Raw genomic sequence first — 285137 nt, 5'->3', positions numbered from 1 at the left:
AGTTATTTTAGTGGATATTTTACATTCCTAAACATAAAAACATTGCCTTTGCACGAAAGCATCTTTACCACATTGTATGAAAATGACATCGTAACAACACATTTCAGTGTTCATCCTGGTGGTAAATTAATCACGACAAAGGAAGTGAAAAGAGCCGAATCTTTGCCAACACAAACAAGGAGGGCTGGTGTGGAACACACTTGAGTGATTTCAGCTTCATTGAGGCTTCGCAGTACTGGCTGAGCTGCACGTGAGGTCGGTGAAACAAAGAGAGAAGAAGAAATGGAGCGAGCCCGAGGTTGCGAGAGGACAGTGCCATTGCAAGACGGCAGTTTACAGCTGGCTTCAAGTTACATGATGAACTAATAAAGAGCACATTGTGCCGAGCATGTTGCACCCTCATTATGTGCACAGTAGACACTAATATCACCTCAGGGGGTATTAAAACAACCTGCAAATGAGACTTTGAGTGTATGGGAACGCACCTCTTGCTCACTCTCTTTCTAGTGTGTGTGAACCGAGCAGGACGCCCATTCCCAAAAGGAAACATCTGAACATTCCAGACTAGCTGTGTAAGAAAGATGGAGAGCAAGAGAGCCTTCTTCCTCTGCTAAAGTCATCAGCCCGATAAAACAAGAGAGCAGCGCAAAGACGCTTGATCTACGAGCTGATGCTTAACACATTGGGCTGACACCTCGCTTGATGTAACGCTCTCCACGGCAGGTGTGTGCGTCCAAGTCGGCTCCGATTCAGAAACGATCGGACTTTCTGTTAGTGGGAAGATTGCTTGGATGAGACATGAAGGGATTTTGTCACAGCCATATAAATTGACCTTCAACATATCTATAGCAACAGGCTCCTGTTCTCTCTGCTACCTTTGGTCACACGTGGTTTTAATTAGACGTGCGCACGGGGCAAAGGCACACTCGAGCTATAGTGCTGCTCGCAAACACCCGCAGCACACATATGGTTCTGTTTTACGAACGGTGTGGCCAATGATCTAACCACTCCTTATATGGCCTGTCTGGTGCCACTTATTCTGTGCTGGTGGATAGAAGCACACACACTGGATAGAATATGAATAGAGGAAAAGATATGTTTCCTCAGAACAGATGAGAATTCCCCCTAGTGATATTAATGGAGGTTTAAATGACAGAGATTAAATAGAGGCAGTCTAGAATACGTGCAGCAGGTCTGGTCATATAAGAGATCGGATTTTCTGCATCAGGGTGGCGAAGTGGTCAAAGTCTCCAAGAGTGGAGAGCAGCGCTCCACTAACCCACTAAACACAGACTGCTCTGTGGTCGCTTTTATCCATCCTTCCCTCTGCTGCTGCCTCACCCTGTCTTTCGGCCCTCCTTATTTTTCCATGTTCCCGCTTCTGGGTGAATGTGACATTCAAAAGATGATGGTGTTAAAAGAGACGAGTAACTAGGTGTTAAGAGATGCAGCGGATGAATAAATGTGGCGAGGAAGAGGCCAAATTGTACAAAGTAGGCATTTTTTTGTCTCATTGTTCACACCCCTGCTTTTTAATTTTTTTTAATTTTGAAAACAAATATATTTTATGGCTTGCCTTTCATTAATGGCTCAGCAATTTATGGAGGAATCAAGAACTAATTGATTATCAAACTCATCGATAATCATTTTTGAGGATTGATTAATTGTTACAGAGCTTGTTTGGTTTAAAATTGTCCGTATACTTAGAACTTCAGCCTCTCAACAGTAACTAATCTCATCAACATCTACTTTTACTTTGTAAAACAATGATCAAGATTTTTCTATATTTTCAGACATTACAGATCAAATCAGAAAATGTATCTTTATTTGTGCTTAAATTGAAGTCATATTTTGAATTAAGTGATGGAAATTAAAACGTTTTTATCCAATTAATCAATTAATCCTACCATAAAAACAATCAAAAGTTTAATATACATAATATTTACTTGTTTCAGTTTTGCTTTCAACATTAAATAGTGGTTTCTTGAATTAAGAATTCAAAAGTCCCTCATAATTGGCTCCAGCTCATTTGCCAAAAATGGCTTGATGAAGCCAGGGTGACATTGCGAATAGAAAGCATATGATAAGCAAAGAAGTGGCAATGAACGCTGCCACGACAACATTTCAAAGAACCATATTCCCAATCCCATTGCTCCCATTGCATTTCCTATGAACTTCACATCCCCCAGGCCCAAACGTATTTGCATGCTATCTCGGTAGAGGTCAAATATGCTGAGCGTTATGAGACTTCAGTGCGTTTTTTTCTTTTTTTTATACTTCTCATTCATATACAATTTCCAAGGGAGGGCATTTTGTACAGAGTTCTAGAGCACTCGTCTGCATGAGGAGGACATTGATTGAAGACGTTTGGTCTAAAACGTCTTAATGTTTAATTCAACGGCCCGGTTGGGTCACAAACACTCTCCACTCCTCTCCAGAACATTCTGTCCATTTTTCCAGCTGCTGCTGTCTGCATTGTCTGGTATCCAGCTGGAATACATTGGGCAGCTGTGTGCAGCGGTTTAACACACTCACTCAAATAAAGCCTTACACGCGCGCATGCACATACGCAGACACACACACGCATAATGACCATGTCGTCAACGCGTGCAGGAAGAATGAAAAAAACTGCACCGCAGTCATGTGCTCATTGGACGCTGTTTCTGGTAAATGAAATTGTGTCAGGCTGTTCCATAATCATTTAGTATTGCATATAAAAATATTTAGGAATACAGTGCTTCTGGTGAGAGGGAAAAAAAAAGCAAACATTCCTCTACAATTGCGATGAGGCCTGCTCTCATTCATCTCATTACTGTCCTGTACTGAAAAGAAATGTTGACTTCACTTATTATATTTCTGTTTGACTTTATGTTACTTTTTTTGAAGATTTGGAAACCCAACTTATATTTTGTTCTTAAATTTTTGTGGCAAACATTTGAATGCAATTATCCAACAACTTCATTTATTATTGATTTTTTTAAAACAAATGTTCACTATGTGAGTCCTTGGTCACACAGCATGCATCAAAATGGTATTTTATTGCCAAGAAGGAAAATTCAAACTGAAGACCTCAGTCATCAGATCATCCATTTTTATCAAACACTAAGAGACAAAACACCTTCTGAATCAACAGCAATATCAGTAAAGAGCAATGAAAGCAGTGCAAACCACATTTTACACCAAAAGTAAAAACATTGATGGTGACATAACAATAGCCTGATGAATCCACAGCAACTGAAAATTGAACAATTTTCCACTTCAAGCAAAACTGGCTTTACTTTGCTCCCCTTGCCAATTCCTAAGCTATGAGATCTGTAAAGTGACAGAGAACACTGTACAATATATTGACATGCAGATCAATTAAATGATTTCCATTAGGAAGGAAAAGAAAGCTGTGTAGCCACCAGTTGCACTTTACACATCCTTTTGAATTGGTATTTAGTTTCTATTGTAATAGTGTATTTTTATTTTGAGATATGTGGCATGGATTTTGAAATATGACATTTCATAATATGCGCCCTGAGATTGACTGGCCACCAGTCTAAAGTGTAGTCTGCCCTTCCAAATTGTGCTCCCCGTCACCCTGATCAGAATAAGCCTTACAAAATTGATGGATGGAGGTAGAAAAGCTACCGCAATATGTTTCTAATACCGTACTCAGCTTCAACACGGGCACAAGATACTGGAAGCAGTTTTAGCCTCATTTATAAACATAGAGTGAGTGATTGACGGTTGATTTGCAGGTCTTATATAATAAATTAAAAAATAAAATAGATGTTGATAGGGCCATGCCATGCACTCTATGATGGCATTATTACTTGTTTTCCCTCAAATGTCTGCACTTCTCTGACTGATGTCACAAATGACTCATGCCATGGTAAAAGCCTCCCTTGCACACAGTCAATGTGTTCAATATTTGCGTTTGAAAGCGCACATGCACTAGTGTGTGTGTATGTGTGTGTGTGCATGTGCGTGTGTGTGCGCAGAGGCGATTGTAATGATTACTTCATCTGGAAAGGAGGAGGGACAGTGTGTGTCTGTGTGTATGCATCCAGTTGCCATGGCAACCCCACTAAGTGCTCTGGACCGCAGTAGATTTGACAATACAGATGCGCCCAAGGCTATTTTGGTAGACTGGCGCCCATGCCCAAAAATGGGCGTAACTCCATTTTTCTACCAGTCTAGCAGTCTAGTCTACTATGTTTGGGACCACGTTGTGCCTCTGGATGTTCCGGTGCACGTAGTTGCCTGCCCCTGACTTGATTATTCCGAATAGTACACTTAATCTTATTATTAAAAAGGCCCGTATAGATGGACAACCATTCATGTTGCCACTGTCACTGCGTGGGATGAACCCATGTTGCCTGTACAGCCACAGATCCAAGCAAGTAAACCACTGTCATCCATACACCATGTGTGCACGTTTTAAGCATCATTAAACCACCCAAGGTTAAATAAGTGCATTCAAATCACAATTAGCAACAATTTTGCACCTCAATTAAAAGTAATGAAATGCAAGTTCACCAGCCTTTTTGAAAGTGAGAACTCCTTCTTGGCTATTGATTCATGGTACATGCACATTTCTGACAGCGGTTGCTGGTTCGATTCCGGCTTTGGCCCTCACTGCGTGGAGTTTGCATGGTCTCCCTGTGCCTGGGTGAGTTTTCTCCCGGCACTCCGGTTTCCTCCCACATTCCAAAAAGATGCATAGTAGGCCGATTGGGCGCTCCAAATTGCGAGTGGGATGGTTGTTTGTCTGTGTGTGCCCTACGATTGGCTGGCAACCAGCTCAGGATGTCCCCTGCCAACTGCCCGAAGACAGCTGGGATAGGCTCCAGCAGGCCCGCGACCCCCGTGGGGACAAGCGTTATAGAAAATGGATGGCTGGATGGATTTTAGTTTTGCATCGGATAACCATGGTCCAATGAATTGTAATCATTTCATTTGATGCTGCCCGACTGCAAGATGGAAGCAAGATAGGAAAGTTCACAGTCAATTACTTTTACATCTGGTTCATTCCAGTGCCTGTTGAATGAAATCTCTATGTAAGTATACATGCTACAAGTACCTACAAGTTAAATGAGAGTAGATGGTTTGAAGGGAAATAAATAATTGACAACATGTGGCTCGGGTCTGATCAGAACAGAATGTTCTTGCTGCTGCAGCACTAGAGAGCAGCAAGCTGATCCACGCCACAAAGTCCAGTTTAAATTTTCTGGTGACTAACTTTACTCTGAATTACGACAAGTCTAGACATTCATACATCCTAAAATAAAACACGACCTCTATATTAGAGGACTCAGTCTCAAACACGAGCGCACCCGCGCGCGCGCACGTACACGCGCGCGCGCAAACACGCACCACGAAGAATTACTAGAAAAAAATATGCATTATAATTTTATGCAGTTTCACAAAAATTCAATCTGATGACTCATTGGAATTTCTGCAAAGCCGTCAATTCGGATAATATATTTTGTGTTCATGCTTCACAATCTTTTTTGAGCCAAGGCAAATATTTCACACTAGGAAATATCATGGTAGACCAATAAACAAAGATGTCACGAAAAGTAAGTATACCAAAATAATGAAAATGTCTCAGTTTCTCAATAACGGACTGAGTGTGAAATCCGAGCTTCTATAATTGTTCACAAAGCTATTACTGCGTGCTGAATGGCAACAACGCAGGTTCAATTAAACCTTTCGCCACCTAGTGGTAATGCATTTATTCTTCTGCCTGTCAATATGTCGCTGGCACAGTTAGAAACTCACATTATTTGTTGTAAACAAAACCAAAAAAGGGAGTCAATAAAGTGAAAGTGGATATACAGTGGCACACATGATGATCTCTTGCAGCGCTTTCGACAGGGAGTTATTTTAGTGAAACAGGAAGCAAGATATTCGTTTAATGATCATCGTGATTGGTTAATTGGCAGGAGCTATTTTCTATCAACTATCTTTTGTTATATCGTAGATTCTAAGCGAAAATAGCAGAAGGAGTGAACTTGTAATGTGGTGTATATAGTGATACTAATTGGAGTAATATCAAAATGATTTTGGTGATTATTTTGGTAGGGATGATGAGGAGGAGGAGGAGGAGGAGGAAAGAGATGGAGCTACTGTTAATGATGCAAATTTGTTGTGTCATTAGAGTGATGATTGAATTTTGCTTGCCATGTGAACAATACTGTTGCTGAGCCAATTCCCGAATGGAAACAACAAGAGCATAGTGAAGTATAGTGTGGTTAATTGGACTCACAGCACAGTGGTGAGCAGCGGGATCTCTGCCGTTCCGGGGGCCCTCTCCAGGCCGACGTTGGAGCAGTTGACCACGCAGCCCTGCTGGGGCCCCGCAGGCGCGCAGCTGCAGTTAACCGGACAGGGTGTGCAGCTCCTGCCGGCGGCCGTCTGCGAGCCGAGGCTCCACGGCTCCAAACAGCACAGGGCCACCAGCAGGCTGGAGAAGAAGTAGAAGCTGGGCCCGCAGACGCCATGTTTTCGCGTGGTTACAGTCGCTCCATTTCCACAAGGCATAGCTCACTCACATCTCATCGCCTCAGATGGTGGAAGTCCTCGCAGGCTGAGAAGGACCAAAGCAAACACGCTTTTTTTCTTTTCTTTTTTTTTGCCTCGGATTTCATGTGAGGAGAGCCCCAATTTATGAAAGATCTACTTTAGGACGAGATCAACTGCGCTTAGTTTCCTCCGCTTTTCCCGTTCTTCTGAAAAACTAACGGAGCGTCTCGGAGGAATCTTTCTCTGACGAGAAAGGGAAAAAAAGTTTGGAACTTCCTCTCTCCTCTTCCTCCTCCTCTTTCTACACTGTGCAGTTCCGCAAACCACCGCTGAGAATTAACTGCAACTGGACAGTATTTATGACATATACAAACAAACAAAAAAATCCACCAAACAGTACAGTACAAACACTTACAAGTTTAATTCATTCCATGGCCAATCCTTGAACGCATTTTTTTGCATATACGTAGGCCTATTAAATATCCCCATTGAAATAAATTGAAATGCCATTTACACGTTCCAGACCATCAAACCTCCACGATTTTACATTTATAGGCTATAACCATCAACAATGAACCACATTGAAACCATAAGAAAGAATAGCAAATTATTTTTTTTAAAGAAAGAAAAAATAAATTGGTTATATTAACACTTCATATAAGCTCTGCACTGCTGAAGTACGCCTCGGTTCGGTTTTGAAAGCTTAATTGCCTCTTTCTACACCAAGTGTTTGCAGAATTTGCCATGGGCAGCAGTTTCGAGAAGGACTTAAAGGTGTATGCCTATTCTTGGATGTAATATGTCAAGGTGTATGCAAGGATGACAACAGATTTTTTTTTTTTCTGTTCCGGGGCTAAAGAAGTACTTGCAAGGAGTATAAAGAAAGAACAAAATGAGCTACTTGTGCAAAAGGATGCGTATTTTATTCCCATCCAAAGGATGAGTGGACCTCCTCTGAGTAATCAGTTTGTCCTTAATCATAAAACATATTGTTTAGTATTTTTCTGGCTAGGACAGGTCCAGTCTGGGTCGGGTGAAGGTAAAATGAGCTTAGCTTCTGTTTGCTTATGGGGAGGGTCCATGAGTCTATGCAGGAAAACAGTACTTAGTGAGGCCACGAGATGTGTTATTGTAGGGCTACAGGAAGAGGTGGAAGGAGGAGGGCTCCACTGAGGGAGGGAGGATCTGTCCAAGGATGATGGTGATAAAGTCTGAAGCAAAAGAACTGCAGCATGTTAATTTATGTTTAAAAAATCATGACTTGAACTCACTGGGACTCCAAAAACAGATGATAGTTGACGGCAGACCATCTAAAGTCCAGTGAAAATTCCTAGTGAGCCGCTGGGGGGCGCAATTTCGTTTTGGCCTGTGGGTTCATTTCAAAATCAGAAACTAAAGTGCTTTTTGGTCGACATACCTAGATCAAGAGTGACTAACCTGGAGTGAATTATCCCACTTGTTCAGCCTGCTCTTTGGAATCTTTCTGGCCACTAATTTGTGCACACTGTCAAGGAATGAATCATACAAGCGTCTCTTGCTCTCTCTCCCTCTGGAGCTCTCTGTCGCCCCCACTTCTCTCCACCCTCACTCTCATTTAATGTTCTGTACTTGATGTTTGAGACAAAGGTCAGCTTGAATAAACATCAGCTATAATTTTCCTCCATTAATGTTGGTCCATTTGTGGAAAACAATCACAGCATCTTCTCTTAAGTCCTTGTGGTGGAAAATTGCAAAATTATTAAAAGGGTGCACACAGGACAATAATTTCCCTTGACAGGTCAGTAAGGTCAAACCTTGTGTAGTGTCATGGTTTCGCTCCAGGGGATTGTTGTGGACACAGGCGCAATATTAGGAGGCGCTTTCCCCCAACCCACCTGACACAAAGATATTCCAACCCAAAGCATGTGTGCGTGCATGCTTGATGAGTTCGTGACTTAACGGGTGGTTGGCATTCCACTTACCATGGTTCCCTGCAGAGAAGAAATATCAGAAAAAAAAAGACCACCAGGGAGTCCGTGCAGGTGGAGGTTATTGTAGATGTGCTGGTTACAGGAGCGTATAAGCATATTGATGTATCTGTTTTGTCTGTAGCTGTTGATCGAACTTATTTTTGTGTGTGCGTGTGCGCGCCTGCAGAGAGAAAAGAAGCCTGTTTGTTTGATACACGTATTCACATGACGGACATGGACAGATTTCATATTGAGCTTATATTACTGAAAAAAATTCTTTAGGTAAGGGGGGAAACAACTATTAGGTGGGCTATAGTCTGTAGAATAACAGAAAAGACCCATTTTTGCTATGCTGTAACATGTCATATATAATTAGTCATGATACATGATACAGGACCTTTAGATCACATGATGGATGAGTGTTTTGAACATCTGCCTCTCAGTTATGAGGTTGGGGATTCAAATCAGCGCAAGGCTTTTTCATATGGCGTCTGTATTTTCTTCCGTGCTTGCGATTTTGAAATTATTAGTACGTAGACTGGTCTGTGCATGAGATTGGCACACGCAAATGGCGTTTACCCAGGTAAACTGCAAGAGCTCCCCTTGCGGATGATGTCGTCGGCAGTGCATGTGACGTGGGCAATTGGTGACGCCTTGCACAACTGTGCGTCTGTGTGACCCCATGGTGCACCCACGGAGGTGCTGTTGAAATGTTTTTAAGGGCTGTTAAGATAAATATGGCATCTTCAGAAATAATGTAAAATAAAAAAAAAACTACTAATAGTGCGAATAGTAAGTTGAGTGATTTTCAAATTGAAATTCTGTGAGGCATGTATTTAGCGTTATTGATTAAATTACATTATATGAAAATGATCCTTCTTTCTACTTCTTCTCATGTAAATGATCAGGACAACTTAATGTTTGTGATGATTATTTCTATCCTTAAATTACATTTGTTTGTTTTGCTTATATTTTCGTTTTTTTTTATTCTCATAATTCTTACTGAACATTTTTAATGAGGTATGTTGTTCTTGTTTTCCCTACAATTTTGATTAATTTTCCTGTTTTATATTTATTTCGGGGAGGATTAACTTGTTGTGCCTTCCCTCTACTCACAGTTAAAATCCATAATTCAAGCTTTCTCGTGCGTAAAAGTCGAGCGTGACACTGACTGACTATTGACGCACAGCTGGAGCACTCCCATCACATTTGCCAAGAAGTGAAGAGACAGTGGCTCGCGATCCTTTAAGAAAATCCTACGTTTTTGCTTCCAGGAGGATACTCAACACCTTCCATTTATGTAATGTGACCGTGGCGCACGCGCATATTGAGTCGCGTTGGAGGGCTTTCCATGCAGGCTCCGATTTGCGCGCGTATAACAGAACCACCTCGCGCACTCAACCGTCTCAATTAAGGTGATATAAAGTCGGCATCAAACCAGAGAATTTTTGGACTCGATTATGGAACAAGAAGATGTGCTCAATAGTTCTTTGGCAACTTCTGCCCTCGCCAATGGCTCCAGCAAATTGACACAGGGTGTCCCCTTCCAGGGGAGCAGCGCCCTGCTGACAGCGATCATCTACATCACAGTCTTCATGGTAGGTTTGGCCGGCAACAGTCTGGCCATCTACGTGGTGCTCCGCTATGCCAACATGAAAACGGTGACCAACATCTACATTCTCAACTTGGCTATCGCCGACGAGCTCTACATCATCGGGCTGCCTTTCCTCACGACGCAGAATGTGCTCTCCTACTGGCCCTTCGGGTCCTTCCTGTGTCGGCTCGTCATGACCGCGGACTCCATGAACCAGTTCACGTCGATTTTCTGCCTCACTGTTATGTCTGTTGACCGCTACCTGGCCGTGGTGCACCCGATCCGGGGCACCAAGTGGAGGCACCCACGCGTGGCCAAGATGGTGAGCGCAACAGTGTGGGCTGTTTCTTTTGTGGTGGTCCTGCCTGTGGTCATCTTCTCTGATGTGCAGGTATGAATTGCTTGTCCTACAGTTCATGGGTCATTCCTGGATGAGAGGATCATTTTTGTTCCCTCATCCCCAAGAGATACAAAAAATGCACAAACATGTACTTGTGTATTGTTTTGTCCTAGTTGGTAAACAACAAAAAAAAAAAGGTAAACCGTAAACCTGTCTCAGTTTTTCTGCAATGTGTTAGCATCAAAATAAAATTGAATGAACGTTGGTTCCAATAAACATGAATTAAGCTTAGCAGTTGGAACAGTGCTTTATAGACAATCCAATATAATGTAAAATTTATAATGTTGGTTGAATAGAAATTGCAAAACATTGTATGCTATTTTTATTTGCATTTTACACAACCTCCCAACTACTGGAATTGAGTTTTGTTATACATTCTTTATAATAATGAAATTCAACTGTGTGTAAAATGTAACTGATTATAATCTCTTATTCTTCTTCATGTCATGTTCAAGTTCAGTAACCAGTTCTGTAATGTCGCTTTAGGACACATTTAACTCGTGCAACATGATCTGGCCTGAGCCAACAGACGTGTGGTCAACAGCCTTTATTCTCTACACCGCCATAGTAGGCTTCTTTGGACCCCTGCTCATCATCTGCCTCTGCTACCTCCTTATAGTAATCAAGGTGTGTTTGTGAGTGTGTGTGTTTGTCTGCGTGTGTGTGTCTTCATACCATCCCTACATGTCTTTATTTTCCTGCAGGTGAAATCGTCCAGCGTGCGGGTGGGCTTCACCTCACGGCGGCGTTCTGAGCGTAAGGTGACGCGGATGGTGGTGGTTATCGTGGTGGTTTTTGTCCTCTGCTGGCTGCCGTTCTTCATCATCAACATCATCAACGTCATGGTCATCATCCCTGAGTCCAGTGCCACCGCTGGAATATATTTCTTTGCCGTCATCCTGTCATATGCCAACTCCTGCGCCAACCCTCTGCTCTATGGGTTCCTCTGTGACAACTTCAAGCAGAGCTTCAGAAAAGTATATTGCTTAACTATTCTTAGCTAGACTTTACTCTCTGTAGTAGACCCTCGATATTTGACCCTCAATGTAGTACGCTATCTTCAAGTGTTTCTCTTCATAGGGGTCATTGAGCCATGCCTTGTTTTTTTTCCTCACCCAGGATCTGTTTGCCCTGGGTGACCTTACCAGGGTCAATTAAAACTTGGGATAACTAACACACAAACCCTTCTACCACAATTATTGAATTGATTTAATAATTTTTGGGTTATAATTCATTTTTAGAAATAAATTGCGGATTTGATGCTGAACGAGTGTGGGTTGTTTTTAGAATTGATCATCTGTGTGAAGTACAATATCCTGTTTCACTGGATTTAGTATAACCAGATAAATACCAAGTCTTCTTTTGTTTTTTTAGGCTTCTCTAAGCACAGCACCTGTTTGGAGTCATTAACACTCTGTTGTGGTGGTTCTGCAGGTGTTGTGTGTGAAGAGGTTGAGTTGCAAGGCCCATTGTGTGGATGACGGCGACCCCAGCGCTCGCCGTATAGTGAGGTCAATGCCAACTGATTGTGCTCCTTACTCTCCTCCCCATCAGGTGTCTTATCGCCCCCAGAGCAGCCAGGTATGTTTGTTTACTTTTTTCCACTGCATATGTGTGAGTCACAAGCACGCTCGGTCATCTTTTATTAAATTTAGAGCCTCTTCTTAAGCTTATTTGGTCATCTTCTCGTGATCTGTCTTTCCCCTCGTTGAAGATCTTTCCTCAGCCTTCAGGCTTCCAGATTTCTCACACAGCTGCTGACTTGCACTGCTGCGACTCTGCATGCAAGCAGTCTACCTCCACAGTCACACAATTCCCCAGGACCATGACAACAATTACAGAAACCTCCATAAACACCCTGGCTGAAATACCGGCTATTTCTACAGTCACGAGAGAGTCTGCCGTCTCTTAGGGAATATAGCCTCTTGAAGAGGAGGTTGAGGATGACAGAAGTGGGCGACGTCCATGTGAAAATTGGCAATCGGGAAGCATATTGCTGGCCACATAATCTAAGTCATATTGCAATGTGTTGGAAAAAAAAAGAAGCAATTTTCAGAGCAAACATTGGTAACTTCAACCACATGGGAGAACAAGTAAGCGGAAGGAAAAAGACCCAATACAATTGCCAATGTGTGTTCTATTTGTAATATATGATACAGAGGACAAAATGCCACTATTCTAATTTTTCACACTTGAACACAAAATGAAACAAAAAAATACTGTACTATCTTTTTCTTTTATATAAGTAAACATGCTTTTCTTTTGCTAACTTTTGTTGAATTGTAATGAAGCTAGTACATTTATTGTTACGTGTCCTTGTGGATGTATTTCTATTTTTGAGCCTTCTGCTTGTTATTTGCCAGAAACGTTTACAGTTGACTATGTGCTTTTTAATGTAATTCAATGTTCTTCACTCACTTCAGGTTAAGTGTTGTGTAAATGCAGTCCATTTGCCATTTACCATTTACTTCTACACCATGACATCATTTATATGGATATTTTTTCCAGAAGCTGTGATGGTAGTGAATTAAAGGATTGTAAATTAAGAAAATCAAAACAACAGTGAGGAAGTGATGTGTTGACGTGACATTTGCTTACAAAATTCTCAATTGTGTTCTACCTTAGGCTACATAAATAAAGAATATGACATCAGTGTACAGTTGTGAATGTTATAGGAAACCAAAATACAGTACATTTTTGTGATTGCTCAAATGTCTCACTGTCGTTATTTGATGAGTTGCTTGGGGAGGAAAATAAAAATAAACATTCTACGAGACAAACTGAAGCGGAACTAGGCTGTCCTGATATTAGCCCGCTGAAGGGCTGAGGACATTCTTTTAAAAACACCCATTGATTCTTATTATGTACGTATAATTTTATAGAATGGGGTTTTCAATGTCAACCAGTTTTACTTGCTCCATGTGTTCTGTAGTGTAAAATAAAACTGTGTTAATGGTCCAAGGGTTTTAATCTGCCAAGACAAAAATAATAGTCTACCATTCTAAGCATTCATCATTGGACTCTCAGCATGTCCGGAGTGATGGGTTAAATCATCCCCAATTAACTCTTCAGTCCTCCTGCCATCTGGTGAGTAGTCATTATTATCCTTTCAATCACAGCCTCCACTAAGGAAAGGTTCAAAGCTTATTAAACACGAATCTCCCTCATTTTGAAAGTCATTCAGGGAAAAGAACACTGTGTGCGTTTACGTGTGTCCGCTGTATAGACCCTTATAGCTGCTGGGTTAAAAATTGAGGTTGGTTTCATTTTGCAAAAAATAAATGAATTGTTGGGTTAAATTGACCCGACATTCGTACGCACATTTGAACCTCCACTGAGTGCAATCTGAACTCACACAGCCTGCACCAAAGTCACCCTATAGTTTAATTGAAGACTCTAAATTGTCCATTGATGTGAATGACTGTTTTTCTACTTGGCAATCACTTCACGCTGTAAACATATATAGCGTTGTGACTTCCTCTTGTCAGAAGGCGTCACCACACCAGCGACTCAAATGAGAACAAGCACTACTAAGGCCAAAGATATTTTTCTGCTTTTAGAAGAGGGAAAATTATATTGTCTTGAACATGATATTTGGTTGCCTGAATCTATGAAACAATCAATGCAATCAAACAATAACTCTAAATGACGTTTGTGCACTTGGATCAATTCTATGAGGAAACTGCTCCAACAATCTCAGGTTTATTCTTTCAGCTCCTCCCATAGGTGTTTAGTAGGATTTGGACTGTTTACTAGTACAATTTAATTTAACCAATTTACCACGCTTGATGGAATTTTAAAATATATATTTGATATATATTATTTTGTTATTTTTAAATCAATAAATAGATAGATAGATAGATAGATAGATAGATAGATAGATAGATAGATAGATAGATAGATAGATAGATAGATAGATAGATAGATAGATAGATAGATAGATAGATAGATAGATAGATAGATAGATAGATAGATAGATAGATAGATAGATAGATAGATAGATAGATAGATAGATAGATAGATAGATAGATAGATAGATAGATAAACAAATAGAGAAATGCATAAATAGAGGAGATACAACATAAGTGACAGGAATGACATTTTGTACAGTATAGCACAGTAGAGCCTTCCAGTGTCTTATAATGGATTTTGGGATTCTTGGCTGACTGCTTCTATCATGTGGCCAGTACATGACATTGCAAGTGACTACTAGATAGCTTAGACTCCAGCAAAGGTAAACCAATTTAGTCAATGAGCCATATAGACTTTAACTTGTGCAAGTATTCTGAGGTCTGTTCTCAGAAAAACATATAGTGTATAAATAATTTTAAATATAAGGAAAAATAATATTGAAGAAGTAATTTCCTTCTAAACTTAATAACTGCTTGGAGCCATGCTCATCAAAATGAGTCTTTAACATCTTTGTGGAATAATCTTGTCAATGTTGTTACTGGTTTTCCACCTGGAACTCTGCCATTGCTGTCACTTTTACCCAGTCTCAGACAAACAAACTCATTTTAAAATGTGATTAATGTAAATTCAGGATTTAACAAGGTGAGGCAAAGTTTTTTTCTGTATTGTGCCTGGGTAGCTTTGATTTTTTTTAAAAAAATGAAATCCTAATATAAAAAGTGCATTTATATTTATCATTGTTTGATATTTACATTTGTTTGATTATGTTTTTAAAGTGGGGATACTGCATAAAAAAAAAGTGCAAGTGAGCAATTGTGCCCACTGTACATGTTGACTATTGGATAATTGTCATGAGATACGTGAGGGATAACGGAGGGATTATGGGATGGACCATAATCGACTAGGTTTTATTGGATGGATTTAAGTGATGATTGGATTAGCCAGATTAGAGATAATGTGCTTTGAGTCAGCACTTGCATGCATATCTTGTCTCCGTTTTGCATGAGTGGTCCTTAAGTCTCTGTGGAAAGATTCAACTCACAAATGATACAATTACATTGGAAACTAACAATTAGACTGTGATTGTGGTTTCGGGCAGTGTTTCCTAATTTTTATTGCGCCATCAGCAAAGGCACATATTTTTTACTAGAATAATATTGGAAATGCCAGAAAAAAAATGGCTAACAGCCAAAGATTTACATGTCACAAAAGGTATGAACAAAACGCTATCGCAGTAGAGACAAGGCACTCAAACTATACAATTGCTGAGAATTTTGGTTTATGGGACAGAATTAAAATCCCATAATAACTCATTGTATTCAACTATGGACTGTAATTGATAGAAAATAAAATTTGTGTATCGAGGAAGTGGGTTAGAAATATTAATGCGTAAAAATATTGACAGGTTAATATTTTTAAATTTAAAGTCGTGAGCCCCAATTGACCTCAAAGTCTTTCCATATTAGTAGGGTGGGTAAGGTGTAACCACAGCTTCCAGACAAAAACCACATCTCATTGTGGATAGACAATTGCCGAATGGATTTTCATGCAATTTTATGCATAGGTTCATGTTTCCCTTTGAATGAGTTATTGAGTAATCATATACTGTGGTAACTCATCATTAGCAAATTTTTCACAGGATTAGATCAAGAAAAATGACATTCTACTAGTGTAAAATAAGATTTCTATGGAAATAGTTTCCTGGGTCTCAGATATCTATCAAGATGCAGTCCGAAGACTTGAAGATCTGATAGCTCCAGTATCCTTTGTCCTCTGAATCCAAAGCCTTAAAGGAGATTAGTAATTGAACTAGCAGTCAAGATAATGTGGACACTCTTACATGTACCCTCCATACATAATCATACATTTTCAACTGTTGCTTCTTTATCTGTGTAGTAACGCTAAGTACTTAGCTAGTAGCTGGATGAGATTACTGATCTTCTTTCCTTACATGCATTTGTTTGTCCCAGAGTTTATTTGTGTACCACAAGCCAGCTTTGGCTTCTCTCATGTCTGACTGTCTATAATCTGTCACCAATGTAGTTGTATGCCAGCAACAGGCTCGATTGCCAAATTCCATGCTGATTGTCATGGGCACCCTCAGATCTTGTTCATCTCCAGGGCAGGAGATTAGTCTACCCAAAAGAGAGTCTTGGCTGAATGATAGACTGTTATGTAACATTTCCTACAAGGAGGGTCACGTGGCCTCAGCACGTCATCCATCTGCCTTCATCTATCCAAATCCCCTCCTCACTCAGCTAGCAATACTCTTAATGCACACCTGTGACATGAACGTTTTGCCTATTATTGTTTTGGTCCACCAAAGAGGAAAGTTGAACAGGCAGCAGCTTCCTGTTATGATGATTAATCCCATCAAGTGGGGAAATAACACAAAGCTTGTGAAAAAAAATAACCTTGGGTGTGAAGAGGTGTGCTCATAATTTCCTGGTTGGATGTGCGCACCAGCAGTCCCTGCTTCCCATACGTGGGTGAGCTCCAGCAAAGCTGGGATTGCATCTCTGTTGACACCTCCGCACAGTCAACATGCAGCAGGGAGAGAGAAACATGCAGACACAGTGACTGGGATGAAGACGACAGTGGTTGCGAGGAAGAGAGACCTCCAGACATGTTAAAAAAGGGCGAGAGAGTGAAAGGGAGCTATTTGAAGAGGTAGAAGTAGTCAAGTGTTATCATTAATTATTTTTTGGAGTGTGGTCAGCGGGACACAATCTAACAAAGCAACTTGAAGGACGTTTTCAAATGCAACATGGAAGCTGCGGTTCCTGCAAACCTGAGGATTTGAAATGGGATTATTCATTAGAATCAGTTTAATTCTCCAAACGATGGCATGAAGAATATGATGACAATCCATTATCAGTAATTAACATTTGAAGCTGCGATGCCCTCAGAGGTAAGTCAATAATCAAATCATATAGATGTGTATGCTTTTTAGAAATAATTGGAGGTTTAAATCAGATTTTTTTTTTTTTTTTCAAAAAACTGAGGATGTTTAGACTAATTTCCTGGTGTAAATTAGGGTATTTCTTGTGTTGCAACAGGGCCCAACAAAAAATGCATAATTATCGCTTGCATGAGTACGTGCGTGCGTGTCGGTGTTTTTATGTTCTTAAGCTCGACTTCTCAAAGCCCAGCGTGCAATGTCAGCCCACGCTGTTTCCCGTTGCCAAGGAAACTATTGCCCAGCGCTAAAATCCGTTCTGTGCTGTGAGAGCATGAGTGTGTTTCCACCTAGAAGAATATTCATGTCTGATCTGTGACAGATTTTTTTTTAGCAGTATTCTATAATGTGTCTCTATGCTGTGACTTCCTTCCTTCCTGTCTGTCTCACCTAACTAGTTCCTCTCTTGTCTTCAACATCCCTCAAAGATGGCTGTCAACAGTTTCTCCATCTTCCTCCTGCTACTGATGGGCTCTTGTACATCCCATCCATCGCCTCCTCCTCCTCCACTGGGATGTAGTGAGCATGTGGAGCCCTCTTACAGAGTGCTGTGTGACCTGGAGTCGGTGTGGGGCGTCGTTTTGGAGGCTGTGGCTTGTAGCGGGGGCCTCACCTCGCTAATCCTCGCCGCGCTCCTTCTCGTCAAGCTTCGCTCTATTTCAGACCCGGCCAGGCGCTCTGGCGTGGGACCCCTTCTCCTGCTCCTGGGCACACTCCTTGGGATATTCCCCATCTCTCTAGCGTTCCTTGTGGGAAAGAACCAGGTCCTATGTGTGATTCGCAGAGCCTTCTGGGGCCCCCTCTTCGCCCTTTGCTTCTCAAGCTTGCTGGTCCAGGGCCTGAGGCTCAGGAGGCTGGTGGCTGGGAAGACGAGCCCCTCAGGAAGCACGTTGGCTGCACTGGGCTTGGCGTTGGCCTTGGTTCAGGGCATTATTTCTGCCGAATGGGTCCTTCTCACCGTCGTCAGGGAGGGTCACCCAGCCTGCGAGTATCCACCTTTGGACTTTGCTCTGGCATGCAGCTACACTTTAGGGCTGCTCCTCATAGCCATGGGGCTCTCTCTCGGGGTAGTGCTGTGTGGGGGCGAACTGGTGGTAGAGGCAGCTCGTGAAAGTGACGAGGATCGAGAAGATGAGAGTGACAAAAGGAGATGGAAGTGTAATGCGGTGTGGCTCTTCCTGGCAAGTCTGGCTTCGGCCTTGCTTTGGGTGGCATGGCTTGGCTTTTATCTCTACGGGAGCCAAGCAATGAGGCTCAGAGGGAAAGTGGGGAGGTCAGGAGGAGGAGCGGGAAAGGTGGAGGACCGTCTGCTGGACGAGCCCGCTCTGGCTGTAGCCTTGGTTGTGCAGGGCTGGATCCTTCTGCTGTTCCACGGCATTCCTGAGAGCCACCTGTGTCTCTGGAACCGTTCACAATGCGCCAGGCAAGATTTCTTTGACACCAGTGAGACAACGCCTCCTCCACATTTCAGAGATGAGCTCCAAGCACACTCTCAGCAACCCTTCCAGGAAAACCAGGCCTTTTCTATTGAGGAGCACGGTGCAAGTACGCCCATGTTTTTACACGTGTCTTTTGATTGTGTTCTGCCTTTCAGTGGAACTCAAGAGGTCACACTTTTGACATCAAACTGGAGAAGAAGCTCACAGCTGGAAATGTACAGTTGCTAGGCAACCAGCAACACAAATCATCTGGGCTTTTTCTCCATTTAATGTCATATGAATGAATGTAAAATTAAGAAACAGTGAAAGAAACTTCTATCGAGCGAATTAATCAAAAGCCGTCTGACTCACGACATGAAGCCCCACCCACTCTTCACGAGTGCAGCTTCTATTATGTAACATGCTCCTCATCTACAATGGAGAGGGAGACTCTAAAAGAGCTTACCAAAGTAGTACAAAAGAGAACCACAAGAATTAATAATCATACAAAATCTTGCGATGTAGGGTTATTTTCTATAGAATGTGTACATTTAGACTCTAATTACCAAAATGAGTCACAACATTGCTAAATGATCATTTTACAGTCACTTTTCTGTTGACTGTGGAATGATGGCATAATAAATTAATATGAGTAATAACATAAAGAACCTTAAAACTAACATTTACTGTAGTAAAAGTACAGGGACCAATTGCAAAAGAGAACTTGCTAAATGTAATGAAGCACAAGCAGTGTATGTATTTTAAACTTCAGAGTCATTTTGGCTAAGAAAAATGCCACATTGACTGTAAAACCAAAAAATGCACTTTCCAATTTCACTAACTTTACTTTGCTTGATCATTCAGCTCTTCGAAGTGGAAACTATCACCAGAGCAGTCACGGCAGTGTTCGCCCTGGCATTGCCTTCAGAGGTCACGTATACCAACCGACTGAAATGGCTCTTGTTATGAATGGCGGCACGGTAAGTGTGTCTCTCAAAATATGTCACTCGTCAAAAATCTGTTGTTTCGGAAGACCAACTTGATTTTCACCTTCATATAGATGCCCACGGCCCCCATTAACTACACTGGAAGACGACTGTGGTAAAGTGGTCATGGGACTTGAGCTTCTGTATCACTATGTTGCTTAATCCCCTGATTCCTGACGAGGAGAATTAATTACAAAAAGACATAACCTATCATCCAGGATGGACTGACAACAGCTCAACACATTTCATGTTCCTGCATAATTGTTTGAATTCTGCATTTTGAAAGCCATTGTTGAAAGGTTGTGTCACTTTCCTCAAATAAAAGGAGTGGAAATGACAGTGACAGTACGGATGAGGACATATTGCTGGTGTCAATACCAGTGACAGTGATTTAATATTATCAATGCACAGATGTTTGTAATATGTAAATACGATAACAGCAAATGTTTCAGGTGGGCCGATAATGCGTGGGGTTGAGGATTATACAAACCTTCAGGATATGAATTTACAGAATATCCTAAAAAAGCTTGCTATGTCTCGTATTTTTCCTGCCATTTCGCTATTCCATTAGAGTGCTACAGTACAGCGCTTGTTCGTATTGCCCGTAATCTTGCACAAAAAGAAAGTCTGTGGACAACCTAAAAAGCCATTTACAATGCACTCAACAGTAAAATCATTAGGTACACTGGTACACCTTTTACATGCATCATCTATTCAGGATCCAAACAAGAGCTGAGTTTTGATTCTCATATACAGCATTTAATTACATTACTCGAGATGTTATTAACACAATTTAGTGTGATGCAGTTTAATTTTACAATAAAACAAAAACAATATGCATATTGTGAAATGAACAGGAATGAATTAGCATTCAAGCTCTTGCTTTGGATCTCATTAGTGGTGAGGTCATGGCACCCGAGTGAGCCGTCAAAGGTTATTAATTGTCCAAGTTTACTTTGTTTGGCTGAAAATGATGATTCATTAATGCTTTCATAATTTTGGTCCTTTAACACAACAACAAAGATATGAATTACAAATAGAATATTTGAGTGTTTTACAACATTTTGACTTTTAGTGTTTAACTTTACAATAGAGAGGAATTTTCAAACATAAAATTATGCAAAAAAAAGAATTAACTGATGATCTTAAATACTCTTACTGGCAGAATTGAAATTTAGACCTTAACCCAAATATGGACTGCGTGTGAGAGTCTTATTGAAAATGCTGGCAGTGATTGTTTACGGTAACATAACAACTGGACAAGCGGTGGTCATTGTCTCAGGAGTTTATTGCGTTGAATGAACACAACGTTATCTAGCGGAAAAATCGGCGCAGTTTTCAGTGACTCCATATGCATCATTAGCTCATATTTTGAGAAATCAAGAGTATCGGCAAACTTCCGACAGTTTCACAATTGGTAAATCAATTGGTGAATAAATACAAAGGAGATGATAGTTATTTCTGTATTCATAGATTTTGTGACATTTTTGTTTGGTGGTGAGATATTTGTAATGTAAAATGGGTCCCTTGCCTTAACAAAACCTGGGAAACACTGCATTAGATTTTGCAAGTGTACCTAATGATGTGACCAATGAGTGTAAATATATGTGATACAGTACAAGGTTTAAGATATCTTGGAAGCTGTATTTTGCACTTTAAGAGAGTTAATAAGATCTCTGTGTGGTAATATTTGGGAATAGGTAAAATATTTTGATATTTTGTCAATATGATTTCTTTTTTTTTTTCTAAGATTTTGATGTCAATATTCAATAAATGAATAAAACAAACACCGTATGGCCAGGTGTCAAAAGATCCTATCAATAATGTAGACGAGAGGTTGTTAAGTCATCTGTTTGTCACCTGGCCATCAGTTTTGGTATATTTTGTACTGTGATGTGTGATTGTCACCAAACTGTTATGTATGACAGTGTTGCTGTGAAATAGGGCAATGTGGTTCCTACAAAATTTGAAATTGTTCCAGTTTGAACGTGGATAATATAAAACATAAAAAAAAATCTTGTTTGCAATTGCATTTAGTTTTCAGGCAATATAGTCTGTGTGATACTGGCATAATATTACGGTGCAATTTATGACTCAAAATGTTCACTATTGCTGTGGGTGTTCAAATTCTAATCAAGTGCTCCATTTTGCACTAAATCTAACTTTCTGACTAAGGAACTATTGTAAGTTTTCTGCAATGTTGCTTTTGTTAGTGAGATTTATGCTACAATTTTGTATACTGCAAATATTAACTTGACATTTTACATTGTTATTTAATATTTTAATATTAATGACTTTCAATCAAGTATGTCTTAAATTGTGAAAAGCACTGGTATTGACCTTTTAATGATTCTATGGCAACTGCACTGTCACTGTTTTAAGGCAGCATAATATGAATGTTTGTAATGTAATTTACACAGAGTGACTAATACATCGTGCACATTTTCTCTTATAAAAGGTCGCCTTCATTTGTCATCAGACTCAAGTCCTGGTATGCATAATTGCACTGTGATAATATCCATTCGGGTGCGTTAGAGCCTTTCCCAACTCTACTTTGGGCACTGGCGATGTACACCCAAGGATGGTGGAAAGTCAATTGCAGGGCACACACAGTGTGGGAAGAGGTCAGTGTGTTGAAGTCCCAATTTTCACACAAGAACAGGGAGAACATGCAAGCTCCACACAGGAAGGCCAGAGTCAAGATTCAAAGTCCAACCATGTCTCCATGGTCCTGCCCAGTCACTCGCCAATTAAAGTGCGAGCATCGTTCCAGCACCACTGATGCAGTGGAAAAAGACCATTTATGCTTTTATGTTTTGAGCAAAGCAGTAAATAAAATATCAAATAATTTGAATCATCCAACTCAACCACCAAGGGCTTTTTGTAAGATGTTTAGTCTTGCCACATATTTGGCTGTTGAGTGCAATCGTGCAACTTATATAGGCACCTGAGAAAAATCTACATAAAAATATTGCTCTTTACAATTAAAATTTAAACGTAAATTTTCATTTGATTACTAAGTGCAATCATGCAACTTATAGGCACCTGAGAAACAGCTGCTTAACGATATTGCTCTTTACAATTGAAATTTAAACCTAAATTTTCATTTGAATACTAATGTTTGAAATTTTGCTTAAAAGTACACGCTAGCTGTAACTAAACTTTGCCGTTATGCTAAATGGTAAAAAAAGACACGCACCTTAAAATTATACATAATATCAACGCATTTAAAAAAAAAAAAAATAATATGACTAGCAGTTGCACTAGTTGACTAGCACTAGTTTGATGAACAGCGACAACATTTCCGAAAACTCATTTCCACTGGAAGCATAGGAAATCACTTCCGGGTCACAAAAGTCCTGCCTTGCACGTGAATGAATCAAATGTTCAAAGTAAGTGAAACTATTCTAATGGTTGGCTTCTATCTTGCTAACTTACCTACACTATGTTATGCCATTATTTTGAGCACTGTGCTTTAGGAAAAAACATGTAAGTTATGTTGGTGTAGCGTTCTTTCAAGCTTCAAACAACAGTGCAACAAAGCAGTCGTGACGTGCAGCCGGGTTTGGGTTTATTTTTCGTAGTATTTGTGTGTTTTCCTTCCAATAATTGATAGACTAACTTTCTTTCCCTTCGTCCATCAACTTGGACTGCTACGATTCTTCTTTTAATAATCAAAATAGAGCAGTCGGGAAACAAATAAAACTAGCTAACCCTGTTTGTTTCATTCATTCATTAATTTCAGAGGGATTCTGAAGAAGTGCTCTTTATTTCCGAATGGACTTCACCTAGACCCAAGCTGACTGTTGTCATTGATCAGGTAATTTATGTAATAATCAGTTAATCTCAAAGTTATTTGCTCATTGGTCAGAGTTAAAGTGAAATTGCATTTACTGATTGTCTGCTGTATAAGAACAAAAAGGTGAAAAATAGTGTAAACCATGGTTTTAAGTAATTATTAATATTGGAGAATTGCTGTTTTCATTTTTACATGAGTAAATAGCAAACAATTTGACCAGTGTATGAATTCATTTTACACATCAATATTTGTCTTAAGAACCTCTACAGTGTGAATAACTATGGATTGGACTGTATAGAGCTGCAGGATCTTGTCAAATTTGATTGTGGTCTTCATTATATTAAATGTCACTTGTACTCAATTCGGTTGTGTTCCCCAATAGGTGAGGCGACTTGCCCTGCAAAGAGACATTGATCAGGAATCTCTCCCGAAACAGCTCTCAGAGGTTTGGCACACACACTTGTGTGATCGGCTTAGTAATGAAATACAACATATGGAATCTTAAACCAATATCATGTTTCAATTTTTGTCCACCAGTCAAATGACAGGTCTGCTCTTGTGAAAACATGTGAGGAGAAGATGAAAATGGAAAAAGAGGATGTGATAGATGAGAATGTTGAAAAGAAATACAAGAAGGAACAAACTTCACCTCAAAAAATGAATGTTTCCACAGTTGATGAGACAGCCCAGTGTGTGGACATGAAAAAGAAACAATTGAAAAAATATGACTTGGTAGTTACAGTACAGGAGCCTTTAGAAGTAAGCGGTGAGGAAAAACCGAAAAAGAAGAAGAAAGTGGTGAATGGTTGTAATATAATAGATGGGAATTGTAATGAAACAAACATAAAGAAAACACAGACCGACATTCAAAAAGGAACCAAGAAAACAAGTAATGACAAAAAGTCAAAAAATAAAACCGTGACTAATCATGAAAATCATCAAGATGACGAGAAAGTGGTAAAGCAACCCAAAAAACGAAAAAATGAAATTCATGATGAAAAAGTGGCAAAGAAAGCCAAGAAAGAAAAAAATAAGGTTAATAATGAGAAAGTGCCAAAGAAAGCAAAAAAAGAAAATAATGAAATTCTTGACAAAAAGGTGGCAAAGAAAGCCATGAAAGAAAAAAATGAGGTTCATGACGAGAAAGTGTCAAAGAAAGCCAGTAAAGGAAAAAATAAAATTCTTGACAAAAAAGTGGCAAAGAAAGCCATGAAAGAAAAAAATGAGATTCATGATGAGAAAGTGTCAAAGAAAGCCAGTAAAGGAAAAAATAAAATTCTTGACAAAAAAGTGGCAAAGAAAGCCATGAAAGAAAAAAATGAGGTTCATGACGAGAAAGTGTTAAAGAAAGGCAGTAAAGAAAAAAATGAGGTTCATGACAAGAAAGTGTCAAAGAAAGCCAGTAAAGAAAAAAATAAAATTCTTGGCAAAAAAGTGTCAAAGAAAGCCATGAATGAAACAATTGAGGTTCATGACGAGGAAGTGTCAAAGAAATCCAGCAAAGAGAAAAATGAGGTTCATGATGAGAAAGGGTCAAAGAAACCCAAGAAAGAAAAAAATGAGGTTCATGACGAGAAAGTGTCAAAGAAAGCCAGCAAAGACAAAAATGAGGTTCAGGACAAAAACATGGCAAAGAAACCCAAGAAAGAAAAAAATGAGGTCCGTGATGAGAACGTGGCAAAGAAACCCAAGAAAGAAAATAATGAGCTTTGTAATGAGAAAGTGGCAAAGAAACGCAAGAAAGAAAAAAATGAGGTTCATGACGAGAACGTGGCAAAGAAACCCAAGAAAGAAAAAAATGAGGTTCATGATGAGAAAATGGCAAAGAAACCCAAGAAAGACAAAAATGAGATTCATGATACTAACCATGTTACAGACAGTGCAGTCATCAAGGTGAAGGTGAAAAAGAAAAAGGACAAAAGTGAGTGTAAGGAGAAAAAAGTGAAAGATACGGCGACACAAATTGAACATCAAGAGGTTTGGATGGGGGGAAAAGAAAAGAAGGTACTGAAGAAAGCCAAGAAAGAACCAAATAAGATGCCAGTCGTGAATGCAGGGGATATTAAACACAAGGCAAAGACGAAAAAGATTGGAGCGGAACAGACTGAAACAAGTATTAAGAAGAAAACCGCTAAATTAAAATTATCAGAGAGTGACGTGGCCACAGAAACGTCACAGGAGCTTTGTGAGCTTAAGCCAAAGAAGAAAAAAAAGGATGCTTCACGAGATAAAGAACAACCTGTGGATTCCAGTAAAGCGGCAGCACGGACGCAAGAAAAAGCCGCAAAGAGTGACGGTGGCGTAGAGGAAGGTGAGACCAAACAAAAGGAAAAAAAAGCAAAGCCCAGGAAGAGAAAATCATCTGGGCTCGGCACAGATGAGAAAACTGCAACTGTGAAGAAGAAAAAACAAAAAATAGAAGAGCTTAATTGTGAAGAAACGCAACACCAGGAACCAAACAAGAAAAGAAAAACCAAAAGTCCTGTTAAGAAAGAGAAAGTGCTTGAGGAAGTGTATCCCGACTCCTGCATGAAGAAGAAGAAAGAGATTCAAAGGAAACAGAAGAAGGTGGAGGAAATTAAAGTCGAATCGGACCATCAATGGGTGAGTGTATTCTTGTGTCATATTGTTGAACATCTTAGCCATGCTTACCTACTTTTGGGGGTTTGTGTTCTAGGATGATTTGAGGAGCGTTCCCCAAGTAGACGTTGTCTTCTTGTCAGAGAAGACCGGAAACACTGACGAGTTGACCATCAACCAGGTAAAAAGGAATCATCGTGTTTTGCATGGAATTATCACCTTAACTGCCACAACATAATTCAAATCTAAAGCTTTTTGATCTTCATTGCTTTCATGACTTTTTGATGGTCAAATAGTGAATTGTGGTGAATTGTTTAATAGGCTACTGGAAAAATGTTTACTGCGTTCTGTCGAGTCTTTTCCATGTTTGTTGATGAAGTGTTCTGCTCTAACACAGGAAAGGCGACAGGCTTTACAAATGGAAGTCGACAAGGCTTCGCACCCTCAAAAAGCGGACCAAGCTTCAGTCAGTGATTCTTCTTTGGTCTTTAAAATGCTTTGGTTGCCATGTCCATCAAAGTGCACAACAGTGATACAAGATATTATTTTAAAAAAAGAATCTTTAAGATATCTTACAGTCATAGTCAAATTTGACTGCTGATTTTGACAGTATAAATCAAAGCAAGTTCTCTGAAATTCAATTGTGTCGCTTTCTAATTGCTCTTCAAATCTCATCTCAGGGCTTTGGTCAGTGGAGCACTGCCCAGTTTGAAAACTGTCAACAGCAACAGAGGTTCCTCAGGTTGATTGGTGGCTTCAAGAACTTCCAGCCAGCTGCTGTTGCAAGCACGCCAAAGCCAAATATGGCACTGGACAAAGTCGCACAGGAGCGCTTGCAGCAAGGACTCTGGAGCGAGTTTGAGCGTGCTCGCTCACACAGAATAGACTTTAACAACCAATGTGCAGGACTTGGCTTGAGCAAATCTTCCCAAAAAAAGTTCTTTATTGACATCAACGCATGTCATTCTGTCCGCTTTGATGACTGAGCTTTGTAGATCGTTTAAAGGTGGAGTTTGCAGTTTTCAAGCTAGCAAGGTTTAAATGTTTTGGCAGCGGGCTAATTGCATCATTTTAACTTTTTTTTTTTTAACATTTTCTGGATTACCCATTTAACTAATCCGCCCCAAGCAAATTATGAACATAGCACACTGACTTTGCACGTTGTGTGTGACGATTGCACACTTTCTTGTCACCTTTTGATTTTCTGGTAGGCTATTCTTGTCATGGTGGGACAAAGTTTAAAGTGACACTTTCAACAGTAAATTTTAATTCGATGGTTTTGTGGTTATAACGTGCTTTTTTTCTCTAGCACATGAGGGGTTATTTTTCCTTCCAAGTATAAAAGCTTGCACAATCTAAATTTGATCGTGCATTGTGATTTCAAGCTTCGACCTTTAGGAAAATATATCTTTAATTCATAAATATAAAATGCATTACATCTATTGTTATTATGAAAATGTGCCAGAGAAGACACAAGGGCAGATTTGGAATTAGTCGGAAAAAAAATCATCTGAAAAAGTATGCACCATTGATTAGAGAAAACATTGACCAGTGTAGTTCTTAAAATAAAATTATAGGTGAAAAATGGGGCGAGGTATGATTTTTTTTAAAGATCATTGTCATTTTATGTAGTTTTAAGATGGCTTTTTTTTTTTAAACTGCAAACTCCAGCTTTAGTATTGTTTTAACTTTAGTATTGTTTTAACTGTTTACATATCATCATGCTCTTTACTTTAGGAATCCCTGTAAATAAAGAAATGTTACACAACTGCTCTCTGTATTTTTCTAGTTCTGAAGTTACAATCAATATTTATATAAAAAAAAAAGGGGCAAAGCAAGGATAACATTTTCATTATATTTTGTTCTTCAAACATCTTCAGTAAGCTAGAAGTGTTCATTAAAAAATTCTGCATTAATTGTAGGCTCAATGTACTGGGGAAAAAATGAGCACCAAAAGATGCAAACTGAATCGTATTATTTGAGTACAACCTCGTGAAGCTGCTTTTGAAAGCAGTTCAGACTTCAGTTTATCATTGGTGCATAACCACCAGAGAAAATGAGAAATGTGCATGTTTACATTGTGTCCGAGCTGATATTCTGACAAATGTAAAGGAAATAAAACAATATTTTCCCCCAAGCAAAACTTAATAATGCTCATTCGGGGAGGCCCCGGAGTCACCCAGGGATGAGGAGGGGGAAGCTGTGTGTTCCTTGTGAAGAAAATCAAGTGTCAAGTTTGTCACGCTTGCAGGTACTCTGGCTGGACCCTTGCCACTTTGCGAAACTCTTTGGCATGCGTCTGTGGACACTGCATCTCGCACCAGCTGATGGGAACCATCTGTGCACCTAGTGTACAAGTACGACAAGTATTTTTAGTGTCACGTGTGGAGCCTGCTGTATACAAAATAAAAACAAGATAGATACATAAATTAGATATATTAAACGATTTTTGTGTACTGGGCATAGAGTCACTAAATATGTTTGCCAAAAAAGTAATTTCGGAGATTTTTACCTGCTTCACTGTGGGCCACTACCACGCCAAGTTCATTTTCAGCTGTCGTCAGCAGGTAGTTGGACTGCACATCACCCAGAGAAAGCTGTCACAGTTCAGGTCAAGAATACCACAACATGCTTTCACACAATGTTTAGCCACAACCAGATCAGTTATACATTCATTTTGATACTGCTACTGTTGATATGGAAATGATTGCTCTGCCCCTAATGGGGGCAGCTGAAAGAAGTCCATATTCCACAAACAAAATATTGTGTTTCAACTAGTTGGGTTGCACAGAACCTAATACAAAGAAATTTTCAGGATTAACTTCCTCTTTAAATAATATGTAATATGTTGAAATGCATTCAAAACAAAGGATACCACTTTAGCCAGGACAATGTCGCCAGGTCTGAAACATTTGTACGTCTCCACCTGCAGAGAAGATGAGTCCAAAACATATTGTCTTAAATTACATGTTTGATGATGTAGTGACTACTCTTTCAAACTAACCTTGTCTTTCTCTGTTGCCCGGACATCTTCTTTTCTGAAGGTTTTGGAAACGAGGAGTAGTTTTTGCATTATGTGATGGTGAAGCAGTGGAAAAACGGTGATCCTTTGAAGCACACATTAGCTGTACAGTACCTGATCGTTCCTCTGAAGCGGTCCTTCAGCGGTGTGGAGCCGACATAAAGTATGTGGACCTTAGCAAACCTGGGATTGATACTGGTCACCTGTTCAATCAAAATAAAAAAAGGCAAATATGTTTATCTGCACAAACCAAGTTTATCTGTACAAAATAAAGAATATTGCACCTGTGAGTTGTATGCCTGCTACGCGTGAATTACTGTAGCATCTGCTGTTTACTCTTTATTTAATCACGGGTACCTCTTGCATCTACTGCAGATCTATTCTCCTCTCATTTTGTTTGTCGTGACCAATGTTTATATTGTGTATTTACTGTTAAACATCTAGCAATGAAGTCACATTTAATTACCTTGCAAGTAACAATTGCCCCAACATCAGGCAGTAGTTGTGTTTCTGTTTCTCTCACAACAGAGATGACTGGTAACTAGAAAAGAAGACAAGAAACAAATCACAATTAGTGTACAAATACTCCACCTTTTAAATTCTTTTGATTCCATCTGTGATTAAATAGGCCTGACGACATGTCGCTGAACAATGCTGTAACACATTCCCACGCAGATGAATGTCTTGGCAGCTTCGTCCGACTGCACACGAGCCATCACGAGCAATCACAGCCCTCACCTCTTCGCCTTCATTTTTCTTGAGCACGTAGCCTGCTAGCGAGGAGTAAATGTAGCCATGCCGCAGGTATACGCCTGTCCCAGGAGCACAGTCTTCTACACTACAAAGTTTATCACCTGAAGACAAAATGGACACTCTTATTGAAGGGCAACGTACAGATGAGATGAGGGTGCACAAAAACTGTATCAGGTCATAATTCCACGTTAGAGGCTTTTATAAATAGGAATGTTTTTATCTGTGCATTTATTAGTATTATTACTTTAATACACATTTCTCATTGAACCCAACCAAGGATTTAAACACAAGCCAGAAAGGAATGCTGTTGTCCTGCCTGGGGCGATGGGCAGGACTGCTGACTGGAAAGTAAAAGTCAACAATCCACACACGACGATAAGACTAAATTACTCCCTTGTTTAACGTAATTTAACGTAGCAACGCTGTGAGACACAATAAAATAGTTGGAACACGGATTTTAATGAGTACCAAAATTAAAACGCGTGGTAGCAACTATTTAGCATGATTTAGCCTTTCAACCGATAGTTTGAGGTTTACCAGAAAATAGTGCCTTTCATAAATACAATCTGTAGAAGATGCCAGACTAATGATGGAATCACAAATATTTCCGGACACGGGTCCCTATTTAAATCGAAGCAAAACAAGTTAATGTCACCAAATACAAGAAACTCACCAGGAACACACAGCTTCATGGGTGACATGTTTGTGAGAAGAACTGCTTGCAAGGCGATTGGTTGTGACGAAAGGTTGAGGCTGATCCTGATTGGTCAGTTACACTCGGAAAAGGAAAGGCGGACTCCCGGTTCAAGATGGCGAGCATCCTGACATATGATTGTTTTACATAGTTACATTCTTAAAATGTTTTTTCCAGAAAACACTAAAAACTTAATCAAATACTGAAGATATTTATTAATAATTAATAATATTGATATTTTTTAAGATCTGAATGAATGACTGTTCAGCTGAAGTGCCAAAACTGACATAGGCCTTTACTTTACATATTTTCATATGTAACAAAACAAAAATAGGTTAAAAACATTTCAAAATATTTTGGCATTTCTCATCATGAAAAAAAAGTATTTTACATTAAAATTAAACATTACAAGCTAGAAATGAAACTGGCATTGCTTGCAAAGCTATGTGATGGAGAGACATGTTGGGGAAAAAACACAATGACAAAAAATATTTTAAACACGTAATAGCTCATCACATTTATTATTTCACAATGTTACAGCAAGGACAAGTGCAAAGTAAATCAACTTGGTCTTTCAACAACAGTGTTACTATATATTGTGGGCTAAGAGACGTTACTACCAAAGTCCAAGATGCACATTTCACATACAACTCAAGATCCATTCTTTAAAACTTTGTATCACAAAAAATATAGATGATTCAATTCAAACCTGTCATTATTATTGAGTGAACCATTATTTAGCGCTTGCGTGTGTGCATGAAGTTTGGGATGCTGACAACACTAACAGGCTTGTTGACTAGTTTTTTTTTTCTTACTGAACAGCACAGCATTGATCTAAATACCAGCCTAATCATTAATATGAAGTTTATTTTTTTGCTTTACCCTGAGCTGCCACAGCAGCCATGGCTTTCTGCACGGTCTCTTCATCTCCCAGAAACTGCATGGGTCCTATGGGCTTCAGATTTTTGTCCAACTCATAGACAACAGGAATACCAGTAGGAAGGTTCAGCTCCATGATGGCCTCTTCAGACATACCTGCAATACATAGTCGCATCATTTGTTATTGTCATTGCTTCTCTGCTTTTGAGCACCACCATAAAAAGCAAATTGCACGGAGCAAGTTATCCTTTTGACCAGTCTGCTTGCATCAATTTCCACCTAGCAACAAGTTGCTCTTTAGTTGCACGCTAAATGAATGCAAAAGAGCAGCATCGCTATTTCGACATATTTTAGCCAAAAATCAAATTGTACTGTAATGTAATTGTAAGTACGTCCAAACAGTTCCTTGGCGGAGAAGTGCGGAAAAGTTGAAAGAAAAAATTGATTCTGTTAGCCTGCACAAAGAACTCGGAAATCCTTACCCTCAAGGTGCTTGACAATGCCACGGAGACTGTTGCCATGGGCAGCAATCAGCACCCGCTTCCCTTCTTTGATCTGTGGAGCTATCTCATCATTCCAAAAAGGAAGAGCCCTAGCAATGGTGTCCTTCAGGCTTTCACAAGTTGGAAGCTGGTCCTCTGTCAGATCAGCATAACGCCGGTCCTACAACAACATAAATATTTAGATGCAGGACACACATAGACAACCATCCAAGCTCACAATCACACCTACGGATAATTTGCAGTGGTCAATTGGCCTACCAGGCATGTTTTTTGAATGTGGAATACCTGGAGGAAACCGACACAGGCATGGGGAGATCATGCAAAGTTCACACAGGAAGGCTGAAGCAAGAATCTAACCCTGCACCTCTGGACTGTGAGGCGGACATGTGAACCGGTGCTAAACTGTGCCGCCCATAACTAAAACACCATTACCATTTCTAGACTAATTTATTGGCTTTTCTTTGACTTGAATGTTATATCATATTGTTTAGTAGGTGCTGGTTAAAAACTGACCTAAATTTAAAGTATTTTATATGTCCCACTTGACGTCATGTAAAAAGCAAAGCGTATTGCCAGATTATCTGTTGTGGCTCTAACTGTGACTATTTTTCAGGATCTCTATGCAAAAGAGGATAGTTAAATGTTTTTTTCCAGACTAACCTTGCTTATGGTCTGATAGAAGTCATGGCCTTCATCCATGGGTGGAGGAGGGATGTCAAAAGAGCGCCTCCAAATCTTCACCTGGGCCTCTCCGTGTTTAGCTGCCGTTTCAGCCTTGTTCAGGCCAGTCAGACCACCGTAATGGCGTTCGTTGAGGCGCCATGTCCTGTGCACAGGCAGCCACATCTGGTCGATGCTGTCCAGAACATACCACAGCGTACGGACGGCTCGCTTAAGAACGGAGGTGTAGCAAATATCAAACTCATAGCCAGCATCTGAGGAGAGACGGACAAAAAGACAATAATCGGTTTCAATTCGCCTTGCTCCTGGACAATGATGTGTACATCTGGTTTGTTAGTACAAATGTCATTCATTGGTTTGACAATCCAAGATGTGCCCAGCTTCTCGCCCATGCTCAGGTGGGCTAGGCTCCAGCAGACCAGTGACAGTAAGGATATGTGTTACAGAGAATGGATCAATAGCTGAATTAGCCAAGATATTTCTTGATTACTCTTTTTTTAAGGTGCAGGCATACTGTTTAAAATTTTGTACGTTATACTGCAGATATAATATCGATCCCATATATATACTTATTTCTGTAAAATTGCAACAAAAAAAATTATTTATTGTCATGCAACACAATTGTCACCCATTATATGCTGCTCTATTCTCAATTCTGTCATTCTGGGCTCACAACCTTGTTCCCCCATCCGGCGCAGTTGCATAAGCGCAGGCTTGCAGCGCTCTAATCCAATGACCGACAGAATGGCCGACAGGCCGTGACTTGATTGTACCTTTCAAAGCTTGTCCTCCTCTCTTTGCCTCCTGCTCCCCTGTCTCGCTCAAGTCTGCGTCAAACCATCCACAGAAGCGGTTTTCCTGGTTCCAGCAGCTCTCTCCGTGGCGGATCAGCACCAGTTTGTACGCTGCCATCCCGATGCCGATGTCCTCTGTATGATATTTCCGGAAACTTTGGATCAAGTGACTCCCCTTGAAAAGATGCAGCAGTGAGCCCAGCTTTATCCTGGCTTTGGTGGAACTGTGCAGACGGTTGCAGATTAGTGATGATTTTGCTCAGTGAAGTTCTAAAGAGACTGTTGTCGACGTCTGAATTTGACAGCTCTCCAAGGTTCTTTCTCCGTTCTCTTCCTGTCGGCTGTAACCAATCAGAAAGCGAGCTGTGCTTGTGGTGGTGGAGGAGGAGGCAAGAGGAGTATGCAGGATGCGCACAGTCGCACGTCCACACGCCCACTGCAGAGAATACAAACTAGTTGCGTTATATAGAACTACTTTGTATTGTATCATAATACTTCATGCATCCAACCATTATAATCCCCACAATGATGATGTCACGTATAGAATGCGTAATGTTTGACATTTAATAATAATTTAATTATTAAATGTACCCAGTGGATTTAGTTAATTTTCACTGCTGAGCCCCACTTGCCTGGTGACAAGTAAAATATTTAGTGATTCACGATCGTCCATGTAGCACACACTAGCAGCATTATTTATTTGAACGTCGAAGTTGAATATGATAAATGTTTTAAGACGCCCATATGTACATATTTATAACTTTATTTTTAAAATTAAAAGAGTTTTAATTTCGGAGTTAACGCAAAACTGTTACACTCTCACGTGCCTCCGTGGGCGGTCAGATTCTGTCCAATCAGACTGAGAGACTAGATGACTGACAGTCAAAATCTAATCACTGATTGGTTAATTATCCAAAACACCTAACCGGTTCCGCCCTCTCCCGGAAGCTGACAGTCATCTGATTTTCCTTCTTTCTTTTTTTTAGCTTCCTGGTTAGCTACTTTACGTCAAAGCAGACAACAAACAGCTGCCCTGCTTTATTTCTCAACCTTTTTCACCTTCTTCTTCGTACTACGAACTGTAATAACATAGAATTATGGACGAGACGAGTCCGCTTGTCTCTCCGCTACGTGACTCCAATGATTTCAACTACGGTCCCATTGAGCCCCCTAGCCCGCGGGGCACCTTCGGAGGCACACCGGGCTCCGTGGTGCGCATCCCCGCCGGCAGTCCGAGTCGCAACCGGGAGAGACAGCCGCTTCTGGACCGGGATCGTGGTACCCAACCGCGGGAGCCTCACCGGAACGAATTCCCGGAGGATCCCGAGTTCAGAGAGATCATCCGCAAGGCCGAGCGAGCCATTGAGGAGGGGATCTACCCAGAGAGGATCTACCAAGGATCCAGTGGTAGCTATTTTGTCAAAGACTCACACGGGGTAAGATGAAGAACAGCCAGGCCACTGCTTATTTTTGGAAAGGAAGTGAAGGACTTTTTTCCACGTAGTTATTTCTTCTCCGAAGCCTTGGCTGTGCCCTATAATGACATGACAAATACATCACCAAGCAACACATACTATAAACTTTATTATCCAATTTACATGCTGTTTTGTCCTATACACAAAAACCTGCTATATTGTGCTTGTTCTAAGTCTTTGCGGAGGTCATTAAAGCATTTACCTCATTAAGTGGAGTTAAGTCGGATCATGACTTTAAATGAATTGATCATTTGTTGTGTCCATGAGCCTACTAAAGACCTTCTACTTAAGAGGTATTCATAGTTGATGTATAGTTGTTCAACTAAAGCGGATAACACGAATAGTATAAAGAACAACAGCATACTAGTAATTTCACAACTTATCACGTATGGCTTGTTGGAATCCTACATTGAGCAAAGTCCCATACATGCAATCCAGCTCATCGCTTGACCTGGACAGGAAGGCGAATCATTTCCTCAAGTCTGCAATATGAAATTTTGTGTCTTTTCACAATCACACAACTTCAATGGTGTTAATCTTTGATCAACTCTGCTGGAGCCAACCACTGAAAGTGCTAACTCACTTCTTACATTCCTCCGTATACTCTATGTGCATTTGCGATGCATCCCAAGTGAAAAGCACTAGTGTTCACTGGACCTCGTTGTGTTTACCATGACATCATTTTCTCTGTAAAAGATATTTTAGATCCGGTGCAATTTCAGTTTGCTTTTTGAGGTTTGCCACATCGTTACAAATCCTCAACACTGAATATGTTGTATTCTTATCCCTCAATCCCCACACAGCCATGGTTTCATTACTCGATGACCAAAGTGCTTAGCAGTCATGTGCCTGCTCTCTTGATGTAATACTACTTTGTCCAAGTTGGATGTTTCAGCAGTGTGTTGGAGTGCTTCCTCTGAGAGTGGCGTGTTAGAGGTACTGCGGAAAAGTATTCAATATCACATAATGGCAAATACATTCATACAGTCTTTCATTAGATGGCAGAAGGTAGACTAAACCTCTGTATCCACCTGTTGCCATATGTATAGGAACATGATGTCATGGCAGTCTCGAGTTTTGTGTAACTTCAGATTAATATTTTTCCTTCAAATTTCAGTTAAAGTTCAAATTGAACAACCATAGGAACATTTTACTGTTTCGTGGTATATAGTGTAGTAAGTACTACATATAAATGAATTAACTGTTCCGTCTGAAATATTGTCATTTTAATTGTCGTTTTCCCATGTCCCTGAACAGAAAATCATTGGCGTGTTCAAACCTAAGAATGAGGAGCCCTATGGCCATCTTAACCCCAAATGGACTAAATGGCTCCAGAAACTGTGCTGTCCGTGCTGTTTTGGTCGCGACTGTTTAGTTCTCAACCAGGGCTACCTCTCAGAGGCCGGCGCTAGCCTGGTGGACCAGAAACTGGAGCTCAATATCGTTCCGAGGACCAAGGTAGGTAGACATGCATGTACACATCTGTAATAATAGCAGCAGTGACTGGAGTCGGAACTAAGTTTCACCGCTAATTTTTGTTGTAGGTGGTATACTTGGCGAGTGAAACGTTCAACTACAGCGCTATCGACAGGGTTAAGTCTCGAGGTAAAAGACTCGCCTTAGAGAAAGTACCTAAAGTGGGTCAGCGCTTCCATAGGATTGGACTGCCTCCTAAGGTACATTGCTTTTTTATTTTATTAATTTTTTTTTTCTTTTTTCAAGGTTTTTTTTTTTTATGTGAGTCAAACATGATGGATTTTGTTGATGTTCCTCCAGGTTGGCTCCTTCCAACTCTTTGTGGACGGATACAAGGATGCAGACTTCTGGCTTCGTAGGTTTGAAGGCGAGCCTCTTCCGGAGAACACCAACCGTCAGCTTCAACTGCAGTTCGAACGCCTCGTAGTACTCGATTACATCATCAGGAACACAGGCATGTCACCCGTCACCCATGTGCACGTGTGGTCACACGGCAAGGTCATTGACCGACTCGTTATCACAAGATTTGTTTTCCTTTTTGTTCCATTCCAGACAGGGGAAATGACAACTGGCTTCTCAAATATGACTGCCCTATGGACGCTGCAGGGAACCGGGTGAGCATCCCACTCACAGTCTTCTCTCTGAAATATTTTTTTTATACTGTAAGTGTATATTTGCAATTCCTAATTGAATTGCTACCCACATGATTTCTACAGGAAACAGACTGGGTCGTAGTGAAGGACCCAATAATTAAGCTGGCAGCCATAGACAATGGTCTTGCTTTCCCTCTCAAACATCCTGACTCCTGGAGAGCATGTAAGACCACATCACTGCTTCCTTTCCGTGGTGCTTATTTGTTCGATTTCATGAGTTGTTGAATGACTGCCATGAACCTACTTTGTTTATTTGTTTATTTTCTAGACCCGTTCTACTGGGCATGGCTTTCCCAGGCCAAAGTTCCTTTCTCCGAGGAAATCCGAGAGCTAGTCGTACCAAAACTCTCAGACCCAAATTTTATCAAAGATCTCGAAGAAGACCTCTATGAACTATTTAAGGTACGTTTGAAGTAGAGATATTTGATACCGCTCATTCAGACTGCAACAATGCTATGTATTTGACTTGTACATGTTGTTCCACAGAAAGACCCTGGTTTTGACCGAGGACAGTTTCACAAGCAGGTCGCTGTCATGAGGGGGCAGGTCAGTCATTCAGCTTACATTAACTGCACACCAGAATCAAGCTGCATGCACATACGCCCAACATATTAAATATTAAACATATGGTGAAGTTTGCATAAGTTTAGGTAATTGACCAAATTACCTTGATTTTCATCTTCACCCCTTCTCCATTTAAAGATTCTGAACCTGTGCCAAGCCCTAAAGGATGATAAAACACCCCTCCAGTTGGTCCAGATGCCCCCAGTGATCGTCGAAACTGCCAGGGCCCCCCAGAGAGCCAATAGCGAGTCGTACACGCAGAGCTTCCAGAGTCGAAGACCTTTCTTCACCTGGTGGTAGGGAACATGCATTGGGAGGAGGAATGGCAGGAAGCGGGTGAAGAGAGTACAGGTTTGTCTGCTGGAAATCAATTTAATTTCCACCGTCCCCTGGATACTGTAATTACGAAATGTGCGTTTGCTGAAGCGATAAGGCAAAAAGGGGAAGAATTTTACACTGTATCTTCCTTATTTGCCTGGGTGCCTTGTTTGGATGTGAAGAAGTTTGAAATATTCCTTCGTGCAAAGAGATGTCATTCTGTTGGACTCCTCGGGGGACACGTGTGAACGCCCACATGTGCATGCTAATCAGTCAAAAACAAAAGTTGTCTAACTGAAGATGGGAGCTGTCTCGTCCCACGTCAATATTTTCCTCATGCCGCTCTGCCTTTTAACCGTCACCTGCACTCCCCACGTTGTGAAATGGGCCGCACTGGCATGGCCTATTTTAAAGTTTAGGAAATGAAAGCACTGTGCACGCCTACACGGTGAGCACGGAATGTCAAGTGGTTTCACGACTTGAAATGGATTCTCACTGCAGTTGGCATGAGGTTGTTGAAGTCACGCGGGGGACAGACTGCGGTAAGACGAGATGTGTGTGCTTAGAGAAGGCGTTTGTTAAGCTGCAATAATTGCTAGCCTAATTATTCCGCTTTCACCAATGAGTTAGTTGACCAGTGGGGGGAAAAAAAAAAAAGAATCACCCAGTCTGGAACTGCCAAAAGTAAAGCGACAGCGTTGTTGATTCATTGCCTTCTGGTAATGGTTTAATTAGCTTCCCCCCCCCCTTACTTATCAGTTGGAGATGCATAAAGTAACTTCCTGCTGTACAGAACAGACATGAAATGTATTGTGGCAATGCACTGTATAATTTGTATGTAATATTTAAAAATAGATTATAATTAATAAAAAAAAAATTCCATTCATACAGAAACGTTGGCATTTATTAGTATGTTAAACCACACCTCACCAGCATGCAAATTCAAAGAGGCTTCACATGTTTCAATTCCATGAAGCATACCTGAACAATGCAATGATATCCAAACCACGAGTGGTGCTAAAAAATATGCAAAGCCGCTCTAACGTGATCCTCATAATTGTCATTCAGCTTTATTGGCCATCATCAAACTTTTATTTTATGGCTGCAATGTTGCTGTTTTGGTTTAGCTATGCAGTCTTGCATCACCTCCATCAGGAGACAGATGTTGTACTTAATGATCCAGTACTGTACTGCAGTTCCTTTCTTGCACCATGCTGGTTGAGCAAGCAAATAGTTGCTCAAGATCCAAATATAAATAGCACTAAAACCATTATTTACGGTCAAATGATAGTTTAGAAGATCCTGTTGATTAATCTACCATAGTTTGGTAGCACAACATCTGGAGGTGGCATGGTAGTAAAAATGGATGTATCACAACAAGCATTATGCCAGACTAAAATGCTGAGGTAAAAGATTTATCCATTAACTAGAATGGCCCACATGAAAGTGTTTGCTCATGTTAGACAATTAGACTCAATGACTTTTTAAATATTCTGTACTCAACCATTTTACTTAGCCCACAAATTTAATTTCATCTAAGTGAGGAATGTCGAAGGCAAAGCATGACTAATGTGCGCGTGTGTGTGCGGTCTTGTGATGTTACGGTGAGTGTGTTAGACACATGACAGTCGACACAAATTTGAGGAGCCTTGAGTCAGACTCGCATTCACAAATTAAGTATTTAGTTCAACTTTTGTTGGTTAACTTGGGAAAACACAAAAAAAAGTTAGTTACTCCAGTTTTTCTGTTAATACTTTGTGTGGTCGTTGCTATTTTTGTACCATCACAGATCCAGACACATTTATACTACTTAGGTCAGTTTTGGTAATTATAATGATCAAATACAATGACTCAGTTGTTGAAAAAATGGAAATAAAAAGTTGGAAAATATTAATCAAAATAGACAGAAAACACATTTGTCACTGTCCAAATGCTTTACTCATTTAAAGTACTTTACTGGTTATTTCAGTAATTTGAGGCATAACTTTCAGAATGTCCCCATTTTCCCACATCAAGTGTACAGTCACAAAGCATGAACATTACGTCATAGATTAGCATTTGCTCTTGTGTTCTCTCAGGCTTCTTTTACATTCTGATGCAGAAGATATGTTAACTGTGTTGCATTTTTTTACTGTCAAAGTTCCTATCGTAAACACACAAACCTTTATCCTTCCAAAATGCAATGTTCTTCACTTTTGCAGCGCAGTTACATTCTGTCATCCTAATGAGAACGAAGCATGGAGCAATGCTTAAGTAAACATGATGTTCATAAAGTTTTTTGTGCAAAATCATAGCATTCAGCTAGCTTCCATTTGAAATGTCAGAAACCCATTTAACAATAAAAAGCTACAGCTTATGTATTTCCTCAATATTTCTGAAGTGGACCAGTCCAGAAATGTCACATTGTTTGCATGCAACTCACTCCAACATCACTTTTAGACATATTCTTCTATCAAACGTCTTCAGTTCTTATGTTTTTTTTTAAAAAACATTTTTTGATGCAATTCTCCCAGTTTAGGCTTGGTTGACGTCATTCTTCTCTGACTGGGGAGGAGATGTCGAGGCTAAACATCCAAATAAATTGCCTCCCAGGCCCGCTTGGCACTTTGCAATGAGGTAGATTTTCCGTAGAACGGTTCGGCGCAGCAGGATATAGACCCACGGGTCCAGGATCTGGTTCCACGTGGCCAGTCTCACACCTATCACCAGTAGCATTTTGTAGGTAGAAAGCTCCTCTTCAAGGGATCCTGTGTAGGATTGGATGGCGGACATCAGGCCAAAGATCTGCAGGTATGAAACGTGCACTGTTTGTTTTATATGTTCACATCTACTACATTAGAAACAGGCTAAATATTGGTTAATGTTCAGACAGCAGAGTACAGATGAAATTCTACTAAGAAGAGACATTTTGGGTTGTACTTGCCAATACTCACCAGTAGAGGACACCAGCAGATGCATGAGGTGACTGTGATCCCCAGCAGCTGCACCACCATCTCAATGTCGTGTGACTTGGCTGAATGATGCGAGCCGGGCTTCCTCCTGATCCTCGCCAGCACTAGCGTCAATCCACTGATGGTATTACACACCACTGCCGCAGCCAGCGAGCTCAGGCCGAGCCCAGAAAAAAGCAGCACAAATGCCATGTCCCCCTCGTGAATGTCGTTGAGCACTCGAATAAAGCACCAAGTGCCCGGGTCCTGATAGGTGTACGAGCCCAGCTGCAAGCAGGGCAGGAGGGCCACACACAGAGCGGCAAGCCAAATTGCAGATAGGCACATTTTAGTGCGGGTGCTTGTGACCAGAGAGGAGTGCAGGAGTGGCCTGGTTACACCCAGACAGCGCTCCGCGGCCATGGCACAACCCAGGAAGAGCGGGCACAGGCCGAAAAACACCATGCTTCCTCCCAGGAACTGGCACATGCCATCAGAAGCGTTCGAGTCCTCTGGCCGCATGCCTCCAGAGAGGTAGAGTCTCAGAACCAAGGCACCGGGGATCACGTGGCCCATGAAGTCCGTGACCACCAGGGAGGTAGCAAAAAGCAGGAAGCTGGCTTTGGAGCGCCGTCGTTGGAGCCAGTAAGCGTTGGCCAAGATGATCAGGGCCACGATGTTGGACACGATACCCAACGTCATGGGCAATAGCACCACCACCACGCCGCCAGCAGTCAAGTTTCCCTGCTGCGACATCTCAAGGGCCACCACGGGCACCGCTTTCCCTCCGCTGCCATTTGATGAACGAGGGATGAGCGGTGAGGATGAAGAGTTACAGCGGCCCAAAGCTAACATGACTCAACGTTGATGCTCGTATGGGCCATGTTTGAAGAGGCTGCAGGACAAACAAGGAAATCAGGAATGGAGATGAGTCCATGCACAAGACAAGTGCTCACAATCTGTACTTAAAGCAGAATGTCCTCAGTTTTGCTTTGGGAACATCACATAACCTAACCCAGTGAACAGGTGAGCCGGGACGTTTGCAAAGTGAGCCCGTGGGCACTATGACGTCAATTTCAATCCACAGCAGGTGGCATTAAAGAACAAAATGTTCCATGCGATTGATGGAAATGGATAGAGTTTGATGTTTTTTAGGCTGCCACAAAATAAAATGCATTCGCCACCAATCATTCTTTTTGTCAACCAACTTCATCAAACAAGTCTGTTTATTTTTATTTTTTAATACCTTGAAAGACCTAGGATTGCACAATTATGTCCAACATGATAAGCATGATTATTTTAAGCAAATTTATCATCATTATTAACAATAGTTATTAAGTTAGGGAAAACAGAGTGTCAATATGTAAATTTCGCAGCTTTAAAACATGCAACGTCAAAGTATGTTGCATGTACTTGATTACATTACTTTTATTTCAAAGTTAAATTGAACTTAAAACAAAATGCGAAAATATTGCAATAAATATTTTTACAGTTCTAAATCAAGTCATTTTATCTTCTTCCTTACAAAGTCAGGCGGGGTACACCCCAAACAACCAAATCATGAAAAGGAGCTCCAAATGGATTTTACTTCTTGCATTTATTATTAAACAGCGTTGCACTACAATAGTCAAGAGACCAATTTACGAAAAGTGTTGTTAGTGTTGGAAATACAAATGATTGGTGCCTTAAATAATTAGTTAAATCTAATTTGCAATGCGCTAAACTGCAGAGCTATAACTCACCACTTAGTTGCAATTCAACAAGAAAAGTAGTGATCCAGCCATAATCCACGGACACTCCGGTTGTTCCATAAAATATTACAAATCATTTTTAAAAGCGTTGATATCGTTCTTGTATCCAGTTCAGGGGTCTTCGTGAAGGTTGGCGAGGACGTTGACGCTTTATAGTCTTCGCGCTTCCACAGTGCGTGGGCGTCTCTGCTCTGTGGCTGCACTCCATCAGTGTGCTGTCTGCCTGCATCCATTTTTCTTAGTTGATGGGAACCGCTACACACACACACACACACACACTTTGAAATGACGTGGGATTAGTCTGGGCTGTAGACTCCAAAGCATGATACTGCTAAACAATTCAATCTTTTCTGGTGATCAGATCTATGAAAAGATATAGCTTTACTTTGCGGTTTCCGAGATGGTTTTAGTTTGAAGTGTTTCCAAACCTGTAAAAGAAAAAAAAGAAAAGGACATTTTGAAGGTGATTATTTTACAACTGTAAAAATGACAGGTAAAAAACCAGCCAATTCGGGTTAAAAAATTAGACTGACCCAGGAAGTTGACAATTGTTTTTTTTGGGGGGGGCAAAATACCCTCAAGTTGGGTTAAAATTGACCCAACTTCCTGGGTTGCTCTAATTTTTAAGATGTGAGAATTGGGCCCCTGGCAGAAGATAGTAAGTAAAAATATCAGAGTATGAGATGTGACTTTCAACATCTCATCCAACATATCAATGAGAGCACTTTGTGTCAGGAATGAGTTGAGCCAGGGCGACCAAATGCAGCTTGAACCAGGATTTATTGAAGGGAAAGGGAGTTGGAAGTGAGGTAGGTGGGGAATCGAAGACACAGACGGACAGGATAGAGACTCAAGGCCAGCAAACAGACAGACAGAAGTCCACTTGGACAAGGTTAAAATTCTGACCGTGAGCCTCCAGACAGACCGGGGAAAAACCAGACAACAGGAACACTAGGGACGGACCACAACAGTAGACACCGACAAAGAGGAACACACAAGCAGGGTTTAAATACATCAGGTAACAAGAGGGAGCAGGTAACAGCCATGACGATAACGAAGGGGTGTGGCTGAGGGAAATTGATGGCCGAGCGTGCTCTGGCATGGGTGTGACACTTTGACCGAAATGCTAATAGACATTAATCAGAAACAGAACATTCCAGGGCTTGGACTGAACCAGAAAATACAAACATTGGTCCATTGGAGGAAGAAACAACTCAAGTTTAATTAACAACAAATTCTAGACAATGCAGACTGAAAAAATCGGATTGGAGTAATCCAAAAATGACTTTGACCTAAATGATTCCGCCTCAAATTACAGATAGTGTTGCTTCCATTTGGTTTTGCAGATTTGAGGATCTAGCTGGCACTTCTTCCAACTAGCCTCAAAGGTTAAAATGAAAGCCAAGTTTCTTACGAGACTCTGCAGTACACAAAATTAAAATTGCGAACATTGTTTGCGAAGCAAGGACTGAGAACTTATTTGAGTTGTCAATTGCCCAAGTTGAATATGTACACTAATTTCTTGGAAATGTATTTATTCAGTACCACAAGAATGTTGATCTTCAAACATATCAGTGAAATAAGTACAATATATTCCGCAGGAACATTTCAAAGAGATGTTGGCTGCTAGCAGTGGAAAGCCGCACACATCGTCTGTCTGCGTGCCTTCAAAAACACATTGTGGACAAAAGCATGGACTATTCATGGCGACCGTTTTAAAAGGCGAGGATTTACGAGAAGTGGCTTATATCGAAATGCAGTACTTTAGGTTGATTAAATATGCTCTATTGAAATTGGTATTAAAATCTGTCTTTTTTTTATTTTCATTTTGTTGCTGCAAATATTTCTTTTTATAGTTTGAAAAATAGCAACACTGAGGCAGTGTTTTGATAACTAAACTGTTTTTTCAGGTGAAGAAGGTTCAAATCAAATTCTCCACTTCCTCTTGCCTCAGAAAGAAACAATTACGTAGCTCATGTTAAACATTTAAGCTTTTCCGTAGACTATTTCCAGCATGTAATATAGAAGATTATAGAGCCTCAATGCTCAGCCCAAAAAATCAATGTGATATCTGCTTGTGTCAGGCCAATCTAATAATAATAGGGTGTCTATTGTCATATTAAATGCCATATCGATTCAGTCTTTTCGTTACATGTAATAAATCTATGCACCCGTGTGACTTTAAGGAGCTAAAATGTTGCGGAAGGATTTTTATGTTGTCTGCAATTTAATACGATCTAAAATCTCCTCCATCTACATCCTTTTTGTAAACCACACAAAGAAGCCATCACAGCTACAAAGAGAGCAACGGTAAAGGCTACTAAAGGAAGAACATATTAAGATTAAAATGCTGTATATTCATGATGCTGTCTCTTCATTCATTATCATAGTTCAGATTGGATTCCATCAGAAGACAGTGTCAATACAGAGATGAGCATGGGGAGACTCCTAAATCAACGACAAGAACGTCACGCATCAGTCTCTAACCTGGACCACCTGCTTTTTTGCTGCTGTGTGCAATAATGAAAGTACATGTGGTGATTCATGAGAGGTGCTGTCAGCATGAATGAGCAGGAAAGTGCTAAGTAGATCTCCATATGTCGAGGACACATTTAAGATCCAAAGTCTGTGATTCAAGTTTGCAGAGTTGTACTAAGCAGTAGATTATGGCACCAACCCAGACACCGTTTATCCGGCCTAGACACCATTCATTCTTTTTTTTTTTTTTTTTTTTTTACTTCATTCATATTTCAAAAATGCATACCACGTGCAGACTAGTGGAAGTGCATCAAACCTTGTAAAGAAAAATTTTGAGTCAACTTCCCTTTGATAATACATATAAAATACAATATAAAATACATATGTAAAATTTAATCATATATTTTACATTGCAGTATATAGAAATGATTTTGCAAGAATGTACAGCATATTTAAAAAAAACACTGCTGTAATAATTGGGTCTCGCTTGTTCACCAAAGTTAAAATCAAACAACTATGTAAATCTTTTGTTATCTGCTTATTTTTGAAAACGTGACGACAGCCACTTCCAACCAATTAAATCATTTAAGGTACATAATATCAACCTTTCTTTGCCCATGACATAATAGGCAATGGTGGGCAATTGCCTCCAGTCACTGGCACTAAAAAAAAATGTTCTTAATTGCCTTAGCTGGTGAAACAAAGAATAAATAAATTTTTAAAAACCCACCCAAGAAATAAAGCTCAGGCTCCGTCTCCAGTTGTCATGGGAACAAACCCCAGTCTTGCCATTAGTTCAGCAGTATATGGAGCCAGCTTAGGGCTGGCTCACTAGCAACCAGCCTGATTTCAGAAAACTACAAATTGGGTTTTAAAGTGCAGAATAATTCATGATACCACTGTTGGGGCAAATAGATTGAATTTTGTATCATGATCACATGACGATGCTGGGTGGTGCCCATAGCAACAAACATGGGTGTGAATTGCAAAGCACAGGTGAAGCCCCACAAAGTACAGCATGGATTGTATTTTTTCGCATGGAGCTAGCAGCACACCGCTAAATGACCTTTGTCTTTGACAGAGGTCACCTGGTCAAACTGTTACCGTGACAGTGTTGACAAGTTCACCAAGCAATCTCCTCTGTGCCCACATTAAAAATGAATAAAGCGTGTGAATGGCTAACAGTGAATGTAGATGTCAATTGGACATTGACACCGTTTCCCTCAAAGATGACATTTACTGACCCCTAAGGATATTCCGACTGGGCACAGATATAAATTGAAAACTACAGATGGGTATTGATTGACTAATAAATTTAGAAAGCGTGGGAGCGAGAACCTCGATGACGCGGCACATCAGAGATTGACTCCTGTGCACAGTGATTTAGGATGAGAGCATTTGATCGCTGTCTCTTCAGCAGAATCTTTTCTAGAATTCATTGTCATTGTCCATCATCGAGCCATGATGAAATATTGCAGTGTATTCATCAGATCTAGAACTTTTTCCAGTTGTAAAAATACAGCCTTAACTCGTCCATAAAGTGGGAGAAGGCTTGTGCAAGAAGCTTGCCTGCATGCTAAAACGCTGCGATGAGTGCAGGGTAGGACAGATTTAGTGGAGGCCACACAGCTGCGACATTGCAGGAGTATGAACAGATAAGTCACTCTACCTTCAAACTTGGGCTTCCCGTAAACCTGCTCAGTCCAGTCCTTCCCGGAGAATATAGAGATGTTGTAACACGCCCACACATCGCTTTGGGTGACACAGCAAACTCTGACCTTTTGTACGTGACCTTCACTGGTTAATTTGTTGATGAGCTTCTTCGCAGACATTTGTCATGTACAGCGAGCGACATGGTCACAGAGGATTGGCACTCTACAGTTAAGGCCATGCCAGCGGCTTTGGTCAAACAGGTGACAAGTCCAGAAGAAACAAGTAGTAGAGCAGAACAAACAAAATTTAATAAATTTAAAAAAACCTTAGTATAATCCCTTTTAAGAAGATCTCCTAAAAAAGTATTTATTGGTATGATTTGCATACAGTGTGTACTCATCTAGCATAATATTTAGTGTACTGCATGATTTAATGCTTTTACAAAGAACATAAGCCTTACTTTTGATTAACAATGTCATATATTTATAAGTTGTTGTATTTTAGTTAGCTTAAATTGAATGTGGAAAAGAAAACCACCAAATCAAAGATGGTTCCCATATGTTTGGAAAGGCAGAGGTTTTTTGAGACAGTTCTTGCACTGCATCTCATGAGGTGTACCAAACAAAAATGTTTTTGTCCATGCAAGCTTGCCAGTTTCTTTACAAGTTAGTCAAAAGAATTGCAAATATCTAATTGCAGGTCGGGTAACATGATTGATGTTCACCAAAACCTGGAACTCTGCCACTCTTCATCTTGATTTCAGTCCATTGCGATGAGAGCGGCAATGCAGTGCTGCACTGCATTTTTCCTTGGGCCTCAGTGATGCTTGAAGCCAAGAATCTGATCCCAGCAGAGGAGAGAGAGAGGGAAGAGAAACGAGAGGTGAAGGGTGAAACGAAAACAGAAAATAAAACGCTGTAATGAAACCTAAACGCCAAGCTGCATGTTTGTACGAAATATCTTTGGCACTTTGTCCCACAACTTGGCTGCACACTTTGTTTCAAACTGTTCTACGTGAGAACTGCAGTGAGATTATTTTGGATCATGTTGGATGTCTAGTGGAGGTTTCATGGAAATTGAGAAGGCACTATACAGTTGTCTATTTCAGACCGGAAATGCCTCCATACAGGGATATGATGATGTAAAGAAGAAGAAAATAAAAAATCACTTGCTGCTATTTTTGACCTTCTGTGGATGCAAAGACTTTCAGTCACAGTGAGTGGGTGGAGTCAGATGAATGACTACGCCCACTGTCAAAAGAAAGTACACGTTGAAATATTGCAGTTAAAGATGTATCATAGACTCTTCACAGAAAATTACATGAGTCACAGGCAGATGTATTAGTACTGAATTATCCGACCTCCACATTTGGTATCAAGTCTCCATTAAAAGCCAATCTGATCAGTCTATTTTTACACCAGCTGAAGTCATGAATTACACCATAGCAACAGAGCTGCCAATACTCTTTGAGGTGTAAACAAGATTTATTATGAAAAGGTCATTTGTGTCTGCCTTCTCATTTTATCTTTCATGGTGAACAGGACATTCATTATAGTGTCTTTGCATAGTGGTTTATATTGACGTTGATTTATTATTTCAGTCAAACTGAATATTTTGGATTGTATGTGTGTTGATGCAGTGGCATTTTTATCGTCAAAATCAATGCATCACCAAATGTCCGTCCGTCCTTTTCTCCCTCCCTCTGTCTACTGCAATTCATTTATTTGACAGGATCATAAAAGAATTTCAAATGGTATAAATCAACACATTCAGAAATTATTATTCTGTGAGCATTCAAGTTCACTTCAGTTCTCTGATTGCTTCATCATATTTCTGCACTTGTTTTATTTTTGAAGGTCCAACACAGCATGAAGATGAAGCATGGTGACAAATCCACAAACAGTATCTTACTGAACAAGGTTAGTCTTCTCTGTTCAACAGCCAAACTCAGCTTGGTGTTAGACAGATTGAGCCAGTCCAGCAGCTGCAATAGCCTGAAGCGTCAATTTAAACAAATCTGGGAATGAAAACACAATCCTACAGTGTACGTTTTAACATGTTGATTTCTTCGCTGTACTTTTATTTCCATTTTCAGAACGTGCTCAGCCCTGTTAAGTATCACCGTTGTGTGGAGGCGTCATGTGTTTATGTGACACATTCAAAGTCCCTGTATGATGACGAAAATGTATACGTTTACTGTTAGGCTCAACACGTGTTAAATGATTAAAAAAAAAAAAACATTTGATTGACCAATTAAGTTTTTTGACCGTTTGTGACATGTTGAGAGCTGCTACAATCAGCCACTTGCTGATTCGGCAATCACTCATGCTGCAGGGTTGATGAGCCATCAACCCCCCTAACTTCCACTTTAATTCTTTTTGGAATTCCCTTGGGATTAGTCAGTTGATCATTCATTGACTCTGTAAATGGACGGAAACTATGTGTCACAGTTAATGATATTGAAATTAGTAAACAGGCCATTAAACTAGTGAACATGTCTAAATATGCCTCGGCAGCAGTACGTCTTTCGCCGGATATTGCAAATATTGAATTTCTAATAATGAGTGCACAAGACTATGAATTAAACTGTAACAACATTGAAAGGCTCTTTCGAAAAAAAGAAAATAGGAGAACAATTGCGACAGTAGCTACTTGTTATTCTGACATCACATTTTGCAGGCTTCAATGTATGCTAATATATTCATGTAGGCATTTTTGTTACATGATACTAAAAATAATGTCAAAGGGGAATGAAAAAAATGGGCTGACGGCTTTAACACATTTTTTTTACATGACACTGAAGGTCATGGCAAAAGGCAATGGGAAAAAAAAAGGGTTGAGTTTAGAGTATGTTTTTATTTTTTGCCTTTTATCATGTATTTGTTGCTGCTTGTACGTGTTCAGCAAGATATGAATATGTGTATTTTACTGTGAAAGTTGGTTGCTCGCTCTGGTGTGAAAGTAATTTACCTTGACAGTGACTGCAAAAATTGAACATTCTTTGCAAAAGACACATTATTTTATTATTTTTATAGATTCAATCAGTGATGTTCATTTATTCTTTAAATATACAGTCAAAATAAATCAATTGTGGCAGAGTATCAAAGGACCTAAGACAACTGCATCCATGTTAAAACGGCAAGAAAGCCACAGGTATTAAAATGTTCCTCTCGATGTGGAAAGGGCAGAGAATGACCAGGGGTGGTCGTACCCCCCAGCCACCACATAGCTCCGCCCCTGATTTACTATATGTACATATATTACAGAGCAGTTTTGTATGAATGGGCACAATTCATACAATGTTGTTCTCTGTACATGAAATGACCAAACAATCATTAAATTGTGCCATGTAAACATGATAGAATCGAATTTACATAAAAATAGGTTGAGTAAAAAGAGAAAATCAGGTTTCTGACAACTCTCAAAAATCATCATTAAATCATTTTTATGTCTTCTGCTATACAGTATTTCTGTAAAACACTTAAAACATTACTTTGGTCACAGTGACAATGGTGTATAAAATAAAGTAGGGGTTGTTTAGGCAAGAATTTTAATGTGCAGTTTGTCAGCATATGAATGCTAAAATCCAATTTGGTCCTTAAGTTGCAAACTGCACAATTCATGACCCCCACCCCCAACTGCAATAAAACAGATCATAAGCTTCATGCCAGAACATGATAGTGGCATAAGCTCAAAGAAGTTAAATTGAACACAGCATAAAACAATTTGTCCATTGTTCAAACTACACAGCCACAGATTGGATGAGACCAGGGGGAGCAGCAGGGGGAGACTCTTGACCTTTGTAGCCCAGCGACAGAATGTGTTTTTGCAGATGTGTGATCCACTGCTCTTGAACAGAGTGAGGTCCATGAAACACTTTTTCACAGAACCTGTAAAGCAGCCAAAATAGACAAGCAAGATCGGAACAGTTAAGAGAATGGAAATGTAACGGTACTGTAGTCTTGTAGGTTTTTTTGTTGTCCACATAAAAGCTTGCAATGAGTGTGCCGCCATCTACAGGAAGCTTGACAAAACTACAACAATAAAATGCCATCTGAGCAAAATCACAAACTTCTACATAGACAGTTTCTTACCAAATTAATCTGACAAATAATGTTTGGAATAGTTATACGTGTGGTTAAATAACAACACATGTTTGTGTTCTGACCTGCACTTGAGAGAGTAAACTTTTCCGACCAGTTTGACCAAAGGAGTTAACGGCGGTTTGGGCAGCAGAGCCGGGATGCTTCCGGTCCGCGATGGTTGCTGCGAGTTGGTGTCTTGGTTTTCTTCTCCCGCTGGTGGAATACGTTTTGGAAGCGGAAGTGCTGAGAAACACAGAAGTGGTGTTACAATCTAAAGCAGATTTACACCGTCGCTCTTTCTGTGGTATGTTCACCTCTTGGAGTGCGCACACCACCTCCGCCATACGCTGCTCCAGCATGCGTGTGGACTTGTTTGGATGTACCGAGAGATACACCTTGGTCATCTTTGCCTACTTTATGACCTGTGAAATTCGGATTGCTGCCAGGCAGTGATTCAGAATCTGACAAAGTGGATAGCGAAACAGTTTTCTAGGACAAAAAGAAAACAAAGGCAAATTTTAATTCACATTTCTGGTTCAAAGATGAAGATTCTCCATCTTCTATGGGTTTCGTGCAAAATGGACTTGTTCTTTTTAGTTAGGCAGAACATTTATACCAAACTTTCCATTTTTTGTCACCACATAATCACTTTTTAAATAAATTAAACAATAGCCCTAAAGCCTTGTCATCTATCCTAATACACTTGTCTATTCCATACAGCCCATTTCTAGATGTAAATGAATAAAAAGTAAGTAATGCACCTTCTTGATGTTCACGTCTCCCTCACGATAGCGACGGGTGACAGCAGCCACCTTAACCGGGTCCTTCCGCATTAACTCTCGGAGGCGTTCAATCGGCGAGGTTGCCCCTTCCGATCTCCATTCCAGCACGCCCAGTTGGCGAAGGTGAGCCCGTGCGTGACTGGCTAGCGCCTTGCGGTTTTCAAAGCTAAAGCCACAAAGCTCACACGATTTGCCTACAAAGCAACAGATGCAAACAAGATGACGACGTAACACTCAGTGGTGGACCTCATACATACACACTTTTTGTTGCTGCTTCACTAAAAAATGTCACTGACTTCCTACCTAAGGTCATAGCGCCACTCTTGCAAGATGGAGATTTGTCTTTCATGGAGTAATCCAAAGGTGAGGAGGACAGGTTGGAGATCGTCTGGTGGCTCTCCGATGACCTTTTAGGACCTTGAGGACTCCACTGGATTTTCCCGGATGACGACACCTCGCCGGCCAAAAACTTGTTGCCACCTTGCATCATGACATCATTGAGGAGATCGATCGGTGACGTCTTGATTGACCAGGTGAGGCCAAGCTGGCGCAGATGGGCGCGGGCGTGGCACGACAGCGCTTTACGAGTTTCGAAAAGCTGACCGCAGTAGTCGCAGGGGACTGTCGGAGGCGGGTGTTCATCTGTGGGCCATGCGAAGAAGGGAAGAAATTATGCAGAGAAATTAGTATGTCACAAAAATCAATGAGCAAAAACAACTGTTGAGAGTGTTACCTGCACTGAGAGCTTTGGAAGGAGTTACAGAAGCAGATAAGTTCAGTGGTGGAGTACTTCCGCTGCTTGAGCTGGCTCCACCCATGAGAGACACATCAATCTCCAAAGGCTCAGGCTTGGGTTTTCTCAGGAGAGGGTCCACCGCCAGACGAAAGCCTTTCTTTGCCTTTGGGGCACGATTCACTGGGTTCTGTGGAGACTTGGCAAGGCTCGGGGGGGTGGAGGGAAAAGAGGACCTGGATTGCCCTGTGACAGGGGACACAGGCTGGGAGGCCACAGGAGAGCCTGGCGCTGAAGAGGGTGCGGCCAAAGTGCTGCTGCTCATTTTTGGGGCATGCGTAGCTTCTAACACGCCACTGCTCACCAGATCGTGAACAGTATCGATAGCGGACTCATCTTTCCCCAGAAGGTCCAGAACTCCAATCTGTCGTAGATGAGACCGCGAGTGGCTAGCCAAGCCTTTCCGATTTTTACAGACCTCCCCGCAAAGAATACAAGTGAACTCCTCAGGGGGCTTTGCTCGCTTACAAGGAGGTGACGTAGGCAGAGGGGAGAGCCCTGGTGGACGTTTAGTGGGACTCCCAGGTGGATTGTTTGTAGAAATAGGCTGCTCCTGTTGCTTCTTGTTGGCGGACTTGAGGTCTTCATCCTTCATGATCTGATATAGAAAGTCAATGGGGCTGCCCTTGATGTCAGTGTCGGGGATTCCCATTTGGTGCAAATGGGAGCGAGCGTGACTGGACAGAGCTTTACGTGTCTCATACCAGCAGCTACAAAGCTGGCAAACGTGAACCTCGTCGCCGTTATTGTTGTTGTTTGAAGCTGCAAAATGGGGAGGTGGAGGAGCTGATTAGGAAATTGTATCATAGGAATGGATGGATAGATAAAGACATACAGACAAGGGGAAAAACATTTGCACACTTGCTTTAGCGTTTCCTGACATCTCCAATTAATATAGAAAAAAATGTGTTACAGAAATAAGTGATTAATCTTTTCTAGACTGGCCCGCATACAGTCAATTGACAATTTCTATGTTTGACCACAGGGCGGATTAATCATCCTCCTCAGAAAATGTATCATTTGAACTTCACCAAATTTGCATGTGTTAAAAATGAAAAGACTCAGATGGAGATATCCCTACCTAATGTGACCGGGGCATCCGTTTCAAGAGGCGCCCATAGTGGCTTTGCTGGTGTGGGGTGCTCCAAAGAGGATACAGTTCTGCCTTCCTCCTGTTGTCTTAAAGCTGAAGCAAATGTATCAGGAAGCAAATCTGCTGATGTTTGGGCTGGAGAACATTGTTGATCCATCTCTTTTGGGGTTGTCATGACTCTTGAATGTTGGAATCAGCTTTAACTCAGGAGGTCTTGCAGTATCTCTTTTCTCATCGGCATAGAAGCAACGAACTGGCAAACCAAGCAGAGGATGCACGAAGAGATCAGATTACAATATCACAGTATGGTCAGTGACATTGATCGAACGGGCATTGCTGAAAAGACGCATAATCATCTCTAAATTTGTATCTATTCTCTACTCTACTTTTTGTGGAGAACATTGACCGACCCAGGCAGGCAGTGAGTAATTATCACTTCCCTGAATCCGACTAGGCTAATGGCAAGGTACACCCTGGACTGGTCGCCACGCTCACATGAACATTGATGGGAAACTTAGGATCTGCAATTAAACCACACCTTTTAGAATGTGGACGCTTCAGTACTCTTGAGAAAACCCATGTCCGCATGGGAACATGAAACGTGCTTCATTTAAGCGTACAAATTGGTATAATGTTGGTGTGATTAAGAATATTGTATTTTTATTGCATATTTTTAAATATTTTCTGTTGACAAGATATTGCAGCAGAATCGATACACTCTTACAAAGTAAATAAAAATAGAATATCTTACCTCAGAAACCAGTGGCTTGTGACTATCATTGTTCTGAGTCACGGGAAAGTTGATATCGTTTGAATAATAGGTGCCTATAATAAAACAGTGACAAAGTTGATTTAAAAATCAGTCATTAATGATGTTGTGTGCAAGATAGAGATAAAGATGGATAGATCACAATGGACGTGTGTACGCATAAACTCCATTTATTAACATTAACAAACATTTATTACAATACTTCATATTCCCTTTAAAAACGAAACATGACACCCCTCGGTTACGTTTTGTTAGTCATTTAATGATTTTGGCTTGCAGGTAATTAATATTATGAAAAGCTCGGACAAATTAGCAAATACTAGTAACAAAGAAAATGATGAACAAGCGCCACGCGCCGACCCCCAACCCATCACTACAAAAAACAACAACAAAAGCACTCCGATCCACCTTTTGTTTTGCTATGCATGCATGCATGCTAACGCCACAAGAAATGAAATCATAAAAACGAGTTGGAAGAAAAGAAAAAGCAGTAACGTTAGCAGCGCGCAGGTATGGGCACAAAGCAATCGATCACTAGTTGAAAAAAAAGTTCATTTACCTTTGAACCATAAACGACTAACCCCGGTGTCAACATAAAAAGCCTTGATTTTTGCTAACCAGAACTAGCAACCCCGGACTACGTATTTCCCTTCAAAGAAAGAGCAATCAGATGTACTCCTTCTGCTAATAATATTGTTTAATGGTCATTTTATATAATGAAGATATTTGAATTTCTGACCAAAAGATGAATATGAAAACTATCCATCTTTTATTGGTAGATCTAGACGTATTGACTCAGGACAGAGTACATTTCATTATCAAGAACTTCGACCAGTGGCGGCTGGAATGTATTTTGTAGGAACATCTTACTGTCACTTCCGGCCTTGTTTGTAACCCCGCCTACTTATTCTGCGCAGCCTCTGTAGTGTCGATCGCTCGCGTGAACCTTCTATTGATAATCGTGCTGTCTTACGTCTCTGACCACTTCGCCCCTCACTCAGGTGAGAACTTGACTTTTGCAAATTGTCATTATGCAGCCAGTGCTTGACTAAAAGTAACTGATGCTTGTTTTGGAACCACGGAAGCTCAAATGTGGTTGATTGATAATAGAGGTAAGCTAACATGGAGCTAAAAGGCAGTGCCGGCCGGTGGCCGGCGGTGGTACACTCCTTCAGTGAGTTGGGGGCCCGAATGGTTCGTCCTTTGTTCCTACCGTAGTTTACGCAATCTCCTTGTCGCTCCTGCAAACTTTCTGCAGCATAATGGAATGTTTAGTCCATTTAAAATATTTGTTTAAAAATAGCCCAACTTCCCCAATCTCAGTACGGGTAGCAAGTATTTTTTTAACTCGTCAGTGAGTGAAAATATTTCAATCGAGGAAAGAAATTTCACTTTTTTTGCATTTAATATTAGTGACCACTTAACAGTTATGTTTTGCAAAATTAATGATGTTTATGATGGCTGTTTTTTTATTCACATGCAAGTAGGCGCTTCTGTCTTTTCAAGAGGTTTGCATATAACCAAACGCTGTTGCCCCCCCACCACCACCTCCCTCCCTCCCTCCGTTGGCTTGTCAAGGGTGTAGGGTGTACAAGTTTGTTAATAGGCTTTTGTTCCCTGCTGGCTGAACATGACTTGCATGTGACTCCAACTGAGTGTAAAACCAGTGCTTTGATCCCCCAAAAGGCTGAAAGGCTGTCTTAAAAAAAATCCCGTTACTACCAAAGTGCTTGTGTAATTACATGTTTGACATATCCTCACTGGGTGTTTTGCAGTCATTTGGGTACCACAATGTCGTCTGGAAACGCTAAAATCGGCAAGCCGGCCCCAGCCTTCAAAGCCACGGCTGTTGTGGATGGACAATTCAAGGACATCCAGCTGTCTGACTACAAAGGTAATATATATAGCATTTTGTGCATTAGATTTTAGTTTTTTCACATTTTCCCCCTCTTTGTGTCCTTCAGGAAAGTATGTGGTGTTCTTTTTCTACCCTCTGGACTTCACATTTGTCTGCCCCACTGAGATTGTGGCATTCAGCGACCGAGCTGAAGAATTCCGCAAAATTGGCTGCGAGGTTCTCGGCTGCTCCGTCGACTCTCACTTCAGTCACTTGGCCTGGTGAGGAATTCTCCATGTTTTCTGGAAATATTTGTGTCTTACCTGGTGTCACTATGGCACTGTTTTATGTTGCATAATGTAGTAATTTTTTGGAGGATGTGTGGACAGATGTATTATGTTTTGTTGGTTGTTTACTAACCTTCATGTCTCCATTTTCAAATTGTCATGTTGGTTTTATTTTTATCTGTGCCTACATTAGGGTATAGAAGTTTTCATTGAATACTTTTCAAGTTACCAGCTCTACCGTCTAAGTACTGCTAATTCTTGTAGTGTTGCTTTTTGATTCAAATGAGATGAGTTAGCCTTGCTTGAAGAAGCACCGCCCCATCAGATCAGGTTTTTTAGTTATCTACCGTCACTCGGCTTCTCTGCATGCACCAGATAAGCCGCGGGTCTCTTATCAAACTCGTATTTCGATTATGGACGGTTCTAGAAGATGTGATGACGTTTAGAGTCCATAACTCAACTGCACTTTTGAAAGACTTAGTAGTTGGTAATAATAGTGACCCAGTGTGATCTTCGACCCTTTGACGCATGACCAAAAAAAAAAAAAAGAATAATTACTGTCAAGAAGCTGACATTAGAAGATTTTGACAAGTCTAAGAGAAAACTGGCTCTAAATGATTACCTGATTTTTTAAAAATAGATTAATTAATCATCCATTTTCAATTAATTGGTTATTTTTCCCACTTTGTAGGATCAACACACCAAGAAAGCAGGGGGGTCTGGGTAACATGAAAATCCCCTTGGTGGCAGATCTCACAAAGAACATTTCCAGAGACTATGGTGTGCTGAAGGAGGATGACGGCATTTCATACAGGTGTTTAGACTTCGGACACAAGCAGACCATGCTACATTGCCACCAACTGAGGGGCTGCAGCCTTTGAAGGAAACTGCTGCATATCCTTAGCCACATAGGATAGGATGCTGTACTGCATTTGAACAGTTTTAATTGTGACATCTTCATTGGCCTTCAAATACAGCCCCTGAGTCGAGACGGTGTGTAACACAGAAATGACTTTCTACTTTTAGGAGGGGCTAACCATGTCTTGTTTTTGTCAGAGGTCTGTTCGTGATTGACAACAAAGGCATTTTGAGGCAGATCACCATCAACGACTTGCCAGTGGGTCGCTCTGTGGACGAAACCCTGCGTCTGGTCCAGGCTTTCCAGCATACTGACCAATATGGTGAAGGTAGGTTAAAGAGGTTGCTGATATTGACTTTCACTATGTCCTTGCTTAGTGGCGATTAACCGTTGAGATCAAATTTCTTGGCAGCAGCTCCGTCTGCCACATTGATTACTATTCTATGTATTCAGGTTTTTTTAAGGATTTGTCTTATGTCTCTTTGTTGCTCACATTACAGTTTGGCCTTCTTTGTCACATTTTATTGTCATTGTGTAACCCTAATAGTACTGAATGTAAATTTTGCAATGCACAACACTATTGAATTTTCAAGTAACACTGCAGAGTTTGTACATTTGTACTTTGGGCATGTATACTGCTGTGTGCGTCAATGACTGATATGTGAACAAGCACTTTGTCCTTTTTTTACAGTGTGTCCTGCGGGCTGGCAGCCAGGCGGTGACACCATTGTTCCTGACGTTGAGAAGAGTAAAGCCTTCTTCTCCAAGCAGTGAATCTCATCTCACCAGTTCGGGGGCAGGAGCACTTGCCCTCAGATGAAATTTGCTTCTGTGGAACAGTCATTTCTAACTTCCTTTTTGTCTAAAGCCCAACGTATTCCCAGTGAAATACTTTGTACGTCTAGTATAAAACTGGTGGGACGACCTACAAGTCTCAAACACTGAAATGTTGAATTCCTTGTTTTTCAGAAAAACTTTGAGAATTTTCCTGACTGTTTCCTTAATAACGTTGCCGTTGATTAAAACAGTAGGAATATGAAGCCCGTTCGTTTATGGTTCTGTTCTACCACTTTTCACCTGCAGGGGGTGCCAACAGTTAATTTATTAACTATTTTCAATGTAGAGTCGAGGCGAGGGCATATTTTACCTGAGAATAATCTCACAGCAAACGACCAAATAAATGTAAAAAATAAAAGTAAAATACGCACTGAAATGAAGACTTTTCACGCAATAATGTAAAGTCGGGCGTTTTTACCACAAAAATGACTTTTCATTTCTCCAACTATCAATCACTAAAGTGTATAAAATGTAATCTAACCGCGTGTTGTTTTTTACCAGATCAGATCAACAATTAATAGAGCCTCGAATAGATTTTCCTCTCACTGTAACCTAGTTATGAAATCTGCGCCACTTCTCGTAAATTCCTCAACCTCAAACTGCTTGTTTATCTGTTACTTCTGCTTAAACAGCTCTCCTGTTTTCGCAGCTTGTTTGGGGAAACTGAAAGCAGAACTGGGGAACTCCCATACAGCTCACTAACACACCTTCATCTCACACTCACACCACCATATTAGTGGTGTTGCGGCCTCTCTGACCAGCATTGTAGGGGGGAGTTCCCGGAAACCTATTAATGTTGTGACGTTTGTGAGAAAAGTTCCCCATATAAGGATTGTTAGTACGTCAATAGGAAAACAATCCAATCTGGGGCGTTGAAGGTCATGAAACTGAAATGCTGACGAGGCAGATGATTCTGACAACAGCTCCTCAGTGTTCTTGAGAAATGCCTCAATGATTCCAAAGAGTTGACATTTGAACAATGTCGAGAACACAATAAAGAAACCCAACACATTCATAAATTGCAACATTTCTTTTACTTAAATATACAAGTACAAAAAAGGTCAAGTTCAACCTGACAACAGAAATAAGTTACATGAAAATGAATGTACAAAGTCAAATGTAAACAGGACAAGTTGTGTTCCAAAATGCCCAAAGTGTGTTCGTTTTCACTGATTTCCACATACTTTAGTTTCAGCCACAGCAATTCAGTTCCCCGTGCTGTCAGTGCAGTTCCAGTCCAGTGTTTTCAAAGTGCAAAGTTGGGCTTCCTCAGTAGGATTTGACTTTGGGAGACAACATGAGCTGACAGCCGCTGTTCACATGCGTCATGACTTTCTCTTTGAGTTGGGCCACCTGCTCCCGTAAGAGGGACGCCGTGTTGGACAGCCCCGCGTTGTCTGTTTTCAGAACCTTAACTCTGTCCTCCAAACGGGCGATGCGCTCCAGCTTGCGCCGCCGACACTTGGACGCCGCCAGCCGATTCCTGAGCCGCTTGCGCTCCGCCTTGATTCGCTCCTGGTTCTCCAGGTCGATGGGGGACATGGGTGGCGAGCTGTCACTGCTCTGCATGTCCGGGACGGTCTGGGGCTCCTCCTTGAGGCCGCTGAAGCGCGGTGCATGCAGCCCGGCGCCGGCCAACGAGTGTTGGAAGGAGTGGGGGGCGTGCGCCGCGCCCTGGGGGTGATGCGATTGGGAGTGATGGTGATGATGGTGGTGGTGGTGATAGGGGTGGTGCGGCAGGTAGCTGATGGTGGCGGACGGGTAGCTGACAGCCGACGACAAGCCGGGGTTCGTGGAGCAACTGCCCAGATTAGTGTACTCGAGCGGCTCTGGCTGCATGGGCGACCCGAACACCGAACCGGGCGCCGAGCAGGCTACACCCCCGGTTCCGATGGACACGTTGGGCGGTGCCATCTGGTTCATCTTGTGCAAGTCGTCCAACGCCTTCACGAAACCTTCGGCAAAGCCCTCCTGCTCCTCTGTGATCCCGCGGTTGTACAGGTACTGGCTCGGCGTCGGCGTGGTGGTGATGAGCCCGTTGCTGTTCTGAATGATAAGTCGCTCTAAATCCGGAGAGGCGAGCTTGAGGGAGCCCGAATCCGCCGTGGCCGCCGAATACAACTCAGAGTCGGTCCGCAGGTGGTGAGACTTGAAGTTGGAGCTCCGATAAGGATCAGACAAGTTCAAGTTCATGTTCTGCTTTATTAACTTGTAGTCTGGCAGGGCTGCGCCTGAATGGCCATAAGCAGAGAGAAACGAGTCGTCATAAAAAGGCTGTTCCATTATTGTGGACATATTCGCTTTAAAATCAGAATAGGCTACAAGAGTTCGTGAAGGTGTCCCAACTCAATCTCCAGCAAGTCCCGATGTATTATTATTTTTGAAGAGTTCTATTTTAAAAAAAAAAACAGCAAAACTTCCAAAATAGAGGAACTCTACTATACCAAGTCGTCGTTTTGTACCTTTAGTTGGAATCAAAGCGCAGTCCAGTGACTTATTCAGATGTTTTCATTCCACTCGTGTGTTGGTGAGTCTTAAATTTTGGAAACCTGTCTGATTGCCTCTTTCGTTTTCTCTTTTATGACAAGCTGCCGGCCAGTTTCACTCTATTTATGTGATCGGAACTCAAGTGCGCAGCAGCCCGTAGTGTCACCCAATCCAATGCCCTGATTGGTCGCAGTCTCCTCGTGGCCCCGCCCCCAGGATGTCAGACGCGCGTAATGACGCACGTTGCCAGTAACCACCACAGTAAACACGGCGAGGCCCTTTCGCCTGGAGGAAAAGTCCAAAAGGTAAATATGAAAGGCTACAAGAGCGCTTTCACGATCACAGTTGCTTGCCAAAGAGCCTGGCGGATCCAAAGTAAGTCCAGGAGACAAGCGCACACTGTCAAATCCACCCGCAGACTGGTTCTTATATCCAATCAATATGCATCAGCTGAGTCATGGCTCCAAACTGATATCGCTTAGTCCATATTTGGGTATCCTGGCGCACCGGTTCCTCCCTGACACAAGCGGGAAGCCGATCCCCTTCTGGCGCGCTTCCAGCTGGACGGGACGTGGGAGGCTCCCCTCCTTCAAGCCTCAGGCGCAACACACGAGGTGAAGAGAGGGTGTGTAAACCGTGGAATGCATGAAGCACTATGGTAACAACTGACACTATCACGCATGAACCTGTTTCCAAATTGTGATCCAATACGGTCATTATTCAAATCAAATTTATTTGAACTGCCAGTATCAAGCAATGTGTATACCTTGTGTTCCTTTGATTTTTGTGCGTTTTACTTATTAGATTTTTAAAATGTATTTTTATATGTTATTTATTTATTTATTTATTTATTTATTTATTTATTTATTTATTTATTTATTTATTTATTTAGCTTTGTATTCAAGTTCTTCTTCCATAATGTCAGACGAAGAAGGTTGTGTGTTGTACTGTGTCTGGCATTATAGCAATATATTACACTTTACACAGAGTGTTATAAAAGGGCTGAGGTTGCTGAAAACAAATCTCCAAGGTACGTCATAGAAGGTAGCAGGCACATCACCTGAGATGAACACCTGCCTGGTGATGGCCTCTGAATCATATCCAAGTGGGCCATGCTCCGGTGGATGTGCCTACGCACGTTCCTACATTTTGGCTCATCTTCCCAACGCTCTGCCATATGACACAACCGCATTTGTTCATACTAATTTTTATCAGTAGGAAAGGCTATGCAGAGTCATGTGGATTACAGCATTTAGTCAAATTTACACCGTTTATATAATTGCAAACGTTTCTGAAAGGGAAGCTGAGAATTAATACATTGCCATGACCTATAAAAGACAATGAGTAAGATAAGGAGTTGATTACATGACTGGACTTTTGGACCCTCACTGTAATTGCTTCAATTTAGTGCTCGATGGGTGATAAGCACAGTAGGAAAGTAAGAACAAGTTTTCAGGAGTTTCCAAAAAGTACATGTAGGGGCGGTGTGTCAAAATCTCCCCGACACATATTGACACAAATGAGTTTTGAGTATTGAGTTTATAGGGTGGGAAAATAGAACTAATGATAATGTGTCGACCAGTGTTTGTGTGTTGTCTTCTCAGGGGCCCTCAACATGCTTGGAGCCCATATAAAGTCTCACCATTTCTCCTCAGATCGACATCCCTGAATACACCTAAAGGTAAAAAAATTCTATAAATTTTTCAATTTCGTACCTTGAACCACCTTCATAATATCAGAAGGCCTTACGACATTTTAAAAAAGAAATATTAGAGTAGAGCCAAACACTTACCAATCATCTTTGTTATGTCATTGTATTTCTTCCACTGTTCATGTATCATTAGCTGATTGACGCAGAGAAATAACTTGGGGGTCACTGACCTTTGGCATTTGAAGTTGAACTTAAAGTCCCTTGAAAGCGATTTCAGTGTTTTGCGTGAAATTATAATAAAACTGTTATGTGCTGAAAACATGTGCAAAGACTGAAAACAATTTAGGACTGAACTGTTCAGGCACTTCACCATTTCAGTTGTCCACATTTTTGGGGCAGGGTTTTCTGGCATTAGTCAGCCCAACCAACATGACTGTCACTTGTGCTTTAGTACTGGTGCTTCTCATAAAATAATTGTTCCTTGGCATGATGATGATTTTTTTTACTGTTTTTTAATTAATTGCACATTTTTAAGTTCACTATTGACCCAGAGGCTTTGAACAATTCTTTGCCCTCACACACAGGCTTATTTATGTACAGAGAGCTGGAGCACAACCCGGACACCTCATACATTCAATTTTGTCGCTGCTGTTGAGTGCTGCGGTGATTCATGTTGACACCTACGAGGGCCAAGGAATAAAGGAGGAAAAGCAGAAAACTACAGAGTAGCAAATAGATGCATTTCCACAGTGTACGTTGCAAACCTAGTTTTTCAAAAAGGACCACATACTGCGAAAGACTAATGTTAGATCATTATAATTTGTATAATTAAAACATTTTTAAAAAACATGAGAAAGGAATAAGAGTTAAAAAAAAAACATGGAACATACTCCGTTTATTGTTTAGAAAATTTTTATTCAACAATAATACACTTGCCGTACTGCCATGTGAAATTCAATTCAACAATCTTATATCTTAGTTTACAGGCTCTTGGTCATATCATAATACCATAATTTGATAAATCTGAGTTGTGTATTAACAGTCACACAAATGAAACCTGATCTACACATTGTAAAACCAGATTGCCCTCATTTTCAATTTTGAACCACCAGAATCCACATAAGGGTTAATCGTCATCTCCCATACAAAAGTACAACAAATTCTTGTTTTATATGCACCCTTACATAACAACTCACCATAAAAATATCAAGTATGCACATAAGAACTGCAGTAGTAGTGGCAGAAAACCGCAGCGTATAAACCTGGAAGGCTCGTGCAAGTCAGTGCTTGATAAGTTGATTTCAATTCCAAAAGTTTCAGTCAAGAAAGGACAAAACACTTTCTCCTTGTGACTTTAACTCCCGCAAACAACCCCCACTGCTTATGCGGCGACTTAATGAAATGAACCAGAAGTAACATTTCTCAGAGTCTTGGGCAAGGTCTTCCATGCTGGAAGCTTGGTGACCTGGAAGCGGCCTGTAGGTGTAGTGAGTCAGGTACGGCTGATCGTCACGGCAACAAGCCGGCTGTCCCCGCGAGGTGAGAACAAGTCAGTCCAACACACGGCCAGTGTATGAAGTCACACTCTTAGTCACTTCTTCAAGTGGGCCTGGGTTGTTTGATTTAACGCTAATAAGACGACGTTGTCACTCGTCCCTTCCTCTTAACATGCTCTCCTCCCCCTCCCGAATCACATCTATCCCCCCCATCTTTGTTATTTGGCCGCCTGTGGGAAATGGAGCGCCCTTGTGCATGTAATCGCTTTAATGAAGGCCCGTTTAATCAGCATATTTGCGGTCTGTAGCTCGCAGATAGTGCCAAGGAGCCTTGCAGCCATGAGAGACCTTTAGCACAAGACGGGCCGATTGCTGGGGCCAAATGAGTGTGGCGGGAAAAGGCAGTTGGATCCAGCGCTTCCCTCGGGCTGACACATCACATATGGAGCTGTCCTTCCTAATTTCACTCCATCTACTCGGATGCTTAAACTCCCTGTCACTGTGCCAGTATGTGGAAAAAAAGGCAAATGGTGGGGAAGGGGAGCGTTTTATGCTGCTTATGTACTCGTTTCTTATTAAGTGAGGTGTTTTTTTAATTGGGGAAAATATGACCCCGTGGTTGACTTTGAAGAGAGGCTGCGTGACACGATTCCGTCAACGTCGTTGGGGAGTGTCACCCTGTTTTGACCAAATATGTTGCAACAGTGAAGTTGAGAAATTCGGATACATTCACATCGACCATACAGTGTTCACAATTTTATAATTTTAGCATTCAATATGAATCAGGGTTGCACGTCATTAGTTTGGCAGACATAACATAAAAGGTCATATTAGAAGTTACTGCAGTTTGTTGTTCCAAAAATTGAATATGTACAAAATTTACACTGACATAAATCCTGCTTAATTCCCTAAACTGTACTTTAGCAGCATGTGCAGGCATGACAGACATCCAATTTTCAAAAATAGCCATTACCAAGAGATAAAATACTGATCTGCTTTTAGATTTATATCACCGATAGTTTAAAAATAATTCCCAGTCATTCATTTCTGGTAACTACAAACAAAAGCAATGTACTGATATGACCTCGCTAAGGAAGTGGTTGAGTGTGCATATACTCAAACTTCAAAGTTGAGGCCCAGACAGGTTATAGACAGGCAAGCATGATAGTAACGTGACAGAGGTGAGTAAGCCAAACACTCCCATTTCTTCTACAGACACACACCTACATGATACGTCATAACATGAATGTTGATATACTGTAAGTGACTTAACGCTTACTCACGAGAAGATGACATCACCTTCTATGCATTATTAATTGGTGTTTTTCAATCATATATTTACATCTCTTGTGGGGTTTTTTTTGGTTCTACTTTCTATTGTGGTTTTTGTTTTTTGATCATCATTCATGACAGAGGCCACATAGTCTAATTAACAATATTTTTGGAACACAAAAAACAAAATCAGAACACACGTTTGTATTTTTTTGTGAGTCTTTTTTCTTTCACTTATATGTTCACCTAACAGTTTTTGTTACAATAGCAATAAAAAAAAGACCATTGTGTGTTCTAAAATATATATATATATATTTTATTCTCCCAAAATTATTGAAAAATGACTTAGGCAATTATGCTTTGTGACACACCATATATTTTTTAATTACTAAAAAGATCTACAAGGAGTAGTTTTGATCGTTGCCACAGATTTGCTAAGATTGTGAACTCAGTAACAAAAAATACACAATACTAATGATTACCAACTGAAAGAATTTACCTACTTGTATGTGTTGTTTCCAGATTAGTTGGGGAATTTTGGAACGGTTGGTGGCTTTTAGACTGGCACAAGACAACACATTTGTCACCAATCCTTCTTTATGCCGGCAATGACAAGTAAATCTTTAAAATGACCCTTGCTGGGCGATATCTTGTTTTGTGGTTCACGTTCCTCCATGTTGTTGCTGTCCTTTTTTTCACCACTCTCTAAGACTATAAGATGAAATGTCCTTTGTCCACCAGTATTAGTATAGATCACTAAAATAGAAACATTACAGTATACTGTAAGCTTTCATCTCAGTTTCTGAAGAGCATTTTGTTTCTGGGGGGGGATGAGGTGAGGTGAGGTGCACCTCAGGAAGTTCCTCTTTGCTTGAAAATAAGAGAAGTGAATGTAAGTCCAGGGTGGGGAGGACTTTGGTACACCGCATTTTCATTTCCCCAATAAGCTGCAGTCGGCGTTGGGGCAGATGTGGCATTAAGAGGTCAACAGCAGGCTCCAAAAAAGAGCTCAGAAAGCAGCAAAAGATCGAATATGTACGTTGTATTACAGAGCGTCCCGTTGCTCAGTGCAAATGACTTCTGACCTGTAGTCTTAAAAAATGGAGACTGTTTTAATATCAGATCTTTCTGTCTACTAATAATATGCTGACATTCAAATGATGTGTTTGATGTAGTGTGTTCCTCTACTTTTAAAATTAATTTTAACTAAACGTTTTAGCAAAAATGCGCTCCAAATGTCAAACATGTAAGTTTGAAGTGGGATGTGAGATGTCACACGTAGGTCATAATATTGCGCAACACTTCAGCTCCTCCCAGAAGCATGTTTTGATGTTTCTGCTGCTAGGTAAAAAAAACAAATGCCACTGGCAGTTATAGCAGAGGAGGAGCAAATGATGAGCAGCATTTTCGTAATAATTTGTTTGGCTTTGCTTATGTGCCAATCCATCAAAAATATGTCTTCACATGAAAGCGGTCCATGACACGATAAAGATTTAGGAGTCCGAGACAATCCTGTACAGTTTGTAATTTTTTGTGATGTCAGCTGCGCAATGTTCAAACTTGTCTATTTGTGTTTTAATATTCAATCTGTTATAGGAACATTATCAAACAAACAAGTTGACCGCTATCCTGGATAATTTAAATGGTTATAAAATGTAACCATTAAAGTTTTGATTTTGAGGAAAAGAACATCCGTTAAATTGTTTTTAAATCCATAAAACATGTCAAATCCATAATAATTCTATGTACAGTACAATAGTTGAATATGGACAGTGGGTGAACCAAATTTGCTATTGCTGTGATTCACATCCACATTCATGTCATGGCTCAGTAATGTGTGATGAGAGATCATCTTAATCATCCAATTTCACTTAATGGGTCTAAAAATGATTATGCAAGATCTCCATGTCTGATTTCATGATTATCATGTTAATTGTGTGCCTTGGTTCAAGAAAGGTTGGCATAAAGTTTTATCTCGCATCAAAATACTTATATAATTTTCAAGAATGCAAAATATTTTTCAATGCACAGGCGCATTTCATTACTACCCATGAAGGTCTCCTTGAAAAAGATCTTTACACAGGCTAACCTTGTGTGAAGGTCTAACCCTCATGCTTGACATATCTGCACTTTTTTTTCCACAACTAAACTGAGCTCTCCTGCAAGAGCAATTTAACTGATACTGGTTTATCTCAAGATTCTAGTGCAGTTCCATAAAACAATATTTTCTCAAATTCTTTTAGAAAGATAATAATGTTCCATTTTAATTATGACGGAAATATTCCTTGGCAATTAATATGAAGAAACAACAAAATATATGAATTCATGACTTCACATGCCGTAATTCAGATTCATGCCGCAATCTCAACTGGGATTTTTACACCATACAATATTTCCGATCACATTTTATGGAACAAATAAATAATAGACAAAATACATGTACAAATGTAATAATCACCCCCCAAAAAATGATTGCCAAAATATCTATTTCTGAAGCATGTAGCATATGTTACAGTTTGTCCACGGATTTCATGAACCTCCCCGAAAAGTGTACAAGTTTAACTCAACACACAATTCCTCCACTGGATTTGAAATGTTTTATTGATGCTTAACAGAAAATGGCCACCCTCTGCAACCCAAACTGTCAAAAACCATTCATTATAATATGTTCATTATTGTGAGTGGAGGGTCATAATGTTGCCCATCCCCCCAAGTATATTGACTTGCAGCTCTCCGCTGCACAATAATAAACATTACTGTTTGTGCAAGTCATCAAAAGTAAGCTCAATTGTGCTTGTCTGTACTAAAAGTAAGTTTAAATTGAGATCTCAACCACACGAGGATTCTAATGAGAAAACACTTCACACGAGTCGGTGGATGATTTGACCTTTTTTTTTTTAAGTCTCTGGTTGTGTAACGAGAAGTTGTGATGTTTGAGTCGACACAATTTCCCAGCAGTGCGCTTGTCAGTACAGTACATGGACGTGGTCATGAGGAAGATGCTTTCACAAGTTGCCTTATCTCAAACATGTTCCCTGCTGCGTATTCACACCGGTAAATGTGAAGCCTTTCCATCTATATCAGTACAAACTATCAACTTGTGTGCATCCCCTCTTTGTGCGTCCTTGCCTGCAAATGAGGACACCTGCGTTAAGGAGACATATTTACGAAAGAGCCGCAAATCAGATAGGGGAAGGACGTTGTGGTCGGTTGATGGCGAGATCAAATGGTGTGAGTGGGGTTGAAACTGTGTGGGCGCACTCTGATGTTTGTCTCTGTCTGCGCCACCGGCCGCCATTACCGCTCGGAAGGAAGGGAATGCGGACACTAAACAATAAAAGGAGTAAGATCATTTGACATAAAAGCTTATTATTGAGTGAATGATGTCATTGTTTTTGTTTTTATCCTTTTTCAAGTTTGACTTTCCTCAGTATTAAATTGCCTCCAGTATGACAGTCATAACGTCAACTTACACACCTACCTAATTAGTCAAACTATCCCCCTAAACTTTCACCTACAGTCAGGCTTATTTCTTTAGATCTCATTGTTGTCTTTCACTTCAGTGTTGAGTTGACGCCACTCTACTTCTATTACCAGAAATGTCTCTCTGAGGAATTACAGTAACTTTTTATACTGGACACGGTATAGAATTACACCAACTCCAAACAAGCTGAATTAATTCTATTTCAAATGTAAATGTAAGACTAAATTCTGCAAATCAATGCACCTTTTCTATATTTTCAGAGCTTAGTGGAGTGCTCGTATAGCTTTTGAAACTGGTTCCCACACATATTTGTGTCTTTTCGAAGGAGACGTCAATAAATTCTGCAGAAGAGGCTTGTCAGTGACATGACCTGCTCTAACCCTAAGCCAAGCACGCCTTGTGAGATTCTTGAGTTGAATTCTTTCATGAAAAACATTTGAAGTCATTAGGCGTGTTTGATATGAATAGAGTGAGGGTGAGGTTGTCATTAAGAGCCACATTAGTCTTAATGTCTCAAAATGTCCTGTTCAGACACGAACGGGACATTTTCAATTGCCGAGAACTGCGATTAACAATCGTTTTGAAAAAGTCCGATCGTTTCAACAGCTTGATGGCGGCAAGAGAAGTACAGCATGCAGACTTCCAAATTCATGCCAGTTCCTTGTCAATCGTTTTCTATGTGCACCATGTAGAGTAAACCAATGAAGCAAATGATAACTGCTGTGGTTCTCGTTAGCTAACTAGTAAATTACAGTAGTTATGTCAACTTGTGATACATCCACGTGCATCGGATAGTCACCGGATGCATCACCCTCGACAAATTAGGGCCTTTCCTCATTATAAAATGTGCTTTCATAACAATGCTGCTTTCATCTTATGATGCTCCTTGATGAATGTTATTCAGTTAGAAAGCCTGTTTGGTTTCCTTTGAAACAAAAGGCCCATTTATAGGGAACATGCATTCATGGGATTAACCTTAAAGGATTTAGGTTGCTCATATGCCTGTGCCAAGTCATTTATTCTTTTCTTGAGAAGCTGGATGAATAAAGTTTTCAGGGCTGTGAAAAATGATACATGGGGCACATTGATCGGCGTGTACGCTTGGGGCGGCCTCCTTGCGTGCTGTTATTTGTCAGGTAGCGGTCGAGACAGGCGTGACTGGGAGAGGCCCTGCCACACTTTCATCAGCACGCAACGCATTGTAGTGTGACCACTAATATATGGAGACGGAGAGCAAAACCTTTTGAGTCAGTTAACCACAGTCGACTCAATTCTGTCTGGCAGTGAAACGGTTAAACTTTTTCTTTTCCTCCTCCTGGCTGGTTGGTGGAGTCCTGTGGCCAAAAATGAGGTGGAAGTTGCTGCACTAGATACTTAACGTCAGCACTTGAATTTTTCTTCATGAAACAGACTTATTTTGATCCTTTACGCTCACCTTATCTAATATGTCTTTAACCTTCATTTTCCTCTGCTAACACTTTTGTCTTTCTTTCAACACCTTGTGTGTACATTAAAATGCTTTTGAAAATCATTTTCATGTAAATGCCAAAGATGGTAGTCTATGGAAATGGAACTATGTATTCATAAAATATATATTCATTCAGAGATTAGTTTCTAAATATATTATGCAGCGTAATTGTGACATGCAATTAGCTTGCTGGCGACGTATGCCTGCACAGAAACAATTCTTCAAATAGTGCTATGGTGAGGCTGCTCTAGAGCGCCTTGTAGTCAGTCAGCCATGAGTGCACACGCCTCTCGTTGAGAAAAGCGGAAGTTCCAGGAGGGGAAAATGGTGGTGGTGGGGGGGAACAAGTCTGACTTGACAGGGAGCACATGGATCGAGGCTTTGGACCGGCGTGGCCACTTTACAGTGTCTCGTTGTCATTGAGTGGAAAACCACTAGGAGCTATAAGCAAATACATTTTCGCCGCTCAAATACGTAGTTATGTTTAAGCATAAGACAGATGGTAGATGAAGTAGCATCCATTTTTTAGTAAAGGTATCTCATTCAGCCGGGGCGTGGTTTCAGCACATTGAGCAAACACGCCCGCAACATCTGAGAGGGCTTTATTTTTCACCACTTTGCAATTATTTTAATCATTCAGTCTTTTCACAGGCACGTTAGCAACACATCACTGCTAAAACCACAAAACAGGCCTCAGTGCCTAGCATTTGTTCTGCTTTCGAAAATGATTTTTTTTAGCTCCTTTCCATCCCAGCATGACGACCTGAAACGGATTAAGACGTTCGGCACATGCTGTGCAGACTTAATTCACCTGCTTGGATCACAAATGGTTTAAAGACAACAAATTCAATCAGCCATAAAAGGCCAAACCTGCTCTGCCATTGTCAAGCAGCCCCAATTCCTCATAACCTGTTCTCACTTCATTCAGCACATGTAAGAGTAAAGCATCACATGTGCATAATTATGATTACTACGATTCTAGTGCTTAAAAATAAGCACTCATTCATGAGATAGCCGACTGAAACACGTCGAGTCACTAACCCCACATCCTGTACTACAGATTGCAGGAAACGTGCAGTTTCCTGACACCAATAGTTTGTGTGAACCATGAACGTATTGTGTGTGCGTGCGTGTGTGAGTGTGTGTGTGTGCGTGCGTGCGTGCGTGTGTGCGTGTCTGAGCATACTTGATTCTTCATCTTTGTGAGCAATAGGGCCACTTTGAAAGTGAGATTATGTGGAATTGCAAGAACAAAAATCATGAGAAATTGGGTGAAATATATATTCTAAGATAGCAAGCCAAAATCATGATTAAAACTTCAATGACATTATAAGTAGAAGAGCCCCACTTAACGCTCAAATTTTAATATTGTAGTTGATTAGCTACGTATACAACAATTAATTCATTATTCAGCTCCCGGGTTGATGTGTTTTTGCAAACACTTGATTTGTTGTATAAGTCAAATTATGCCAAAATAGTCAATTAATGCCAACATATTATGTGGAATAGAAGACGTCATGTAAATATGACAAACGTGACAAATTTGTCAGTATGCGTAAATCAATTCATTTTGCGCACGCACACACACACACACACACACACACACACACACACACACACACACACACACACACACACACACACACATGCACAAGACATAAACTGCCACCTCTGAAGCAGCCTATCAAAATGTTATGTGTGCGTGGAAAGGGAGCGAGGGAGCAAGCATTTGTGAATCTTGGAATAGATGAAGTGACACTGACGCATATATTTGTTCACAAATAAAATGCCAGTGATCTCCCCACTTTCACCAGCCCATTCTGTTCCAACACACCCATCTGTCCTCTTTGGATCTCTTTTCAATGTGTGTGTGTGGAAAAAATGAGCCCTTGCCTGGATCAAACTCACAGATTGACTCGTAGTTATTAATCAGATATTTGAAAGTCTCAAGAGTTCACATGTGCTGCGAGACTTTCTTCATTTGTGACATATTGTTGGTAAAACTGCTCATGAGCCATGTCTTGTAGTTATTTCCACAGGCAGTAAAGTCCCGGGAGGGAGCAATGACATCATTTTATCGCTGATTAATGATTGTGGATGAGTGAGGAATGGGTTGGAAATTTGCCAAAATCTTCCCTTCATGTCTCTCCCAGGTATTGACAATGGAGTTTAATATGACAACAACTTGACATTTTATGTCCTCGGAATTTCAATCTTTCAACATTGAATAGCCTCAGATTTTGGTCGTGCTCCATTAAAGGAGACTGATTATTTACGTCTGCTTTTACTTTGGAAAATAATCATCACAATTTCTGTATATATTCTGACATGTCGTAGACCAAACTAGTAACTTATCTTTTTTGTAGGTAATTAATAGTATTTTTTTTTTTTTGATAAGTGAAATATTTACAAAAATATGCTTACTCCAAAATTCCACATGTTCATTTATTGGCCATCTAAGAATAGTGACTTTCAACTTTCTATGCAAAATATGTTTGAAAGTGTTGTTATAACATAACAAGTGGCAACTGATAAAGTTTTGTCATCATGGCAAGTGTCTCGTTTGTGTGTGAGACTTTGAGACACGAGTTTATGTATGTGAGCGTGTGTGTGTGTGCGTGTGCGTGTGCATGTGTGACTCAATCTGAGTCATTGTTTTGCCTCCAGTACACGCTAGGGCAATAAAAATTAATTTATATGAATATGTTTTTGTAGCGAGAGTTTCTGGGGGTGGCTCTAACCTTGTGTGAGGGTGCTTCCCACTTTGCACGCTCTGCCTCAGTAGCCCCACTATATGATAACAATTGTATACATTACATAATTCATAATATGCAACACATTAAGGCGGTAGCAATAAAAATTTTATTAAAGCTCATGCTGTCGAATAGGCATCCGCTGCTTCTTAACTATTCAGTAAAAAATGTCAAGTAAAATATTCAATTAGACATTTATTAGACAGCACGGCAATGGATCGAAATGTAATGAAGTGTTGTTTTCCATTTATAACCGTTTGATCCTTTCTGGTCTGCTATAGAAAAAGCGCTTCAAAGCCACAACAACAGAATATTAAGATGACATTATGTGGTGAGTGTAACTTGACAGATTGATGTCATAGTTGCATGGTCCACCTCTGGTATATTCCAGTGAGAGTCCGAGCACGGAGAAGCACTATTGAGTATGCACAAGAGCACGTATTATGGCCTTTGCGCCTTCAGTGAAGTCAATTAAGTTGTCAGCATGAAAGCGATTTGGAGCTCCGTCTATGACTCAGGATGCTGCCTCGGAACTAGACGGAAAACTAGCATCATTTTCTTGGGTTTGCCTGTTTTTTGGGGGGGGTCTGTCTGGACTGGTGTGAAGTAAGAGCTAGACGGGAGACTGTTGTTCCATAATGTTTCACAATTTGACTTCTTGTTGGAAATAATTTGGCTATATACTTCTCTCGAATAGGAGAGTTTTTACTTTGTCACTTTCGAATGGCAACAACAATCTATTAATTTGGACAAATACAAGCGCTGTCATTCAAGATGATGCTCAATTGCAGACAAGTGGTCACCGTTGTTTATTTAGAGTCTGCCCGAATGATAGACGTTTAATGGGGGGAGGAGGGCGACAACATCAACAACTTTTAACTAATCCCAAGAGGACTAAACGCACGGCATAGAGAGACCTTCAAAGACTGAACGTCTGCGACTCAAAAGAGCCCATTTCAAACTGCCCCGGTGACTCATCGCTCCTTCTCCCAGCTTTACGGGAAATGGAATGTGTTTCCAATTCTTCTGTTTTTTTAGAATTCCCCTTCTCTTCCTCCTCCTCCTCCTTCTTCTACTCCTTAGGTGGAGCAAAGGAAGGTCAGACAGCGGGTTAATGTTTGTCCGTCTGTGTGAATGTTGGTTTTCATGTGTCTGAAGTGTGTCGTCAAGACTGTTAGAGTCTAGTCATTTAGTCTAGCAGCTAGACTAAATGAACCCCAGGGAGGTTGAAAGGACAACTTGAACATATGTGTGTCTGAAACTTAAAATTAGTATAGTTAGTTGAGCTGAAAGACAGACAGCCTGATCTTCTGCACGTTCTACTTCTCTTATTTCCTATGGTTGAATTATAGAATACAAACATGTAGGAGGCCTTAGTAGGCTATTTAACCTATTTAGCCAAAACACAAGGGAACATATTTCCATATTTCAAAATGTGCCTACCAGCAACCATCACACTAAATTAACATCTCATTAACTTAATCCATGATAGCCAAAAAATGTCAAGATACATGTTCCGAAGAAGGATAATGTTTTGGATCATACTGTATATTGGCCTTGGGCAGGGATTTACTCATGTTTGAACCAGTTGCCAGGCAACCCGATCCCGATGACAAGGATTTAAAAATGTAATAAAAATCAATTAATGATGATAATAATGTAAACTTTTTTTTTGGTGCCCCGCGATTGGTTGGCGACCAATCCAGGGTGCACTCTTACCCAAAGTTAGCTCCAACTCACCAAGGACTGTAATGAGGACAAGTGGTAAAGCAGAAGTCTCGATGGACGAAGCTGAGCTGCAGTGGGGCCAAGCAGTCCACTGACGTGAAGAAAATAATAACAAACGGAACTGCAGGCTGCGGCTAATGTGATGCTGTGATGGAATTTCCCAACAGTAAGGCTTTGTCATTGTCATTTAACAAGAAATCTTAGCCAAGAGAGTGCACAATATATCAATCTTATCCTAGATAAGACACCCTAAACCTCAAGACAATATCATTTGGATCAGTTTAGAATAAGTCGTTTACTGATAAAACTGAAAAAATATATACATTTTAAATAAAATTATACTCACCCGAGATGGGGATTTTGTATCCACCTACTGCCCTTCTGTGCCTCTCTGTAAGATGGTCATACAGTATGTAAGGCTCTGAAAATGCCAAATAAATCATTTTACAGTTGGTTGGTTGGTTGGTTGGTTGGTTGGTTGGTTGGTTGGTTGGTTGGTTGGTTGGTTGGTTGGTTGGTTGGTTGGTTGGTTGGTTGGTTGGTTGGTTGGTTGGTTGGTTGGTTGGTTGGTTGGTTGGTTGGTTGGTCGGTTAGTTGGGTAATGATCACATTACATCTCAATACAGCTACATATTTCCTAATTTAATTGAATCCCCATGAATCCCCATGGTCTTTAGTCCAGACTACCTTCCTTGGAAAATCTTGTCGTATTTCTACATTTTTCCAGGCTGGAGTACCTATTTTGGTCCGATAAATACAATGTTGTTTGGGGGTTGGGGCTGAGCCGCGAGGCACAGATGAGATCACCTCTCAAGGTTCCTAAGACGCAAAATAAGGTAGCAAGACAAGACAAGAAATGCCATGAGTTGAGGCAGAAAATGATGGTTTGGTAAATCGACACGCTTCCCTGGCTTCATGTCAGCCCGGGGCAAAGGATCGGGAGAGAACCTGTCCCGCAGCGTCTCAGAAATTTGGAAACATTTTTCTCCAGTGAAGTAATATTTGTCTTCTTGCCAGCTGAAAAGAGGGAAATGCGTTTAATGGCTGCTGGAAGCAAGAGCATATCCGAATAGTGCCATGATTACAATGTCTCGAGTGTGGATGAGGCCATGGGAGAACAGAGCTCATGACTTCAGAGGTGTTTGAGATGAGGAGGGCGTGCTTCTTTGATTTGAAGGACAGGAACATCTGTCTTTGTTGAAACCACGTTGTGTGCACTTTTTTTGTTTTGACATTGGCAAAGGTGCTTATCTGATGCGTGAGGGTTGTACGTACGTGGGTGTGTGTTGCACACTCATGCATGTCTGTCTGTCTTTGTGTCTGTGTCGCGTTCAAGAGGTTGCTGTTGTCTGCGGTTCCAGCCAGGTGTGGCTGCTGCCAGCCTCACCACCTGCATGAATAGTAGACAACAGCGCGCACTGTGCCCTTCAGACCCTGAAGCAATAAATACAGTTATGCTTCTGTTTAACTGTCGACATTTTAGAAGGACGTGTTAAACATTTCAGTTTGATCAGGATTTGACACACACTCCACAATAACCCACAATGAAGTCTCAGTTTGTGGGAGAAAGAGTGATGTCATATTTCCATCCACAAAACCTGATGCTACCATAGAAACACTCACCCAGGGAGGCAGATGAGTTGAGCGCAGGAAAGCTAAAACCACATAGTCTAGAACCCAGACTTTAACCTTCAGCGACTCACAAATCTGACGGAAAGAGATATAATTTGTTCTAGAGCTGTCTACACACATGATGTTTTCTAATCTGGAGTGTTGAGTTTTTACGGCACATATCGTTTATTTGTGATGACCGACAGCAGACCGCATGCATAACCCAAACTGTATGTCTATTGTAGTACTAAGACGGACCTTTAGGGGCAGCATGGTGCCTCAGGGCATTCAGCCTGCCAGAAAATACAAAGAAGAAGTTGATGAACTCGGACAAAGAAATAGAATACAATTTTATTTATAAAGCGCCTTTCAGAACTTATGGCCTTTCTCCCTGTCCTTGGCTCTTGTTCTGTTTTACTACATGACAAGTCCATAGCTTAAACCTACTGGGTGTTGTCCAGTCACACACACTTAAGAATTTGCCATTGCGCATATTGAACAAGTTTAACATGTACAATTGTTGGCCCTTATCATTTTCCAAGCAGATCGCAGATGAAACATACCTGATGACACACCCCATACCACAGGTTAACTGCTTCATTGAGAGTTGGGCCTTCAAAGAAGACAGGATGTGTGTATCAAGCCAGTTGAAATAGTTTTAGTCCACCTAGCTTTTTAAGGGTTTAAGGTTTTGAGCAGTACAAAACTACAGGGGACAGCACTGATTCACCCATGAATATTTTGGGGGGATGGAACTGCATACTGTGATTGGTTCTAACCAGAATTCAAGTAATGTATCATGACACATATAAACTAATCTGCAGTGCCACCCAGGATGCATTTTCTCTGGGCCATAAACCATGACACACTCCCACAATTTGACTCCAAAGGTTTTATAGACCCTGACGCAGCAGTTCCAGTGGAGGATGTATTTTAAAGAGAGCATTATAATGACATCCATCACAGAATGTTTCATTTTTTCATACAGTACTTCTGGGAGAAAAAAAAATATTTGATGCATTGATACATTGTAATGGTCCACCTTTCATGTAATCTTTATCAGCTTCCGTCCATTTATCCATCCGTCCGTCCTTCCTTCCTTCCTTCCCTCTTTCCTTCCTTGCTTCCATCCATTTATCCATCCGTCCTTCCTTCCTTCCTTCCTTCCTTCCTTCCTTCCTTCCTTCCTTCCTTCCTTCCTTCCTTCCTTCCTTCCTTCCTTCCGTTCGTCCATCTGTTCATCCGTCCATCCTTCCATCCTTCCGGCCATCCCCTATAGAGCTTGTCCTCCTTAGGCTGTCCTGCTGACTTGGAGGGAACAAGCAAACTGTACACATGAAGGTTAAAGCTGAGATTCGAACCATGAACCCATTTTATTTTAATAATCAATGACATAACATTAGGTGCAGAGATCATTGCGCTATTGATATGCAGTTATCCTCTGTATCATTTATGGATTTGATTACCCGGTTCCTTTAGTCTGCAAATTTGAAGAGACGAGCTGATGATAAACAGAATTTATCGCCATGTTTTATTTTTATTATTAGTTTATTGTGAGTTCACACAAAGCTCATATGATTGTGTGCGTGTGCGTGCGGCCACGTGCAGCTGGAGCTCTTTAAAGCGTGTGGGCGGTGGGAGTTATGCAGTAAAATGAGGTCATCATCGCCGCTGATTTATGTGACATACGCCATTACTTACACTCCTGTGACTTCAGCCATGTCTTCGCTGACAGCATGAATAATACATGTCCCCGCCAAAACATGACATCCCCCATTTTCTCCTCTCTCATCGGCTACTTAAGAAAGTTTACTTCATCATTACTGACCCAAGTCATCCGGATTCATCTCCAGGCCGAAAAGCCTGCCGCTTCCCATCCAGTTCAACAAGTTTGTCCCTTTTATCAGTTGTGGAATTGTGCAACAGGAAGTGGGAAGGTGTGTGCGCAGTATATGCGTGTGTGTGTGGTTCACGTAACGCGTCATTCCTTAATTTACAAACGCAATTAACATGTGCCCATCATAAGTGTCGCCATAATAGATAGCGCTTCGGTGACTCATTCACAAAAATGTTTTCACTTTCACAGCATTGACACATGCTGGAAAGATCCACGCAAAGGAAGCTCATTACCTGTAGGAGTTGGATATGGATTATCTAGTTATTCAGCGAACCAAATCATTGTTTTCAACTAGTTTGCTGTGTTGGATCATTTGGTGTGCCGCGTTTTGGAATGCTACTTGAGTGGACAATGAATTCAGTCATTGCTGTCACATTATTACAAATTACTGGATTCGTGTCAATTGATTCACTTTCCGTTATAGTGAAAAAACCTGGTCATGTTTTGTCATGTTGCTCTATTTACATTATATTAATATATTTTATATATATATATATATATATATGACAACTTGCCACAACGGTGTACAATGATATATATTCCTTTGATGACGACCATCGTTTTTTCACTAGATTTCAAGATAATTATAATTTATATGTAATTTATACTCACTGGACATTCCACTATAAAATGGAAAAACACACTATATAGGTCACTACACTGTATAGTGAATAGGGCGTGAGTGTGTACACAGCCTTAATGTTTTCTCCATTGTGGCAAGAACAACATTCCACCAGAGATTAATCAGTCATGGATGGCTACTCGATCTCATCCCAGATGTTCTTTTGACAGCCTCCCGCATGTTTTGCCCCCCTAAGAAGCTCAAAGCCAAACTGGCAACCTCCAAAGGAAGGTCACCCAGGTCAGTGCTGAATGGGCAAGAGCGAAGGGGGCATAGTGGAGGAGACACAGGGGGGAGGGGGGGAGACGCGGCAATGGGCCGGAGGATGCAGGACAGACGGTACTGTCAGCCTCCATCAAAGAGCCCCCCCAGTGACATGGAAAAAGGCAAGAAAGTAAGAATAATGGGACAAGAGGTTATGGCCAGGAGTTAGCTCTTAACTAGTTAACCCTCCAGCATACACACACACACACACACACTTGACGTGCCACGCAGCAGTCTCTCAACTGTATCATCTTGCATGGCGGCCGCCTCCGTTGCAGCTTCGTGGTGGGAGCACAGTTGGCATGGAGATTTCAAAGGTTCCTCTTTGTGAGGTCATCAATAGTGATTCCCCAAAAATTATTCCTCGGGGGAGCATCAACACATTAAATCCATGTTAATGTAGTTAAAACTGTTGCGTGGATGTTGAACAAATGCAAACTCTGATTGACACATTTGACAAAAATATATAGAAGTCCATATTGGCCTCACCCATAAGTAAAATAGAAAGTGCTTGTTTGTTTGTGTTTGTTTTTTACTCAACTGCACCACAAATTCAAAGGCAATAAATACATTGTGGCTAACAATTTCAGAAAAGCATCAACCCTCCAATGATTTATCATTATAGTCTTCAATGACTGTATCGGGATTATTGTGATTGGGAGCTGTCACGACTCGTCCCCGGTTGTTTTATTGTAAATATATTTTGTCATAATTTCTGTGTGCTCGCCCCTCCCCTCCTGTGTGCCCACAATCAGTGTGATCACTCTCACTTGCCTCTCGTTACCTGTCGTGTATTTAAGTCCTGTCTGCCTCTCACTCCCTTTTGGATTGTTCTTGTCTGATGTCTGCTTGTCTCACGTCTTTGTCGGTCAGTTCCGTTTCTGTTAGCCAGTCTGTCGGTCAGTCCAGTTGTTGGTTTGGTTAGGTCGTTATGTTAGTTTGTCTGCTGTCTGTTTTCCTTCATTCTCCATTCCAACTCCCTTTTTCCTAAATAAGCCCTGGTCCAAGCTGCATTTTGTCGCCGTGCGCCATTCCGATCCGTAACAGGAAATTTGGATCTTCAAGTGTTGTGGCTAACGATATTTGATGTGAAAAACTTTTAGTTGACTCGTTTCTAATAATTATATAGTGTACTTCAATCATATTAGTATTGTCCCCTCTACGGTGTATTTAAAAAGGTTTCATCCAAACGTGACCTACTATATTTTTTTAATTGGAGCAAATTTCAAAATGTTTAATACCACACCACTGAATCGAGAGGCAGTTTAAAAACCACATATTAGAGGAGTGCCAGAGAGCCCTCCTATATTTAAAGTGTGCTCCACCTTGGCCTTAGTGCAAATTACATGCCCAGGTTGGATAATAACCTGCTTACGTGTCCAAGTTGTCAGCACATTTTGCAAATTGGAACAAACATGTTTTTGCTGCTACCGGCCACACAAACACACACAAATAGTGCAGTCAGACGTCTTAACAACAACCACTTGGAGGCAGATGCTAATTGTGGTGGAAAGTTGAGCATGAAATTATTAACCTGCTGGATGAATTGAGAAAGAAATATCAATATGTGCTTGTAGATTTTGCTGCTGTTGTTTATTTTTGATGACAGTGAAATTAGCATTTTTTCATGACTAACTTGGATTCATTTTTAGAAAATGTCCTGGATCATCACCTCATGTTGGCACTCTTGTGTCATTTATTGCCAGAATATATATACGCTTTCAACAAATATAAATTTAAGCTAAACGTCTGTCTTATCTGTGTGGCCCGCAGTGAGCATTTTAAAGATTGCTCACCTCCACCCCCATCGTAACCTAGCCAAAAAGTAAAGCTCCATTAGGCCCAGAGTGGTGTGTAATTAGATTTCAAAATGAGAAGACAGTTTTGTTAAATATAACTGGGTACATAATTATATAAGCAGGGGTTGGTGCCAATTAACTCATCATGTACATGGATGAATGAATCTATCCATCTCATCAATCCGCAACTGGTGCGGCCAAATACGATAGATGAAGCCACAAGTGCAAAAAAACACATTATCATTCAAAATCAGTCTGCTGGAATCTTTTTTTGATAATGTCAATGGATTTTTTTTCATTCATACTGATAAAGTGACCTTGTTAAACAAGCAGTTTGTACGGTATGACACCCAGACAGTAAAAGACACACAAAGAACCTGACTGACAGGTCCTTACGTACAGAGAGAACTTCCTCACTTAAGTTGTGTAAGACAGGGAGTGCCCTTAACACACGGATGCACAAACATGCCTGAATAAATACATGTGGGAGTGAGGCTTTCAATCTGTGTACTGCCGTAAACATTGACTTGCCATCTCATGTGTTTATTTAGTTGAAAGTGCAGGTTTGATCTTGTTATTTCATAATGGTCAAACAGTGGGTATAACGTTGTGTGTGTGCATGCGTGCCTTTTGCTAGACTGATCAGATTAGCGTGAAATATTCCAATCATATTGCAGTTCAAGGTTTTAATTGATATTTACCCCAGTTGGCTTGCTGATTGTTTGGAATTTGTGATGAGATGGTTTTATTCTTTGATGATTTTTTTGTTTGTGTCTATGATCCATGTCCTTTGTTGTGGTATTCTTGTTTGTATCTATGATCTATGTCCTTTGTTGTGGTACAACCCATCTCACAGCCAAATGTTCACCCGCAACTTTAATGAAAACAAAAAAGACGATTGTATGGCTGATACACCAACTTGACAGCTTCTGATGTCTTCACTCACCACTGAGTCACTCGTAAATCTCATCTATCTCCCAAAATCTAATATAATCAGTAATTGTGTATATATGATGGTTAAAAAAAAATCACTGTACTTGTTCTTAAGAACCCCCACTAGTCTTATTGTGATATTGTATTTGGGGAGTATTAATCGGGCAGCAATATTCACCCGTTAGGGGGCAGCCATTTTGCAATCTGCCGTTGCTTGAACATGGCATCACACTGCCTAAGAGTTCAGGTAACGACCAATCGCCTGTTTTTTTAATTTGATCATGTGACATTTGCAGGCTGAGCACTGTGATGCCATTTTCAGTCAACAGCAAGCAGCAAAGTGGCCGCAACCTAAGATGAATGTAACTGCTGAATTTTGCAGGTTAGGTATATTGCACAAAAGCAATATTAATAAATAAATAAAAAAAACATATTTAGACCAGTGTGGCCACATAAAACATTATTGTCAAGAAAATGTTGACTTCCCCTTTAACATTAACAAGTCAAATTAGTACTTCAAGGTAGTGTGAGCACTTCTGTCACTTCTGTCTACTGAAAGTTTTGTGAGTAATAGGGCCATTCTGTTTTGCATTTTCCCTGTATGGCCCCATCGTGTGAAATGAATAATATTTTCATTATTCAAACAATTCAAATATTCTGGACACACATTAGGTTAGCCTGAACACATTTTTACAACAGGCAGCTGCATAACAATAAGAATTGCATTGCTTTGTCTTGTGTTGTGGACTCTCATTATGTAAGGTGAATAGTTGCAGATTTTACGTGACGCATGTTCCGAGAAACCTTTCTCTTCTTCACACTTGTTTCTCATTTTTGCTGCAGCAACAGTAACATAAGCAACTCAGAGGCATGTGTAGGAAGACATACATGGTTGTGCACGCGCATACACACACACATACACACACACACACACACTGAGGTATAATAGCAAGCATAGGGTTGACTTGATTGAGATTCAAAGCGACACGGTTGAGTTGCACCTCAAATAAGATTCCATGTAAGCCTTCATTGCAGACCTCAGTGCTCTAGTTTCTGGAGAAATGCATACACGCACGCACGCATACATTCACACGCCCCATTCTTTGAAAACCTCCTCCACATTTGTGTTTTCACACTTAATGGGAAAGACAAAACCTCATTTCTGAAATCAGCTCAAAGACTGGAATGGGTTGACCTTGCTACAAATGCTTCTCAGGGACGGGAAATTATGAAATTGCAACTTGCAACTGGTGGTCAGAAGTTCTGTATTTCTCACGTTCACTCATCTTATCATCTCCCTCTGATCTCACATATTTGTATCTATATTACTGACTATACAGTTATGACTGAAATAATTAATTGACTTGATCAGCTTAGTATAGAAATACTATAAGCAAAGTCACAATTAACATTATAAACATTATTAAAAAAAACATTTGGAAATAAGGGGTAAATATCATTGCTAATTCTGTTTTGAGGCCACTCCTCCATTCTATTAGTCCATTTCAGCATGTTGCCATTGTGCTAATTGCATTGTGTGATGGTGTTTGTCCCCACTAATCCACAGGCCACTGAATGGCTGGCCAAGAGTAGAAACGTCCGTGTCAGCAGGATGGCATCTCTGTGCAGGCAGAGATCTGAAACACACTTTATTGTTTCTGCCAACAGCAAAGCTACAGCTTCTGCTTTAAACAAAAAAAAAAAGTATTCCCAGAAACAGATCAATGTGGAAAAGTTTTCACTTTTTTTCAATTTATAATCAAGCTGAATTGCAAAGGAATGACAACCAGGAAAGAAGCCAATCAATGTGATGCCGGGATGGAAGAGGTGGCTTCAGGTCTGTTAGAGCTTTGCTCTTCTATTTCTCCTCTTAAGCAAAATAGTATGATTGGACAGGACGGTCAGGGAGAACAATCAAAGACACCGCGAGAACAAGAGGAAGAACTTCTCCTTAGAGCCTGGAAAACCATGGTGGGTTCAAGATCTTTGTTTTGTAGGGATGAACTGAAACCACTTTTGTTCTTGCAAATACAAATTCTTACTTTAAGTACTCTCCGATACCAAACACCAATCAAAGAGTGTTTTTTCACTCGTTTTTCTGCCCTAGTCGAGAGCCCATTGACAGATGACCTCAAGATGATGGATTTATATATACTGTACACTGCAATATTTCTACTCGGACTTCTCAGTTGTCCATGTTGCTCCTTGCAGTCCTTTGATCCACAGCAGCAGCAGACATTGTGTGAGGACCCCAAACCCCCAGGCCCGTCCCAGTCCTTCCTTTCCAAACAGAGGCAATCATCCCGCAGCAGGAGGTTGTTGCAACCCAGGTAGAAGCCTTCTTCTTCCTCTTGGCTTGCTAACATGGACATGCATGTCCTCGTGGACACTGAAGAAATCAAGGGCGGTCTATTTATGTATTTTTCTACTGTATATTTACTTAGTGTGTTATCGCCCTCTGCTGGCAAATAATCAAACTCATATTCCTGTATGTTGTGATCAAATATTCTAGAAATAAAAGACTGTTCTAAAATGCGTCATAGTAAACGATGTCAAAAGTGTGTTTATTCACTTTGTTCAATTTGTAAAAACACAAAATATTTCTACTGTGTGTAACATGCCTTCTTCAGTCTCGTCTCAATACTGTCCAGAGGTAGTTCTTTGAAAATGTTGAGTACAAAAAGTACTTATTCATATCAGCCTCATCATTGTGGCTCCAGTAGTTGAACAAGAGACAAGCTGTCACAAACATGGATCAAGAGATTAATATGTGTTTTGTCTGATAGCACCAAACATTTTTCTTTTACATAATTACTATAAGACAATAAATGTACAATCACGCATCAATAGCAGTATATAGCAAATTTCAACACCGCTTATCCTGCTTAGGGTCACGATGGATGCCGGAGCCTATTCCAGCTGACATTGGGCGAAAGGCGGACCAAATCCTGCACTGGTCGCCAGCCAGCCGCTTTCAGGGCACATACAGCGATGTCACACTCACATGCACGCCAACATTGGGCGGGAATCCATCCCACACTCCTTGCACACATGACAAGCGAGTGTGTGTACCTCAAATGTTAGAGGCCAATTTGATCATCTAAATGTCACATTTGTTTGCAAATTGTATAATTATTGCAAATGATATGTTAAAGATGCATAATGTGTTGAAGTCCAGAAGGCAGACCGGTTCATCAAAGGATATTTTGTACTTTTTCTTTCATTCTCTTTCTCTTTCTCATCATTTTATTGTTTCTCTTTCTTTATTTCTCTCTCTCACCTTTGTTCTTGTTCTCTCTTGTTCTGTCACTTTCTTTGTCTTTGTTTTTCTTTGTCTTTCTTTCTCTTTCATTCTCTGTCTTAAGTCAGTGGGCAGAGGCTCGACCTCACCCACGACACAAATAGTGATACTAAGTGTTACGTAAGACAGGAGGATGAATTCAGCATTCGGTTTTGCCAGTTTATACAAGAAACTACGCCAAAGTTCCAGTCAGCTCTGATCCCATGCTAAGACTGCGGAAACGCTGGGGCTCGAAAGACGACACGGTGAGGAAAGACACTTGAGAAGGATGAAGAGTAGAAGGAGCAGCTTTGTGGTGGTTGATAACAGGTTGCGAGCTGCAGTGTTCCAGATTGGAGTGGGAAGTGGGGTGAGACGGGAAAGGAGAGGGCTGATGAAAGGTGGAGACCGGTCGAGTCTCTCTAGAGGCCAGGGGTGGTGGAGGTGGAGGAAGACGCAACGCAGGAGATGGGATCTCTGCTTGCTTTTCTTCTTCTTGTCTTGTGTGGCTGAGTTGAACTCCACTTGCAGACATGACAGTGTCCTCGTCAGAACGCTTCTCCTGCTCGGCCCCAAACTGAATGTCAAGCAGAGGCGCTCTGGCGGGCTTCTCCTCCCTGAAACTGCACACGGTGCTCTGGGGGTCCTGCCCCAGCCCAGACGGCAAAGAACCCCCTTTGCCTATTTTACAACTTTCACTGTCGTCGTCATCGCTGATGCACTGGTCAATGCTGGGGGAGTGATAGAGTCTCTGGAGCTGGGCCGAGGTGCGTCGCAGGGCTCCGCTCATGAAGCCGGCGTGTGAGGGGGCCGCGTTAAGGAGCCGGTTGAACAGAGCCATGTTGGGGTGACGGCTGACCGACTCTTCCATGTTCTCAGCAATCTCCTCCAGAGGCTGGAAGTGCATCTCCTCTTTGGGGATCCTGCCAGACAGCAGCACACGGGCAGTTCTGTCACTTCTTTCATCATCACACCTACTGTAACACTGATATTGTTATTTGATCATTCTCTATCGATAATATTTTTTTGATTACTACACACCTTCAGATTTACTTAATGTATATCTAGGAAGTAAGTGTTACTGTCATGGCCATGTGTCCCAGTGCGTTTGCCCATATATTGTACATTTATTTGGCTTTTTGAGGTGATCCAAAATGAAATATGACAGTCACAAATTGAATACACAGACAATTAGAAGGTAAAACTCACGCCATGTCAAATGTCGACCCTTGGAAGGAGGGTTTGCGCAGAACAAAGAGCGTTGCAGCTGTATAGGGTGGTCTCGGGTTGGAGTCGTTCCAGTAGCGATCTCGTTCCATCATCGGCAGATCTCCATACATCTCATCCACTGCCATCATAGACACCTGCAGGGCAGAAAGGAAAATGCATATGAACAGATTGACTGTGTAACGTTTCAGCATGACTCAGGTACCCCAACTCCACTATAAACTACAATGACTACAATGAATGCAAAATGTATCAAATGCCTTTGTCTATTACAGGTGCCACAAAGTTTCCAGTGATTGCTGGGTTTCAATATAATGATAAGATTGTAAACACAGCAGCCAGACGATAAAATGAAGTGACTAAAAATGACAAGAATCAGCCAACCTGGAAATTTCTGTCAATCAGCCAGTTGGTCTCAAAGTCATCGTCGTCTTCTCCAAAAGGGTTGATCAGCTGCTCTGCAACCTTTAGGGAAATAAACAATAATATCAATATTTAAAAAAACAAACAATGAAGGTATTTTGTTGAATTAATTCAAAGCTTACCTTGAGCCACCCGGCATAAAAGAAAAACTGCAGTAGGGTAAAGATTGGCACGTAGAGGTCAAGGTCATGGCCTGGGTAACCTTGATTAGGATCTAGGAACTGCCGACCAATCAGACATACCAGGAAAAAACTGTACACAGCTAAGGTCACCACCTACAGGACAGACAGAGAACAGGTTTATACTTGTCTTATCATTCTAGTTATAATGGTTGTAGTTTGCAAGGAGGCACAATGGCACAATGTAATGGCTTTCTTGCAGATAGCGTGGGTGCAGATGATATTTGGTAGTAACTAAGTAAAGTAACTATCCAGAGGAGAAAAACAATGGCTGCTTACCTGAGTATAGACCAGTGGAACACTGATCATGTCATAATGAAACAGCATGCCGCATTTGCCCCTGAATACATTTAGCTCCTGCTTGAAAACAGTCACAATGCTGGGGTGAGATCACATGCCAACACGTGGCCTTCACGTGTGCACGTGCCTGCGGATGACAACACACCTCCAGCAGCAGCTTGAGCGTGTGATCATCTTTGATGCGGCCCTCGCAGCGGGCCACGGCAGCCAGGTTGGTGAACCACACACAAGGGATCCAGTATTTGTTGTAAGGAGAATGAAGGGATTCAAACTTTTTCCGCTCCTCTCGGCTCATGAATCCTGCACAGGTTTCAAATGCTAATGTAAACTGTCTTAAAATAATAAGTCCGGGAAGTGAACCAACTTGATGTCAGATTTCTTGGTCTCAAATAGTTTTAAGACGATGAAGTCAATAAATGTACAATTGGAATGGGACGCTGACTAATACTGACTAATTAGTGCAACCTAATCAATTTGAGTGTCATCTAAAATGTATTTCAGAAGTTCAATGCAAAAAATGAGACTAGTTAAGAGATACAGAAAATCTCGGCCAATTCCTAATTTATATAATTTCTTGAGGTTGTAAATTTGGGGTTTTATCAGATGTAAATTACAATATCTTAAGCAAATTTCTACAAATAAATTAATCAAATCATGAAATATTTTACTGGAGTGGAGTGAATCCATAAATTCTGTTTTCAAGTAGTTGAACTGCAGTACAGTAAAATGAATAGCGGGATTGATGGAATTGAATTGGTTAAATTTCAGTTTTCTGTGCGATTCTAATTTTAAGTTCTCAATAAGAACTTCAACAGTAATGTGAAGTGAGCCTGAAGATTTTTGTCCATTTATCCACGTGACTATTTGAGAGGCTAGAGGTCACAGAAACTGAAATTGAGAGGGGGCATAATGTATTACTCTCTCTGTCCGTTCCGGTTCCATCTTCAGTACCATCAGACACTCACCAGCCTCCACCACATGGTCCATGGTAGGGAAACGCTTGAAGACAGCCGTGCTGACAGATCTGAGGATGAGCAGGGCCGACAAACTGGCATAGCGCATCATGGTGCGTCTGAGCAGGCGGCCTCGCTCGTCACTGCCCTGGAGGCCCCCCGAGAGGACACACATGAGCCGATCGGGAAGCGGGATGCTTGTGTACTGGCTCCACCAACGGTTAACCACCAGGGTCACGTAGAAACCTGCTCACAGCGTTCCAGAGGAAACACACGCTAGGGTCAACTGTGCTGCTGGCACAAGCTGAAGAGGGAGGGAGCATCATTTCAATCATTGGGCTGACGTTAAGTTGATTGGAAAGTTGTTGAATGAAAGTTGACTTAAGTTGCATGGCAGGTTTGTTTAAGTGGAGAAAATTTGAGACTTGGCTCAGGCTTAATTGTGTGGCTTTGAGTCCTCAAGGTTTATCCCACCTTCTAAGGTGGAATCAAAACTAACTGTGTAAGCATGATGGTTGACTACATGTAATCTGCAATTGACTTGACCTCTCACCTGAGGTCAGATGATCAAATGATCACAAAGGGGCTGTAAATCCCAAAGAGATATGATCTTGTACAGATGGCATTGCCGCTTACCCAGTACAAAGGACATTGGAATGAGACTGGCATAGTGGTTGCAATAAATTGCCAGCTTCTCAAAATACCTTTTCTGATCATCAGGCAGCAAAAATCTAAAAGAAAACGACCACTAATTAAAAAGCTAACCTAACAATTATAACTTGAACGATATCAGACACCTCTAAGTGGTATTTACCTGTATGTGATACTGATGGCTGTATACATGGCAAAAAAAGCCAGGAACTCCTTGTACAACACCTTGTAGATACTTCCTTTCCAAGCCAAAAGCAACTTGGAGAAGCCGCAGAAACGAGCATTTGCAACTCTGGCCGTGTAGGTGACAGTCATTGTTGGTGGCGTGCACCAGCTCAGAAGAAACAATCCACTGAAGGTTTGAGTCACCTTACTAATACCTGCATGTACAACACAGATAGAAAAGCGCTGGTTTGCACACTTTTTATAACCATCATGACAGCTATTAAAATACAGTAACATAATAGGCCTAAGTGTTCATTAAAAATAAAAATAAAATCTTTAAAAAATGTATTCTTTATTCGAACTTTAAAATGGTTCATTTTCAACATTAACACTAGGTAAATAAAACTGTTTATAAATAAATTAAATCAAACATACACTTGAGTTTTTTTTTTTTAAATCTTCTATTAAAAAATTCATTGCAGTAACGTTTTATATTATTGGTGACTGGGGCCCATGAAATTTTAAACATCACAAAGGTCACCAGCTATGGCTCCTAGACCCAAAAAATAAATAAAAAATGACAGATATATGATCATTTTAGATTTGGTTTAGTGAATCATTGTTTTTTCCAAATGGAAAAATCTTACCTGTTTTAGTTTAGCAGTTCTTTGGTTTAAAGTCCTCCAAGTATGTATGAGCTTCCAATGGTGTTTTTGGCTCCAGAGCACACGACCCCGACGTCCCCCCGGTGTCTACAAGAAACTAATCCTCGCAGCCTCCTTGGTGCGTCCAGTTATCAGTGCGCCCCGGGGTAAATCCCCAAATCGAGGAGGACGAGCAGCTCGTTAGCGCGGTTCCCGACCGGGAGCGAGCGGCTGGATGATGGAGCACAAGCGACAGGCCCTAACTACAGAGTTGCACTGAAGGAAATTACAAGTGGAACTTAACAAACCTTTGGTTGAATAAAAAGAAACAAAAATAAATATGCTGATGAACCTACAGAACACATGGACGTAAAGTGAACTGTCTTTTCATAAAAACCAAATCACTTTTTTGAACTCCCTCCCACCAACTCTTAAGTGTTTCTTGTGAATGGCTACAGAGCCCTCATGTGAAAGGTTACCTGTGGCTTCATGCTTCGTCAAAGTCAATCCATTGCCCAGTAGGAGTGCTTGCTTATGCTCGCTAATAAGCCCATCAAATGATAGCGAACAAAAAGGAAAATTAAGTTGTTGAATTAAGTTTAATTAACACTCACACCATCATTTCAAGAAGTTTCCATACAAAAAAAGTTGTTAACTCGTATGCATTCACTAATAGATTTAATTGCAGCATTAGCTGAGTCGATCTGTATCCATATCCGCCTAAATGCTCAGCTCACAGTTCATGTTGGGTGACATTCACTAATTCATAATTAACAATGCACTTTATGATTCTAAACACATTTCTATACTGTTCTTAAAATTCCGACAATATTTGACAGTTCAGGAGCTTGGCATTCATATTTTGATCATACGTATACTGCCTTTGAATCTCAGGATGCTGTAAGACCAAAAAAAAGAAATTGCTGGTTGAACTAGTTAATTCAAATCATAGTCTTAATATTGTGCTGGAGGAGAAATAAATTAAAGCTAAAATTACTCTGGTACATTTTCTTTTAATGACACGGATGGTTATTATTGAGGAAAATATGACAAAAATTCCACAGTTAAGACTTACTTCAAGGGCTGAAGCATAATGTATTATACTGTTGTAAGCTAAACGCTCAGTATGGAGGAAAGGAAGCCGGTTAAATGTTTTAAAATAGCTATTTTAGTGCTACCGATATGATGCGTGATCAGGAAAGTAAGGCGACAAGTAATGTAAACTGTCCGAGCGTTTTAACAGGGTGGCTTGAGTAGATGTGAGATGTCATCAGCTGCTCCTGAAGCGTGCCTGGTTTGTACACTCCATTCTGCATGAGGGGTTGAATATGGGTGAGAGGCCAGTTGCGGGAGCTCAGGGGGGGGGGCTTTGGGTGAGCGAAGTGATCGGGGGCTGGTCCCACGAGGAAGGGAATTACTTGTTTGGTGGCTTATAGGGCTCCAGAAGCTGCTTCGAGAACGTGTTAACCTTGTCAGCACCTCGAACTTCATGGGGCAACAGAGGCAATTTGACTATGTGGAAGTCTTCATAAAGGTCCTCCATCTGTTGGAAACAAACAAGCACACAATGCGGGATTATATTTTGGGGTCAAGAGCCATTGTCGCTAACACGTTGAGTATCTATGCATTCATCCATTTTCTCTACGTTTCTTTACATTAAGGTCTTGGTTGATCTGGATCCTCGCCTACTGTTTGGACCAGTAACTGCATCACATCATACCAGAAATGCATACCTGATCCAAATACTTGGACTGAATCTTGTGTCGCGCTTCACACATTTTACACGGCCTCTCTGTTTCGGGGAAAACCAGCTGGTTGACAATGATGTTGTGTGTATCAATGCGGCACTTGGCCAGTTCTTGAATTAGCCGTTCTGTCTCATACAGGGACAGGAACTCGGCGATACACACGCAGATAAAGGTGGTCTGCTCCTGTGGGTGGCAACATGAAGACATAAAACAGTGGAAATAAACTGGTCTATCAAGTCACCACTCAGCAAGCCCAAAATGATTCATACTCGTGGAGTATGAATAATTAACCGCTGGCCTAGCCCTTTTGCAAATGTAGTATATAGAGTTACGCCATGTATGCTCTTTTTCTTTTTAAATGTTATGACATTTTTTTGCAGACCCTCCAAGTTACACTCACAAAGCCCAGCGAACAGTGACTTACAGGGTCTTTGAACTGCTCACTAACTGAGCGGATGACAGGCAGAGTCTCTTCCAGCTTGGATGCCAGCTGGTCTGCGTTCATGTCACCCAGGCCCAGCATGTTGCACATCTATAATTAAAAAAAAAAATGGAAGAAGTGAGCTCATGTTGTGTACACCATCACGCCAAGAATGTCTGGGTTTTGGCACACCCCTCACCTGTGAGATGAATGGACTGATCTGGTTCTTGATCTGCATGAGTCGGCCCAGGCCGCGTTCCACTATGGTGGGGAAGTTAAGCAGGCGCAGTGTGTGGCCAGTGGGTGCAGTATCAAAGACAACCACTGAGAAGTTCATTCCTTTCACTAATCTGAGAGTGAGAAGATTTGAGGGAGAAGACAATTAAACTTAATATATTCTTTCTGAATTTTTCCATTGATCAGTAGAGCTCTGTTCGGTGGAGTATTTTTTTGATCAGGTAACCCCTGAGGGTGAGTAGGCAGGGCGGCAATAGTGGCGTCAACGACATATTCCAGTGAGAGACATTGTATTTTGCCATTTAATTAAACAAAGGTCCCATAGTAGAGTGTGGTAAAATGGGATGAGACATGTTCTGATATGAAAGTGACAATCTCACCTCATGACCTCAGCGTAGCTCATGGCTTCATCAATGCCAGGGAAAGCGCTCATGGCCTCCTGCATCATCTTCTTGCCCATGCTGAGCATGTTGTCTTCCTCAAAGAACTCATCAGGAAGCTCTGCTACACCCAAGCTTGGATCAATTTCCTACACTCGCACACAAATACAAGCACGTACACATTTGTGGAATCACCAAGTAGCATTGATTTAACACCACCTCGAGGTATCCCTTTTGCAGAATAGTGGCCTTTGTTTGAGAATATGAATTTTTCACAAGACTGAAAAGGCAAATGTGATGCAGATTTCAGTTTTTGGGCTTTTTTAAAACAGTGTCTTTGATTTACACCCATACATGTATACTTGCATCTTTTACCAAACTACACACTTACCATAGCAAAGAGGTTGTCATAGCCCTTGACCTTTGAAGGCACCTTTGAGAACTTCTGGTCAAAAGCATCAGAGATGTTATGAGCGGGATCAGTCGAGATGATAAGAACGCTCTCTCTGACAGCAGCCAGCTGGACAGCCAAACTACAACTGGGAAAGTGTATTAAAGAATGTTAAATTCATCAAATGTACCAAGAGAAATAGAAAAATATATAGATGGATAATGGGAGAGCATGTGACGGCAATTTAACGTTCTCTTTTTGTTTTCAGAGACCTGTTTAGTATAGTTTTTAGGGTGGGGTTACACCATTGCTTATAGAAGACCACAGTTCAAGTTTTAAATCTACACATTAAGAACACAATCCCAAATAAGGGCTACATAAAGATTCCACTTCCAGAACACCAATATTAACTCATTCTTATTAACAGTGTCAAATAGAGCTTGATATAACTTTATTCTGTAATTTATTTAGGGACAATTACGTCAATACTGATTTCGTGTATGTCGTTTATGTGAGTAACCCTTGTAACATCAAGTGCGAGTTAATGTCAGCCATAAACCATTTGGCTTTGAAAAGTAATAGGATGCGTTGTCTCACACAAAACACCTCAGACATTTTATGCAATGCATTAGAAAGCAGCTGTCAAAGACTGAGTCGTGTGTCCGTTGCTCCACATCATGCAACCCGGGTCTCCCGAATCCAGATGTGGTCGTCAGTTCAATAATATTGTGTTTCCTGTCTGCAGATTCGTCACAAGCTACAGGGCTACATGACAGCATAACTGTCCAATTTGTTCAATAAACACGTCTCATTTAGAATGCCGACTGTCTGAAATTAATTGTAAACAGTAAAAAATATCAATTTAACAGTAGAAAGCAAGATTTTGAATCCGTGACGCCGAGTAACTAAAAAAAGCATCAACAGCCCAAGTGCCATACCGCTATGCTAACAGCGACACACGGTGTCTGCCACAAAAGATGTACTTTGAATTAAAAACTAATTCCCCCCGCAAGGGGACACGTTAATCTGGTTACATGGCGTCACGAGTTCAAATCTCACTTTCTACAGTTAAAATGTAATTTTTACGGTTTCCAATTTATTTTAGCTAGTCAGAAGTAGTCAACGAGACGTTTTGTTTCACGTGGTTATTGAATGTTTTAAGGGCTATGCGGTTTAACAATTTCCATGTACGAGATGACGAATCTGCAAGCAAGAAACACAAGACAAGCAAAACTGACTTTGCCCTGATGGCTACATCTAGATTAGGGAGCTAGTTCATTTGGAAGGCTGTTGAACCATAATACCGGCATATTGACAGTTATGACCATGACAGGAAGAAGACACGATCTGAATGAAGGGTGTAGAGTATATGACAGCTATACTATATAAAGTATATATGAAATAATCTAATATAATATTTATGAACCAGGTCAGCAAATATCGAAAGATGATCGAAATTATGGTACTGTCAGTTTGACTCGGTGACACGATGACTGTATCTCGGTGCTAATGAGCTAATGAGCAGATTTTTCCACCTACCTACACGTCGTCTTACCGACACCACCCTTTCCGCCAACAAATATCCATTTCAACGATTTTTGCTCGATAATATTCTTCAATGTTGGCTCTAAAGGCTCTACATCAGGCGCATCTTCAAATTCGTCTTCCAACGCTGCCATCTTGTGTGTGTTTACTGTTGCCGTAAAGATCGGATTGGGTGGGTGGGATGAACCCTCTGTGCTACATTCAATGCTCCTCGGAAATCGTAAATTTGACGAATACTACTCGCATTCTTCGTAATGATCAACAGGGGAGCAGAATCAAGTGATTGAAGTCCAGTTCAGTACGTTCAAGTTACTGTACTAAAATTGGTACTAAATTATATATATATATATGATAGCCAGGTCTGAATCAGAATTGTATGCATCCGAAAGGAACAATCTACCCATGTCGTCACAAAGTGTCTGACATTAAATTACATGTTATATTTTCTGTCAATACAAGTATATATTGTGGATGCAAAACAATTGGAGACAAAGAAACTGTAAAACATATTTTGATTTAATTAAAATTCGGGTGATTGCCACAAATAATCACCCCATTTAATTTCAAGACATTCAGTTCATGACAAAGTGGCAAAAAAAGCAAAAAGAAAATAATACACAGTTTGAAATGTCTTCAGGTAATCATTAGGAGACACAATTTTATTTGATTTTTAAAAGAGATGCTGCAGTAATGCTAAGAAACAATTATGATTATCATTATTGTTATCACTATCAAAGTAATGCCTAGACATTTCATATAAAAATTATTCCTCAATCACCACTGAGTAAAGTCATCATTTACATTTACATGTACAAGCTGTGACCACAGGATAAGGCACCGGCCTCCATAAACACTTTCTCAATCCTTCAGTAATCCTCAGCAATATGCTGATATCAGATATGTCACTCTTGATTTGCTTGGACTCATCATCTCTCACTTTCAAGCAATGCCAAGCCAGAATCTTAATATGCATAGTCTGAGCTCTCATGCACGCCATGCCACTGGGAAAAGAGCAACTTCGCACTCCATCTGACTCACAGTCAGTCTGCCGCAGCCAACGTGGCCAGAACGTCGGTCCCAAATCCACCCACTGGGAACGCAATCCACATGCGGCTGAGTCCACCAACCAGGCTCGGACTGAGCTGGCAACATCTGGAGGCAGAGAACTGAGGTCCACATCTGCAGCTTCCCTCACCAAGCCCCGCCTTTGCTTTTCTCTAGCCTTCCTCAGCACTGCAGAAGCACTGAAGTTGAAGTTGTCTCTGGAAGCGGTTAAGTTTACCTCCCCTCTTGCCACAGCGTCACAGTTACCTTTGTCTGTGCAGACCCTGGGGTCTTCAGATGGCTGATCAATAGACATCCAGAATGGGTCAAAAGAGGATCCGAGAATACGAAGTAGGCGTGAGGCCCGGTAATGCCTGGGTTTGGGCATGTGAGGGAAGTCCTCCGCAGTGGTCACTAAAGTATATGGGCGAAGCGGCTGTGAAAAAGAGGGCAGACTGGCTCTTAACTGAAGAAACGGTGAATCTCCGTCTGCGTATTGCTGAGCTGGAACACCAAGGGGATCCTTGGTGGATATGTTGGAGGTGAAAGCTGCAGGCACATGGAGGAGTGCACATGCACACATGCAGCAGCAGAGATAAGCATCCCAGTTGAGCATTTCCATTCAGTCTGAGTGGTCGTCAGCAGGAGAATGAAATGTTTGCTCTTCTCCTCTTTTTCTCCTTTTGAGTTACGCTTGCTCCCTCGGTCCTCTTATTGAGTGCCCCCGGGGACATCATGTGACAAGCTCCAGACATCCTTGAGTTCCACAACAATAACATTCACAGAAATTAGTGCTTTATCATTGAGCATGGTCAATACACTCCTGAGCAAGGATCTGATGTTTAGACTATCTTTCTACAAGTAAAAAATACAGGATAAACCTGAGAAAACCTCATTTTAGAAGAAGAATAACAGAATTTTTTTCTAAAAAGAGAAATACAACCCATTTATTTTTCCCGATGTAAAAGCTATCTGGGACAAAGGCAAACAAAAAGCTTACATGATGCTTTTTCAAATATTAAATGTTTATTGAATGTTTGAATCAACATAAAGCATTTCATAAATACAATCGTAATTTTTCATCTATGCACAAAAAGTCAAACAGATTAATCACTGCGTTTCTGCAGTGTTTTGGTAGCAATGATGTAGTGCAGGTTTTTGTGTGTACTGTACATACACTGTTCAGTTCACGTTTTTATTTTTTTTTGACAGTCAAATCATTTGAGGGGGTAACACAATAGTGGATCTAGACACTATTTATTTGAAGCACACTCTACAATGGTACTGTATCTACAGGGAAAACCCAGACATACTTATTTCTTCTGATCCAACAGTTAACAAGATTGTCTTTTGTCCTCTGTGTCACATTATTCTTTTGTTTCATTCACATGTCACACAGCCATTGTCATCCAAGTGGAACTTCATGTGACTCAAGCAGAAAAACATGGCACACGAGTACACGTAGTAGTTGTACTCGCATTTTAGTAATAACGTGCTTGTTTATTAAAAAAAAAAAAGTCACATCTATTTGCTGTTGTTCCGTGGCTTCTAAATTTAGAGTGAAAAAAGATGGTCATGTGAACTGTCCTGTTGCTTTGTCGACTGTGGTGGCAGTCTGGAGGAGGAAGGCAGTGTGCCACACGTCGTATGATTACTTTGGTCAGATTTCTTAGCCCGATCGTCCAAAAATTTATCAAATTCTAGAAAGAGACAATAAAAGATTAACCTCTGCTCTGTTACACACATATACTAAATATTCAAGAGTAGTGAAACAAGACATTACATAAATGACGCACCTTCACTGGAGACTCCCTCACTGACTGCAGATTGGTCTTCCTGCATTTTCAGACAAAGGAAAACACTAATGTTATATTTGACATATTTGTTATGGTATTGGTTTGAAGAAATCGATTCTCACCATATTACAAGCCAGCCATTTATCCACATTGTTCTGTAGAGCGTTTTTATCTTGCCCCATCTGACAGTAAAAGCAATACAGAAAAAGTGACGTTCACATTTTAGTCACTGAAGGCATGGCAGCTTTGTTTATACAGTGCATTTCATACACATAATTATAAAACATTTAAAGGCAAACAAATTCAAGACATAAAAAAAAAAGAAATTAAGACATTTAAAAGCAAAGTAGAAAAATAAAAAATAATTTGCTAATAATACCCAAAAAACATACAGTGCAAGAACATGAATTTTGAGTAATTGGTTGTGGAATTGCTCTAAAAGGAGGTGGGAAAAAGTGAAGACATTTTTTAAGTCCGAGTCAAAAATACAATTAAAGCCAGCTATCTCTGATTAATATTTGTTGTTGAAAAGTGTTAATCGGAGTGGTTTTTACATACATTTCCTGTGACTTGCAGCTTTGAGTCGAGGGCCCCAGCAAGACCCTCTACAGCTCCAGGGTCCTCATACCTAACACTGCAAACACATTCAAGTTGAAGTCAACCAGAAAATTTTCTTTGTAATAATATGTGCAGCTCAACGAGTCAAAACACAGTGTTGTAATTAATGTTTCATTTGTGAAATTTGAATTAAACAGACAAAATTCACTTTCAATTTCAGTTGACGGCAAGTGGCAAAATGGCTGCCCTGCGATAAATAACAACAAGTAAATATTGCTGCTTAACTCATATTAAAGAAATGTATCGTCATACATGAACGGGAACCTCAAAATTTGAGCAACCTAAAGAGTGTGAAAAAACATTGTTGTCAATGTTTTATCAATATTAAAAAGTTAAACTTAAAGAAATACATAAATCTTAACGCATTGCTTGTATAGTTAATTAATGTTTTATGATGGCAGCATTTTGAACTCAGCAATGGATTATTTTGATTTCCAATGTTTTACACGGGAGTATTACAATCAGCGTCCCAAATTGTGTTTGACCTTAGCGATGTCACTGTATTTAATCACTGCAAATCCAAAGTCATTATATGTAGCCCAATTGAAAATTCTGGCAAGATTAAATCTTTTTAAGACCACATTCTGTGTATTCTGCTGTCACACACTCGCCATAACCACTCACCTCTTTCTCAGCTCTGCTAAGGAGCTTCCTCGGGTTTGAGCAAACATATCAAACTCTTCTTCATCTTCTAAAAGACAGAAGAGCCAAACATAAAAAGCGACCCATCGGATTATTATTAGCAAAAAATATATTATAACATGATGTGAGATGTTTATTTTACACGTCCTGCATTACACAACAAAATCTGACAGAGATACACCATCTTCCACCTCAAGCAAGATTTTGTGCTGTGAAAAGGAGACATGTGAAAAAGTTGATGCTTACTGTGGTTGGCCGACTGCCTCTGATTGGTGCACGTGTTGACTTCGGATTGATTGTTCGTTGTGATGACAGCAGGCTGGCTCAGTATTGAGTGCTCTGGGCTGAGGTCAATATGGTCCGGGCGGCTGACGGAGCTCTGCTGGGCAGATTATAGATATGTGCTTAAGACTTAAATATGTAAACCGGTGCACCATTGAAGTAAAGATCTTACTTGTTCAGTATTTGTCATTTGTGCCTTGTTTAGTCGGTCAAACCTAAAATGGCGAGTAGGATTAAAATATAGAATGAGTACTTGTTTTTGTCCTTGAATAATGCAGAGTTGAGGAACGTTGTCCATACACTACCTCTCATAACGGATGAAAGCATTGTTGAGATCATCATTAACCACAAGAAGCTCCTCAATGAGTCCTTCATCCATCAGCTGAGGGATGAGCTCCACCACTCGAGTCTGCATGTTCTTGCACACTGAGTAGAGTTGCTGCTTTGACAGAGGAGAGAGAAGAGATGAATAAAATGTCATTGCTTAGAAATTAAAATAACTATTTTTCTTGCGGAGCAATTTTCTAATCAGTTGTTTCACTTGAGGAGCAATTTACTAATTTTAAGTAGCAAATTTTGGCAGGTTAATTCCCAAGGACCAGAAACACGAATTTTCTTAACTGGGGGGGCTTGAATGTAGAGCTGCAGCTGTTGAATATTTCAGCATCCTATTGAAAATTCTATAGAATAAGTGTGGAATTGAAAAAACTGTTTTTAGTTCATACATTTTGAACAACCCTTTGGTTCCTTTTTTTTAATGTGATCAACAGTTTTTATCTTTGAATTTATATATATACATAACACACCAGTCACAAACGGAGTACAAAATAATGGGGTTACCTTGGGCCTCAAATCACAAATTTTTGTCATTCCAACAATTACAGCAAATATTCACATTTAAAGCAGTAAAAATGCAAATGCACACACCTGCAGCAGTTCTGTATCATCCTGCTTGCTCTGTCCAGGTTTAAGTTCATTCAGCATTTCAGTCATGACTGTAAGATTTCCTTTTACCAGTGCAAGTTCATGCTGCAACTTGTTTTTCTAAAGAGGAAAATAGGGGAAGAAAACTAATATGGGATGAAAACAAACACACTTACTCAGTATATCACAATGAAATACTGGCTCAGACATCTGTCGACGGAAAATGGAGTCCTGTTTTTTCTCTCTACTGTATGAATAGTGATTTCTTATTTCAGAGATGATACCTGTTCTGCAGAGAGGGCAGATGGTCCCTCACTGGACTGGGATACAGGTGAAGAATTTGTAGTGGAAGTTTGTGCTTGTGACTGACGGGGAGGAGCATCGGTGGCTTGTTGGGTTTCATTTTCTGGCACAGTCTGAAACCAAAGAATGTAGACTTAGACAAAAAGAATGCAGACAATACGGCCGACTTTACACAGAAGTCTATGAATACGCTGTACAGACTTTCACGGCAATCAGAGTTATTTTCACCCTGCAGACAGTCTCACCCTGATGGGAGTGTGAATGGGCGATAGAGCATCGAGGTCTGTCATGGGAAACTCCAACCCTCGTCTCCTCAGGTCATCGTAAACATACACCACGCCCGCAAGGGAGGGGGAAGTCCGGAACGCGTCGGCCCATGACTGAGAAAAGCACAGAGAAGCTTCAGTAAGTATAGCTCCAGGAAGACATAACAAAACTTGCACTCAGAAAAAAAAACTACAAGAAAAAGACATTTGAGTGTAATGCAGCATTTAGTTAAGGGAAATTTCATCACGTTAGATTACGTATAACCTCGCAAGAACATTAAATGTAAAACTCAATTAGCCATACGGAAAAAAAAAAACAACTCTACATTTTGGACAAGAAGATAGTTTACATACCTGTATGAGACTGAGCACCCTGTCATGGAGAACAGTGGGCGGGTTATATTTGGGCAAAATGGCTCGCACCAAAACTCCTTCAACAAACTCCTGTGACGCCACAAAAACGTGGAAGCGGTGGCCGCAATTCTTTACGCATGTCTCAAGAACCTGTGTGACAGTGAGCAATCAAATGTTGTCCTGAAGAGCAAAGGTACACTCACATAGGAAAAAAAAAAAAAAAATTGTGTAAGCCTCAGCAGAAGACAAATAAAAACAAAAGACAGAACATGAAAACACCAGAACGGTTGAATACTTACAGTCAGGGCCAACATGATTTCTCTGAAATTCTTGTTACCCACAATCCTCTTCTTAATGGCTTTGACCGCATCTCGTGGTCTGGAAAATTAAACATGATTGATCTTGTTTGTTAATGACAATAAATTGTGTTTTATGTTGGTTCATTAAATTACAGCAAAAACGATGCTTTACTAGCTGAACATGGCACACCAAATCATGTTTAGGAGCAACAACATGCCCAAATTAAACTACCAAAAGAAAAGGTTTTCTGTCCTTGTTGAGCGGGGCATTTATTATGACACAGAGGACGATGCACAACCATGGTAACAGACCGTTTGAGAGACAAAATAAATTGTTTTCAAAAATATTTCTTCAATTAGAGAGAGTCTGTCCATCCATTTTGTATCGCATTTGTCCTCATTACGGTCCCGAGTAAACTGGAGACTGGAACTGGTTTCCAGTCAGTCACCATGCAAAAATCGAAAAACCGCCATTCACAGTCATATGCACACCTATGGATGATTTAGCTTCTTTAATTCAATTAACATTCATATGTTTGGAACGTGACCCAGAGAAAACACATTCAGGCACAGAAAGATTATAAGCTTGATGTCGAAAGACTGGTGGCAAAATCTGAACCCAGAAGCGTTATTACTCAGAGGCAGATGCGCTATCCACTCCCACTACTTCCAAGCAAAATTGTGATTCAGATTGATGGAAAACATGAAACAGGCCAAGTCATGATGGAAGGATGCCCTCATGACTTAAATGACAGAAATAGCTCCCTGCATCTTTATTTGGCTTTTCACCACGATGTAATGATACATGTGCCACCATGGTTGGTAACAAATGATGCATTGATGGCTGGGAACATTTGTTACAGCTTGAATCACAATAACATCATCAAAAAAATGTAGTGGAAGAGTGTAGTTTATAAAGTAAAAAGAAGTTATTTGTTTTTCTACGGACGACTTTAACTTGAATCTATGTAACTAAGCAGAACAAATGATATTATGCCATACCCCTCGTCCGTCTCATTGATGATGTCACATATCTCCATGTTAAGTCCCCAGTCCTCGGACTGACGAGAGCCGCTGGTCGCTTGCTCTGTTGACAAAATAAATAGGGAGGAAAATGTAGAGAACTAGTGGTGGGAAGTGACTGACACTCCTGAAATTTTAAATGAAGACTAACTAGATGTTTCTATTCGGCTGCATGATATTTACATAAAATGCATTTGCTGTCAGTTGGTTAGAAAAAGTTTACAGGGTAGGTAGGATTCATTAAAGGAAGATGGAATGCCATTTGCAGGTCGTCCCATAGCTTATGTTTATTTACATTAGAATGAAAGAGCCTTAAAACACTACAGAAAGTGGAAACCTAATAGAGAATTTTATTCAACATAAATCTCCCCATATTTTTTTGTAAGCATGCTCATAAACCGCTACAAATTCCTTTCCTATGCTTTTCAATCCCATTTACTCTGTTGCATCTACTCCACCCCCACTTCCACTTGCACTTTGCAGCTCTGTGCATTTCATGTGACTGTCAGCTGCTTGTGTTTGGCTCAGATGGGAGCTGAAGCCGCACTAACAGTTACGTGTGAGAAAAGGAGCGAATGACTTAAGAAGTAGGAACGGCTGAGAGGGCCCGACAGGGCCTTGCAACATTCTGTCACTACATTTGCTGGCATTCAGGGATTGATTGATTGATTGATTGATTGATTGATTGATTGATTGATTGATAAAAAAAAAAAGATACAATCAAATATACATCACTAGAGTTTCTAAAAGGTGGTGGCAGGAAGATACTGTGTCCATTCATCCAGAAAAACATCTCTATAATCCAACTGTCCCGTCTGTTCTAGTTCATCAAGTGATTGTTGGGGTGAGAGTTGGGATCTCAAGTTTTACGACATCAAAATCATCCAACGGTGCGTTATTGGTTTGGGCTTTGGGGCAGTCACTCTGGAACAGAAAAAGACCTCAAATTGTTTTTAAAAATTTCAGAAGACAAATTGAAGGAGCTAAGGGACTTGAAGTGTTTCAACAATCCATTTACCTAAATACTATGTCTTGTAAAATTAAGTTGGGTCTTTAAAAGTGGTTGCTGGGTGAAAGATTAGAATCCTCCTGTTTTTGTTTAATAAATGTCAATCTCATAAACTGAATTTTTTTCCCGCGCCTGACATTGGTATAATGGAGTACAATATTTGACATCATGCAAAAGACAACTGCCGAAGTGCAAATATATATATATTTTAAAATAAAAGCTCATCCACTAGGAATATTTTAACCATGCAATTTATTATATATCAAAACTGCAAATTTCATATATCAAGTAGAAAACAATAGAAGAACTTAGACCCCTTACGCAATGTCTACAATGAGCCGGGACCTCACCCCTTGCCCTCCTAAAAACAACCCCTAACCAGAGATGGGAACGTCCCATTAAACCTTTTTGTTTATTTATTCACATGACATAGTAGATACACATTGACAAGTAGTCCAGTCACTGCCAATCTTATTCTCTGAAGCCATAGGACGTAGATCACTTACGTTTAGGAGTAGTAAAAAAAAAAAGGTTAGTGACTATAAATTTAATCAAGTATACAGTTTGTGACTGGGTTAGGCTTTGCTTTTTCTTGATTAGTGCATATGTCTCCCCCTGTTGGTCACACTAAATAATGCAGGTGATGACACATCTGTATTGTAATACTGAGCAGCTCTTCAACTGTTGTTGGCTTTTTTTTTTAATGCATTTAATTTAACACAGTACTGTCTATGTAGCAGCATAAATAAACTACAACCTGCTGTCAGAGGATCTGAATAAAATCCTTTGCGCTTTTCTTTGACACTCATTGGTACATTGAGTCGCCACTTAACACCAGGCAGCCAATGAGTCGGAAGATTATAGGACTAAACGCCTGCTTCAGTCGTGTGATTAGCTTCCTCCTAACTTGACATCTGCTACTAAATTGACGTAATACGTTTCGAAACCGAATTCGAACGTGAAACATAGAAAAACAACACTCGGTGAACTGTGACTAAACTGCAGCTATCGATGTGCAACTTACCGATTCTCTGACCAACAGGTGTCGAAAAGGGGTTTGCAATGAGAAACTCCATCTTCTCCCCGAGAGAAAACATCCTGTTTGGTTGGCAGCGTTTAGTTAGACGTCTGAGTTCTTTTTGGAAGCCTTCTCTTTTGTGATCTCCTCTGCAACTTGCCTGGAGTCAGAGGCTTGCTGCTTGTCACGTGAACGAAAACACACTCACACACACACACGCATACAGGAAGTGTGCAAATAACGTTAATCCTCTGTAAATGCGGAAGTAAATCAATGCAGTAATAAAGTGATCACAACGATGTGCGATTTTAGAAAACAGCGATTGCATATGTTGCGTGGCCAAGCTGTTTCAATACAGTACTTGCAGGTTAGTTCAAGTAGCCACAAAACTGCTTGTATTAGCCTCTAGCACCATCTAGTGTCAACTTTGAATCTCACACTCTCGTCTCCCTTTTTGTTATTGCTTTTAAAAGTCGTTTTAAAGTGTTTGCATGACAAATGGGCAGGGAAAACACACTCTATACTTAAGTAGAAGAAATACATGCCCTTGAGAAAATTAACAGGTGAGGCAGCTGTTAATTCATGCAATAACATGCATATAAAAACCAGAAGGTAAGCGGAGCTGCAGTGTTAGAACATATCACTCAGCGTTAGTAAATATTATACGCCCTTTTTTATTGTTACAGGAAATGAGTGAGTCTATATCACAGCTTTGACATTGGGGATTTAAATCCGGGGTGGGACCTTTTTGTGTGGAGCTGTTCTCCCCATGTTTGATGTATTCTGCTGCTCGCCCAGTCAACTGGGATAGGCTCCATCCAGTTCACTCACTTCAGTGAAATCGTTTCCCTGAATGTGTGACGTAGAGCTCCCCGTTTCATTTTTGGATAATTACCGCTAGATGGTAGCATTGAATCAAGGTTAATATGGACCAAGGTTGCGGAAGACCGGAATGAACAAAAATCACGTAATCTTTATGCACTCTCTCTCGCGCGCGCTCGCACGCACGCACACACAACTGCTGGGTCAAACCCCATTTTTTGCACACTTCCTGTGCACACTGCAGTGGACCCCGCTCATATGCTTTAGCAATTCGGGATTCACGCAGTTGCAGATTGTGCCCCCCCCCCCCACCCCTACCCCTCAGGCTCAATGTACAATATGCAGTACCTATTGCGGGGATGTTGATCATTTTATTTTTCAATACGATTGCTGTTTATTGAACAGCATCGTTTGTCAGCATCACTAGGGTCGCGCCGCTGAAAATACGAGGAGCATGAAGACCTGGTAAATGGCCAATCTGAGCTGGTGTCAGAGCTCCTGATGCCGCTCACTATAAACCACGCCCCTTAAAGCCACACGCCAACACACATCACAGTGTGACTTTCGGTTTAACTTAAAAAAAAAAACAGTTTATCTCTTTCAAATCGTGTTTGTTTTTATATTTATTTTTCTTTTGAGCATTATTTCCCCCCTTATATAACAAAAATTGTTGTAGGGCGTGGGGTTGGAACAGATTTTTATGGGGACATTTTATAGGATGAGTAAATTATTGACTACCAATGTGACAACTCAATGAAGTGAAACGGAATCGCTGTGCGCTTTTGCATTGTTGGGGAGAGGAGGGGCAAAGAGGAGGAGGGTGGAGGATGAAGGAGAGGGAGGAGAAAGAGCCAAAGCAGGAAGGAAGGCAGGCGGAGAGAAGGAAAGAGAGGTAGGCTGTGAATGCTAACAAGCCCGTGGTAATCGTCCATAGCTTCCCAAGCATGTTGTAATGGAGAGAAAAGACAAGCACCATTAAGCTAGCTACTATGCACGAGCACCTCGGTCTCCTCCCCGTGCGCGTGCCGCTGCCTTGCAGCCGTCCGCACGTTTGATCCAGTGAGTTAAAAAAAACAAAAAACAAACGTCTTTTCCCCCCGCTGAGTGAAATGTATCGCGACTGTTCGGGAACTACACCGTGACAATGGAGATTGAAAATATCGTGGCCAACACGGTTCTCCTCAAGGCGAGAGAAGGTAAGCGCGACAATATCTATTTTTTCATTTTTCAGCTGAGCCTTGTAGTCGAGGACGAGCCCGGTTCCCCTTTGGTCCTCTTCCATGTCCTCCTTTGATATCCATACCTGCTAGTTGCGTGGTGTCCTTACAATAATTGCCTGAAATCAGCTATTGTCACCTTTAACAAAAGCCATAATAAGTGGACAGATTTAGGCCCTGTTGACTGGGGGGTGAACAAGGCAGGGAGTGTTTGCAGCATCGGTGCATTGCAGCGGCCCGAGCGCATTTTTCCACACAAGCACCAATGGCTGCCCCCCTACCCCCCCAAATGTGTATTTACATCTGACCGTGCATATATGTTATCATGAGGGTTGACATACTCGTTAGGAGGCTTGAACCAATCCATCCGCATACCTGCTTGTGTGACGCTTATTATCTGATTGGTACTATTTGACGCAGAGGTATGCCACTTTAATTGACTGCCTGAAGTGCAGGTTGGAAGGCATCTGGGGGCTATAGAAGGCCCAGATGTACAGCCCGGGCTTGCAGGGTACTCCGTGGGCAGGTGATCCTCCTGTAGGATCTTACCTGCAGGTGGTGGATCACAGTGCATCTGTTTGCAGAAGATGGCAGAGAGAGAGAGGGCCCTGAGTGGGTGTGCATCACAGGAGGAGGTGAGGAGGGGGTGTATTATTGTTGCACTGATATGCTTCGCATCCAATCAGGGTGTCTGTAAAGATAATTGACGAGTTGATCAGTTTTATCTGACAGAATTGGCTTGTTGCTTTAGATCCACACTGTGCGTTGCTTATGTGCACAGCTCTAAAATGGTGCTCTGCGTGATGTTGCATTTTGCACCTGCCAGATATTTTGGTCATCACCTGAGACCTCAGATGGCCTCCGATCGTGGATGAGTGTGTGAAGGATGCCTTGTAATTAGATATAAAGCAGAGGAGCCATACACCAGTTTTCCAACCTTTATTTAGTAAAGGCTCATATTTTAACACGTCACGTACATTTTATATGCCGAAATAATGATCTTGTTTGAGTTTACGCATATTTTTCCATCCAGGCCATGTCTACACGGGGAAGGAACGTATCTTTGTTTTTAAATGTTTGACATAAAAATAGAATTGCTTTCTGGTGTGTGTCCTCTCAAGACACTGGAATTGCTGTGGGATGTATGCCAGGCATGAAGTATGCCATTTAGTAATGCTGCCACAGCATTTGACCAAAAGGACGATGCCTATGTCGTTTAATCGTACAATAATGGTGGGGAATGTGAAGCGGACTGACTAAGAAGTACAACTCCTGCTTTGGAATCAACACCAAGGTAACGAACATCTGTAATGGGGATTTACGATTGTTGTTGAACTGGGAGTATGGCTCCATCACTTCAGAGAAGATCTTTATGTCTTGTGAATGCTGCAATTTAAAAAGAATATTCACTCTGGGACGCAGTTTCAAAAAAGATCTTATTCACAATCCCAAAATGTGTTTTATTTTTGTGCGTGTGTGTACAATATGTAAAAATCAATAAATTAAATGCCCTTTGTGGATATACTCTTTAACTCATGTATGTGTAAAATCTTGTGCTGTAATTCTCAAAGGAAACAAAGGCTCGAAACTGTTGAATCCCCTGTGTTTATTTGTCATTGTTTTTTTTTCTTTCTTTTTTTAAATGGGCAGCTTGTTGTCAACCTGAGTCACCAATATAGGCATGCTTTATATTTGCCCAAGTGCGTTTTTGGCCTTTAAGGGGATTTTTGGCGAAATGGTTTGTTGTGTGAGTGTAGGTTGTTCCACTCATCCCAGAGAAGGCGTACAGATGCATCATTAGCCAAAAAATCCTGAGAGATGACGTTTGTGGGTAGCAAGCACCGGCACCAGTACCATTCTGAGAAAGTAAGATGGCCTAAAAATGCTCCAACTCTGTGTCAGAAGGGGCCGTCGCCCACTGAGTCGCTGTCTACGTTGCACAAATACAAAGATAGAAGGCAGAAGTGACGGGGCCCCTATGGGACTGTGTTGAGCCACCATGTAGCTAAAGATGCTTTTCCAACGAAACGAGTAGTACAGATCTGTCAACTTAAAACAGTCAAGCCATTTATCACATAGCCCAATTTTTTGTGAGTCAGGTTAGATCATTCTCATAAAGTATGACTTGGAGACGATATAATATCCAAGTCTGGATCTGTACTTTGCCACATTCACAGCTATCTAACTTCACTAGTATTATTTGTTTCTTTGTTTTTTCTGCAACATGAGGTGATGGTCTTTTCATGAACAGCACAAGAATTACAAGTTGATTTATTTTTTGATTGATTGTGTATATAAACACATTACAAAAGAAGGCTAAAATCTTTGAAGAAAAGTAATGATGGGAAAATTAAGCTTCAAATTTGCTTCATCAACCAGCTATTGTATTTTTGACTCCTTTAGATGGCGCTATATTCAACATTGGGCATTTCTTAAACCCCTTTATTTAAACCAACCATTGAGAGAAGTAAAAAAAATACAACAAATGGTTCATGAAACAAATTTGAAGCTTCATTTTCCCATCACTAGGATCTACTCTAATACACATAAAATATTACACTAGGGGATTATTTATATACAAAAATGATTCCAAAGCAAAAGCCAACAAAATAAAAACACGGTCCTGTTAACACAACTATAGTCATGGCTTATGAGCTGCTTCAAATAAACGTACTATATATGAAAACAAACCAAGCAAAACACATTTAAATGTACTTAATATTTTCTGAATGAACTAAAACCATAATACGCCTTTGCAAACTTATATCAGTGTGGATAGTTCAGCTTTTGTATGAATCCTGTACTGTAATTCACCTCTCCAGGAGTGAGTGGAGGCAGTCGTCACCCTGCATGCTACAGACATTTGGAGCAAACATTGCTCTTAAATACCCCAAAGAGGTCGTCTGCTTTTTATCCCCGCTTTGGTCCCCCTAATGCTTCGTGACACCGAGGTCTATGTATACACTAGTGGAGTGTGTGAAGTGGGTCTCAGCTGCAGTAGCTGAGTTTCATCCCATGAGTCTGTGAAATTTTGTCCTGCTAATGTGTTATTAACTCCGTTCTCTAAGTCGCCGACCTCGCTGTGGAGAACGAAATGACAAGATAAACCCCCAGTGTAGAACCCACCAAGAATGCCCGTTGCGAACCAGTGGCACTTGGCGGAACATTTTCTTGGGCGATGCCACATCCAGTCTGCATTAGCAACCATTTCCTCCTGAGGAAATGGTTTAATGTTAAATTCTCAAATAAAATGAGAAATAAAAAAGCAATAAAGATGTGTAAGTACTCTCGCGACAGACAATCTAGCAGTTGAAAACATTCCCCAAACTACCCCGCTTGGGAAAACACAAGGTTTGATTCAGCTTTGAGATTTTATTCTCCATTCGCCAGTGAATATGGCATAGCAATCTGACGATTTCTAGCAATTGATTTATTCCATTTATTATTATATTTATTCCACTTATATGCTACAGAAATCAGAGTAATTATTGTTGAGAGGCTGAAATCTGAGTTTTTAGACAGTTTTGTTCTACAATAGTTGTGATTTCTCAATTCTTAAAATAATCGATTAGTTGGCGATTACTTAATTTCGACACCTAATGCAAAATTGGAAAACTAAAGTGAGAAGCGATATGGTGTGATGAGCCTGTCTTTAGTGTGTGTGGCCAGAGCTCAGAATCTCTTGCAGGCACTAAAGCCTGCTGATCGTCTCGAATCTTAATCACGACGATAAGATCTATAATAATCCTAGACATGACAATGTGCGAAAATGTCATATGATAATGATAATTACCAAAATTACGGTTTTAGTATTGCTGCAATAAATCACAGCTGTACGTTTTATTTTGAATGCAAATGTCAGGAGCCCCTTTGTACAAAAGGGCCTCGTATCAGCCCGACTACTCAACATCTGAAATTCACACTTTGATTAGCCATAATATCCAAAGTCATAAATCGCCATTCCACTACTATTTTTGCGATCGCGGACTTGCTGCTTTTGAGAAGAGATCAAGCATGACGACAGATTTGTAAAGTTCCTGCATTTTCAGCTGGGTTTAACTTTTACCAATTTTGCTGCTTAACAAAATTTGTGTGACAAAATTCTACAAAATTACTTTTGAGTGTTGGTGTTTGTTATGCTCCGCTGTGTGTCATAAAAATAGCAGGTGTAGACACAAGTGGTGATGACATAGTCCAAGCATGACTGCTCCTTCCAGTTGGACCTCTTAGAGAAAACAAAGCGGGTGCTAGGTGGTTGGAATGCAATCCTCTGGTCGGTTTAGCTTTTTGTCTTTTCAAGAACACCAGCTCTGTTCCAAGTATGTCAAACTCATAAGTTGACACACATTCACAGAGTTGTGTCAGTGCATTCCAGAATCCACCCTGTGTTAACTGCGGAAAATGGTGCGGCGACCATCTCAAACATTTCGGCCAGCAGATCACCCCCCTCACGCTCGTAAGGGTTTTCCTGTGACGTCAGCCTGCGTAGCTTTATTAGTTTTATGGTCAAAACCAGACTAACATTCGTTGTCATCACTCTGGGGTGTTTCCTCCAGCTGAGGGTCATAAAAGCCATTGCTTTTTGACTACCGTCACTGGGACTTGGTTTACAGTCAGTGCAGCCACAAATGGATTGTGTATAGAATGAGTGTCTTTGGAAGAATGGGATGTCGAGTAACTACCGAGAGTTTGTGCACTTTTCAGGCAAACCTAATGAATATAGGGCAGCACAGTAGTACGTATATGTAGTTAGAATGTTTGCGTTGAAGCAGGAATCTGATGGATTTGAGATCTAGATCTTTTCTTCCGGCTGTACTCTCGAAATGCTAACATAGAGCAACATTGGAGGAGGATGAGATTATTTTTATTATGTCCTTTATTTTGATAACAATAATCACAATAAAGCGAACCAATGACTTTTTATTTGAGAGGGACTGAGGGTTGCGTGAATACTAAACCACTGCAAGAGAAGGGAGCCTGTAGAGCAGGGGTGTCAAACTCATTTTTTTCGCAGGCCGCATTGTAGTCATAGCTTCTTTCGGAGGGCTATTATAACTGTCAACCCAAATAAATGTATGAGCACCTCATATTATATATAGTAAAAGCTACAAAACAAACTGACAAATAACTCGTTTTCAAATCAGACGAGTAAAAATTGGTTAAATATTAAAGAAAAAAAGATATTAAAAGTGAAGACAATTTGCAATTCTTGTAATAACACACGAATTTGATGCACAATTTGTCTTCGCGGGCCACATAAAATGATGTGGCGGGCCGTATCTGGCCCCCGGGCCTTGAGTTTGACACCAATGCTGTAGAGAATAATGCCGCAGTGTCTACAGCTCAGGCTCAGCGACAGGGGAAGTAAACCTTCATGTGTGGGTATTTTTGTCATTTCTGTTGTGTGTCCGGGGCTAACGCACTGCAGCTCACCGCAAAAACATTTGCTAAAACTCGTCTAGCTTTGCTTTTGGGTTCGTAACGGTTTGGGTGACGGCTGAAAATTGCTTCCATTGTTCTGTCAGTATTTCAAAATTTTCAGCAGTCCATCAGTGAGGGACTGACAGACCTCCCGTCGATAATGACAGACTTCCCACCACTGCTGTTACCCTTGTAACCATTGTTTCACTGATGGTCTTAAAATAGTAGTGACAAACTGTAATTTAGCGATGTAAGCTTGGTTAGAATAACTGTAAAGGACTCATAAGACTCTCCACACTAATGATGACGGACGGAGTGACTGATTTACATGCTATGCTACCAAATATGTATCTATATGTATGCACAACATTTTGACACTGGAGCACTGGGCCACTTTGTTGGAAACAATTGGGAAAGGACGTGCCTTGCTCAGGGGCATGAATGATGCTTGTTCACTCCCACGTATCACATTACTGTATGTTTGCTCAGAGAATTGAGTCCTTCAATCACAGCGCACATTGTCAACCAGTTTTCCACGCCTGTCTCTACTTGCTATACGTTGTTGCTCTAATTTATGGCTCTTATTTATTTCAATCGAAGGTGGTTTTCCCTCAAAATATGTTTTTTTTTGGGTCAGTCATTTTGAATATAATCTAAACATCTCATCAAAGATAATCGTCAAATGCTGTGTGTAAGCGAGGCAGTGCACCTATAAAATCAGACATTTGGCTCTTCGAGAACTGTACACAACATATAGATGATTAACCTCAAGGTTTGTTCTCTCAGTCCAGCCCAAGCTTGTTCGAGCGGAGTTTCACAGCATACTCGAGTCTTAACCCTCCCCCTTTCCCCCCTTAATGCACTTAATGGAATATCTCGAACAGAAAGCAAAAGAAAGGTGTTGCAACCCACCACAGCAGCTGCAGTGAGCAAGTATGTGTGTTGTCATGCGCGTGGCCTTTTTATGTGTCTGTTTTGCGCTCAAATGAGAAACTCCAACTGCTCCAACCATCTCTGGCCTGTCTGCTCATTCCCCCCGTCTTTCCTCTTTTGCAATTAAAGCATAAATATTCTGATCGTGTACTGGTTCAATTCACCTGACGTTTGTGTGTTTTAAAGAGTGGGTGTGATCTGTCTCATGCAAACGAGCCCTTTTCCCAACAAATTCCTCACAAACGGGGAACGTTTCAAAGTATTCAGGGCTGTGGTGAATGGGGTGATTTTAAAATCAGGACTCCTGGTTACAGAAGTATGATTGAAGTAGAAGATCTCTCTTCACAGTGGTAATCTGTGATCGCCCTGGCCAATTTGACATCATCTGCACTTGTTCAGTTAGACCACATATGCTTTAAATTGGAATTCCTCACTTGCTGTGTGAAACCAGACAACCCAATGTGTGACACATCGTGGAGGCGCAAAGACGATCGTGGTTGTTCCACCCAAACACCGGCGGAGCTAGGATTTTTTTTTCTTTCCTTGTGGGGGCCGTGGGGTGGCCACAAATATCTCGCGGTCTACAAAACATTTTTTTTTTTGTTACAAACCTGCAAAATTCTTCTGAAAATGCTGATTAACAATCATTAAATGTACCCTAGGGGAGGAAATGTGAAAAATACTCCAGGAAAAATGGGAAAATACCCATAGGATCATCTGGAGCGGTGCTGCCTGGGACTTACATGTTCCTCACTCACTGTCTTCCACTGTGAAGATACACGTGGATTACTTGAAATAAACGTCAGGTCTTTACTTTCAATAGGTAACAGAGATATTCGCAGCTAATATTTTGCTTATCTTGGGCTACTCCAGCCAATCACACTCTGCGTGCGAGAGGCATTGGAAAAGCAACAGGCCATTCATTTATCACGGCCAGGCTCCATTGTGCCTGTGTGCGTGAGCTTGCTCACATTACAATAGCCCTAAACTATGTGTGACCCTGTCTCATTTCCTAGCATTTAACTTTTTGTTTTTTAGGAGCGTTGAAGTCGTACTCTCTGGAGCTCCAGCGCCGCAGGGTGTGGGACTTGAGCAGTTATGAAATATTTAGTTAGGGATGTCATGATTACCAGAGTCCTAGTCACTTTTAGTTTTACGCAAAAGTCGCTGTGGCATCCTCGTCGCTCTGCTCTCCAAATTCGGACATCGGTTCTAGTTCTACTTTGTACGTCAAAGCTCAATGCCAACACCCTTTACGGACTCGTCTTGTCCCTTCCCCCTAGAAATGCGTGATCACAAGAACCAAGACATTTCCGAATTCTCCGTTAACTTGGCGAAAAGATACGGGAAACACGTACATAGTATTCATTGATTTTCATTGTAATGACACTCGTGGTTGGATTAGATGTTCCATACGTCTGAGTTGTTGGTAAATGCTCACTATTGAGTTAGCTTAAAATAGTCTGCTTACGGCACAATCAGCACGTGGCTCCAAGTGATGATGTCGCGAGTCTGGCACGTTCCCAAACCCGGGGGATTATTTTAACCATTTCACTTGTCTCTCTAAAAGGGTAAGAGAAAGGGTGGTTTAGTGCCATCTAGTGGTGAACTTACAACTTTGAAGTGCGCGCACACCGAGAGCACACGCCACCAACCGAGCACCAATTTCTTCAGCTGATGTGCAAGCAAAATGTCATCACAGATGACTTCTAGTATTCCCTCAAGTGACAAAGTGCATTTGTGACACATTCTGTAGTCCGGCAAGTGGTGATCTGGTAATTGTCTCCTTCGGGTATCCGTAGCAGAAAGATGGCGGTCAGGTCAGACATGTTAGCGTCCCGCAAGATGAAGCGATCACTAGATTTAGGATTACATGAATAAAAAAAGTACATTAATATAATAGAACATATTTTTTGCATATTGCAGAAATTAAGAGTGTTTTTTTTAAAATGAATGGACATTGAAAAATCAAAATATATACACTGCCACGTTAAGGTCTATTATGCATTAAGTAACGAAACTGTCTTGTTAAAGTCACAAATGTGGCGCTCAACTGCCCCCCCCCCCTCCCCCAAAAAAAAACATATTGTGTGAAGTTGTAATGTAGTGACTGCATGCTACCATGCTGGGTCTCAATTCTCTGAACGTGTGGCTGAGCATCAGTGTGTGACATGTGTTCATCAGATGGCTGAGTGACTTCTACCACATGGCAGTGCAAAGTACAAGCGAGCTGCGAAGAAAGTGGCGCTACACTATGCTGCGACTTTGCCAGTAGTGATGCGGAAAAGATATTTGAGATGTCTCTTTGGTATCACTACGGTTTTAATATTAAATTGTTACATTCAATTTACGCATTTATGTGGGTTTAGATGATTTTTTTTGTCTAATTTGGTTTAGTTATTTGTGTGTTATTCTCAAGCAGTAGTTTTGATAAAATCAGGCTAAATGTTTAGTGATGAGAACTGATAGTCTTCCAAAAAAATTTTAGTTTTTAGTTTTAAATGTTAATTAGTTTTCAGAATGAGTTTGTTAACCCCCGCTTACATTCTTCATTTTACTTTAACTTTTATTAAGCTCGTTCATTCATCTTTTGAACAGCTAATTGTCACTGCTTGTTTGTTTGATTTTGTGTATTTCTTTTAAAAACAAAAAAACAACAACAACAAAAAAGCCATCACAATAAGCATATTTATTCAAAAAATATTTTTAAAAAAATTACAATCAAGGGTGGAACACTGGTAAGTACGTCCGCCTCACAGTTAGGAGGGTGCGGGTTCGATTCCACCTCCGGCCCTCCCTGTGTGGCGTTTACATGTTCTCCCTGTGGTTTCCTCCCACATCCCAAAAACATGCTTGGTAGGATGATTGAGCACTCCAAAAATTGCCCATAAGTATGAGTGCGAGTGTGGATGGTTGTTTCTGTGATTGTCTGGCCCAGGGTGTCCCCCCCTACTGCCTGATGACTGCTGAGACATGCTCATGACCCCCGTGGGGACAAGCAGTATGGAAAATGGACGGATGGATTTTACAATAACTAAAACCACCAAAAAATAAACATTTTGCAGCTATCCACGAATCAAATACAGGTACTGTATGATTGTCCACAGAATTAAAGTACAACAAGTTTAGACAATCGATGCATGACAATTCAGTTTCATTATCTGTTCTCATCTACTCTTTAAAAAAACAATTGCTGCACTTCAGCATTGTTGGAATGTCAGTGCAAAATACATATTTTAATGCCTATGTAATAGATTCATTCTTTGAAGACTTAAATACAGTGTGTAGTAATTAATATATATAACCAATAGGTTTATGGTGTTGAAACTTGCACATTAATTCGAATTTAAAACGTAGTATCAATAATACAGTGAAAGAAGAAGTGAATTTTAATATTTAGTCTGCAAGCTAGTTTATCATATGCGCCCCTAAATTTTCTTCCAGTACTTCTAGAATTTTAAGTTAGGGGCTACTGTTCTCCACGAAAAAAAAACAAGTTTGCTTGGAGCCGTAATCGGTCTTATGTGACTTGGCCTTAGTGAGCGTAATAGTGTTTGTCTATATCTGCGTGTGACCTCGTCTGGCTCTTTCTCCCACTGCGATGAAAATGTGAGGAAACCACAGATGAGCAAATTTGGGAAGCGGCTGGATTGTATTTGGCTGAATTTGGCAATACACGAGAAGCCAAAATTGAAATAATGGTTAGATGTTAATTGCCCAGCCTTATAGCACACTTAACATCCATGTGTAACACTTGGGTTGAAACCACTCGCTTTTTGGAGATCGCACTGTCCAATACAAATGTGCCAGTCCACTACTTGATCTCAGGTAGCCTCAAGTCTGAAGGCCACAGAAGTTGGCGCCGAAAAAAATATTTACTTAGTTGGTGTGGCAATTTTAAATATTTGTTTGTTTAAAGGTTTAATGATTACCTTTGAGAAAAAACTAGTACAGGCCTGTTTCTTCATCCTTTCATACCACTTGACCTTAACAAGGATGTAGTGTGACTAAAATAGCATATTGCATCACACTGAGAGGTACCACAAGACTCATTAATGTCAATAGATTGTGTCACGTCAAAGTCAGGTCAAGAGTATAAGACATTGACGAATTTATGTACAAAATGATCATACGGCTTTGAAAGCGCTATATTCAAAGACCACTGAAGTTTCATATTTTGGGAAGCATATCTATCATATTGCCAAACCCTTAAAAAGTGTGCATCTGCTCTGACATGAGATTGTTGATAACACTCCGAATCTTAGCCACAAGGACTTGCAGTAGTAAAGAAAGTAAAAGCTCAGTGCACCTTGGGGTCACCCACCCCACCCCCCATATGGTTATTCAATGAGGTGTGGGATAGGGGAGGTGGGGGAGGCAGTTATTTTGCTGTCTAATTAAAGGCTTTCTTTAAAGTAAGGGTAGTTAAGCTGCTATGGGCCTTCTTGAACTTGAGTCATGTGACTTTGCACATGCTCAGACCTGTCGCTGTGATCCCACGTGATGATCTCAGAGTTGACGGATGCCAACTGGCCTGATGTTGGTGTTTATGGAGCGGCCCATTATGTCGGAAAGGAGAACCAAAGTTAAACAAATACGCGCTCCATCCGTTCGACATTAAGGGCCTGCACACATGGCTTTGACGTCAGAGTGACATTAAACAGGGTGGGGTTGCCCAACTCGCTCTGATAGGCACATGTGCGGACGCACACGTGCGGACGCACACGCTATTCGCCCCTTACGTGCCTTCCCCCCACCTTCTTCCTCTGTTCTTTTCCACCTGACTTCAAAATTACATGGCAGCTTCTCATTTCCTTCCCTTATTGCAAATCCATAACAAAACACTTAGCACAATAAAGAGTTTGAGCTCTGATCTTTTTGGTATAAATGCGATGTCTTGCTCACCGGTTATTGTTATTGGCTCAAATGTGTCCAAGGATTTTCTTTTGTCCTCACGAGCTTTGCTTTCCCATCAACACGTTCCTGGTCAACATTCCCGTTGATAGTTGGTCTGGTTGTGGGTTAGATACTATGTGGATTTGATTGCACGCCAAATTTGGAATATGTTTGTGTGTGCAAATATATTTCAGTATTTAACCATGTCAGTGTCGCTGCCACATGCCATTTCCAGGTTTGGTGGTTTTCCCAGTCAGTTTGTGTTTTGCAAGCTCCCTATGACCTGGAAGGAAAATCCTCTTTCTTAGACTACTGCATGCAGATTTTTTTCTTTTTTCCACTTGCAAACATGTGAGCAGTTTTCTTGAAAAGCCTATCACTTTTGCACTGGTGCGCCAAACTTAAATTATCAGCTCCACCAGTACAAGAGTTGGTTCCACCCATATTTTCAACTGCATCACATTCAGGTTGACAGTTTTATAGGTTCACTCGTATCTTATCGCCATTGAATAATTTCATTCCATTGATTAATTGAATAATCAGAAATTTTATTTTGCTTTTTAGTGTGTTACAAAATATTTTTTTTCCTGATTGGTTTTTTTTGTGTCACATTTTTGTGTTTTAATGCCAAAACTTAAATTTAAAGGTGACACTTTGCGCTCCCACCCGCACAATGAAAAAAGATCCCATGCATATTTGTAATTATTTGTGTGACGTTTTGGCAAGGCGCCTAAAGGTAAAGAATTTTTAGCTCACTTTACCTGTTGTGTTTATTATGCCGCAATGGAATTTGCCGACTTTAGGAAGAGAGCCTTGTCTCCTGCAAGTGAGCCCAAGCTTACGGCAGCACAATGGAGTCATAAGTAACACATCGGGCTTACAATCAAGAGGTCCTGGCTTTTAGTCTCAGCTTAGGCCTTCTGTTTGGGATTTGAATATACTCCCCATGCATGTGTGGCTTTTCTTCTTCACCACATGCTCTACTTCTGGCATGGAGGCAACTTGTGATATGAACCACTAGAACCTGGGCCTCTGTTCACACCAAGGTAGCAAACATGCTCACGTATATGTGAGGAAAGGCCAGTGATGTGGTGGTGCCACTTTGTCATTGATTGTCTACGTTTCTGACTCTCAGGTGGAGGAGGGAAGAGGAACGGTCGCAGCAAGAAATGGAAGGAGATGCTCAAACTACCCCACATCAGCCAGTGTGAGGAGCTGCGTCGCATTATCGGTAAGAAATTGCTTTGTGTGTGAGACAGAATGATAATGTGCCATGCTGTGTCAAAGGGTTGGGTCGGACTGCAGAAGGAAGCTCAGATCGGACTTCCTTCCTCTTTGGCGTCACCACCCACCACCGACAGGCGGGGCACAGGAAACTATTTGTGTATGAGTGTGTCTGACTCAAGGAATTGTCGGCTCAGCCGTTTCTTCATTTGACTTTTTATATATATTTCAGTGCATCCGCAATTAAATAAAATTGGTTTCAACGTCTTGTCCACAAGGAGACAGTATTTGGGAAACCTGAAACTGATCATTTTGGAAACCTGGTCTCATAGTGGCTATACCTCTAAACACTATGTTTCCGTGTGAATAACACTTATGCATCTCTTCTGAGTTCACAGTGACTCACTTCAGTTATCTGAGTTCTCGTTTTGAAGCCAACATCCTACATTTCCATCGTTTATCACAATTTCTAAATTGTTGCGAGTAAATTTTTTTGTTGCGTGGACTTCGGTAAATTCCCGGGGCAGCATTACAGCACCACTTCAGGCCTGGCATATAAACTACAGTGTTTCACATTGACATCTATTTTTTAAACTATTTAGTGTTTTCAACAAATAAGAAAAAAATGGCTCAGTTTCCATGTGAATGGAACTAAAAGAGACCCCATAGTCTCGCACCTAAAGTGCATATGTGTGTGTGTATCAGTAGATCACAGCTTCCTATGCAGTTACAGCTCCAACCACACTCGCCTCCCCCACATTCGCACCCCTCCCTACTTTGTATCCGCCACCCCCACTGTCTCTACCTCCTTTGGTCTTCCACTTAAGAGCGGAAGGAGAATGATGACAAGAAAACAATAATTTAAAAAAAACAAACGCCTTTTTTACCATAGGTCAGAAAAGCACTGTCAACAACGCCAAGAAATTAGTAAAACAAACGGCAAGAGGAAGACAAGTTAAAGATGCGGATGTGGTTATAACACAAACTGCAATAAAACAAAACATTAAAAGTATCGCCCATGAAGAGCGAATATATAGTATATGCCTCTTCAAGTGTGAAGAAAAAAAAAAGTGCTTTCTGTGTGTGCGTGTCTGCACTCAGCAGCTGTTAAGGGTTTCCTACGTCACTGTTACATAGAGGCGATTGCGTAATTTCCCTATCACACACAGCGCAGGATCAAAATAACCCCCTTTGCGTACTTAAACACACCGATGTAGACAGCACGCACGCATCATGCATACACACACACGCACGCACACACACATGCCGTTCCTCGTGTTTTCACTGGGGATGGAGAGATACAGTTTAGGCACTGATAGCAGTGTCTTTGTTGTGTCTTGATAGTGTCAGGCATTTGGCCTTAGCCTTGAGAAGTAGGTCACTTCTAGGAATCCTAGATTGCATTATGTGGGCTGGAGCCATTGTCGGCTACCCGTTTACAGCCCTCATGCTCCTTTCATCTTCTTCTGCTTTTTTGAAGGGGTTTTGCTTAGTTATAGGGGAAGTCGACCCATTTAAAAAAAAAAAAAAATGTATGTGCCCCACGAGTCTAAATTTTGAATGATATTGCATTTGTGGACTATGATTTAATCAGAAAAATTCAACCATTTTCATCTGTTTCAGGGAGCGGCCATTTTTCCTTTTGCTGTCGACTGAAAATGACATCACACTCGCTCTAGTCTCGGGTCATAACCAATCTCGGTTCACCAGTTATATTAAGCTGAGCAGGTGCATGTTTCATTCGTATCTCACAATCCAAACATAATATGTACATCAGGGTGATTTAAAATTCATTGCAAATTCACATCACATTCTAGTTATTTAGAATAGTTGATTGCATCATGGAGAAAACCTGCTCATTGGCAGGTTTGGCGTTCATCTCTAGAGGCTCTATAGTTTAGTTTATACTTAAAAAAAAAAAGAATTGGAGTCACTTCCATGTGTTTTTTCCGGCTGATTTTCTGCACTTAAGATCATTCTGCGAACCATCAGCAGCAGCCTTTGTCTTGCACATTTGATATCACATAAACATGCTCTCAGTTAGGGTCATGTGGTGTGCGAGCCCTCATCCCGTCCCGCATGCTGCCGGGCTAATAGCGAGTCCGACTTTTGTTAGATTGACAACTGGTGGACGCTTTCTTGCCGATGTGTAGCTGTGTCCTTTAACGCTTGGCAGGGTGTTCGCGGTAGCTGGCTGATTATTTCTACTCGAGGAAGCCAAGTCCAAATTGTGGAAAACGAGCCAGCTCTTTTAGCTTAAAGATGGTGAAAGCATTTTGCCTCTCATGGACACAACAGGTCATCCACCCTGTGGATGTGACGCACAGACATGTCATCATACACAAACACACATCTCCATGTAGAAATCACATAAGTAGGCCTGGGAGATTAATGCATTTAACAGTATTTCAAATTCATTAGATGGAACAATTTTTCAGCTAATACAACAGAATGTGAATTTTCAATGTTATGTTTGTAAAATAAATTGCTGATAGATTTATTTTCATTATATAGGACAATCGGTGTAGAAAATAGATCAGTGAATGAATTCATATAAAATTCAGAATATGTCAATGATTGAAAATGCATCACATTTTAACACAATATCACATTTTGACATTCAACCGTGAAACTTGCTACCATATTGTTGACGCGACCTGGTTAAATACATTTTTAATGAAAATGTAGAAAAAAATCGTGGATCAATTCTAACAGGAGAATTGCCATGCTTCTCGGTTTATGTGACTGCAGCTTTGTCTCTGTGCAGGTTTACACGAGCAGCAGCTCCACTTGTTTCAGTAAATGGAGTCTACTTTCATCATTTAAATCACTTGGCTCTTAATTACCTCTAAGATTTGTCTTAAAGGCCCAGTCTGTTAAACCAGTGAAACAGTACAGGTCCCTGGTCTCCATCCAAATATATATAGTGTGTGTGCGTGGGCATGCTATCTTGTTCCACACACTCGTGCACCCCGCAGCATTTTAATGGATCTGAACAGGTATTGTTGCATGGCAGCAGTGAGCAATGGCAATTGCACTCAAACATATTCATTTGCATATAGAAAAAGCCCACAAGTTATACAATTTGAAATTCAACACCCTTTTTTTCGATTGAGGCTCCAACATGAAGCTCCGATTCCATTTGTTGCCACCAACTTGAAATGAAAAAAAGGATCCGGCAAATGTTGCTGTGAAGTCATGGGAATTTTCTCCCTGCTAAATATGGTGCAAGTATTTTGTCATGTTATTGTTAACCTTGTCCATAAACTTAATTGCCCTACTCCATTTATTCCCACCTTAGCAGATGAATGCTGTAAACTTTTCTTATTGTGCAGGCTCTCTAAATTTGTCTTTATGAGCATTGCATTTGACAGCTATTTCCAGCGGACAGGGAAACGCCAAAGATGTTTGGGGATCAATGATGTAAGGCAATACCCAGGGGAAAGTACAATGAACTTCACTATAGGAGATTTGCTCAGCGACTGGTTGCTCTTGACATGTAAAACACATCACCCAATACAAAGAGAGGCAGTAAAACGACAATCTTTACAATCTTCTACATGCTCACCAGGGTTACCTTACGATCATGTGACCGAGTCGGCGTAATAAGCGTTGGGCTGCAGAGCACAGGGAATGCTGGGTAATAAACTGTGCAGCTGGGAGAACTGTCACAAAGATTTGATTTACTTTTACGTTATTCTCTAGGTTTCAGACATTTTCATCCTCTGGAATGGCCTTATTTTGTCTTTATATATTTATGAATCGTGTGTTTTTTCACCTTGTGAAATGTCTCATTTGTCTTTTGTCTCATTTGTGGGTGTACAGCTCAGATGGACGTACATTGGTCACAAATTATGGGCCCCGACCCGCTGCACAGATTGCATACATGTGAACACCATGTGACTTTTCTATGTAATAACCTGCCTGTGCTTTCTTTTTTATGGACTGTCGACTATTTTGAATCTATTTCCCTCAGCCAGACCAACCCTTTTTTTTTTTAATTGATTGAACGGTAAATCATTTTAGAATTATTTGGATTATTTCCCGATTGATTCTTTTATCATAAGGTGTTTTTTTTTTAATGCCTGAAAATAATGCTGAGCACAAGGAGAGTGAAAGCTTAACCATCGGACAGCTGTATACAAATATATCACCTGCAAATTCTATTTAATACTTGGCCCCATGTAACAAAAGCATGACATTGATTTTTGTTCTTTGTCTTTGTTTGACATCTGAATGTGTGTACTGTTACCAAACCAAATGATCAATCCTCGTTGTTGTCTCCTCCTCTCAGAAAGGGACTATACGAGTCTATGTGAGAAGCAGCCGATTGGTCGGCTTCTATTTCGTCAGTACTGTGATACCAGGCCAGAGCTGAAGCGCTGCATCGAATTCATGGATGCTGTGGTAAGATTTCGAACAACTCACTTTTGCTCTCACCTTTTCAAATCATCATTTTTTTTTTTTATTTAATAAATCTTTCACTGTTTTCTTATTGGCTTCACTGTATTCTCTGTGGGATAAGGAGTGATCAAAGTGATCTCGGCAATAACACTTGGTGTTGGTTGGGGGTGGACGGGTCAACGAAGGAGGTAATTAGTGACAGAGTCAGGCTGTCAGAGAGCAGACCCCTCCTCTTCCTCCATGCAGTCATCCGTGAGTTCAAGCCCACGTCAGTCCGTGGAGCAGGCGAACACAGGCCCAAGACTGTGTCTTGGCCTCCGGAGTTATGCGGCAAAGGAAAACAGGAGCAAATCATGCTTATTTAGAAAGAACACACATTAGTCATATCCTTTTTTTTTTTTTTTTTTTTTTGCATTTGGCACACATACTTACCTGCATCCTGTGAAGCAATTTTTCATGATTAACGTGAATAAGAACTTCAAATGTCATTTGCATGATTCGGAGCCTGGTGCTGTTTAGCTGAGCTTGTTTTTAAACAAAACATACAAATTCAAGCGGTCCACAGTGGCCTCTCGAAGAGAACCAGCGGTGGGCCGTTCATTTGGTACTAAGTGGGAATTTACTTGACATAAGGCGCCTCTTAAATCCACCACTATCAATTTTGGAAGCAAAACACATTTTAATAGTGCCCAATTGTGCCACATTTAGCGCAGTTCCGAAGAGGGCTGTCACAAATGAATCCTTTTAGAATCGATTATCCTATCGATTATCCCACCGATTACACGAGTCGCATGCTTCAGTGCAGAATCGGTGCAGCAAGTCGTGGTTCTAACTACTTCTAAGACTTCAATCATCTTTAAGTTCCCATCGCAAGCCTCTGATTTAAGCAGTATTAATTCTCATTAATAACCATTTGTTGTACGTTGTACGTTAAGCTTGTGCTGCTCGTATGATGTCAACACCAGTGACATAGATGACGCAGGAGTCACCATTACTCATATACACCCCGTGGCGGAAAAAGTATTAAAAGCTGTGCCAGTTGACCTCCAGTTGTAAAACCACAGTGGCCTCTCCCGCTGATATGTGAGGGGCCCCCTCAGTGTGACTTTTCTTTCATTTCCTATGACCCGCTCGTCCTCCCTCTTTCCCCTTTGTCTCTCTCCTCTCAAGCTCAAATGTATTCCTTTGCCCTGTGTGTACCGGTATTCAAGATTACCGGGATTCTTGTAACGTGTGTGCTCATGCTTGTGTTCCCCTGACAGGCCATGTATCAGCTAGCTCCCGATGAAAAGCGGAGAGACTGCGGATTGAATGTTTTAGACACTTACTTCAATAATGGGGTAAGACGTGTTCTTACTCAATGCAGCCATGTTGTATGGGTGACGGGTTGCAGGTATACCGGGCGGGCCCCTGTGTCACAGTATATTTTCTTTCTGTTGCCGCTTCAAGTCGGCAGCCCATTTGCCAGGCATACCCCAAGATGTGGTGGCGGGGTGCCGGGAGAGACTTGAACAGAGTCCTTGTAAGGAGCTCTTCAATGACTGCACCAAGTAAGTCCATTGCATGACTTTTTAAAAGCTATGTAACATGGGAGACCCACGGAGCTCCTCTCTTAGAATGGATCTGCTCTTGTAATGAAAGGAATGTTTGTCAGAGGCTTTCTTTACGACGAGACTGGGCCGTCGCAGCTTAGTGGCACCAGCAGAAGCGCTCTCCTTCACCGTTGGTGTTTGCACACTGTGTTGTGTTCATCCTGCCACTAGTGACGATGAGGCAGCTGGCACCTGCTGTGGCGTTTTACACACATACATCCACCAAGACTTGCAGACGGAAAGTGATTGAAAAGGGGGGAAAAAGTTCATTGGGCAGAGAGATCATCCGGAAGGCTGGCATGAAAACAACTGCAGCCTCAGTGTTCACACTCACACACGCACACACACACTTTTGCAGGTGTTTTCAGCTGCTAGCGTCGCCAGCCAGGAGAAGCAAACAAACGAAGGATTATAAGAATTTGCTTCTCATCACATGGCCTGATTTGGAATTTGCCACACTTATTTCACTTGCTAAAATTTCCTCCCATTTGCATCCTTCAACGACACCAGTATTTTTAAATTTGTTCGGTTTACGTTTCTTTTTACTGGTAAATTGTATTTTAACACGTCTATTTTCATTTTGGATCTTTTAATCGTCCATAATCAGTGAAATATGTTTTAATCAATGAATTACTGTGTAGAGAGTTACACACCTTACTCTGCTATTCCCATCCACACTTGTTGCCGTTCCACTGTATTGTCAAAATAACCCAAATATTTAGCTCTAACAAGTCGTTGCTTTATGTTGGAAGGAATGTGTCTCATTAATCTTCAATAATTTCATCCAAATCCAATATAACTTTGTTTACACTAGCCATAAAGCATCCCACAATTCTTTGAAGTGCTGTTGAATACATAAATAATGTCATTTGTCTATAAACCTGTAAAATATACAACACATCTTTATTTATATAGTAATGTTCGCATCTCTATAAAATTTAATATTGTGAAATAATTAACTCCGCATGAACTTAAAAACCGTGTGAAATAAACACGCACCTTAAAAAAGTTATTGGAACCAAAATTCTGTTAAGTAAATTAGAAGTGGGTGGCAAAGTGTAAAACATAGCGCAACACGCGTTTGTTAGTATTATTGAAAGTGCACCAGACTGCCACCATTTCAATTTGTGGAACTTTGACTTCAATTTGTATTTCTTTCCAAATGTATCTTTTTTTTCCTGAAGAAAAGCCCAAAGGAAAGCATGGTGCTGCACGTGGAAACCTGACATTCACAGCCAGTTGCAAAGCAGAAAGTATTGGTTTACTCACGGGTTTCCCTGCTTTTTGTCAGCCCAAGTTCAAACGGATATGCTTGTCCATATTAACATGTCTGCTTTTTTTTTTTGCCTCTTTTCTTTTCCTCTCGCTTGGCCTTCCGCAAACAATAGCCATATTGTAGCTATGTTTATTTCTGCTCCCAGCGGTGTCTGTCTGGGGTCGGGCGCTCAGCCAGCCCCTGTTTGACTCCTCCCTCACTAAGTGTCTGTGGACTATTTTAACCCCTTGACAAAGTCTTGTCTTATTGACCTAATAAATGAGATTGGATAACATAACTTGATTGTCAAAGGAGAAAGTTACCACCAGAACCTGCTTTCCTCAAAACATGCTGTTTGTGCAACAAACACTATTTTATATATGTTTTGGGGTTACAGAGCAGATCACATGGTAAGACCAATGTCAATACCGGCTTGAGACAAAAGTCATATGTGATGCCATAACTGCTTACACTTTTGTGGAAACTCTACCTCTGTCTTAAGCCAACATCAGACACAGATTTCTCATCAACTTTAGTGATGAAATGCTTTCAAAATGTGCAGGGGAAGGTCACCTTGGCATATGAGAGCACTTTTTTTAAACGAGTAGGAAAACAGCAGGCGTCTAAGATGGTTTGAATAAATTCAGTGTGATTTTATGTTTCCAGAGCATCTTTATTCTTAGTCAAAATTGCTGTTCTCCATAGCGATAATAAATTATGTTAAAATCTGTGTGTGGGCCACCATGCAAGCATAACATTTTTGGAATGGGAAACTTTAGGGGTCGCTTGACCCTGTTGGTATTTTAATCACCATGTAGTCAAAGCAGTTGAAGACATCACACACATTCCAGGTGCTCAGGGTCAAGTGTAGTTTTGGTGACAGTTGACAACTTCAAGAAAGTTCTGTGTTGCCACCTTGTCCATTAATATGGAATATAGTGATTCACAGTTTTTTTAAATGTATTTTCATGTTTCTCAAAAGATTGTTGCTATTACACATACCTATGTAAAAAAAGTGTTAGTTTTTTTTTTTTTTTTAATAAAAACATTTTTGTCTCCACAGAATAGTTCGTGATTATCTAAGTGGCACACCATTTTCCTCCTACCAGGAGTCCATGTACTTCTCTCGCTTCCTGCAGTGGAAATGGTTGGAGAGGTGAGAAGTTACGCTCATTGTTTGGTATCCACTTTGCTTATAATTATTAATTATTATATAATTATATTAATTTGCTTATTATATAAGAATAATTGTCAATTTTTGGCTATGTGAAGCCCTTTGAGACTGTTTGTGATTTAGGGCTATACAAATAAACTTGACTTGACTTGACTTGGCTTAGATACTGTAGGATGTTGCATTGGTTTCTAAGCTGGTGGTTAGTTTGCTAGCTAGCAACATGGTATTTCACTCACTAATCACAAAACATCTTAATTAAAGTTCTTTGTTCACCAAACACTGGTCAATAATTTTTCCAGGGATGGAATCCTTTTAAACAATTAGAAGGAACGATGGTATGCCAATGAAGACAACTCTATTTATCAGCATGGGTGGTCTCAAAACCATCCAAAATGGGTGCAGCCAAATCTTGTTTTGGTGCGACCAACTGAGAAATATCCTAAGAGTATATATAATATATTTTAAAGCTTTAAAGAACTTGTATCACCAACTAATGACAAATGGCAGCTGCTTGCACCCAAACACTAGCGTGGTGCTTCTCGTTACTGATTCTGTGTGAATGCTTAATAATGAATGATAATTTGCATAATATTGGGAAACTGAAGCGGTGTGAATAAATAATAATAAATTAGAGCATTGTTCCAGCTTCATGTGGCAGTTTAACTTAGTTCTTCCTGTCTTTCAATTCTAGGCAACCAGTAACCAAAAATACCTTCAGGCATTACAGAGTACTAGGAAAAGGTGGATTTGGCGAGGTGAGTGTCTTCAAGATAACACACAATGGTACTTCTTGAAATGTTATTCATTTTACGTAACCTCACGACACCTTTTGATTATTGTAAAACGATGCGGCTTGATTTTTAACTCCCTCGCTGACACCAAATGATGTTTGCTCATGTGTCCGCACTACTTGTTTTTCCAGGTTTGTGCCTGCCAAGTGCGCGCCACCGGTAAGATGTACGCCTGTAAAAAGCTGGAAAAGAAACGAGTGAAGAAAAGAAAAGGTGAAGCAATGGCTCTAAACGAAAAACGAATTTTAGAAAAAGTTAACAGTAGTTTTGTAGTAAGTACTACCTTTTTCTTATTCAACCTTTCAAACCAATTGTTTCTTGTGTGTGTGAATGTGTGTGTGTGTGTGTGTGCGTGCATGCGTGTGTGACAAACTGACCATCATTTGTGGCTGCAAATGGAACAAATAGCATGTTTGCAAAATTTACCAATTGGCTATCAAATGCTCTTTTGCGTCATGGCGTCCACACTTTTTCGTAATATCTTCATGTTCTGTGGAAAGAGAGCTAATGGGACGAAAATGTACCTACATGTGGAATAAAACCACATACCACATGGTCATTTTGACCAGCTGCAGCTTAATCATGGCAAAAAAAATACATGTTATGCTACTGGTGAGCATTTTGCAAACATTGCAACAACTTTTTTTTCATTTGAAGCACTTTGCTTTAATCATGCTTATGAAATGGTTATTTCATGTGACGTCTTGATTTTTGGTGGGGATGACACTGCTAGTGATTTCAGTTGAAATGCAAAGTAGTCAAATACCTTTTGAAAAGTCTTCGAATAATATCTATGCTGACATATGTAGATGCTACTTCACATGGTCTGCAGAACCACAACAGCGCTGCAGGTTTGCGTTATTAAGAAATAAGTTGTGTGCCTTGAGTTAGTGATGGAATTTTGTGGCACACAACAAACTGCATGCAGCATGTGGAAGAAAGAACTCCAGTGTCCCCTTTGAGTAAGTGCCACAGAACCTCCACCACCCCTTTCTGAAAATCATTAACATGCCACTATACCATCATGCTTAATGCTCTTAATAGTGCGGTTGCTCTTGGCTGATTTTCCTACGGAGGAATTCTCTAAACTGATCCATAATCATGAGCGAGTGGTGATTTTTGGCTGCCACATGAAAAAGCAAGTCTCAACATTCTTTTTGAGAGTCACCAAGCTTTGCGTTTCTTGTGTGCTGGGCCAAAGCGTCAACGGCCGGGAATGTGAAGCTGGCAGTCCTTAACATAAGAAAACATCTGGAAACTTAAAGTAATGGTTTTGGTTCACAAATTAAGTCGTTGATATGTAGGCATAACTTTAATTTGTTCATGTCAGGTGCCCTATAAAAAATGTTCATTTTACAGTAAGCCATTCTTTTACCTGTAATGCAATGTGCAGGATATTTTTAAATTTTGTTTTCCCTCTTTCTCTGCTCTTTACTGTTAAAATGTATAGTAGGTCAACATCTCCGATGCACAAGCAGGCAGGAGAAGAACTTCAACTTGTCAGTGTTATTCTTGTTAGAATGATTGTTCCACAGACAAGATTATTACACCAAGTGTGTCTTTATTTGTCTTGGAACGCAGACTTCCAACTGGGATAAAAAAAGTTAATTCCTGTTTTCCGTCTAATTTCATGAGAATGTGGGTCCATGAAACACAGTGTGACTGTTTGCAGCTTCTTCACATTGATGACTATGGCAGAACCTCTCCCTGTTCTCCATTTGAAGCTCATAGTTGTTTGAATTGTTGTATTGTGATGATGGGTGAGCTATGTTGAGTGTCTTGCTTGAGTGAGTCACGGTATTCACTCGCACACGCACACGCAAGGAGAATGGAGTGGGCTTGTTGCCGAAGCTTACACGTCAACTTTGTGTCACCTGGGATTGACATGGTTCTCTGCGCGTGCTTTTGCGTGCACGCCTGTGTGTCCACGCACCTATGTGTGTGTGTGCGTGTTGATTCTCTGCGCTGCAGGCAGAACTGATGACTCGTCATGTACCTCTCTATCTACAAGAGCTGCTCTGTTGCCTAGCAACACTGACCAAACAGCAGTAGCGAGAAGAGTCAAGTGCTCTCTGAAACCCCTCATCGCTCGCTCCTGTTCTTTGTCTTTTTGATCACTGCTCTCTATTAGTCAATAGATATGGTTGCCTTATGTTTTCACATTTTAACTCTTGTTGCCACATGTTGTAGTGCGCATGTGTGTATTACGGACATTTGTTAGCTTTGGCCCCAATGGCCAGTAGCGGAGAAAAGAGCCACTCACTTTATTAACTTGGTCGCCACATTGATCAGCTCCTAAAACAAAGACAAGACTATTGAAATACAACCCTGTCATTAATTCGTACCAGAGCTGCTGATTTCAAAGTACTCTTATGTTAAAATATTCAATAGAGTTCTAGGAAATTTTTGATTGGGTGCTAAAAGGACACAATGTGTTTTGTGCTGCCGAGAAAAACTGAAGAGGGCAGTTGCTCAATACTAGTAGTGGCTTGTTTATCCTGCTTTCCCCCCTTTTTTTTTTGTTTGTTGGGTGGGGGTTGGGGTGCACATGATATCACACACAGGAATTTTCCCACACCCTCTTGTAGACCGTTACTGTCTACGTAGTCTAAAGCATATGGGATTCCTCCCGGTGGCAGTAACATCCTGCTTGTACAGCACTGATACACTCACACACGCACAGACAATACGCTGCATGTCATTGACCCTCAAGGGAGAGAAGGAAAGGTTGGTGGGAATAATGAGGGAAAATAGAGCTCTAGAAAATGGAAAGATATTAGCCCGCGGAGGGAAAGAGAAGTCTCATGTCTGAGTTTGGAAATAATGATGAAATGAGAAGTCTAAAGTTAAAATCATGTTCAAAGCTGCTACATCTAAAAGAAAAGATGATTTGATAAATAGCTCAATCTATTTTAAAGTGGAACAATTAGTTTTGTTTTGATGTGGTCTTGTCTTTTCAATCCAATCCAAACCAAACCGGTTTTTGTTTTAAATCTTTTTTTTTTTTTTTCTATTTTATCTATTTTTTCCCACCCCCTAATTCCATCAATCATATCAGGATGAACTTGAACCGTCCCAGACTATTCACTGGGCCCTTTTGTCCAAGATTGGTCACATCAAACAGCTTTCCTTGCCTTCTTCTGGATAAATAGACAAAAAAAAAAAATAGCGGTGGCTATTTGTCTTTACTAATGTTTATTTAAAGTGTATCTTGCAGAATCAATTACGAACCCTATAAAATGGTTCTTGTGGGAATTTTTAGTAGGTCAGTATATATACATTCTTAATTTGAGAAAAACATCTCTTGAAATGTCTACTTTACCTAATGTGAATCATATTTGAACTTGATGTCATGTGGGTGGTATGTAACCATTGTGCCCCTGATCTCTTACTTACCACTTATCTTCCTTCTATCTCTTCCACCCTCATTTGTCCCATATACAACTCCTTTCTTCTGGCCCCTTCCCTGACCCCTCTTACCGCCTCTATGGCAATTTGCCCCCTTTCTAGGTTAGTTTAGCATATGCCTATGAGACCAAGGATGCCCTGTGCCTGGTGTTGACCATAATGAATGGTGGTGACTTAAAATTCCACATCTACAACATGGGCAACTCTGGCTTTGATGAGCAGAGGGCCATCTTTTACGCTGCTGAGATCTGCTGTGGCCTTGAGGACCTGCACCGTGAGAGAATAGTCTACAGGTTAGCAAAAATGGGATTAAAACAAAGAAATACTGTCTCTCTTTAGCTTTTGCGCGGATTCTCCCATCTTGACTAATGACATACTTCCACAGAATGAATGTGGAAACCCCAAAGAGGCGTGATTCAAATTATGGAAAGTGGAGCTTTGCAGGGACTTCTAGATGTCATTGAAATCCATTCAAAAACATATAGCACACTTTAAATTTTAGAATGCCTTATCTAACGAATAGTCGCCAGCCAATCGGGGCATGCACTTTTGAGGGAGGGCTTTTGTTTTTGTTCCTACACTCTCAATCAGCTGTCTCCAACCTTTTTTGCATTACATACCAACTGTTTAACCAGCATAACGTTTATTCAAAAAGGGATAAGTTCATGAGTCAATGTTTGCGTGCTTACATATTTCAACAAATGTACTACTGGACCAAAAAAGCATTTTCAAGAGACATGTACACATACTACATGACAAGAACTCGCTCCTGTAAATAACAGTCGTAAATACAAATGGGTAGATGTGACACGCCCCGTTTGAGCTGCGTGCTTATGGCGATCCTAAAATAATCTCCATGCTTTCCATTACCTTTGATGGGAAATGTTGTCCCTGCCAACATGGCTGCCGTATTGGCGTGTTAGCCTGCAATTGTCTGTAGTGTATATTTGTGACAACAGCGGCTCAACCTGGAAATACGTATACAGCAGCAGCTAATTCAGGAATTAACAAACTTCGCCAACTATCGTAAAAAGGAGCATTTTGGGTGCATTGGCCACCGTTTTGTTGTCGATTAAATGTTGAATCCGTTATTTTTTTAAATCAAACTTCCATTCTATATACATTTTGTTATGTTTGTTATGTTTATCTTCTTTTACGTTGTATTTTATTGTGTTGTATTACATAACACTTTATGATAATTGTGACTACAACATGACTTAATTTCTTAATTCTCGTCTTTTTTTCCAGGGATTTAAAACCTGAAAACATCCTTTTGGATGATCGTGGTATGTCTTTGTTTCTTCTCTCACATCAGATCTGTCTGTTTATTGGAATGCTGTTTAGCAAGAGAGGGTAATTTGCATACCATCGTTGTTTAGAATGAGCCAGCAAGAGGGACCGAGTAAATCAACAGTCACCGAGTTCAGTCTGTTTTGTGCAAACACTGCAGCATATTGTGTCCGATCTTAAGAAGATATTTATTAATGGTTTCCTCTCTTTGTGCTTCCTTCATAAAATCTGTGTTCAACCATAGGGATTATGATTTTATACACTTATCATTATGGTTCTGTGAAATCTTCAACTGTGGATGTATACCGTAAACATCTGCATCTTCTTTAGGGCACATCCGCATTTCAGACTTGGGTCTCGCCGTACAAATTCCAGAAGGAGAGACGATACGAGGGAGAGTAGGCACTGTTGGATACATGGGTATGAAATGGACTTTTTGTCAAACACAGTAGTGGCCACCTTATTGCTAATAGTGGCCTAATTAGCATGACTCTCTCTCCGGTCAAACTACCATTTCCAGTTTTTCTTCATCCCTCCTTCTGCAGCTCCTGAGGTCATCCAGAATGAGAGTTATACTTTCAGTCCAGACTGGTGGGGTCTAGGCTGCCTTATCTTTGAGATGATCCAAGGCCAGTCGCCCTTTCGCAAGCGCAAGGAACGTGTCAAGCGGGAAGAGGTGGACAGACGAGTGCGTGAGGATCAGGAGGAGTACTCCGATAAGTTCTCCGAAGAGGCAAAAGATATCTGCCGACAGGTAAGGGTAAAAGTTGGATACCGTTGTTTGTCGCTTGGTTAAAAAGAAAATTAATTCCGCTCTTAAGTGGTGACTTAAATTCAGTATAATGTAATGCATGGTATTTATTTCAGGATGAATAAAATAACATAATGTTAGCTGCATTTCTCCCTTATTTGCAGCAAACATTCCACACCATTGCTTTTAATGTTATCAAATAAAAAATGGGGTGGATGAGGATTTTGGACATTAACCCAAATCCGTTACAATTGGTGCACAGTTTTGGAAAATTATAGAGGCTACACACATGGTAGTCGTTTGATTAGGCAACGGATGATTGCACAATAGGCTGGACTGGATAGAAGACTAAATGTAAGGTCTTTTAATAAACAGCCACACACAAGAACACAACACAGACAGCCAGATAGCCTTCATTGTTGCTCTTTGTCGACTGTGCTGAATTCAGTCCACCTGACCCTTTTGTATGATGTCACACTGCCCCCACCTCAATAGACATCATGTTGTGTAAACAATTTACATTTGAGTGTACCATCCAAAACCACGTTGCAACAAGCTGAACCGAATTTTAATTGCTTGAGTGAATTGTAGCTTTTGTAGCCATTTCACTTTATTATAACTAGGAATTAAAATTTCAACACAAACCCACTTATCTGTGCACCAAGAGGGAGCTACTGAGCTTATCTGTTTCAGAGCCAGAGCGGAAGAGACGTTTATTTGCGTCCTGCTGTGGAACATTCTGACCTGAGGTTCAACAGATTAGAAGACTCCCCAGGGGGAGGATGAGTGGGGAGAGCAAGAAGAACGCTTTCTGTACAAAAAAATTGGATAGAAAGCTGGGGGGGATGGGGTAGGACTCATGGTAGAGATGAGCTTTTTCCTCATTTCTTTTCAAATAAGAATGATTGTGCGTTTTTTGTTCCTGTGTTGTGGTTTGTTTTATTTTGATGTTCAGGCAAAGAGACAAGTGAATTTGTATCTTAGTGCAAAAATACTTATAAGTGCAAAATACTTATACAAGCCATTCAGGTGAAACTAGGGTACAATAGTGCACTGACAACTGAAACAAATGTGAACTGGAGAGGTGTGGTGAAAAAGTGAGCACACCGCTAAACTGCACTCATCCACTTCACAAAGTCCTCTGATGTAGGTGTTGTGCAGGGAGTATTATCCACAAGCTCTCAAATAAACAGCAGCAGTGCCTTCTAATTCTAGCCACGGTTACGTTGCGTTAACTTGTATCTACACAAATTACTATGTCTGGTCTTTATCCAATTATGTGGGATACAGTCAAGGTGGCGGCATGTATGTGTTTCAGAATAAGACCTATGCAGTCTTTGGATCAGTCCTAATGTATTGGATTGTATTTTAAGTTTTGGTTTTTCTCCCTCCCTTGTGCTAGCTGCTGGCTAAAGATCCCAAGCATCGCCTCGGTTGTCAGGGTCGCGGTGCCGTAGAGGTCAAGCAACACTCTATCTTCAGAAACATCAACTTCAAACGATTGGAGGCGAACATGCTGGAACCTCCTTTCAGCCCTGATGTAAGCGCAACACACACACACACACACACACACACACACACACACACACACACACACACACACACACACAAACCCAAGAAAGGAAGTAGAAGCCCCCCCCCAAAAGCCACAAATTAACGTTCACCTTGTCACGACCGCATGTCAGTCACCAGCTATTTAGCATCGCTTTCTGGGTGGTGAGAAACGGACCTTGAATATGTTATTTTAAATCCAAATCTGAAACTGGTTCACATAAAAACGGAGTAGAAAAACTATGCATTGGTGAAATTGCGCTGTTCTCCGCTGAGAAGCTGTTCAAACATTTTTTTTCTTTTCCAGCCTTCTAAATAGTCTGGCAGAGAGAATGTAACTGTCCTGAGAGGTTAAACCAATATTTGCCTGAGCAAGCCAGTCGTCTGTTTTTGTGTATGGTTGTGAGTAGTAGGGGCGGGCCCAAGTGACTACGGAACCAAATTCCCCATTGATGATTTTGGTCTTAAGATTGTTATTAGAGTCCTTTTCATCAAGCATTTCCCTCAGGGTTAAACTTCCACCACCCTTTTTCTACTGCATGATCCCGGTCTTCCCTGTATGTTTCTGTTAGCCTCGTGCTGTGTACTGCAAAGATGTCCTGGACATAGAGCAGTTTTCCACTGTCAAAGGTGTGAACCTTGACCCCACCGATGACGACTTCTACCACAAGTTTGTCACAGGAAGTGTCTCCATCCCGTGGCAAAATGAGGTAACTACAAGATCTAGAAACTGGGATGACGTCATTGTTCCCACAGCTCATGCGGTGATTTTCGAGGAATGTCGTACAAGTGATCATAGGAAAATATTGAACAGAGATTTAGAGAAATATTATTTCTTTTCTATTTATGATGAGGAATTGCTAACATGACCAGTGTATTCACATTAAATAATATAATTCATTATTAATAATAGAATAATTACATAATTTAAGATAATTTGCGCACGTTTTGTTTTCATAAGTGTGCATCGAATAGGTAGCCATTCACATTAATCGCTACTTAAAAAGTAGCTCCGTTTTGATAAGGGTTGGTGAGCTCGGTTATAGCAATTGCAGTTTAAATCGGAACATAACAGAAATTGTCATTGAATCCTTCTCTCCTTGTATAGATGATTGAAATGGAGTGCTTCAAAGAAATCAATGTCTATGAGACTGATGGGACGTTATGTTCGGACCTGGACATGAACCGGCCTAACCCTCCACCAAAGAGAGGTTTCTTCTACCGCCTGTTTAGAAGAGAGGCAAGTGCTAGTGCTCCGGCAACTCTCCGAGGGGGTGGGGGTTAAGGTACTTCCTCTTTCCTTCTTTTCTTTCTGAGCCTTGTCAAAAATCAATCAAACGTCAATCCTCTCTCATGTGATCGCAGAATATTTAGGTGAAACTTCTTGGCTTCCCTTTTACACCTTTACTTTTTTTCCCCCATCCTTTGGTTGAACTGTGCACTATTCTGTTTGGCTGTTGTGCTTTGGAAAGTGTTATGCTTTTCTTTCATTTATTTCTGAATTCCCTCTTTTGGCAGCATGGTTCCACAATGTTTGTGCTTGCCGTTCAATGGAATATGTCATATCACGTATGCCTCCTTTTCCTCAGGTCTGTTTTAAGAGCGGTTACAGTGACGACGAGTTTGAGGAGCCCTCGCGACTTTAAACCACTCCCTTCACACCCCCCCATCAAAAAAAAAACCCAACCCTCTCTACACCCTTCCCCCATTGCCGCTGATCTTCACCGTAAACTCCAGCCGAGTGCAAATCTTAGGAACTCAGTGAATGTTGACCTGTATTTATGAGCTGTATTAAAAGTGTATTATAATTAAAGAAAAAAAGTATGAGTTTAAAGATTTTGTACCTTTGTACTTGAATTTATGTCTAGATGTATATTTTCACTAAAGGTTGTATTGTACAAAAAGCCATAAAAGTACCACTTGAATGCATACATGACATTTTCATTTTATTGTCTTTGGGAATGAATATGGATATTGTTTCTTTTGGGTATTTTTTGTTTATTTCTTTTTAAAGAAGCACAGTACAAGTTGTCTTATCAATGTAGCATAAGGCTTTTTTTTTTTTTTAAGTCTGTATGTTTAGCATTGATTTGGCCAATGAGATGTTTTTAGAACATCGGATCCACTTTATCCCAAATTAACTCCATTGCCTCCTTAACCTTCAACGCTCAGGTACATCTGAATGAATTCTGTCAATTATGGAGTACAAATCTGTTCACAATTACTGCGTTGTTGCCTAACAATTTTACAGTACATTAACAAAGTCCCTCCCACTCCTCGCTTATACGTCTGGCCAATGTATACCTCGTCCCAAGTTGTGCAGGTCTCGACAGCATTGCAGTTTCACGTGCCTGTTGCAACTCGTATTGAGCAGATATGCACAATAATATCAGATATCAGGCCTTGTTTCTCCCTCTGGAGCACAACTCTTCAAAAAATATCATCTTTTAATCCCCTAAGGAAAAGCTATGGGGGATTTCTTGATCCTTGGCCTCGTATTAATGCCATCCGTCTGATCTTTCTCATCCTAATCGTTCTCACACAACTCTCCCTTTGTGTTGCTGCCCTGGTGAATTCATCTTGGAGACCTAGAATAATGAGGAATGATGACATAAGATGAAAAATCTTTCCTGCATCTGATAATTACTACATCAGTTCTTAGCCACTGTAGAGTTTCTGTGCAGTAGATCATAAATATTTGGCCACATATTTCACCAGTAGAGAATATGCAGCTATATTCGGTGATTTAGGATGTGTTTATGCTAGATGAAGAGAACTCTGTTGTAATAGTGCGCACTGTTTACGCTTCCATGTACAGTAGTATGTTCTCTATTAGAAATGACTGAGGTGCTTTCTTGTATGGATAAAGGCAGAGAATGCAGGATTTGAATCCCCTTATAGTTCCAACAAAACTGAGTATAGAGATTTTTCTGATTTTCTTGCATTTAGGACTCAATTTTTGATTTATGTGGTTGCTCCCAAAAGTATTTGATGTTTAGAGATGACATTTGAAACTTCCAATCATCCGTTATTAATTCTATGAATACTCAATTTTTACTCGTTAGCTCACTGTGGACATTGTGTCATATAAAAATACAACTTTTCTTGCCTTCAATGCATTCTAGCAATTTTGATCTGAATTAATAAGGAACTTCAGTTGTTTTAGGTTTGTTATGTTTCTGCAGTTTTTTCCCCCCATTTCTCATCACTTTGCTAAAAATCAATTGTCTGCATTTTTTTTTTTCCTGAAATTTAAGTTAATAATAATGGAGGGACTTTATTTGTATGTGCACAGAATTTCACAAATGTCATAGATGACTGCGTGTGTGCATATATGACCCCCTTCCAGTTTGATTTTGTTTTTCTCTAAAAAAAAAAAAAAAAAGTCCGCCATTGCACATTCCATAATGACCATTGAAACGTGCCATGTATTTGTTGCTGTCTTGAGTCGTTTTGTTTGTCTTTGTTGCACTCAGGCATGCTCTCAAGCTGACTTTCTTGCCTTTGTAGATTTTAGCCTTTTTAGTACTTCTAGCCTCAAAAACTTTGTGCATTTAGAATAAAGCTGTAAAACTCACTTGCTCTCATAGAGAAACTAATGGCTGCACCTACAGTATTCACCTGTCAGGTCAGTAATTATTCCTCCACCAAACATTCATTGCACTAGGATGTGTGTGTGTTTGTGTTTTTTGGGTAGATTATATCCCAAAAATAATTAAATGTGGTATTATCTGAAAAAGATTAAAGGAGGACTAAGTGTCTTCATAGTATGTGCCAATTTCGAGAAATAAATTTGTGACATAAGACCTTTTTTACACTTTTCATGCTTCCGTCCGTCCATTCTGAGATCAATTCCTTCACGTAGAGAAACTTTAAACTGCTCAAAGGTTTTGAATGTCCGCACTAAGTGCATTGTAATGCCTGTTTGAACGAAACACATACGTTTTATTACGCAAGCATGTATTGGTTTATAATACATCAGGTTCCTTGTATATGTAAATGATGACATTTTAGTGCCAACATATCTTTGATATTCGAGGGCAGTTTAAAATGACAAGGTGACCTGTAGAGATGGCCTTGTTTGAATATGTTGAATGCATTCCTTCTCTGATTGGATTTAGCCTTTCCAAACGGGGGTCAGCCTCAGCAGTAACACCTGAGCGAGAGAGCCTCAATTCCTTGATTTTGCTCGGGTCTAGTCAATATAAACCTGGAGAACCACTTGGGGATTCTCATTCTGTCTAGATGTGTGTGCAAAGGTATTTCAAGGAAAGCTTTACTTGTATTCCAACAGGGCCTGGGACTTTTTTGATTATTGTTTTCCCCCTCTCCTTTTCCCCCCTTTTGTACCTGTACAGTCATGTTGTTCAACCACTGCAGTCATTGTTAATTCTTGTACAAGTTGTATCACTGGTTGTTGTACCATATCTTACATTTGTAATTATGAAACAATACACTGCCATTTGTATAAAATTCACCTGTGTCCTGAATAATTTAGCGTGATACTTATTCGAAGTGACTCAGATATCCTAAGAATTGCCATTTTGCCCAATATTGGTTCCTGGCTAAAATCTCCATGCTGCACATTGAGAAGGACTGTTTGAGAGTTCAAAGAAATCTTTTAGGGGAAACTGAGCTAAATCCACTGTATTTTTGTTACTTTTTGGTTCCAGCGCTGAAAACTGATTCCGTTTGACTCCCAGGTCTCTCTCGAACCTCATCCCCAAAATTGTTTTAGCGCGATTTATTGTTTTAACCTTTTCGGGAATTCTTCTTCTTCTTCTTAATAATAATAATAATAATTATTATTTATTACAATATAATTATTATTATTATTAATAATAATAACAATAATACATATATTATCATTATAATACACTGTATATAATATATTATTAATATTAAATTATTATTATTAATAATAATAATATAGAAGAGGAAGAATAAATATATAAAATGTGCTAACAACTTTTCATGCACTTTTTGGCCCCGTCCCGTGATTGAAGAATAACAAAATGGGATTATGATTGGTTACTGGCCACAAAGCTAATTTGATTGGCCAATGAGTCTGCTCTCGTCCTATTGTTAACAAGCTGTCACGTTTGCCACTTCCTGGTCTGATTTCTGCGGGTATACATAGCCGCACAAAATATGGCTCATCAACTAATATTTTCCTTTGCAAGGTACCTTATTGAGACGCGATAATAGGCGTCTTGGATTGTAGGTTGAGAGCAGAGAGCCTTGCGGTAGTTGTGGCGCACTGCTGCACTACGCACTGCTCGCTCTCCGCGTGCTAAAGTCAGTTAGCTCATAATTGTAAATATTAGCAAGCCAGGCCAGATTTCTGCCTGTGAATTGCAAAAATGGCAACCATGGAGAAACTAATGAAGGCCTTCGAGTCGCTTAAGTCTTTCCAGCAGCAGCAGGGACCACCGACTGCCGAGGAGCTTGTTCAGAGACAGTAAGTGTTTTTTGTTGCTGTCGGTTTTTGTCCAACCTTGTTAGCTTAGAAAGCTAACAGCCAAGCTAGACAGCTTAGCTCGTACACGAGTCATGGAAATTGCAGTTACGCAGTTTTCTATTTATGCACATGGTGACAAGTTTTACCCTGCTTGCACTCATGCATTTGCAAAATAATTTAATTATATCTATTGCAATATGCCCTTATAACCGAAATTCTGCAGTAGCCTACTGTAATCTTAAATATAATATACTAATATCATATTAGCAATCCTGTTGGTCTCCTTGGGTTAATGAGTTTTTTGAATATTCATTCAACTTGCACTTGTGCTCCATATGTATTGCGCTAGTGTACAGCGCCATTCTAAAAACATGTAAACAAGCTTATGATGGCGAATAGATGCAAGTATATCTTAATCATCATCTGAAAATGAAAAGAACCATGTTTTTCTTGGAGACGGTTGTTCAATTGCATTAAAACATCTATGCAGGGTTATCTGCAATTTTTTTGATGATATGATGATTTATGATATAAAATGAAAGTTATATAACTGATAAATGACTGCTGTATATGTTTATATCTGTAAACTGTTTATTTTCTTCTTTTCAACACAATGTTCATAATTCTTCTTTCCCTCAATCACAGGAAAAAGGAGCAGGCCACAACAAAAAAAGACAGAGTTACACACTGCTTGACAATATGTGAAAACATTGTGGCACAGTCGCTCAGGTAGGTCTTGCTACCCTTTTAAAATTTTGATTCATTCTTATATTTTGAATCGTGGAAATTTTAGAATTTATGTTAATTCAAATGGTGTGTGTGTGCATCTGTGTACACTGTTTTTCTGCTTCTCTTCCTGCTTGGAGTAGAACATCTCCTGAATTCCAGAAATTACTGGGCATCGCCATGGAAATGTTCCTTCTCTGCAGTGACGATAGCGAATCTGATGTCCGAATGGTAGCCGATGAGTGCCTGAACAAAATAATAAAAGTGAGAGAAAAACAATCCTCTTTAGTCTTCTTTGCAAACAATTAGATCAACCGGTAATGAGAATATTATCAACAATGAGGCTTTATGTGGAATATTTAATTTAATTTAGTATAGTTAAGTGTTCTAAAATGTCATATTTGTCAGGAGTGGTAAAAGAAAATATATATTTGAAAGAAAATCCAGAATGTGCCTGGTGTACATGAAGTTTGATTTGTTGTTCCAGTCTTTGTTTACTTACCCTTTAGCAAACGTCAGCTTCAATTGCTACATAATCTTGTGACCGTTACAGTGTAGGCCCCTAATAAAACCTGACCCTTTACATCATGAAGTTTGGGGGACTAAAATAAATGTGTTGCACATCCTTAGGCACTGATGGACTCTAATCTGCCCCGACTGCAGCTAGAGCTGTACAAAGAAATTAAAAAGGTATTTATTTTTTTACTACTTTAGCTGATGAAATCCATTTGACAAGTTATTTGTCTGATCTTTGTGATGATGAATGCATGTGTCTTGCTCTAGAATGGAGCCTCGCGAAGTTTAAGAGCAGCATTGTGGAGGTTTGCTGAGCTCGCTCACCTCATTAGACCTCAGAAATGCAGGTAGACACAATATTACGTATTGACTTATAACAGGAGTTGGTCGAGGCTGCATAAAAACATTCCATTCTTATCCTAATGCGTCTTTTTTTTTTTTTTCCTTCAATTGCAGACCCTATTTGGTCAACCTTTTGCCGTGCCTCACGAGAATCACCAAGCGGCAGGAAGAGACTGTGCAGGAGACATTGGCTTCAGGCATACCTAAGATCATGGCCGCCTTGGGACATTTTGCGAATGATGGCGAGATCAAGGTGTGTTTTTCGCAGTCTAATGGTTCATTTTTAAGGATTTCTTTGCCCTGACTTTAGTTTTGTGTGAATTTGGTAGGTGTTTCCCTCCTTATTTGTGTTTTCTCTTGACTACAGCTTCTCAAGTATGCATAGTACTTTATTTCTTATTGAGCTCCTATGATCTGTGGTCCTGTCTCAGGTCCTGTTGAAATCATTTGTTGCCAACCTGAAGTCCAGCTCCCCCACCATCAGAAGGACAGCCGCCAGCTCGGCCGTGAGCGTGTGCCAACACTCAAGGCGCGCCAGTTACTTTTACACATGGCTCCTTAATGTGCTGTTGGGTAAGTTTCATATTCTCACCTGCACAGTCAAGAGCTTTTGCCGGACTGTTGGCACGCAACAAATTTGATTACCTACTGCCGGCCTGTCACCTTCAGGTCTGGTGGTTCCAGTTGATGAGGAACATCTCAGCCATCTCATCCTCGGGGTGCTTTTAACCCTGCGCTACCTGATGCCTCTGCTGCAGCAACAGGTCAACACCACAAGCCTCAAAGGAAGCTTTGGAGTTATGAAGAAGGAGGCGGATGTGCAGCCTACACCAGAGCAGCTGCTGCAGGTAAAATAATGATCTATTTGTGCTCACAAATTGTGATTTTATTACAAAGATGGTGCTTTATTTTGGTGGATGCTAGCTTCAAAGTGTTGCAAAATCTCTTGGACGGTGTCAGCCAAAATGTTTTCATAACGAAGGAATGCTCCATATTGTAATTTTTTTTTTTTAATTGAATTGTGAAGATGTGTCAAATAAAGTATTCAGGGAATATGCGCATTCTGATCTTAGTAAGCACAGAGCTGAAATTGTTTCCTTGTGTGTGCAGGTGTATGAGCTGACTTTATACTACACTCAGCACTGGGACCACAATGTGGTGACTGCGTCTCTGGAGCTTCTGCAGCAAATGTTCAGGACTCCACCACCAGAGCTTTTGCATCTGCTCATTAACGTAGGCACTATTCCACATGCCACCGTGTTTCGTCAGGATACTGAAAGTCGCTCGCGGTCTGGCAGCATCCTGGAGTTCATAGGTAAATACACCTGTCACGTGCTTATGAGCTGGACTGCACAGAGACACAAACAATTGCTGTCCGCAACGCTAACAATGTACTCACGATTAATTCAGGTAGTCTGTCATTAACTAACCCATATTTAATGTGCTCTTAATTTCTGGTGGTTAGCCTTTTCCCTTTGTTTCCCCCTCATCCTTTGTGCAAACGGTTGTTTTTCCTATAAATCTTTGGGGCTTCTATTGCTTTTCGCCTCTTCACCTCCTGTTTGCGCCTCCTGTTTTCCTGTCAATTTCAGCAGGAGGGTCTTCCTGCAGTCCACTCCTCCTTAGGAAGCAGAGAGGTGACTGGTTTACTTTTTGTCCTGCTCTACTTTTTCCTTTGTGTTGCATGTGCGCTTCAGATTTGGGTGAAGTAGTAAATTTGATCTTAACAAATATGCTTTTGTACAAACACTGCCCAACACACAAAAAGCAATAACCTGTACAATAATTTCACCATGCAATGTTAAGCTCGTGAAATTCGTCTGCCCCACATCCAGGTTGATATTCCATTTCTTTATATGTATTTAGAAAATCTTTCACAATGTTTTGTAGTAATGCACATTGTGTTTGTCACAAATAATTCTATTGGATTGAAATTTTAAGACACACTCTCCCCGATGAACACATTAATATTGATTGTATTTCCTCGTGACCTTAAATCTGTTGTTTACAGGTAAAATGCTTTCAGGGGAAGAGGACGGACTGGAAGATGATTCTGAAAAGACTGAGGTCACCACTGGCTCTTTTACAGGTTCGTTATCCTGTAACTCATTAACTTGTTACTTGGTTTTGCTTTATTGTACATTATCTCAGAATATGTAATGCATAGACCTTGTGCAGAGTGCCGTTGCTATACAATGCATCTTTACTGGCCAACCATGTTTAGATGCGTTAATGATTCCATGCCACCAAAGCACTACGGGTAGTGCAGTGTAACAGGAGCCCCGTCATTTTATGTCTTTCTCCAGCATCTGTTGTCGGCGCCGATATCTCCTCGGCAACCCAGGTGGACATCATCACTGAACAGCCGCGCTCCTCTCAGCATACCTTGCAGCCTGGGGACTCTGTGGACTTGAGCACCTCCTCTGAGCAAGGTGGAGGTGGAGGCGGGACATCTGCCTCAGATACTCCAGAGTCACCCAATGAAATTGAGGAGGAAATGCTGAGTCGGAGCTCAAGCGGTGGTGCTAATGCTACGCCGGAGACGGCTGACTATACAACACCAGAGAATGCCACACCGGATGGTGGGCCCTTAATTGAAGGCGGGTCACTTCTCAGCACCAATGACAGCTCACTCCCGCCCAGTGACTCCTCTCAGACGACCACTGAAGGACCGGACTCCGCTGTGACCCCTTCAGATGTTGCAGAGCTGGTCAGTTATTTTCACAACCTAGTGACACATTTGTTGGTGTTGGCGTTTATTAATGTATTTCTAGTTGGTGTTTAAAGGATGCATTATAAGTGTATTTTTGCGGTGTCCAGCACTGTCACTTGTTTACGTTTAAGGTGCATTTGGGAAAATCAATCTGACCTCCTGACGCTCACACGCTAAACACATTCTCAGACTGTGTTGGGAGAGGCAGATTACACTCTCCTCCCACTGATTTCCAAACTCAGGTTTTATTTGTGTGTTGCCATAAGGTGCTGGATGGCAGTGAGAACCAGTACTCGGGGATGCAGATCGGAACTCTGCAGGATGAGGAAGATGAAGGGACAGCACCTTCAGCCCAAGAGGAAATCGCTTTTCTCCCATCGGCACTGGGTATATTAGGTTATAGATAAATACACACACCGCCAAAAATTATGTACAGGAAATGATTCAAATTTTTTTTGTCACTGTGGGCGTTTGTGTACAGCTCTGAGCAAACCACATCTCTTCGACATAAGAGGTCACAATCGGCAGGGCTCTGACTGCAGCGTGGACCGCTTTATACCAAAGGAGGAACCCGCTGAAATCGAACCTGACAGCAAGGTAACGTGCCAAAGTTTGTCTGTGTATTAATATGGAAATGGCAGTTTCTCAAATGCACTTTCTGCTTATTCAGCCATCAAGTATAAATGGTCCAATCGGACATTATACAGACCAGGGTGCGGAGCCACTCGTGCATTGTGTCAGACTTCTTGCTGCTTCCTTCCTACTGACGGGACAAAAGAATGGTGAGTATGAATTAAAGTTAAAAAGAAAAAAAAAAATAACTCCAGAAAAATGCAGGATACAAGGTCTCGATCAGGGATGGAAAATGCGTAGTTATTCAAATATATAAAGTGAAATCCAATGAACTTGATACTGAATGTAAAATTATGACTTGTACTTCAGTTGCTCCAAAACTATAGTTGATCCTCACAGAAAATGCAATTCTATAAATTTCCACTTTCAATTCTGTCACACAAATTCATTCATTCATCTTCCATACAGCTTGTCTCAAAGTTAAAGGATGAGTTAGGCACTTGTTACGTAGTGTGATAATACAGATTTCAGTAACATTTGTTTGCATTTGTGTCAATAGGTGTGATCCCTGACAAGGAGGTACGAGTGAGTGTGAAGGCCCTGGCGGTCAGTTGTATAGGAGCAGCTGGGGCACTGCTTCCTGAAGCATTCTTTAATTCCCTCTATCTGGAGCCGCTGGACGGCATTCCAGCGAAAGGTAAAAAGAAAAATCGATACTCTTATGAGTATTTTAAAGAGTCTGAATTCCCTTCCAGGTTTAATGTCGCCAAACAGAGATCGTAGAACTGACTGGGTATACCAGGGTCACTTATAGTTATTGAAAGTGAATGAAATAATAAAAATGTAATTGAAAAAAACGTTTTTGTTAGCAAAATCAAATATATGTTTCTTTTTTTAATTTATAATTAACTGAAATGACATTTTACGTTCAATGAAATCCATAATTGTCATTTGATTTCAGCATTGTCTAATAGTTGAATTCAAGAGCTTTTGCAGTTTATTTTAAATATGTATTTCAGTATTACCGCTCTGCCATTTGCCGTATGACGACACAAGCCTCCGTACTCGCTTTGTGTAAATGCCGCCTTCATTATCCGATAGACAGTTCAATGACTTGAGGAATCTTCTAACGTCTTGACTTACAGCCTATTGCTTAGCTAAGCCTCTTGTTTAATTAAAATGAATCTGTATGGCAAAAGTAATTATATGCTCAATTATGCAACCTTTGACCCTAATCCTTCCTACCTACAATGTTTTTTCAGAGCAGCAGTATGTCAGTGACGTGCTGGACCTAATTCACCATGGAGACCCGCAGATTCGGGGTGCCACAGCCATCCTCTGTGCAGCAATTATTCAGGCAGCACTCACTAAAACCCGTTACACCATACACACCTGGCTGGCCAGTGTACAGAGTGCGACAGGTCAGTTTGCTCGCGTAGTGTTGTGCCTTGATGCTGATATAGGACGGCACTAAGAGAACGGTTTAGGATTCTTCAGCAATACCCAACTAATCCTTTTCAGGTAACCCTTTGTCCCTGGTGGACTTGGTGCCTTTGCTAAGAAAATCTCTGAAAGATGAATCTTCCGTAACCTGCAAAATGGCTTGCTTTGCAGTCAGGGTAAGTTACTGTTTTTGTATGTGTGTGTGTCCATGTATGTAGAAGCATAGTTTCTTATTCATATATTTATGTATTTAACACAATGGGCTTGTGTGTTACAGCACTGCATCATGACCATATGCAACAGTACACTAAGCGATCTGGGCCTGCAATTGATGATCGACTTACTGGCCCTGACAGACTCATCTTACTGGCTTGTCCGCACTGAACTGCTGGACACCCTGGCTGAGATGGATTTTCGGCAAGTGTTTTAGATGATATTTTTTCGGGGGTTTAAATGAAAATAATGTCTTATCATGCTCACAAAAATAACCAGAATTTGCGCCCCTCACTTTGCCCCAGGTTAGTCAACTTCCTTGAAAGAAAAACTGAAACATTGCATAAAGGCGATCATCACTACACTGGGGTATTTCTAGACATACATGAACTTTTTCCGCTTTATTTGTACTATGCATTTATGTCTTTATAAATTCACATGTTTATTTTTGTTTTAGCGTCTTCGACTGCAGGACCGGGTTCTAAAAGTAGTCATTCGTCTCTTGGGTGATGATGACCCGAGAGTCCGCCATGTAGCGGCTTCTGTTGTCAGCAGGTATACTTTGTGTAATCTTTACTCATGGCTTTTGCCTGACAAAATTCAGTGCTACTTGAAATGTTCTTAATTGCTGGTTCAGTACGCAAAATAGAGAGTTTGATGAAATGTTTTCCTTCATCAGGCTCGTATCGAGATTGTTTTATGACTGTGACCAAGGCCAAACAGACCCTGTTGTCGCTATTGCCCGAGACCAGAGTTCAGTTTACCTGCAGCTGTTGATGCACGAGGCACAACCTCCCTCTCAATTTACAGTGAGCACCATCACAAGGTAACCAACCAATACATGCAAGCAATATTTAGCTCAAGACGATTTTGTAAAAATTAATTGCATTAACGTGTCAATTTTAATGTGAGGGTTTTCACGAAATCCAATTATTCTCTGTTTGGCAGAACTTATCGGGGTTTCAACTTATCAAACACGGTGTCTGACATCACAGTTGAAAACAACTTGTCTCGAGTCGTCACCGCTATCTCCCATGCTTTCAATTCCTCTACCTCAAGGGCTCTGACTGTAAGACTTCCCATTTGTATGTACATGATCCCAAATATTTTACAACTCATTTGTCAATTTGTCATCCTTTTTTTATTTTTATTTATTTTTTTAGTTTGGCTGCTGTGAGGCACTGTGTCTCTTGGCTTCAAAATTTCCGGTGTGCACATGGAGCACAGGCTGGCACTGTGGCTACGTCAACACCATGAGTTCAGTTTCATCTCGAGCCAGTGTCACCCGCAGCAGAGGCAGGGCTTCAAGGTTTGCCCACAAAGCATTCTTCACCTTTTACATGTGTTCTATATTTCTGATGACTTTTTGGGGGGGGGGGTTCTACTCTCATTTAGCCTGTCCCAGTCAAGCAATACTCCAAACTCCAACCCAAGCTCCTCTGTACCTGATGTGGAGCAAAGGACTCTTACAGTGGGAATGGCCAACATGGTGCTTTCCTTGCTGTCATCTGCCTGGTTCCCACTTGACCTCTCTGCACACCAGGATGCCTTGTTGCTCGCTGGCAACCTGCTTGCTGGTCAGTAATGCACACAAATCGCATTAATCATTGGAAAAGCACCAATATCTATTATATTTGCATCAGAACTACTGTACTTAAATGGATTTCAACTTCTTGGTTTAAGCGGTGGCTCCTAAATGCATGCGCAACCCGTGGGCCGGAGAGGAAGAAGGTGGCGGCGGCAGCTCTTTTCCTAGTGGAGGCCCAAATAAGATGGAAGAACCCTGGGCCGCATTGTCAGAGCGCTCCCTGGTGTCAATGGTGGACCAGCTTTTTTTCCACCTCCTGAAAGTTCTCAACATCTGTGCCCATGTGCTGGATGACACTCCTCCGGGACCAGCAGTTAAGGTTGGATTTTGGTCTCTTTGGGTAGTCCCTTGCAAATGACTGAATTGCCTCATACGTCCTCTTCCTGCAGGCCACACTGCCTTCCCTAACCAACACACCCTCACTCAGTCCCATTCGCAGAAAGGGCAAAGAGAAGGAGATTGCTGATCCCAATGCTGTCCCTTTGAGCCCAAAGAAAAGCAATGAAATCAATGCAGGTACACAATACATGACCCAGGAATCGACATTTCTCCCCCTTCATGCCCTGTAAACACTGAAGTTCTTTCTTTTTTTTCTTGAGCAGGCAGAGTTGCTGACAGCACAAGTGGAACAGCAGTAAACAAGTCTAACACTCTTGGCAACTTCTACCACCTGCCACCCTACCTCAAGCTCTATGATGTCCTCAAAGCAACTCATGCCAACTATAAGGTATACAACTTTATAAATATTACTCACTGCTGTACCAGAAATGTGATTGTTGTTAGCAATGTTTCTCCTAGGTGACGTTGGACCTCCACAGTAGCCACGAGAAGTTTGGTGGTTTCCTTCGTGCTGCCTTAGATGTTCTCTCACAGCTGCTTGAGCTTGCCACACTCCATGACATCAGCAAAGTATTTTTGTTTTCATCTTGTTGAGTTTGTAGAATTGAAGCTGACCTGATTTTTAGCCTACTGGATTCTTTGGAATAAATGTAATCTTTTTCTCTCCCATGTAGTGTGTGGAAGAAATTTTGGGCTATCTCAAATCCTGCTTCACACGAGAACCTACCATGGCTACAGTTTGTGTTCAGCAGGTTAGTTCTACTAGGTGTAGGTATGCTTGTTTGTTTTTAATTTTGTGTGGAAGTCTTCATATGGTCGCGCAACTGAGCAGTGTGTCGCCACCAAAGACTCCACATAGAATAAGGCTGGATCCTGCCGACAGGGGCTGTAAAGGCGTTGGCTTCCCTGTGCGATGGTTCCATACATTCTATGATTTATTATGTAATGAGAGAATCAGAATGTTGTATTCTTACAATTACTTGAAATCAAAAACTCCATTAAATTCTGCTTGAACAAATCCATTCGATTCCTTATTGTATGTAATCTGTTCTCCTTTAGTTGTTAAAGACACTGTTTGGAACCAACTTGGCCTCCCAGTATGAGGGTGTCCTGAGCGGACCCAGCCGTGCCCAGGGCAAGGTGCTCCGCCTTGGCTCATCGAGCCTGAGGCCGGGCTTGTACCACTACTGCTTCATGGCACCTTATACACACTTCACACAGGCTCTGGCTGATGCCAGTCTCCGCAACATGGTGCAGGCTGAGCAAGAGCAGGATACCTCTGGGTGGGTTTGATGTATACAGACCAGATGCAAGAAAATAATTAATTAGTCTGTGGACTAAATCTATCGCATCAAGAATGCATAGTACATTTGTTGCTTCTTTGTTCACTTGCAGATGGTTTGATGTGATGCAGAAAGCGTCAAACCAGCTGAGGTCCAACATTGCAAATGCAACACGCCACAGAAGTGACAAGGTATCAGTTTATTTTCATCTCGCCAGGAATGTTTGAGCAAAAAAAATGTATATAATCAACATTTTTAAAGAGATACTTCTTTTAAATTAATTGATTATTATTATTATATATATATTTTTTTAATATGCAGCTGTTCTGAAATTGTTTTCCCAGAATACCATCCACAACCACATCCGTCTCTTTGAACCACTTGTGATAAAAGCTCTGAAGCAGTACACAACCAGCACCTCCGTGGCACTGCAGAGACAAGTTTTGGACCTCCTGGCCCAACTTGTGCAGCTCAGAGTGAACTACTGCCTTCTTGATTCTGATCAGGTTGAACAGATGGAACTGTTTGATCTGCATCCATCGTCGTCGTAATTTCTCAATGTCTTTATTTATTTATTTTTCCTGTTGTAGGTGTTCATAGGGTTTGTCCTGAAACAGTTTGAATATATTGAAGTGGGACAGTTTAGGTAAGTTTGTCAGAGTATAACAAACAATTGTCATCACTCAATTTTGATGTATAGCACAGTTCGTTTTAATATATGCCAAAGCTAATTTTTTTTTTTTTTTTTAATCAACAAAAGTCTTTAACTAAATGGATTTCGATCGTTTCTTATAGAGATTCAGAAGCAGTCATACCCAACATCTTTTTCTTCCTGGTGCTGCTGTCTTATGAACGCTACCATTCCAAGCAGATCATCAGTATCCCCAAAATCATCCAACTGTGTGACGGCATCATGGCCAGTGGTAGGAAAGCTGTCACGCATGGTAAGAGTTGCACGCATAGTTCAGTTGAAAGGCAATGAAAACACATCTGGGACAAGTAATCGTGATGCATGTTTTTCGTTTTTCTCTGAAGCTATCCCTGCCTTGCAGCCAATAGTTCATGACCTCTTTGTCTTGAGAGGCTCCAACAAGGCAGATGCAGGCAAAGAGTTGGATACGCAGAAAGAAGTGGTGGTCTCGATGCTGCTCAGACTTGTTCAGTACCACCAGGTAAATGGTTTGCAACAAGGCAACAGACGCATATTCTCAAACTACCCAGACTAGTCTTTTTTTTTTAATTTCTCATGTAGGTTTTGGAGATGTTTATCCTGGTTCTGCAGCAGTGTCACAAAGAAAATGAGGACAAATGGAAGAGGTTGTCCAGACAGATTGCAGATGTCATCCTTCCTATGATTGCGAAGCAGCAGGTAAAACTTGGGTGATACAAAGGATGCTTTGGAATGGAGGCTGCCGCATGTTATAAGTCAAAGTTTTAGTGCATAAGTATTGGGACACATATACATTTTGGTCCCATTTTTTCAACTGTGTGATGTCTTTGAATAGATGCATTTGGATTCACCTGAGGCTTTGGGCGTTTTGAACACCCTTTTTGAGAGCGTCGCACCTTCCTCTCTTAGGCCTGTGGATATGCTGCTCAAGAGCATGTTTGTCGTCCCGGCTACCATGGTGAGAAATCACAATTTGACCAGTACTTTTCAGTTAATGTCTTTAATCTGTACACCTTTCCTTCAGGCATCAGTGACTACAGTCCAACTTTGGGTCTCTGGTATCTTGGCAGTGCTCAGGGTACTTGTGTCTCAGTCAACTGAGGACATTGTGTTATCGCGAGTGCACGAGCTCTCACTTTCCCCGCATCTTCTTTCCTGCGACACGATCCGCCGCCTCTGTCAACAAAGCACCTCTCCAAGTGCCCCTCCCACTTTGGATTCATTAGCGAGTCAAGAACTTAGCGGTGATTCACCTAAAGCCCTGCCTGAGGAAACGTTTGCCAGGTTTGTGTTTAAATACGCTCATGGCAATTTTTTTAGCCCCTGTTGAAATATGAATAACTTTTTGTTGTCAAATTACTTTAATATGGACTTAGTAATGTATGTATAATTTCAGTGTTGGTAGCTGCAATTATATTTAAAATGTGGCTGCAGTCGTATTTTGCTTTCACCTGTCTACTTTCAGTTTCATTTTGCTTTTGTCTTTGCTTTAGATTCTTGCTCCAAATGGTTGGAGTGCTGCTGGATGAAATTTCCTGCAAACAAATTAAAGTGGACATCACGGAGCAGCAACACACTTTCTATTGCCAGCAGCTGGGTACACTGCTCATGTGTTTAATACACATTTTCAAAAGTGGTAAGCATGGATCAGTTTTAAAACCGTTAGGATGATGATCTGCGTCTTCTAACATTGGCTTCCCCTCCCTCCCCATTCAGGTATGTTTCGTAGGATCACAGCTGCAGCCAGCCTCCTCCTCAAAGATGAGGGTGCAAGTAGCCAGAATGATTCGGAAGCTAGCCTTTACTACCATTTAGAGAACCTGAACGCCATGGTGCAGGGCTTGATCACCACCCACCCATCCCTGGTGCTGCTCTGGTGCCAAGTCCTCCTCCTCGTCAACTACACAAACTACTCCTGGTGGGCTGCAGTTCACCAAACACCAAGGTATAATCTATCTGGATCATTAGTAAATATTTTAAGTTGGGGAGTTTTGTTTTTGACAACAAATGCCTGCAGTATGGAATAAACAATGTGGTCTGGGCTAGAGAAATCATTTTTTTACATTTTGCATGTTTTTTTCTGCTGGCCTTTCTATCAGGAGGCACAGCAGATCATGTACGAAACTGCTCAGCCCTCACTCCTCAGGAGAAGGTGATGAGGAGAATCCTGTGTCCATGTTTGCCATGATCAACAGAGAGATTGTTCGCAGGGGAGCCCTCATCCTTTTCTGTGATTATGTGGTGAGCCTGTTTGATTACAACCGAAATTTTACACAGCACTTTGTCACAATATTTACCACAAAATATTTGTTCCCCCATTATGTTAACAACTGTGGGGTTTTTTTCTTCAGTGTCAAAACCTCCATGACTCAGAGCACCTTACTTGGCTGATAGTTAACCATGTGAGTGACCTCATCAGCCTTTCCCATGAGCCACCCGTTCAGGATTTCATCAGTGCTGTGCACCGAAATTCAGCTGCCAGCGGTCTCTTCATCCAAGCTATTCAGTCACGCTGTGACAACCTGACCAATGTAAGCACGCTGATCTGAGCTTCTTCTTGCACAGTGTATTCAGGCTGCATGTTATTACTGTGTTTGTGATAGTGAACACTTATAGTGTCCATTTTAAAAATCTGGTCCCTACACCCTTCTGTGCAGCCTACCATGCTGAAGAAGACTTTGCAGTGTTTAGAAGGCATCCACCTGAGCCAATCTGGCTCACTGCTGATGCTGTATGTGGACAAGCTATTGAGCACGCCTTTTAGGGTTTTGGCTCGTATGGTGGACACGTTGGCATGTCGCAGGGTGGAGATGCTGTTGGCAGAAACGTTACAGGTTTGTTGTGTGTTTTTTAAACTCTAGGTTTTTGTGGCACACTAAATGTATTTATTGCCTGAAAGTTATTTTGATGTCGTTTAAAATAATCCACTTATCTACCCTTCAGAACAGTATAGCCCAGCTGCCTGTGGAGGAACTGGACAGAATCCAGGAATACCTCCAGATCAGTAGCCTGGCTCAGAGGTAATGTTCTTTTACAGTAGGGCATGGGTAGGCAATTCTGGTCCTCGAGGGCCGGTGTCCTGCATGTTTTCTGTTGCAACATACCTTTGTTGACCTCTTAAGGTGTTTCAATGTTTAGTGTAGGAAAATAAAAAAAACACAACTAGGTGAGTACAGCAAATAGCTGGGGATAGGTTTCACTCCAAAAACTGTGGATTGGTGAGCAACACAATTTCAAAAAGCTCCTTTTGTGTCCCCATCACAGGCATCAGAGGTTTTACTCCCTGCTGGACAGGTTTCGAGCCACTGTTGCTAAAACTAGTAGCCCGGCACCTCCAGTGACATCTCACCCCTTAGATGGCCGGCCACCCCCTGCTCCTGAACTGGTCAATGCAGATAAGGTGTGGAATGTGAATCGATTTTCTTTTAAATGAACTTTAAAAACACTCGAATTGCAGGTGGAAAACAGTTTGTTTCTGCATTTTGCTATTTGCTAGGAGTGGTATGTGACCCTGGTGAAGTCTCAGTGTTTTCTCCGTGGAGATGTGTCTCTGCTGGAGACAACTGAACTCCTTACCAAGCTACCTGCCCCTGAGCTTCTCAGCATTATGAGAAGTGACGTAAGTAGCATGTACACCAGCCAGATATTCTCTTTTCGGCATAGTTTCATTGTTTCTATTGCTGTTTTTGCTTGTAAGTATTCAAAACAGACTTTCCCACTGTTCAATGACAGACGTTCAACCTGAGTCTGCTGTGTCCTTGCCTGAGCATGGGTGTTCAGCGGCTAACACAAGGGCAGGGTCTGCTCTTGCTGGAGACGGCATTGCAGGTGACCTTGGAGCAAGTTGCTGGGATTACACAGTCTCTTCCTACCCCACACCGGTCCTTTTTACCAACTTCTGAGCCACAGTCTTACTGGACCCAACTAGCTGATGTGTATGGTAAGACTGTTGGCAAGAAGACTGACATGCGCAAAGACCTGATTTGATGCAGTATTTCTAATGATTGTCACGTCTTGTTCTCCTTTCAGATGAGCCAGGTTTTTACCGCAAGGTTTTAGCCCTCTGCAGAGCTCTCTCCCAGTACCTCCTCTGTGTAAACCAGCTACCATCCTCATTACGCATTCTCTCTGACAAAGAAGACCTCATAACTACTTTCACCTGCACCGCCACTGAGGTGAAATCTGCATCCAGTTTGTCAACTTTTGCCTTGGTTTCAGCACTGATTTCTTTTCCATGACCCAGGTTATAGTCTGGCGACTGCTCCAGGATCAGCTCCCTCTGAGTGTGGACTTGCAGTGGGCTTTGGCTTGTCTGTGCCTGGCCCTGCAGCAGACTTGCATCTGGAACAAACTGTCCACCGCTGAGTACACGACACACACGTGTTCCCTCATCTACTGCTTGCGTCTCATTATGGTCGCCGGTAAGGAGACCTTTGGTATTTTTGTAGATTGCTATTGGCTGATTGCTGTTTTTAAAATGCGTTCTCTTGGTCTTTGATTTAAGTTGCCGTGAGCCCTGGAGACCAGCTTCTGCTCCCAGAGAAGAAGAAAAAGCTAGCCAGAGATGCTGAAGGAGATGAAGTGGATGCCATACATACAAAATGTGAGGAGTCCGTTGTGTGAATATATATCATCAAACAAATCCATAGTATTAGCAACTTTGGATTTGGTCTTCTGAACAAATCTTCAGTCAAGCTGCAGGATAATGTGATGATTTTTTTGTTTGCAGATAAGTGTGAGTGGCAAGCTTGTGAGATCATGGCAGAACTGGTGGAAGGCCTGCAGAGCATTCTGTCATTAGGGCATCACAAAAACAGTGCAATCCCTGCTTTTCTGACTCCAACCTTACGCAACATTGTGATCAGTATTGCCCGACTGCCACTGGTGAACAGTTTCACTCGGGTTCCTCCACTGGTCAGTGTTTTATGTTTTTCTCTGTTTGTGCGGTAGAGAAGTTTATGAGGGTGATGCAAGCCTTTGTCAAAACTCTTTAGGTTTGGAAACTAGGTTGGTCCCCACAGCCTGGGGGGGAGTTTGGTACAGCATTGCCTGAGATTCCTGTAGACTTTCTGCAGGAGAAGGATGTCTTCAGAGAGTTCCTGTACCGCATAAACATTCTTGGTTTGTAAAAATAAACAATGAGGATTTGCATTTTATTACGCTGTCTAGCCCCTTCAATACTGACACTGTGATTATACTGTAATTTTTTTTGACTGTCACAGGCTGGAGTAGCAGGACTCAGTTTGAGGAGACTTGGGCCACTTTGCTGGGCGTGCTGGTCACCCAGCCAATCACAATGGACCAGGAGGAGGACACACAGCAAGAGGTGCTAATGTTAACCAATCTTACAATTCAATGTGGGGGCAGGAAGGTGTTCATCCTTTAAAGTTTAATTCCTTGCTTGAACATATATCTTTATATGCCAATGGATCATCAGCTGTGTTTTTTTTTTAATTTAATTGAAATTTTAATTTAGTTACTGAAAAAGAATCCCTCTGCTCTGATTGGTGTTGTAGGAAGATTTAGAGCGTACGCAGTTGAATGTGTTGGCAGTGCAAGCCATCACCAGCCTGGTGCTGGGTGCCATGATGCTGCCCACTGCTGGCAACCCTGCCGTCAGCTGTCTCGAACAGCAGCCTCGCAATAAGAGCCTCAAGGCCCTGGAGACACGGTACATTTTACGTTTTCTCTTTCCAGTATTGCTGAATACATACATTTCTTTCTTTGGTTTAATTGAGTGAGTCTGCCCCCAGGTTTGGAAGGAAACTGGCAGTGATCCGGGGTGAGGTTGAGCGAGAAATACAAGCACTTGTGTCCAAGAGAGATAACGTTCACACACACCATTCCTACCATGCCTGGGACCCTGTGCCCTCTTTGTCTGCAGCCTCAGCAGGTAGCCAGCAATACTGCATGCCGGTGAAAGGTACGCCTTACTTTTTTTCATCGTATTAAAGATAATTTCCTGTAATTCTCTTTCAGCAGGGATGCTAATCAGTCATGAAAAGTTGCTACTGCAGATCAACACAGAGCGTGAGATGGGAAACATGGATTATAAATTGGGACAGGTATGGGCCTCTGTATTTCAATCTACTTATGAGCTTTTTCGGTAGGTTTTAAGTCTTTTCTTTTGTTGCTCACGTCGCTGCAGGTGTCCATTCATTCGGTGTGGTTAGGAAATAATATCACCCCGTTGCGGGAGGAAGAATGGGGTGAAGATGAAGAGGATGAAGCAGATGCACCAGCGCCCACCTCCCCACCTGTCTCGCCAATTAACTCTCGGTATTATAAATAGTTTTAGATACATGCAGACTTCATCGGTTCGTCTTTTTACATTGAAACCATGCAGAGTTGTGTTCGGCACATGTTGAGCTCATCAACGTCACGTCGTTGCCATGAGAAAAGGGCGTGCCAACCAAATCTGGACATTGTTGACAAAAACAACACTGACCCACCACTGCTGCGTGTTCTTTCAGAAAACATCGTGCAGGGGTGGACATTCACTCATGTTCCCAGTTTCTCCTGGAGCTCTACAGCCAGTGGCTTATCCCAAGCTCTCCAAGTAACCGGAAAACACCAACCATCCTCGTCAGTGAAGTGGTCCGATCGGTGAGCCATAGTGCGCACACTTCAACGTGATCAGAATCCCATTGTCTATCCGATAACTTGATGATTGCCATCTACTCTCCTCTCAATGTTTTCCGCAGCTGCTGGCAGTGTCAGACCTGTTTACCGAGAGGAACCAGTTTGAGATGATGTTCTCCACCCTTATGGAGCTGCAGAAGCTTCACCCACCAGAGGATGAGATCCTTAATCAATACTTGGTGCCTGCTATCTGCAAGGCAGCTGCAGTGTTGGGCATGGTGAGCAAACCAAGTTATTTTCGCATCACTCTGATTAGTTCTAAATATTGTGTACAAGAAACTTATTTAAAAAACCACATTGTTTTAGGACAAAGCGATTGCCGAACCAGTGTGTCGCTTGTTAGAGACAACCCTCCGCAGCACACACCTTCCCAGCCGCATGGGTGCTCTTCACGGGGTGCTTTATGTCCTGGAGTGTGACCTTCTAGACGATACGGCAAAGCAGCTGATTCCAACCATCTCAGAGTACCTGCTGTCCAACCTAAGGGCTATTGCTCAGTTAGTGTTACACGCAACATATTCAGTGTGAATCAAGAGAACACTGCATGCAGCCTATTGCTCCTCTATATTTTACAGCTGTGTGAACCTGCACAACCAACAGCATGTCCTGGTGATATGTGCTGTGGCCTTCTACATGATGGAGAACTACCCTCTGGATGTAGGATCCGAGTTTATGGCTGCGGTTATCCAGGTAAATCTCATTACATGCTATTTAAATTGTGGAGATGAATCTTGTATAATCCATGCTATAATTAACGTTTACCACTTTGCCTCTTAGCTCTCAAGATTATGGTCCCTAATAATGTTCCATATGATTGCATTGAGATAACATTAGTTGTGATGTTCCACTGAATAAATGTATTTTTACCCGAGGTGTTCACCAAAAAGTCATTGTAGATCAGCAGTGCTTTAGAATGCAACTTTTATTTCTGTTCTCTTTTAACCTTTGACTGCATTTTTGCTTCAGGTTTGCGGTGTGATGGTGTCAGCCAGCGAGGACTCCACCCCCTCAGTAATCTATCACTGTGTGCTCCGGGGTCTGGAGCGCCTCTTGCTGTCTGAGCAGCTGTCTCGCGTGGATGGTGAGGCACTGGTCAAGCTGAGCGTCGACAGAGTCAACATGCCGTCACCTCACCGAGCCATGGCTGCCCTGGGCCTCATGCTCACCTGCATGTACACTGGTAAGCATGGCGTGATCGCTGGATATTAATTAACTATAGATCGATTGGCCAATTCTGATGTAGTACCTTGTTTTTTTTTTTACCCTCTTAAGCCATAGTTACGTATACCCATCAAGTGACTCATCCAATATTCACTGAACATGAAACAACCTGCATGCGTAAACACTCAAATTGTATGCCAATAACTACACAAGCGTCAACACTGCTCAGCAACAACATGACTGTAGACAATGAAAAATAATATTGTCTGGTTGCCCTTTTTATGCCGCAATGATGGCCTGTGACACATTTCCAAACACTTAGGAGCCAAGCCAAAGTATCTAAATTGTCTCTTGAACCCCGTAGTGTGTATATCTCTCATACAAAGTAACACAAACTGTACACTTTTCACTACTCTCCTCCATTAAGTTCTTGTTTTGCATAAACAGTTACTGAAACCTGCAAAACTAAAAAGAAACATCTTAGACTTGTCTTCTTGCACGCAGGTTGTCTTCTTGTTCTGGGAGTTTCACTTCAACCTATTAATTCCCTCTTGTAAATGTAGATAAAGCCTTAGGCATACAAATTTTTGTATGACTTCAACAGTTGTGGTTTTCCTCCCATTAGCAATTGTTGCATGACAGACAGCTCAAGCTATTTGTACTATTAAAGCTCCCGCTTGCTTTCCTGCATGCAATTTGTGCCCCCAAAAAGGGAGCTTTTGTTGTAGCCTATCTCTAACCCCTACCCCTTCCACCCACTAACTGCCAATACTATTTAGATGTTGTTGCCCCCCCCTGCACTGACTAGCCATGTAACACATTGCTGCAAATAGTTGCCTAGGAGATAACTATGTAACGACAGTGTATTCAGCTCACAATGGGCTAATGTAGAATACATTGTTCTCACGATCCTTGAAGCAGCATCCACTTAGAATCTTTGGAAAATAAATTGAATGCACCTCTCAGAATTTGTCACCATTTTGTCTTTTTGGTCTCAAATAACTTCACGTTTAAAAATTCCATGTCCGTACTCTAACCTTTCCCTTACTGGTTTAACTGCTGCCACCCTCCCTGTCGTCCTCTCAGCGGTGCTTGCGTCCCGTTCAGAAGTCTCAGGGGTTAGAGGTCAGGTTGACTCTGGCTCTGCTGTAGCGGATGTGGTGGGGGTCACGGCGGGTCATGTTGGTTTCTCCTCAGGCAAGGAGAAAGCCAGCCCCGCCAGTCGCCCCGCACACTCGGACCCTCAGGCCCCAGACAGCGAGTCGATCATTGTTGCCATGGAGAGGGTCTCTGTGCTCTTTGACAGGTAGACACATTTATTACAGATGAATCTTTTCGTCAGATTCATGAAGTAGACATAATATTTGGGCCATATGATGGGCTCCATCTGGCCATAGATTTAACCTTTTGATCTCCTGGATTTTGTCTTCAACAGGCAAACATGCATTTATTTGATTTCTGCTTATCATCGTGGATTTTCCTGTTTGCAGGATCCGTAAAGGTTTGCCCAGTGAGGCTCGGGTAGTGGCAAGGATTCTTCCACAGTTCCTAGATGATTTTTTTCCACCTCAAGATGTCATGAACAAGGTCATTGGAGAGTTCCTGTCCAACCAGCAACCCTATCCGCAATTCATGGCCACAGTTGTTTACAAGGTTGGTAAGAAGGAACACTAAACACTTCTCCCAATCAAGTGTATGTGAGCCAAATTGGAGGGAGAATAGCTCTTATCTTCCTTGAAAGTCTTTCTGGCCATTTGTACACTTTCAGGTTTTTCAGACACTCCATGCTACAGGCCAGTCCTCAATGGTAAGAGACTGGGTGCTGCTCTCCTTGTCAAACTTCACGCAGAGGACACCAGTGGCCATGGCTATGTGGAGCCTCTCCTGCTTCTTTGTCTCCGCTTCCACCTCGCAGTGGATCTCAGCCTTGTATCCTTGTTTGCAGTCAAGTACCTCGCAATGGCCACGCAAGTTTTACTAGTTAACGCTAACAATCAACCTTAAGGGCATTTGGTAAAACACTAGAAAATGCTCAACCAATAATATTCCAAAACATTGCATGTCGAATTAGTTTTTTTGAATTGTATTTGGGTGAAGTTGAGTCTACTACATATTTTTGTCTTAAACTTGTGTGCGTACTCGCATACTGCATAAAATAAAAATCGCGTTAGGCCAGTGCAGTGCACATTTTGATATCAGACAAAAAGCTCTGTTAACTGCATTTCGGAAAGTACGTATTCATTGATGTTGGAAACGACGTGGCTTCTTGCTGTGGCACTGCCGCAGCACATGCACAATGAATTGGTTAGTTGACTGCGCTCTGCTGAGTGCTCACGCTCGGAAATACTTTGCTGTGCACCTATATTTTCAGCACATCTGGGTGTTGTGTATCTTTATGGCCGTTATGTCTATGTATCAAAAGGAACGTGTTGTCTTTAACCTCCTCCTTTACCAGACTTCCTCACGTCATTAGCAGAATGGGTTCATGTGAAGTGGTTGATGTCAACCTGTTCTGCTTGGTGGCCATAGACTTCTATCGGCACCAAATTGACGAGGAGCTGGACCGCAGGGCCTTCCAGTCAGTCTTTGAGACAGTCGCATCGCCTGGAAGTCCTTACTACCAGCTGCTGGGGTCACTGCAATCGATACATCAGGATACGACTCTTTGACTCTGATTTGGCTCCGTGACAAACAAGAGTGGTGACAAGTGGGCTTCTGTGAGAAACGTGGGCGGGGCACCGAGAGGCTGTGAGGGAAGGAAAGATACGACAAAACCACATCAAAGCTTATAATGAAATTGGAGACGGTATTAAGCGGTTCAGAAAATGGATGGATTAGTGTAAGAATGAGACACCCCATCTCTCGCCCACAAGCCTTTGCTTGACAGGCCCACCAACTTTAACTAGCACCTTGATTAAAGCATAATGAGATAAGAAGATTCAGCAACACTTACACCTACACTTTAATTGTGCTATGTGGGGACACCATGGAAGCAACTCTACTATATTTTAAGGACCATTGCATCTATTTTTCAGTATGGTTTCCCCTGAAAGGGTGGTAATAGCGGGAGCCTGCTTATTGCCTTTAAAACATTTTATTCAAGAAAACATTGTAGTCAATTTACTAAGCACACAGAAACGTCAGTGTGTCTGAGCTAGATCACTTAGTCATACTCTCACTGTGGGGAAAAAAAAGAAGCTTTTACCTGTCAAGTTTTCAGTTATGAGACGAAGAATGGCAGTGTTTTTACGATCACATTATCTGTGGGACATTAGGAAAGACATAACAAAAATACCAAATAGTTTTTTTCTTGATCATTTTGGTGATACTGTACATTTTGGGCTTTCTTTTTAAGTTGTATCAAAGTTGCAGATGGTCCCCACCAATGCATCGAAATGATTCCATGTATCCTCTTGTTCTTTATAACACTCAGGATGTAAAACATGATTGTTTAAATAAGACTGGAAATCATCTTTAAATGTTGTATCTTGTAAAAAGCTAAATATTATGAAAGCCATTGTGCATGATAGTATTGTACAAAGATAAGGAGAGTTTTAAAGTATCAGTATGTTGTGATGTGTGCTTTTTGTGCGTACTTTTTTTTTTTATTAGGTATAATTTCAAAAGATGAACGATGATGTGACCACAGAATGCACAAAGTTCAATGTCCAATGAAGAGATGCCTGGCACACTGCTGGGCTTTCATACTGTGTACATACACTTGCCTTAGATAAGGATTCTGTCCTGTACACGGAACGCTTGAAAGCATGCTTAACAGCTACCTTCTTGTATTATTGCCCTTAGTCCGTTTCTATGCCTACGGTTGCCACCACTGTTGCGTGGCATTGGACGCAATACAATCCAAAGGCAGCCACGTAACCATGGTGACAAACTGCAGCGTTGACAAATCAAAGAATTATCCATCATGTCACAGTGCAGCAGGTAGTTTCCCCTCTTTGTGTTGAGGTAATAGTTTGTCAAAAGTTGGTTCAAAGAAATGGTTTTATTCTTGCAGAATATAAATTTACCAGCTCCTGTTCTTGATGTCGGGGAAAAAAACTACAACATAAAAGTAATAAATATCTATAGTAAGCAAACTGTATGGTCAAATTATGTTCAAACTTTTAAGTGTGACCATGTGTATTACCACAATGAATGAATGAGTCCTGCCCTTATTGGAAATCAAGTTTTCGGTCCAATCCCTCCCCTAAAGCAGATTACGTCAACCCCCTTTTCTTCACTTACAAGCTCACCTTATTCTGATTCAGGCCAACATGTAGTACTTAAAATGTCAAAGGAAATTATTCCCAAACAGGATTTAAATGTTTTTATGTGATTGCTTCTGATTTGGTGGAAGAGAAGCAAAAGCCTGAGTGGCTGGGGATCCCTGCAGGGGGTAATGCGATTACCCAGAAAACTGTGATTCGGGGGCACTAGTTAAGGGGGGGGCTTCTGTTGAACTGGCTCGGTTTGGTGCATTCATGTTAGTTTCCAATGCTTTCCATTTCCAGAATAAGCAATTCTAAACATGAACTTGCAAATCAAAGAACATTATTGCATTTCAAAAGAACTCTTGTAATCTTGTGTCCAGGTGTACTTGAAGTGTAGTTTGCCACCCCTATTAATTAATGTCATACTGATTAAAAGGCATTAAGTGGAGTGGATTACTGGGCACCTTCCATATGCTTTATTTGGCATTTGATGTCTCTCTTGTTTGCACTGTCATTCTCAAGCAAAACCTCCCAAGCATGGAGGTGAAAAAGTGTCATAGTCTGGTTGAACTTTTCAGCCTATTCCAATTGTTTGATGCAAATGCAACATCATACATCACCAGAAGAACAACATACTGGGTGGCAGGAACAAGTTTAGGAACTGTTTTTCTTTAGACAGTCAAAGTGGAGGGAATTCTCATCAATTGTGTTCACACCAAATAGTCATGCCTCTGTTTGAACTCACCTCCCCCCTTCCCAAAAAGTTAGAACATCTAAAGCACAGGTGTAAAACTCAAGGCTCGGGGGCCAGATACGGTCCGCCACATCATTTTATGTGGCCCACGAAGACAAATTGTGCATCAAATTCGTGTGATTACTAGAATTGCAAATTGTCTTCACTTTTAATATCTTTTTTAAAATATATATTTGACCAGTTTTTACTCGTCTGATTTGAAAATGAGTTATTTGTCAGTTTGTTTTGTAGCTTTTACTGTATATATTATGAGGTGCTCATGCATTTGGGTTGACAGTCATAATGGGCCTTCGAAAGAAGCTATGCCTACAATGCGGCCCGCGAAAAAAATGAGTTTGACACCCCTGATCTAAAGTATAGTTGGGGTTAACCAAAGACAATTTAAATTGTGGCAATTGTGTGCTGTTGACTAACATGGGATGTTTAAATGTAAATGGTTCATTTAGAAGAGGTTGAGCACATTAGAGCAGCCACATTATTTCAGTTTACATTTTATTTCAGTTTTATTCCTCTTCTTGAGTGTTTTGATTGCATTGAACAGATCAATACACAGTAATTCTTTGAAAATGTTTTATTTTTTTTCCCCTCCTGTTTTTTTTTTTTTTTTACACCCCACAAACGTGGCATATTTACACTGCTGTGTGTTGACTTTTTCTATCCACCATGCATGTCGAGAAGGAAGTGAAGCAACTAAAGGTTATTGGATGAGTTGGATGTTTCCTTCCACATCCAGTCCCTCCTCACAGCAGCCCACTCTAAACTACCGAGCCCCCCTCCGCCTCCTCCTCCTCCTCCAGTCCTCCTCCTCGTAAGGCTACTTGGCCAGATGGTGTTGCCTTTTCTTTTGTTTACCCATCGACCATGAGTTGACCCAACTGTCCCTAGCTACTCAACTATGGATACTACCTGGGAGCCGTCATTCGACAAGTAAGCCATTCTTCCTTGGCCGCCCAACTCTTTGCGCACGCCTTTTGTCGCTTTTGCGTCATTTAAAAAAAAATGTAATCTACCTTAGACTTAGCTGATTTAGCCTTAGAAATGTGACTTTTTCCGCCCCGCTCGCTCAGCTTTCCTGTCCCAAGTTGTATTGTTACATGCACGCTGTTATTAGTGTAAATAAATATATAAATAAGAAGTTTCTATTTTCACACCCTTGCAGCAAAAGTTTGACACAACGATGATAGTTTTATTTGTGACTTCTCACTCGAACTTGTCATTTTCTCCACATAACTGTCTATGCTAGATTGACATGAGTGTAAACCAATGGCGGTCAAATCCATCTATGTTTACACCGCCGTTGTCAACGTTACAGCCATTCTAGAAAGTTGTGGATAGGAAAGGCGGGGCTAAGATTTAAGCATGGGCGGTTGCACTTTTGGAGCGCAAGCCACTTCAGAAAAACTTTAAAACTGTGCGAAATAGATAATAAAAAGTATCATTTTTAGCATAAGGCCATTGAATTTGACTACATGATTGTTAATATGCACGAACAAGCCTGTTTTTTTAAACTAGGGATTTTAGCGTGATAACTTGACAACGCCTAAACTAATGCAATTACGAGAAAGGGCTTGAAGGGACGCCTTGTTGAAAACAAAAAATAAACGTAACTAGTTCAGTCTTTAAGGTGAAGTGAATTCAATAGCATTTACTAATCTGTATGGATGCACCTGCAAAGGTGCAAACACCTCTGATTGGACAAACGTGTGACGTCATTCCCTCCAGGTATTGCAGCTAGGCTGTTCAGAATAATTCACCAACTATTACTATTACTATTCTCCCTATACATCTTTTTAATCATGTTTCTGAAGAAGATGAAACAAGATTAAGCAGTCCATTTACTATATAAATTAATGAATGATTCTTGTAAAGTACAGATATCTCTTTATTCAATGTTGGGAGTCATCAGAAAAAATAAATATTCAACTACTCAAGTAAGTAAAATTGACCCTTTTCCTGTGTTTTTTATTAAATTATTCCGAATCAGAAATTGAATTTCAAACAATCTGCCATCAAGATAAAATACAGATTGTGCAGTTGACAGCAGTTTGAATAGAATATGGACTAACGGCTTTTTACACTTAGGCTCACAGCTGCTTGTGGATCCAAAGTTGGGAGCTTCAAATTGACAAAATGCAGCTGACTTTGTGGTGTACATTCCATTATTCTATTTTTTGTTGTTGTTATGGTCGTACTGTGCTGAGCAGCCAGCCAGCATTTGCATATAAATCACAAAAAGTTCCATTCCCGGATTCATTCCCCTGTGTGGGTAGCATCACAACAACAACAAAGAAAAAGAAACACAAAAATACACACAAAGCAAAATATAATTGCGCCTTGAGATCAGGAATGGGTAAACTATTGGGCTCAGATGTTACGTTTGTTTTTTAAAATGGACTGACTGGCCAGGTCATTTATGCTGTAGCCGAGGGAAACAAAATATCAAAATGTAAAATATATGAAATAGTTTACACAATTTTCATTTTGAAATGTAGTTTTTATATTTGATTTACAGATAATTAACCAAGCCAGTTAGTTATTTTTGAATTCCTGACTATTTCATTTAAATTAGTTATTACGTTTTTGCACGGTAATTCTTAAATATCAACATTATGGTGCTCATGTGACATCAAAATAAAAAAAAAAAAATCATATTGTTCCTCAAAATAAGCATCAAAAGCTCTGTTGGACTTTAGAAGTTCTCTTTTTGTTCTGTACTGCAGCAAATTCCTTGCGTTGTAGCAGACAGTTTTGTAACTATACTGAATTTTTAGCAAGTTTTTTAGTTAAGAGTCTCAGTATATACCAACCTAATTATCGTTTGGTCTTTTTTGCAGGTAAATATCAGGATGGGCGGCTCAACTTTAGGAAGGCTGTGCCAGAGCTGAGTCCAAATTTTCACCCCTTTGCTGTATTTGCCACTCGATGGCAGAGCTTTCTGACTAGAAGACGCTCCAACTTGGCAGCCACTGAAATGTTCTGAACAAATAGATGAGAGAAAATCCTCTGGCACGATGTTCAACCAAGTGGACACGTCATCAAGAAGACGTCCTCACGGAGGCAATGAGGCCAACCGGTCCCATTCTCCTCCACCCCCCTCTGTGCAGCAGAGGCGAATCCGGGCTGTTGAGGTGGCCAGAGGAAGTACGGGTTACGGTTTCACTCTCTCGGGACAAAGCCCGTGTGTCCTCGGCTGCATCCTGAAAGGCAGCCCCGCAGATTATGTGGGTTTGCGTTCAGGAGACCACATCCTCTCAGTGAATGACATCAACGTCTCCAGGGCATCCCATGAAGATGTGGTCAAATTGATCGGACGCTGCACCGGCATTTTAAAGCTGGTCATTGGTGAAGTGGAGCGTCACAAGCGACACCAGCAACGTGGCGCTGGCAGTCGTCACCATAGCAGCAACACTATGGCTGCAGCTTACCTGGACTCGTGCTCCAGCGACGACGAGTTGGACGGCCTCTACGACAACAGTGTCAACAATAACAGCAGGACGACTGGCGGAGCTCGTGGGGGCTGGTTGAGACCCAAAATGGATTCAAAGCAGTTCGGCATCAACCGTGCCGAGCGCGTTGTGGCGGAGTTGCAGTCCGGAGGAATTTTCAACATGATCTTTGAGAATTCCAGCCACTCGTCCAGCAGTTCTGACAAGGACAGACCCGGACATACCTCATCGTCCAAACCACGTCCGATGTCTGATCCTGAGTTTCCTGCATGTCGAAACTCCACCCGCTCTAACAGCAACCCTGTCCTGCTCTCTGAGGAGGAGATGGCCCAAGTTCTAAATGATGACTCGGTTTTCCTGGACTCTGGTTTTCGACATCTCCACCTCCACGAGGAGCAATACATAGATGTCGGTGATGGGCGGGACTTGGTCCTAGATCCAAATCAAGACATTGTCAATGTGGGCATGATTGTGGGCTACCTGGGATCTATTGAGCTGGCCTCCACAGGTACCAGCCTGGAGAGTGACAGCCTGCAAGCTATCAGAGGATGCATGAGGCGCCTCAGGGCAGAGCAAAAGATCCATTCTCTGGTCCTCATGAAGGTGAGCTTGCATAGTTCTCACAGTTTTGTACCGAAACGTTCCTCTCAGGTGCTTCTAATTGTGACATGACTAACTGGCAAGGAGGACCTGATCAACATCAGATTTTTTTGTTTTGTTTTGCCTTCAAGTATCACTCCCTGGTATTGTCAGACTTCTAATGCACATTCTACTCTTTCTTCTAGGTCATGCATGATAGTGTGCGCCTGTGCAGCGACAAAGGCCAGATTCTTGCCACATATCCTGCAGAAAAACTAGCATTCAGTGCCTGTTGTCCTGATGACCGGCGGTTCTTTGGACTGGTCACCATGCAGGCCGCAGATGAAGACTGTCACCTCAGTAGAGGACGATACGAAGACGGAGGTTTGAGGACTTCTTGCCACGTGTTCATTGTGGATCCTGAGCTGTGTCACCACCAGGTGTGAACAGAAAAAGTGCTTGAGTATTCAGAATAGCTCTGTGCTATTTACCAATATTATCCAAATGGAATTTGATAAATTGGAATTGAAATTCTGTTTTGAAATGTCATGAATTCCATTATGACAGTCTCTTATTAATACATATACACATATACAGACACAAATAGATGAATTACTAGTTTTGAAATCAGAACTAATATTTTCTTCAGTCATTGTTCAAATTGCTGTAAACATGGTAACACAAAATTCTTACAAAATCTCAACTTTATTATTTATTACAAAATTATGGTACATAATTTGATTTGATTTGATCTCGCGGGCTATATAAAATGACATAGCCGGCCGGATCTGGCCCCCGGGCCCTGAGTTTGACATCTGTGCCTTAGTAGATGGATAGTACACTCAACAGTTGTGGGGATGTCTTCAACCGTATTTCACGTGTTTCTTTATTTTTTCCTCAGGTACATGTGGGAGTGGCCCAGAGGTTTGGCTTTGAATGTACCCCTGACCCAGACACGGGAGGCTGCCTGGAATTCCCACCCACTTCTCAGTCTCTCCTCCACTTTGTGGCTGTACTTTACCGGGACATGAGGGACAACATTGAGGGCATCCGGGCCAGAGCCTTTCACGATCCAGATAACGATGCCCAGCAGAACCACAGCACCAGCAGTAATAGTGATAGCGGGATTGGTAACTTTTTACCTGAGGAGAAGAGTAACAGAGTGCTCTTAGTTGACCTGGGAGGGCCACTTAACCACAATCACGTCTCCGGGCCGCGTCATTGGGACAGCCCACCTTCCTCCCAGCAGGCTTGGAGCCCCACCCTCGGAGCCGCTGCCTCTCACCCACCTCCTCCCCCGCCCGCTATAAGGAATAGCCACTACCGCCATGAACCATACCTGGCCGACCTGCCTCATCCCCTCCCGCTGGCACACACCGACGCTAGACACGGTCGAGGGGCCCATCCACATCACTACTCGCAGGGAAAGTGGGGAGGAGCCGTCGGAGGCGGGGACAAAAGAGGCACCGGAGGAGGGGTGGAGCCTCAGCGCTGGCTGCCAGTCCATGTGCTGCGAGACTGGCACCAGCAGCACCACCACCTCCAAGGCTTGAGCAGCGATCAAGAGTCGTACGCCGAATCCACTGACGGCTGGTCATCGGCTAATTGCAGCACCCTGCCTCCACCCATGAATAAGATCCCGGCCGACCGTTACCGGGCCCCGCTGGTCCCGGGGGACCACCTGCCGCCACCTGGAGGAAGCCAGCCTGCGCCTGTTTTACATGCCCAAACCCACACCCAGAGGCTGAAAGATGAATGGGCCAAGAAACTTTTTGGTGCTGGCGACAGAGAGAGGAGCGAACCCGAAAAGAAGCGCGGGGCTGCCAAAGACGCAGAGAAAAAGGTAACAACTAATCGTGATGAATGCATTTGGTCGCTGCTTACTTTGCCGTTTGTCTTTCAATTGGTAGCATTCTGTGTCTTTCCACAACGGGATTTGCCACTGTTGATGGATTTTAAAGACGTTATGTTAAAACTAACTATGCAATGAGAAGTGTTGAGAGCAGGTAGCCTCCTCCATCACATAGTACCGCTGTGGAAATTTACTCAACTAGAGTCCGTCCAAGTGCACTTTATTGAGGTGATAAATCTGTCTACGCTCATGCCAATGCTCCCCATCACTCCTTCCAGACGAAAGCCTTCTATTTTGCTCCAGTGCTTTTTGACTGAAATGCTCCTCTCACTGACATGCGAAACTTTTCAACCGTGTGAAAGTTTCCTAACCTGCGTGGACCCCTCACCAAACATCCCTGCTCCGTAGTGAGTAATGCGAGCACACAGCTCTCTACACGTCAACTAGATTGATAAGTTATTTATCCCGCTGCTCCAGTATCAGATCATACATTATGCACCAGCCAGACTTATGTCTTGACCTGAAAACCACCTGTTTCACGTGCTAATGCATCCAACTGGAGTGGGTTTCAGACCAGTGTCACATAAAAAGTCTACAATGGGTCCCAACTGTTGTCCCAGGTATCATGCGGCCCCCTACATGACATTAAAGTACAATGTTAGTACTTTTTTGTTGAGCACATGGGGCACACCGACAAGTCTTGAATGCAAGGAGAAAGTGTCAGTGCTCAAGAAACTGAACATGTTGAGGAGTATGCAAAGTACCAGTGAGATTAGAGGGTGGACCAGGTCACCAACCTTGTTCATGTTCTTAAAAACTATTCTCAACTGTTATTAATAATGACTAAGAAGACGGAATTACTTCACTTAGCCATTGGAAATAGAAATGCAATTCAGTCCAACTGCAGAGTTCAAAATTTCATGACACTGCACGCTGGCACTTAATAGATCAGATTTTTTTTTTTTATACCATGACTACCCATCACTCATATGTGTTCTCCAAAAGTAGAATGTAACACTAATAATTATTTCATGATAATCATTTTGTTTCCTTAATTTAAACATTGATTTCTGATACATTGTCTTCTTTTTAACTCAAATTGAATGTTGATAATGAATAGGTCATATACATTTTTATAAAAATATGAATCCAGATAAATCAAAGTAAAAACTGAACTTGTCTTTGTTACACAACATTTACCAGAAAAAAATGGAGTCCCATTTAAACAGTCATCCATTCATTATCTGAACCGCTTTTAAAATTTAAATATCAGGAACAAAACACTGAACAAGAATAACATTAAGACCTAGTACTTTTGATTTTCTTCTTTTCTTTTCTTTGGTCATCTGAAACACTTGAGTTGTCACGCAGCTCTTGTGATGTGGTGGCAAGTAAATACATCTTGTGTAATGACATCATTAACATTTGTGGCAAGTGCTGTTTTTCTCATAATCATTATTAAACCATAGCTGTGGATGGATACTTCCTACATATCGAACCATAATGTTGCTTCTTCCTAGTCCCAGGGACCACAGACCACAATCAGAGGAAGTGTTTCAAGGCCGCTGGGGGTGTTCATGAGAGTTTACAGGAAGGTGGACGTGAACTCTTTTTTTAGTTCAGTAGCCGTCATGGGGAGAGTGGAGTCACAGTTTTTGAGGGTGGTGCTACCCAGATTAAGAAAAAAAATAGTTACACTGTGCACTACTAATGTATTGCTTGTGTGGTCTTTTTTTTTATGTGTTGATTTTTTTAATCCCACAATCCAACTGGCTGCAATTTACTATGCAATACCACATGGTGGCACTGCTTCCTTATCTTTAATATGTGACAAAGTTTCTACAGAATGTATTTTATTACTTTAATATTATTTTGGACTTAATTATTATCTGATGTTAATTAGACATAATTTCATGACCGTAAGATGATCAGTTTGCAAGCAATGATGAATATGATGATAACAATCTCAGTCCTGCTGTATCCTCACGAGGGTCAGGGGTGGGCTGCAGCCTAACCAAGCTGACTTTGGGCAAGAGGCATATTATACCCTGAACGTGTTCCCAGCCAAGTACAGGCCACAAATAAATCAGTATGCATGTTTGTGGAAAGTTGGAGGAAACCAGATTCACTGGAGGAAGGCCACACAGGCACAGGGAGAACATGCAAACCCCCTCACGTGAAGGCCAGAGCTCCCATTTGAACACACGACCTCTGAACTGTGAGGTAGATATGCTAACCAGCCACAATAATAATGATGATGATATTTTTTACACTGTTAGGTGGGTATTCATTAAGTAAAAAATAGGTATCATAGTCTAGTTTACAGTAATGACTGAACTACTAACTGAATCCCTGTTTCGACTCCTTTTCTCTTCCGCCTTCCTATTTTATTAGTCTGTGTGTGTGTGTGTGTGTGTGTGTGTGTGTGTGTGTGTGTGTGTGTGTGTGTGTGTGTGTGTGTGTGTGTGTGTGTTTGAGCAAGACAGATCATTAACATCAATACAAGCCACATTTTTAAATGCCTTTTTTGTAAAAAGGCTCTAATCAAAGCACATCCCGAGACACTTAGTCACATCGACCGAGATGATCAAATAGAAATATGAATCCAAAGTGTTTATTGTACGTACTGGCATTTTGTCACTGATTAGGTCGTCACATCTTGGTGTTCATTGATTCATTTCTCAAAGGGCATTAATCAATCAAGAATCTATCCTTATATGTCCTCTCCTGCACTGTGGGCGAATCGGCCTATGTAATAGTATTTACGAGGACTGTTCAGTTGTTTAGTTTCCCCAGCACAAAAGAACAAACATACAATATTAAGAGTTTTCAGTGGAAATGTGAAGGCAACGAAAGACTTCTGTTTGGTTTATGGGTTACATCATTGTTTGATGGCTTTGAACAGTAAATCTTGATGACCCGTTGACTAATCTCATGGACATATTAGGCAGCAGTTTATGACTAAATGGAACAGCTGCTTGGTTTTTGCTTTTCTCTCCAGTTAATGGTTTGCTACATCGATAGTAAATCCATCTCCAGTGTGTTTGTATGGATATTGTGTTGTACATTTCTGTTAAATATACTTTGTGTATATATATATATATCTAGATCAAGAATATAATTAATAGAAAAGTACAACGTCATGCTGTTCAAACAATTGGATGATTCAGTATAAACACCACGGCACTGACTATCTCATCTTCCAGTATTTGTGAATGTGTGGTTTTACCATTTGACTGGAATCCAACAGACTGTGCATGCAATAACACAGGCACAAGCACATGCCTGCGTCTAATGTGGAATTTAACATTTCAGTGGGAGGAAAAAAGGGGGACTGCTTGCGTACAGTTGCCTCCACACCAGCCAAAGTCATAGCAATTGCGAACAATAGAGGACGTTTGACCACTTTGCAGCAAGTGAATTGACATTTACAAGAACCTACTCTCAGTAGAGATAATAATGACCCTTTTGTATATTGCACATCCATATTTGAGTGGGTAGGCTTGAATAATGTTATCTGACCATTTTCTATTGCTTATCCTGGTCCAGCCAAGATGTTCAAGCAGGAGAGCAATTATTGTGTCTTCTGGGCAGAAAAACAGAGGAAGACTTCTGGTGCACTACCAACTAAGCCAAAGCCAAGCAGCAACACCAGCACACCAGCATGCTGTTGTTATAATATTTTGACTGTTTTGCTTTGCTGCTTCTGATGTTTTGTTCGTGTTGGAGACGCCGTTAAAAACAGCGCAAACGATGTTGGTCTATGCTGGTTATTTTGGCAAAAGACTTTTGGATCAGATTGTTTAACACAACTCTTGGAGGTGAATGGACAAAGCGGGGCAATAGACATTTTTTTTAAAGGATGATAGAGATGTGCAGAGGCAGACCCCGCGGCACACATTTCCAGATGGGTTGTAAAGTGTGCGTGATGTTGGCTGTGTGTGTGTGCATGTACTTTTATCCAAAAGCTGAATATTTTTGTGTCCACAACACTTTCAGCTTATGTGCCTAACTGGTTGGTGCTTTTTACAAAGGGGACCCTTGGCCATTACTCCTGCAGTAATGAAAATTGCTGCTCACTCAAGTTGCCAAAAATCAATTAAATTATAATATTAAATTAAAGCATGTAGGGTTCATGGCTTCAATAGAACTTAACAACTGCAAGTCTAAGATGGAGAAAAGAGCACTAAAATTTTTTTACATTCATTTTCTGATGAGGCCAAGTTTGTCTCTTCACAACACCCTCGTGGCGGGGTTTGCTTTCAGGATGCTTTTTCAAAATCTCTTCTCCACAACGGATAGATGGTAACCTCAAAGACTCTTTCTTGCTTCCCAGACATTCAATATTGTCCCCACCTGGGTGTAAAACCTGTGTCTTTTCTCTCCTCAGGGTGGTCGCTTCCGAGGTCTGACAATGGGTTTCCCTCCTCTCCCCCAGCGTTCCTCAGGCAGACGGTCCTTCGGACGTTCCAAACGTCTCAGCCTGGCCCGCTCCCTGGATGATCTGGAGGTAGGAGCATATGTGTCTGTCTGTCTGTCTGTCTGTCTGTCTGTCTGTCTGTCTGTCTGCCTGCCTGCCTGTCTGTCTGTCTGTCTGTCTGACTACTTACTCTGTACATCTGCAGACAAATGGCTCGTGTTATTGCAACACTCGAGTTTCGTCCGAGTGCTATCGTCACATTTGAGCCACATGTGCACCAGCTCTTTCTAATAATAGCAGCTCATGCGCATCATCACATGACACCTCAAGCCCTCTTTTCATATCACCATGGCAACATGCACACAGTTGTGGACAAACTAGCCTATAGCGAGTGACACCATGTACTGTACACTTTCAGATTAATGTCGTGAGATTTAGAAGATTCTACGTTTGATTGCCATCACTGTTTATCATTAAAGCCCTAAGGTAATAATAATTCGACTTATCTGTGTAGCTTCAACAAAGAAACTTCTGATCATTTTAGATACCCAATTCTAATGAAGGTATGTGTTTTAATTTTTGTACTACACAACATCCCAACTTTGGGTTTTTTAACTATATTTGTTTTCATAATCCACATCATTATTTTCTCTTTATTTCTGTTTTACAACACGCCACGGCGACTTCCGCGATCCCACCTGGAGCTCATGAGGTCTGACCTCAAAGAAATTGGGATGAACGTAGACGAAATAATACGGCTGACGGTGGAATCTGTTAGCTTAGTTTGGAAGCTTGTCTAACTAATTGGTTCATATTTTGAAACAAACTTTCCTGTAATAAACCGGAAATTTCAAATTTTCACAATTATTCACGATAAGTTTTAGAAAACTAATTCATTTTAATTTTTAATGTAATTTGAAAGTTAACTACTGTACGGAAAGTTTTAAAACAAAATCCTTAGTTCTCATTACTTTTTCTAAGATGGATGTGGGTGTGCTAAGAGCAGCGTAGATTTTTATTTTTTCTTCTAATCAAATTTTCAGTTGAATTTTTTTTCCTTATTTTAAAGATAAAGACACTAATCAATATCCCAAAAAGCAAAACACAGATGTTCTGATCAATCAATATTGAATTCTACAATTGGGCATTGAATGTTTTTTTAGACACCACAGTATTTGTTTCACTTTTCTGACATTTGTCAACTTTTCATCTCTTTGGAATGCACCACTTACAAAGAGCTCTCAATATGATACACCTCTAACTGTCTACCAACTACCACCACAGTAATACACATATTGTTTAATCAATACTATTAAAAATCAAATCATTATCTTTGTACAATTTTTTTATTTATTTTTTTGTCACAAACTTGCTTGCTGCATTCACCCCACCCCTGAAGGCATCATTAATGATATTGATTGTGCACCTAATGAGCATCTGTTGTCATGAATCCAGGCATTAGCTCATCAGATCTTAACAAACAGAGTAATTCTGCACGTTGTCGTCAAATCGAGGTAAACATCATGAACTCTGTTTTCATCGACTGTTGTCTGCTGGGGAGTGAGCTAGAGACTAAGTGTAATTCACAACAACAGTTTTGCTCGTACTATGTCCTCCTAAGATAGAGATCAGAGGACAGTGAAATATTTCCGCTGTCCAGTGGCTGTTTGGGCACAGTGGAATTTTCCCCTTTTCCATGTTTGGGCTCCATTGTAGAATTGCATAGCAAAGTCACTGGGATGCCATTAGTTTTAAATCTGCCTTTCAATTAAAATATTTTCCCTGTGATGTGGTATTTATTTATCTCAAAGGCACCATTGTTATTCCCACTATTTTTATACAATAATTGATGACATTATTATTATATTGAGTATTCTGTCCTCTGCCCCTGCCTCCCTCGTTATCTTACCTTTTTCTTCCGGTCATTAGGCCTTTCTCTCTTTGTGCTCATGCACAGACAGAGACAGCTTTGTGTTTGTGTTGACCATGGCGAGTGTGTGCGCGCGCTCGTGTGTGCATGTTCGTGTTCACGTTTGTGTTTCGGAGAGGGGCAGCTCAAACATATCTGGCACGCCTAATGAGCTCCGATCAGCAACAAACTGGTCTTTCGAATGGCTTCAACACAAAAGCACATATGCACTGTGCAAATACACACAAGACACATGTACACATGCAAACACGCACACGCACACAATGTTTGTACATAAGATAATGAATTCCTTTCTGAAACACAAATAAGGAAGCTATATACTATCTGATTGCATACTGTACACACACACACACATGCACACACATACACTCCAGCCCATCCTGCTTCTAAATTTTGGTTTTTGTAATGCAAGTGGAAATGCGTGAGTGAGCATGACGTCAATTCGGTTATGCCAGTGAAATCCTTCCTTCAAGTTACCTGCAAATATAGCTTACCCTGCTTTTGTGGTCAATATTAGACATTCACGCTATTGACTCAACTTTACATTGGACTTCCCCAGAGCATTGAGTCATCTTATTAAGATTTTTACACCAAAGCCAGCAAGTGCTGTAGCAGTAGCAAGATATTTATCGACCACGAGATAAGACTGCAGCTCTTTAATTTTGCCAAACTGTTATTTTCTTTTTTATTATTATTATTAATTTGTCTTTTCCATGCCTTTACTGCAGCCTCGTTCTGTTCCGGTTTGTGTCTGGGGGTTTCTCCTTTCACTTTGCTCTTCAGGAGGTCAAATGAAGGCTCTTTTGGGTTAAGCTCTGGTGATTGACTTGGCCAGTTTGAGACTTTTTCCCCCTGATGAAATCCTTTGTTGTGTTGGCAGTGTGTTTTGGGTCATTGGCTTGTTACATGATGAAGCTTCTCCTGATTAGTGTGAATGCATTCTTCTGTGAATTGCCAAACAAAATGGTTATCAGAATTCATTCTCCCGTAACCATAATTCTAGTTAGTCAAAATCAAGCTTGATTTTCTCTGCAAAGGCAGAATTATTTTATCCTAATCTTGGACCGAATCTCCTTTTTTTTTTTTTTTACAATGCAGATACGTATACCTAATGCAACACCCAATGAGATTATTTAACAGACTCACAATCAGTGATCCTTGATATAATTTCAAGAAGTGCTTCAAAGCTGCTATTTCGGTGCATCAATTAGGATTAATTATTTGAAAGGCCACCGCCCAACACAAACAATGTTCAAGTGGTGCTTAGTGGCTGAACACAAAATGGCAAGGTGAATTGTTCACTGCTGTATAAGCTGTTTACAAGCAAGATTCACCAATGAAAGCAGGGCAAAAAACCAAAAACAATTTTAGGGTTCAATGCACACATTTAAGTGGCTTACAGTGCACACAATTGGCCGATCGCAAGGCCGATTTCTAATATTTCCCCCACAACCTGCAATGTTGTTCTGTTCTGGAGTTGGTGGGGATAAGCAACATGGAGGCGCTCGCTAAAGATGAATCCGCTGTGGTCACTGTGGTTGTTGGGTGCCATAACCCCTCTAGGGATTTATGTTTACACAGAATACACAAAATACAATATTGTTTATTTCAGTGGGTTTAGCCTCTCTCTAGATTAAAAATGTTGACATGAATGACAATAATTTAATTTATTGAAAATAATCTTTAGGGTTATTGTAAACTATCATGTTTCAAGTAAATATTCGTGCAGGGCGTGAGTGTTTTTTTTAATTTATTTATTTTTTTTATACTTTTTGAAGCAATCATCCCCATACATGAACTGCAACTAATATTTACAGAGCTGCTTCATAGTTTTACTTTTGTGAAAGGTGGAACGACTTGTGTTGGTGCTTTGACTGATCGATGGTGGTCCCCATTAAAAATCAATACAGAACTAATTTTCACTTTAAAGTGAAGTAATGCTGCACCCACTTTCCCCGCCTCAGGGACCTTCCTAGGCAGGGTTATAAGTAGGGGTGTGAGTGTGTGTATCATCAGTGTGTGTCAATGTCAAGGCATGTTGTGGAATGCAGCTACTTCTCAACTCTTCTGTACGGTGTGATCATTCTGACCTGTGCCATCCACTCCGCTGTTTCTTCTTCTTCTGTTTGCTCTGTCATCTCTTGGTCCTCAGGAAGGATCAAACTGGATTCATCCAATCCTCCCTCCCTTTCCCCCTTCTGTCACGAATGTCACTTGTGCATGGGGCATACTAATGAGATGACAGACGAGGGCACCGAGGGTAAGGCATTCACTCAGAGCTGAGCATATATGTGTTGGGGGTTGTATGGTGGAGAGAGGTGGGGGCTGGGGGGGTTCGGTCAAGGCGGAGGTCTCCCTTTTCTGCCGTGCCTCGCATTCTGCATCTGATTAGTGTGTATGTGCATGCCTCTCACATCACAACAGTGTGGGTGGAATAGGAATGACACAAGGGTGGGTGGCAATACAGAGAAAGAGGAGGGTGAGAGCAGAGAGGCAGGGCGACGGAGACGATAGAGCGAGAAGGAGGAAGAGGAGCAGGAAGATGAGAAAGCGCGAGCAAGTTGCAAAGGGCATCTAGTAACAGTGACGTTCTGGAGCGGCTTGGACTCTTAGACGCCATCGAGCTTTAACGTGCAACCAGTGCACACATCTATTTGGCTGATAGCAACGCGCACCTTGGGAAACTCTCACATGTAGTGTTGGGAATTACTCGTGTCTTTCTTCATGGAGCAGAAAACTTTGAGTGGGGACTCAGAAACAACCTCTCAACCAGTGAGTAATTGTGGCGTGTGAGTGTGTGTGCGTGTGTGTGTGCGTGTGGTGGGGTCTGATCTTACAAATGAAGTCTCTTTATCCAGTCGCACATTGATACTGATTGTCTTATGAAATGTGGCGTCAGTTCAATATTATGGTCGTTAGCGTAACTTCCTAAATTTGTCCCATTCGTCTTGTGATGAAGTGCATGATTATTCACATTAAAAACCATTCTGAAACTTTAGTTACACTGCTCCGCTTTGGAATGACAGGTCACGTGACCAGTGCAATCCAATCACAGAGCAGTTTTTGACAGCGTTTCAGCAACCTGTTGATTTCCACCTTTAGTCTGTGAAAGCAACAAGAGACAACACGCTCAGTTATGCATTGGATGTGTTCGTCGTCCAAATCATATCGTCTAAAGGTGTCAGTCATTCTCTGCTCTAGGGTACAAACCAGGGCTGAATCTATTTTAATTTCACAAAATGCAGCAGTGACAAAATAGTTTGCAGTTCTTCTGTGTTTATGCAACAGGCCATAATCCCCTAAACACTTCTTCTATCAATAGAAGCCCATTCATACCCTTCTAAAAAGGAACAATCACACAATGTAATGCCCAAAGATAAGTGACCCGCACACACATTACTTGTGTGTGTTCCTCGTGATTACCCCTGGGACCAAAAGTGTTTGTAGGGAAGGCAAATCAGATGATGAGTCAAAACTGGTCCTGTACACGAAACACCTCAGGATGGCCGGCTCAACATCAGATGCAGGCTCCACTTTCAGATGAAGACAAGTACCTCTTTTTTTTCCCCCTCAACAAGTGCCAGATGGGTGCAGTTCACCTCAAGAGCACAATCAAGCGTTGCCATGTGATAAGTCACTTGCTGCAGTGTGTGTCCATTTTGAGCGCAACAGGGGGATGTATGAAAACCTTTGCCTCATGACATTTTGACGGACACACACACACACGAGTCTATAGTCTATTACGATATAATACCAAGTAGAATTTTGTGCTAGCTTTAATAGAAGTTAATCATATGATAGTTGCATAGTGTTATCTTTCTACAAATAATGCAGAGTCAGAATTTAACCCCTCCCACACACACACACACACACACACACACACTCTGCCAGAAAAAAAGAAATAGCCTTAAACATCTTCTCATGACCTTGACCACTTCTGCTAAAATCAGCTACATCCCCATGGTAACAGATCATTCAGTTCTACTCCTGAAATGGAAAGATTTAATAAATGTTATCAGTATTCGCTTCCATTTTTGTGTTTTTTTTTTTCAAAAACAAGTGAGGAAAAATGATTCGGGCTGACTATTTTAGGAAGACTGATAAGTGGGCTTTCTAGGAAGTAACTGTCTGACTGTGAGATAGCATCTGCCATTGAGTTGAATCTGAATTGACTCGGTATGATCTGCGACTTACCATTTCATATTTTAGGATTATTAAGGCTGAATATCTAATAATATAATAATATTTTTTTGTACACTAAACCTTATTAGTAAGCGGTATCAGGTTATGCTTTAATTCCAGCAGCAGAGGGCACTGTTGGCGTTTTTTCCAATGAACTTGCTTGCATGTCTGTAAAAAAAAAAAAAAAAATCAATAGGGATAATTGAAGCTATTGCCAAAATGGATCCGTAAGATTGATGGCTCTCTAATTTTCCCAAACAAAGCTACTTTTCCAGCCTGTGAACGCTTTAACACACATCTTCTTGCCCACTCAAGCAACACTTTACTCATTTGGCTTCCACTATTCTCATCTGCTTTTAGTGCAGCAATGTTTTTTTTTCCCTTGGAACAAATGATTGCCCAATTGAGTTTATTCATCCATGACATTATAATGACTTACCACCTGAGACAGTCACTCCTGTGCAACCTGAAGATTGTCTAACAAAATTCATACGCTGTGATTAAACTCCCACCAATGTAGTTGTACATTATACCGTTTCTTTTCCTATTTTCATTTGGTTCATGCAATTAACTCGAGAGGGTTGAGGGTGGCGTTTGTACCAGCCTGCGTCATCAAGACTGTGGCAATATGCTTTGCCTCCATGCGCATGATGTGGTGGTAGTGGTGTGCGTTGCATGCAGGAGCCATCACTGATGTTGCTATGAGACAGGAATTGTGGAAGGGTAACTTCATCATACCTCAGCATTCCGAGCTAAGAAGTGAAAAGCTAGCAATGGAAAACAAAAACAGAGAACATCACCTTTTCGATGCTTTTGGCGATTTAGATTCCTTCCCAGCAAGAGGAGAAAAAAAAGGTGATAATGTCAATATTGAGTTAGTAAGTGTATTGCATAAGTATGCATTGACTTTATAGTCCCACTCAACATCCAAAAACAGGAAATTAGGGGAGTGTGGTGTTGGCTTAAAGGCCACTTGCACTTGAATTGTGGTCTTTGTGCAACTGGTGGTGTTCGAGTGCGTTGTGTTTTGGAAAAGTGACGGCACATAACAGAATCTTGTTGATTATAATATTGTCTGACTACAACAGCACAAAATAAGCCCTCCTGTCAATTTTGGAGCTGTAATGTGCCCCTATTAAAATAAGTGAAAACAACAAAAGTTTCTCCAGCTGTAGAAATGCTTACCACCCACATGGATGTCCACAGAAAAAGTTGAGCTCATCAGAGTGAGCATAATTTGAAAGAGAATGGTTGACTTTCTGTAAATTAAATTTAGATTTATTTCTAATAAAAGAAATATTGCTCATCCAAAGTGTTTTCTATCGAAAAAAAAGACATACTTGCACGATGCATTGCAATTGTTTCAAGCAGCTTCGTCAAGTCAAATTTAATTATATAGCCTTTAACCACAAAAAACGTCTCACAAGCTGAAAGATTAATACGTCATTTTAATTTGTAATTGCAAAAAAATGTTGGTCTTGAAATGAGGCTGTGATTTGAAAAGGGAGGTCAGAAGAAGAGGCTGGAGAGCTGAAGGCTGTGCTGGAACAGGATTGGCAGACTAACCTTTGTTCCCTCCTCCTCCTCAGCTCACACTGACTGGTCGGGGCGTGTCTCTATGGAAACAAGCCGTTTGTGTGTGTGCGTGTATGCATGTGAGAGACTGCGAGAGAATGGAACTTCCTGGTCAGTTTGTCGGTTAAACGTAGATTGTGTCAGCCTTGGGACGTCATAAGAGAAAACTAATATGTTAGCAATGTTTTGGCTCACCAGCAGCTTTAGCTTCTAGTTCAGTGTGTGTGTGTGAGTATACGTGCATGTGTGTGACAGATGTGCAAAACCCTGGTTTCATCCATGGTAGATGCCTACATGGGTTTCCTGTTCTAAAGATCTCCAGAAGAAACTCAGTGGGTGTCCCAGTGCAATGTGTGAGTGTGTTGTGTGTTTTTGTGAGCAACATGTAAATGAAGTAGTCAGTAGGCAGCAGGATGAGCTTGAGAAAGAGGCTCTCCTTTAAGCGGGTCTGGAACTTCAATACAGTGAGTAATGCACACTCTCTCTCATGCATATTATGTTACACATATCGCTAATCTTCTAGTAAATGTATTCTTTTCAGATCATAAAAGTGCTTCGATTCAATGACTGTGTATACTGTCCATCTACTTATTTATGTGATAGGATTTCAATTTAGCCTACAAAATTGTGGTTGCTTTAAATTGTCCTATGCATATTGTGTAAAAACGGAATAAAATACGCTACCTTTCAAAAGTTTGGGGTCACTTAGCAATGTCTTTACTTTTAATATAAAATCACTATTTTTCAATGAAGATAACATGAAACTAATCATTGTTAGTGTGGTTAATAACTATTCTAGCTACAAATGTCTGTTTTTTAATGCAATATCTACATACAATCATCCATCCAGTGTTCTAACAGTGCACTGTGTGTTAGAAGGCTAATGGATGATTAGAACACCCTTGAAGACCTTGTGCAATTATGTTAGTTTTCATGGAAAATACTAAATTGTCTGGGTGACCCCAAACTTATATAATAGTTTGATAATAATAATAATCAAAGTCAATGTAAAGCATTAAACTCATTTTATAAAGTGCAATTACTGCACATGTTGTTTGTGTCCCTTTAAGGGATGCAGCCTTGTGAAAATAGAAACAGATGTGGAAGTTGCTCTACTAACCAGCTTTTAAAATGTTAACTTGCTGCTAGTTCATTTTGTGGCATTATGAGAGGACTAATTGTAAATAGATGAATGTAGCAAGTGCAATATGATTCATCAATTTGATTTTCTGACTTTAAATAGTCTATCTGAAGGCATGGAAAATGACCCAATCTTAGAAATTTCCCAATCTTGTCATCATTTTTGAAATATCAACAAATGTTATCTCGACATAACGTCGTCCTCCCAGGGCATCGGGTGTAAAAGTGCACCAACTTTATCGCTGTGACGACCCCTGACAAGGGTGCTAAATTAATAGACTGTGTAAAGGTCATGTGAAATTCCGATATTATAAAACGGATGGTAATGTTGACTGAAAATATCTGTATGGATTGTGTACATTGTCCTGGCGAAGCCTTGGAACAAATATTTTGCGTGGACTTGAACCACTTTTTTTCCCCTCTTTTAAATGCAGTCTCCAGTCCAAGGTGGAGGCATTGACAGAAATTGGGACAAATGGACACTAAAACAAAAATAATTTCCTGGCCACTGTTAGTCACATTGTATCATTTCTACACACCCAAGACAAACTGTGTGAGCCTGTGACAAAGGAAAAATGCAGTAACTGCTTCTACTCCTTCACTTCTCCAATTATTAAGTTTGCTGTTGTGACTGGTTGCTACAGTCTTTGTATTTCATTCAAACAGATGTGTTTGATTTGATTCAGATCGGTTAATTCTTTGTGACAGTGGTAAGCTCAAGGCAAGCAGCCAAATCAAATCGACAACATTCATCACCCTTTTAGCCCTCTTAGTCACGTCTGATGTGTGACTGACTCACTTGTTAGGAAACAAACATGAACTGCATTCCTTCCCATTGCGGATATTGATTACAAGACCTTCAGACTCGCCCGGAATTCCAGCATCACTGGTTAGATTAGATTTGGTTAGCGAATTGTTGTTACGTGTGATTTGAGCAGCCACCAGTGAGTTCCAATTTCTGTCTTGCCTCTCCTACATTCAGACGAAGCAGTTGTAAGACCTGGCAGTGTGTCTCCAGGCCTCTCAATGGCCACCACTATTCACCTCATATTCAAAAGTAAACACTCAGTCACGCACACGTTTCAAACTGTTGGTGCAACAGCTTTCTCTTCAGCTGGAAGCGTGTTTGTGTGTGTGCCAAATTTGGAATTCAAAAACCAAAATGTCACTTTTTTGAGTTCAGTGTTTTAGGGTTCTCCCTGCCACCTTTTAAGACGACTTCAACAAATCAGTGTTACTCCATATTGAAGTCTTCTCTGGTGATATTCACTTGATTTACATGCAGGTGGATGTCATTCCTGACTAAACGGAGCCAGGAATAGGTTTCTGTGCTGCAAACAGCGGCGTCTTTGTGTTTCGTTGAGTGTATATGTAATCCTTCATAGTTTCTCGCGCGAGTAGACATGTTTTATTCACCAAGTGAAGTGTCTCTACCTGCTTTGTGTCTCTTTCTATAACGCGCCCCCCTTCTTTTTCAGGAGTCATTGTCCTAACTTGAAGCCCATGTGCACACAAGGAATGTTTTGGAAGATTCAGTTTGTTTAAAGGAACTTTTATAGGTGTTCGCGATTATAAAAACAGTTGAAACGGATGGCTATAAATTGTGCTCAGTGTTTAGCCCAATGTCCTGGGTACATAGCGGATGATGTAAGCCCCCACCTTCACCCAACTCACAGTTAATAAATCACTTGAGAGTAACTTGCAAGGTGACCAACCACTCCCTGCATGCACAAATACATGGAGGGTCAACAAAAACAACCGGGCACGTGGCTACATGGTGAGCTGACAACAAAATACAGTCGACTACCACAAACTGAATTCTTAGGGCCAAGTATAACTGCGATAACTATAAGTTGGCAATGTATAGTGGTAAAGTGTTTCCCTTCTGCGCATAAGTGGCATGCACACATTGTAGTCATTTTTTGTTCTGAGAATTGTCATGTTTATTTAAGTACTGTGAAGGAAAAGAAGATGGTTTTACAGAAGATTCATATTCACCTCATTTATTCATTCTACGCATGAACAAAACCTACACAATATGAGATCGATCATTATATTCCACTCCTGCTATCAGGGATGGCCGGCATATGCCAGCAGCAAGAGTGTGAAAGCTAAAGCCTGAGAAAAGGTAGATGAAGTGATGAAATAATAGAGAATGGGCTGGGGGGAACAAAACGTGTTTTTAATTAGTGTTACTGAATATGCCTGGATTGACCAAAAAGGGGAGACAAAAAAGGAGAGCATGAGAAAGTTTGTGGGGGAGTGAGGGAAAGAAAGAGGCAGAGAGGAGATTTGGAGCCTTTACTAGGGGCCAAACCACCCCACCGCAGGGAACGTCTGGAAGTGATCACATTAAGAGTTAGAGTCGAGGTGAAGACGAACGCACCCTACATAAAACAGGATTCTCCTATATAAAACATGCACACACTCATAAACTCACACACACACGCACACACATGCACACACCAGAAATGTGTGCAAGACGCTCTCACAGTCAACTACCACAAAGTCATATCAAATGTCTTTTGACTTATGGGAAATTACCTCTTCCAGAGGATATTAAAAAGAAATAAATGCAGACATTACACAGAGCGTACCATATGGCCGTTGTTTTCATTTGCCACCTTACTTCTTCTGGTGGAATCTAAGGTATTATTTTCCGCAAGACCTTTCTCATATTTATATTTTATATCTCCCAGGTTACTGTATAAATCAGTAGTTGGCAGGCTCAATTTGTGTGATTTATTTGAAGGACGTAACCACGACTATTCTTTACATTAGTAGTCAAGGGACATGGCTTGAGTCTCCTTTTGTTGCTGTTGTTGGCCTTGGTTGCTTAGTGTCAGAACTTCTGAGCCAAGACTTGTCAGGAGGTCTGTGAAACAGGCCAGTGATGAACCCAAGAGGCAGACCCAGTTAACAGTTTTCTGGTTGCAAAAGGGCATACGTAGGTCAGCCACGTCAGTATCACTATTTTTATTACATGACATCCATGTGGATTTTGATCCTCTCGCAAGATGACCACAGTAGACAACAAGGTCCCGCTTGAATTTTTTAATGGGAAAGCAAATGACTAACTAGGTGGGGTCAAGGAAGATTCCGTTGAATTTTGTCCAACCACAATCACTTGGCTGACATACTACAAAGTCACCACTCCCCAGTAAAGCTACAGAAGCTTTACTGTAAGTGTCCATTACATATCATATGACTTTCTTGAGGAACTTAATCACTTTCATCCCCATGCAGAAAACATTCCACACAATAATTTTCCCTTATCGCAATCTGCCTTGTGATCGTTTTGAATGAAGATGAAAATAAACATGTTGCAATTGTGTCCATTGCCAGTCCACAGATAAGCATTGTTAGTTCAAATTTAAACAGACATATTACATTGTGTGAGCTTATATTTCCTGCATTCTTAAAAATGTTCTTTGTAATAGTGTAATAATATGCAGCCTAACTAGTCAAAACACAGCGGCCATTTTGCCACTTTTTGTTGACCGAAAATGACATCACAGTTGCCAATTCTCAGGTCATAAACAATCGCGGCTTTCCTAAGTCAAGTCATTGGTTGTGACCTGAGACCTGGCAACTGTGATGTCAATTTTACTCATCAGCGAATGGCAAAACTGGATAAACGCGGGTGGATTTTGCTGCTTAAGTAATATTCCACAAACACAATAAACAAAAATAATAATTTAAAAAACAATAAAATTTTGTGGTTGACTTCCCCTTTAAACAAACAAAATATAAACTTCCAGGCCCTTATTTAAAATGACATCAGTTTAATGCTTATTAGTATACTATGTAAAGTAAGTAAACTTCCCTTGTGGATTTTATATGATCATACCACCAGTAGTTTTATCCTGAATTTTACACCACACAGAGACCCGTTTCACAATGAAATCATTTGCACATGATAGTTGATGGGAGGGCTTACATTTCAGGGCTTGAGCAATGAATTCAAGATGAGTCTGTAGTCAATTTGGAGGGTTTATGAGCTGAACATTTAACCCGAGTGCTATAACGTGACGGGCCGCTCCGAAATGGCAGATTAAAGGTGAAAGTACAGTACCTCATGGCAACATTTGTTGGATTTAGCATGCCCTACAGGGTGCCCTCTAATTTGTAAAGACAAATTGGGGGTTCTCACGTACTGGTCATTTCTTTCTTAAAATATCACTTTAGCAAAATTATGTGCTTCTATTTCTCTGGCTATTCATCTTATCTTTTTCTTAAATAGTGCCTTGAAAAATATTGTTTATAAACTTCCCTTCAAGTCATCTCGACTTAAAAGTTTCTATTTGATTTATTGTAATATTATATGGGTAAAATTATATGTGGATATACTGAGATCTATATAGAAAATAAAATGCAGCCCTTGGTGAGTTTCATTTAAATGTTTTTGTCTGGATCTCTGTCTGTTTCTGGGACTTGAATTAGGGATAGATTGGATTTTTGTGTATGTGACATTCACTTGAGAGTGTATTGCTGTTGTGTGAGCGGCACTCACAGACAGTAAGCACCTCCCGTCTAGGGAGGTGTTCTTGCAGAGCAGGCACATCCAGTTCACAGATGATTCCACCCACTGAGGACTTGAGTCTATCATGATGTGTGTGTCTGCGTCAGATCCCATGGGAAGTGTTCCTTCGTCCCGTCACGAGTGTGTTCGCTCGGGCCAGATGCCTCTTGGCCTTCCCATCACTGTATGAGCATGTGCTTGAGTGTCTTTTATCCGTGATGAGGAGAAATTGTAATCCATGTCTCTCTGTTTTTTTTTACAGTCTACCGCAGTCTCCGATGGAGGTGAGTTACTATTTTATCTTATTGTTTTCACTTATTGTGATTATTGTTGTGTTCTCATGATCTGCTTGTGCTCAACCAGTTAATGGTAACTGACACACTTTTTCCTCATGTCAAGTTGTTGAAGTACCTTGACAGAAGTATTGGGGTTGAGGCCATGGCCATTGAAATTTTAACGTCACAGAAATTTGGATGCTTTCACACATTATTCATGCAAGCAGTAAACAGTGGAGCTGTTTGACCTGCTCAGCCTTTCCCCGTCAAAACAAGCTTCAAAACAAGATGATATGAATGTGTTTGCAAGTCCTGGTATGGGTCACATAGAATGAAGCCATATCATTTTATTTAACACTAGGCCACGTTCATTAGCAGTAAAACGAACGAGCCATCTCCCATGGTATTGCTTGTCAATGTGTTTAAATGGATATTCCGTGTCTGCCACCCTGTTGTTGCTCAACATGTGGCGAGATAAACGAAAGGCATTGGTTGTGGATCATGCTAATGCTTTGACACCTCGCTGTCACAGCAGATGGGAGATAAAAGGAAGAGCTGGAGGTGAGAGAGGCAAAGAGACAAAAGGGATGCAGGCATGTTGGATTTTGATTGCTCACTTGTCACGCACCCAGCAGAAAGGAGGCACAGTATACATCAAATAGTCACTTCATTAGGTACACCTCACATTTTCCCCTCAAAAAATCTCATTGCATTATCAGATTGTCCCACACGCTGTGTGTAATATGTGGTTAGATAATAATCCAATACAAATTTACATGGTTTTGTGGTCCAGTTCTTTGATAAAATGATGATCACTATGATGGCCAGTCACTATGTTGTAACTGCCTCTTTAACAAACTGTCACTTCCTCTATAGAGGCTTGAACAATTAGTTACACCTATGTTTCATAATTTTCATCGAGTGACTATGTTTATTTTGATGTTGTGAAATTTGATGTCCACTCGTGACTAAACTGTGCAAGCGTGAACAGTATGCATTTCAAACAACATAACATCTACTTAATCTGATGAATATGGAGTTCAGTTGAAAGAAGTTTTTGTGAACTGATTTTTTCTCAAAGACATCTCTCATGTCAAGTCAGTAATACTCAGCTTTTTTATCACCAGTGACACTCCCGGAAAGGTTGTGGTTGTAGTTTGATGTGGGGCAGCAGGGTGGCCAACTGGTTAGCACAGTTCAGAGGTCTCATGTTCGGATCTGGGCTTCAGCCTTTTTTTGTGGAGTTCGGATGTCCTCCCATAGTTCGACCCAAGACACACTTAGAACCGCCCCCTCATTTGAATAACATTTCCTTTTGCATCGCAAGACTTAAAAACTGCCAAATTCAAAAACAAATAAATACAAGTAAAAATAAAAACAAATATAAAGAATATAATTGAAAAATCTAAGTTAAGAAAATTCTATGGAAAAAAAACAAAAAAGAAAATATAATGCAAACGAAAAATAAATAGGACAATAACAAATGAGATTTATGAAATAAATAAAAATAGAAAAATATAAATAGTAATAATAACAAATATATATATGAATAAAATGAAATATTTCTTCAGTTATATATTTTTTATTTTGGTTTTTATTTCCACTTTTATTTATTTTTATTTTGGCAGTTTTATTCCTCCATATCACCCCGCCTCTCGCCTGAAATCAAATGAGGTGGATTCCAGCACGCTTGTGACCCTGATGAGGATAAGTGACAGAAAATGGGTGGACAGTTATCTCTATATTAGTTATACATAAAACTGAGAGAGTCAAAAACATCAGCATGTTTTTAGCATTACCTTTGCTACATGGATTAAAAAATGGTTGTCCTGCATTGACAAGGCAAGACAATTATTGGTAACAAACTCCTAATGAATACTGCAGTGTGTGCGCTTGTGCTCGTACGTGTGTGTGTTTGTGAGTGTGCGCGTGTGTGTGTGTGCGTGCACACATCCTGTCATTTTTCCTTCCAACCTCCCTCACCTCTGAATTATTTATCATTTCAAGGCCCATGTAGGCATGTATCACTTACCCACTGAGCATATCAGTGGTGGACGCAGGCCATTATACATGCATGTGGCCGCATGTGTGTTGTGACCCGAGTCTCTTGGGCTGTTCGTCTGACCGCATCTTTTCCCCCTTCCATTCTTTTCTAACTTGTCCTCCTTGCGAGAGTGTCACAGTGTGTGACAGTGTAGTTTTACCCTGTGAGGGGGCCCTGTTAGTGTGAGTATGGATGGTGGGGCTTGGCTACCGCTTAGGATTCGCTACCGCTGGCACCACACTGGTTCCTACCAGCTCTACCCAGGTGAGGAGACAGCTGCTGAAGATTTAACTTGCTGGAGCAAGTTAAAATATGATGGTTTTCTTGGTTTGTTTGTGTGCAATTTCCTGTACGCAGTTTTATAACCACAACATATTTTTTCCAATTATGTTCCTATATGTTTTGGGGGGTAAATACACACACATTGATTGCTATAAAAAAAGAAATAAAAAAATATTTACTATGTAGAAAATTATCTCAGCCTAAACATATCTGACTTGAATAGAAATTTGTATTATAGCAGTTGAGTTGAGTTGAGTTGAGTTGAGTTGGGTTGAGTTGAGTTGAGCGGTTTTGGTGTAGTGGTTGATTCCAAAAAGGCAAACTATAGTAGGCACTCATACCAGGATGTGTACATATTTTATATAAAGTGCAAAAAAGTCCTGCTAATTGTCACAGAATAACTGAAGATTGGGAGTGTGGATGTAATGAGCTGCAACCGATTCCTTGGACCAAGTGTGTCTGGGCGTGTTGATAAAAAGCTGTTGCTAATCTTCATGGTATGGTGATACATGTTTTCCTCCTACAGTAATTAATTGTGCAACACAAATGTGTGTGTGGTGAGTTAGTTTAAGACGTGACAAAGTTGTGAGTCTGTACTGAAAGAATTAGTCCTTTGATGAGTAGTTGTCACACCACTCGGTATTAGGTAATTCCATGGATATTCCTCTAAAGCTCTAATTTAATCATGTCAACATTGTACCATACTGTATGACCCATAATAAGTTTGAAATTGTATTGTTCTTATTCTACTGTGGGATCTTTTTGAAATCGGGCATACTTATAATTTGTTTGCTAAAAGTCATTTCTTATGCTCTAATCTAAATTTAGTTTGAGCTAGCAACAGCCAATTTGATTTGATCTGATTTAATATAAGATTTATTTAAACAGTGAATAGTTCCTTTTGAAAGCACAGCTGAAATAATAGATCATTATCACCAAAGCATAGAAGATCAAAAAGATTATCTATCCATATTTTCTGGAGAAGTTTGTGCTTATATGCAGGACAACATGCAACCATTTTTTGTTATATCCACTTTGCACCTTCAGCCCCGTCCCCGCTAAGGCACATTTAACATTTTCTGTGGGCATGCGCATACACGCACCACTCATTTGCACCTCTGAATTTATTCATTATGTTCTGTCCATAGCTTAATCTTTGTCTCATAATAAATTAGATAATAATAAAAATGATAATAATAATAATCATTTGAAAAGAGTTTGAAATTTCATCACTTATAATATCGTGCAGTATAAGAACTATACTTTACTGTATACTGTGTATTACTTAGCCAAAAAATGTAACATCCATATCCATAAGTGGAATCCAATTGTGTGTCTGTGTGTGTGTGTGTGTCTAGAACTGAACAGTGTGGAGCTGCAGGGCTGCAGCAGTGACAATAGTCTGAACAGTAATGCCAGCCTCCCCAGTGTGCAGAGTCACCGGCGCCACACCGAGAGGAGAGTGGCCAGCTGGGCCGTGTGCTTCGAGAGGCTGCTGCAGGACCCCGTGGGAGTCCGCTACTTCTCGGTAACATATTGTAATTGCTCTTCTCCACGCTACATTTGCAGGGACATTATGGCTTAAGCCTCTTGACTTTGCTTGTCAAGTGTTCCTAAGAAAGTATCAGTTGAGAAACTACCTGATGTAGTGGTGATAGTCCAAGTAAGTAAAATTCACCTTTGGCCTGCAGCACTCTCAGAAAAATGAAAGGTGCTAAAAATAAAAGAATTGGAACACATTTCCCAGTCAATAACTCTCAAGGCCCACAGTTCGCAGTCTAGCATCTGCAAACCGGCAGATTTGATTTTAGAACATGTATTGATTACTTGTATAGAAAATGTCAATAAAAGCATTGCTTTGGCACCATTTGGTCATATCTTGGTGCTAAGGAACAACTTGAGAAGCTTCATTTAGATGAAAGTAATGCAATTAATAATTTTGCACTGGGGCTCACTCTTCAAAGGTTCTCCCTTTACCCAGTAATTTCACATTTTCTGTCCTGGAAATGATTCTTGGACTTCAATAAATATCACAAGGGGTACAATAATATTGTTTGGACCCTGAGTGGCAAAAGTGGACTCAGACCCACTTGCTGTCATTTGACATATGTCTGTAAAACGTACCTGTTCCAGAAAAAAATAGCTATTCATATTATTAATATAATCCTGACCTTGATTATACATACCAGGTAAATGCTGCTTCATTTGTATCCCACATTGTTGTTCCTGCAGGAATTCCTGAAGAAAGAGTTCAGTGAGGAGAATATTTTGTTCTGGCAGGCTTGCGAGTTCTTCAGCCACGTCCCTGAAAATGACAAGAAGCAGGTACAGCATACACTATGTATACTTTGTATTTCAATCACTACAATTTTCTTGCAATATATTTTTTAGACGCTATAGCTTGCTCTGCCGTCTTGCTTGCAGTTGTCTCAGCGAGCCAGAGAGATCTACAACAGTTTCTTGTCCAGCAAAGCCACCACGCCGGTCAACATTGACAGTCAAGCTCAGCTCGCTGATGACATACTCAATGCCCCCCGACCTGAAATGTTCAAGGAGCAACAGTTACAGGTTGGCTGTACAACCAAACCAGAAATTTGTTGGATTTAGATAACACCGGTGGGAGGGGGGGAAATGAAAATGCTATTTTGACACTGAATTAGTGTTGGACTTGTGGTTTCTTATACAACACGAGTTAAGCGAGGCATGTTGTGCAGAGGGGGAAAGTTTAACAGAAAAGCTTTATTGACTGAATGGAAAATGTTACTGTTGAGAGTCACAAGGCTATCCTTAAAAATCACCCTCTATCATTTGACTCATTCAACATGAAATCTACAGATATTGAACCATAATCGTGGTTTTCCAAAACATCCCTAAGCCTGATGACATAACTGCAATTTTGACACCTGCATAAAGAAGTCAGTCATAGGACCACAAACAATCGTCCTTGTACAAGTCTCCTCTCCAATAATGACTTTTCCCCTCCCTGTGTTGATTACTTCTCTTTGCTTCTGCCATTTTTAGATTTTCAACCTGATGAAGTTTGACAGCTATACACGTTTCCTCAAGTCTCTCCTCTACCAAGCCTGTATGTTAGCAGAGGTGGAAGGCCGACCCCTGCCTGACCCTTACCACGTGCCCAGCAGTCCCACATCCAAACACAGCACCACCGGCTCGGACCGCTCCAACCTGTCCACACCCAAGAAGGTAAGCACAAACACCTCCACTCTGCTGCATGTCAAAACAACTGCCCATTTCCTCTCTTCCGGTTTGGGTCCTACAGGAGGACAAAAGGAGCAAGTCAGGCCGCTCTTTGAATGACGACAGCCGGGATGATTCGGGAGACCGCAGGAAGGGCATGTTCTTCTCCTGGTCTCGCAACAGGAGCTTTGGCAAAGGCCCAAAGAAGCGGGAACTGACCGACTTTAATTACAGTCAGTAAATCTTCATACTTAATCATATGTTTTCAATTTCCTCATTTTTGGCAAGACAACACCATTGTGTAAATGTGACAAGTCCAATTGCTGAATAGTGTGTTGGCATGTGGCTCAATGACAACATGTTTCCACGCTTTGTGACAGTTCCAGTAGAATATATTTCACTGGGAAAACATGAATGGGGTCATTTGTGTTTGATCAAAAACCATCTATGTCTGTCTTGAATTTGTTAAATGAAATATTTTACAGATTTCTCCGGTAGCAATGGTCGCCGTGAGTCCCAGGGTTCTCTGTCCTCGGGCGCCAGTTTGGAGCTGGGGATGTCTGCTTCTGGGAAGAATGAGGTGAGTCTGGAAAAACTAAAACACATCACATTACATTGCTAGGGAGCCAAACTTTCATGGGAGCATGTACGTAACTTGATCTCATCATTGTTCTTCACTTTTTATTCCCGCATGTTCCACACCTCCTTCCGTTGTTTTCTTATAGTCTTGTCTGTTTCGGTTCTTCAGGGAGATGTTTCCCGTGTGGGGGTATCAGAACGTGGAGGAGGCAGCGCCGTCCTGAGGCAGTGTAACATCAACCTGCCAGATGGTTCTTGTTGCTCTGTGCCGCTGAGGGCCGGTGTGTCCATCAGGGAATTGTTGCTGGGGCTCTGTGAGAAGATCTGCATCAACCTGGCAGCTATCGACCTCTTCTTGGTCGGAGGGGAAAAGGTAGTACAAAACACATGTATGTGCCGCTATGTATAATATACTAATATACTGTACTAGAAATGAAATTATTACTATTATTATTTCCTGTATTTGTTTGAGCTATTTGAATGAATATTTTATGTCAAGCAAAAGTTTTTAAAATCAAGGCGTATGAAAACAATCTAGTCTAAAAGTAAAAATAAAATGTAAACCACGGTAAACTACACACACACACACAAACACACACACTGCTTAAATGTCTAATTGTATCTGTCCGTTGTTCAAATTCACACTTGTATGACCTCAGCAACATTTGACTTTGGAGGTTCAGCTTTAATTAGCACTTGTTGTCAACTTCCACAGCAGTTCTATTAGTTCTGTTTTGTGTAAATGCTCTACCAGTTTCATTATGATCAACTTGCATGCACTGCATTTAAAAGGCTGCTGAATTGTTGTTTTAATTATTAGCTTCATTTGAAGTTGCTCCTGCTGTAATTTTGGTCATCATAATGATGATTATGAAAAGGTTTTGTAATGTTTTTTAATGACATGACCAAAGCATTTTATGATTTTTATTTTCATTTTCCAGCCACTTGTTTTGGATCAAGACTGCATGACGTTGTGTTCTCGGGACCTCCGACTTGAAAAGCGCACTCTCTTTAGGTCAGAAACTTTCCATCCTTTGTATCGTAACTTGTGCCACATTGATGGAACCTCTTTGACCTTTTGAGCAAGTCCTTCAAGCTCTGAACTCTATTTTCTTTTTGTTCCAGGCTAGATTTGGTCCCTATTAACCGCTCGGTGGGCCTAAAAGCAAAGCCCACCAAGCCAGTGACGGAGGTTCTCAGGCCGGTGGTGGCCAAGTATGGTCTGCACCTCGCCGATTTGGTTGCACGTATTGTAAGTCTAGTTCTTGAGCGCCGGGACTTTGCAAAGTTGCATTAACTTGTATAATTTGTCTCTCTGAATTCTGTTTCTCTGAATTTGTGTGTTTCAAGAGTGGCGAATCGGAGCCTTTAGATCTCGGTCTTCCCATATCCAATCTGGATGGGCTGCGAGTGGTATTGGATTCGGTGGATCACATGCCGGGAAAGGGTAATAAAAAAGTTGCACATTCCGTTTGTGTTCACAGAAAAAGGCATATTTTATAATGAAGTTACTGCACCTTCCGTTCACTTCCTCTCCTTCAGCACCGTCCAAAAGCCACATCGGGGCTTCCACAAGCAGGAACCAATCAACAACAGTAAGATGCCATCCAGCTTTTATGTCATCTGACTTTGGAATGTTTCATAACCCACTGAATGTCGCCACTTCCTGATGATGATATCACGCTACTAAGTGTCTCCCCCGCTGTCCTCAGTTGACTCATGTCTGTTTGCAATGTGCCCAGGTGTATGACACGTGTCTATGGCAGCATCCGGCCGTGTGTGTTTGTGTTTGTCTGTTTATTGTGATGGGCAGTGAGCCACGTCACATTCCCAAGTTCTCCCTTATTTTTTTGTGGGCTGTCTGTGGTTCAATGCATCGGCAACTTTTCCATCTGCTTTCTTATTTCTTTCTTCTGTGATAAGACCTCTGATCAAGCCGTGCCACTCTTGAAAGCTTCATAAATTCCATCTGGAAGAGAATTAGTTGGTGGTGGGAGTACCATAGCTGTAGATTGTAGATTTAGTTTATCTAATTGATGGCAATCTGCAGTGGTTATTTGCTTCTGTAGTGGGGCTCTCCATTAGTTGTTGGAAGTTGTTGTGTGTGTCATAGGTTTGTGGGTACACAGGGTTCAAATTTGTGTCATTGATGTAATGTGTGTGTGTGTGTGTGTGTGTACATATGTATATATTTATATAAATAAATAAAACAAATATATATATATATACATATATATGTATATTGTGTGTGTGTGTGTGTGTGTGTGTGTGTTGTGTTGTGTGTGTGTAAACCATTCAAGCCTTTATAGCAGCGGTCTCCAACCATTTGACATAGTTTGGATAAATGAAACCCCCCAAGCTATAAAATCGTGTTATAGTAAACAGCAAACAAACCAACAAGCAAATAAATAATGTGGATATTCTTTGACAAAAGGCCCCCCGTGTTGCATAATCAGTATCACTTTCAGCACATCAACAAAATGAAGGCTGTATTTAAAATAAAACACTCCGTCTGACTTAATTCACAGTGTGGAAGAAATTTATTAGACCACCTGTCATCCAGCAGCACCAAGTGCTTTGATATTGACTTTGTTCATTTTCACTGAGCTCTGATTGTGTTACCGTTTTGAATAGCAATGAGGAATTTCAAACTGCATTCGCCTTTCTATGAGCACATTCATTCCACTTCTCTTCTCTGAGAAGAATCTATAAAAAATTGCTGGGTAGCAATCAAACACTAACGCAATTTTCTCATCAGCAATGCAAGTGAACAACCAAATTATCAATAGTAACTTCATAACAAATTACCATTACTGTTGCCATCACCGAAACATGAAAAAAATAATTTGCTCTCAACAGATTTTTTTAGCATTGATATCAACTGTATGTAGCTTTTCGGTGACATAGAGAAAAAGGGAAAAAAAACGGTGTTCCTTTGCAATTGTGAATGGATGCAATTGTGAATGGAACATATATATTTTATTTATTTATTCATTACTTGTTTGTCACTTTAAAGGGTCTATAGATTTGACTTTCAGTAATTATGCAATATGATTTGTCTGGTCCAGTACATGAAAAACCAAAAGGCTGGCGGCCGCTGCTTTAATTGGCACCCTTTTAAATACTTGGGAATCCCAGTTCCACCCCACAGTGCTTAAGTAGCCTACATTGCAATGATGATTTATATTTTGTTTTTATTCTTATCATGTCTGGGAGAAATCAAGTACTTCTATTGCATCATCCGTATGTTCCAAGTTAACCAAAAAGCACCAACTTGTTATTAAGATTCCAAGAAAGCCATCGGCCATGAATCCCATCACGCCCACTCGTGCATTATCAAGATGCAATATAATAGCACCCCTTCTTCTTGAAAAGTGGCCCCCACGCTCCATCAAAATGCTGTCACGCTGGTCTCCATCAGTAGCTCTAATCACTAGTCGTGCTGTACGTTGACGCCTCTCCGCTCCGCTCTCCTTGTGGCTCCCAGGGGGAGGACAGGCAGTCAAGGAAAGCCGCTTCCACCCACCCCCATGGGGAAAATGGCAAGGCTGGGCCCGGCCTTGACACAAGGAGCCAGGCCTTACCCAACCACTCTGTCTCTCTTCATAAGGCTCCGGAGAAAAGAAAGCAGAAAAAGATTAATATAGACGAAGCTGAAGGTAAAGATACAAAGACCTCCTTCTTCTTTCTTTCTTCGATTGTCTTTTTGCTCCTGTGTTGCTGTAATGACACTAACTCGCTGGCATGTGTGCCGTACTGCACCAGCTAGCTCTATGTAGCGCACACTGAATGTAGCTTTGACTTGCCAAACTGACTCCCTATGCTTGCATGCCAACTGAACTCCAACAACGAGCACTGTTTTCACCTGCAGTTCGGGAGGTTCACTCACTTGTGTTTGTGTCCGTACGTGTATTTTTTGCATTTGTGTGTGTGCGCGTATACAGAGTTCTTCGACCTCATATCCAAAGCTCAGAGCAACAGAGCTGACGACCAGCGAGGCCTGCTGAACAAAAGTGACCTGCAGCTGCCAGACTTCCTGCGCCTGTCACCGTCGGCGACCGGTCGAGCCGCGCCTCTGCCCTTTGACCCCGAGCCCGGTTGTTCCACCCCTTACTCCCGCAACCCTGGCAACGGTAGCGCTCGCTTGGGGAGCAAGGCCAGCCACAACGAAAGGGCCAGCGGCAGCCATATTCTCAATGCTCATCATCAGTCTCAAAGTTTGGACTCTGCGTTGGGCTCTGACATTGGAGGGTGGGCGAGCGCCAGGTCCCCTTCTTCGCTGTTTCCCGCCACAATCTCTCCCATCCACCCGTCCCAGGAGGCCCAACATGGTGCATTCAAGGACACTGGCAGGGGGTCATCAGTCCAGATGCTGGAGGAGGACGCCTTGTCAGACCTGACTCTAGTGGGCGAAGGGGACATCAATAGTACCAGCCTCAACTACGTCACCCCCTCCAGCCTGCAGTCCAAACCCCACCCCCAATCCCAACAGCAAGCACGGGACATTCGGCCTAGCTCAGGTACTTCCCCCGTGTGACCTTTCACCTCTCCCTTCAGCCACCTATGAGCGGTCGTGGCCTCTTTTGAGTCAGTTTGACGTGCCCTGTTGCCCGTTTTCACTTGAGACTTGAATGCATCCACATCTCCTCCCTTTCTTTAGTCCTAACGTGGGGCAATAAAAACACTCCCTGTGGCACAGAAGCATTTGCTTTTAGTGTAACTGTACAATTGCTTACACTACAAATGTATTATAATAGTCATGTCTGCACTGTGACTTAAGTTGGTCATACAGAGGACAGAAAGCTGAAGCGGGGATAAATGGATGCATTATGTCAAAGGTCACAAGATGTCCTTGGAATTTTCCTACATGGTGTGCGTATCTGTGTGACTTGCTGTGGATTTTCCTTTTTCTTTCCCTGAGACTTTATAGTGAGGGAGGAGTGCAAGGATGACTCGTGGCAACCTCTCATCCAGCACCCTTCACCAAAACAACATAATGATGCACTTTAGCCCTTTACGAACAAAACTCCACACATCCGTGCGCGTGTTGAAATCGCTCGTTTACCTTGACACACTAAAAGAATGGAAATTAACTTATATGATGTACGGTTGATGTGAGCGTATCATTTACAGCTTTGTGCACACTCGCCATACAAATGCAGATTTTCTGCTATAGTAGCATGAACGAACACATTTGCTCAGCTGTTCTTTGTTCCAACTTGAGTACAGTACACTCTGTGTTTTCACCACTCTCACCTCGGGCACTCCTAATGCCATTCATGCAAACACAGGCCACAGTCATTGTGCACGCTGACACTGCTTGCAGACCAAAAAGAGCCAGAAGGTTTTCCACCCACTTTTCAGTTTGTCTTTTTTTTGCACAAAATCACAAAGTTGTTATGTATGAAAGGTTTTCACAGAGTAGTAGCTTCCCGCAACCACTCGAAGAGAATCCGGTAGGTAAGAGGTATTTGTAATCGGACACATTCCGTCATTTTGACTTTCTTCTATATGTCACAACACAATAGATTTGAAATAAAACAATCAACGTTGAAGCGTATACTCTTAGCTTTATTTCAAAAGGTTTCCCAAATTGCAATTGTCCTTGACATTTTATTCACAGTACAGCGCCTCCATATTCATCTGCCAAGCCATTTTCTCAAAGACAACACTGACATCACTGACAACAGAACTTAAGCTGCAAACCGCCAGTGTCACCTCCATTTTAACCGAGTATGTGGAATAATGTAAATATAACTATCATTTTAATAAGTTAATTTTAATAAGGCAAAAGTCAACAAAAACTCAAATGCTTCTCAACTCACTACATTATAATGGCTAAGCACTCCATCTTTTCTGTTGTATACTTGATGAAATATTAATTTATCTCACCTTATATTTTTTACCCTGTCAGTAAAACAAAAAATGTTAATTTGTACGCAGCCAAACTAGTGAAATCCCCACGTGTTGCTCTTGTTCATCTGCATTGCAGCCATGCTGTTTCTTCAGCTCTGCTCTCTCTCAAACTGTCTGTAAATAGATAAAATAAATGTTAATATCTTGAAGTCTCTCTTTGTCTTACTAGAGCAGCCTCTGTTTCTTTTTCCTGTCCTTTGGCCACTCTGAGTCCTGTGACACGGCACGTGAGAGGCACATGTAGAAGCACCTAGCCTACGGCAATGCTGCGCTACATCATCATATTTCATTGATAATGTTGCTTTTACAACAAAAGTATAATTGTACTGTAGAAATGTTTGGAGAATACGGAATACGATGACTTTCGGTGATGCTAAAGGTTACCGTTGGGCGTGCGCACACACACACACACACTAACATATATATATATATATATATATATATATATATATATATGTATATATATATATATTTCTGTTATATGTTGTGCAGATCTGTCCCACAACAAAGTTACAAGCACAATAATACAAAAACACAATGTTAATATATATATATTTATATAATATATTTATAATATATGTTTTATAATTATATGTATTTATAAATCCTTACAAAATATTTCCTTTTTATAATGTTTTTTCCTGTTTGGTTCTCATTTCGTGTGAGAGCAAGAGAAGTGAGGCAGTGGCGCAAAGCTTTTGTTTTACGGGTACAAAAGCTTTTTCGGTGGAACTGGGCTAATAGATGTCCATGGAATCCTTCGGTTCAGTGCCTTGTTAGGCAAGCTTTGTCATGTTCGGCTTCAGATATCTAGTTCAGACAAATATTTATTTCATGAATTTGTTATAGAAACACAAATTAAAGTTCATAATGGGTAACACTGCAACAAAGACATACAGATTAATGTAACGTAAACAGACCTGTGCTCCTTTGTAAACATGAAATGTTGCACAATTTTTAGCTGTGAGTACCCAATTCTCTTTATGAGAACCTTGTCTTACTGTAAAAAAAAAGTATCTTGCTAGATGAATAAACTTCCTACATTAACAGTTTGGCTCATCATCACAAATGGCTCCATCTGCTGGTGAAAACAAACATGTGGAAACATAGACAGACAGACAGACAGAATACAATCACAGAGAGAGAGAGAGAGAAAGAGAGCGAGCGAGGGAGACTCAGACTAGTCATATTTAATGCTTTTAAACAGGAAGCTTTTTAAAACCCAACGTTTCTGTGGGTCTCAAGTCTGTTTTCAGTTTTAAACAAAAAGGCAGCTATTTTTTCTGTCAGCCACTGGATGGCATCCCTACGCATGAATTTCCCATGATGTACTTGGCATATCCGCCCCCCCTCTCTCTCTCTCCATCCCTCTGGCTCTCCACCCCCCTCCGTCTCTCTCTCTCTCTCTCAAGCCTGGTTACAGGATACTGATTTCAGTTAACTGGGGTAAAGGGGCCCGTTCAAATGACAACAAAAGCTCTATGTGCCATTTATAAAAATTAAATGAATAAATAAATGTATTCATTCACCAATCTGACTTTGCTCCAGTAGTCAGGGTTATCTGGGGTAAGTGCAGCCACTGCAAAACTCAATTCACTGGATCAGGCTGCCCATCTTAATTTCTTTTTCATTTGACTTATCCAATGTAGTTCACTAGGTAGCCCCAAAGGACACATAAGTAGGACTGTTGCCAGTGATTGGACATTATAATTCCCTTGGAAAGTGGGGCAATTGATCATTTAAAAATGTAAACCCTTGCGGAGATTTATAGAAATGAAATGTTGCATGATAATTGTTATCCATTTCCTACCTTGTTTAATAATTGTTGATAATTAGTGCGCAAAATCATTGTGAACTACCACCCTAAGCTATTGACGCCGACAGTGTTGTGACAGGTGAGTCTTCTTTAAGTTCATAGCAAACTTACAAGTTTTCCAAGCATGTTTGCTGTGTTTCTGTGTGGTTTTCCTCCACCACCAGTTGCTTTTTTGGTGTTTTTTTTACAGCAGCTTCTTTGTCCTCAGGTAAGGATAGAGGCAGATGGAGAGGGAGGGAACGAAGAGAGAGTATCAAAGTTGTGAGCAGCACAGCATCCAACCGTGCACCCCCCTCTCCATCTCCTCCTCCTGCCTCCCATCAGCCTGCTCTCCGCTCACGCCGCAAATCCAAGTCGCCTTCATCTCGCTCCAACCGCAAAGTTACCAAACAAGCCTTGGATGTGGACCAAGTTGTTGTGAGCCATGACTCTGCCAACCCCAGCCAAGGCCGTATAGGCTCCAAAGAACGGCGGGGCCCTCGAGGACGTGAAGTGGATATGAAATGGGAGGACATGGCCTCAGAGCTGCGCTACCGTGGTAGCAGGATGAGGTCAGCCGTGTATCAGACCTCGGACCTTCCCTCCATGGTCAAAGCCAAGAGACAGTTGGGGCAGAATGAGGGCAAAGGTCCAATAGAGCGAGATAAACTGAAAGCAACATTTGTATGAGAAGCCCACCCACCCACTGTCTGACCTGACGGGAGCTGAGCCTCGGAAGCGGCTTGTTAGTTTCAAAGTGGATGTGAAGAGTGTGCGGTCAACAACTGAGGAGCAGACTAATCATATGCTCTGTCCCACTTGAACTCTGTACACTGTCATGCACGATGTGTGTCCGCACAAATAAAACCATACTTAACAAGTAGGTGTGCAGAAAAAAAATCCCAAGAGGAACATGATGAGGAGTGAGCTATTTAGTCAGCATGGTTTCTGCTCAAGAAACTATAGACGTCATCGATCTTCAGCCAACAATGGAATTGTTAAATGAATGTTAAAAAGATGAGGGAAATCCCCATGCCTGGAATTTATTCATTTCTATTAATAAGGTACACCTTTTCAAAGACAGTGGTGGCCAAGTGGCTAGCACATCTTCACCATCTGTGGTTGTCGGAGAAGTTGAATGTGGGCTATGGTCTTCTGGTGTGGTGTTTGTTCTCTATAGTTACTCCAGCTTTCTCTCACCTTTTAAAATCACGTTGGGCTCATCGAAAAAGTGGCCGGACAACCAATCCAGGGTGTACTGTACGGTATAGAGCTGGATCTCATTTCTCATTTGGATGCTCTCATATTACGTCATCGTTCATGAACTATAAATACAGGAATTTTGCTTTTCCGGACTATAAGGCGCACCTAAAAACCTAAACTTTTCTCAAAAGCCGACAGTGCGCCTTATAGTCCAGTGCGCCTTATATATGGACCAAATTCCGGCCCGCGAGCCAAATGTGTTGTGTGATATTAACATTATTGATATATTGTTATTGTTTTCACTATTTCAAGTTATTATATTGTGATTGCATTAATGGTGCGCCTTGTAGCCCGATGCACCTTATATATGGACAAAGTTTTAAAATGGGCCATTCATTGAAGGTGCGCCTTATAGTCCGGTGCGCCTTATAGTCTGAAAAATACGGTACTTTTTTTTTTCCCCGAGTGCTTTAATTGTCCAACATTACCTTTCTACTGAGAGTTGACTTATTTAAATAAGGCTAACGCTCCTTAAACACAAGTCCGTCACCTACTGGGGGTCAGATTTTGGAGATAAGTAAAATATATGCGAGTAATGCCGTTGTAATCCAATTATGTCAGACAACAACTGTACTAACTCGGCTGGGCCTGCCGTGATGGTGCGACCGGCGGGGGGGAATTGCAGCTTGCACTGCTGAGGCTATTTTGAAAAGCCAAGTCACCCCCTTCCAAAACACACTCGCGCACACGCACATACACACAGCTGCTCGGAACCATGTCAGAAGATGACGGATACAGTTGTCGCGGAGGGACAAGTCAAGTTTAGAGATGGCAAAAAGGTGAATTTTTCAACTTTTCCTCTTCTTATCAACTTCTGAATTGTGAACGTGGTCTTTGGGAGCATACATGAAGTTTTTGTTTTTATTTTTTTCTCTCTGCACTCACAGTGGAAATCTCGATGGGTTGTCGTTCGGAAGCCTTCTCCGGTGGCAGGTAAGTATTTCTTTTCATTTTCATCCTTAGTACTTATATTCACTTCATCTGACATTTTGCAACATTGTGATTAAAATATTTGCATGTAACCATACACTATTTGGACATGCGCAAGTTGTGCGCCTCTCAGGAGCTCAAATGCAACTTTGCGTGTCAACACGTGGACGTTGCGCAAACATTTCTTGTGGTTCCAAAATTAATTATCAGGAAAAACATCAAGTGGGAGATTTAGCATAAGACTTCATGGGCTTGTAATTTAAAAAACAAAGTATCAATAACTAAAAGTGGCATCATTAGTGATATGCAAAATAGGAAATTCATGCGTCCTTTGAGAAATAAGGCAAACATTGTTGAGGTGGACTGAATATGTGCACGTGTGTGATTGGGGGTGTACAGTGATTGTCATTCTCAGCTGTGCCAGTGGATCAGCTCATTGTTTTAGAGTTTGCTATGGCAGCTGTTGCATAGACAGACTCACAGCTCAAATGAGACAAAAGCTACTCTGTGTGATGTTATTAAGCACCAGGCCATTGCCAACGTGTAAAGCTTTTGTCACATTGTGTGTGTCCCACAGACTGTCTGTCTGTGCTGGCCTACAAAGACAAGAAGAAAACCAAGCAGCGTCTTGGCGTGACATTAGAGGTACACAGCTTTTTCTTTTCTTTTTTTTATTAATGCAGCTTTTTGGTGCAGCACTCTGGTGAATCCCTTTGGTTAAGCAGGCAGCCTTGCTCTGTGTTGTTGCTGTCACACTCTATGTACTCCACAATCACTCACAATCTTTAGTACAGAAACCCAATCCAATGAGATCTATAGGACATTGCAGGAGATCTATTGAAAGTACGAATGGGTACAATGCAATCCCAAACTATTCTCTTATATAAGGGGAATATTTTGCTTCTCTAAATCGGCGGCATCTTTGGTATCCAGAATGACCTGGATTGTGTGAAATGGATTGTCGATTTATGAAACGTATCTGGAAGCAACCTTGGCAAAATGAGTGGCTGCATTGCAGAGAGAAGAGAACAATAAGTGTCACGTTTCGTCCCCGGTTGTTTTATTATGTGCATATTGTCATAATTTCTGTCCGTGTGCCTGTGTGCTCGCCCCTCCCCTCCTGTGTGCCCATGATCAGTGTGATCATTCTCATCTGCCTCTCGTTACCTGTCGCGTATTTAAGTCCTGTCTGCGTGTCACAACCTTGTCGGATCTTTTCTTGTCTCGTTGTTTCTGTCTTTCCCCTCGGTCGTTTTCTGTTTGCCCTCCCTGTCGGTCAGTCAGTCATGATTTGTGATGATGTTAGATAAATTTGCCAGTTCCTGTCTGTTTCCCTTCATGCTCCATTCCAATTCCCTTTTCCCTAAATAAACCCTGGTCCAAGCTGCATTTGGTCGCCCTGCTCCATTCCGATCCTAACAATAAGAAATCAGCTGTGGAAAACTGAGCTCCATTCACCTCAATGGCTGCTTTATTCTGTTCCGTACTGTATAACCGGCTCTCGAAAAGTAAATATATTTTGTCAATGCTTTTTTTCTTCCAGAGCATCTATGGTGTGGAACCAGGGCCTGGTTATGACGGCGTCAGCTACACCCTTTCTATTTTGTGCCTGTCACACACACTGGTGCTGGGCTTCCACAGTCGAGAAGCTCTCCTGGCCTGGGATGCCCATGTACGCTACAGCCTGGGAGAAGGTCAGTGGTAGAATCGCGGATGGAGATGTCCGCTGAGAAGATTCTTGCCTTGAAAGCTTCACTTTATTTTTTGGGAGAATAGTTTTATGCTGTTGTAAATTTTCAAACATATCAACTTATACAGTGTGGCTTTCACGTATCCAGTGACCTGTCACATTTAATTGTTGGCCAACAAAAACTTTATGTGGGCTGATCCATGGCTATATTTATATTCCTTCAGGCTATGTTGTGACGACTTATTCACTTAATTCTGGGAAAGCTTGTTTAGTTGGGACCAAACTGTTCTGGTACTCCAGTTGGGATCAATTAGATTATTCCCTTGACTTGGGTGAAAGGGAATATTCGCAGGCTCAATTCTGTCTTAAGCACTATTGTCCCTTTCTGGTCCTGCAGTCCACAGATTTGGTGTCAATGTGGAGCCTGGAACAAAATTGGAGACTGGCCCCGCCTCTCTGCACCTGTGCAACAACCTACTGGCCCTTAGCAGGGGCCTCCCTCCCGTCATCATCAGTCACTGGAAGCTGTCCACGTTACGACGATATGGCGCTGTGCCGAACGGCTTCGTGTTTGAGGGCGGGACTCGCTGCGGCTTCTGTGAGTAAGACTACACAAGGTTGATATAAGCACAATCCATATGATGGTGACACTATGAGTCTAGAATGAAAAGTATGTTTTTTCAACTTTGATTTTTTTTTTGTAAAGACATTAAGGTTTTCTTGTTTTTAATAATGGCAGAATATATATTGGATCTCATTCGATTTCGCAAGTGTACCTTGTGACGGTCGAGTGTATATTTTTGGTGGAACTGAGCACCAGGGACTAAATCAAATAGAATAAGACCTACTAGTGTAACTAATCCAGGTCATTACTCCCACCCAAAATTGCTTTGTATGTACAGGACAGGTATGTGTGTACAGTATGTGCGTCCAGACTCATGGCTCCTACCCGACTAACCATGAGGGCTCTTGTTTCCGTGCTCCGATGACCAGCTGCTATTAATATCAGGCATCCTTGTCAGGCTTGTGCAGCCAATCCCATTTCTTCCTGGTGTCACGGCAGCTTTTTCTTGTCATCTTATTGGCTTCAGAGATCTATTACCCAGCAATCTTGGCGACAGGCGTGGCAGGCCGTCTGAGTGTTGCTTAAAAGAATGCAGTAAGTGGATGAATTGTATTGAAAAGAATTTGACAGCTACATATCAGAAATTTAGGCCCACTGCACAATGTAAAGAGGGCCAATACAAAAGCTGAATCAAAAATTATGCATTTACAAAGATGATGTTGCTACATTTTGTTTGACAGAGAAGTATTAATTATCATATGGATTATTTATCACTACTCAAATGTAAGACAATATTATTGTGGTTTTAACTTTCAAATCTGTACTGCATTGCTAGAAGAGGTGCTTCTAATATTTTGCATTCCTTATTTAGAGGTGAAATGTGGAAAAACAGTCTTCCTATTATGCTGAGCAGATTTACGTATACACTCTCAAAGTACAAGCACAAAAACATATACAACTGTCATTCAATCTGAACAAAAAATCCATGATTGTTGTGAATTTTTCTTTCTTTGACTTTTTGAGCTTTAAAAAATGTATTATGCAAAAGCACGTGCGTTTGCTCCTTTTTACTTTGACAAATGGAATATTGAAAAGTAATAGTAAGTCATGTTTTATATAACATAATTTATTTAGGCCTGTCATAAAATGAGTTATGATAGGCTTTATATTTCAAAATTCAGCTGAGCTCGAAGTTTGGCAAACAATGAAAAATAGAGTTTCTGCTAACACATTCCCTCAGCTTTATTTGTTCCCCCCCCAGGCAGCCATTAGTGTTTCATTACATTTCACTGAGCTATGAAATGTCAACATTTGGACACTTATTTCAGTGAATTATCTCTAGGCAGCAATCAGTTTAGCTCCCCTGCAGGTCCTAATGTACCTGGGGTTTTGAGGCTTAGAAATGAACTTGAAAAAGTAGTGACCTCTTTTCTGATGAAGGAGAAAACTCACTGAAAAGTTACTGAATTTTTGCATGAGAGCATATGCAATTCTGTGTGACATGATGAGAGACACTTTAATGTTGCACCGTATTCTTTTGCTTGTCTGGCTTCTGCATGTCAAGTTACAATTACTTTTGCTGATGATCAAATGCTCATCAGTGCCAAATGGTGCAGAGTAATGAGTTGTAATGATTACAAATAATTAGGAACAGTTCTTCACGAGATTGCACTTTTGGAGAAGTGCATTTAGGACTAATCAATGATCAAATAACCCTCATTTGCCTGTTACACTTAAGCGTGCTGTAAAACAAACAAACAAAAAATCATTTGGATTTCTAATTCTGCTGCCGAAAGATCATTTCTCCTCCAGAGGCATCACGACACACTTTCACAGTCAGCACTCAGATGCTAACCTCGGGTTGCAGAGTTGACAAGTACCAAGGTGACAAATCCACCACACACAGCGGCAGGCAGCCTTGCTGTGCAAAGCATGTTTACTTGGCAGTATAAAGGCAATAATGATTTGGAGACTTCATAAATGTGACCATGTTCTCGCACACACTCTTATGTTGTTAGGCAAGCTGTTGTAACAAGCCAGCAGCAGCACCCTCGAATCGATGTTTGGAGTGAAGCTCATGCCCTGGCAATCAGGTCCACATATGTTCGTGTTGCAAACACACAAAGATACAAAGACACACAATTACATCCACACAGGCAGCAATAAATGATCCGCGGCAGAGTTTGGAAAGCTGTCAAACGTCTGATAGGTTCAAGTCATTTAAAGCCCAGTGTGCTATGGCAGCAATTTTCCATGTCCTTCAGTACGCATGCGCACACACGCACAAACACACACACGATGATAGTTAACATGTGATTAAAACGCAAAACAACCCACTCAAGAAAACTAAATTAACTTTCCTACAATAGTCATCTATTTGGATGCAACTGTATTAATTACATGTTGTACTTACCTCCACACAATATGCAATTTTGTTGTTGTTGGATTATTTATTGACTAACAGCTCCCAAATCAGAAGCCTATCAGAACAAGCCCTTTAAAATACGTTGCAGGAAGTATTTGGTCCCCATGCGTATTGTTCACATTTGTCGGTGTCTTGTCAGAATCTGCAAATCATTACACACAACCAGGTTTTATGTACATAGAAAAAAGGTATAATTATAAATATTGCATCCATTAGTGTTTAACTTTTTGTTTTTTTTCTCCGTGTTTCATATTTTTCTGCAGGGGCCGGCGTTTTCTTCTTGTCCTGCTCAGAGGGAGAGCAGATCAGTTTTCTATTTGACTGCATTGTCAGAGGCGTCAATCCCAACAGGGTCCCGCAAGGGCTGCGACCTTCCCTGCCAGGTGAAGACACACGTGCATGTTTTGCTCCGTTAATCGTTCGGCGTTTGTTTCAGCTGTCATGCTAAACGGAAACGCCTCATAGTCAAAGCCTTCAAGGTCAGCCTATGACTACTGGGGTCAAGCCCTTTGCACATGACTTGTGAAATGATGTGTTGCTAAGTTGGCATGCATTTATAAGACAGCATGTGCTCGAGCCATCTGAGGAGAGGCACGAGATGTGAACAAAGATCTGACGATACCTTTTTATAGAAACAAACGTGCTTGCTTGAATGTGTGCCTTGCGTGTTAACAACCACAGGAAGCAAGCTAGCTCCTCATGCACCACATTGCTATTTAAACTAATATCCACGCTTGTCAGGTAATGTATGATTCTGGCCTGGATCCAGTTTCTTAGTAATGTGTCAAAACAGGGGTTAATGCATTCATGCCCCCACCATAGCTGTTGTTGATTGAAACTTTTTGAATTACTTTTGTTTTTAGCATGTGTTCATTTAAATGTGCTTTTGATATGTCAGTTATCATAAAAACCGTAAAGGCTGTGTGCTGTAGGGCCTGGCGACATTACTGCTGTTATAATTAGCATAGCCTAGGCATCTAGGAGCGATGTCAGTTGACACCTCACAAAAGTGTTGTGAAGAAATTTGGCATCAGCATGTGAAGCATTAGCGGTTACAGCGCCGAGGCACACATCCAGGGTTTGGGTTGTTGTCACCTGGGTGCACAAAATGACCCTCTGCAATGTGCGCAGACTGACGCACGTGCTCATGCTCACCTCATTTCTCCTGCCATTATGCAGATATGCAACATGAATTAAATGTCTTTTTAGCAGAGTTGCTGTTTTTATATCCAGCACACCCGTTTTAATTTGCCTAAATACCTTTTTAAAAAATAATGTCCGAAGCAACATTCACATCACAACACTTAAGCATCTGTTTTCTTCGCTTGTCTTTCCCCTGGATAGGAATTCATTGTAACTGACCAATTTTCTGTGTTGATGCTAAAAGCAGAGGACCCCAATGCTGATCCGGCATCAGTTGAAGAACGCATCAACCAGGAAGCCTCAGAGCTGGAGAAAAGACTGAGCATGCTGTCCACTTGCAGTCTTGCAAGCAGCACAGGTAAATCTTGTCTTAATTGTTTGGGATCCAGCCACCCCCTTCAATGCTGAAATGTCTCTAAAGACACTCACATAATCTTGACACTAATTAGACATAACAACCATCTGTACTCCAAAGTGCTATGGGACTTGAATAGTTGCCGATTTGTGTGGAGGCAAAAAGTTGAAATATTATGACAACAGCCATGATATTTTAAAGTTAGTTTCATCAGAAAATGCCTTTTGTCAAAAAAGATCAGCATGCTACAACAATTTTGCAAGACTATTCATGCAGGGATCTCAGATTTATGTAATGATACATATGTCACAATCATATCAGAGCTTTTAAGTGGATTAAAGAAAGGAGTCGTATATTTATTACAGCTCAAGATAGGTATGCTTTGTTAAATGGATACAATGAAATTATTCATGAATTATTTTGTGGGCCCCCAAGTTATCCTGCTCTCCAGGATCGGAGCCTATATGATAGGGGGAAGCCAAGTTCTTGTAGGTTTTTTAATTGCAGTCATTCCATGTGTATTTATTGACTGGTCATACATCATCTGTGCCAATTATAATGCTATGGGCAAACGCTTTCATGATTTCTACAAAAGTTAATGAGAGAAGTGTTGTAAAATGTTTGAGCTCAGTCAATAAACCACTTAGCAGGTTTGATGACTTTCTTCTCAGCCTCCACTTACAGCTGCAGCACATCTGTTGCCGGGGACGACCGCAGCATCTCCAGCTCCTCCTCCAGCCAATCAGACACCAGCTACGGGAGCCGACGTCCGCTCTGGGCAGAGCCCTTTGCGAAGTCGCACCACCCCAGCGAGACGGCGTCAAACTCATCCACGCTGAAGGCCTTGACCTCTTCAGATGACCGCCTCTATTCTGCTGTGATGGGAAGCTGTGGTCCATCTTCCACGCAGCTCCAACCTCGGGGTCTCCATGACAGCGGGCGCCAGAGCTCGTTGGACAGCGGCATTGGGATAGCGACTGGGAGTTCGGGCAGTTTCTCCTCCTGTACAGGGAGTGTGGAGATGGCCACTCAGGGAGCAGGGGAGGAATTTGGCTCCCTGACCAGTCTACCTGCTCAGAGGCTTAGCGATGACCTGCTCAGACAACACTATGATACACCCAGGAGCGTGATCCAGAACAGAGCCCTGAGGGACTCCTCGGCAGTTCAAGAGCACTCCTCTGACAGCACGTTTGGAAGTCAGGACCAAGGACTGACAAAAGGTCTTCCAGGATCGGAGCCTCAGCGCCAGGCTTTGTTGCCGTGCTCTCTCTCCTGGCCTGGTGAGAGGACGCCCCCTCTGGATACTGAGTACAAGTGCATACCCCGCCAAGGAAGGGCACTTTCTGAAGAAAGACAGGTACTGAAAGGTTCACATCTTCAATAGACATGGTCAGTGTTTCACAAACATTTTTTTTAGTCAAGGTAAATATTTTATTTGGAAAAATCTTACAGAACACCACTGAACAAAAAATGTCACAAAAAGGATATTTACTGAAATAATAGCGCCCCTTAGGTGTAACTTGCCTGATTGCTCCATCCTCGTCATCCTTCTACCAATATACTCATTAGCTCAGTTCTGGACGAGGAGCAACGACTAATCAATTAATGACAAACTCCCAGTGAATTAAACAATAATGATTTTTGACAATTTATTCATCGCTTGGATACCTTTTCTAATTTGAAACTGTCCGAATCGTCTGAATTTCAGCTTGTCAATAGCAGTACCTGAATCCTAATTAGTTTTTTTAATAAAGGGAAGTAAACTAAAAACAGCTTTTTCTAACTGATTCATCAATTAATTGACAAAATAATCATCAGATCCATGGATTATTCACATAATCATTAGCTGCAGCCCCATTCCAAACTATGTTCTGTAAATCTCCTCTAACTTCATCCCCAAAGCATCTAAACTTGACTACAAATGCTATGGCCTTTCCACTACACTGAACACTTGTCTGTTTAAAAAAAAAACATGGCTTGAGCTTCTAACATTGCCGGGAGCTGCTGGTTTTCCCTTGAGATACATTTGTTTGATAACTCAAAGGCTCTCAGAAAAGACCTATGACCTTGTGTTTAATGAATCCTCTGATGGCCTCTGATGGAAAGATCGTCTCTTTTGTCAGGAGCATATTATCATCAGAGCGCCTTGTGATTTCCAACAAGTCATTTGTGAGTGTATGCGTGCGTGCACTGCATTTCCAGCTATGGCACACTTATGAGTAGTGATGAAACCTGCAGAAATGCTGCGAGAAGGCAATGTTGACTGAATGACAAATTACTTTTCTTCATACGCAGTTTCTTGAATTATCAAGTGTCATCGGCTCAGTGTGCTGGGAACTTCAACATTTTGTTTTTGGCCATAAAAGCACACATCTTTCCTTTAATCGTGTTTGGATACAATGACTTAAACAAACAACTGTTGTGTTTCTTTTTGCAGTGCTGTTATGGTTTTGATAACTACATCACACCAGAGCAATGGCGCACAGCAAATAGCAGAAGTTTGCTGATGCAGGTAAGAATTGATTTGATTACGCTGTTGTGTACAATTCACCTTTGAGCTACTTTGGGAAATAAAAGTTCTGACTGTTGAAAGAACCAGATTACAACAATGCATATTACCTCATTAAACGTGAGAAGTGGCCTATTGTGCGACACACTTGCAAAACATAAGCTGCCCACCGATAAATTCGTGAATATTCATACGCTTCCTTTCTAGGTTGGCAATGCTTCATCAGGTCCACAGCCTTCTGCTGATTCACCAGGTGTGTTATTGCAACAGTATGCTTGTGTCTGTCAACATGTCATAAACTTGGATGTGTCCACATGCAGACCAGACGTGTGTGAGAGCGGATCCCCATGATGATGATGATGATGATCTGATTAGGATGCTATCCTCTGTGCCAGCCTCCAGCCCTCTGCAGCCCATCACACTGAGCACAGCCGGGCCACAGTCACAATGTGGTGAGTTTGATGTGTATGTATTGGAAAAAACGAATGTTGCTGGGCTGTCAAAGTCAAAAGTAGTACATTACAGGGTACCACCCTTGTGATAAGATTTCGTTGGATGTGGTGAGCTTTTTCTGACCTGTAATCTAATATGAGCTACCTTAATTTGCAGACTGAGCTATTATTATGAATGCAGCATGTCAAATCTTTCCACTTGAACTTGAACTGTGTATTTAAATCTGTATTAATTCTAAAAAAAAAAAGTTTAAAACATTGTATTGGTAAGAAATTATTCAACAATGTCAAGCAACAGCTTCAATTTCATTTCAATGTATGTGCAAAAATTCCATAATATCATAAACAGAATCAGATACATAAATAATCTAAATATAAAGAATACGTGCATGACATTTTTCTTTATGCTCCCCCGGTGCCACCTCTGTCCTATCCAGAAGATGGCTCCATTGCCAGGTACACCCATGGAAACAACAGCGCCATGGAAACAGCTCAGCGAGTAGGAGTGGAGCACGCGCCGGGCAGGGAAGGCCGACTGACTCAGATGGACGACAGGCGGCAAGGGCCACCGCGCTGACTTTGTTACTACCCGAGAGGATGGTGATCAGCGCTCATTCGCTTGAGTCTCCAAATAAGCTAAGTATCTCCTTACTGTACAACAACCAGTTTCGCTTTTGAGCAGTAATTGCAGAACAATCCATTCCACTTAGAAAATGAATACCTGACTAGTAAATGCCTGAGGTCTGGTTTGACTGCGTATTGATGTGAAGTAATAGCCTGCATATTCATAGTTCACTTTTAAACCTCAATTATTTGCTTTAATTGTACCTTTTTGTGGTTTTGTATATTTTTGTGCTTTGTATTATGATCATAGATGCTAAAACTTGACTCCAAAGCCTAGCTTCTTTGTATTCTCTAAGACATTTATTTTGAAGGGTAACCCGAGTTAAGCACACTGTAAAGCAGATTTACAGATTTTTTTTTTTTTTTTCCCCCCCAATACATTATTCTTGTTTGAAAAACTGTGCAAATACTGAGAACTACGTCGCACAGTTGTGGAGGATCTAGATATTGTAGTTTGGTATTTGATTGTCTGTCAATATTCGAAGAATAGCAGATAGCCAATTTTTACAGCATTCATGGTTTATTCATGATCTGAGTCACTTATTCAAGTTTTTGTTTTTTCTGTATTGTCCTAATCTGTTAATATCAAACATCTATGATAAATATGTAAAAGCTCCCATCATCTATGCTATGAGGAGGACTCGAAACTTGAGCGTATAGACAAACCTTGGATGCAGTGGTAACGTCGCATGACAACAAAGCAGCCATCATAAACAATTTTGATCCTGACCCTCACAATTCAAACGCCTCATGGCCTATGTGCAAAGATGAGCGGAAATAAAAGTGAGAACGTTTCACTTCATAAATCGTTGAAAGCTTGGCTTACTTGACCTAAAACAGCATTGGCTTTACTAAACATGGTGGGAGTCGTGTTCAATTTCTGCTGTGTGTGTCCGTTTTGCAAAATAATACCACAACATCAATCAACTAACTGAAAGACATTCTAAGACATGTTTTGGATAGATCTGTTCCTCAAAAGCAATGAACACTTAAATCTGCCAAGGCTCTTGAGAAAGGCTGTTGACCAATATATTGAAATGTCAACTTTTAATTGGTTTAGCTTGAATTTATTTTTCCAACTCGAGGAGCATTGTTTAAAGCCTTGTCCCTGTCGTGCTACAAAATTTATATTCAAAATTAAAATATTTCTACACAAAACGGACACACAAGATAACATGAAAAACTCAGGCACTCCTGACATATATTTGACTGTTTGGAGGCCCGGCGCGCTTGGTGATCATTCCACATCAGAGTTCAATTGTGTTTGAATGAAAAAGCAGCTTCAGTTATTTCTCAGGTGCACAGTTCAAGAAAGACTGAAGAGAGTGATCAGTCAAGCCAGTGCCATTATTCATCACAGTAATCGATGCCGATGCTTGCGGTCCGGCACAAACAGATGAATGGTAAAGCTCTGCGTGTGTGTGTGATCCAATTTGCCACTCCCCCTCCCCTCTCTTGATGTCATCAAGACAAATAGGCTAGTATTTGACAGCAATTTACTTTTATGAGCCTTGTGTGTCTGAGGAGAAAGCTTATGATGCTGAGTCACAGGGAGTTCCGATTTTCTCTGCAGCAGTCCGCTATTTTGATTGCGAGGATATCATTCCCAGACTACTATGCTTGTAAATAGCACATGATTTTATTTCTGCCAAGTTAACAAATGATATTAAACTCTATTTTTCCAATTACTCTTTGAATGTTGTTGGAACATTTTATTAAATATTATAGGTTGATGCAAAGTTTTGGCCTCGTCACATTTTTGTTTCCACAAAGCGTTTATGTTGGTCTGCAGATTATTGCAGCATATCCAAGTAGGAACAATGGATGTGAAAATAGTTTGGTCACTGTGTAAGTCAGACACTACAACTGCTTTTTTTTTTTTTTTTTTTAAGTTCCTTACATGTTGTTACTGTCATATTTCAACTTTATTGATTACATACAACAAATCTGATTTATTACAAAAATGCTGGTTTATAGGGGAATCTTTTTCATAGTATGTACAAAAAACAATTTGTTCTGTGATTGGACAATAATTCAACACACGAATACGAAGGTAGAAAAAAAAACATTGTTTTAACAGTGGCTCAACTGAGTTAGTATGAGAGGGAAAGTAATACTTAGTTGAATTCATTGATTCTTCACCGGCGTTGTCACGAGCGATGGCCTCACAGCTCATTGTGGCCCAGACCTTGACCAGAGATTTTGTTGTGCAAGTCCTGCATGTGTTTCTTCATCTGCAAAAAGAACACTCTGTCGGTTTTGAATTCTTACTCAAATCATGCAAGCGATTCTTATCCTGACTTGAAATACCTTGTAGCCCATTTCCCTGGTCTTCTCAGCCAGGGTGTTGTACTTCTCCTGGTTCTTCTTGATGTGCTGTTTGTCTCCTAAAGCCTCCACGTGTTGTAGCTTCTGGTGGGAAAGTTCCAGCTGCTCCTGATAGTGGCTGTGCTTCTCCACCTTGGTCTCAAAGTGATGCAGCTCCTCCTAAATTGAGAAAGAAAAAAAAAAAGGCCATCTAGTTATGGTTTCCCTCAGAGGGTCATCATGACTGGGGAAAATGTGCCATCACTTCTCCATAAGTTCCTTTAAAAAGTAATTGGGTGAAAAATGTTTGGAATACTTGTTACAAAATGTTCAATTTTGGTACAGGTTTTTTTTACCTAAATGAACAAAAACAGAAAATTAACCAAAGGACATGAAGGATTTGCTTTCTGGCTTGCAGGCCTTGAGTTTGACACCTGTGCTAGAGAGAAGAAAAAGAAAAAAATTCTGCCTGATCCTGAATAGCAACTTTCATAAATACAAAACTCAACTAAATGAAATGCGGAGAGGTAAAACTCCTGGGATAAGGCCAAAAATGATTGGGCTTTCTGACAGCACACCTGACTGAGAAATCTTCACTAAGAACGATGATCAGAATTCAGTGGAAACATATTCAAGGTCATGCAATTCAACCAAATCTTTCAGGAAATGTCTTCCTCAAAAACACCCAAAAATATGGAAGTTAGGCCAATACTTACGCCAGAAGAAAGATGACTTTCGCTAATCTTGTAAGACTTCAGTGCACATCCAAACGATTAAGGCCACTCGTGTATTTTTTTTTTGATGAGCCCAAAGAAGCACACCAGAAATAGCAAAGAGGAAAAATACGATGATGCTTATAGAGCGTTTAGTGGATGTGACGTGTGGCTGTTTCGGCCACGAAGTGCGATACTGTATTGCTGATGATAAGAACAGAATGAGCTGCATTTAATCTCTTATGACAAGCAAGGGGTCTCCCTGCTGCTGCTTGTCCCTTCTTGGGCTCTTATGCAAATTAGCCACATGGCTGTCTGACACTCTTAAGTCGATAAATCTTATCCGCTGAGTTGATTTTACAAAGGATCAAACAATTTCTTGAATTGGAAGAAAAAAACGATGTAATAAATGACTATTCTAGCTGCAAACGTGTGTCCACACAAACAAATAGATGAGTCAGAGCAGATGTGGAGCCTACCTTGAGAGAGTCCAGCTCATCATTGCTGAGGTTGGCTCTCTTGGCAGCCTCCCACAGCTCAATCACACGAGGCTCCCGGAATTCTACAGTGACAATTGACACGTGAAAATGGCATTAATGCACTGAATACAAAAGCTTGAGCGTGAAAAGAGGCAGTGAGAATGCAACAGGGAGAGACAGCGATTGAAGTGAAAGACTAACAGTGACTCAGCAAGATAGAATTTGCCGACAGACTCGGTGAGAGCTGAACATAATGATGTGTGGGTGTTTCCCCTCACCGCTGTCCTCTGTGAAGCCCTCGTGGCTGAGCTTACGGAGGCGCGCGAAGCCTTGGTTGAGGTCGCTCATCTTCTGCTTCAGCTCTGTGTGCTTCTGTTGCACCGCCTGCTCATTGCCGTCACCCTCCAGGGGTGAGATTACATTCTTGTGGATCTCTGGGAATCGAAGGGGTACAGGTCGGGAGTCAAAGCACTTTAAAAGATGATGTGAAGAGGACGTGTGATGGAAACAGTGATGAGGGCAAGTGTGCTGAGGAATTTGCTCTTGCTATGAGAGATGGAGCTTATTAACATTTAACATCAATTTGCCTTTTTCTTTATATGGCATTCATTTTGTGGAAAGGGCACGTAGGAGCCAATATGTACTACACGATCGGTATTGGTGAATTTATTTTGGCTGATATGTTGACTTCAAATTGCAACCACAATAATAAAACACATTGTACTGTTAATGTTGTTTGTCATTATCCTTTTGCCCAAATAATGACATGCGTATCTGCAAAAGTGGTGGCTGGTCAACAGCGGCAGATATTGTTGGTACCCCGTTGATAATGGAAACAAAAACCCACAGTGGTCACAGAATTAACTTGAATCTGACAAAGTAATAAAATGCAAATATATATATATTGATATGCAAGACTTTCAGTTTTCCTCTTATGGGTTAAGATCAGGAGTTAGTCATTAATATTCCTGATGCTCTGAGATTTTTTTGTGATAAAAGTCTAAATGAAAAAAATGGACTTGACTTGAATATAAACCAATGAAAATGGGACATCGCTTTGGAATTGTGGCTGAGCAGAATTAAGTTTAAAAACAAACTAAACAGGCCTGGACAAAAATAATAACACCCTTACAATAATAATAATGAAACTTAAATTACAGTAAACAACAAAAAGGAAATGACCTTGCCGTTCCAATGCATTCAGAGGGGATTGTATTATTGCTTGAACAAGATATAATGCCCAGAAAATGTCAAATATTATATATTAACTATATTATTATTAATTATAATATTAAATATTAAGTTTGGCTTTGTACTTAATAAATTAACCCATTTCACTCATTCTCCTAACCATTGCTTGAGCCAGTTCTAGCAGGGCCACCACAATATGGCTTCTTGGTGACATTGATTGACCTGTTCATCCAAATGGGCAGTAGGGAGCGCTCATCTTCCAAACAGTTAAATATTTTCCATCACTGACAACCATTTTTCACAATGACAGAAAAATGTCAAGACCATCAATCATTTTAGACAGACGACAATACCGGAGGCAGAATTCCATAAGAGCTTTACTTCCAGCAGAGAAGGAGCTTATGTTGCTCCTCCGACAGAACATGAGTGCGACACTCAGCACTAGATTAAAAACACAATGTAGTGTTTCCAAACAAACACAGTCTCTGAGTATGTGTGGCAACAAACTAATTGCTACATATATCCCCAAATCTCTAGTGAGAGTTACACTGACACATTACATCTTATGTCATATGAGTTTGCATCATTATTATTTCAAATGAAGGCAAAGAAACTATCTTAACGAACATTTTAAGGTGTCTCTGAACAAACGCGTCACATAGTGCGGTTCATGACACCTGAGAATCCAATAAATAGAAAGGAAATGAACCAAGACAGACAACGCTATAGAGCTTTAGGTGGCGGTGGACGCAGCGTGGAAGCAAAGAGACTCCCTCCCGGGCAGCCTATGATTGGCTGAACATTTAAGTGCATCAGACAAGCAGAAAAGTACCTGCGGCAAGTTCATGGCACATGCTATAGTGGTGAGCTCCACCAGAAAGGTTCTGTCACAAAACAGGCGGCAAGTGTCAGTCCCAGCCAGGGGAGACCGGCGGCGGCTTTAAACACATTGCCGTATAATACGTCAAATAGCTAACGTGATGTCAAGGCCATGCAGTGTGAGCTGGTGGCTGTTCACGTGAGGAGTCCGACACAGTATGTCACACGTGTCAAATGCAAGACCTGCGGCTCTGCATGTCATTTTATTGTTTGTGTCAAGCTTGCCACAATTCTTCCTTTACAAGTGCACCGCACCCTCTGCAGTGAACTAGGGTGACCAGACGTCCTCTTTTTTCCAGATATGTCCTACCTTAGAGACCTAAAAAAATGTCCGGGGGGAATTTCAAAATTGTCCAGTCTACACCGAGTGTTTACAAGCAATGCACGTTCACGGAGGAGTTAGATAAAAAAAATCCTGTGCTTTTGCCAGGGTCGTGATCCTTATGAAGCTGAGTGCTTGACATGTAAAGCAGGCACTTGTGTGTCTGTGGCAAATAAAGGTGCAAACGGCCTGCAGTCACACTTCAATTCAGCCAAGCACACAAAAGCAGCGAGGCATTCTGGGCATTCATGAGCTAGTTGTCAGAGAATTTACATCCAGCCATTGTGAGTTCTGTCGATCATGTAAAATCAGACGTGTATCCGTCAGAGTTAATGCCTGACGTGGTGGGCTTAATGGACGAGGTGGAGGCATGCGCAGTGGAGGACCGTTGCTTCCAATAAATCCACTAATCCTTGATAATGGCACGCCCAAAGGTCATGAACCCACTTCTACCACGATCACTTGCAAAGAATAAACGTTTAATGAAACAAACAAACAAACAAACTCTAATTTCATACGTTTGCAGTCCAAATGGAAAGGTTTACCAAAACTATTTGTTGTCACTTTCAAGTCATTACAATCCCGTAACTTTTAGTGAACGTGTAATAATTTTGTTATAATTAGAAAATATGGTCAATCTTTCATCCACATAGTGGGGTCTTTGTAAATCTTGGCCAAAAGTGTGTGAACATAAATAAGTATATAATAAGTGTCCTTCACGTGCTTGTGAAGACGATAATGGTTTAACGCTCACCCTCTGTCCTGCTCACAGTGTCCATGAGGATGTTGTACTCATGGATCTTGTCCTTGTGGTGCTGAAACTCTCTCTTCAGGTTCAGCAGCTCGTCCTCAGTGAACTTCCCGGAGCTTTTTGCCTGCGCAACAAAACACAAATGGAACTGGCGGCAGAGCATAAAGCACATGATTGTACGTAGACATACTTGACGTCAAATAAATCACTGGGACATGTCATCTTATATAACGCACAAAGGCATGGCAGTGGAATTAATGAGTATCGTACCAAATAGTTCAATGCGCACAAATAGAAGCTTCCTAGTGTCAAAACCTCAACGAAAAAATTGTCTAGATTTGCCAGAGGGTTGCTTCATTTGTGAGTCACTCCACATCGAGTAAGCAGCCTTGATTTTTATTCCTAGAATTTGTTCACTCTCAGACTCAACGTACACCTTTTATTATGTTTGCTGTTTTGGAACATTCATCAAATATTCCATAGATTGAGACAGACAGGACCATTAGGCTTCAGAGCGGCACTAAAAGTTTCCAAAAGTTGTGCAGGAGAGGCTCATCGTAGCCATTAACACAGTAATGAGACATTTGACAGATATCATATGCAAGCTAATGAGATTTCTTACCAAACAGAGCAGCTTTTGTTTGAAGCCACCCGCTTTTCAAGCTTGTAAACATATTGGAACAGACAAACATATTGGAACAGACATGATTACATTATCTTTAAGTGACTAACGTTTGATATTTGGTGGCATAAGTCTGACTTGTATTGCCTCCATCAAGCCTGTGACCCACTGATTTCACCAGACTGTTGCTTTCTTCAGTCAAAATGCTTTTCCGGGCCTTTACTCGAGCCTCTTTCAATTATTGTTTGTTTTTGTTGGGGGTTCTTCTCCCTTCAATCTCCTCTTTAAGAGGTAAAATGAATGTTGTTTTGAGTTAAGGTCTGGTCATTGACTTGGCCAGTCATAGATCTTCCACTTGTTCACACTGCCTGCATATAAACACATACCTTGTTCCACAGTTTATCCAGCTTGGGATCTTCAAATATATCGCCATCTCTAATGTCATGGTCCTTCAGAGAGTTGCTCTCCAGGGGTCGGGTGTCTCTTTTGCCATCCATTCCGTACTTGGCCAGGATCACTATCAAGTGCAGGCAAAGCAAAACACTTCAGTTGCTAAGGGGGAGCATTTATAACTAAATAAATCTAAAGCTAGTATTTGAAAAAAAAATCTTCACAGACTTGATGAAGCCTGGTTGGAAACTGTGAGCCGTTAAGTGTTGCCCTACTAATACAATAACTGAACTCCATGTTGTGGAGGAAAATCTCATGATTATTTTCATATTGCTGTTTGAATCCACAAGTCTTTGAAAATCTGTTAGGAAATCTATCAATTATACTTCATAAATACAGAGGTCAGAATAAACTCATTAAAATCTTCAAATTGTCCGGATGTCCATAAATAGACTAAATCGAATAAAGATTATAATTTCGCCATGAAGCTGATTCAAGAGGGCTAAATGCATGACTGTTTCTCGGAGGGATAAAAAAATATATATATATTGCGGCTCACAGTTGGCAGCATAAAGTGTCAGCATCTTATCAAGAAGTGCTTTGCATCAACACAGTGTTGGACTTGGCTCTGTCCTCATTGTGCTGCTCTAGTAAACTGTTATTGCAGCAGCTAATTCAGCACCACTTCACATGGTGCGGTCACCCATTCGTATCATTCATTAACCAGTTAGTGGCGCGAGCACACACACATTCAGTGCCTACAACACTTATAGTCCCCAAACTCACAAAAGATCCACTCATTTAACTTTTTATGGCTACAGGTGACTTAAATGAGCTGCAATAACCAGCTAGTAAAACAAGCAAATAGTATACGTCCCCAGTACATACGGTAGGAGTGATGGTCTTTTATGGTCTGTGCCTTCAGCAATGATATTTAGCCAACACAGAAGCATTGACTCTTTTCTTTTTCCAAGGACACTGATGAAGTGCAAAGTGAAATGTGAAGCAAAGTCCAGATGGCTTTTGGACTCCACTGATGCAGGTGTTGATGAATTATTCACATCCCATGTCATATCATAAACTACTGACACTTCTGTCACCTAATGACGAACAGATGAGGGAGAGAAAACAGTCCAAATTGCAAACTAAACATGCCTGTGGCATATCATTGGTGCTGGTAAACATTGTGCAGAGAATGCACTACTCACAAAAAGTTGGGAGTATTTGGCATTCAGGTGAAATTTGAGGGTGAAAGTAAAATACACTAACTCTGTCTAATCTTTTGAGTAATGCCCAAGTGTTCAATGTTTCAGTTCTTTTTGCACAACTTGCTGTTCTCTAACTATGCGCTGAGTGAAAAAATGCACAATAAGTGCTTGATCCATAAATTGAGCTCATAATATTCAAGGACATCTATGTTTATGACCCTCTCTACCCATCTCTCATATTCATCAGCAGTTTTGCAACAGAGATATATGTAACACTATAAGCTCAGTGGTCACGTCCTTCTGAGAACATCCTTGTGAAGCCTTGCAAAGGTGATGTACTGTTGATCATTTTTTAGGTGCCATCTCTGTCTCATGATGTAATTAACAGCAGGTTTTGAAGTCACTCACCAAAGTTTGCTGAGAAAGACAAGCTACAAAGTTGCCCCAATGAGAATCAAAACAAAGGAATATATTGTACTACTACGAAAAGTTAACCAACCATTCAGACACAAGTTGAAGCATTGATTATTTCTGATCATAACAAACTAATCCATGTCCTCAAAGAAAATTCTATTGACACAGAGACAGCCTCACCATTAAAGTTACGGCGGATTTGGGCCTCTTTCTCTCCATTTTCATCTAATCCCTCAACCTTGAATTTCTTCCATTGCAGCTCAGCCTTCTCCTGGATTTTCAGGTCACTGTGCAGCTCAGCTTGCTTCACAGGGGACAACTTCATCTGTCAAAACACAGGAAATCATTACACTGAGTGTTAAAATGTCTGTTCCGCTAATCAAAAATGAATATTTCAATCATTACCAACTTTTTTATGATTCTTTATTTTTTATTTATCGTTCTTAATATTTTTGTAAGATTTGTTAACTGGTACAAACCTAAATACAAAGGAAAATGGGTTTTGATTTTAAAAGATGCCAAAAGGTCCGCATAATTTGTTTCCCTTCCACTGTAGTTCATTCATTGGTCATATGATTTTTTTTTTTTGAAGCACTACAGTTAATTAATTCATTGCTTATAGCATAATAGCTTAACACATCACTTTAAGCTATATATGTTGAAGAACAAAAATTAATATTATTTTAAGGTTAGTGTATTTTACAAACTTAATACAACACATTTTTCTTTTCTTGTAGGAAACGTTTGTTCACTACTCAAGATGCACTGTGACATATTGGCTCGGAAGTGATTCCAACCACATAATAAATCTTTGATCGAATTGATCATACGTACCCGTAAAGCCTTGTTCCACACCTGATTCAACTTGGATACCCTGAATTCGATCGTCTGTTCATCACCGTCGCCAGCTTTGATGGGCTCGTTTAACTCCCGAGAGTATTTCCCAGCCATCACACATACACCGAGAAAAACAACAATGAATGAAAACAGTTCTTTCATCTTGAATACGAACGACAACGGGTGTCTAAAGAACAACTACAATGAAAAGGTACAGCACTCTTAACAGATTGACAGTATTGTTATTGTTGTGCTTGGATGGGGTAAAACACGTGACCAAAGGGAGCAGTCAGTTCCGCATTCGTTGCATTGTGGGAAAACCAGTTTATTTACTTGGAAACGATTATGTACAGAGTGCAAATATGGCTAATTTAAACTACAAATCCCAAATTGCAGCGCGGCGTCGTTGCCAGGCAGCGGAGACAGCTAGCAAATCGAAAGCCTCCACGCGTTTCAGCGACTGGAGGCTGCATCCAAAAGCCATTTCCTGGAGTGTGCAATTTTATTTATTAATACTCAATTGCTGATTAACGATTCGTGCTAATAATCGAATTATCTGTAAATTAAATTTGACAACAAGGGAAAGAATTCATAGATCTCTTGATTGTGGCGCAATTTGGTTTTGGGGGACAAGATGATAGCCTCACTTCATGACAGGACATGACATGAGCATACCTCAGACTGCAATATACTATGCACCCTTGATTTAAATTAAATGTGACTTATTGCATCATTCTCCATGATCTACCTCCCTACCTGGCTCCCCAAATCTACTTGTATGTCATGTAGGTCTTGGCAGTTTTGGTATTGGTACAGTTGGAGAGATTTTCCACTGGATATGGGCTTTACATGGGTTATTTAGGGAGGGATTAAAGTGTCAGTGAACACAGGGTTTAATTGTTCCGCACAGTGATTATAGATACTTTTCCAGATTTTGTAAAAGCCTGGTTTTAATGATGGATTACAGCAGGTAAAAAAGATTTAGGATGCAGCAGGGGTAAATCGGGAAGCATGACACTAGCCTCAGTATCTCTGCTGCTGTCAAATAAACTGAAAAGGCTGTTATGCTATTTTGCCCTTTCCAGTCCCTCACCTCTAAGCAGGCTCAAGATGTTAGGGAACAACTAAAACGAAAGTGAGGTTAATCTGAGTGTCTTGAAAAGGTGGCAGGTGTGTGCTGACTTCCATTTAACATGACTTTGAATGTGATCGGTCAATTCTGAACGCAGCCACATCCCCAGTTACAAGAAGGTGTTCCTACTTGTGCAACAATATCAGCTCAATTTTTTTTGCTTCCCCTTTTGAGAAACATTAAGTCATACCATATGTCAAATTAACTTTGGAAATGTTTTTGGATTCAGCCCTTGTACTGAATATCATTCGATTGCAAAAGTCTACTTAATGTTCTAACGAATAAACATATATCCAGGCAATGCGATTTAAATAAAGTTGTGATTAGATTGTCATGTACGGAAGAGTAATGAAAGAACGTTCATTCCCACATAACCCCACAAGACCATGCACCAAAATACATCTTAGTTTTGATGTTGGTATGCTTTTTGTTTTACTCTCCATCAAATCCTTGTAGAATGACTCAACAGTAATCATCAATCATGTCACTTCCTCCAAAGGAAACATCTAGAGTGATGTGGTTGGTATTTTGCAACTGAATGGTTGGGTGCTCGCACTATTACCGTATACCGTGCCAGCAAAAGTGTATACACAGAAACATTTTATGAAGGGAAGTTATAAGACAGCAAATAATCCACCGCGTCGTGACATAAACAATGTTTGTTGACACCAGCGTATTGGCAAGAATTCAACTGAGTGCACTGAGACTGAGAGCAAAAACAGGCTAAAGGGGACAATGAGAAAAGCAAAGAAATAATGCAAGACAGACACTGATCCAGCTTGTGTTTTATCAGCAAGATGTGTTGTGCAAGAGACAGCCATAATAGAATAAAAGATATATTCAATCACAAGCCTTGAACAAACACTGTCATTAAGACCAAGCGTTTGCAATAAATTAGCTGTGATCATCTTGTTGCCAGTGCTAATTCAACTGCAGCAAGCAGCAGAGGCAGACATAACATTTACTTTAAGTTTAGCTTGTCTCAGATTAGCTTTTTAACTTTCCAAAACCTTTCATCCTACTTTTCACAAGGTACCAACAGCCATCTTAACTAACCTGCTACTTGAAAACATTGCATACATTTTAAATGTACGATGTATATTTAATGACTTCAGATTAACTTTCTCTTGCTTTTGATGTTTAATGTTTTCATCTCTTTTACTTGTCAGTTTGACGTGTCCTTGGGTGAAAAAGGTAATTTTTTTTTTTTTTTGACAAATAAAACCTCCACCACAGTAAAAAATATTAGATGTAAGGTAGAGATTGTTGTCCGAAATGATCACCAAGAACTAAACAAGATAAAAAAGCACAGTTGCCTCGTGTTAGTAATTTTGTTTCCAAGAGGAAAGATGCTTCACCTTTACCACTGCAGGTGAAAGAGTGGAACGTTTCCAAGGAAACATGATTTAATAGAACAGTACTCCAATCCGATCAGCCTTTGACGCACCACGGTGGATTCTAACTTTATTTTCAGCCCTCTCTTCACATCAGTCTGTCTGTTTCTCTGAATGTTCTGAATTCCATAAAGAAAATTAATAAATTTTTATACACATAGCCTGCGTGGCTGCAGAAAGGAAGGCTGTTTTAGGCTGCTCAGGGGGTTATGGGTGTCTCACTAAAATCACAGATGTCTTCACCAGCAGATGCAGAAAGAGTGTCCAAAATGACATTATAAACATCAATTGCAATTTATAAATCTCTTCAAACCTTTTCATTCTGCTGCATCCACACCTTTGCTGCATAGGGTCTTTCTCATTACAATTGATGCTGTCTCTCCATGAAAGCATTTCATTTATATTTGCTTTGTTCCATTGCTCTTTGCGTATTTATGCGCGAGTAGCAGTAGATTCAATATTCATTAAATGCTCGCAGTCTGCTGACCTTTTCCTTTCTCCCTTCTTGAGTCCATACCTCATTTGATTCAATAAGAGATGCTCATTCGCAAAACAAACTTTCATTTACAAAAGTATTCCTTGAGGACATTGTTGGGCGAAAAGAAAGGAGACAGGAGACCATAAAGATCAATCGTAAAGATGAGTGGAATATGAAAGTGCTTCTTTTACAATATAGGGAAATCAATTAAGTAATCAATTTATTTAAGGGGATCACATTATATTGCTTAAATCATTTCAAAAGAGAAATGACAGCCTTGTTTAGAAAATGGTGTATAATTTTATATTTGAGCTGATGTTCAGATCCACTAATTGGAAGAGGAGACCTATATTATTATTATATTACAATTTGGGTTATGTTTTTACTTACAGGACAAACAAAGGAAAATGCTATCCTAGTTTTTTAAAATTATTATCAGGAGTCACATTCTTTCTGTTAATGACAAAAGCAAATATGAGAATCTAATTTATTGTGTCGTGCTGCTGCAAGCAAATGTTCCTGAAATTAAATGACAATGAAACCTCTCCAACAGATGGTTTGCTGATACCTTGTCCCCAGGATGGCTTTTCAGAAACAACACTTCAGTGATATTCCTTGACCTTTAAATGAAAACAAGTTATTGAGTTCTGATAAAACTCTTAAAATACACACAGACACACGATCAGGGGTGGAAAGCTGCGAGTCAGTTTATGCTTCTGCCACGTCGATCGTGTGCCTCTCCGGTGGGTTGCACGATGGTGAAATATGCTAATTTAATTGTAATAATGGTGAGGATGGAGAGAAGATTATTCTCGATCTTTTTGACTAGTCATAATCATATCACGATGGATTTGTAAAATGACAAAGGAATGCATCACTGTAATAGCACAAATGCAAATCAGTTACACTTCATGTCACATGTTAACATGTCATTTTTGACTCATATTTGGCAGAGAAATGAAGACGTGAGTGACTTATTCAAGTGCGTTCCAATTTTGTTAGTTTTGCTGACTGCAAAATTAAATGTGCTGCAGTGCTGCCAGGAGCAAGCTCAACTTTGAGCTGCTGAAAAGCAAAAGCAGGCAGAGACATCACAGCATGATGCTTCCGAAAGATCATCGTTGTCACAAAAAGTCTCATTTCAAAAGGCCAGCTGTGGCCCGCAGGCTGGCTATCTGAACCCAATAGTAAAAAAGGTGCTTTTTTTCTTGTTAACTGTTGGAGCCATCTGCTTGTGTTGAACGCTAGCCAAGAGGCATGCAGGTTGGTGAGGGTATGGTGGAAAGATGGAAGCTTATCTTACAGAGAAAAACATCAGAGTCCATCAATGCAAAAAATATATAAAGATCTGTCAAACTCATGCGAGAAAATATGTTATAGCCCAATAAAACCAAGAATGAACTTCATGGATATTATTCCAAAAGTTCTGTTTGGCGCAAACACAACACTGCACTTCATCAAAAGAACACCATATCTACAGGGAAGCACATTTTTGGCAAAATTATGCTTTCGAGGCTGTTTTTTTCAGCTGAAATTGGGGCTTTAGTCAGTGGGGAGGGAATTGTGAAAAATTCCAAATACTAGTCAGAGGCAGCACAAAACATTCAGGTTTCTGCAAGAACCAAACATTGTCAGGGAAAGCCTACTAAAACATTAGAATTTTATTTGGCATATGTGTGCTGAGTCCGATTTAACACGTATTTGAATGTGACTGGTCAATTTTAAAGACAGTAATTTCCCTAATTATGAGACATCAAGCTATTTCTACTAGTACTCTTAACAAATATTTCATAGTATCCTTTTTCCGTTGAGCGGTACAGGTTATATGCTGCAATAGCAGTGTTTTTTTTTTTTTTTTAGTTAAACTTTAATTTTTCTTTAAAATTATCTTGAGTCTCTTGTTTATTATTGCAAAAACTGGCATTTGAACAAGAATACAAATAATATGTTTTATTTGCCAATATGTTGGGAGTGCTATTTTTAGTAGTCCCCCAATGAAAACCATGAAGCAAGATCTTACCAGGGAAATAAATTGTTTTCCAATAAAACCAAACTGCAATAACAGTAATACACCATCTAATAGTAGTAACACACTATGGATAGTGCAATGTGACTGCGATTACGACAGATCGATTAGATAGAGATAATACATATAGTAAATATGTGACACTTACATATCCGCATCATTGATTCAGTATGTCCACTCATGAAGATGTAAAGTATTTGAAGGTCCAATGGTGAAAGAATGCAGATGTTCTTAGTGTCAAAGTGCTTGAAAGTGATAAAAAAAAAAAAAAAAACTGCACAAAGAGCTGTGCTGAAAGCATTTTACTGAATATAGTAGTTGTGAATATATCTGATTTACTTTTTCATGGCTTGTACCTGCTGCAGCACACTGAGCCAGCCGTCAGTTAGTCCGGACAGCCGGTGCTACTGTGTGTCTCGGACCAGGAGGCTATGTTTCGGAGCTGATGGAAATCCAACTAATCTGCTCAGTGTTGGGCCACAGCTTCTGCCAAATATTGAACAGCTGCATGCTGAGCAGCAGACGTAGCCTTTACCTTTGTGGGGCAGTGGGGAATATTTTGCTACAGGATATTGTCCTTCTAACTTTGTTATAGTACAAACAACTTTTACAGTATTTAAGCAATTAGATAAGTTAATTCTGAAGGGTTCATAAAACTTACCTGGAAATTTTGACTTTTATACATGAAATACTGAAAAATCCAAATTTAAAAAGAAGTGTTTACAGTTTAAAATAAAGTCCAAAATATTGTAACATCAATAGAAACAGGAAATTAAACGTCTTTATCGTGAAATGGGTATATATGGGTATACACAGCCACATCACCAGTTATACTGTGCCACCACATCGTCCCAGTTGTTTGTCTTATTTTTTTTTTGTCCTCTCGTTCACTTTTTTGGGGGGGTCAATCGAGTTGCACGGATTATGAATCAAAATAATGTTTAAAGCAATTTAAAATTTTCTGAAGCAATAAGAAGTCTTATTTCATTCGAGTGATAAATAACACGAGCAGAGAGCCACTATACCTTCGGAATTTAAAAACTGCAAGAGAGCCCGTGGCTGAGCTGCCAGGTACCGTATAAACAAAGAATACAAGCTGTGCAGCAGCACTCTCTGGGGACCCAAGCAAAAGGAAGTGAAAAATGTAGGGTTTGGGGTGGCCTTGGCAATGGAGAGCATATATGTATATATATGATCTGACTTAACAAGCCAAACCTCAATAGAAAAATCTAATAGAATCTTGCGTCACAAACAACCGTGTCAAATTAATTCAAGGGATATCGTCGTAGATTAATTGAGTTAATTCATATAGTGGATTCACCGCAGACTCTTTAATTAAAGGACCCAATGTTCACGGGGGCTAAGTACTCAGAAAGGATTTATAATTAGGGGATTACGATGGTAATGGTCTTAATAGCCTAACAAAAGTTTGATGATCTATAGGGGAAACTGGGGCAGGGTGAGTAACTTTTCTTTTTCAGGATCACTGCATGAGGGTGAATCCAGTGTGGATATACTGTATGTAACAGTTTTAAATATATATAGAAATTTTAAACATTTTAATGACATATGAAGGTTTCTTTCCATAGATTTATTTTACTGGAACAATGGATGCAAACAATGTTGGAGATTATTTTTTTATGTTTGTATTGTAGTGTAATGAAAATGACAAATGACAAACTGAATGGGATTGTATAATCATTTGCTTTTCAATTCTCCAATCTGACTTTAAATACTATATGTGTCCAGTTTTTCTTCACTTATTACACGGAGAAACAGATACCAATTTTAATTTTGATCTGATCTGGATTGTGCATAAGGAAGCGAAATAAAACGTCATTTAAATGAAGGTGCAAAATCTAATTTACCTGTGTGTCCCAATGTGAAATCTCATCAAATCACATTGTAATATGTTGTGCTTATTTTGTGTGTTATTCTATTGCCTTTCATCCAGATGTGCATGAAGTGAGAGTGACAGCATTTTGACAGTGTAATTATATTAGGAATTTAGTTTAGAACTGAATTTTGCAATGGTGGCGAACTGGACTGTACCCCATGTAGTTTCACTGCTTTGGAACAGAAAGTGGAAGTGTGCCTAATGTCGTTGGTTATTGAGTATGTACTCAATAACTATGACTATGACTTTCAGTGACATGCATCTTTATGCTCATTTAGGGCTGGGATTTGCGGACTAGTGGGAATAAATGACCATGTGGCACAGAGGCCCTGGATGGCTTGCGCATGAGTGTGTGTGTGTGTGTGTGTGTGTTCGTGCATGTGTGTGTGTGTGTGTGTGTGTGTGTGTGTGTACACGTGTGTTGCTTTGGAGCATGGAGCCATCTACTCCCACTGGCCATCTGTACTTGTTGTTCCCCATACAGGTCGAACATATCTAGCAGTTCTAAGATTAGTCTATGAGCCAACCTACCTAACATGATTACTTGCGGTACAAAATGAGTACATTAGATACAGAGTTTAATCCATTTTGAGAAAAGAATTTGCTGCTTGTTTAGAAGGATTACACCATTATTTGTTTCAATGCAAACATTAAAAGACAGAAAAGCATGTGACAATGACATTGAGGAATTTTCCAAAAACATATTGCTTACATATTGCATGTCAGAGCAATGTGGCTCCTGCGGCACATGCGCATGATTTCAAATACCGTCACAAAATTCAATTAAGTTCTTCCTTTTTCTGAGGGAATCATTGTTTGGGTCTAAAAAATTAAATTGTGTTAATACTTAAGGCGGACAAGCTGTACACAGGTCTGACAAGACATTTGCAGCCCTCAGTGATTTCTCAAGAGGCGCAGTTAGGATTTGCTGAGGGTAATAGGGTTCGCCTTCCAGTAAAACGGCTTGTGCAACAAAAGCCAGCTGACTGTTGGCTTCCTTCAGTGTTTACACCCCCTCCGCCTGGGATGCTGAATATTTGTTTTTGTTGTTTCTCTTCTCCCCTTCAATAGACTAGGTATATGTGGGCACCTATATAACTGAATAACTAAATGTAAAGTGAGAGGCAATTAGTCACGCATCTCAATACACATTTAAGCTACGCCTACTACCACATGTGGATGCTTGACACGTGCCTTTGCTGTTGTACATTGTATATAAAACTATATTGAACTTTTTGTGCCGATTTGACATATAGTTCAATGATGTGTTTAGTTTAATTGGGCAAAATAAAAACAATCGTGAAAGCTTTATATTTATTTCCAGACCCTAATTCCTCACTCACTTCCCAATGAGGTAGGTGTGGTGCAAACTAATTAAATGTGCTCATTTACTGCAATCAACCCTGCCTGGTCTAGTGGACTCTGCTGAATTCACTTCCCGCATATGTGTATTCCCAATGACATCATACGTATATTCATGCCCCGCCATTTTATTACAAGCTGTCCTTTACATCATTGAACTCCTGCAATCATATTTTCCCGGCTTCTGTGAGAGCGTGACTCGAAACGTAAATGTGCCAGCGCAGCAAACGGCACAGCTCAATTGTGTATTCTATTAGGCAGATCTGCACTACTCCCAAAAGCGATGGTGCAATTATATGCATCAGAGAGTTGCAGTGGAAAGATCTTCGTAGGCTTGAATAATGGAACTCAATAAAGACATCATTAGGAAAAGAATCTATCAAATCATTGTCTATTCTACAATGTACGGCATATAGATACATGGAAGTTCATCTTAAGTTTGAGAAGTTGTTCACCTCTTTTCCAACTTAAGAGTATTTTCAGGCCTTTGGAGCTAAATACTTATTGAGTGTGAGGCAATACTGAAATGTATTGCCTCTGCCTGTCACTGCAAGGGCCTTACTTTCTCGTGAACCGGTTTCATCAGAAGCCATGAAGCCTGCAAGCCTTAAAATGGAAGGGAAACGGAAATGCAGGCTAACTGCACCAGTTTTAAACATTCACCCTCAAACAAACATCTCCTGACAATTGTTGGCCAAGGCTATTAGTGCTTTGAATGTGTTAGCAAAAGAGGCAGGAAGAGGAGGAAGCTGGGAGGGAAATAAAAGAGGTTTTAAAAAAGGAGGGTCATTGATGGGTCACTGCCGCTGCTCATTAAATTATTAGTGCATTAAAGCGAGAAGGGAATTCTTGCTCTGCTGTTCTCAATATGCAGATTGTTCGTCACTTCACCTCTATGTTGAAAAGCCCACTAATCTCAGTTGGATTCTCAATAAACAAGATGTACTTGCATGGAAATAAGGTAGAATAATTTGCATGAATGAGATGGAGTTAAGCCTTCCACTAAATTATATTTTTTTTAGAAACAGGAAAAGTGTGGTGCATTGTGTGGTGCATTCTAAAGGTTTCCTATTTGTTGTTTTTATTCATTGTTGTTTGTTCTTTTCTTACTCAATAAATGTAGTCATTGCAATTTGTTAACAATTCCACTCTTACATTATAAATAGTATATCTGAATTTAACATGGACAAAGTGAAATTGTTTAAAGCCAGACATCAAAAGCATCAGTGTGCATCAGTGTGCATCCTGCATCGTGCTGCACTGTGCTAAATTGCTGCCTGAAAATTGTAATGTTTTGAATTGCTTACAAGCCAACAAACAAAGTAACAGCTGTTTGAAAACTGCAGTTGTGTTTGGATTTTTTATTCCTTCATTACCCTCAGTTGATTGTGCTACAACCCATGCAGGTAAACAATTTAGCTAACCCTAGTATGTAACAGCATAAAGAGACTTCAGTATTTTATCCAGGATTTGCTGAGAGAAGAAACACAACGAAAGAAAACAAAAATCAGCATGCCCTTGTAATTGTTCACAAAAGCAACACACAATGCCTCCTTTTGTTTCTGTTAGATGCTGATGAATTGAGGTAGGTAGAAATGACGTGGACCTCCACTATTAGAAGGTGCTTTCATGCACACTCAATGGTGTTGGCTCGTGAGTGAACGATTCGTTCAAAATAACGAATTTCTTTTCCGTGAACGAGTGAACGAATCACTCCCTAAAGTGATTTCCTTAAAGTAGTGTCCTTGGTGTAGTGGTTAATACTCTGTACTCTCACCCCAGCGACCCGGGTTCATAATCCCAATGAGACCTAAAATAATTTATCATAGAAAAATTTGCAACACAGTTGCTCGTGTGCTGCCCCATATAACCATTCTATTTGCTTGTGAGCTGCTCCATAAAACCATATAGATTCCATGTAATGGAAGTGAGGGTTCCATTGTGTAGTGGTTAGTACTCTGGACTCTCACCCGAGTGACTTGGGTTCAAAGCCCAGTGAGACCTAAAATGTTTTATCATGGAAAAATTTGCAACACAGTCACTTCTGTGCTGCACCCTATAACCATTCTATTTGCTTGTGAGCTGCTCCATAAAACCATATATATTCCATTTAATGTGAGTGTGGGTTCCATAGTGTAGTAGTTAGTGCTCTGGACTCTCACCTGAATGACCTCGGTTCAAATCCCAGTGAGACCTCAAACATTTTATCATAGAAACATTTGCAACACAGTTGCTCGTGTGCTGCCCCATATAACCATTATAACTATTTGCTTGTGAGCTGCTCCATAAAACCATATAGATTCCATGTAAAGAAAGTCAGGGTTCCATTGTGTAGTGGTTAGTACTCTGGACTCTCACCCCAGCGACTTGGGTTCAAATCCCAGTGAGACCTCAAATGTTTTATCATACGGAAAAAGCTAAGTGAAAGTGAACTTTACGTCAGTGTCACTGTTAGTAAAAGCACACAGCAACTAGTGATGTGCATTCCAGTTCTTTTAAGTGAACTGAATCTTTAGAATCAGTTCATTCAAAAGATTCGTTCAAAGGAATCTGCCCCATATATCCATTTTAACTATTTGCTTGTGAGCTGCTCCATAAAACCATATGAATTCCATTCTGGGAGCGAGGCTTCCATAGTGTAGTGGGCAGTGCTCTGCACTCTCACCCCAGCAGCTCGGGTTCAAATCCCAATGACACCTAAAGTATTTTATCAAAGAAATATTTGCAACACAGTTCCTTGTGTGCTACCCTATTTAACTATTTGCTTGTGAGCTGATCCATAAAATCATATTTATTCCATGCAATGTAAGCAAGGGTTCCATAGTGTAGTGGTTAGTGCTCTGGACTCTAACCCCAATGACCCGGGTTCAACTCCCATTAGGACTTCAAATGTTTTATCATAGAACATTTGCAACACAGTTGCTAGTCTGCTGCCCCATGTAACCATTATAACTATTTGCTTGTGAGCTGATCCATAAAACCATATATATTCCAGGTAACTTATGTGAGGCTTCCAGAGTGTAGTGGTTAGTGCTCTGGACTCTCACCCCAACGACTCGAGTTCAAATCCCATTGGGACATAGTATATTTTATCATAGAAAATTTGCAACACAGTTGCTCGTGTGCTGCCCCATATAACCATACACCTGCCTAAAGCTTAGGGCTGGGGTTAGAGCTAGGCTTAGGGGTAGACCTAGGGTTAGAGCTAAGGTTATAACTAGGGTTAGAGCTAGGCTTAGGGCTAGGGTTAGTGTTAGGGTTAGGGCTAGGGTTAGACCTAGGGTTAGGGTCAAAGCTAAGTTTAGGGTTAGGGTTAGAGCTAGGGTTAGAGCTAGGGTTAGGGTTAGGGTTATAGCTAGGGTTAGGGGTAGAGCTTGGGTTAGCCTTAGGGTCAGGGTTAGGGTTCGAGCTAGGGTTAGGGTTAGAACACTAGCTAGGGTTAGAGTTAGAGCTAGGGTTAGGATTAGAGCTAGGGTTAGGATTAGAGCTAGGGTTAGGGTTAGGGTTAGAGCTAGGTTTAGGGTTAGAGCTAGGTTTAGGGTTAGGGTTAGAGCTAGGGTTAGGGTTAGAGCTAGGGTTAGTGTTAGGGTTAGAGCGAGGGTTAGGGTTAGAGCTAGGGTTAGGGTTAGACCTAGGGTTAGGGTCAGAGCTAAGGTTAGGGTTAGAGCTAGGGTTAGGGTTAGAATTAGAGCTAGGGTTAGGGTTAGTGCTAGGGTTAGGGTTAGAGTTAGGGCTAGGGTTAGGATTAGAGCTAGGGTCAGGGTTAGGGTTAGAGTTAGGGCTAGGGTTAGGGGTGGAGCTAGGGTTAGCCTTAGGGTCAGGGTTAGGGTTACAGCTAGGGTTAGGGTTAGAACTAGGGTTAGGGTTAGGGTTAGACCTAGGGTTAGGTTTAGAGCTAGGGTTAGGGTTAGAGCTAAGGTTAGGGTTAGAGCTAGGGTTAGTGTTAGGGTTAGAGCGAGGGTTAGGGTTAGAAATAGGGTTAGGGTTAGGGTTAGACCTAGGGTTAGGGTTAGAGCTAAGGTTAGTGTTAGAGCTAGGGTTTGGGTTAGAGTTAGAGCTAGGGTTAGGGTTAGGGTTAGAGTTAGAGCTAGGGTTAGGATTAGAGCTAGGGTTAGAGCTAGGGTTAGGGTTAGGTTTAGAGCTAGGGTTAGGGTTAGAGCTAGGGTTAGGGTTAGAGCTAGGGTTAGGGTTAGAGCTAGGGTTAGAGTTAGGGCTAGGGCTAGAGCTAGGGTTAGGTTTAGAGCTAGGGTTAGGGTTAGAGCTAGGGTTAGGGTTAGAGCTAGGGTTAGGATTAGAGCTACGGTTAGAGCTAGGGTTAGGGTTAGAGCTAGGGTTAGTGTTAGGGTTAGAGCCAGGGTTAGGGTTAGAGCTCGGGTTAGGGTTAGGGTTAGAGCTAGGGTTAGGTTTAGAGCTAGGGTTAGGGTTCGGGTTAGAGCTAGGATTAGTGTTAAGGTTAGAGCTAGGGTTAGGGTTAGACTTAGGCTTAGAGTTAGAGCTAGGGTCCATAAAACCATATATATTCCATAGATTGTGAGGAAGAGTTCCATAGTGTCGTGGTTAGTGCTCTGGACTCTCACCCCAGCGACCCGGGTTCAAATCCCAGTGAGACCTAAATTATTTTATCATAGATAAATTTCCAACACAGTTGCTCGTGTGATGCCCCATGTATATATTTGTTTGTGAGCTGCCCCATAAATCCATATATATTCCATGCAATGTGAGTGAGGGTTCCATAGTGTAGTGGTTAGTGCTCTGGACTGCAATCCCAGCGACCTGGGATCGAATTCCAGTGAGACTTGAAATATTTTATCATAGAAAAATTGCAACCCAGTTGCTCGTGTGCTGCCCCATATAAACATTGTAAATATTTGCTTCTGAGCTGCTCCATAAAACCATATATATTCCATGCACTGTAAGCGAGGGTTCCATAGTGTACTGGTTAGTGCTCTGGACTCTCACTCCAGCGACCCGGGTTCAAATCCCATTGGGACCTAAAACGTTTTATCATAGGGAAAAAGCTAAGTGAAAGTGAAAAGTGCCACACCCGCCCTCACCCCCACCTCCTAATTCACTGTTTGATCTGTGACGTCACTTGGACACTCCATTAAGTACACCGCCATTTTCAAGTGTACCAATAACAGGCCACTTTATTAGGGAAATATCATGGTCAAAGGTCACAGGTGTCAAGCTCTAACGAAGGAATCTTGGAAAACATGTTGGAATGCGGCCCTGAGGACTAGAGCTTGACACCTGTGACCTTTGACCATGATATTTCCCTAATAAAGTGTGTACCTAATGCAGAGTCCATGTGATTCCCTCGTTAAATGCACCTGCGTGAAAAGTTTTAGCTCCTGCAGAACGTGAAAATGACCAAAAACTTTTCACGCAGGTGCACTTAACGAGGGACTCTTTTGGAATGCGGCCCCAAGGACTAAAGCTTGACACCTGTGACCTTTAACCATGATATTTCCCTAATAAAGTGGCCTGTTATTAGGTACACTTGAAAATGGCGGTGTACCTAATGGAGTGTCCGTGTGATTCCCTCGTTAAGTGCACCTGCGTGAAAAGTTTTAGCTCCTGTAGTACGTGAAAATGACCAAAAACTTTTCACGCAGGTGCACTTAACGAGGGACTCTTGGAAAACATGTTGGAATGCGGCCCCGAGGACTAGAGCTTGTCACCTATGACCTTTGACCATGATATTTCCCTCATAAAGTGGCCTGTTATTAGGTACACTTGAAAATGGCGGTGTACCTAATGGAGTGTCCGTGTGATTCCCTCGTTAAGTGCACCTGCGTGAAAAGTTTTAGCTCCTGTAGAACGCGAAAATGACCAAAAACTTTTCACGCAGGTGCACTTAACGAGGGACTCTTGGAAAACATGTTGGAATGCGGCCCCGAGGACTAGAGCTTTACACCTGTGACCTTTGACCATGATATTTCCCTAATAAAGTGGCCTGTTATTAGGTACACTTGAAAATGGTGGTGTACCTAATGGAGTGTCCATGTGAGTCCCTCGTGCACATCACTAGTACAAATCAGTGCAGACGACCACTGACTTCCAGGTTGAAATAGCCGACTGGATAATGAAGCGGCCTCTTGCTTGGTAAGGTCTTAGTTCGATCCCAAGAGAGATTTTATACAAAAATGTGCTTTTATTGTGCAATTAACCCTTTATCTATTTATTAAATTTTTTTTTACCTCTTGTAGTGTACCTATTAAGTGTCCATGAGGTGTACCTACACATATTGTCATATAAAGCAGTTAACCAAATGTCTGATTTTTATGTTTTAATTGGCGAATAAAAAAAAACAAGGAATGAAACACCAGACAAGTTTTAACATAAATGTTTATTTGAAAATAATAATAATATTAAAAGTAAATTTCAAACCAGCAATCTAATGTGAAATTGCAGTAGATATATTGGATAACAATATTTAGGCGTATATATGCATACATGTTATTCAAAAACTACTACAAGTGTTATAAAATCAAGATTACCCTAAGAGAAGCATAATCTCCCTGTTGTTGCATAACGACGCATCCCTTCATGTAATAAAGTTAGCCGTTAGCTTGGAGAAAACGTGCATATAAGAAGTGGTGTTTCAGTTAGTGGTTCTTTCTTTCCTTGGCAAATCGTAAATCTACATTCTGGCTTACATATTCCTTACACTGTCTAAAACCGTTTTTCAAAAACTGTCACTTTCATTCACAAAAGAAATACAATTTAAAGAATATTTAGTATTTATTTTTATTCAATTATTCGACTATCCATATATATATATATATATATATATATATATATATATAGGAATAGAACTTTACACCTGTTGTTGTAATATAACTGATTTTAATATAGAAGCTGGTGTAACACTTAACAGATTTTTGTTGGTGGTGTGCCTCGAGATTTTTTCCAATGAAAAGGTGTGCCGTGAATGAAAAAAGGGTGGGAAACACTGTTGTATTGTATTGACGTGTATGGGTCGTTTCCACGGGATGTTGTAGAAAAAAACAAAACAAAAAAACAAAGCAAACAAAAAAAAAAACGGATCAGTGTGTGTGTGTGTGTGTGTGTGTGTGTGTGTGTGTGTGTGTGTGTGTGGTAAGGGGGGGGTCGTTTGAACGAATCTTTTGAGAAAACTGATTCTAAAGATTCAGTTCACCTAACAGAACTGGAATGCACATCACTAACACCCAACATCTTGCCTTTGGTGTTTGTGGTGATCTATCCATTTTTCATGTCTTCATGCATTATTTACACACCACAATGGTCCCCCTTGTTGGTGTTTCCATGGAGAATGTATTAAGAAGCAAAACTGGAATGAGTTGCCTCACATATAACTCATTCTGAAGCTTTGATCAAAGTACATTAGTTTCCAGCTCAGCGTCAATAATTATATTTTTGAACCTGGATTAGATGTGGCATGCAAATTAGTTAGAATGGTATATTGTAGTAAAAAGTATAGTGTGAAGCTTGAATGGTAAAAATGGCTTGGACAAACAGCAATATTATACTTTATTAGGTACAATAGATCTAACGACATCAATAGATTGGTATTAATTTTCATTTTGGAATATTTCTTTATTGAATATTCATGATTATATTTGTATAATTATTTTGATAACTTTTTTTTTTTCCCTTCATGGTGAGCGCAATCTCGTGTTTCCGGATTGTGCAGGTGTACCAAATGCTTGGATCGATTTATCACATGACTAAGGGCATGTATGATCCTTCTGGATGCACAAAATCCACGTGGCTGCTATTCATAATGTCAAATAGTGCTTGTGAATAACAACATCACGTTTGATGGCAAGCTATTGTCAATTTTGTGAGTTCTTTATCTCCGGAGAACATCAGCTTTCCTCAGGCCTGCACACATATATCACTGTCACTCTATCTTCAAGATGCATGGGTGCTCTCAAAGAGAGTGTGTGTGTTTTGTGGTTCAACTTCAGGATGCATCATTTGTCTTCTTCAACACCTTCAGTAATCACCTGAGGGACACTACACACTGTGCATGCACTTCCTTCCTTCCTTCTGTGTGTGTGTTTTGTTTATTCTTAGTGTGTGATTTGTGTCTTTGTGTGATGGGGGTTGCAGATTTTTTAAAAAATCATAAAAAATCTTGTGCAAAATATGGCCAAGAGTAGATGTGCGCATCTTTTTGAGCTTCCTAAACATCATAAGAGCCATCAATTACCTAGAGAGACCATGTAATGAAACATCTGTCCTCTATCTTTTGTTGTCTTCAGACATTATGTCTTCTCTCTTTATTTGCTCAAGGCACTGATCCCTTCATGCATGAGGTCTTATCATAATCATGCTTTGTTTCAAATTTGTTCCCACTCTTTTGAACATTAAAGCTCCTAATGAGCTCGCGATCGAGCAAAGTTTTTGCCCAAGTACTGGAGAAATACATACAGCGAGGTAATTATGTTATTGTTTTTGCATTATGGTGTTGTTTGATTTTGTTTTATTATTGAACTTAGTTTAATTAGGTCTCTTGTTGTCTAATCTTTTGCTTCAAGCTGCTTTTCTCCGCTTTGGTTCGCCTGTTGAGCCATTTGCAAGCATACACACATCTGTTTCCCTGTTACAGGTTATAAAGTTGCTGGTCACTGCGAGCCCCTGTGATATCTTGAGAAACAATACACAGTGTGTGCTTGTTTGAGTTGGAGAAAGGGCGGGTATGAAGTAAGAAAACGAAGAAAGGTCCTAATCGAATGAGGTTGAGAAGGTCTGCTGGTTCATGCCCTTGAAATATCTTTATCTTTTGTCCCTTGAGAATGATGTCAGCTTAGGAGGCTGTTTGGTGCAGCAGAAAAGGTCACCGGCTCATTTCCCTCAGGAACCTTCTAATGCTTTATTAATAAATGCTAACGGGAAGTTTGCAGTTCTGTTGCTGAGCTTGACAGGTGCACCATTCGACTGTGCTGACAGAATTTGCCACCTTTATGGCAAGTTAAAAATTATGTGGCAATTAACTTCGTTGATGAAGCCAACAAATGAGAAATACAATAATTGCACCCTTTTTAAAAGACTACACGACATGGGAAGTTCATGGTGTGCTTTATTCAATGGCAATATCTGATCCTGTTTAGGACGATAAGAAAGCTGGCGTCCATCACAGTTAACTTTCAATGTCGTTTTTACCCCTCACTAACCACCTGTGAATCACAGGACTGATGCATAAATATAGACAACTAATCATTGAACTTTGAGATTTATACCTACTGGGTTAAAATATAGGCTTCACATACTACATGCTTACACATATAGGACTACTTACTGGTTGTGGCTGGATGGACTACTGGTTGTGAGTGGAGGACTTCCAGAGTGCCGAGATGCTCTTGAGCACAGCGCCAGAATGTTCTGTTGCTCTGTGGTGTGCTAATCCTGTATATAGCCTAGGACTAGTCATTAAATTATTTGCCCCCCCAGCCCTTCACTTCTGGAAAAACAGATGAGAATGACATTATTCAAAACAAGTTTTGTTTTTTCCCCCTTCTGGATTTTCTTTATTTCTCCTGACACCAAACAAGCTTTGATTTTTCTTCCTCCAGCAGCTGAAAAAAAAAAAAAAGTCTTTCAGATAATGTCAAGAATTTCCATGTCCCTTTTGTTTGTATGGATCAAAAGGTAAACAGTCTCGCTCTCACACGGTCTTTTTTCATGCAGAGTGGTACAAACAAGTTTGGCGACCTTGGCAAAATATTTGTGGATATTCAAATTTCCAACATGTGGATGAATCATATTTTTGAAAAGAGCAATTTTTTTTTTTTTTTTTAAACCATAAGACAAATCGCTCAGCCTTTGTGTAGCACCATCACTTTATCCATTACATTGTGTTCTTCTTTTGTTGACACATGGCAAATGCACTCTATTCCACTGAATAAGTGAAATAATATTGTAGCTGGCAACCTCAGCCACAGGTCAGCAGAAGACACAGGTCTTGTTTATTCAATCATTAAGTTTCCTCCTATGGGTCGCTCTCACTTGTTCGTCTTGCTGCCTCTTGTCTACAACTGTCTCATGCCTGGACATTGTAAGCACTTTGTTCAATCAGATGGGAGCTGCAGCGCACAACCTGCATGCTTCATTCTCTATCACTGCTTTTGCTTTCCTTATTCCATCAAGCTGCAGTGTTAATGGAGGCAGCCCTCCAACAATGACCAAGGACTTCTCAAAATCAATAATGGATGTCGCGTTGTTGTTCCTTTCATAATATGCTACTTTGTAGAAGCTTTGTTTATTTATTGCATGCCAAGAATTTAAAAAAAAAAAAAAAAAACACACAATTACGAGCCGGAGCTTAACAATATAAATCATTTGCAGTTTGCCACATGAATGCATTTATTAATCCTGCTCTGTATTCATTAAGCAACTTCCATTTTCCATACCACCTCTTCATTAGGGTCACGGGTTAGCTGGAGATTATGCCAACTCACTTTGTGTGAGAATCGTGGTGCACCCTAGAGTGGTCCCCAGCCAAAAGCAAAGAATTCATAGAACGCCTCTAATTAAATGTGAACATAATATGATTAATTAATCAATTTAGAGACAGCAGCTGAAGGAGACAACAAGCCAAGAACACTGCGGGAATCTCTTATTGTCTGATATTTAACGATATATTGTAAATAATGTACGTGAATTTGTGTCACCATCTGTTACTAGGCAGAATGCAATTGTTTGCGTCCTCTCACTATGCAGTTTCCTTAGCAAATTTTGACGGGGGGGGGGTGATCAGAGTCATTTTACGTTTTACGCTTTAGGATGGATATGCATCATTTTATAGCGATATATATTTCATGTCAATTCAATGGTGATGCTATTAAGATGTGCAAATGTGAAGGGGACAAACAAATTTCAAAACTAACCATGCAAAATACGTAGTACTAGAAAACTGATGTTTTTTTTTTTTTTTTAGCACCAACTTTATCCAAACGTTTATCTTGAAACAGAGCAAATATACCAAATTTACTCCTCAAAACCACCACTCCCCATTGTCTTCATCTAGTTTTTGTTTCATAGAAGTAGATGAAAATGTACTGGCTACAATGTGATTTCACTGACTGAATGTCAAGGTGTTTTCACGTAGACCTCCATACTCATGCTAGTTCCCTCATTCTTTGCCTTGGCCAACATCATCGTCATCATCTGTGGGCGCTCCTATGCAATAACACTGAGGACCTGAGGATGTAGATGAGCAGCAAATTCACATAAAACAACTCTTAATCTTGCACAACAACAGCATCCTTGACTGCATACTTGGACTATATCTATCGCTCCTCTTTTTTATTACACAGCCTTTTATCTGCAGGCACCCGTGTCCCTGGAAATTTGAAAAACCAATGATTATGCAACATTTTGTATTTAGAGCCCTTTTTGTGTTATATAGTGTTTTACATAAGCATTAAAAAGGAGATGAAATTATTCAGTAATACTACAAGTACTGCCTAATGGCTGAGTCTGCATGTAAAGCACTTGAAGAATGGCATTAGGGGGCTTTTATAGTTTCCAAGAGTCATTTTGTCTCCCATTTTGATGAGAAACTAAATTGTTGAAAGCTATTCTTCCTCTGCGAATCTGCCTCCTGCTTTTAAATTGATACACATTTCGACATCAAACGGTGGCCAAATAGTAAAACTAATACTCACATTTAGCAGTGCGTATACCTTCACACAGAATATATGATGCTCAGGTCACAAAAGTACAGAACAAAGAAAACCGCCTGTGACGAACCAGAATAAGAACAGAAGGATAATTCAGTGCTTCGTGGATGGATGTAGAAATGGGACAACAGAAACAGCGTTGGGTAGAATATGTAAAAGAAAATATGTTTTTCGCATACATTTTTCTTCATGTGATTCAAAGATTATTTACCTTTAACAAGTATGCAATAGTGAGTTGTTGTTTTGATTATACTCTGCAGGCTTGTGTTCTCTTTTGATAGTTTGAGTTATAATAGCGCCACTTACTACTTCCAAGAATGAAAACGGTAGTGCTACCATAATTATATTCGATGTGTCGTCATTTTGATAAACACAAAGTAACCAAGCTGCCAACTAAAATACACAAAACCATGATGATTTGAGTAAACCTGGCAACAAGTTTGAATGGCTCATTTATTGCCATCCAGGCCTTTTTGGTATTGTATTGAGTGCATAACTACAGAAACTACTATTCAATACAGTATGGTTAGACAAACAAACATATAAAGAGTTCTTTTGTTTTTTTGTTAACAGCTTGGTGACAGTCTGCGTTTGTACAGCTGCATAACCCTAAGTAATGTAAAATAAAAAAGGCATTTAGTTTGTTTTAATGCTCAATAACAAATATCAAATAAAGCCCTAATCAACAATAGATCAATGCTTGCAGTTTTACTTTCTTTCAATCGGTCATCTGAGCTTTAATGAAACATTTGAGCTGACATGCGACTGTTGTGATTTTAGCACAGCTGTGCCATATGTTAGATTTCTGTTATTATAACAGTTCATTATTGCACTTTGAAAATGTAGCTCAGTGGATCTGTCGTCCCAAAATTTGAAAATTGTTTATGTGATAGTGTTATGCCGCTGAACTGATTCATCAACTTGAGTTGAGCTTAGACGGCCGGGAGTGGCTCCCATCCCGAGAATCCCGTGGGATTCACGAAAAAAAATGGCAGCCTCTGGACCAGATAGACAGCGACCATAGGGTCGACCTGCTTCATCATTTGCAATCCTCCCATTCACTTGCTGACTGATGAATTAATTATTAAAACAACTGAAACCCAAGTTAAGTTAATAAAACGGTGGGTCAAGTGAGATTGATTTGTTCAATATCGTCCCCGTTATTTCAACCTTTTGTGTTTGTTTCCAAGGGCCCATCTGGTGCTATCCATAGGCCTGCACCAGCGTGACCTCATCAAGCTGTGCTTACTGTGGTAAAATTCTGCTGTGAAAGCGAGTTGCACAGCTTCTGCAAAGAGCTGCTCTTGAGTCCCCTCCAAATTCATTTAAGCTGAGTATGCTTGCAGAAGGTATGCACAACCAACCATTCGATGAGAAACCATAGTTGACAGCTGATCCTTCAAAATGAAAGTTTCACGGAAATGGGTGCTTTTTTGGTGTGAGGAAAGCAGAAATACATCTTGAAAGTCAGGCAACTTTCAAAAATAGCTGAGAATGTGATCTAAGTTTAGTAAGCAAGTGAAGTTGTAATAAAGGCAGTGAGCTTAGCAAAGGATAGTCAGGTTGCACGGAGTTCAACCCCCCCAGAAATTCCTCACTTAACAACAAAGATATACTTAGAAGAAGCAATTGACTTATTGTAATTACTCAGCACACAGTCGGCTTGCCCACTTTCAGCACATCTTACAAAGAGAAAAAAGCCTCTGTCGTTATATTATTTGCACTTTGCTTATCTACCCTCACAAATTCGCAGCTTCAAGTGCATATTCGTTGGCAGTGTGAAATAATTAAAACTGACTTTTTTTTTTTTTTAACACAGCCTTTACGTGTTGTTGGTGTGTGGCCAGTGAGCTGTGACAAACTGCAGCTTCCCCCCTACTAAAGCACTGTGCTGAAGAAAAAAAGTAAATATATAGGTAAAATCATTTTAGTAAGCCAACACCACTTTTTTTTTTCATTTGGGGCCACATTGCCTGTTTTATATAGCAAAATCCATAACCCCAAGCAAGGACAACTTAAAAGGAGTTTTAATCAGAGCATTTGACACAACAACCATTAATCAGACAGACAGACGAGTGGACAGACAGACAGACAGACTCCAGATTCCACTTTGTGAAACATTGCCAAGGAAACGAGTTCTGCAGAAACAATGCTGACTGCGACATAGTCAAGCCATGATAATTAGAGGGAGGATAAGTGGTAGTAATTGCAGCTACAGTACATATATGACAGCTTGCATGACTGTGAAGCCATCTATCCTTCCGTTTAATCACACATATAATTATCAGTTCAACTGCATTAAAAGGAACCATACATACAAAATGTGTGAATGTCCATTTTTGATCATGTAACTTGTTCAGAATTGGTCCTTTTGCAACAATAATCTTCCATTTCTGTCCACTTAAACACCGAATACAAACGTGTCAATCCAATCAAAAACAATAATAGGAAACATACTGTACAGTATATCTCTCCTTTAACACATATAAGGCTTTATTCTTTGTAGACGGTAAATGCAGAAACGCTGGCCTATCCTAATTTTTGTGCAGACACGTCTGTTTGGGAATTTGGGAGACTGATCTTTCAGCTTCAAAAAAATTGGTGAGGCATAACAATCGTTACCTGAGCCCTGAGCAATTCAGCATGAATACGCATATTAATCAGAAGGCCGTGTTTATGCTAGTGAGGGCAAAACAAAATATTGAAAAGAAAATTTGGGGGTAAACATCCACAATGGAAACACTCATTTCTATGCATACACGACACAGCATCAGTCATCCAAACATCAGTAACAAAAAAATTGAAATTACACAGATTTAAAACCTCAGCCACTATGCAGAAAGAACATGTATCACATAACGTGCAAACATTGCTTTTTCTTTTTTAAATGGAGGATATGTATTAGTGAACTTCCTCTGGGGGTGATTCCAACCCTGGATGGTGCAACCATTACAACTGATAACGAACATCCATTTTATCCCCGGATTCCTGTTTTCAAAGGTTATTATGGTACGTAATGGGACACGAGGGCAGATGAGTTCAACCTTGATAGAGAAGGTACACAATTGAAGCAAACAGGTTCACTGTGAGAATATGGAAAATGGAAAAGGCCAACATGGATCAGGCTCCTCTGACCCATAACCATTGTGATGTGTCACAAACATTGACTACTGCTACTTCGTCTTTCTTAATGTGTTTGTTGGTGTGTAAATTATATATGTGTGTGTGTGGGGGGGTGGGGTATACGTGTGCCCCTAAAAGTGCTTCAGTCAGCCTGGAAAAGCAATGACAGCATATGTTCTCCATCACTGATCATCTGTGAAGTATGAGAACGCCGGCCCCATTTCCTTTCTTTGCTGGCATGTTTTCAGCTGACCACTGTGCTCCGAGTTCCCACCTCTCACCACTTATTTTGTTTTGATGTAGCATTGTTATTGTGCAACTTTTCGTGGAATACACCAACTTACTACAAAACCTTCACCTGCAGCCAAGCCTTTGAGACTAAGCAGAAAATAACCACATAACCACTAGCATATAGTAAATGTTTTTTAAATAATGGGTCTGTGCAATAAAAGAGCCTTGGTTGCTAATTTTCTATCTACAAATTGAGCTGAAATCGTTGCTCTTTAATATACATCATGTTAGTGTGCCACGTACCACTATAATATTTAAGTTGCATTTTGGACTGTATGCTGGCTAAAAAAAACTGAAGCAAGAACAGGGAAAACATGCAAACACAACTCAAGAGGGCCTGAGTTGAGATTCAGAACCTTTTAAATGTAAGGAAGAAATGCTAGCCAACAATCATGTGCTGCCTGCTTGAAAGATAATTAATTATTCTTGAATAAGCCACACAGACGGATAGCATGGCCAATGCTTTTGATACACATCTTCCTGATTTAGGGGTGGAGGGCATAACTAACAAATCACAATTATAGTTTGGGCGCTACAAAGTAATTTCATGAATCAAGTGCAATAATGTTTTGCTTTTCCAACCAATTTCAATTAATCACAATCAAAGTGGTAGATTATGTGTTGCAGCGGCATACATTTGCTTGAATGAATGCACCAATTATATTTACAAATTTGCACACTTCAAGACAGCATGTTTTTTTCAGATTTCCTCATCACGCATAGCGATATTAGCATATAGTTTTCTACTCAAAAACATTTGCACACTTGAATGTATTATTCTTGTGAATCAGTGTTTGAGCACATATTGAACAGTAGCGTTTCTCAAGCGGCTCTGCCCCTCTGTACATTGTAATTTGCACTTCTCATACCATTTTAATCACACATTGTCGTTAACAGAATGCTATTTTGAGCAATGAGATGCAATGTCACATTGAGTGTTTTTTCCACTGTGCCTATGACAACAAAACTTCTTGCATATGGAACTACATTTACTTCGATGAAAACTAAATGCAGTTGAACTCAACAGTTACGTAATATTCAAATGTTAATTGACAGTCGTTGAGAAACAAGTTCACCTTATCATGAAGTGTCGTGGAGCTACACAACATTGATTAACACTGACAACACTTTTATGTACATACGATGCCCAACACCAGCGATATGTTGTAGAATTAGAAACTCACTTACCATGCTTAGTCTCGAAGTAAGATATTATTATTTATATATATTATATTATGATATATATATTTCATCTTTAAAACCTTAGTAGAAATTTGATGCCTTCACAGCTATGGATTTCTTTTTTCAATATAGTATGATATATTGTGAATATAATACAAAATTAAATGATACCGTTTCTAATGACAGTGTGTGATCGATGATGTCACAGTTCATTCGTTTGACCTCCATGGCTTCCTTCTGCCCCAAGTCAGCTTCCCGTGACCCTGAACAGGTGTAAAAATGGATGGATGCTGAAAAAGTAATATCAACAGAAGAAATTTGACTTGCTAAAACGTGTTGTAATTTACAAAAATTACATTGAGGTGGTGAATTACCATTATTCACTATCAAACAGTCGGACACATGCATCTCTACACAGAATTAGCCTCGTTCTGATTGTAACCACCACCAGGTCAGCTAATCAATAGACTATAATTGAGGAGCGGGAGTTGGATTGATGCAATTTGTTGGCGAGGAGCCGGGGAAGCACTAATGAGGCAGAGAATCACATTGATCTGCTGCCAAAGCATAACATTCTATAACTGGATGGCTGTAGTCATGCACCTTCTCTGAACATGCTCATTAAAACGTTTTGCTCTGGTTCAAACTCATGAACCACATGAAAAATGGTTCATTTTAGCTTCATACTAAAAGCTGTGAATTTTCTTTTCTCTGTATTCAAATTCCCTGATGAGCTTTACTTGAGAGCATGTGGAATGACTTGTCTTACTCCAATAACACCCAACAGGCATCTCATGAAGTCATCAGGGATAGAGCAGATTGTGTGCGTATATACAGTGAAGAAGTCCCTCGGATTGCACCCCCTCCCCCCAAAGACCACTGCCCTAGATAATTCTGGCAATTATCTCTCCATGGTTATCAGAATATTTTACGTTGCAAGTATACATAGAACATTCTGAATAGAATCTCAATAGAATTTTTTATTTTATATATAATACAGCAGGTACCAAAGAACTAGGCAAGTCATGATGAAATAAATGAGTAGACGCTCCCAGATTTGATAAAAAAGCTTCAGTTTTGGAATGCCCACCTCTGCTTGCTCCCTTTTCTCCTACCAAATCAATGGGTTAGCAGTCAACATATACCTCATGCAGTTTGTTTGTGCAGCCTGTTCGATAGGACATTTTAAATGTTGGAAAGTTTCCACTTCAAACTATAAGGTTTTAATTTTTAAACATATTTTTTTTCGTTTAGCCTGTGTGTCGTCTCTCGTGATTCACTAAATAGCAATGCTCTCCTTTCTTGCACTCTCGTCTCTCACTATGTGCTCACATTTGTTGCCTTCACTTTTCTGCTTACTATGGACCCACAGATGCTGCTACACATCTTGACAGCCAGCTCGTTTCATTCTTCAAAGAACCGTCTCGAAAAAAGTATTGTTTGCGACAGACACAACATTAATAAAATCAAAACAAATGTAAAATATACAACTGGCCATTGTGACCGAAGGCTGAAGGCTGAAGCTCAGCATGTTTCTCTTCAACAAACTGGTCACATCTTCGGGCAGTTTTCAGTTTGTCTTTTTACCAAAAGCTCTAAAGGCTTGTCTTTTACTATCCACTCGTACCAAGTTAGAAGTTGAGTCTCTCCCTGCAGTTGGAGGAAAACATAATAAATAAATGGCAAAGAAAGTCTGCCAATTAGCTTGTTTGGAAAAAAAAAGAAGAAAAAAAACAAAAGAAAACGCACGATCGGGGGCGCAAGGCGGTCTCCAAGTGCCCATTTCACAGTGGCCAACTTTATAGCATCCGCATGTGAAGCAGTTGCTTTTAAATATACATAGATCACCTGGATTAACTCCAACGAATCCTATTATGCTTTCACTATGTAATCTGTGTGCTTCTCCTGAGTAGACTTTAATGGGAATGAGAGGAGCTAACAAGCCGGCTGTGTTCACTCCCATAACGGCGCAAACACCCATTTCTACAGGCATGAGTCTACAAAATTACAAAAAGATAGAAAGATTCACCGACGAACCGGAGTTAGACCACGCTTTGCACTAGAGTTGCGCCGGGTATTAAATCAATTCCTCTTGGTCAAATTTCACCATACACAATGTTCTCCTGTTGACTTAAGCAATATTCCTATAACAGTATCTCCTGCTTCAGAGACTGCAAGCTTATATATTCTCCTTCATCCAAGTCGTTTCATTCTCAGGGCATCCAATCGATCGCTGCCGGACTGGCCTGTTTATCTTTGAAGACGTTTCGCCTTTCATCTGATTAGACTTCATCAGTACATACAAGGCTTTGTTAGGCCTGGACCACCCTGGCCTAACCAATACTAATAATGTAAAGAGGACCTCCAGTAAACTATCAAGTGTATTTAAAATGGTTTTATCGTAAAGTCATATTCTTTTTCTTTTTTGAGAGCGACCCCCAAACTTTCACTGAGTCCTAAACACAGTATTCTGATTAAAATTGTTATTGGCTTTATTTCTTACCAAATTTAAAAACAACAACAAAACGGGCTCTCCTTCAAAGTCTAAGTGTAGCCATGAGGCATAGTAGTCGGCACGTTCCGACTGTCTGACGACACATATAGAACACCGGTGCAAAGTATTTTCACTTCTGATGTGCTTAATCTTTTTCAGGTATGTCAGTGATACTGACAATGCTCATGAAAGATGCATGCTTTCATTATTTGAAGCCAGCCTCAACAATCAATGAATCGCCTCTTGGTCTGTCCGTGTTTGTTCCTAGCTTACCCATGGTGGGTGTTTCAGAAGTCCAGGTGAGGGAATATGAAGAGAAAAAAAGCACACAAGGCCAAGCCCGTAAAAAAAACCCAATTAAGATTTATCGTACATGCCAACTTTTATGTACAGTATTGTATATGAAGACACTTTTGCCATTTTATTGTAGCAAGATTCCTCTGGTGTGTGGCTTATTTAATTTAAACAAGCTTGAAGCTCCCATCACTTTAGCCTCCAAGAAGCTTGACCAATACTGGTTCCTCCATCTCGAGTGCAACCTGGCAAAAAGGTCGGTGACATAAATGACAAATTTGAGTTGATGGAAGAATCTGTGCAGCTCGAACAGCATGGAACTTTTCAACAAATTTTCCCTCCTGCACACAAGACTAATGTTTGTGCCCTTGAAGCATACATAAAATGCTGACAAGAACAGAAGCTGACCATTTACCAGAGCTGATAATGGTCCTGAATCTATCTAAATGTACTACAGTCATTTTGTTTTTGCATTTGTTAGTGTCTGGCTGTACCCTCGTACGGTATGCAAATTGTGTCTCTGATCATTATTCACATAGCTGTATACGCGATTTATACTCTGGTATCTTTTTAGTTATAGTGAATTTTCACTTTTCCTGAATAGATATCTTCTGGCTCAAATGAAAATTTTCTATATGTATGTATGTCAAGATGTGTCCTATGATTGACTGACAATCTGTTCAAATTGTACCTGGTCATAGATAGTCAGATGGTTAAGAATTTATATCAAAGAGGAAGTTATGATGCCGCCGTTTACAAGGTTAGCAGGCCTTGGGGGTATGTGGCTCTGCTTTGTATTGATTTGGTGTTTTCATCCGAGAAATGCCATGTTTTCATCGTTTGCGTGAGATTCTTGTGCAAATATATGGGTGAGACGCTGCGAGCAACCTCACTTCACCTCAGATTGCACAATCCCTCACTAAGTGGGTTGAAGAAGCGTGTAATTGGCAAGTGCCTCTTTGGATATGTTTTCGTGTCACCAACAATGTTTTCAAACACTTTTGTTATTCACACTAATTTTTCATAGTTAGGCTTCATGTTTTTATTTCTGCAATTGTATCTGAGGACACGTTTGTTCATATTAGATTTTAGACAGAATAAGTAAGACAGAAGATCCAATGACCAATATTTTTATTGAGTTATATTTTTATTTAACAATATGAGTATTGTAGCTATAGTTTGCAGTTGCGACGATTGCACAGAGCGGTTTTTGCAATAATATTGTTGCTTTATTTACCGACATTTATCACTTCTGTGATGATGCATACTGGGAGCTATTATCTTGTAAAAGCAGGATATTTGATACAGCTTTTGTTTTGGATCGTATTGGATTTTGGAATATCAGTGGATGGTTTGTGTAGCTTCGATACCAACCTCTATCTATTGTGCACATCATACCGGATAACGAATTTTGTGCGTGCAGGTGTGTGTGTTTGTTGAGTTATAAAGGGAAGCAGGCAATGTGCAGACAAAGAACACTAAGCACCCCCATCCCCCGCTTATCTCTCAATAGTTGTTCATGGAAACAACATCAATCCATTATATGCGCAGAATGTATCAAATCCCGCAAAACGTGATCATCGACTTCCTTCTGCAATAACAAGCAAGACCAGTTGATGTGATTGTCTGATGGTGAACTTGCTTTAAAAAAATCCATACGGCTGGTGTTTTTGGACAAACGCTAAATACATTCCTATCATTTATTTATACATGTACGATATGATCCATGTTTTAAAATGGTTATGCAGTCATTGTATCACACTGAAATGATACTATCAAAACCCATTAAAAATGAGGAACACTATTTAGCGGGAATGATATTTAGCAAATCAGCTACTATGTGGCACCACATATTATTTTATGATTGCAAAATAACTTGGCTGTTTGGGAAGTGGCATTTGTTCAAGAATATGGGAGACATGGCATCTATTGTGTGGAGGCTGCCCTTCTAGGGAATATGGCAGTCAATTCCCATAGTCAAACTCATTCTGTTACAAAACTTTCCAAATCCAGAATTGACACGTTAAAATACAAAACAACAAATTTTGAGCTGTGAATTCTCTCTGATACCCTTGTGAAGGTAAGAGTACAAAAACACACATATGCGCTTGCACACACGCACACTCAAAACATAAAACAAAACCCTTTGAATAATGTAACGTGACAGCCGAGGGAACCAGATTAGACCAGCTCAGGCCCTGCTGGAAGGTTTTGGAAGTCATTTGACCCTTTTAGTCATGATATATTTGTGCTAAAAGTTGGATCTAAATTTTTTTTTTTTTGAAATGACATCGCTCAAGAAGAACATATCAGAATTAGAGACATTTTATGTCTCCCACACAGAACATTGGCCCAACCAGCCTCGCTGGTCGTGGAGGTTTTAACAAGCATATCATTTGTCTGGGTTGTCAATCTGTTTCTCACTCTCATGCTCCTGATTGATAAATGCCGTTTTGACAAGTGTTCCTTGTTTCCTGTCAGATAACAACCTCCATTCCCCTAGCTTCCATCAGAACGAATGTCTTCAAATGCCTCATCCATGTTGCATGCACAAAGATACCAGACTGTGTTGTTTTACAGCTCCTGCACGTCACTCACGCCTCGTTCTCTATTGAGTTAGTGCTATCACAGAGGGCCAGGTGCTCACTGGGCTGCAGCCCACCACGTCTCTAAAGAGTAAATTAGAGGCTGTGTCACTACGTCTGTCTTCTTCGATGTAAATCAACAACCACGCGGACTGATGAAAATGAGAATGACCCAACCTCAGTTGAATTAAATTACAACAACCCTGTCAAATAATGCTCTCTTTCCCTTTACAGCTTGCCTTAATGAAACTAATATGTTAGCCAGGCAATCTTTCTGCTATTGTAATCAGAAACACACTCCAGATGTGTGAAGCACTTCTTTTATTCATTATCATCATTTTTGGTCTTCCCTCTGCTTGGCTGTTTTAAACCCAAATATATTTCGTTCCCTCTCTGACTTAATCTGATCAAACAGAAAAGTATTCGTATAATGCAACTCAAGATGGGGAATATTACATCTGTCACTCATTATTATATTACGACCGAATGGTTTAATATTCTTGGGTTTTATTAAGAATGTTACTTATATTTTCATGTGCATCACTCTTCACTGCTTGAAAATGCCAGCGCTGTCAAAAATGGTTTTACGAGAGTGACAATTTGATTCCGGAACTGAAGTTTTCCATCAGCCTAGGAACACATTATATGGTGGACCAAAATGGATTGTGTAAGTCATGAGACGTTTTACTACATTTGATTAGCGTTGGTTCTAGTAAAGCGTCTTATCTTCTTTCAAGGCTATCACTATCTCGATGAAATTGGCACAGCATCTGAATGTATTGTTCCCAGTCAGCAATGCAATTAACCTAGCCTACAAAACAACCCTGGGCCAATCTGATCTAAATGGGTGGACTTGGTGAGTTTCCAAGCTTTCATTGTGGTAGAACTGGAATATTGTATGGTTAATGCGTTCATTTCAGTTAATGTGGGGGACAAAGGAGAGAAGTGTTGGAAGGCAGAGGAGGACTAGGAAAGCAGGCTGGAGATGAGCCACTTGGCTTGTTTGGACACATTTTATCACTATGGCATAAAAGCAGTAATGTTTTGCCTCCTGACTCTTTGTGTATTAGAAAACCTTGCAAACGTATGAATGGGGGAATGGGAAGCTAGGGAAAAAGAAAAAGGACAAATGAGTTTCAAGAGAAGAGAAACCAACAAAATGTGAAGAGCGATGGGAATTTGTAAACAGAGGTCTTTTTATTTTATTTTTTTTGCTTGATTTATGGAAATTCACTAGAGGTCAAATTCAAGTCGTGGTTTGGTTATATTTTGCTTGTTTCTCTCTTTTTTTCTTTGTATATGTGACAGGTGGTGTTGCTGATTTACATTCACTAAGTAGCAGCAGGGCACACTTGATTCTTATGGCTACTCAGCTTTTTCAGAAACAATGGCACTAACTCACTCAATCTGCCCGACAATTTTTTCTAGTATAGTAATGTCGAAATTTATCTCTGCTGGTTTAAGCTACACTTTTTTTGTGTTTCTGATGACTATTTTGGCATCCTGGGGAAATTGATTTCTGCCCAAATTTGTAAATACAAATATTACTGTGGCTTCCTACTACATTCAAAAAATATGTTACACTGAGTAAATCATTTTTAATTAAGTAAATCTAATTGAGTTTCAAAATTCAAAAGTCCTAATGTTCGATTGTTGCCTACCAGTTCCAGTGTGTCTCCATGTATCCTATGATTGACCAGTTCCAGTGTCTATACCCTTTATCTTACCTGAAGTCAGCTGGAGTAGACTCCAAATACAGTCACCGCTATGGAGGGTACTAACACTTAAGGAAGACAGATGAAATGTTAAATGTTAAGAGACCCCCAGAAAACAACTCACACACGTCGATAAGCATATGGTATGTCCTTCAAGAGTATTAACCAGACACCGCAAGTTGAACGTAGACCTCATCCGATTCCCCTTGACCAGTGCAATCTTCCAGATGGTACTGTTGACAGCTACGGTAAATCTGTGCTCATCACACAATTTCTTGAACGATATGTCAGCTCTAAATATAAATGCGTTGTTTGACTTTTCACCCGTCTTTGTAGTGCTACGTGTAATGATTTTTCTCAAGTGTACAACCTCAATTCTGTCTGACTCGCAATAATTAGTAGGTCCGTGAGCTCTCGCTTCAGAATTATTTACTTTCAAGAGGTCCTATGCTGAATTAACTAAAGGAGTTTACCCCTGGGGTATGAATAATTTCAGGCTTGACTATGTACTGTATGTGTACATTCACGTGGAGTATACAGTATATGTTTGGGGGCATCTTTTCAGCCCCCCCCAGACTTTCAATATCTCTGGTAGGGAAAATGAATGCTGAAAAAGAAACAGCTTGACACGCCATCAAGATCAATGTGCATTGTCTGAAAGTAAACAACATCCAATCATTTATGCTCATAATGGAGAATAAAATGGCCAAGGATAGCAGTTCAATGACCATAAATCAAAGTTTTGAGAGGTTTGAAAAATGAGCAGCTTTTGTCAACCTCGAGTGAGTGTCACGCTTATCTAATTGAATACTGCTGGTGGCCATCCAATTAAGAAGTTGTCATGCAGCATCCCAATTTTAATATGGGCCACAATAATTCATCTCACACGATTACATCAACAAACCATGACACCAACATTACAAACTGCATCTAGCACAAAAATAATGACATGACCGTAATTTCTCGAGGATATATATCATGTATATCATGCCCTTTCAAAATCACCCTTCAAAATATGATTTTTGTTTTTGCTCATGTATTAGATTAGATTAGATTAGACATCCCCCAATTTTCTATTTGTTACCTACTCTTTCAATACTTTCAATCCGGACCGTAGTACAAGGCAAAAAGGTATGGTAGATTCAAAGGTGTTGTCACGCTCATTTAACTTGAGGATTAATTCCATTGTTCAGAAGCACTCTGTTGATCAATGACTCTTACACACACACACGTTTGCGGGAACTTTCGTCTTCTATGGCTTTTCGTCCCTCACACACATATAACATTTTCGGGGTTATTCTCATCATTCAGGTCAGTGTTATGATTACAATTGTAAACAACTCTCTCCAGATAGGATGAAATGGTATTCATGCTAAAAAAAAAATCGAGTATTGACTGCATATCACTTGTTTTTCAGAGATAATTTGCTACATTTAAACCAAAAATTGACTGTCACTAGAGCTTTTCAAGCTGATGGATGTATTTATGTGACACAAACAGGTAGGTGTCATCTGCAAAAAGAATTTTGCAAATATTATAGCGATTTTAATAAACTACTCCGTTGACAGGGTTTTTTTTATGACAAAATATTTGGGATATATATTTGAGAAATTATGGCCATTATCAACAGCAACAAAAAGAATGACTGCTAACCTTTAATTAACCATTAATATTATTGCTCCCCCAGTAAACCCCGAAATGATCGATGGACCAAGACCAGCAAGAAGATAAAACAGCTGACACTAGCATGATAGTGACAATATTCTTTTTTGTGATGTGGATGGATTAACACTAGCTCAAAGATTGTATTTGTTTCATGTCATTATCTTTTTTTCCGCATTGTGGACGAATGGTGCAACCGCCTCTCACTTAAGAGGTTGTGGGTTCAACTCCGGCTCCTTCCCGGATGGAATTTTTTATGTTCTCACCATGCTTGCATGGGTTTTGTCTGGGTATTCCGGTAGTTTCTGAGGTGGTGCAAACCTGAGTAAACGCACAGTTAGTTTAAATGAACCAATCAGCGGAGGTGTGTTGTAGCGGAAAAAAAAATCCACATCTTATTTTAAAATAAATATTTCCAATGCGAAAAATATGTTCTCCCTATCCTTCAATGTATCCTCTATTTGATGGAAGTGTTTGATGGAAAAAATTGGGCACTGGATTTAGAATGTTAGCTTTTTAGGTAGAGCACGCTCTGAGGTCCTAGAATTTCTCTCCATCCATCTTGTCTTCAAGCCTCATTTACTCCACTCCACTTTTCTTCATCTTACTGGTAGATGGTTGAGATAAAATAACCTCTTCAATCTGCCATTGTCCTGCATGCTGCTCAATCGTTTTTGCCTTCCCTAAATGCCTCTTTATAACTGAGCCTAACCAAATTTTATAGTCAATCTCTCCATTTGACCTTAGCTGACATAGCTTCTGTCAATGGCCACCTCGCAGCCTTTATTGCCATCTTTGCATTCCAGCTCATTCCTGGGCTTTGATGTCTCTTACTTCCTCGATGAGAGTTTAATAAGATTACTTTTCTCTTTTTCCAAACCGTCATTGAATCTCTCCATCTCATTTTCAAGTTCCAACCATTTCATAATCGTATCATTTGCTCTGGTGAGCTATACCAACTGATGGTGTAACGTCACCGGAAAAAAATCCCGCTTCCTACTAATGTAGCCAGATGGAGGATGACATAAAAGTGGCCAGTGACAACGTAGTTTCACGTTTACATTCTTTCTGAACTCTGTTGCTTCAGACACTGTGTCAATGTATAATGTCAACAAAGCCCAGGTAGACAGTGTAGCAATGCTTTTTTCTTTAGTTACTTCACTACTAACTTGTCAAGCAATTATGACAGCGATCAAAGGGAATAGGATAACTTGTTGGGGGACGCCGGAAGGCTCAGGTAAGCTTTGTGCCAACTATCAAATAAGACTATAGATATATCTCCATCCGGGGTGGCTCGTGGATCACTGGTTAGCACGTCCGCATCACAGTTTGAAGGATGCGGGTTCGATTCCACCTTCAACCCTCCCTGTGTTGAGTTTGTATGTTCTCCCCTGTGCCTACGTGGGTTTTCTCCGGGCACTCTGGTTTCCTCCCACATCCCAAAAACATGCGACCGTCTGTCCATCTGTCCGTCTATCCATCCATCTATCCATCCATCCAGCCACCCATCCATCCATCCATCCACACGAAGCTTGCTGGCGTGCAAAGTCCACACAGGAAGGGCAGAACTGGAATCGAAACCTGAACTATGAGGTAGGCAGTCCTTTACTTACTTTCAGTCCAGTCTTCTATCGTTCCAGTTTATCACTTGCTCCAGTGGTCCACGGTGTAAAACCACAGTGCCAGATAAGCTAATGCAGTATCCACTCTGAAGTGTATACATGTATGTGTGTGTGTGTGTGTGTGTGTGTGTGTGTGTGTGTGTGTGTGTGTGTGTGTGTGTGTGTGTGTGTGAGCTGAGTTGCTGAGGCCATAAATTAACAAATAAGGATGCAGCCCGTGCAGGTTTGCAGCTCGTCCTGAGCCAATGTTTCTCATATGCATGGTTAGTCCAGTGATTTATGGACATATGTGACTGATGGAGAAAGACGTGGCAAATTACACAGCATCATTTGACTAAAACAAAAGTAAGTGGATACATGCAGGTCCTTTTATGAGTGAAGACACAGTACTCAAGTGGTTGCCTGGACTAAATTCAGGGTACGGCTCTATTTTGATGGACAGTGACATTGAGGGGAGGTTAGGAGAATCATAGTGGTATTTTTGCACACAATCCACTCTCTACCTCTCCCTTCTTTCATCTGCTTCATCCATTTCAAAATGACCTCTATCTCCTTTTTATGATTTTCATTTTATCTCAGTTTTCTTGCCCTTCCCTTTGCACTGAGGAGCCTGAACTTTTAAATCATATTTGCTGCGGATCTACAAGGGTAAATTACACGGTCATTCTCAGTGTATTCCTACAAGCTACTCCTGAAAGTAAAAACAGAATGGCCTACAATATAAGAGTACATAAACATGCTTTTTTTTTTTTTTTAAATGGGATTTCGTATTAATAGAAAACGAAGAGAGACATAGATTGTCTCTCTGAGTGTTTTACTTTAATCATATAAAGAGGAAAGAGACGCCTCGGAGACAAGAATAAACCGGGACAGAATGAGATGAGGAGATAGAGCGATGTGGGTGGATGTTGGAGAAAAGACAATGGTAACTACATTAGAACCTTGAAGCCTTGGGCACAGGCAATATTGCATTTTGTTCAGAGAAAAACAACAACAACAACACCGTGGTCACAATCCCAATGACAGGAGGAAATTTTTCTCAATTCTGAAATACACCATTGTTATTCAACATTATAGTTGAGTCGGAGTACTGTGAATGCTGAGATACAACTCACATTGTCGTTTGGGCATGTACGTGTCACCAGAAGAGCAAAGCACTTACTAAAATCATGTACCAAGTTTGATTCAGGTTGCCACGGTACACTTTGGATAGGTTAATCCTGATTAAGCTTGTTTAGGATGTGTTGTGACAACTGCATCTGTGTGTAACTTGCTACTGAATAAATCTGCTTGACTGTTCCTGATTACTTTGTTTCATTATTCTGAATAAGGGGAACATTGCTGTCAACATAAGATGCGTCATTTTCTCCTCGTATTTTAGTAGGTTTTTATTTTGGATATACCAGCTTCCTCCCATATAAAAAAGGAAACATGCATGAATCTTAGGACTCAAAGTGCCCCTAGGTGTGAAACTCAAAGTGCTCTTAGGTGTGAATGTGAGCGAGAATAGTTAATTATCTTTATGTGCACTGCGATCAACCGGGGACCAGTCAAGGATGACGCAGCCTCGTGTCCAAAGTCAATTGGGATAGCTTGCATGTCATCTGTGACCCTCACGAGGGCAAGCGAGATAGAAAATTGCTTTGTGTATGGATGGATATGAGAAAAACAAGGAAAAAGATGGGCAGCAAAAGTATGCAATAAATATACTGAATTATGCCATACATACAAATCCCTGCACCAGTGTGGTGTGCTTAATGTTTACATTCGGTTTTGCAAAATCTGTTGAGGTGTTGTCTTTTTCCTGCAGCAACAGTATGTGAAAGAAGTACAAATTATATTAGCCCTTAATCATGCGATTAAAAAAAATGGCGGCATTAAAAGGCGGTTGGATTAATCTCGTTAATAACTCAATTACCTGACACCACTAATACGTATATACACATACATATACGTACCGTATTTTCCGGACTATAAGGCGCACTGGACTATAAGGCGCACCTTCAATGAATGGCCCATTTTAAAACTTTGTCCTTATATAAGGCGCACCGGACTATAAGGCGCACCATTAATGCATCATGTCAGATTTTTAATCCAAATCAAATCATTCTCCATTTCATCTTTTTTATTTTAACGTCAGACCCAACAAATTACTTTATAATCACAAAATAATGATCCATAATCTTTTTGATTCATGATTCATAGTCTTCAGCGGCCCACTTATGATTGATTTCATGACACAATGCTTCGGGCCAGTTTAAATTTAGGAATTTGGTCAATATTTAGGGCGCACCAGACTATAAGGCGCACTGGCGGCTTTTGAGAAATTTTTAGGTTTAAGTGCGCCTTATAGTCCGGGAAATATGGTACATATATCACCCTCCCTACATAGTTTTTTTAATGCTCTGTATATTATTGACATTTTAATTAGCTAGCAGTAAGTGAAGCTGCATTTTTCAAGAGGTGTGGACATAAAAGTAGACTACATTGCTCATGTTTTCCCTGCAAAGCAAAGTAAAAGGCATCATCATACTAGCAGGGGAATTATGAGACTTGTGAATACACAAATACACTTAATGAACGCGTCAGTTGCAAAAAAAAAAAAATGTTATTCCACTCTGCTGCACACCTGTGATGCTGGATAATATCGCTTCTGTTTAAAGCGCGCAGGAGCAAAGATGCTGAACCGCTCCCTGAGAGAAGCTCTCCATCTGGTTTCACATTGCTGAGGGATGTGTGGGAACAACACTGCAACGGAGGTGTTAATGTTCCATTTCATGCTCAGAGCTTCTCCATGGGAGCTTGGAATGGCCGCCTCACGCTGACAGAATTTCATGTACGACAACAAAGTCGTCAGTGTAGCCAGCTGAGGCGAAATCTAACAACCTCTCAGAGGAAGCAACACTCGGTTGTAGTGATTAATTACGGTTAATTCACCATCCAAGCTACTACAAAACATGTTGTGACGGTATTCGGAATCCAGTGGAATTTTTGTCGCTTAATGCACGTCCAGTAGTTAAAAAAACAAATGTTGTTTGTATGCGAGCGTCTAAACTCGTCACCCAGGCATCCTATGGAGGAGACTCATTTCACGCTTCAGTGGCTGCAATGCCCCTCTTCATAGATCTTAGATTTCCAAGATATGTAAGGTTTGTAACATGAACGTTGTAGGAGTTTCCCTCTCACAAACTCATATACCATATTGGTTTCTTAATATTATTTACTGCAGGAGTCGCCAATCTTTTTGAGAGTGAGAGCTTCTCCTGGATTCAGGCGAACACATCTGAAATAACAAATTTGCTTAACACAATGGTATTTACGTACGTGATTAAAAGTACAAAGTTCAAAAGCATTTAAAAAAAACAACTATAGACATTTTAGTAATATTAAAAGATTACTAAAACCAACTACTAAAATAACATCCAATCAAAGACCTCAATCATATGCACAAGGGGACGATAACATAGGATTTAACCTAGACATTAAAGTATTCACTCTGGTGGCAGATTATTCCAATTGTGTGCAGCTAAGAAACTAAATGATGCTTTTCCATGATTGCTTTGAACTCTGTGCTCCACTAATTGACCCGAGTCTGCAGACTGCCTGGGTTTTATTCCATTGGTATTACTTTAATATATTCAGGACCTGAAGCTTTCAAATCAGGAGGACAGAGAAGGAGTATAAAATAAAATAATAATAATAATGATAATAACATACGTGCATAGTATGACTGACTGATTCAATATGTACGGAAGTGGTGTCAAACGAATTTTTACTGAACCTAACTGTTGAAATATGGTGGAGGGGGCATCATGTGTTTGTGACTGCTTTGCGTTCATATCCAAGTTTCCCCAAGAGACATTTGGCAGGATAAATTTACACAATTTGTCTGCCAATGTGATGGAGTAAGACAATGACCCATAGGACGGAAGTCAATCAACAACGTGAATTCATCAGAAATTGCTGCAGTGGCCCAGTCAGAGTTCCAATTCCAACTGAATTGATCTTCACTCAAGAGAGAGCAATTCATGCCAGATATTCCAAGACTGCCAAAATGTATTGATGTGATCACCCCAGTGGAAAAGATTAATATAGATTTTTTTCAAGCATCATTTTTAACTACTTGGATGAAAGTACTTTGTAGACAGGATGCGCCCATCTAAATTAATCAACAAATCTCAGATTCTCACAAGAGATACTCACAGAAACATCAGATGGTTTTGGATGACAGCTCTAAGACCAAAAATATCTAACCTTCGACGTTGACGGGAGTGTGCTCCTTGCATTTTTTCCCAGTAAGTTTATTTTAAATTAGTTTTGCATGCTTTTGATTTGTCTTTTATAATTAAGCCACCATCTCCCCCAACTTTCAAAATACCAACTGGAACTCTTCTGCAGAACCATTTCAAGGGACCTTCAAGCATCTATTGGGGTGGTGGATAGGAAAAACCATACAAACTCTGACACACAGTAGGTTTACCATATTTACAGGAGAAATGATGCGTTCACAATTGAACAAAACCTGTTTAAAGCGCTTTACTTTGTGCCACCTGGCAGCAAGTGATTGGAAATTGGAAAAATTAAGAGACAGCCAGAGTTGATCTATCTGTGTTAAAGTCCTGGATTAAATTTCAAAGTCTGTCATAATAACTCATCTATATTCACAACACCACATCGGCAGTATTATAACCCACTGTCAATTATTTTTTAAGATTGGAGCGTTTTATTAATAATTATTCCGCATAACTCTGTGATATTGCTTCTTCTTTGCTTGAGCTTCTAGCTTGAGTATGTGTGCTAGAAAATACACAAGTGTGTGCTTGGTTTTACTTGCTGAGTCCAGACCAAATGTGTGCAGAATAACAATGCCTGCCACTCCCGTGGAAGACTGAGTACCAGTAAATGCATACTTTATAATTTTTCCATTAGGCGCAAATGTAATTGAATTAGCCGCAGCATGTTCATCTTCAGTGTTGGAAGCAGCAGGCCGTGTGTGTCCATATTTCTGTTTGAGTCTTCAAGAATATGTTCACTGTGCATGAGGAAAGCCGAACCGGTGTGCAATCATGGTGAGCAACGTTTAAGAGTGCCCATTCTTGCCACGTAGACCCGCTGCATGTGTTTTTCTTCTTGTCCCCCTATTTACTTTCAATGTGAATTGAGCTCATCTGTTCCAATTCATTTACCAAAGTGCTTGCTTATTGATGGCGAACAGAACAATTCAATAAGTGGAAACGCCAAAGTATTTTTGCTTGCGATTATCCTCCTCGTCTTTCCGCTATCCTTAAAGGTTAATCTCTTAATAATGAATACTCCTTGTCCCCGTTTAAATGCAGTTTCCTTGTAGCATTTGAACTTGTAATGGCTCCTCTTTCAGAGTTAAGCATTTGAAGATGTATTTTCAGTGGCATTTACAAAGAGCTTCAATCTTCCAAGCAGGCAGGGGCTTGCAGAAGGAGGGCTCAAGAAGCCAAGGAGGTGGCAGCCTGAGGTGGTGCATTCAGAGAACCCCCCAAATTTCAAGGGCAACCCAAACTCTGGCCAGGCAATGCATGTGTATCAACTAGTAAAATGTTCCATCTGGCGCTATGGTTCTCATAAACCATCAACTTATATCAGTGGCTTTCAGAATTATTGGTACTGCAGGTTAAGATGTGATAAAAAGCAAAAATGTCGATGGCGTTCCTCTCACCCTATTCCCGATGACCCTACTGACATTGGTCAGTGCTTTTTTTCGCAGCCAATAATATGACTCGTTGTAACTCAACTTCAAATAAGGTTTGGTGATGCTTGTGTTGACGTAGTTATTTAGAGCTCTGTGTGATAGGAACAGAATCTAAAAGCAGAGACAAGCTCCATGCGGGCAGTAGGAAAATATCAAACCCTTGAGAAATATAATCTATTTCTTTGTGTCTGCTTCTCTTTCCAAGCATAGTTTGCTGCTGCGAGTCAGTTCTCAATGTACCAGCTAGTATTTGTAACTGTGAGCTATGAGTCATTGCAAATTTTGTTTTTGCATTGTCGATGTCTTTCATTAGTGTGTGATGGTGAGAGCAAATTGTGTGATTTAGGTAACATTCTAGTTGAAAAGTCGAAAATGTTCTCGTGTCTCACTGGAATAAATATTCTTGTTGTCTCACTGGAATAAATCAACTGTCTCAAAGATGTTGGGTGCTCAGAGAAAATCATATATTTGGATAATGGAATATTTGACTTCTCTGACATTCCATTAAATCATGCAGTTCTGTCTATGTAATGTAGGGTCTCATACTTTTTCTTAACATATTGCCCCAAAATATTCTGTCTGTCAGATTGAAATAATTTGTGGGTAACTCTAATCAGGCTGTACTTGGTGAGTTCACGAAAAAGCACTCTGGGTTCTTCAAATTGAGAAATGGCCCAAAACTGAGAGAAAAAATAAAATGGCTGATCAGGACTTACTTCAACAGATGCCTCCTATACTCTCTGGCGCATGGTTGTCTGCCACTACACAAATGTATGTGTGCGTGTTTGCATGCATGCACACAAAAGTGCAAATAAGTGGAAATGATGATCATTTCCACAGCGGCTGAAATGTAACCATTCAAGTTGAAAATTTTAAGTGAAAGCTCAAAGGTAAAATCGTTATTAAAATCCATGAGTGCTGTCACAACCTGTCCATTGCACAAGCTTAAAGGATTTTTTTTCTGTGAACAAAGGCAAAGTTGGAATGAATATTAAAATATAGATTTTTTTCATGGAGCAAACTCCAACATACTAAAGACCACATTAAAAAACAAAGCCTCCCTAGAAAGCTCTAATAAAAGGATGCAAATATAGATGGAAGATGGAACGTTTCAGGGGACACAAGAACTGTCAAGACAAGGCAAGAAAGCGTGTGAATAATTTACCATTTGTCAACAGGCGTGAACAAATGCAAGCTTGATCACAGTGGAGATTAGCACACAATTCAGTCAGCATGACAAGTTAATTCACTGTGAAGTCAAAGCGTACAAGTTGAAAATTGTTCATGGAGGCGTCGCCATTTCCCTTCGCCCCTATTGCTCAGTTTGGGCAAATACAAGCTCTGCCATACTCAAGGACATATAAGGACAGTATCTGTGGCAGGAATAACTCAGTCCATCAGGACTTACGGGTAGAATTGGGAGCAGAGGGTAAAGTTGTTGGAGAGACAATGCTCTTGACCCTCCCAGTATTGAGCTCAGCTCCATTTACGGAATATTTCTACATGTGTATTTTTCTCCTTTTGCTGCTATAGTGTAATGTAACGGAAAATTTGTGGAACATTTTGTGCAGGGATTAAATCTGTTTTGGCAAGCCACCAAACAACTGTTAAATAAAATGCTGGGGGGATTTAACTGGTGTTAATCAGATTCCTGACCGGTCATAGAACCTCTTAGCCCTGTCACAAGGTTAAAAACACCTCTCAATTGGCATTTGAGCTAAAACAAACAAGTGATTTAATAAACAAAACAAATACAAGCGGGGGAGATGTGAGACATAAGGCAAACACTCAAAATACAATTGTTGTGTTAACAAGTAGTCAAACAATCATTGTTTTTATCCCTTTCCAGTTAAAAACAGTGATGTAAATAATTGGTCCTTGAGGATTTAGAAAGCACACCCTTGACTGATTACATGTCAATCACAGGACTGACACACAATCTACTCACAGTCACATTGAAATCTACGGAAAATTAAAAGTGCATTTTTTTTTGTATGGATCGAGTATCTGGGGAGACCTCACATGCAAACTGTACACAGTGAAACCCCGAGACACAACTGGGACCAGCAGTGAGATGACAGTGTTAACTAATGACCCTCTGTGCTGCCCCTAATGGAATGAAATCCCCCATCCAATTCCCACACTCGCTACACTCCTCTCATCCCTGCTGGAAATGGTACTAGAAAGAAAAGGAGTCAGTGGCAGCCATATGACCATCCAGCCAAGGAGGTCTTTTGTTTTTTTCTATATCCTACCTCTACTGTTCAATTTATTGCCAACCTGCCTTCATCCCCCCGTCTGTATCCCTGCCTCCCTGGTCCTTATGTGCTTAACAGTGCGCATTTTGGCATCTGGTAAAATGATATATCGACCTGAGTGAAAATGGGGGAGCTTAGGTGGAGTTCAGCTTACACATGGGTGCATTGCAGTGAGCTTCTGTGTTTGTATGGAAAAAGCTTCCTCACTGATGTTTTAGTTCTCTCGCTCATAGTAACTCGGCACATGCATCGACGATGACCAGGACTCATGATTAGTCGCTGGTTTAAAAGATACTTTATTTGTAGCATATTTCCTATAAATAAAATAACTTCTAAAGCTACCCAAAAACGTAAAACAGGATAATTTATAGCACTGGAGATGGCAAAAACAATAAATGGAAACGTGTGCACCCAATTTTTGAATTTTAAATTCATTGATGATTGATCTTACATAATCATTCCTCCCTCGAAAAAGAATTGTTAGAATAAATCATTAAAATCCCCAAATTAACATTCTTGTCCATGATGGGTGTATGTAAACTTCAGATTGGCTGCATGTTCAGGATACTATATCTCTTTGTCCTTTTCCCGTTGTCAAATACTAACTTAGTAAAAGTTTTCACAGCTAATCAATCAGGCTCTCCCGTTGTTTGATCCTGACATCAATTCATCTGGCTTTCCAGGCTAAAATGTGACCACTGAGCGAATGACATATCGCAGATGGTAATTTTTCTCGTCAATCTGGTGTGTAAATCATAATGTTGCTGCTAAGATGGTATAGTGCCAGGCAAAGTCTACTGTGTCACGTTTCAACATGTTCCTGCTGTGAACAGTTCTCAAGTTGTCTCAAGTCTGCCTGTTTGTAGCAAATGTCGCTCAGATGGACACAGTTGAACTTTATCATATAATATTTTTGGTATACTTTTTATGAGAAATTTGATCCTTGATTGAAAATGATTTGTTACCATTTCTCTATTGTATCCAATTAATAGAGCCGTGTTACATAAGATGATCTTTGTTTTCTCTGTAAGAAGTGTTCACATATACAAATGCAAAAGTAATGAATATATTGAAAACAAAAGGTTAGTGCGGTGCAAAAATGGAAATGTGGCAAAAGCATAATTCTGACTTGATCCAGAACACATTATGTGATAGACTTATATAAATAATGCACTCAAAGCAGCTTTCCAACAACAACAAAAAATGAATACCTAAAATGAGGTGACGTCAAATGAGCTTAACCAGGCTTTTCTGACAATTCTAAGATATTAGATTTTTCACCCAAAAGTAATCATAATAAATAATCACATGACTGCCATACAAATGGCTTTATAAGCAGTCTTCTAAAATAATCACGTGCAAGTTACAAATCTATTTTTAAGTGTCTTTCTTTAATTATCAATGATTGTGAGAGTCAATGTTTACAAAATTTATGAAGTAATTCAAGTTTCTTTCACAAATTTTATTCATCTGCACAAGTCAAATAAAAACAAAGCTCATTAGTGTATCGTTTCAAATCAAACAAGATGGCCTACTGTGTTTAGCACTCATCAGATAAAGTGGCTTGTGTCAGATGTCATTTTCATAGTTAATTGCTATATTCACTTGGGAAACAAAAAACAAACTCAAGACAAGTGAATGTGGACAATGTGATAGCATCTCTAATTTAGAACCTCTGCAGTGTCTAGGACATTGTTATTTGGGTCCACCCAGTTTGTGCGTGGAGATAAAATAACTCTGTTTTTACCATGATACAAATGCATAGTACCAGTTTGTAGCCATAGCTACATGGTTGCTGATTAATTCAAGGAGCAATAGATGAGGGGACCGTGTACTCTACGTTTTGAAACCACAGCTACCTTCCAGTGCCTTATTCCAAAAGCCAAGAAACTAATAATGTTGTCCTCTAAAACTGTTGGAGCGTAGTATAACTCAAGAACTAAAAGGTGACCTATTTTAAATTACACACACAAAAAAAGAAAGAAAGAAAAACATAAATTAAAACATTTTTGTACTTATATACTACTTTATATACTTTTCTGTGCTTTCGGAATACATTTGTAAAAGAAAGAATCTGTGTCTGACCTTAGTCGCCCGCCATCTTAAAATCAAATTGTAGCCCTCAGGTCAACATTAGGAAGATTCTAAAGGTTCAAGGTTCTAAAGACAACCTTGTCTTAAAATAGAGATCCTTTAGAACACCCTGCCCTTGAGTCACACTGGTAATTCCATTGACACAAAGTTAGACAATAGATAAATAAAACTTGTGGCAGTGACAAGATGTTTGGGCCGCGGTGGGATTCAGAGCTGAGAGACACATAACACAAAATCAAAGACTTTGGTACAAAGTTAGAAAGAGTGGGAGTTGCTGCCTTCCAAAGTAGACTACGAAAGTGATTGCGGGGCATTTTATCTGACTTGGAGTTCAGGAGGCTAGAAGAAAAAGACACCACTGTTCTGCAAGGGGATGATAGAAACTCCTTTGGGCTGGATGCTGCTTTGCTGAACTGTTTGTTACATTATCTACACAGTAGTTGTCTGCTGAGGTTGCATGGCAATTTGTCAACGTCAACTGCAGTCACACTCTATTGTGGAGGCCCAGTGAGAACTACAACAGTATACAATCTTTGAAGTCTTATGCTGTTGTCTAGAGACCTAATTCATTAGCGGTATCCTGTATTTTAGCACTTATTCGTCCCACCTTTCAAAATAGTTCATCTTATTGAACTTTTCACTGTTTGGTCTTAAGCGTGAGATTTTTCCAAGTCAAATATCACAAAAGTCATTGAATTATTAGGTAAAAAATTTTTTTCCAGGCCCTGATATCCATTTTCCCCTAAAAACCCTAAATGAATAACTTTATTAATTCAATAATTGAAAATGCGACCTTCCACAGTAAGATGTATGATCTGATGCTGTTATTCTTCAGCGACAAATTTGTTGAGACCGATTTGTCAACATCTAATTTGCCTGCAGCTATTTCCTTCAGACACAATCAAGAATCTGATCAATTAATGAATTATTACATCATTAGTTTGTTAATTCAAATGCAGACGAGTAATAGAGCAGTCTGCTTTGTACAACAGCCGCTATCGGACCAGATTAGAGAAGCGTAAACAGTATAAAGTGTAATATGTGGAAGGTTTTAAGAGTCAGTGTATATAAATGCTTTTAAGAGTTTGCAAGCCCAAAAGTGGCCCCTGGTTCGCCGAAAGGAACGCTTTATTCCATCAGAGCAGGTCACAACGTTAGCAAAAGAGCCCAGTAATAGCCAAGATCACTCACTGTGGTCCCAATTATACGGACAGAGCAGTGGCCCCAGGGCAGGAGTTAATGATTATAATAAGGCTTGTCTGTCTGTTCAAAATCAGCTTAGAGTGCACCCACACTGACCGGCAGCATCACTCCAGCCGTAGTTGGATTTAAACGGGCAGTATGTGAACGAGCAGGGTGTTTTTGGGATGGGGTCCTAGGTTTGTTTCCCGGGCTGATGAACCGAGACCTCTTTGGCCCTTCTCATTACATCTCACAGCTATGAAGAGGATCAATTAAGACTTTGGTGTAAGAGCGCCTGCTATTTAATTCAGTACACAGTTGAGCAGTCTGTGATTAATGACAGGTACTTAGCTCTGAGACATGGTCAATAAACGTACTGGTCCGGGGAACCTAATGCCAGGCTGCAATTCTCTAGGCAAGTCCACCTCCAAGAGCGGAAAGAGGTTAATGGGAACATTGGGCAGAGGGGAAAAACAACTTCATGAAATTTTCTACTGCATCGCATTACTTACATGAGCTTGGCTTTAACCTGAAACAATCCAACGTTATGACCGCTGGATCACTGGCAGTATATGTTGTAGAAAAAAAAACATTTGGGGGACAAAGACAAATAGAGCACAGAAAGTGAAGGCTGTAAGACAGATGGGGACATTTAGGTTTTGCTGTAATCGTTTATGTGCTGTGCATGCATGTGTGCCCTCATGGAGCAGGAACACATAAATAAATGAGCACCTACCTGAGATATCCTTTGGAACTTACAACTAAGACAAGATCAAAAATGACTGCAAAAAATGTGCACATGTAGATCTTGCGACACAGGAGACAACTTCAAGGATAGGAGAATAAATGAATCTGACAAAAGAAAATGTTTTGACTAAGATATGATGCGAGTGCTATGCACACATCACAATGAAATCCAAGATTTTGTAGCCAGCTTTATAAAGTCACCAGCATCATCCCATGACAAAAACAATGTATTGTCTTTGGAAAGGAGGCTTCCCCATCTTAGTGGAGTCAATGTGCCAGGATATAATGAAGCTGTCTTGGTGGCTGAAAACCTGCCAGAGGTGTTTTACCCTCTAGGTAGGAGAACACAGATGGTTGATTCTGTATCAACGTGCAGTCAAAGCTGCTCCCATATAGTGTGCACGTTGGAGCCGATAACCCCAACAGCTGAATATACATATCGTGAATACTCCCATTTAATCCACTAATCCTCTTATGAGCACAATTACCACAAGGCAAACATGCCACCAATTAATGGGAGGAGGGCGGAGGAAAATATGTTTCCATCGACAATCAAGGTCACTATATGGAGCTTCCACGGGGTGCATGTGAATTAGTTCTTTAATACACTGCGCGTAGAAAATATAGACAAATGTACACCACCACTTGTTTGTTTGAATGAACCAAGGCCCAAAACCTTGGAATTATGAACGTAATATTTTGAGCAGATGACAGTTATCTTTTCATTGAATTTGATTGATGCATGCAAATCAAAATTACGTTATGTTAAAATGCAACACACTGTTGTTTAACCTTGGTGTCATGATACAAGGTGAATTTGTGGAAATCCATAATCACATTTATTCTCACATGGATGCACACGTTATTGTAAATCCTATTGTAAAATAAAACAAGATTAAAAATAGGCTTATGTTTTAGTGTGATGGTTGCGAAACAATACATTTCCACGACTTTTTGTTTTGATGAAATAAATACTTTTTTGTAAAATGATTAACAAATGTCATTGGAGAATGATGCTAGATTATATTTTACTGCCTTTATGAAAACAAATATTACCGGTAGGCTAGTAGTTTGTTTGTACCATATTTTAAAAGTAATTATGACTCCAGTCAGTGGTGCAAATTGTAGGTCATATGTAAACATGTATATTTTATTTGAGAAGATTGAATTAGCTTCAGACAGTCGTCCCACTCTATTTGAGCGCTAGAATTTCTTTCTATGTTTAGTCTGACAGAAAAGTATGGTGGCCTTTAATACTCTATAAGCATTTGGACAAAGCACATCACTGTAAATATTGATTATGATTTGTCAGTCCTACAATAAGTCTTCCACCTGTCACACCAATATGCTCAGCAGTCCTTGGGGAGCAACATTATACAATGATGACCTTTCCTCATCGTCATTGACTAAATAATCTGTGCCAATGATTGTGTGAATGTGTCAGCCTTTATTCTGAAATATTTTACACACTGCTTTTAGCATATCACAACAAAAAATCTGGGGGTGCCAAAATTAAAACCTGGGACAAAGTCATGGGTCAGACTCAATATTCATTGAAAAAATGATCGCATTTGTGCTTATTTTCCCCTTGGTACAGCCATCTCACCTCTGGCATGTATTCAGAAGCAAACGCCTCCATAAAAGACCTCGCTTGTTGCTGTGGAAGCAGACTAATTTGGATTTGCACTTCTCCTTTTCATACAAGCCCTTGTACTTGTTGAGGTGTTTGTTTTCATAGTGTGTATTTGTGTTATTCTCTTTCATTACAGCCACATTGGCATCGAACACAAGACAAACAGGTCTACCCTTTACATTTGTGAAAAGATAAGCTGCCTCCTACCTGTCTTGATCGCTTTTGTTTTCCATCTTTCGTTTGGCCATTTTTGGAAGGAGAGCTGAACGTTTACCTGAGGAGACTGGTAGCATGGTTGCTGAAACTGCAAAAGAAAAGAAAGGGGCTCTTATTGGTCTCAACTGACATGCCACTTGCAAAGCATTCTGGGATTTTTTGTATTACGGTGGAGGAACACAACTGCACATTTGATATGATCTCATGGGCCAAATATAATTACCCCACGAGCGAACTCTTGCCTGCCGGCCTGATCATATGTGAAATGTGACAGGGACAATATACACAATTGCATTAAAATTTTCAATAAGCATTAAGTTGTTCTGTCGCTCACTATATGTTACTGGCATAGATAGATGAACAAAGACACATTATTTGTAGCGAATAGAAAATAATATCCGGACCTAAGTAAATTTTGATAATTGATGATCTTTCATGACACACCAATGTGCCACAACACAGTGATTTATGTCCTACAGTAAATACCCTGATGTTATTGCATGCATACAAGAAAGTCAATCTATAATTTGTATGTAGGTTATTGCACTCTCTCACATATGTTACAAGCATGATCTCTCGGGTGCAGGCACAAGGCTGAAACTACGCTTCTGATTGTGCGCCTTCACAGTTATTGTATGTGACCTCCAGTGAGGACTGCCTGCTGACAGTCTTTAAACGCTCCCTACAATGACTTCAACGCAAGCATTGGCTGAAAAGCGCCCCCCTCGGCGACAGCAGCGTGCGCGCAAATATTAGCAACAATTTTCCAATAAAAGGCAAGTGTGAGATGAAAGTAAGTACTGTTTCAGATTTCCCTCCAATTATTGCACTCATCTCGACGGTGGAGCGGGTCCCTCCTTTCTCGTCGTGTAAAAAAAATAAAAAAAATAGGACACGTGGTTGTTTCGCGCCCTCTCAGCCTCAAACGTTCCACTGGGGAGCCAAGGAAGAGGAGGAGGGGGAAAGAGGAGGAGGAGAGATGCAGGAGCAGGCAGGAGGAGAGAGAACGTGCTCAGAGGGGTGTCTGCTTTCTAACCACGGACACTGAGCTGCGGAGCATCCTGCGCACATTTGGAATTAACACTTATGAGCACCTCTCACTTTTTACTTTTCTTTTGATTTAAGAAGAGACTTGCAGGATGTGGAAGATGAGCCAGTGGAAAGAGAAGCAAAAAGACATGCTGGATGTATTTTTTGACTCTCAAGTCCTAATGTGACATTGCTTCACGATATGCATGTGACTTTTTAGGAGAGTTCACCATACGCCAAGATGGATTTCTTAAATTTCTCCTCTTTAGAGGAAGGGATGGAGGCAGACAACATCTCCACTAACAACACCTCTCAGAGCAAGTACACCCCTCTCGCCATCTGGAGTCTAGCTGGACTTGTCAGTTTTCTAATCCTGTTTACGATAGTGGGCAATGTCTTGGTCGTTATCGCCGTTTTAACGAGCAGAGCTCTGAAACCACCCCAGAATCTCTTTCTGGTGTCTCTGGCTAGTGCAGACATCCTGGTGGCCACGCTGGTCATGCCCTTTTCTCTGGCTAACGAACTTATGGGCTACTGGCTTTTTGGTACGATATGGTGCGACATCTATTTGGCTCTGGATGTTTTATTCTGCACCTCCTCTATTGTGCACCTCTGTGCCATTAGTCTGGACCGCTACTGGTCAGTGACACAGGCGGTAGAGTACAACTTGAAGAGAACACCAAAGAGAGTCAAAGGGATGATTGTGGTGGTGTGGTTGATCTCAGCTGTTATCTCCTTCCCACCGCTGATATCGATGGACAGGAGCAACAATGAGACAACCCCACAGTGTTTTATAAATGATGACACCTGGTACATCCTCTACTCCAGCATCGGGTCCTTCTTTGCCCCCTGTGTCATCATGATTCTGGTCTATATTCGGATCTACCAAGTGGCAAAGACCAGGACCAGAACCATGTCAGAGAAGAAAAGGGACGTGGATTCACCACAGGAGAACGGTCGAACCGACACGGACAAAGCCGGTTCGTTTAAGTCTGAAAGAGGGGGAAGTGTTAAAGAGCTTGATTGTGAAAACGGCCATTGCAAGGAACACACGGCCAGCTCGTCCGTGACAAACACTTCTAAAAACCGGCACGTCAACCACCACGACGATTTCGATGACAGCAGTTCATCGGACGAGAAACCCAAGAAAAGCTCCACGTCGTCCAAACATCACCACGATGACCGAAAAGACAGGAAGTCCAGCAGGAAAAGCAGTTCCGCCTCAAAATTCTCCAGCAGGAAGTCGTGTGCCAGTTCCAAGTCCATGGAGCTGTTCTCATCTCGCCGCAAACGCAGAAGCACAGTCAACAGGAAGAAAGTGTCGGCAGCACGAGAAAAGCGCTTTACGTTCGTCCTGGCTGTGGTCATGGGGGTTTTTGTTTTGTGCTGGTTCCCCTTTTTCTTCTCATACAGCCTGTACGGAGTCTGTAGGGAGAAGTGCAAGATCCCCGAGACTCTCTTCAAGTTCTTCTTTTGGATCGGCTACTGCAACAGCTCTCTAAATCCGGTCATCTACACCATCTTCAACCAAGACTTTCGCAGAGCTTTCCAGAAGATTCTCTGTAAGTCATGGAAACGCTCTTTCTGACGAGCTTTAACAGACATTTCATCAGGCAGATTACCGTTTAAGCGGTTCTTAGTTGTAGAGAAAAGTGGGGAAGTCTTCCCACCTTTTACTGTCAGGGATTGTGCTTGAAATGAAGGGATGGCGACGGATCAAAGGCTAAAGGTGCAGGAAAATGCACCGCTTTTATTCCCAGTCGAAGCTTTCACTGAATGCTAGGCAGCTTTTTACACACACATATTTGCCACTCACATTGATTTATGCTCCCTTCATCGAAATACAATAAACTGACTCATAACATCCACTGTGATGCACACGCAGGGCGACAATTGCAACTGGATGAACTGCTCAGGAGACGAAGGGTTTATTGAGACACTTTACCCACATGATCATTGAACATAATGCCAAGACCTTGACAATCTCCAATTGTTATACATAGATAAGACAAAAGACAAGACAATATCGTCTATGTCTCTAAATCTGTTTTTCCTTGACCTTTGTTGTACGTTTCACTCAATATGAGGACCAATGGGACGAAGGGGCTCCTTTCTTACTCTTACAGTGTCAAAATGAGGGAAAAACAGAAACACTTAAAAAAATCTATACGTGGAATCTCATACAGAAGTAATATATCTGCCTCCGTGAGAGGTTCCTGCCTGTTCATATACTGAGAATGAAGTGCCAACCTCATCAGAATGTGTGACTTTTTATCCCGTACAAATTCTGTGGACTCGGTGGAATGTAAGGCTCTGTGGCACAATGGGAAAGTCATTCCGTGCAGGGCATCTCTCTGGAACTACAAAGTCTCATGAGTCTGAAACAATAGATGGATGGATCACTGCCTCCCTGCTGCGGCAGATGGACATGCACCGAGGCTCCTACTATGTGTGTGAAAAAAATGTCAAAGAGAGGTGAAAGTGTGGAATGTGGAACTATATTGTTGAAGGCTGTTAATCCACACTGCCACTGTGTGTGTGCGTGTGTGTGTGTGTGCCCACGTGTGCGTGCATGTGCGTTTGTGTGGTGCAAGCCTGAATTTGGCACCAGGACTGATCCTCTCTGCTCAAGTGTCTTTTTGTCCTCCTTGTCAGGCAGATTTGATGTTTTCCACCACCTCACCAAAGTCAGACACATTAAAAACCTCTTACAAAAATATTGCTCGCTTTTATCATCTGCTGCTGGCACACATAAGAATGCACATTAGACACTCTTCTCTTTTACGATATATTCCTCTTGACATGTCAAGCATTAATAGCCAGGAGGTTAAATGATTATTTTCCCTTGTAAATATGTGGAAACAGTACCGTATTATTGTGTGGTGCTTCATTATCACCCACTTATTGCTATGATCAACAATATGTACTGTTTGCATTATGAACAATGCGCTCATGGATTTTCACGCCACATCAAAGAGTCCTTTTGTAATGTTTTAGAAGAGAAACAAGAACAAGTGTTGATTTCTCTGCTTTGTGCTCATTCTAACAGATCAAATAAATCAAATTGAAACTGTGTATTGGTGTATTGGCTGTATTCTTCATTCATGTGAAATTTCTCTGCAAGTGTCAGCTGAACAGGACATAAAATGACTGCAGATTAACAATTTTGCAGTATTTTTTGCGTTTTATTACACTCTTATTGGCCATTATAGCTTCTATGCTTGCGTCGATATTACATGCATAAACTTATGACTCCTCTGACAGTATTAAAAAACAAAATCAAATTATAGCATTGACTTAAGACCGATTGTCAATTTTGCGCCGGTTATGAGGCAAACTCATTAGCCTTAAATGATGTACATTTATGTATGTGCTTGAAAAGACTAATATAATACGTAGCCTCCACTTCAGTCACCGTTTAGATCATTACCAGTGACCCTGACAAGGTTTAATACATCCCAAACATCCTCCACCTGTCTCATGCCTATTTATTTATTCCCTGAAAGCCGAGTGGCGTCACTTCAGTGACCAAGCAGAATGAATTCTGTCAAAGTGTTTATAGCCTGCTGTGTCAGCAGGTCACATTTCCACACCACTGACACTTCTGATAGCTACAGTGCTGCAAATTGGAACGAGATCCCATCAAATGTCCACTTGAATGGCCAGACTGATCACCTCCATAAAAATGGTCCTTGGAATAAGTTAACAATTGTACAATCTTATGATTATGTCAGCGGTCCTATTGCACAACAACCTTGTCGAGTATATGCAACCATTGATTTTTGCTAATCCCAGTTGTCACTACTCAGGGCATATACAGAGATAACCAACTAACCATTGACTCAGATTGATGTCTTCACTGAGTGGGAGCTGAACCCATGCTGCCTGCAGTGAACCGACTTCAATTCTATCTGCTGTTCGACATCCATGGGCTGTATTTTTCAGACTGTCACTCTTTTTTGGTACTGCGACTGGGTGGTTCTTTGATAAGGTGGGCCGAAATTGTGACATGAGAAACGAAATCTTTAACTTCTACAATTTTTTTTGTAAAATTTGCAGCAGATTGGCATATTTTGGGTAATGCGATTGGCTGGCAACCAGTTCAGTGTGTCCCTTGCCTACTGCCAGAAGTCAGCTGGGATAGGCTCCAGCACGTCCACGACTCTCGTGAGAAAATAGCACTTCAGAAAATAAATTGATTTTTTTGAAGCTCCTGAAATGTGATAATTTTGGAGGTGCGATGATTCCGTCTGATGCAGCGTGATTTAGAGTGGAGTCAAAGACAGTTCTGCTTGCTTTCTTTGATTCTTGACTACGTTTGTACTATAAAATACAACTGTTGAACAAAACACAACATAACTGACTCAGCTTTGCAAGCATCTATTTTATGTTCTTCTTCTCAAATATTCTCGCTTACAGGTTTAGTTCTTTCCACGACTACCATACTTCAATATTTGCGAGGCCCCGTACAGCTAATAAGGTAGATTACTTGAATTTGGCTTTGCAAAGTGAGAACATTACTCAGGATTTCTTCAGCAAGGATCCAGCAAGAAAAACTGATTTCAAAATAGTATACCTCTTTGAGCATCTTCACACCAGTGACTCCTCAAAGTTTGGCTGCACATATATCATATGCCACTACAGGGAATAAACAAAACTGTGTTAACTAGGTTAATTTAGTTATAGTTAAGACATATTTTAGTGTCGTACGTAAATCCTAAATCCTTGTTGTGAATGCTGTATGCTAAAACAGAGATATGTCACACATTGGATGCTGTGGATAGCAGCATTTCTATTTATTCTTTTTCCTCTTCTACTCTGTTTTTGCAATTGGCAAATACCGGCGCATTACCGCTGCCATTTTTAGCATGCAGCATCCGCCACAAGAAGGATTGACTATTTACAGCACCTAAAAGTGCAATAACTAACCAGGATTCTACCGTTGGCCACAATACGAGGTAAGGCGTTTAAAACTGAAAGGAAAATGATCCCACAATTAGAAGTGGACATTTTAAATCCAACTGGAACTGGCTCATTGCCATCAAGAATTGAACAACAGGGATTTTGAGTCTCTGACCTAGACCGGTCTTGGTCTCTTTTTTTCCAAATATTTGTTTCAAAAATGTGACTAATTGTTCAGTATGATACATCACAATGAAAGTTTGACTGGTGCGACTTATTCTCTGAAGCATTTTATTTTGTTAAAAAAACAACATTTTATTTGGGGGGGGGGACAGAGACTATTCTGAAGATTATTGTTTGACTGGAAGTCATGGACATGATAATAATCATTTTGGGAGGAAAACTAAACGGGAAAATGACAGGGTGGATTCCGATGATCAATCACACAAACAATGACGCCCACATCTCATCAGGACAATTGGACAGGGAGGGAAATGTCGGCACTTGAAGCTATGTGCTCAACAACAAGCTGCAGGAAGACAACGCCTTTTTTCTGTACGGTGAGAGCCATGTAACGACAAAGTGCGACATGCACCAGAATGCTGGCCGAAGTTGGGAGGAGGAGGATCAGGTAATGCTGCCGATGGGTCCAAAATGAACATTAGTTATTGTAGGTTATGGGTCAAGCTGGATGGTAATGCACTGCATTTATACTCAAATATCTTTTGGTACAAACTACTTACCAGAGTAGTTATGATGCAACATATTTTTCAGTTTGACTTGAGTATAAATGCTAAGCAGTAACAATATTTTATTCAGTTACATTGAACTGCTCGCTACCTTTATTTCTATCAATTTAGTAATTTATTTCTTTTGCAATCGACTTTTTCTCCTTTCTGTCAAATAGTCAGGCATTCACATGACCGCACACAGTCTTGATGAAATGACTCAAGGTGATGAATTTTCAAGAAGAATGTCCCTGCACTGACATTAAGGCAATAATGACATTTCAGTTTTTGAAAAACAACTGCTTTATATTGAGCTGTAATTCATCTGCCTAAATGTGAAAATTTCAGCATACAAAAAGTAAATTGCAGATACATTTATTTATTTATTTTTAACTCGTTTTGGCTGTTCATGGTCTTATGTAGCCCAACTGTCAAATATGCATCTTTTGGAGAGCAAGAGGAAAGCAATCTCAAAGGATGGATGGACACCCTCGCCTGGCCATCAATTTACCATTTTGCTCCGGGACACATGATCACATTAGCAAATTTTTGTCATTGAATACGATCTCAGCTCTTAGATCTATCCACTCTTTGCTTTTGGGTCCACATATAGAGAATTGTAGTTAGCCATAACAGGAGGACAACTCTGCTTTAATTTAAATCATGTTATTCTGAATTAACAGTAGTGTGAACCCCAATATTTGGCTAACCCAAACACCTCTGGGTATAATGAGGAAATTATTAGTTAAAGCAACTTTAACAGTGGTGCAATGGTAACGGTAACTGGTGATGGTAACTACAACAGAGCCCGGCATCCTTTTTAAATCCCTCATCTTTGCTGCCTCCCTCACACATGTCAGAAGCAATTTCAGCAGATCTGCATGAGTGCTCAGTGGGCGAGAAGTGGCAAATCAAGTCAGGCTGCATGGCAAAGTATCTCATTTTATACATTATGTTGCTGTATATATGAAGAAGAGGTTCAATTTCTCAGATAGTATGGAAAAAAATTTTCTGGTGCTAGATTGCTGCTTATTTCTATCTTCTTATGGAATAAAATAAAACTGATTTGGATTACTCTCATTTTCCTGAGCTGTCCAATTTCCCAAATGTTTTCTGTTTGTGGTTGTTTGTCAGTCAATCAAATCTTTATTTATATTGCAGTGTTTATCATATTTGATCTGCAATGGGGTTCGCTGGCATTTTTGGTTGAGCTCAGTTGGCAGTCACCTCGGAGGAGGACAATCAACCAGTTTTTTTAACGAGGCAAGCCATCTGTACTACTGTTGGGTTGGGGATTCTACCCCAAGAGACTGGGGCACGTATCTTAGGGTATTGTTCACAAGTCAAGAAAGGATTCATACTGGCGGGTGTATTGATGCAGCATCAATGATGTGAAGAAGCAATGGAGCCAAAGAGCAAAACTCTGATGATTACTTGCCATTTATAAATTCCCACTCTCATTTACGGTCATGAGTTGTGGGTAATGACCGACAGAATGTCCCGACTAGCCTGGATCCTCCCGGAAAAGCTCAATGAAGTCTGGGATTCCCTGCTGATAAGCAAAAGATCGATTGATTGATGGATGGGATTTTCCATAATGTCTCCTCATTATTATTGTACAGGCAACTAGTACAAATAAAATGAGGTGTCTGTTTGATGGATGATGCTCTTATTTGTCTGATGAGTCATTTGAGCATGACGTCAAAAAGAAGGATTGCTACTACAGTATTTGTTGAAATGCAGTAGATGTAAATTATGAGATGAAAAATACTTAATGAAACGTTTTAAGGGGAATGCCAGATGCACTTTATGTATGATTATATTTGGATGCTGTAGTTTTAGTCAAGCATAATGAAATAAACCGCACTTTGCAATTTTACGTGGCCTTTAGTCCAACAGTTTCCTTGCAAAGAGATGAAGGCAAAGCTGTCCACATTTTTAAAAGTCTGCATTTGCGTATAGTCTCCAATTGGATAACTTGTACGGTTAGAAGGTTGAAGTAACCTGACATAGGACTATTGTAACCTCTGATCGCTTGGCAATAAATAAAGCAAACTGAAAATATATAAAACTTGCATATTGAACTTTTGACTTTTAAGATGAATTGTGAATCATAAATGGTCATCGCTCACCTATATTTCTGTATTGGTAAAAAGCAATGATGGATGGATAAAATAAATGGATAATGCAAGTGATCTATTGTAGACTTACTGCAGTGTTAAAACACAGATGAGGTGGAGACATTGCGCCACTCCATTGCAGTGAAAATCAATTATTTAATCGATCCCTGTGTCCTTTTATTTCTTCTGGCTCTCGACATTCCGTCCAGCAATGATGAGAAAGAAAAGGATTCTGTCTCTTTTTCGTCATCTGCCATCACTCTCACAGTTCTCATATCAACCTTGGTAGATCGTCCTCCTTCATTCCCTTCCTGTATCAATCAACTGGAGACGTGCCACAAGTCATCTGTGTTATGAACCACCTTCGTCTTGGCGGAAGACCCAGCCTCAAATGTCAACACCACCATTCACTAGTTGAAGTATTGGAATTTGGTTCTCATAAACTATCTCCCAATAAAATATTGGCTGAAGGTGAAAGAAGTCACCTGTGTGGTCTTCAGTCTCAAAGTTGTTTATGAATTTTTACAAGAAAAATCCCAAGCACTTTCCAACAGCGTTGCCAGATGGTCATCTTTCATCATTCCCCCCTTAGTGCTTTTGTATTCATAACAGCTCAATGCTCACAAGCTGCAAATAACAATCCGTCAATTACCTTAAAAATAACTTCAAAGTCATTAGGGTGCCCAACTGGCTTTTTGTAAGTGGAATAGTGGCTCTGCTGTTGCTATAGAGACCTAAAGAAACCTACCATATAAGGTCTATAACGTTTGGTTGACCAGTCTGGACAACTTTGTATGATATTGTGAGTAACAACACAAAGTTTTAGCATGTTTCTGCTTTGTAACTCTCTCTTTTACACTGTCCAGTAAAAAAATGTATGGCTCAGAGGGCGTACTGGAGCCTATATCGTCTGACATCGGGCGAAAGGCAGACTACACCTTAAAAATGGTCGCCAGACAGTCGCAGAGCACACGTCCACATGCACACCGCCACTGAGCAGGAATCGATTCCATGCTATACCCACACAAGTTAGGCAAGTGTACCATTACACCAGCAGCGACTTTAATATATATCCTTTCAATCAGGTGTATTGCAATAGAGAAACATATATAACACGCAGGACACAATACCCAGAGGACCGGAATTGGTGACCCCTACTGTACACTGTAAATTTTCCAGTAATGTTTTACAGTATTTAAAAAGACACTTCAGAATGCACACAGTAACGACCAGGTATGCTGTGTTCTGATTCAATACTATCTAAATTAAATTGTGTGGTCCTGCTGTAACGTTGAAAAGAAATGCAAATAGCAACACTCAAGTTGAACCATAAACTACAAATGAACTCTCTTTTTTCATTTTATATTACAACCTAAAGCATCTAATGCCCAAGAGTATCTTTCAGTTAGTCACATCAAACAAGAACTTTACATCCAAACAGCCTGATAATGTACAGCTTGGCAGCCCGGGATATTACCAAACAGTAACAAATGATGAATATCTCGTAAATCTGCTGACTGGTGTCATTATAATAAATAAAGTGAGATGAAATTTTGTCTATGAAATCCTTCACTTTACTGATATGTTTACAGTGTGCTTAGAAGTGTGATGCATGAAAACAAAACATTTTTTCAATTTGTAGTCACACTGCCATTATCTCTTTTTATTAACCAGGCTTTGCATTTTATTCACTCTCTGCTTTATGGGTCTGAGAGTGTTTAAATTGAAGCAGTGACTCATTAAGTGCAGCAATCTTCACTCATTAGTCAGTTAATCTGTCTAATTAATTTGCATCTTGAGTAAACGGCAGCATATAGATAGTCTCTCTTGAAGGCGCTACACACATCAAAGCATACACATTTATAAACATGCATTTTCATAAAAGCATTAAATACGTTCTAAAACATCTTAAAGATTTTGGAGACCAACCAATATATTTTATTTTCTAAATGTCGTATAATATATTTTATTATATTATACAATAATATTATATATTATATTTTTTCTGGCTTTCTTTTAGTAGATGCGTTCAACATGTTTATGATTTTTTTTTTTTTATTGCACCTTTGAAGATGTTTGAGTCGTCACCAAGAGCCATCTAACTCTGCCTTTGGTTGACTAATGTCTGTTAGTTTACTTCCTTTGATTTACACTCTTTATATTACTGTTGGATTAAGACTTTTGATTGTAGTGAGGATGAAAGACATACAGGGCAGATCTTATCCAGAAATCCGGCACAGCGTCGGGGTACTTTAAACCATCAAAGTTTCTTCAAAAGAGCAGGAAAAGAAACTTTCCAGGCAAAATTGAGAATCCGAAGAGGGCCCATATCTCAATCTCTGAGCATGCCTCAAATCCCTCTTTAAAGATGTATATTTGGTCAAAGGTCAGGGCTCATGAATGAGAAAGAGGTGCTTTAAAACTTCTTATTAGCACTCTATATAACCTGCACGTAAAATCGGAAAACTGACTGCCAAGTGCCAGACCGATAAGGAATTTCAAATATCGGAGAAAAACAAAAACAAAGGCAGTAGTTTTGTCTAGATCACCGTCATGTGGCAGCAGTCAAGACCTTAAACTATGTGTCTATATCATGTTGGTCTTCTCAATGCACATTAAAAGTTGTTGACAGCTGCTTAACATCATTTGCCTACAGTTTGCAATGGAGCTCACAATCATGAATTTAAAAACATTTATGTAGTAGAATACGCCATTAGATCAGCATAAAAATAATTCCTTCCTTGGCAGACAAAAACAACTATCACACTAAAAATTGTGAGTCCTCCTGGAACACTCTCTGCAAATTTGGCAGTTACAGACTATGATTTAAAGGATGAGACACAAAAATCCACCCATCTATTTTCCACTACTATTTCTGTTCAGGGCTGCAGGAAAGCTGGAGCCAATCGCAGATGACTTTGGACGGGGACTTGTCTCCAATCAATCATCGACGATCAACAACTACTACTACTACTGTACACCATCAATCACTTCAACTGCAAAATCAGTATCAATCAATATATAGGAATAATTTCATCTGATGGTGCATGTAGAGATGTTTGAATGGTAATTTTCTTGTCCATTCCTTTCCTCTGATTTTCTGTCTTTGCCGCTTGGTTACCATGGTTATCATTTTTTGCTACTTTTTGGAGGGGGGCACTCAAATGCTGACATGGCCACAAATAAGATGCTGTGCAACAGCCTATATAACATTCAATTTCAGGGGTGAAGTTGTATTTTACATAAAAAATGTGTAGTCTGTGTGATACGTAACATTTGTATTGGATAAAATTGGATCTTAAAAAAGGCACGTAGCCTTAAGGGAAGCATACTATCGTTTTTCTTGGATATAGTTTTTCAGGTTGCACAGCACTATTTTTTCCTTCTAGAAACACCTGTGGCTGAAATACGTAGGAGCGTAGCATTAAAGATTTGTGACTGTGCACAAGATGTTTTTTTTTTCACATTTCAGGCCCTCTCTCAGACAGTGTTGACCGTGAAATTGTTATATCTGTACTGTTCATGCAAGTTGAAAGACACAAACCAGACGGCCAAACCTGTGGGTGTATGTGTGGGGATAAAGCTGAGACCGTAAAAAAAGCAATCAATTCAATTTGAAGTTGAATGGGAATATGAAAAAAAACATGACGTGTCCGTCTATGAAGGGTAGACAATATCATGTCAATGACACATTCTAAATTCCTTCATTTATTCCATTCTATAAATTACGTGAGATGACACTGTACCATCTGACAACATAACATCAGGACCTGTCCAATGCATGTGAGTAGATAAAGCGAGCATTTGTTGAGGCACAGGTGGAGCAGATCTGTAAAGTTTTGTTTACAATATGGTGTCAAATTGTTCAGCATGAGCTACACACGTAGTGAGAATCGTAACGTAATATTTTGAGGAGTTTTGATGGAATAGAAACACATTTTAAATACGTCCAACTCTAGCCTGAAAGCAAAATCATATTCCCATTAGATTGTATTGGATTTTGTTGATCAATATTTTTATGTCAGCACTTTTGTCTCACACAAACACTGACCCAAGGCAAATTATCTTGAGCATTTTCTACCCCCTTTAAATTCATTTTCTACGTCTGCGGTGATGTGCTGAAAGGTCCACAACTGGTCGAATCAAATAATTTAACTGAAGAGCTCCCGCAGTCACTACAAGGGAGCATCACAATGGAAATCTCAATTTTTAAACATCAGCAAAATGAAAGAGGTTTGGCGGTGACTAACGGTAGATAACGAAGATCCGTGACTATAGAAAAATACCAGCATTGAAAGAGGGGGTCTCCGGTTAACAGGAGACAAAAGAAGATAATGGGATGTGCAAGTGAATGATGAAAGATACAGTTTTGCTTTCAAGGCTATTCCTTTAAAAATGTAAAAGATTTTTGTGACCCATCAACAAGAGCAAAGATTTCAGGCATTTAAACTAGTAAATGGAATAAAGAAGTGAGAAACACTATGGCTGTTTTTTTTTTTAAATCTTAATTTAATAGCAATGTTTCTTGTTTGCACTTTGACTTTGTAATGGTTTCCATCAATACTGTCTCTAAAATAATTTATGCTTGCTCAACACCTCCATCACTCTTTCTACAAACTCCAATCTTGAACAGAGTGCTAATAAATAATCTGCCTAATTAGTTTTGCAGAAGTAATGAATCGTTTCATTTAATTAATCGACAGAGTTGGCGCACTGCTCTCAAAAAGCAAACACTCTTCAAGC

At 40.6% G+C, this 285137-nt stretch overlaps 21 protein-coding genes, 1 long non-coding RNA gene and 1 other non-coding gene across 40 annotated transcripts in view; 11 read left to right on the top strand and 12 right to left on the bottom strand.

Annotated features, from left to right (window-relative positions):
• pkd1a (polycystic kidney disease 1a) overlaps window positions 1–6762 on the bottom strand; it is a 40915-nt gene extending 34153 nt beyond the window's left edge. The window contains exon 1 of the mRNA XM_088372824.1: window positions 6257–6762. Coding sequence (XP_088228950.1) covers window positions 6257–6531 — 275 coding nt within the window. The 5' untranslated portion in view covers window positions 6532–6762. The remainder of the gene's footprint in view (window positions 1–6256) is intronic.
• A 2961-nt stretch (window positions 6763–9723) lies between these two features.
• sstr5 (somatostatin receptor 5) lies at window positions 9724–13098 on the top strand. The gene is made up of 5 exons (XM_088373375.1): window positions 9724–10447; window positions 10943–11083; window positions 11161–11433; window positions 11891–12037; window positions 12171–13098. Exons 1-5 carry the CDS (start codon window positions 9923–9925, stop codon window positions 12366–12368), a joined length of 1284 nt encoding a protein of 427 aa, XP_088229501.1. The 5' UTR covers window positions 9724–9922; the 3' UTR covers window positions 12369–13098.
• A 3805-nt stretch (window positions 13099–16903) lies between these two features.
• On the top strand, window positions 16904–22188 carry gprc5bb (G protein-coupled receptor, class C, group 5, member Bb). The gene is made up of 4 exons (XM_088373714.1): window positions 16904–17279; window positions 17756–18872; window positions 19610–19725; window positions 19806–22188. Exons 1-4 carry the CDS (start codon window positions 17268–17270, stop codon window positions 19848–19850), a joined length of 1290 nt encoding a protein of 429 aa, XP_088229840.1. The 5' UTR covers window positions 16904–17267; the 3' UTR covers window positions 19851–22188.
• Window positions 22189–22999: 811 nt separating this feature from the next.
• On the top strand, window positions 23000–27880 carry knop1 (lysine-rich nucleolar protein 1). 2 transcript variants are annotated; one of them, XM_088373711.1, is made up of 7 exons: window positions 23000–23123; window positions 23477–23551; window positions 23913–23975; window positions 24068–26134; window positions 26208–26291; window positions 26508–26576; window positions 26791–27880. In XM_088373711.1, exons 1-7 carry the CDS (start codon window positions 23106–23108, stop codon window positions 27094–27096), a joined length of 2682 nt encoding a protein of 893 aa, XP_088229837.1. In that variant the 5' UTR covers window positions 23000–23105; the 3' UTR covers window positions 27097–27880. The 2 variants fall into 2 exon arrangements, with proteins under 2 accessions (XP_088229837.1, XP_088229838.1); XM_088373712.1 differs by lacking the exon at window positions 23000–23123 and adding an exon at window positions 23141–23220.
• On the bottom strand, window positions 27871–30681 carry exosc1 (exosome component 1). The gene is made up of 8 exons (XM_088373715.1): window positions 30559–30681; window positions 29871–29986; window positions 29599–29673; window positions 29247–29335; window positions 29115–29148; window positions 28986–29036; window positions 28623–28707; window positions 27871–28456 (listed from the first exon to the last, which is right to left on the bottom strand). The coding sequence occupies exons 1-8, from the start codon at window positions 30584–30586 to the stop codon at window positions 28350–28352; spliced, it is 585 nt and encodes a 194-aa protein (XP_088229841.1). The 5' UTR covers window positions 30587–30681; the 3' UTR covers window positions 27871–28349.
• A 387-nt stretch (window positions 30682–31068) lies between these two features.
• On the bottom strand, window positions 31069–33837 carry LOC148399127 (phosphoglycerate mutase 1). The gene is made up of 4 exons (XM_088373613.1): window positions 33416–33837; window positions 32622–32896; window positions 31941–32121; window positions 31069–31614 (listed from the first exon to the last, which is right to left on the bottom strand). Exons 1-4 carry the CDS (start codon window positions 33552–33554, stop codon window positions 31445–31447), a joined length of 765 nt encoding a protein of 254 aa, XP_088229739.1. The 5' UTR covers window positions 33555–33837; the 3' UTR covers window positions 31069–31444.
• Window positions 33838–34367: 530 nt separating this feature from the next.
• On the top strand, window positions 34368–38816 carry pi4k2a (phosphatidylinositol 4-kinase type 2 alpha). Its single transcript, XM_088373610.1, has 9 exons — window positions 34368–34872; window positions 36169–36369; window positions 36456–36587; window positions 36688–36841; window positions 36940–37001; window positions 37104–37203; window positions 37309–37442; window positions 37527–37586; window positions 37743–38816. The coding sequence occupies exons 1-9, from the start codon at window positions 34534–34536 to the stop codon at window positions 37902–37904; spliced, it is 1344 nt and encodes a 447-aa protein (XP_088229736.1). The 5' UTR covers window positions 34368–34533; the 3' UTR covers window positions 37905–38816.
• Window positions 38817–38860: 44 nt separating this feature from the next.
• On the bottom strand, window positions 38861–43646 carry ptger1a (prostaglandin E receptor 1a (subtype EP1)). Its single transcript, XM_088373612.1, has 5 exons — window positions 43510–43646; window positions 42989–43031; window positions 42595–42858; window positions 40856–41747; window positions 38861–40706 (listed from the first exon to the last, which is right to left on the bottom strand). Exons 4-5 carry the CDS (start codon window positions 41705–41707, stop codon window positions 40437–40439), a joined length of 1122 nt encoding a protein of 373 aa, XP_088229738.1. The 5' UTR covers window positions 41708–41747; window positions 42595–42858; window positions 42989–43031; window positions 43510–43646; the 3' UTR covers window positions 38861–40436.
• Window positions 43647–49731: 6085 nt separating this feature from the next.
• wiza (WIZ zinc finger a) lies at window positions 49732–55094 on the bottom strand. The gene is made up of 9 exons (XM_088373002.1): window positions 54816–55094; window positions 54239–54312; window positions 53476–53740; window positions 52335–53156; window positions 51905–52243; window positions 51581–51795; window positions 51134–51308; window positions 50903–51062; window positions 49732–50624 (listed from the first exon to the last, which is right to left on the bottom strand). Exons 3-9 carry the CDS (start codon window positions 53660–53662, stop codon window positions 50477–50479), a joined length of 2046 nt encoding a protein of 681 aa, XP_088229128.1. The 5' UTR covers window positions 53663–53740; window positions 54239–54312; window positions 54816–55094; the 3' UTR covers window positions 49732–50476.
• Window positions 55095–55103: 9 nt separating this feature from the next.
• On the top strand, window positions 55104–58279 carry prdx2 (peroxiredoxin 2). The gene is made up of 6 exons (XM_088373006.1): window positions 55104–55257; window positions 56032–56150; window positions 56221–56374; window positions 57072–57194; window positions 57437–57567; window positions 57931–58279. Exons 2-6 carry the CDS (start codon window positions 56048–56050, stop codon window positions 58011–58013), a joined length of 594 nt encoding a protein of 197 aa, XP_088229132.1. The 5' UTR covers window positions 55104–55257; window positions 56032–56047; the 3' UTR covers window positions 58014–58279.
• An 812-nt stretch (window positions 58280–59091) lies between these two features.
• junba (JunB proto-oncogene, AP-1 transcription factor subunit a) lies at window positions 59092–60968 on the bottom strand. Of its 2 annotated transcripts, XM_088373005.1 has the most exons (2): window positions 60539–60965; window positions 59092–60307 (listed from the first exon to the last, which is right to left on the bottom strand). In XM_088373005.1, the coding sequence occupies exon 2, from the start codon at window positions 60267–60269 to the stop codon at window positions 59346–59348; it is 924 nt and encodes a 307-aa protein (XP_088229131.1). In that variant the 5' UTR covers window positions 60270–60307; window positions 60539–60965; the 3' UTR covers window positions 59092–59345. The 2 variants fall into 2 exon arrangements, with proteins under 2 accessions (XP_088229131.1, XP_088229130.1); XM_088373004.1 differs by having other exon boundaries at window positions 59092–60968.
• A 23163-nt stretch (window positions 60969–84131) lies between these two features.
• best2 (bestrophin 2) lies at window positions 84132–88869 on the bottom strand. Its single transcript, XM_088373007.1, has 9 exons — window positions 88718–88869; window positions 88540–88634; window positions 87916–88149; window positions 87096–87250; window positions 86930–87007; window positions 86594–86746; window positions 86433–86513; window positions 86031–86185; window positions 84132–85744 (listed from the first exon to the last, which is right to left on the bottom strand). Exons 1-9 carry the CDS (start codon window positions 88867–88869, stop codon window positions 85015–85017), a joined length of 1833 nt encoding a protein of 610 aa, XP_088229133.1. The 3' UTR covers window positions 84132–85014.
• A 1074-nt stretch (window positions 88870–89943) lies between these two features.
• get3 (guided entry of tail-anchored proteins factor 3, ATPase) lies at window positions 89944–94261 on the bottom strand. The gene is made up of 7 exons (XM_088374509.1): window positions 94080–94261; window positions 92541–92688; window positions 92150–92298; window positions 91732–91882; window positions 91536–91643; window positions 91097–91294; window positions 89944–90906 (listed from the first exon to the last, which is right to left on the bottom strand). The coding sequence occupies exons 1-7, from the start codon at window positions 94217–94219 to the stop codon at window positions 90778–90780; spliced, it is 1023 nt and encodes a 340-aa protein (XP_088230635.1). The 5' UTR covers window positions 94220–94261; the 3' UTR covers window positions 89944–90777.
• A 389-nt stretch (window positions 94262–94650) lies between these two features.
• LOC148399119 (noggin-like) lies at window positions 94651–95851 on the bottom strand. The gene has a single exon (XM_088373929.1). The coding sequence runs from the start codon at window positions 95749–95751 to the stop codon at window positions 94879–94881; it is 873 nt and encodes a 290-aa protein (XP_088230055.1). The 5' UTR covers window positions 95752–95851; the 3' UTR covers window positions 94651–94878.
• Window positions 95852–96133: 282 nt separating this feature from the next.
• Window positions 96134–104041, bottom strand: LOC148399118 (target of Myb1 membrane trafficking protein). Of its 3 annotated transcripts, none has more exons than XM_088374432.1 (15): window positions 103670–104041; window positions 101616–101700; window positions 100614–100692; window positions 100315–100464; window positions 99940–100074; window positions 99676–99807; window positions 99395–99511; window positions 98773–98906; window positions 98640–98682; window positions 98432–98567; window positions 98168–98231; window positions 97484–97559; window positions 97048–97107; window positions 96926–96965; window positions 96134–96829 (listed from the first exon to the last, which is right to left on the bottom strand). In XM_088374432.1, the coding sequence occupies exons 1-15, from the start codon at window positions 103740–103742 to the stop codon at window positions 96684–96686; spliced, it is 1470 nt and encodes a 489-aa protein (XP_088230558.1). In that variant the 5' UTR covers window positions 103743–104041; the 3' UTR covers window positions 96134–96683. The 3 variants fall into 3 exon arrangements, with proteins under 3 accessions (XP_088230558.1, XP_088230556.1, XP_088230557.1); XM_088374430.1 differs by having other exon boundaries at window positions 98168–98234; window positions 103670–104039; XM_088374431.1 differs by having other exon boundaries at window positions 98168–98234; window positions 98432–98564; window positions 103670–104036.
• A 1276-nt stretch (window positions 104042–105317) lies between these two features.
• Window positions 105318–138869, top strand: grk4 (G protein-coupled receptor kinase 4). 2 transcript variants are annotated; one of them, XM_088373516.1, is made up of 16 exons: window positions 105318–105681; window positions 118088–118183; window positions 122471–122583; window positions 123843–123920; window positions 124030–124130; window positions 126491–126583; window positions 127293–127356; window positions 127524–127664; window positions 130903–131093; window positions 132049–132086; window positions 132421–132510; window positions 132636–132844; window positions 134244–134381; window positions 134965–135102; window positions 135501–135632; window positions 135982–138869. In XM_088373516.1, the coding sequence occupies exons 1-16, from the start codon at window positions 105630–105632 to the stop codon at window positions 136036–136038; spliced, it is 1731 nt and encodes a 576-aa protein (XP_088229642.1). In that variant the 5' UTR covers window positions 105318–105629; the 3' UTR covers window positions 136039–138869. The 2 variants fall into 2 exon arrangements, with proteins under 2 accessions (XP_088229642.1, XP_088229643.1); XM_088373517.1 differs by having other exon boundaries at window positions 135501–135678.
• Window positions 138870–139493: 624 nt separating this feature from the next.
• Window positions 139494–162159, top strand: htt (huntingtin). 9 transcript variants are annotated; one of them, XM_088373633.1, is made up of 68 exons: window positions 139494–139853; window positions 140499–140582; window positions 140723–140843; window positions 141210–141269; window positions 141363–141442; window positions 141552–141690; window positions 141869–142010; window positions 142107–142285; window positions 142548–142752; window positions 143030–143074; window positions 143449–143526; window positions 143744–144147; window positions 144417–144537; window positions 144632–144747; window positions 144821–144932; window positions 145283–145420; window positions 145986–146144; window positions 146245–146342; window positions 146444–146583; window positions 146685–146748; window positions 146837–146934; window positions 147059–147205; window positions 147328–147448; window positions 147543–147688; window positions 147775–147956; window positions 148063–148286; window positions 148357–148483; window positions 148570–148694; window positions 148766–148876; window positions 148981–149058; window positions 149366–149589; window positions 149702–149780; window positions 149934–150095; window positions 150180–150235; window positions 150385–150533; window positions 150625–150761; window positions 150842–150958; window positions 151095–151217; window positions 151284–151543; window positions 151753–151895; window positions 151976–152204; window positions 152359–152500; window positions 152611–152790; window positions 152917–153093; window positions 153203–153279; window positions 153524–153659; window positions 153756–153878; window positions 153992–154199; window positions 154289–154434; window positions 154503–154680; window positions 154764–154862; window positions 154989–155173; window positions 155254–155380; window positions 155482–155585; window positions 155776–155930; window positions 156013–156182; window positions 156242–156324; window positions 156408–156538; window positions 156733–156865; window positions 156964–157119; window positions 157208–157398; window positions 157477–157591; window positions 157868–158081; window positions 159149–159187; window positions 159260–159368; window positions 159553–159715; window positions 159831–159991; window positions 160518–162159. In XM_088373633.1, exons 1-68 carry the CDS (start codon window positions 139756–139758, stop codon window positions 160729–160731), a joined length of 9537 nt encoding a protein of 3178 aa, XP_088229759.1. In that variant the 5' UTR covers window positions 139494–139755; the 3' UTR covers window positions 160732–162159. The 9 variants fall into 9 exon arrangements, with proteins under 9 accessions (XP_088229759.1, XP_088229755.1, XP_088229761.1 ...); XM_088373629.1 differs by having other exon boundaries at window positions 143033–143074; window positions 159149–159368; XM_088373635.1 differs by lacking the exon at window positions 159149–159187 and having other exon boundaries at window positions 156013–156152.
• Window positions 149105–149234, top strand: LOC148399116 (small Cajal body-specific RNA 14). Its single transcript, XR_015858404.1, has one exon.
• Window positions 162160–163676: 1517 nt separating the features above from the next.
• On the top strand, window positions 163677–199116 carry rgs12b (regulator of G protein signaling 12b). Of its 2 annotated transcripts, XM_088373720.1 has the most exons (19): window positions 163679–163954; window positions 165862–167076; window positions 167259–167492; window positions 167954–168895; window positions 173295–173414; window positions 186936–186957; window positions 190633–190802; window positions 191507–191599; window positions 191699–191842; window positions 192296–192478; window positions 192555–192705; window positions 192958–193052; window positions 193221–193424; window positions 193993–194066; window positions 194177–194303; window positions 194402–194498; window positions 194594–194646; window positions 196539–196710; window positions 196996–199116. In XM_088373720.1, the coding sequence occupies exons 2-19, from the start codon at window positions 166039–166041 to the stop codon at window positions 197586–197588; spliced, it is 4512 nt and encodes a 1503-aa protein (XP_088229846.1). In that variant the 5' UTR covers window positions 163679–163954; window positions 165862–166038; the 3' UTR covers window positions 197589–199116. The 2 variants fall into 2 exon arrangements, with proteins under 2 accessions (XP_088229847.1, XP_088229846.1); XM_088373721.1 differs by lacking the exon at window positions 196539–196710 and having other exon boundaries at window positions 163677–163954; window positions 196996–197212.
• A 3623-nt stretch (window positions 199117–202739) lies between these two features.
• Window positions 202740–214406, top strand: dok7b (docking protein 7b). 2 transcript variants are annotated; one of them, XM_088373852.1, is made up of 12 exons: window positions 202740–202804; window positions 202913–202958; window positions 203533–203600; window positions 204499–204649; window positions 205043–205243; window positions 207899–208018; window positions 209026–209136; window positions 209805–210490; window positions 211571–211645; window positions 211850–211895; window positions 211963–212094; window positions 212532–214406. In XM_088373852.1, exons 1-12 carry the CDS (start codon window positions 202751–202753, stop codon window positions 212669–212671), a joined length of 1830 nt encoding a protein of 609 aa, XP_088229978.1. In that variant the 5' UTR covers window positions 202740–202750; the 3' UTR covers window positions 212672–214406. The 2 variants fall into 2 exon arrangements, with proteins under 2 accessions (XP_088229978.1, XP_088229977.1); XM_088373851.1 differs by having other exon boundaries at window positions 209023–209136.
• Window positions 214336–223118, bottom strand: lrpap1 (low density lipoprotein receptor-related protein associated protein 1). Its single transcript, XM_088373853.1, has 8 exons — window positions 222829–223118; window positions 222175–222319; window positions 220369–220499; window positions 219364–219484; window positions 216496–216651; window positions 216218–216300; window positions 215029–215205; window positions 214336–214952 (listed from the first exon to the last, which is right to left on the bottom strand). Exons 1-8 carry the CDS (start codon window positions 222991–222993, stop codon window positions 214884–214886), a joined length of 1047 nt encoding a protein of 348 aa, XP_088229979.1. The 5' UTR covers window positions 222994–223118; the 3' UTR covers window positions 214336–214883.
• Window positions 223119–240244: 17126 nt separating this feature from the next.
• The window catches only part of LOC148399110 (uncharacterized), a 46832-nt gene continuing 1939 nt past the window's right edge, over window positions 240245–285137 (bottom strand). The window contains exons 2-4 of one of the 3 annotated variants that reach the window (XR_015858124.1): window positions 271607–271703; window positions 247560–247651; window positions 240250–240686 (exon numbers count right to left, since the gene is read on the bottom strand). This is a non-coding gene — a long non-coding RNA (uncharacterized LOC148399110). Of the gene's footprint in view, window positions 240687–247559; window positions 247652–250225; window positions 250422–271606; window positions 271704–285137 lie in introns of those variants that run through there. The other 2 variants (XR_015858126.1, XR_015858125.1) reach the window with 2 other exon arrangements.
• adra2c (adrenoceptor alpha 2C) lies at window positions 272652–275719 on the top strand. The gene has a single exon (XM_088374442.1). The coding sequence runs from the start codon at window positions 272886–272888 to the stop codon at window positions 274230–274232; it is 1347 nt and encodes a 448-aa protein (XP_088230568.1). The 5' UTR covers window positions 272652–272885; the 3' UTR covers window positions 274233–275719.

This window comes from Syngnathus floridae, chromosome 4 (assembly GCF_059516105.1).
Source record: "Syngnathus floridae isolate MCC-2025c chromosome 4, RoL_Sflo_1.0, whole genome shotgun sequence".
NCBI lineage: Eukaryota > Metazoa > Chordata > Actinopteri > Syngnathiformes > Syngnathidae > Syngnathus > Syngnathus floridae.
The sequence above is the reverse complement of the archived record's forward strand: the minus strand, read 5'-3'. Positions and strand labels throughout refer to the sequence as shown.

Coding starts and splice junctions, on each gene's coding strand:
- sstr5 (XM_088373375.1), top strand. CDS start 9,923: ATGGAACAAGAAGATGTGCTCAATAGTTCTTTGGCAACTTCTGCCCTC. Junction 10,448..10,942: donor TCATCTTCTCTGATGTGCAG/GTATGAATTGCT, acceptor ATGTCGCTTTAG/GACACATTTAACTCGTGCAA. Junction 12,038..12,170: donor ATCGCCCCCAGAGCAGCCAG/GTATGTTTGTTT, acceptor CCCTCGTTGAAG/ATCTTTCCTCAGCCTTCAGG.
- gprc5bb (XM_088373714.1), top strand. Junction 18,873..19,609: donor TATTGAGGAGCACGGTGCAA/GTACGCCCATGT, acceptor TTGATCATTCAG/CTCTTCGAAGTGGAAACTAT. Junction 19,726..19,805: donor TTGTTATGAATGGCGGCACG/GTAAGTGTGTCT, acceptor ACCTTCATATAG/ATGCCCACGGCCCCCATTAA.
- knop1 (XM_088373711.1), top strand. Junction 23,976..24,067: donor TCCCGAAACAGCTCTCAGAG/GTTTGGCACACA, acceptor TTTGTCCACCAG/TCAAATGACAGGTCTGCTCT. Junction 26,135..26,207: donor TCGAATCGGACCATCAATGG/GTGAGTGTATTC, acceptor TTTGTGTTCTAG/GATGATTTGAGGAGCGTTCC.
- exosc1 (XM_088373715.1), bottom strand. CDS start 30,586: ATGTCACCCATGAAGCTGTGTGTTCCTG. Junction 29,987..30,558: donor CATGAAGCTGTGTGTTCCTG/GTGAGTTTCTTG, acceptor TTTTGTCTTCAG/GTGATAAACTTTGTAGTGTA. Junction 29,336..29,598: donor GGGCAATTGTTACTTGCAAG/GTAATTAAATGT, acceptor TTGATTGAACAG/GTGACCAGTATCAATCCCAG.
- LOC148399127 (XM_088373613.1), bottom strand. CDS start 33,554: ATGGCAGCGTACAAACTGGTGCTGATCCGCCACGGAGAGAGCTGCTGG. Junction 32,897..33,415: donor AGGAGGACAAGCTTTGAAAG/GTACAATCAAGT, acceptor GTCTCTCCTCAG/ATGCTGGCTATGAGTTTGAT. Junction 31,615..31,940: donor CATTGTCAAGCACCTTGAGG/GTAAGGATTTCC, acceptor TATGTATTGCAG/GTATGTCTGAAGAGGCCATC.
- pi4k2a (XM_088373610.1), top strand. CDS start 34,534: ATGGACGAGACGAGTCCGCTTGTCTCTCCGCTACGTGACTCCAATGAT. Junction 36,370..36,455: donor ATATCGTTCCGAGGACCAAG/GTAGGTAGACAT, acceptor TTTTTGTTGTAG/GTGGTATACTTGGCGAGTGA. Junction 36,588..36,687: donor GGATTGGACTGCCTCCTAAG/GTACATTGCTTT, acceptor ATGTTCCTCCAG/GTTGGCTCCTTCCAACTCTT.
- ptger1a (XM_088373612.1), bottom strand. CDS start 41,707: ATGTTAGCTTTGGGCCGCTGTAACTCTTCATCCTCACCGCTCATCCCT. Junction 40,707..40,855: donor TCTGCTGGTGTCCTCTACTG/GTGAGTATTGGC, acceptor TCATACCTGCAG/ATCTTTGGCCTGATGTCCGC.
- wiza (XM_088373002.1), bottom strand. CDS start 53,662: ATGACAACCCCAAAAGAGATGGATCAACAATGTTCTCCAGCCCAAACA. Junction 53,157..53,475: donor GGATGCCCCGGTCACATTAG/GTAGGGATATCT, acceptor CCCATTTTGCAG/CTTCAAACAACAACAATAAC. Junction 51,796..51,904: donor GAGTGGCGCTATGACCTTAG/GTAGGAAGTCAG, acceptor GTTGCTTTGTAG/GCAAATCGTGTGAGCTTTGT.
- prdx2 (XM_088373006.1), top strand. CDS start 56,048: ATGTCGTCTGGAAACGCTAAAATCGGCAAGCCGGCCCCAGCCTTCAAA. Junction 56,151..56,220: donor CCAGCTGTCTGACTACAAAG/GTAATATATATA, acceptor TGTGTCCTTCAG/GAAAGTATGTGGTGTTCTTT. Junction 57,568..57,930: donor TACTGACCAATATGGTGAAG/GTAGGTTAAAGA, acceptor CTTTTTTTACAG/TGTGTCCTGCGGGCTGGCAG.
- junba (XM_088373004.1), bottom strand. CDS start 60,371: ATGTCCACAATAATGGAACAGCCTTTTTATGACGACTCGTTTCTCTCT.
- best2 (XM_088373007.1), bottom strand. CDS start 88,869: ATGACTGTCACCTACACGGCCAGAGTTGCAAATGCTCGTTTCTGCGGC. Junction 88,635..88,717: donor GCCATCAGTATCACATACAG/GTAAATACCACT, acceptor GTTTTCTTTTAG/ATTTTTGCTGCCTGATGATC. Junction 87,251..87,915: donor GGACCATGTGGTGGAGGCTG/GTGAGTGTCTGA, acceptor AAACCTGTGCAG/GATTCATGAGCCGAGAGGAG.
- get3 (XM_088374509.1), bottom strand. CDS start 94,219: ATGGCAGCGTTGGAAGACGAATTTGAAGATGCGCCTGATGTAGAGCCT. Junction 91,883..92,149: donor AGCTACGCTGAGGTCATGAG/GTGAGATTGTCA, acceptor TCTCACTCTCAG/ATTAGTGAAAGGAATGAACT. Junction 91,644..91,731: donor TCAGTCCATTCATCTCACAG/GTGAGGGGTGTG, acceptor TTTTAATTATAG/ATGTGCAACATGCTGGGCCT.
- LOC148399119 (XM_088373929.1), bottom strand. CDS start 95,751: ATGGAAATGCTCAACTGGGATGCTTATCTCTGCTGCTGCATGTGTGCA.
- LOC148399118 (XM_088374430.1), bottom strand. CDS start 103,742: ATGTTTTCTCTCGGGGAGAAGATGGAGTTTCTCATTGCAAACCCCTTT. Junction 100,465..100,613: donor AAATCATGTTGGCCCTGACT/GTAAGTATTCAA, acceptor ACTGTCACACAG/GTTCTTGAGACATGCGTAAA. Junction 100,075..100,314: donor GGGTGCTCAGTCTCATACAG/GTATGTAAACTA, acceptor TGCTTTTCTCAG/TCATGGGCCGACGCGTTCCG.
- grk4 (XM_088373516.1), top strand. CDS start 105,630: ATGGAGATTGAAAATATCGTGGCCAACACGGTTCTCCTCAAGGCGAGA. Junction 105,682..118,087: donor TCTCCTCAAGGCGAGAGAAG/GTAAGCGCGACA, acceptor TCTGACTCTCAG/GTGGAGGAGGGAAGAGGAAC. Junction 135,633..135,981: donor ACCGCCTGTTTAGAAGAGAG/GCAAGTGCTAGT, acceptor CCTTTTCCTCAG/GTCTGTTTTAAGAGCGGTTA.
- htt (XM_088373628.1), top strand. CDS start 139,756: ATGGCAACCATGGAGAAACTAATGAAGGCCTTCGAGTCGCTTAAGTCT. Junction 150,959..151,094: donor CTATGATTGCGAAGCAGCAG/GTAAAACTTGGG, acceptor GTCTTTGAATAG/ATGCATTTGGATTCACCTGA. Junction 156,866..156,963: donor TCAGTGAAGTGGTCCGATCG/GTGAGCCATAGT, acceptor TGTTTTCCGCAG/CTGCTGGCAGTGTCAGACCT.
- rgs12b (XM_088373720.1), top strand. CDS start 166,039: ATGTTCAACCAAGTGGACACGTCATCAAGAAGACGTCCTCACGGAGGC. Junction 192,479..192,554: donor ACCTGTCCACACCCAAGAAG/GTAAGCACAAAC, acceptor TGGGTCCTACAG/GAGGACAAAAGGAGCAAGTC. Junction 193,425..193,992: donor TCTTGGTCGGAGGGGAAAAG/GTAGTACAAAAC, acceptor TTCATTTTCCAG/CCACTTGTTTTGGATCAAGA.
- dok7b (XM_088373851.1), top strand. CDS start 202,751: ATGACGGATACAGTTGTCGCGGAGGGACAAGTCAAGTTTAGAGATGGC. Junction 203,601..204,498: donor GTCTTGGCGTGACATTAGAG/GTACACAGCTTT, acceptor TTTTTCTTCCAG/AGCATCTATGGTGTGGAACC. Junction 211,896..211,962: donor GCCTTCTGCTGATTCACCAG/GTGTGTTATTGC, acceptor GTCCACATGCAG/ACCAGACGTGTGTGAGAGCG.
- lrpap1 (XM_088373853.1), bottom strand. CDS start 222,993: ATGAAAGAACTGTTTTCATTCATTGTTGTTTTTCTCGGTGTATGTGTG. Junction 222,320..222,828: donor TGTGGAACAAGGCTTTACGG/GTACGTATGATC, acceptor GTGTTTTGACAG/ATGAAGTTGTCCCCTGTGAA. Junction 220,500..222,174: donor AATCCGCCGTAACTTTAATG/GTGAGGCTGTCT, acceptor TGCACTTGATAG/TGATCCTGGCCAAGTACGGA.
- adra2c (XM_088374442.1), top strand. CDS start 272,886: ATGGATTTCTTAAATTTCTCCTCTTTAGAGGAAGGGATGGAGGCAGAC.